Source organism: Peromyscus maniculatus, chromosome 5, assembly GCF_049852395.1.
Source record: "Peromyscus maniculatus bairdii isolate BWxNUB_F1_BW_parent chromosome 5, HU_Pman_BW_mat_3.1, whole genome shotgun sequence".
NCBI lineage: Eukaryota > Metazoa > Chordata > Mammalia > Rodentia > Cricetidae > Peromyscus > Peromyscus maniculatus.
Genome location: NC_134856.1, coordinates 100,806,633 through 101,066,914, shown reverse-complemented (window position 1 = coordinate 101,066,914; position 260,282 = coordinate 100,806,633). Strand labels below are relative to the sequence as shown.

At 39.9% G+C, this 260,282-nt stretch overlaps 1 protein-coding gene across 1 annotated transcript; it reads right to left on the bottom strand.

Annotated features, from left to right (window-relative positions):
- Positions 1 to 24,631: 24,631 nt before the first annotated feature.
- Vps41 (VPS41 subunit of HOPS complex) lies at positions 24,632 to 190,897 on the bottom strand. Its single transcript, XM_006988909.4, has 29 exons — positions 190,760 to 190,897; positions 182,532 to 182,570; positions 168,265 to 168,369; positions 161,713 to 161,790; positions 121,782 to 121,856; positions 114,278 to 114,340; positions 111,462 to 111,527; positions 93,438 to 93,557; positions 92,212 to 92,358; positions 84,813 to 84,879; positions 74,795 to 74,892; positions 70,850 to 70,979; positions 69,202 to 69,317; positions 67,551 to 67,607; positions 62,590 to 62,651; positions 61,612 to 61,693; positions 60,527 to 60,619; positions 59,478 to 59,605; positions 57,962 to 58,106; positions 50,565 to 50,606; positions 49,949 to 49,999; positions 45,403 to 45,540; positions 40,854 to 40,908; positions 39,279 to 39,419; positions 37,386 to 37,522; positions 29,532 to 29,631; positions 29,382 to 29,426; positions 26,895 to 26,974; positions 24,632 to 25,345 (listed from the first exon to the last, which is right to left on the bottom strand). The coding sequence occupies exons 1-29, from the start codon at positions 190,778 to 190,780 to the stop codon at positions 25,265 to 25,267; spliced, it is 2,562 nt and encodes an 853-aa protein (XP_006988971.1). The 5' UTR covers positions 190,781 to 190,897; the 3' UTR covers positions 24,632 to 25,264.
- Between the last annotated feature and the right edge of the window lie 69,385 nt (positions 190,898 to 260,282).

The window sequence follows — 260,282 nt, the reverse complement described above, 5'->3', positions numbered from 1 at the left end:
TCCCCCAGCATTATAAAGCTATAATAACAAGAATAAATTATTATAAAACTAGAGTAGACTAAATCTTAGATAAAAATATAAATTAAAAAAAAAAAAAACACAAGAGGGCTGGAGAAATGGCTCAGTGACTAAGAGCACTGGCTGCTCTTCCAGAGGTCATGGATTCAATTTCCAGCACCCACAACTATTGGCAATGGGATCTGATGCCCTCTTCTGGCACGCAGATGCACATGCAGGTAGAACACTCATCCATAAAATACATAAATTAATAAATCTTAAGAAAAAAATCCACAAGATAGCCACAGGATGAGAAATCATGATAAGATAGTCTACATGTAAACACACACATATATAATCTATAATGTGTACTATGTACAATATTTATGAATTATTTATGTATTCCATTTTCTAAAATTCAACTTTTTATTCCATTTTGAATTTCAGTTGCGTTTTAACTGGGGTAGGAAATAAACTAAGTTTTCCAAATTGTTTGTCATGCATCCAATTCTCATGTTGATAACAAATGGTGCTATATCACTGGGATAGGTTTTTTTTGTTTTCATTTGTGTTTTTGTTTTTGTTTGTTTTAGCCAAGCTGACAGGATCTAGAATCATTGAAAAGACAAGCCTCTGGGCTTATCTGTGAGGAATTATCCAGATCAGTTTAACTAGGATGAGAAGACTGTCCTAAATGTGGGCAATGTCATCCTACTTTCTCTAGTTAAAAAGGAGAAATCAAACCGCACACCAACATTCATCTTCCTCTGTCTCTGACTGTGGAAGAAGGATAAACAGCTGCCTGTAGCTCCTCCCTGTGATGTCTCCACTATGATGGACTGTACTCTGGAACTGTGAGACAAAACAATCCATTCTTGCCTCCTTTTATTTCGTACATCAACAGGACGTGTAACTAACGCTGTCATATGAATTTCTGGTAATCCATTCATTGTCTAGTCTATGCAAATTTACTTCACTATGTCTAGTTTTTAACACCGTGTTTCAAGCCATAGTGGTGAAACCCTGGTCCTATTACAGGCTTCCTTCATACCCTCCTGCAGCCTTGATAAGTGGCCACAGTGATATATTTTCCTGGTTCCTCACATGCCCCTGTCAAAACATCCCCCTTCTGCTATTCATAGGCAAAATTACACTGTACATGCCCTGGTTATCTGGAATTCCCACCTTAGAAAAGTGCAACTCCAGTGCCCCCCCTTCACCTTGCCCCCTTTCCTTAGCTCCATTATGACTACATGTTTGGGCTTCCCGCTGGTCAGCGGGGCTGCAGTCATAGCCATCTACTTAATACTGGATCCAGTAATAGCTCACCTCTCCGCTTAACGGTTCCTAGTCTTCAGCCAATGAGCCCTGTAGAGACTGACACACTGCCTCACAAAATAATGAAAGATAGTTTTGTGTTCTTTGACCTCATCAGGACCCCACACTGCCTGGTAGGGTGGCTCATTTTCTATCCGTAGGCAGCTGTTTGAAATCCTCCCAGCTTGAAAAGTACCGTTATCTCTTGTTTCCCATCCTCTATTTTTTTTTTTAAGCAAGCAGCACATTCTTCCTGAGAAAAACTAGCAGCCACTAGACAGAATACACTCACCCTCCTGCATCTTCATTGATCCCTCTCCCCCATGGCGACCAGAGTATAAGGGACACCTCAGTGATGGCTCTGGCCATTTTGTGGTTTGCCCTCACTCTCACCCAGTCCCTCCCCTTCTCTTGCTGGTGTGTCTGGCTACCCCCACCCTGGCTTTTCTCAGCAAGCATCAAAGCTGCTCCAGCCCCTCCCATCCAAAGCAGACGTCTGAGTCCACACCTCTCGCAGTCATCACCAACTTCTGTCCTTGACCTATTTTTAAATGTTTTCAGTGCTGTGAGTTTGAAGAGATCAGGGAAGGTCAAAGCAGGTGCATTTAGCAGGCATTTGAATGTGATTCTGGAGCGCTATCTGGGATGAAGGTACAGAGTTAAGACGTGGAATATAGAACAGCTGAGAAACAAAAGATGATCACTGTGAAAATGATTGTCTGGGGATGAGGTGCAGAGAAGTGGAGAAACCTCTAAAATGCCACATTTGTAGACTTGGGGCCACCCACACACAATAATCTCTGTTGAGAGCTTCCCATGGGAATGATTACCTGGTTTACTGAAAAAAAAGAGAACTTCTATAGTTGAAAAATTCATTTTTCAATATGTTTACACTTGTATGCCTTAAGATTAATGTATTGTTTTTTTCATAGTACACTTATTCAAGCTATAAATAAAAATACATATATGAGTCGATTATAAAATTTGTATGCAAGTAGCATTCTAAAATGGGATCAAAATGTTGTAGGAAGCCACTGGGATCAAATGTTGTAGGAAGCCACTGGGGTGTTTTAACATAGAAAATAAAATGCCCAAATTTATTTTGCAGATGGATCTCTCTGACCATTAAGTGGAGTAAAAACAAAGTGTGGCAAAATGAAGCCAGGTCTGCAGGAGAAGCTCTGCAGTGCCTAAGGGGTCCTGCAATGGAGGGGTGGGATTCTGCAATGCAGAAGGGGCCCTGCAACGGAAGGGAGGGGATCTGCAATAGAGGGGTGGGGCCCTGCAATGGAGGGATGGGGCTTTGCAATGGAAGAGGGGCCCTGCAATGGAGGGGTGGGCTCTGCAATGGAGGGGAACTCCTCAGTGAAGGAAGGGCCCTACCATGTAGGAGGGGCCGTGCCAAAGGAGGGCTCTGACATGCAGGGGTGACCAGGAAATGGAGGGCAGGCTCTGCCGGTCAGAAAGGGTTCTGTAAAGCAAGTGATTCATCAAGTTTTCAATAGAATATCATTGGGAAATTTCTATAATATAATTCCCTGGAAGTTTTTTGAAATTTTCAAATGATAGACTATTATTTATTCATTCTGGTTTGTTTTCTTAGACAGAGGCTCGCTACAAAGCTCAGTCCAGCCTGGAATTAGCTATGAAACTCAGGCTGTCCTCAAACTTTTCATCTTCCTGCTTACGACCAGCAAAAACTATGTGTTATTTTTTAAAACATTCTCACTATGTGCTTTTAAGTAATGAATAAACATAGTAAACTTTAAATAATTTTTCTGTGATGACTATATACTTAAAATTTTAATTTCTGCTAAAATGTATAATAAACGTAGTTTCAAAAATTATCTACCACTATATTTTTACAAGATTATATATCTGAGTAATATGTAAAAATATTATACTAAAAATACATATGATACCAATGTGAAATAAATATCAGCTAAAATGATTTAAAAACAAAACATTCTATTTAATATGTAAATGTTATTGTTAAAACTTTAAATTGGTCTAGCACCAATGCCTTGAGAACTTTGATTTTGTTACACGACAAATAATCCAAGCCTAGCAATTTCTTACATAACATGTTAATTGAACAAATCCCAAAATGTCTTAAACTTGGGCATTGGATGACTGCTGCTCTCATAAGTTTATCCCTTTATACCAATGGAAATAATTTAATCATTGTACTTATTTTAGTTTTGATGTTGAAATAATTTGCATTATTTTGGTGAGACTTTTGATACATTTCCAATTTTATACAACATTTTCCAATATGTATATGTTCTGTTTCTTGTATTTCTTCTATCAAAGTATTTATAAAGAACACAGCAGGGCTGGTGAGACCTGTAATCATCTCAATCTCAGATGTCTAGATGCCAGTACAAAAACACGATGATTAGCTGTAGGGGTGATTGTCTATACTTTTACCCCTGAAGCACTACCCCTAGTAGGCAGCAGGTAACTGCTAGGTACCTGCTCCTCCCCCTGGGGCGTGGCCAAGGGGGAATCCCTTAAGACCTGAAATGTATACGTGCTCTCTCCCTTGGCTACCCTGTGGTCTTGGATGCTGGATGCTGGATGCTGGTACTGCCAACCAAGTCATAGTTCTCCAGAGAACCATGTTGGACTGCGCCTCACCCCTCCTGAACCGCATGACCAGCTCTTTTGTTTGTTGTAAGTTAACCCAAAATAAACCCCTTTGGTTATCAGATAAACTCTGTGGAACTGCCCTGAATTGCCACTTTAGTTAGCCAGGGCAATATATCTCCACTACAGCCCAACTATCTCACCTGAATATTCCAACATAGCTGAAGCACAAGAAAAAACCTAAAACTGCCTGTATGAAGATGATAGAGGTCCTTAAAGAGGAAATGAATAAATCTCTTAAGGAAATGCAGGGAAGCAAAATAAGCAGTACAAGGAAATGAATAAAACTGTTCAAGAATTGAAAATTGAAATAGAAGCAGTAAAGAAAACATAAAATGAGGGAATTCTAGAAATGAAAACTTTACAAATTCGAACAGGAACTAAAGAGAAAAGAAGAGATGGAAGAGAGAATCTTAAGCATTGAAGATATAATAGAAAAAAATGGATACATCGGTTAAGTAAAATGTTAAATCTAAACAACTACTAACACAAAACACTCAGGAAATCTGGCACACTATGAAAAGAACAAACCTAAGAATAATAGGAATAGAGGGACTAGAAGAATCCTAGTTCAAAGGCCCAGAAAATATTTTCAACAAAATCATAGAAGAAAAACTTCCTAACTTAAAGGAGATGTCTATAAAGATGCAGAAAGCATACAGAACACCAAATAGATTGTACCAGAAAAGAAAGTCCCCTCAGCTCATAATAATTAAAGCACTAAACATACAGAACAAAGAAAGAATATAAAAAGCTACATGGGGAAAAGACTAAGCAACATATAAAGGCAGACCTATTGGAATTGCATCGAACATCTCAATGGGGATTCTAAAAGCCATAGGGCCTGGATGGATGTACGGCAGACTCTAAGAGATCACAGATACCAGCACAGATTACTATACCCAGCAAAACTTCCAATCACCATAGATGAAGAAAATAAGATATTCCATAATAAAGCCAAATTTAAACATCTTTCTATAAGCCTAGTCCCATAGAATATGCAAGAAGGAAAACTCAGACCTAAGGAGGTCAACTACAGCCGTGAAAGGATAGAGAATAAATAATCTCAAACAAGCAAAATAAAAGGAAGTGCAAATGCACACACACACACACACACACACACACACACACACACACACAAATACCACCAACACCACCGCCAAAACAACAACAAAATAACAGGAATCAACAGTCACTGATCATTGATATCTCTCAGTATCAGTGGTCTCAATTCCCCAATAAAATGACACAGAATAGCAGAATGGCTGCAAAAACAGGATCCATCCTTCTGCTGCACCCAAGAAATACGCCTCAACATCAAGGATAAACATTAACTCAGGGTAAAGGGTTTAAAAAAAGATATCCTAGGCAAATGGACCTAAGAAAGATGCTAGTGTAGCCATTTTAACATTGGACAAAATAAACTTCAAACCAAAACTAATCAAAAGAGATAAGGGATGACACTGCATATTCATCAAAGGAAAAACCCACCAAGATGACATTTCAATTCTTAAATTTATGCCCCAAACACAAGGGCACCCAAGTTTGTGAAAGAAACACTACAATAGCTTAAATCACATATTGACCCACATACACTGACAGTGTGAGACTTCACTACCCTACTCTCAACAATGGACAGGTCATCCACATAAAAATTAAACAAATAAATATAAGAGCTAAAAGACATTACAAACCAAATGGACCTAACATATATTTACAGAGCATTTCACCCAAACACAAAAGAATATACCTTCTTCTCTACACCACAAGGAACTTTCTCAAAATTGACCACATGCACAGACACAAAGCAAATCTTAATAGATACAAGAAAATTGAAATAACTTCTAGAATCCTATCAGACCACCACAGATTAAAGCTGGATAGCAACAACAACAGAATCAACAGAAAGCTTAAGCACTCATGGAAACTGAACATTCTCTACTGAATGAAAACTAAAAAGACAGAAATAAAAAAAAATAAAAGGTTTTCTAGCATTCAATAAAAATGAATACACAGCATACCCAAACTTATGGGACACGATAAAAGCAATGCTAAGAGGAAACTTCATAGCACAAGTGCCTATCTAAAAAACAAACAAACAAACAACAGCAACAAAAAAAGAAGAGATTTCATGCTAGCAACTTAACAACATAACTGAAAGCTCTAGCACAAAAAGAAGTCATCACACCTAAAAGGAATAGATGGCAAGAAATAATCAAACTGAAGGTTGAAATCAATAAAACAGCAATAAAGAAAACAATACAAAGAATCAATGAAACAAAGAGTTGATTCTTTGAAAAATATCAACAAGATAGACAAAACTTTATTCAAACCAACTAAAATTGAACAGATGTGGAGAGAGTGAGCAATTTGGTTTTGTTCCTAATTTTAGTAGAATTGCTTTGAGTTTCTGTCCATTTAATTTGATGTTGGCAATCAGCTTGCTGTAAACTGCCTTTATTATGTTTAGGTATGTCCTTTTTATCCCTAATCTCTCCAGAACTTTTTATCATGAAGGAGTGTTGGATTTTTGTCAAGGGCCTTTTCTGCATCTAATGAGATATTATGTGGCTTTTTTGTTGTTGTTGTTATATATATATATATATATATATATATATATATATATATATATATATATATATATATAGTGGGTTATATTTATTGGAAGAATGGTTTTTTCCATCTTTTCCATTGGAAAGACAACCCTGTGTGGTTAACATTCCTGGTTTCTCTGGAGAGCCTGCCACACAGACCTTCTTCATGATATGGTCCCAACAAGAAAGCAAAGAGAAAGAGAAGAGGGCCAGGTCCTCAAAACCCCCTTTAAAGGTTCACCAACAAGGACCTCACTTCCTTTCAGTAATCCCTGTCTCCTGAAGGGTCTGCCACCTCTCAATAGCACAGAAGATGTGCTGTCATTTAACTCATGAGCCATTGGGGAACACTTACAATAGCCCAGGTATGTATGTTTCTTAATGTTTATCTTATTTGCAATAATTTTATTTGGCACTTTTGGCAGCAGACAAGACCATATGAACACAAGGTAACCACACACAATAAAGCTGTGACCAGATGGTGATTTTCTTCTTCATACTCTAGCCTCCATTCTTGAGGATATCGACCTCCACCTTCCATTCCATGGTAGGGTCTCCTGTTCTTTATGCCAAGGGCTTTCCTCACAATGTCCTATATTTCTTTTAAACATCCATCCAGCATCAAAATATAATGGTACTTTCTCCCATTTTCTCCATATTTTTATGGGAATGATTCACAAACATAATTTCTGCAATCAAATCTTTAAAAAATTCTGCATGGGAATAATACATAAATACAAATTTAAAATCCACAATGAAACTGAAATAGGACAGTGTAGACAGGGTTAGAGCACAAGGTTAGACAGAGGGTGTATGTGAGCATTCCTTTGGAGGTGGAATCAAGAGGATATAGAAACTTTCCAGTGATGTGAAAAGTTAAAAGAGATGGACTTACTCCAGACTAGCTAGGTAGAAACAACTCTGTCCATTTAGATAAAGCTGTCTATTCCAGGCTGTAATCATGAGAAGTGTGATTAATTGATATTCAGGTTATCTATTGCTGTGCCACTAATCATCCTAAACTAGACTGCTTTTTTAGGAAAGTAAAAATCAAAGCCATAGAGAGATAATAAATCATCTCCACTAGATGTCTACTGTAAAACAAAATAAACAGTTAAAACCTCTCAGAAATAGTACATATTGATAAGGATATGAGAAATGAAATACTTATTTTTGGCATGGAACTATAAAATAATGCTACTAATATGGCACTTGATAAAAAATAGGATTATTCCTGAGCTAACTATTCCACATTTAGGTATACACTCCAAAGAAATTAAAACAGAGTCTCGAGTAGGTATTTGTGCACTGATGTCCTCAGCACCATTGTTCAGAATAGCCCAAGTACAAGAGCAAACTAATATCCACCAAGGGATAAATGGGTAAACAAAATATGGACTGTGTGTGCGTACACACATGTGCATGAGAACGTGTGTGTGTGTGTGTGTGTGTGTGTGTGTGTGTGTGTGTGTGTGAATAGTAGTTGGTTTTAAAAATGAAGGAAATTGCAAAACATGATACTACATGGTTGAGCCTTCTATTAGACATATGCTAAGTAAAATAAGGAAGTCACAAAAGACTGAAGGCTAAAGCATGTATGATTCCACTTCCACAATGTACCTAGAGCAGTCAAACTCACAGAGACAGAAAGCAGAAGTTACAAGTGGCTGAGGAGGAGCACCAAGTGCTAACGTATAGACTCAGAGTTTGGTATGAGTTTAAGTGCTGGAATTAGATGGTGATGATAGCTGAACATAGTAGTGATGTGATGAGATAGTCAGACCTAAAAATGATTAAAGTAGTCCTGTATCAAGACATGTGTATGTCTCTGTCATATACAGAGAGTTAGTGATGTTGCTTCTATCCCCCTCATATTGTCCCCTTGGGACAGTAGGGAGCAATCTAGGTGCTAGGACAACCATGATCTTGTCCAGGTCTGCCTTGTCCTGGCAAGACAAGCAGTATTTCTACCCCAGCTTCAATATTCCCTTCCAGGCATCTCAGCTCCACCCAGGGCTCTTTTTTATCCCTCCAGGGGAGAACAGCATGCTCAACTCCTGAATTTGAACCGCAGACCTGCCCATCCCCAGGTCACTCACACATCTGATAGTTGTGGCCAGCTGGCTGTTAGAACTTAAGATGAGCTGTGGTCTGGACAGCTCAGTTTCTGAAGATGCATGCCTGGTAGTGGTATGTGGGTTCTAAAAATGAACTAGAACAAGACTGGAGGACGTGGTAATCCCAGAGTTTGTCACCTTCATGCTTTCAGCTTTGAAGCAATTATACTTTAAGAAAAGTATGTGACATGTTATGATGGCGATTGACAGATAAATCCTCCTCTACTGTCCTTAAGTTCTTCTCATGAAGTGTTGGAAAAAGGTAGAGAGTAAAGAGTTTTCCTACATCACAAGTTGTCTCATTCTTTCCACATGCTAAGACCAAAATATAAGAAAATCAAACCACTCCTTTCAAAAGAAAGTAATCTAGGGTTTGCTGTTTTCTTAAAAAAACAAAAAACAAAAACAAAAACAAGTCTGAGATTCTAGCAAATGTGTGCATTTTGAGATCCTCTGAGAGAATGTCTAGAGGACTCATTCGGAAGGTGTACTTGACTGTTTCAATCAAGACTACAAAGTCAAGTTGCCTCTAACCACACCAACATCGTAGCTGGTGTAAATGTTCGCCTTTGCTGTCTTTATGAAAGGCACTAACCAATGTCACTGAACATAGTGTCCAGGACAGGATGAACTTGGAACTGAGTGGCTGCGAGGACTGTAGGACAGTTTTACTTTTTAGTTAAGCAAAGAACCAGGTAAGTATTGGATAGAAGCTACAAAACCTTGAGAAGGACACTGATAACTCCAAATGTTTCTGCAGCTGATGCTCTTTTTCAAAATGTTATAGTATTTTCTAAAATCATCCTAAGGATATCATCTTATAAACTAATATTATTAAATCAGTATAGACATGTCCCCTTCCATGGACTCTTCCCACAAACTGAAGTCTCTTGTTTGCAAGCCCTGCATAGACATGTGTGAGTTTTCCTCTTTTTGTATATGTCTCGGGAATACATTGCTTTGTTTTATTGTATGTAAATGGGGTTATTTTCTGTGCACTGGTTCATAACTTGCTTTATTTACATTGTGTAATGTATCATTTTAGTACTTGAGCTGTGGTTTAGAATTATATGGCATGAACTCTGGCTTTTAAGGATTTTGTTAGCACTTTTCATGACCACCTCAGGTCAGATGTTTATGCATAAGATAGTATAAAACAATCTCTAGACATCTATAAGGAGGATCTCTGGGATGAGGCTATGTGCATTTTTAAAATTTAATTAGAGGCTTTGCCCTGGAGGAGGTGGGAATGGGGGGTGGGCTGGGGGGAAGGGGAGGGGAGTGGGAGGAGGGAGAACAAGGGAATCCATGGCTGATATGTAGAACTGAATTGTATTGTAAAATAAAATAAATTAAAATGAATAAATATAAAAAATTAGTGGTGCCAAATTATGATCCAAAAACTGGCCAATTTATACCTCCAACCTTCAGTGAAGACATATATCTACTTCGAGTTTTCCTGCCTACAGCCTCTGTGAATCTCATCACGTTTCCCTAAGTATTAGGAGATAGGGCTTCTCCCTACTTGTCATTTAATTCTGCTTCCACATGAGTTATCTTTTCTTGTTTTTGCTCATTTGTCACCTGAGAAGTTAAACTCTCAAGCTTTCCCACCCCTTTGTTTTTTTTTTTTTTGTTTGTTTTTAAGACTGACCTTAGTTGCCTATATGCTCTACTTATTTAGAGAAATGTCTGAACTTACAGGAGGCAGGTACGATATCTTAACCTTTGTTCACGTTCCTTTGGACTATACACTGCCAACATTTTTGCGACATTTCCAAAAAAATAATAAAGGCCACAGTTGGTAAAGTCTCAGCTACAAGCGAGACTGCAAACTGACATACAAAGTAGACATAACATTATGACTAGTGAAAAATTGATGCTCTGCCAAGAAGTAGCAGTAAGTGAAAAATAGAGTTAAGAAAGGAGAGGTTGTTGACTGTGTTATTAGGAAACTGGTACATCCATTTTTTTTTTTAAAGTTAGAAATAATTGTCAGAAGAGGGAGAACATCCCTGATGTTCAAGCTGTGTCCTAGGATGAGCATGCTGTCAAGAAAGCTCTTGGATGAATGATCTCATTGTCAGTTATCAGGATAGTTAAGTTCCAGCAGACTACAGCAGCAGAGGTGTCTAATAGTCCTCATGCTGGCGCTTGCAATGGTTCCCATTTTACTGTGAGTGACTTCTTACTCAGTAGACTATTGGTGTCTGATTCGAAGCTAGGACCAGATTCTACTCCTAAGAATCTTTATCTTTTCTAATGCCTTCCTTCTTTTCTGGCAGATATACATTCAAAAATAGTTCTGTATGATCCCTTTCTGCTGCTATAGCAAAGTCTCCAACGCTCTGTACTTGGTGAAGAAGTTTGTTTAGATCACAGCTTTGGGGGCTCTCTGGGGTGTACTTTGGCAACATATTTTAAAACTCTTAATAATGAGAATATCATGTTATCTGAGGTGTAGCAATGATATAATGCGATGAAGTTCTACCTGCAAGAGCTAGTATAGGAACACTGGGTGGCCTGAGATGATCATGATAGGTCCTTCTGCAAGGTACTTCTGATGGTTTGGATGAGAATGCCCCCCATAGGCTCAGATGTTTGAATGCTTGGTCTTTGCAGTTGCTGATACTGTTTGGGTAGGTCTAGGAGGTGTGGTTTTGCCAGTGTAAGCATGTCACTGGAGGCAGGCTTTGGGGTTTCACAGCCATGCACTATTCCCAGTTTGCTCTATTTCATGCATGTGTTTCAACATGTGAGCTCTCAGCTCTCAGATTCTAACTTCAGCCACCAACTCTGCTTCCTTCTACTATGCTGTCTCCATCATTATGCCCTCCCCCCATCCCAGGAACTGTAATGCTAAATAAAGTCCTCTTTCAATAAGGCGTCTTAGTCAGAGTGCAATAGAAAATTAACTAATACAGAAGTTTTCTTGTGGGTGTGTGTCTGATATGTGTCTTGAACTCTGTTGGTAAGAAAATGATACCAACATGTTCATTGTCTTAGATGCCGGATACTAGGTGATTTTTGAGAAAATAAATCATACAGTGCATTTCAGTTGTTTTCAATTTTTATTCAACAAAACCATGAAATTGATTTTATAATTAGGAAAATTGCATTAAAATCACCACCAAAGCTGGGCAGTGGTGGCACATGCTTTTAATCCCAGCACTCGGGAGACAGAGGCAGGTGGATCTCTATGAGTTTGAGGCAAGACAGGGCTATAGAGTGAGTTCTAGAATAGCAAAGGCTGTTTCACAGAGAAACCCTGTCTCAAAACAACAACAACAACAAAAACCCCACCATCAAATAAATTTAAGGGGAGAGGCAAGAAGGAAAGAATTAATAAATTAAAAAAGGAATTAAATAATATGAAGAGTTTGGCTTCTTATTTGGACACCTGAAGCATAAAAAAGCTGGTGAGATAATCAGGTTCATGTGACCATTGAATGTCATGTAATTATTAATTTTCAGTAATGTAATGAGATTGTTCTGTATGTCTTTTTCATGATGTATACTTAAAACTTATCAGAAAGACGCGTAAGAGTTGCTTTTAAATTAAGTGATAGTGTTGACCAAGGGGTGGTATGGAAGAACAAGGCTGACTACTGATTAAAGTGTAGGAACTCTGGATGTCTGAGGGACATTCAGACAAGATAAGGAGTCCTCAACCCAGCGTGGTCAGTCTCTTTAGCCATCAGAAAACAAAACAAAACAAAACAAAACCCTGGGACACAGTTAAAAAAAGAAAGAAGAAGAAGACAGATTTTTAGTACAAAGCAAAAGTACCCCCATCAAAAGGTGAGTGCAAGCATTCTCAAAGTAGAGTGGAGCTAAGGTGGGGGAACTTATCTTCCTTCTGTCCCATGGGGTCTGGATGTGTCATGACATCAGATCATGGTAGGGATGTTCAATTCTGCAAGGCTAATCTGTAGAAACGCCACTATGATGAAGCAGATGCACAGTAGCTGTTCTTTCAGCCGGCTATATTGGACCCAGACATTTTTGGAAGGTCTTTCTTACTGTCTTGTTCCTTGGAGACTGCTGTAAGGAAGCAACCTGTTGTACCAGTCTTTTCCATGCTGCAATCCCTCTTTCCCTGTACCCTATAGCTCTCCTTTTCCTTCTTCCTCAGAAATGTCTGTCCTTAATTTTTAAAGCCGTAGCTCCCTCTAAGTGAAGTTCAACTCATGGGTATGGTGGACAGTCCCCCACTAAGGGTATCCTCATACAGGAAAATCAAAGTCCTCAAGGTCTGTAGCACACCTATGTGGCTAACAGTCACTTCATGGGTAGGGAGCCAGCTTTGGTTAGTCATTCTAAAGTCCTTTGTCCATGGCAGCACAAGTGGGTCCTTCCTCTTGCTTCAACCTCTTGAGCTCAAAGATTATAGCTGTGAGCCACCGTGCCTGGCTACATATGATTCAACCCTTCTTCTCTGTCCCACATCATATCTTGCACTTCCATGGTGTGATAAACATCATCTCTCACCTGAGGTGCCTCTTGTCCTTCATTTTACCTAGCCTAGTCTGATAGAATATTTGCTAAAAAGAAGTAAGGAGTGAATAACTGATTGATATGTATCTCTTCTGAAGTGACTTAGGAAGCTCTTCCCTCAGCCCACATCTGGGTCAGAGTTGTTTTTATGATCCTCTAGCATTATGCTGTCTTACAACAATCTGTTCACATCATGGTGCTCATTAGTTACACATCATAACTCAACTCCACATCTGCCAGCCTATGGTTCATTCTACTGGGCCCAGGAGCCTACAAACTACATTTCCCAGAATCCCTTGGCAGCCAGGTTCTTATTACATCCTGCCAATGAAAATATTCTTGGGAGATCAGAAGACATCTAGAGGAGAAAATTCTTCTAATGTTTCTCTCTAAACATTATGGCAATTGCAGACAGCTGCTGTTACTGGGGGAGAGGGGCTGCCTGTGGGGATACAGTGAGATTAGGCTGGAGTAACAGTGGACCAGGGGCATCAGCATATCCAGGACTTCTGGTACCTTCAAGTAGTTCTGCTGACTCAGGGACCCTGTTCCAGCTGCACTGGCTGCTTCTCACACTTGGGTCTCACACTCCTTGTTTCTCTACTTTGATAACATGAGGAAGGCCCAAGTACCAGAGACGTCTCCTTCACTTTTCCTTTGCTTCGTTAGCCCTGAGAGGATCGTTGACAGACTTCTCTATAGTGCTTCCTTTCCCTGTTTGAAGTATGGTATGGGGCTTTCTCTTTACAGGTCCCCATCTGAGAGAAACTATTTCGTTTCCTTAAGATATGGACTGTCTTTTTCATCTTCTAATCTGACTTCACAATGTGGTACATGAAACACAGTAGTCATGGAGATGTGAGGATTTGGAGTTACAGAACAAAGTTCCTGGGAGGCTTTTGGTGTTTTGTTTTAGCAAATAGGTCTAAGTGGATTAAAAAGTATTTAAAATGCATTCACCTTAATTCCCTTCTCTATTCCAGCCTCCCCACTCACTTTCTCTATGGTTTGGAAGGGACTAGTTCTCAACCTCAGGCTCCACATATATACATATGAACCAACTTGTGCCACTCAACGGTTGATGTGAGAAATTTTCTGAAATCATAGGAAAGGGGCTCTTGTCCTTCTGAACTCTGTCTCAGATGGGCTGTGAAAGAGTTCCTAGGAAAAAGTGTTTGCTAATGTCTCTTGAGGCCAGTCTGTCTTTCCTTCAAGAGCTCCAGTATTTGTTACTGAAAAGGGCTCCATTGTTTTTGTGACCACAAAGACAAATTATATTCATAAAATCTTGGCCATGGATACTGCCAGTGGCCAGGCTTCTGGGGTTATTAAAGTCATTTTTTATATTAAATGAATATAAGAAATTTTAGGTACTTCAGGATGAAAACTACAAATCTAATATGCCCCCCGTGGTCTTGAAGGAGTATCCTAACTATGTATTGAGGGTGCAACCTTGAATATAGGGTCATCTAAAGGTTATATAGCAGAGAACCAGAGATATTTCAGATAGGACTGAAGCACTACTGAGGAGTAAGAAAGAAATGAAGCCAAAAATCAAGCAATTATTTAGTCCCTTTGTGGATAGTCTCCTCTGTGCATCAGACAAAATGGCAGCCTTTGGATGATTGCCAATGTTGTGAGCACTTTATGGATAGACTTGGCACTGCGCTGAGTCTTTCTTCTGCTTTCTGGCATCATTTTCATTTTGGTTAGCAAAGTCGGAGGGCTAGAAAAGGGCCAGCCATTGGCAAAATTATGTCTGTGCTTTAAATAAATCAATGCCAGGAGCCCACTGTGTACAAAGCACTTGGTCAGAGGCTGCTGCACCAAATGCTCTTCAGCTTTTATTCATCATTTTCGTCCTGTGATGGGATGGAATGTCAATGTAGTGGAAATAAAATGCAGTCTGCACATACAGGACATGAAGGGGTAAAATGCCACACCGATGTGCTTGGGACTCCTGACTACTGATAAGCCATTTGACTTCTCTGAGTCTCAGCTTATGTCTTTGCTAAATGAGAGTAATAGAACTAATCTTTGAAGGTCATAATAACTGTCACAGGAGAGACAGCACATGGACCTAGAAGAAAGGGGTGTCTGTAAAGGAGCATCCTAGCTCTATAGTAAGAACAGAGCTTTGAACATGGCCAATCAACAACCTGAAGAGCAACCCTTCTGACTGTTACCACTGTCTTCATGATAGCTCTTGTTCATCGTTGACGTCTCTTGTCATCATAGTGTCTCATAAACATTGCAAACTTGGCAGGCCCTTTACTTGCATCCTGAGCAATAGATGAACATGCACACTGCCCACCTGAGCAGATCCGTCGTAAACTAGGATATGCTGTGCCATAGACATGTGCAAGCTGTTCAAGTGGAATTGGGGGGCTCAGAAAAGGAAGGAGAAAAACCATGAAATTATAAACCCAGAAAAACCCAAAGCTCTTGAAAACGGACATTTTAAATACAGGAAGTTCCTCTACTTAAGTTCTCCATTACCAGATTCACAGTGCAAAACATGTTGTTCTCTTGAGCTACATACAGAGTTCCTTACCTCCTGGTTGGAAGGTCAGGACTTTTTCCTTCCCTCCATCTCCTGACACCTCTCTCTCTCTCTCTCTCTCTCTCTCTCTCTCTCTCTCTCTCTCTCTCTCTCTCTCTCTCTCTCTCTCTCTCTCTCTGTGTGTGTGTGTGTGTGTGTGTGTGTGTGTGTGTGTGTACCCATGCCTGACACACAAAGAAGTCAGAGATCAACATGGAGACAGAATCTCTCACTGAACCTGGAGCTCATCATTGGGCTTGATTCTCTGGCCCGGGAGATGCTGGCATCTACATGTTTTCCACCCCTGCTGTGCTGGGGTTGCAGATGTGAGCTGCTGTGCTCAGCTTTAAACTTGGATCCTCATGCTGCTACAGCAAGTGCCTTACCAATTGTGACAATGCCCCAGATCCTCCCATTACACTTTCTTTTGACAATCTACAATGACGGTAGTAATATGCTGTACAAGTGAACAGAGAGGAAGGGAAAAGGTGTAAAGACTGGCCCAGGGTCAGGCCTTCCGAGGTCTTTTTTCCTTTGCTTTTAGCTGCTAGACTTGGGCCTCTATAGACTGGAGCTTTAGCAGAGTTAGATCCACATTAATCCCTTACTCAATGGGCACATCTGAGTATCTTTATATCCATTCTGTGGGCACTGGGAATAGACAGGGTTAAAAATAACCACTAAAATAGCAATATCGTAGGAAGTAAACTAAATAAATTATTCCAGTGCTCTAAAATCTTCATGGTCCAAATTGCAATAAAAACCCTTAACAGAGCAGCTGGGGCATATGTGGAAAGATGCTGGAGGATGTGTGGGAGGGCAAAAAGAACACTCCTCCTATTTCACTTGTCACCACCTTCTTCCCCTAATGTCAGCAAGTGAGGTGTAGCCCTGCTCCTTAACTCAGACTGTTTACAGTTAGGGAGTACGTTTTGAGAACCCAGCTTAGAGCACAAATACTGACAAACTGCACACCCTTGCCATAGAACTCATGGCAGCAATGAGTTCTATGGAACGAGGGAAGCAGGTTGGGTGACAGCTTCTCCAGGAAGTTGATCTTCTCTCTTCAGGCTGTGTAAGGGTCCTTTTCTGCTACACAGAGCCCTAGGAAAAACCTGGGGCACAAGCTTATCATGCTACTCAACTTTGTGTCACTATGAAATATCTGACACAGGTCTCTCAGAAACACACACACACAGAGAGAGAGAGAGAGAGAGAGAGAGAGAGAGAGAGAGAGAGAGAGAGAGAGAGAGAGAGAGAGAGAGAGAGAGAGAGAGAGGTGTTTGTTGTGTCTTTTGCTTCCAGGGGCTTACGGTCAAGACTGAGCACTCATACAAGTGCAGTCTTCTGGTGAGGTCACTGAAGTGTGTGTTGACACAAACTGCTCACATCTAAGCAAATCACAGAGCCACTAGTCCTCTTTCCCTACGATTCAACTTCCAATGGTGCCACCCTGGAGACCAAGGCTTTAGTACATGGACCTCTTGGGGACACTACCATATTTAAGTCATAGCATCAAGCCTACTTGAAATAGAACTTGGACCAAATTTGCTTGGCAGTGCTATTTGCCATCACACAACTGAACAAATATCTACATTTGTACAGTACATATTTTGAGCAAAAATCTTAGTATAAACCTAAAAGATTGTTATAGAAGTTATACATGTTAAAAAGAATTTCAAATTAGGATGGCATTCTCTACAAAATACTTACTAACTTCTTAACAATACTTCCAGAATTTGAGGATTAGAAATTTGTCTTCTTGAGCTTTTTTTTTTTTTAAGTTTTTTTGAGATAGGCTTTCTCAGTGTAGTTTTGGTGCCTTCCTGTATCTCCCTCTGTAGATCAGGCTGGCCTCGAACTCACAGAGATCTGCCTGGCTCTGCCTGCCAAGTGCTGGGATTAAAGGTATGCACCACCACCACCCAGCTTTCTTGAGCTTTTAATGTTTAAGTAGAGAGACATTTCAAGATATACTCTCAAGTACATGTCTTAATGGGGAAACAGAACCACTGAAGCAGAAAGAAAATATTGGTAATAGGTGGAGGAGAAAGACATACAATATTTTGTCAAGAGAGATACAAGATGGAGTGGGCTTAGGTGGCACCTGGTGTTGAAAGGTCAGACTGTATAGAGAGGCTATGTCTCAAATACAGCTACATTTAGAAGGAGTGGAGTTAGGCCTGAAAATTCAAATCTTGTACTACCCCTATTACATGCAAGCATTCACATTCATTTTTCTTTAAAGAAACCACATATATAAAATCATATTCCTGGTAAAGAAATGCACATTAATACAACCAAAAAAGAAGTCCCATGGGAGGGGCACATGGCTACTCCCTAGCAGAAGCATGAAAAGAAGAGGCCTGGAGAGATGGTGGATGGGTAAGCTGGGCAAAGATATGAGTATTCAGATACACACCAGATGGGTGAGGATCTGAAGACACAAATAAGAGTAGCTGATTAATTTTGCTGTTTCTGATTGAATTTGCTGGTTCTCCGGGGATTTAGACCTGCTTAGAATGAAATGGGGCCTGGGAGACCAACTCCTTTTGGGAGCAGCTCAATGTCAGTGTCAGCAGTCTGACAGATGGTTTCCAAGCTTAGCTTGAGCTGCCCCTTCTCGTTCAGGGGCTCCACGCCCCAAAGCACCCTCAGACTTAGGTGGGCACTGCCATCATAAGCCATCGCAGGCTGAGCCAGATTTCTTCTGCTGTAATTCTGACGGGTTCATCTCAGCCGTTGATCTGAAGTCACCTGGAGCATTTTTTTCTCTCCTCTTTTATAAAACAAATTTCTAAATTTTGAAATTCAGCATTTGTTTCAGATTTTATGGTTAAAAGTATTGTATTGCTCAGTTTCTTTACTTGTTTTCTTAAATGGCATGATTTTCACATTCTAGCCTCTTCAGAGCTATATCTATTTTGTCAGATCTGTTTTTAAAACACCTAGTAAGTATTCTCACCTGCTAAATCAGGAATGCTTCTCTCTGTAAATAGGACAAATAATATATTAAAATTATCACAGTTTTCTCTTTTTTTTAGCAGACAGATGGTCCATAGTTGTGGTCAGGTGACAGCAACCTACTGTTACATAACAAATGACCCCAAACCTTAGCAACTTAAATACTTATCAGAGTTTTTGATCTAGGAGTGGTTTGAGTGGGTTGCTTGTTGTTATGCATGGGTTAGCCTGTCAGTTGGGACTCTAGAGCCTGAAGATTTGATGGGAACTGGACAATGGCTTCTCAGCTCATACATAGAGCTGAAGGCAGGTGACATGAATTGAACCTCTTTCTGTATGATCTGATTTCTCACTAATTGAACCTCTTTCTGTATGATCGGGTTTCTCACTAATTGAACCTCTTTCTGTATGATCTGGTTTTCTTCAGTGTCCTTCATTACCAATTTTGAGAGTTACATAGACACACTTTTGCCATATTGCACTAGTCACACAGACCAGCTCTAGTAGAGGCAGGGATCATTTCAGTCATTTCAAAGGTATTCATTTGTTTTTATTTTAGTATTGGGAATCAAACCCCGGGTGTCACACATGCCAAGGTAACACTGCCTCTGAGCCACATTCACAGCCTCCAGATGTGGAAAGTAATTAAGCACTGGCCCCATGCTGTTGTCTGTGCTGACAATACTAGCCAACCATTTCCATGCATCGTCTTACTTAATGATGTTGAAATCTTCCCAAGTTGATACTATAACCTCATTCTATATTTAAGGCAAGTGATGCTTACAAATGTTAAGTAACTTATGAAATCACTGATCTGTGAGGAGCAGAGAAAATTTTGACTCTAAAAGAAAATGGTTCTGCTTTATTACCCTTTCCACATCTGGACAAATCACCCTTCCCAGTCATTTATTGACCATAATTACAGAACTTTTCACTTTACTTCTGTCCTGTTATGAAGCATGATTAGATGTCTGTCACTTTGCTTCATTGTGTGTGACCTTTCATTCTTACTAATGGCATCAGCAGATCTATTTGTGGACAGGACACAGTCTAATACCAGTCACTAAGAACTCAGAATTTGCAGATGTGTCTAAAACAAGATACACACTAAAATTAGAATAAACTCTTTTGTGACAAAATGTATGTAGTTTTGTAACCAAGATTGTTTTCAAAACCAAAAGCTTAGTTTGTTCTCTATCCATGAAGATATGAATGTGCAATTGGACATACCTACAACCATCCAGATCTTCCATGTTTATAAAGAATTGATTCAAGGATTTTAATCTGTTGCTCTTTGCAAAGACAACATCTCAGAATTGCTGAACCCTCCCCTTTTTGCATCTTTTGCTGTAACTGTGGGACTGGGCACTTGTCCACACTCAATTCCACATCCTATCTCCTGCTGCTAGTCTCTTTCTTGTGCTTTTCAGGACTCAGGTTATGGAAACTTACTTAGAGAGATGACTATTTTTTTTAGACCAACTTGACTTAATATTTGGAGGAGACGGAAATACATCAGTGTAAGGAAAAACTGAATATTCACATTTTCTTATAAAAACACCCTTTTATCACGCACATTGTTTGGTTCTTTCCCAAAACCTTCATGTCTCCATTCTCATCTTTCAGAGCAGAGCACTTGACAACTCTTCATCTTACACAGCTCTGTGCAATGCTCACTTAGCCAAAGGCTCAATTTGCTCTGCTTAGTAGCAAGGAATCTGGAAGGGTGTTAGTTTTTGAGACAGCATCTTGCCATTGCTGTCTGGAAGTTGTAGTCTTCCTGCTTCAGTCTCCTGGGTACTGGAGCCACAGGTCCACAATAGCACTCCCAACCTCAGTAGTTTCGATGTCCCTGCCTTTCCTTCCTCCCTCAGCTCCCATCCCTATGACCTATCAGCAATGTGGAAGCAAGGTTGCCTTTTCAAGTATGACAGTTTCTCTAAGAAGGCAGAAGGAAGTTTCAGATTTAACCTCATTGTTTTCTCATTCCGTTAAGCATGGTGTTGTATCAACAGCCCTTCAAGTTATAGAATGGAGAATGTATGCAGAAAAACACAGACAAATGTAGACATTGGAGGCAAAGTAATGAGAAGAAAAGGTTATAGCCCACTCAGTTGTTAGGTAATGAGATTCTGAGTTCAAGATAGTAGCATAGAAGAAGGGAAGGATAATGTAGTGGTGAAAAAAAACATTGAAAGGCTAGATGGGGAGGCAGAGGTGAAAACAGGTGTGAGGCTTCAGCTAAACTGAACTTGAGACTACAGTGGGCCAATTCTTAGAGAAAGAAAGCAGACCAGTGAAGACTTCTTTTCTTTTCTTTTAATTCAAATGATACTGAGGATCAAGAGAGAATGGGATGAGGTAGAGAGTAATGCAGCATGTGTGGGTGAGAAAGTCATCCGGAGAGGGCCATGTTTACAAGTCACAACATTCATCACAGAATTCTACTAAGTAACAAAACAAAACCCTCTCCTTCCCTTCCTCCCCTGCTGCAAATACACTCATTCATTCATTCAGCACATTCCAAGTGTCCCAAGTCATTTCAGCATGCACTCTAGACACTAAGATGAACAAGATGTTTCCTGTCCTTACTGAGCCCACACTCCACAGGGACAGCGACAAGGGGCAGAGGATGAAGTGGGACACATAACTAGAACTGGCATGGTGATATCTGTTATAATCAAGGTGGGTTACTGCTGTACCTTGGGCTTTCAGGTATGGCTCCATTGTTCTTGGTAAGATAGAAACACGGACAACGATACCACAGCAGGAAAGGAAAAACAATGAAGTTCCAAAATACTCTTAAATATTTAGTCAGCAGTTGCCACGAGAGCCAGCTTTTGAAAACCCCAAACCAAAAATAATATAAGATAATAACAATAACAATAACAATAACAACAACAACAACAACAACAACAATAATAATAATAATAATAATAATAATAATAATAATAATAATGTAAGAGCCAGTTCCTACTTTTCTAAGGACCCAGGAGCTCAAATAGCCTGGGGCAGTGTGGGAGAAGCCAGGCTGCAGGACTAAGGGCATGAGGGTGGATGCTCTGACCTCTGACTCAGCTTGTCAGTGGGGGAAAGGATATAGATCCACCAGACAGACGAAGAGCTAACAGAAGCCATCACACTTTCTGCTTTCTCTGAGGAGCCTTTGAAACCAAATGTCTATCTTCTTCTGCCCATCTCCACACATTCTTAGATGGTGATGGATAAGGGTCAAACAGGGTACCAAGTCTATATTTCCCAGAGCACCAGGGTTATCACAAAGACTGATGGTTCCAGCCAGTTGGGACTGGATACTTTGAGACATTGGCGGCAGATGCCTGTGCTGGAAGGCTGGTGGGAAAGATGGTGCTTTGCTAATGGCAACAGACAGGAGCTACTCAGGTCTGTACGCTTCCTCTTGTGGATAACTGGGTGCAACAAGACCATCTCTATCACAAACTTTGTAACTGAGGCAACCTAGGAGATGAGGTTGCTAAACCTATAAAAATCCTTATTTATTCAAATTCATCATCATAAGAAACTGAACATGGCACTAATCAGAATGTATACACAAGAAAACACTTATCTTCTGTGCACCTGAGTTCATGAGCTGAGACTACATTTGCTCCACAACCACAAAGCTGACAAAGGCAAACATTTGGCACTATGAGGTCAGGGTGAATGAGGACTGTCTAAGAAGACTGTGGTAGAGGACAACAACAGTGTAAGGGTAAAAGTCACAGAAGGAAACTCATGTAGCTACCATGCAGGAGTGACAGGCAGCAGGCTATAGCTACCTGCAATGGGTTATGAAGATCAAGCCAAAGCCTGCAAATCCTTGCACGCACGAGGCACAAGGATTCCCAAGGGGCTGGATAGACGATGGCGTGATGTTTGCTTTCAGAACCCCTAGACTGGGTACACAGGAAGAGCCTGGACAGTGGCTGATTCTAGTAGAACTGATACAGGCTGACATTCATTTTCTCTGGTTTTTCCTAGTGTCACATTCTTGTTCCTAATTATATTCAACTCTGTGCCACACAAAGAAAATTCCCTTTCTCATAGTGTAGAAACCAGCCTTTTGCAGAATCCAAGCATAGGAAGTGAAACTCAGTACCCTATGAAACGTTAACAGCCTAGGTCTTAATAACAGACCACAGCAAATCGACTCAGTATTTAACATATAGAATCTTCCTTGTATGTATGTGCCTACCCAGTATCTGTAAGGTTATTAAGAATTTTATGTGGAACTGGGAAGCAGGTAACATTTTATTTACACAACATAATGACTCTTACTGCTGGGTGCAGCCGCCCTCTGGTGGAAATGGGCAGTGGTTTCAGGGCAGCCACGGCAGCAGGGCTGTGTGGTTCCTTAATGCTTCTAGAATCTTCTTATGGCTTGCTCTTCAGATCCACCAGTGATTCTGTCATCCATTGATACCTCATCACCAATAGCTTTCTCTTCCAAGAGTGAGTTTAGCTTTCTAAAAACTGACCAAGTCAAGTAAATACATTGGTAAAAAAGATCTGGAGTGGTTAAGAGCAGGCACTCTGTAGGCAGACTGCCTGAGTCTGGATCCAGCTGTTACACTGACTCCCACCTTGACCTGTGGTGAGTTGCTGAGCTTCTGTGTTTCTTCATGGGCAAACAGAGAATCTAGTAAGAAGCCTTTCTATATGGCCACAGGATGGTTAAGGGTCATATGGAATGGTTCATAACAGCCCCACAGAAAGTAGTGACTCTACAAAACTTTGTTTTATAGTATTAAAGCATTGTAACAACCAAACACAATTGACTGAGAGTATCTGAAAAACTTTTCAAGGATGAATACCAACTAGTAGGAAATTCTGATTAAAAACAAAACTGTTGTTACTAAATAACTTTGAACTTGGCTGATTCACAGGCAGGGGACAGTTTTCCTCAAGGACAAGCAATTGTGCTCATCTTAGGTACAAGTGGGCCAAACTTGCTTCAGACATGCTTTATTTATTTAAAATATTTTAAATTATTTTTATCTGTATTTGTGTTTTGGCTGGATATATGTCTGTGTAGTACATGTCTGTCACCTACAAAGGTTGGAAGAGGGTGTCAGATCCCCTGGAACTAAAGGTACAGACAGTTGTAAGCTGCCATGTGGGTGTTGAGAATTGACTGCAGGTCCTCTGGAAGAACAGCCAATGTTCTAACATCTGAAATGTTTCCTCAGCCCTTCAGATCTGTTTTGAATGGGCTGGTCACATACTACAAAGGTGAGTTGACTACCATTTTGACTATTTTGCTATATTTAAATCTTTATAAAGTGACAAATAATGCAAAGGATTGGTTATCCTTTAGTACAACTATCCACCACAGTTTGTTCAGTAAGAAAAGTCATCCAGGGAGGCAGGGTTGTGTTTTCTGTTTACAACACAATCTTGTTTTGAGGATTTTAAAGGTTATTTTTGAAGAAAGGAATAAACACACTTTATTACTTGCATCTCAGCTCAGTTACTTAAAATGAGAAAATCTTACTATCTCTTTTTTTTTACTTAGGGATTATTGTCCAAAGGTTATTTAGTAATTTAGTGTAACTGACCTCAGAAGTAGAAAGTACTGGAATTAGTTCCTCCTGCTAATAAGTTCTATGAGAAGTTTTCTGGACATGCACCTGCTCAAACAGAAAAGGAAGTGGTAACACTTGATAGGCAGAATCTTTACATTAAATTGGAAATGTTAAGAACAAAAAGTTGAGGCATGAGGCATATCCCTAACCCATTCTCAGAGGCAGTGAGGTACATTCCAAGCCTATCCTTGGCATCTGAACCCCCCGCCCCACACCCCACTTTGGAGAGTCTCCCCTAGCTCTACCAGGGTCACTGGCTTCCTCCTGACTTACCAACCACAGCTCCTCAGGTACTACGGTGACAAAACTCACCTCCCTTCCTTACAGGGCACCAGTTTGCTTGCAATGCACTGAAGGTTTCACAAAGAGAAGGGCAACATTTATTCATTCAACAACACATTAAGTGCCTGAGAGGACCAGACACTCTACTAGTCAGGACATACAGCACGTAAGTAGCAAACACAAAATTGCAGGACATCAGTTAATGGTATTCTCCTTTGTCACTCAATGAGTGGCAGTGTTCAATGCTTTATTACATGTGTATTAGGGAGCGAACCACAGTTGATGATATATAAACAATGAAGCCAGGAATGCCAGATTGTTTTCAGAAGAGCTTTTGGCTGAGTGCAGCTAGTGATGTTCTCAGACAGCTGAGGCAGCTCTCAGTAGTGCACCTCAGGCCTGGTGGTGTGACTCAGCCGCAAAGTCATTTCCGACTCTGTGAATTAGGCTTTCGTCTGCTAACTAAATGAATCAAATAAACAAATCATGAAACATTGATTATGAATCCAAATATTTCACAGCATGGGAATAGTCTTGACTTCTCCAACAGTGACAGGAAGAAGTTTCTGGAAGGTAGGTCTAGAGAGGCAACTGATGCAGAGCACAGGTTAGCCCTGAACGGCACTGGTGTCAACACCGCCGCTGTGGCCCAACAGCTGCCTGGAGCAGAGTGGCAAAGGGCAGGCTGGCAAGCATGCAGGGCTACTTCTTCATCTCCAGGATGGCACTTCCAGGTCCACGGTTCTTAGCACTGCAGATGTTACAGTATTGTGCAGGAGCATTCTGAAAAGAAATAAAAAGCAAGGGTTAAAACACTGTCTTCTCTCACATCCAGAACCACAATTATAGAGAGCATCATTCAGGGGGTGGAGGGCTTCGAAGCGGTTGATTATCATTCCTTGCTCCAGAGAAGACTTTTTAGCTCGGACAAGACTCATTCTACTGTTACTCTGCAACTCAAAGGTCACCAGAGAGCTGGGGAGATAGCTCAGTTGGTAAAGAGCAAGAACAAGGACTTGAGTTCAAGCCCCAGAACCTATGTTAAAACCCAAACTTGATGTGCTTATAACCTAGTGATGGCACACGTGGACAAGTGGGTCCCTGGGCTCACTGGTCAGCCAGCCAGGACAACTTGGTGAGAGACCCTGTTACAAAGAGGATAGCTCCTGAGAAATGACATCCAAGGTAGTACATGAATGTACAAAACTCTACATGAATGTACAAACCCATGCCATGTACTTGCACATACAAATGCAAAATAAAAGGACACCACTGCAGAATCAGCCTTGGGTAGCTTGGGGTAACAGCACCATGCCATACAAAGCAGGTTGAGAAAACTTCACTAGTTTGAAAGTGTTTTCCACTACCCAGGCCACATCTGAGTAGTCATCAAGTCACTAGATGAATTCACTCCAATGAGTATACTTTTATGTTAGCTACAGTATACTGCATACTTCATCTGGAAAGTAAACAATGTACCTATATGACAGAAAAAGGAAAGCCAACCCAAGAGGATGCCAGGACCCCTTTCAGATACCAGAATCCACAACTGTTTCTGTTCTGGTGAGGTTTTTAAATTTTTTTCCCCCTCAACTTGACACAAGTTATAGTCACCAAAGAAGATGGAACCTCAGTGGAGTTCTGTCTCTATTATACTGGCCTGCAGACAAGTCTGTGGGGCATTTTCTTCATTAATCATTGATGTGGGAGGGTTAAGCCCTGCAGACAGTACTACCCCTAGGCAGGTGGTCCTAGGTTATATAAGAAAGCAGGCTGACCAAGTAAGTGTCCATGTTCTTCCATGGTCTCTGCTTTAGTTCTTGCCTCTACATTACTGCTTTGGTGCCTCTATATTCCTGCCTTGGCATCTCTCCATGATGGACAATAATTTGTAAGCAAATAAACTCTTTCCTGACCAACCAGGGTTTTGTTAGTGTTTTATGAAAGTAACAGAAAATAAATAGAGCACCTTTACATACAAAGGCACATAACCTATGCATATTCCCCATATATTTAAAACATCTCCAATTACTTACGATACTGAACACAGTGTAATGCTGTATAAACAGTTATATGTTTTGTTTAAGGAATAAATACAAGTAGGGAAAAATCTACACATTTAGTACAATGTAGCCTTTCTCCAATATTGCTGATGCAAGGTTGGTTCAATCCATGGATGTAGAACCCATGGATTCAGTAGAAGGTACAGGACCAATTGTCTTGTGTACTAGAATTAAGAAAGCCAGAGCTGTAAGGATGACGGATTCTAGTTGTGATTACTTTGATTTGATCTGTTTCTTTTCAGCTGACAGGTGTTAGGCTGACAACTTACCATGCTTGACATGGGTAGGCACTCCTTGTGGAACATGTGTCGACAATGGAAGACCACCACACTGAAGGGCTTAGCTGCATCTGCAAGAGGTTGGGAACAGAAGGAGAAGATTTCAGTGCAATATTGATTTCCAAATTGGCTGTACAAGTTCCCCTTGCTCTACATCCTCTCCAACATAAGCTGTCTTCAGTGTTTTTGATCTTAGCCATTCTGAAGGGTGTAAGATGGTATCTCAGAGTTGTTTTAATTTGCATTTCCCCGATGACTAAGGATGTTGAGCAATTCCTTAAATGTCTTTCAGCCATTTGAGCTGCTTCTGTTGAGAATTCTGTTTATCTCTATAGCCCATTTTTTAATTGGATTGTTGGGTATTTTAACATCTAATTTCTTGAGTTCTTTATATATTCTGGATATCAGCCCTCTGTCAGATATGGGGTTGGTGAAGATCTTTTCCCATTCTGAGAGAGGTCCCCAGAAATCCACAAAGATATCTCCACTATAGACTACTGGTAATGGTCGAAAGAGTGCCTGAGCTGACCTACTCTGGTGATTGGATGACTGAATACCCTGTCATGATAGAACTCTCATCCAGTGACTGATGGAAGCAGATGCAGAGATTCATGGCCAAGCCCCAGGTGGAGCTCTAGGAGTCCAATCGGTGAGAGAGAGGAGGGATTATATGAACAAGAGATATTGAGACCATGACTGGAAAACAGCACAGAGACAAATAGCCAAACTAGAGTAAACACATGAACTGTGAGCCAATATCTGAGGAGCCCCATGGAACTGGACCAGGCCCTCTGGATAAGTGAGACAGTTGATTAGCTTGAACTGTTCAGGAGGCCCCCAGGTAGTGGAACCGGGACCTGTCCTTGGTGCATGAGCTGGGTTTTTGGAACCTAGGGCCTATGCTGAGACACTCTGCTCAGCCTTGGTGTAGGGAGGAGGGGACTGGACCTGCCTCAACTGAATCTACCAGGCTGGGCTGACTCCCCAGGGGAGACCTTGCCTTGAAGGAGGTGGGAATGGGGGGTGGATTGGGGGGAAGGTTGGGGATGGGAGGAGGGAGAACAGGGTCATCTGTGGCTGATATGTAGAATTAAATTAATTATAAAATGAAAATATTTTTTAAAAAAGAATTCAGTGCAATAGACAGACCAGGAAATGGTTCAGCCAGCCTTGAATGGGTTTCCCACCAACAGGCTGCATTTGAGGCGGCTTCCTTACAAAAGCATCGTGAGGAGTGAGGAGCCCTTGTTAGGAACTACAGTTTATAGGTTACTTGCTTGGCCTTAGTGCCAGTTAACAAAATGATCAGTATAGGACAATTTCACAGCAAATACGGTGATGTTTATTTGAAAAACTAGAATATATGTGTCCCTGTGTGTGTCCTGACCACAATTCCAACTGCCACATATTGAAATCAAGTATGTAGCTTGATAAAATGTTTCAGTTCACCTTACCTTTGCCAGGACCTCTCACTGAGGCCTGAGACTGAACTGGGCCAGGACCCCAGGCTCTCTGTATTTTACTACACTTCTGTCTGGTTTGGTCCTCTCATCTGCTTCTGTCGTGTGGCCAGATTAGTTCTGATAAGACCTAGTGCCCTCCACAGGAGAAACTGAGGATGTAACTTTACAGAGGCATCCATGGCCCTTTTCCACTGAAATGCCACCTAAAGCACCATGGTTTACAGAAAGCACTTAAAACCCAGATCTGCTCCCTCAGGAACCACAATTGTGTGAAATTATTCCCGTGCTCCTGTGCTATGGAATACTTCCTAATACCAGGAAACTGAGCAGTGAGAGCTCTGTGCTTCTCCATGCTGAATTTGTATATAAAAGTATCCTCGCAACTATGTTTTGACTTCTTTCAAACTATGAGTTTCCTTTTCTCATGCTGGAATGATCCTTTAATGAACATTTTCTTATGTATGAAGATCTACCAAGAAACAGGGACAGGAACATCTACTTTTCAGTGAGTCGGTCAAATTTGATGCTGAGTACTGTTTCCACTAAAGGTGGGCGGGCGATGGTCTGGTTGTCTAGAACTCCAGTGAAGATGCAGCCACTCATCGACTGCTTCCCAGGTACCCAGGAGGGTGTTTCCCCATAGAACTGAAAATGTAGAGTTAGGTTTTCACTTGGCTTTTCTTTTCTTTTGAAGAATCTCAAAGCAGGGGCCTAGCCAGATCCAGCAGCATCACCTTACTGGAAGTACTGGCATTCAGGCCCACCCACACTCCCTGGAACTCAGTCCTGTGGCATGGTCAGCACTGTGGGTTCCTGCAAAACCCCCAGATGCTGACACCCCCCCTGCTCTGCTGTCGGAAGCATCAGCACTCACAGAAGCAGCGAAGGGGCTGAAATCCTTCCTCAACTGTAAAGTCACATAATTTTACAGGCACTATAATTAGCTAATTTCAAAATCTTAATCCCACCCGTCATGAACAGGTTTGGGAAATGATTTCCCCTGTAAGCATCTTACCTGTTGGGAGGATGGGAGAGAGGCACGATTCACAGATATTCTCTTCTGTAAGAAAGCACACACACACTGCAGGTTAAGCACATTTCTGTTTGCTTGGCCTCTCTGGAAAACATGGCACATGGTTCTGAAGGTTCTTTCAGCTTTACCCACCATCGACGAGAACACCTTTCATTTGGGTTCGGTGCATCTTCTTCAGTAATGACAAAGAGTCAGCTACGAGGATTTTCTTGCAGCCTTCCCGAAGCAGAATCTAATGTACATGGTTAAAAAGGAAAGATCACTAAAAAACTTAAGTATCAGGAGTGTCTAACTGAGGAATCAGAAAATGTCACAGGCACTTATGGTTCTGTTGCCTGACAAACACTGTCAAGTGAGCTAGGCATTATTCTTGGCAATTTATTTGTTTTTATAACCACATTGTGGTATCAGTAAAATCAAGTATAAATCCCAAAGCCCTGAAAAGACCCTGCACTAAAATTCTACTGTTATCTCACAGGCTTTCCACTTTGCATGGGGTTGTTTCCTGGCATTTTGGTTCTTGAGTGACTCATGGAGTCTAACCTTCAGATCTTTGCACAGGATGGAAAACTTGCCCATCTATCCTCTGACAAATGCACTGGGTCGGTCATGAGCGAGGCAGCAGGTGTAGATGAGAAGTGTGCAGAGAAGCCTGTGACTACCTGTGCTTGTGGGTCACTGTAAGTGCTCTGGTGCCCCTTGGCCTTCTTCACAGTGACATCACTCCCAGCTCTAAACCTAGATGTGTGCTTTTCTCCCACTAGTGTAAATTCACACCACTGGGAATGGGAGTGCGGGCAAGCAACCACAGTCCTTCATGGCAACCACACACAATGGCAAAGTACCAGAACACCAGCTCTGGGTGAATCTAGCTAGAGGCTGCCCCCAGTTACATGATGGGGCACATTCAGGACTGATGATTACAGTTCTGACCCTATGGCTTCAAGTGTTTTGTTGTGACAATCAAGACTGAAAGGTTTTAATATTCTTGTGTTCACTTTCATACAACTTGTGGAGGGCCTCTCCTCCTCCTTTTTCATTGTTTTTTATGAAAATGTATCTTACTATACAGGAATCCTCCTGACCCAACCGCCCAAATGCTAGGTTTTAGGTGTGTACCACACTACTTACATTTAACTTCCCTGTAGTGGGTAGCCATTCCAGCTTTGGTCTGGAAGTTCCAGCCCCCATTGAGGCTTCGGTAACTATCATGCCTACAAGGCGGGGCCAAGAGAGGGCCCTGAAGACTCAAGACGGGATGGGCCGCACTCTCTGTTCCTGGACCCTGGACAGTGGAGGTGGACTGAGCAGAGCTCCAGAGAACACTGCTGGACTGCGATACACCTTCCCCAGACCCTGCGACCTACCTATTCTTTCATTTGTAAGTTGCACCACTAATAAACTTTCCTTTTAACTGCGTGGAGTGGCCTTAATAATCCCACCAATACTGTCCAGGAACAGAGAGCGGGGCCGTCCTGGTCTTGGGTCTTCAGGGCCCTCCCTCGGCCCCGCCTTGTAGGCATAATAGTTACCGAAGCCTCAATGGGGGTTGGAACTTCCAGACCAAAACTGGAATGGCTACCCAGTACACTTCCCTGTCAGATTCTATTAGAAACATAATATTTTTTTTGTTTTTATTAAAAAGTTGCATTTTTTTTTTTTTTTTTTTGGTTTTTCGAGACAGGGTTTCTCTATGTAGCTTTGCGCCTTTCCTGGAGCTCACTTGGTAGCCCAGGCTGGCCTCGAACTCACAGAGATCCGCCTGCCTCTGCCTCCCGAGTGCTGGGATTAAAGGCGTGCGCCACCACCGCCCGGCAAAAGTTGCATTTTTTAAAGAGAAATCATATAGCATACAGGAAAAAGAAAAACAAAACACCAAGAAAGTTATCTACATAATATTGATGCTGGCAAACTTTCTGAAAATTGTTTAGCAATTCTGTGAGGCTGCTGGCCTCAGCTTCAGCACCTCTGGTGTAGGGCTCAGGAAGCACAGTGACACACTCACTCGAGGGCACAGCCCATGGAATCAGCACAGCCACAGGTCACAGAGAAGGCAGCAAAGCCTAAGGCCTAAGGATTCTTCCCCCAGGACAGCATTTTCTAAGCAGCCTGCTCACAGAAGGTATCTACTAGGCACATATAGAACCCATGAGGAGGAAAACTAAAGTGATGCTTTCTGCCCAATCAATCAAAACCCAAAGCTCAAAACCAGAAAAATATGAAACGATTCTAATGTCACTGACATGGTGCTCATAAGGCAGTTATCAGAAAATGAGAGTCCACTGACAACATCAGTCTTTTTGAGTCAACATCTGCAATAGTTTCAGGCCACCAGGGGAGGCCAGCGAAGGAAGACAAACAGCACACTGCTGTGCAAGCATCCTCTTTTCTGTGCTGGTTTCCCTCTGATGTCACTTTCGGAAATGAAAATCAGTTTTAACTGCTGAACAGAGGAAAGAGAAGAGGTAAGACATGTATGGAGCTGACACAGAAATGGACTTCATTAAGGAAAAGGGCATCATGACCACATGAGCTATGATGGAAACACTAGTAGAATGGACAATTAATTATATTAGGGACAATGACATGAATGGAGTCTCAAGGGGAAGAAGAGGTTTCCCTTTAATGCATGAGATGGGGTTGGGGGCAGAGGAAAGCCATGAAAAATCCCCAAACAAGGAAAAACATCTGACTCTTGTTGCCATTTAGGAGGTGGTGGAAGTTTTCCACCACATGATTTAGTCTGGACTGGCCTACTTGACAGGAACATGAAGGAGCCAGGTACCAGGACAGGACAGGTAAAGTAGGAGCTATAAAGTCATAGCACAGTAGACCTAACTGTTCCAAGGAGAGCTTTCAGGCAGTAGGATCTAGCTTCTCAGAGTGACTATCATATTAAAGGGACAGGCCTATGATCTAACTGAAACAGCTTTGTCCTAATGAAACCCCACCACCTGGAGACTAAGGACACACTGTTATCAACCTTGCTTAATGATGCTTCGTGTTCTAAAGAACTCCATCAACACAGACTACTGCTTTCTCTCAACTTCATACCACTAGTTTCTATATCAAAAAATACTTAATGACATTTCTCAGAAGGAACAATATTACCTTTTCAGAATTTCTTCTTCTGAATGGAAGGTCCTTCTATTTTTCCCAGGTTATCCACACCTAAGAACCAATTTCTTCCCTCATTCTTTCAACCACTCTTGCTCCTCTCCACTCCCCCTTCATCATTTATTTCAAAGAAACAAGCTGTGACTGTACAATCAATGGTCCATCCATATTCTATGGCAAAGTTAAGTGAGAATATACTTAAGGTGCTGACAACCAACATTGAGACCTTAGGTTTTTGCTCCATATTTTTTTTTCTCAATTCTCTATAGCACATCACCATGGATAATAATCCCAAATAAAAGGAAAACTGCAGTCTCACAAAGCAATAAAGAATCACACATCAGAGAAGTCACTATGGTTCCTTAGAAACAGCTGCTCTGGGGAATGTGCCAGAAAAACTGCCAAGTTTCTGCAGTTTTAGTTGAAAAGGCTCTGAACACTGGGATTTTGCTGGCTTTGCCTTCTTCACTTTACAGGTGCTTGTCCTTAGGATGTAAATGGCTGCCAGCTAGCTGGCTTCCAAGCCCCACGACTTTCCTCACTTCCAGCCTTGTCTTTAGGTCACTGGTGTCGTGGGACATCAGTTCTACTTGGAATGCTCTGTTCTTGCTGGATTATTGCCGAAGATGACTAGGTGTAGAGAGGAAAAAAAAAAAAAAAAAGGGAAATCTAAACATGAAGGTCTACTCTTCAGTTTAAAAAGACGTTAAAATCATGACTATATGAACTGAATGGATCCAGGAAGCGATGGCTGGCGGGCCCAGGCCACCTGTGCCACTTCAATGTGGCAGTAAGATCAAACTGAACTACTCTGTAAAGGAAAAAAATCCATTTGGTCTCAAAAGCTTCTTTCAAGTTTAAAGACCATCTCAGGAAAAACAAAGGGAGGTTAGATAAAATGAGTGAAAAAGAAATTTGTGCCCTCCTCCCAAAAAAGGGGCAAGAAAGAAAGAAGTTGTTGATTTCTTTAAACTGACTGTGCCTTCAATTTTAAGTAGCAAATGTAAATACAGGAAAACATGTTTGTGGTCCTGGAGATGACTAGAGTGCGTGTGGGAAAAGAGGCCTCAGGTGTCAAATGACTCAGTGCACATCACATGATGACCTGGACAGGCTCAGGCCTCTGCTCTCAACAAGGACTCAGTCCCCACACCTGCCTCCTCAGGAACAAGTTCTAACAGGCTTGCTGTCTTCCTCCAGAGCTGTTACCATAGCGAAGCCAGAAAGTGGTCCTCACTGGCAGATGTTTATGGATTACCTGTTAGAGCTAATGCAGTCCTGGATGAAAATGGCATGGCACTCCCTTTCAGGGCCTGAGTTTAAAATTCAGTGTCTTCACATGCCAGCAAGTCATTAACCTTTTGGCGCCTCAGTCTGAGCTATTACTCTGAGCAATAGGGTTAATGCTAGAGTACTGTTATTGACCTAAAACTTCTGTCAAATAAGAATGGCGAAAACAAAGTGATTAGTACCAAAAGTGCTGATTTCCATTTCCCTAATGTCACCTGGATCTGAGGCAGTGAACATGCTCAACTCTGCTAACTTTCAGTTGAAGAGAACTGGGGTGTTTGAAAGTATGAAATGGTAACATCAGAGGATTTCAAGTTTCCTCACAGCTACCTCCCTCTCATTTCAATTAACAGCTGACAAGCACATTTCAGTGTCCACATTACTATACTGTAAGCCTCCTCTATGTGGTGATATATTGTGTACCCTAATAAACTTATCTGGGGATCAGAGGACAGAGTCAGCCACTAGATCAGACATAGAGGCCCGACAGTGGTGACACACACCCTTAATCCTATCCCTTGGGAGGCAGAGATCCATCTGGATCTCTGTGAGTTCAAGGCCACACTAGGAACAGAGTCAGGCAGTGGTGGCACAATGTCTTCAATCCCAGCACTTGAGATCTCATGCCTTTGCTTGGGAAGCACACATGCCTTTAATCCCAGGAAGTGACATGGCTGGGTGTTGAATGGTGTATAAGGCGTGAGGAGACAGGAACTAAGCAGCAGTTCAACTGAGGCCCTCAGGGGTGAGGACTCAGAGACTTTCAGTCTGAGGATTCCTGGAATCAGGATCAGCTGAGGAGTTGGCAAGATAAGACTGGCTGTGGCTTGTTCTGCTTCATTGATCTTTTAGCTTTCACCCCAATATCTGGCTCTGGGCTTTTTCTCATTTTATTAATAAGACCTATTAAGATTTGTGTTAGACCTCTATATCCTCAATGCATTGTCTATTTAAAAAGGGCATTGAGAAGGTGTATGGCAGCACACCTGTGACACAGGACTCTGGACCTTTATGTCTGAAGGGTCTTCATATATACTAGGGTCACTGTCCTACCTTATACATAGGATTCTTGAAAACTCATGGGCAACACTTCCCTCAAATTTGGGAGATTTATGGGGGGGGTTGTACTCTTTTATTATAAATAAGAACATGAATTATAGTTTTATGAAACAAAAAATGAAGATCAATACAATGAAATAAAAGTATGTCTGTGAAAACCTTCTGGGAACTGCCAACGGCTCCACAGAGGCCTGTGATATTTTTATGATGATCCCAATAGGTTGCATAAATGAAGAAGATAAGCAACTGGCCACTAATAAAATGAGCAGCTCTTCCCAAGGAAAAGGAGGGAGGGAGTGAGGGAAGGAAAGCAGGAGAGAGGAAGGGAGATATATATATATATATATAAAGCCTTCTTCAAAGAAGAGGACGCACTCTTTGGAACTCTGCAGCTGTTCTTGGCATCTTCCACCGGAGCCTCTGAGCTCCAGTGAGGCAGCATTGTGCCATAGTTTGATAGTTTCTGCGGGTCTGCCGTCCCTGCTCCTTCCCCTTCCTCCGAGCAGCTGTTCTATCCAGGGACTGATGGAAAACAATGGCTCTCTGGACCCACTGTTAAAAAAATTCTGGGTCTCCTTAAATCACTACCCAACTGCATATTTACATAGCATAAAGAAAGCTCTCTATGCATTTATAATTAAGAGGACAAGATACTGATTTACCAGCTGTTTTAGAGGATCCTTTTTATGTTAAATGTTCATTTTACATCTAACACTTTGTATTTTCAGCTGGCTCAGAACCATGCAAATGTGTTCCTAGAAAGTGGGTGAATAGTGAGACTACAGCAATGTGTGTGAGCTTCAAGAGGAGAGCACAGGGAGGGGTCTGCCACGTGCTTTTGTTGGTATCACAGGGGGCTGGTAAAGGAGGCATGGTTTCACCCCAGAGGCCCAGCTCCAAGCACTAGTTTAAGAATCCACCATCACATAGAGGTGTCACAGGTCTAAAAATGCTTTTCCTACATTTAGATTTGAGGCCTCAAGCATATTCTGCTCCTCAGGAAGCAGGGCCCACCAAAGTGCAGGATCCTGTCAGTCTTACTCACAGGGCATTAGAAGGTTGACTATTGGCACCATTTCCCTCGAAGCCCACTTACAAGCCTGAGATGGCAGCTTCCTTGTCTGGATCGCTGTTGATCATTCCCAGGGAACTCTGTTCCCTGCTTCTCCCTATTAGCTGGTTCCTAGATTCTTACTCTTTTCCTCTTTTTCTTTCTCCCTCAAATAATCTCTCCAGGGTCATCTGAAAACCTCCAATGCCGTTGGCCATAAGCACCAGCATTAAGATTAGACTCTGCGGAACAGGCCCTCAGTCTCTCTGCTTCAACCTAACACACACTTCTTCACAAACCCCATCCCATACAGAGTGCTCTAGAGTGAAGGTTCTGGACTGTCTACCTCCATCTGCAGAAAAAAAAAACAAAACCTCCTTTCATGCTGTTCCTTCCAGTCATACTATAGTTCTCTGAGGACCACAAGGATGCTGGGATTTCCCTTGTAGTTCCCCTTGCCTGCACCAGCCAGGTCTCAGTCCATTTGGTTGATTCATAAGGCCCTGCCTTCTTAATGTCTCACTTAATTCTACTCTGACCACTTTTACCCCCACCCCACTTCTAAACACCTTCACTACAACTATGGAAATGTTAAAGTAACAGAATCACACTCCAAGGCAACAACCGTTGTCCCTCCTGGTCTCCACTCCTGCACATTGTCGCACTGATTCTTGGTGCCATCACCCTGAGTTCGGGAGGCAGTCCTCTGCTTTGCCCCCTCACAGTGACCAGTGATCTGACACATCTGTGTTAATATGTTCTTCTTACAACCTGAAAAATGTACACTGTTTCCAGGAAAGCAAGTTCATCTATTATGACAAAACCATTTTCAAATGAGTGTAGAAAAGATGGCCTGCATTTTAAAAGTAGATGCATTTTAAGCAGTTGAGTCCTAAGAAAGCTACCAGGATTCTGAAATATATTCATTGTTCAACCTTTCAAAGAGAAAGGTTAGGATGCTTAGTAACTAGCGTATTAATTATTTACATGAAAATAATGGGTTCCATTTTTCTTAACACAATTTTTGAACTAAAAGGCAAATAAAGTAGCATCGTTGTAGCAGTCAGACAAAGGCTCATTAGGTCCTGTGTTTAAGCACATTTCAGACAATGGAGTCCTTCAATGGCTTCAAGGAAAATTATTGGAGTGTTTAAAGATATATCTTATTCTCCCAAACTGCACACAGTATTTATTTTCTCAGAAAACATTTTGTGGCCTGTTGAAGTAGTCTTTGTAAGTATTCTCATGCCCTCTTCAATGCTATGCTGTATTTACCACACAAGTAGAAAAAAAAAAATCTTCTCAAGAGAAAATCTGGAGGCGATTGAGGAATCAAACGGCTTCCTTAGCTGAGATGGTTTCAGTTTCTCTATCTGAACAGGTTTCTAACATCGAACTGCAAAGTCTGGCAGACATCTAAGTGGTTTAGAAATACTTATCTAGAAATGGATGAACCTGCTCATACTTACCTGCAAGTTATAATCTTGCAGAATTTTAACCAAGGAATCTCTCAAATTGGGAATCTCCATTCCTTCCTTTATACGGTGGATTAGTAGGATTGGGTCCACGTGTGTGCCAATGTTGTTTAACAAGCCAGTGATAAATGCTACAAAACACCATGTAAAAATAAACATGAGCCACTTGGGAGTCAGAGGCAGGCAGATCTCTGTGACCAGGCCAGCCTAGTCTACAAAGCAAGTTCTTGACAGCCAGGCCTGTTACACAGAGAAACCCTGTCTAGAAAAACAAAACCAAAAACACGCACGCACACGCACAAACACACACACACAAACACACACAACAACAAACCCTAACCAAACAAACAAAAGCCTACATGAGTAATATTAGAATGCACTTTATTTGTTCACATCAACTTCAATCAAAAGTAACAACTTATTTCCTTCAAGGTAAATGTTAAAAATGTGACTTTCTAAACTCTCAAGGACCTATCCTCTTTAAATTTAAATTATACTCTTAAGGACTAATTTCCCCTAAGTCAGTGTTTCTCAACTTGTGGTTCTTGGCCCCTTTGGGAGTCACATATCAGATATCCCGTATATCAGATATTTCCATTATGATTCATAGTAGCAAAATTACAGTTATGAAGTAGAAACAAAAATAATTTTATGGTTGGGGGGTCACCACAACATGAGGAACTGTATTAAAGGGTCACAGCATTAGGAAGGTTGAGAACCACTGGTCTAAGATCTAAAAGAGAAACTAAGAACATTTTAAGAAAAGTTAAATGATTACTTTTATTCACACCTCTTTAAAATCATTTTTATTGTCAAAGTGCAACACCAAGAACTTCTGATCACTCAGCTATTCTATACTTTAATATTTTTCAAGGTGAGCGTATACTGTGTTTTCCTTTTACAGACAGGGTAAGTGGGTATTTAATTTATCCAGGGTCATGAAGCTCATAAGTAATGAACTCAAATTCCAACCACGTTAGATTCCTTGTAGTTTCAGGAGAGAAAGTCCTCAAGGTCCATTTTAACTGTAAGCTACTTACATGAGAATAAAGCCCCCTAACTTACAGCAACAACAAAACCAACAACCACCACCCACATCACAAAGCAGTGGGGAGATGAGAGAGCCTGTGCACATGGCCAAGCTGAGCAGCAACATTTAAGAACTCCCAGTGCTGTGTTAATAAAAATGAGGCTGGAAAGGGCACTACTACAACTCAAAAACCTCACCCATGGCTACCATCCAGTAAGTAACATGCTTTCATACATAGTCTGGAAAAGGCTCTGAGATCTCACACTCAATGGCCCCTCTGTATACAAACTCAAACCCAAACAAAGCCAAACCAAGCCACAAGGCGTTTATCAGTGGAGCTGCAGAAGGGATGGTAAACTGTGTAACCAACCACCTGCTCTTCCTCACCCTCAGGCTTGCAGAGTCAGGTTCTGGCCTTCCTGCACGGGAAGGGTAAGAATCCCCAGAACTTTCACTGCTGGATTCATTGTGGATGCTTTATCATCAAAACTTTACTATATTCATCTATTGATTTATTCACTTATATTGATTTATACTTCGTGTGTGTGTGTGTGTGTGTGTGTGTGTGTGTGTGTGTGTGTGTGTGTGTAAGTAAGAAAGAGAAAGAGAGGGAAGAAGAGAGAGGGAGGGAGGGAGGGAGGCTGATCCACATCCACGGGGTGCACGTGTGCGGAGGTCAGAGGACAATTGAAGGGAGCAGTTTCCTTCTACCCTGTGGGACTTAGGGATTAAACTTCTCCACCAACCCACTTGCCCATAATTTTAGCCCAATGGACCCTGAGATAATTCTTCCTCGCACAATGGGCTATAATATATAGTGACAAAAAGCCTTACAATCAAATGGCCTCTCTGCTTACGTGGTTTGTCGATGGAATACAGAATCAGGTCTTCCCAGAGCTCTCCATCATCTTGCTCCTTGGCAAACTCAATTGCTTTATCAACATCATGTAATTCCTCCATAATCATCTTGAGGGCACTCCGACTGTTTCCCATTCGGCCTAGATGAGGTAAGGAAGTATGGAATACTTTATTCATTTAAAAAGGAAATAGCATAGTTCTTAGTTGGTTTATAAAGCCTGAAAGAAAAGACTAAAGCTGATTTTCTTACAGGACACTAGCATTTTCTGTCTCTGACAGCCAAATAAATACTTCCTATTTATTCAGTGTTCATGTTGTGTGGAATGTTCACTGGATGATGTTATGTGAATGACATCATTTAATCTCACTATGGTGCTAGGAGAGATGCTTTACCTAAGTCCCTACTTTATTTTTTTTAATTTTTATTTGATTTTATTATTTAACTTTATGTGCATGGGTGTCTTGGTTGCATGTATGTATGTGTACCATGTGCATACCTAGTGCCCATGGAGACCAGAAGAGGGCACTGTATCCCCTAGAACCAGAGTTTCGAAATTGAAGTGATCTATCATGTGCCATGTGATAGCTAGGAACATCTGGAAGAACAGCAAATGCTCTTAACTGCTAAGTCATCTCTCTAGCCTAACATACTGATTATTTACAACATTTCCTCCCCCCCCCCCGCCCCCCACCCCTTTTTTGAAACAGCCTCACTACGTAGCTCTAGCTAGCCTGAAATTCATTATGTAGACCAAGTTGACCTTGAACTCACAGAGATCTGCTTGCTTCTGCCACTTGTGTACTAGGGTTAAAGGCATGTGCCACCATGCCTGGACTTAATATTACGTACTACTTTTTTTTTTTTTAATATAAGAGGAAATACAATATTTGTAACTTGGCAAGATTATGTAGCCACTGAACTGTATAGCTGGAGCTTGAGCTGGGTCTGTTGCATTCTGCCTTCCTTCTCACAGGCCTGTAATTTCTTTTGGATTTAAAATCTGACACAGTTAAGACTTAAAAAACTTGGAAAACATTCTGCCTTTTCTGCTCATTAATCTCTTGGCACTTCCTAGTTTTCCCAAGCTGTATTAGAGTTCATGTAGAAGGCCTTATGTAGTAGAGGGCCAACTGTCTGGCTGAGGCTTATTACATTGACCCTTGTCCTTTGTTCCATGCAGGAACCAGTAGAGGGTCATGAATTAAGTCATCTACTGTTCCCAAGACAGTATGATAAAGATGAATTCAAATAGATACTTCCTGGAGGATCACAGTTGGAAGAAGTAAATTGATAACGTACTGGAAGGCAGAATGCAACAGACCCAGCTCAAGCTCCAGCTTGCCTTTTTTATTACAGATTCGCTGTATGTTCTTTTAGAAGCATGGCTCCAGTAATTCTTCCTATGCTATTGTGTTCTGGACTCTCCTTTTCTACGTGTGTTACATTTTTATACACACTAGACCTGAATGTCTGTCACCTTGTTCTCAAATCTGCGTCCATTCTTACACATGTGATGCCAAATCCTCACCCCATTTGTATGTTTATGGAACTAAAATGAACAAATGCTACTTACTCAGAAGGTAAACTGTCTCTTCTACAAAGTTTCTTTGTTGACAGATCTCAAGAGCCTTTAATTAAAGCAGGGGAAAATGTTACTATGGACTACCAAACTGGCAAAGAATATTAAGAGAGCCACTTAAAACCACTTACAAACTTAGAAGAATTTTTCATTGTTTTCCTTTAAAAAAAATGGAACAAAACACAACACATCTCTGTGGCTCTTGGTTTTCATTCTCCTTTCAGAGTTACTGGATCTAGGTAACTGAACTGAGAGCACACCAAGTCACAGAGCGTTCTATAGGCAGAAGCAGAGAGCAATGCTGGAATGTGTTTCCCTCTTAAGCTTTCTCTCTTCTAGATGCTTGAGGTTTATCCCATTGCTTCTACCCTCATCTATAGTCATTTGTATAAACTGTCTCCTCCCACAGTGTAAGGATGCACTGTGTACTGACAAGTCACACAGTCACTAAAATCAAACAGCATATATTAACTGTGCTCTCCCTGCTGGACGCTGAAGGATCAGGTTGAACCAAGGGAGCAAAGATGAGGAGAATAGTAACATGTAATGACAACACTCCGGGAGACAAAGAAGCAGGAGAAGAGACAGCAAGTCTACCCCAGGCTCACGGGCACAAGAAGGATGACAAAGACACGGCCACATGTCTTTCCGTGACTGGCACAGTGCAGAGGGAGGACCGTGTGCATGGAGTTACAACACTGAATTCAGAGAGGTGGCACCTGAGTCGGGTACCATTGCCGGGGAAACCACATCTCACAGACCGCCCGCCCTCCTGCTGTACTTGCGTGGTGACCCGCAGCCTTGTCCAGCCATCTTAGTGGAGCTTTCTTCTCCCTGACCACCTGTCCCCCTCTGAAACTTGCTCCTCACTCTTTACTCCCTACTCTAGAGATTAGAGGAGGTCACACTGGACCAGAGTCTAGGGATTCCTCCATTTTCACCCTGCATGTGGCTTCACAATTCTTTATCCCTAGGATAACTAACTATTCACAATATTAGTCATTCACTTTCACCCTGCAGGGACCATGTGCTTGTTAAGTCTTATGCTTAGCACAATGCTGGGCTCACAGTAGGTCTGTAATGAGTATTTTCTCAAATGAGGAGACAATAGAGGTTTCAGAACAAGTTAACTGGGTTGCATATTTAAAGTAGTTATTTAGAAACTACCAGCCAGCTAGGCAGTTTTGAAAATAAGAATCAAAGTCATAGAAAGAACAGCTTGAGCTAATCATCTCTTTCTGTTCTGTGATCTATCTTTGGAAATAACAGCAGGAGTAGTCTTGATATTTGGATTTTTGACTTAAATTTTCCTGTAGACTATATATTTAAACCAGCTAAGGAATGGGGGTGGGGGTTGATCACAAAGAGCAATATATCTAACTAATAAATAACAGGGAAAAGAGCATCACCTTAGTCTAGAATAGGGATGATGCCAGGACAGTGTTTCAAGTCACACATACCATTTAAGACAGAAATGAGCCTCACTTGAATGGTCCATTACAGAAAGCACTTACTCTAAGTGGCTATTTAATTTATACTGATTTACCATGTTTCGGATACTCAGTGTCAGTGTGTTAACTGACTATGCACCCACAAGGATGGTCTGGACCTACTGAGCACACTACCAGGACACTGTTACTGGTTATATATCCCCAGTCTCATACGGGTCTCCAACCAGGAATCACAGTTGTCAAGAGTTCAACAGATCACACTGTACTAGAGGGCAGCTCTCGACAACAGCAAGTCTTTTCCTAGATTATTAAAATAATTTATAAGTGGATTCCAACAGTACCTTAGATTTTTCTCATCAAAAATGATGGAACTCTAGAAATATGTAAGAGTTTTGAGTGAAATATAAAAATAAAGTATTTACAGGACACAGAATTCTTCTTTTACTGACACAAATGTGGCATCATCCTTATTTTAGCTTCTCATATATTTGAACACTATGATCCCTCTAGAAGAAAGACTTTAGATGGACTAGAGACAGAGAGAGGAGACACACACACACACACACACACACACACACACACACACACACAGAGAGAGACAGACAGACACACACACACACACACACACACACACACACAGACAGAGAGAGGAGACACACACACACAGAGACAGAGAGAGGAGACACACACACACACACACAGAGACAGACAGACAGACAGACAGACAGAGAGAGGAGACACACACACACACACACAGAGACAGAGAGACAGAGAGAGGAGACACACAGAGAGACAGAGAGACAGACAGACAGAGACAGAGAGACAGAGAGAGGAGACACACACACACAGAGAGAGAGAGAGAGAGACAGACAGACAGACAGACAAGAGAGAGGAGACACACACACAGAGAGAGACAGAGAGACAGACAGAGAGAGAGAGACAGAGAAAGGAGACACACACACACACACACACACACACAGACAGACAGACAGACAGAGAGAGGAGACACACACACAGAGAGAGACAGAGAGACAGACAGACAGAGACAGAGAGACAGAGAAAGGAGACAGAGAGAGAGAGAGACAGAGACAGAGAAAGAGAGAAAGAGAGTGTGTGTGTGTTTTAGGGTAAACAAAGGTGCAAAGTAAGATAACTAACAGAAATTGAGTAAAAAAAGATGCAAAATTAACATTCTAACTTTCTTTTTCTTGACTCAGCATAAAGGTGAAATGGGAATTTCAGGGAAGCAAGAGCAACATTGTCAGCTGTAATTAAACAAGGATTCCTGCCTAGCCTTGATTCTGATATATCCTAGCTAACCTTTCTTCAAATCCTTTAGAGAAATTTTATCCACTTTGTGTTGCCAATGTGTTCATCCAAATTATACACATTGCTACCTTGTGAATGTTGCAGAATATGAGATCATACATTCAGTTATAAACCTGCCAAAGTTATAACGATTGTAACATATCTGAGGCAGGATCAAATCCCAAGATGACATGTGTAAATTATAGTCCAAAGACAGGTTTGCAGCTCTATTTTTCTTGTTGCTTATAATGCTAAGGAATATCTTTGTTGCTATTTTAGTGGACACTTTAAACCTGAAAAACAACTCTTCAGCACAGTGAAGAACGACCCCCACCCCTACAACTATTCCATTCACACCCCCAGTCTCAGCTTGCCAGGTACCGGATGCCTCCATCCACCTAAAGGCACTTTTGTGGAGATGAACTAATATCAAGCAAGTGAAAGCACAGTGCATGGTGGAAGGCATGACAGATGTATGAAGGAACGTACTGTTCTTTCCAAGAGCAGGAGTTAAAAATTCTTACAAAGTCTGTAGCTCTCTTGCAATGAACAATTTCATAAAAAACTTATGATTGATTTCTGAGTTTATGAACTGTGGTGATTTTCAGTCCCGGAAATCAAGGACTGAATAGCTGGTCCTCACAGGGCTTCTGATGTACTACTATCAGGGCTGCTGCAAAGTATGGATTTGGGATTTCAAACCACACAAAATAAGGTACACCTGAATAGTTCAAAATTTCTAGTCACCCACTTGCCGCCATTATTCCCCTCAGCAGTTACCCAAGTTAAATGACCTGACATGAAGGAATTAGTCCTCTGAAGTAAGAGCTTTCTGGGGAGGGAGCATTCGGTTTTAAAGTTTGTAATTTATATTTGCGTGTCTTTGGGCTGAAACAGGTGAGGATGTATTCCACCATTCACGCCCTGTCATCTATTGGGTATCATAGGTGTCATAGACATCCCTGTCATAGCCTGGATCAACCTTGTCATTTGTGGTAAACATAAATGACAGTTTCAGAGGTACTTCAGTGTATATAGAATTCTTATTTCTAAGGAAAAAAAGAATGAGATCTTTCATGAATCCATAAGTCATGATTACGTGTCAAAGTCAGTTATGTTTCAAAATAAGGCAGGGTAATACTTTTATGCAAATAGATTTCCTACCATGGATCTTGACAAAGAAATAATGCCTGATTTAGAAGTTTCAGTGATCATCAATGAAAAGGCCATTTAAAGAGTTAAAAAATGCCATGCAGTGCCTTGATTCCTTTACCCAAATGAGTAGACGAAGTCTTTCCTTCCTGAAAGAATTTACAGGTGAGTGGGGACGACAGAGTAGCAGAGAGGCTGTTACAATGTACACCGCGTGTTGGAGAAATACAGAAGCTCAGTGGCAAGTGCTGGGAACAGACGGACACTGTCGCTCTGCTTATCAAACTTGGTCCCTGGGGCAGCGGGCAGTCCCCACTCTCAGGCTCTGACCCCGAGTTACTCTAATTCTGAGAAAAAGACTCGGACTCTTGATAACACTTCAGCTTGGTATGTGTTGCCATGGACTAAATATTTATTCTCATTAAGCCTGTCACAGAATGCCTGTGCTCTGTCCCAAAGCCTAACCCAAAGGACCCTATCTCACCACAGTGGGCTGGCAGGATCCACTGGACTCAACAGCAGCCTTCCCTTGAACAGGGATGAGCACAGGCAGGGAGAGCAGACCAACAAATGACTTACAAAAACGACAGCTACTTCTGAGGTGTCCAAACAGTGAGTAGTCAGTGGCTTACCTTTTCAAGTGGGCAATGGGTACTGTCTCGGAGAAAGGGAAGGAGGTTTGGCCGATCGTATTCAGCATACAGACTGATCTGTTTTTCATGGTAGCGCTGTCCCTTATGATGGTCTCTTTTGAAGAGCTTATGCAAATACTAAAAGGAACAAGATATGCCACACTATCAGAATAAGAACAAAATACCCAGTTAACTTCACTACTTTAGTTGTTAACAATTTCCATGGAGGTTAGGAAACATGGTCTTCAGCAAGGATAACTTCTATGTGACGAGGAATGGGGAGGAGAATATCATTTGGGGAGCAGATTCTGAAATTCTCCTAGAAGGTTCCTGGCTGGACTGGCTGCCACTGGCAACTATGTGACGTTAGATAAGTCCCTACTCACTCTGTGACTTGGGGTCCTCACCTGTAGCAAACTTCACTGAGTCAAAGCAATTGCCATTTGTGCATCACCCAGAACCACACGTGTGTACGCTAAGCACTGCACAGGCATTAGTGATGATAAATCTTAATGTCTTCATCTCCTTGCTGCAGAAATCAAATGCCTGGGTAGCAGTCTTCGGTAACAATTCTATTCTTGGGGCTGGGCAGATGTCTCAGTGCTTAAGAGTATTGTTACTCTTGTAGAAGACCCAGGTTGGTTTCCTAACATCCACATGGCAGCTTACACCTGTCCGTAACTCCAGTTACAGGGCATCTGCCATCTTCCTCTGGCCTCCATGCACACCAACAAGCCCATAGTGCACTTACACACATACTCTTACACATAAAATTAAAATAAATCTTTACAAATTTTTCTTGTTTTACATGAAAAGGCACAGGGTCATGACATGACTGTTGTAAAAACACTCCATAGCAGGAACTAAATTAATCCTTACACACTCTATATATCCATTTTTAGAGAATTAATATAATCTGTTTGCAATTAAGTGGTATTTATATTGATGGCATCAGAAAACAAAAATACGTAATAAAAAGAGAACAGCTGTTTCATACAATTAGACTCTAAAGGGAATATTTTTCACTATCTATGTACTGAAAGGATTGAGTTCATTATATAATGCCCCCAAAAGGATACTCTGTGCTAATGCTAAATACAAACACAAACCCACAACCCACCAGAGGGAGAAGACACACTCACACTAGCCACACAATGTCCATTCAGACCATGAGTGTTGGTAACAGATTCATAACAAAGAACCCCAGTTCTCCCAAAGCTGTGAGGTAACTGCTGCTGTATATCATGCCAAGACAACATATGTACTTCAAGAGTCATCCTTGGGCTCTTTACAGTTCTCTGGGGCATTTAGGGGACATGGAACAGCCAAACTAAGCTCATTTGCTGATAAGGAGTGCCGACAGGCAGCTTGCAGTGGGGTCTGGATATGGCCAGGACATGGTACCTTCCCTGAAGAGGTGTGTTCCTGTCACACAGACTCCAGACATTACACGACTATTGTAGTTGGATATCTGACTGGTTACACTGGTTACACTGCTGCAGAGCAAAGCTGCCTGTAGCTGTTTTACACCTTAAGCAGGTCAGAAACTGTTGCTCTATAAGCAAACTTTTAAGACGACAGCAGAATGGAGCCTTGCTTGTGCGAGCAGATAATCTTGAGATTTTCTGATCATGAAAACTATGGTAACAGTATCTGCATTAAATGCTGAGCAATTAACAAAAATATCCAGATTACACTCCCATTGTGAGACCCCACAAGCTTCAGCATAGAAGCTGGTTTTTGAAAAGAATACCACACTTCCAGCAAAAATGCCAAGCATCTTGGAGCTGCTGCTTGACCAAGATCACAAAGGCTTGAACTGACCCTTCATTGTCCTTGGTGGAATTTGCTGCTTAACTCTTTCTATGTCTTTGACATATTTAATGTTTGAATTCCTTGCGGTTAAGCTCCCCTCACCGAAGGCCATAACTGGGACAATGTAACAATTCTTATGAAAGCTGATGTTAAGAATAAAATTTATGGTGATTCCCTGGGGGAATCAGCTATGCAAGAAATTGAGTCTTCTATAGAACTTATTACTTAAGTGGTATTAATAAGCATGAGATATTGGAACAAACGATATTGGAACAAATTAATAAGCATGGATCTGGAACAAATCATTTAAGAAGAAAAACTTTGGGAAATTTTAGAAGCCAACAAATTATAGTTGAATCATTAGGTTTTCATTCCTTGCCCAGAAACACAGATCTAGTATAGTCAAGGAAAAGATTTTTTTTATTATAAAATTAACGACAGGCCTTGGTACCCTCCTAAAGGCAAAGTAAGCAGTTTTAGGAATCCTGATGTTCTTTTACTCTTTACAGGATTGTAATAAAGATAGAGACCATATTGAAACAAGAGTTTATGACAGAGACACAAAGAGAACCATCTTGGCTCCGTGAACTGCCTGTGAACTGCTTCCTGAGCAGACTTGTCAGATCAGGACTCCACTGATTATACAAAGAATAAAGAGCAGAACATGGTATTTCAGGAGTTAAAGGAAAGGATGGTGGTCTTATGTCAGATATAAAAGAAAGAATTTGAACAAGGGACCAAGGAATTAGATTTCTGTAGAAAGATTGAATATCCTTATAGTAGATTAATAGAATAACAAGTAGTAGTAAATAACTTCTGATCTATTAACTTAAATCAAACTTAAATAGAGACATCCTGTCTAGTTTTTCTATAACCACAAGGCTTTACCACACTGATGTTAAAGAAAAGGACATCGAGTTAAAAAGAATTGATTTTATCATAACGTTGCATTTTTATTTTCATGACATTTGCTGTTTGCTCTTTTTGTTTCTTTTACTTTGATATGCTTATGCAATGTGGAAGAGTTTAGAAAAAGTATGCACCATGAAAACTTCGCAATCAATGATGAAAGTCTGTGAGACAATGATTTTGTGTACAAATAAAGCCTGTGAGAGATGCAGGTTGTCAGAGTAGGACAAGCCATACTGTGCTGTGGGATGTTCTGTATGTTAAATGTGTTGCTCTGATTGGTTAATAAATAAAACACTGATTGGCCAGTAGATAGGCAGGCAGTATAGGCGGGACAAGGAAAGAGGAGAATTTGGGGAAGTGGAAGGTTGAGTCAGAGAGACACTGCCAGCTGCCACCATGACAAGCAACATGTAAAAGATACCGGTAAGCCACAAGCCATGTGGCAACTTATAGATGAATATAAATGGGTTAATATAAAATATAAGAACTAGATAACAAGAAGCCTGATGCGGCCATACAGTTTGTAAGCAATATAAGTCTCTCTGTGTTTATTCGGTTGGGTCTGAGCGGCTGTGGGACTGGTGGGTGAGAGAGATCTGTCCTGACCGTGAGCCAGGCAGGACTGGAAGAAAACTCTAGCTACAATACCAAGATGTGCTTCATCTCTGCCCATCTCTCCTAAAACGAAACTAAGAAGTATCCTGTGTCTGGTTCCTCCCTCGCTGCTGCCCTCATCTGGAGCTGGACTCCAGCAACTAGATAATCCCCTTGGCCACTCAAGCCAATATATATATATTTAGGGGGCAGGGGTTGAGACAGGGTTTCTCTGTATAGTTTTATATATGTTTTTAAAGCATATAGAAAATACCTTCTTGTGCTGGTTGTATTTTGTCAACTTGACACAACCTAGACATATCTGGGAAGAGGGAATTTTAATTGGAAAACAAAAATACAACCATAAGATTGGCCTGTAGGCAGGTCTGAAGGATATTTTCTTGATTAATGATTAAAGGGTCCCATCCACTGTGCCACCCCCCAACCCTCCCGGTGGTCCTGAAGTGTATAGGAAAGCCGACTGAGCAAATTATGAGGGGCAAGCCAGTAAGCAGTGCTCTTCCATGGCTTTTGCTTCAAAGTTCCTGCTAGAATTCCTGCTTTGACTTCCTTCAGTGATGGAATGTGATCTGAAAGTTGTTGTAAGATAAAATAACCCTTTCCTCACCGAGTTGTTTTTGGTCGTGGTGTTTGGTCACAGTAATAGAAAGCAAACAAAGACACTGCTCCTGCTTTATTCCCTGGATGACATGATACATGGAATCAAGGGAGCCTCCAAGGAAATCTAGACTAACACCCTTCAGAATACAGCCACCAAACCTATACAGAAGAGGTAAGCTCAGCTACAATGTGGGTGAGGGGGAAAACTATAAATCTGTTCTTTGCTCACTCTATGGTCCTGCACACTGAAGAACAGGACTTGGTATCTATAATGCTGTGACTTATGACCTGATTATATATAATAGCAACTGCAGAGGAAAGCACTTACTCCCAGGCATAGGATGATAGAGAATAGCAAAATAGAATGCATTTTTCTGAAAGTCCCAATTGTAAATCAAACTTCAACTACCTGTGCTATGATTAATTCCAAGCCACAAAGTCACAGCATGTGTTACATTCTAGTAATTTCTGCACACTGTTTGTGGTCAAAACTCCAATCTGAGCAGTGTTCTCTAAGAAAAGTTCTCTGCATGGACACCCCCCACCAATACATAGGTGCTCTGTCTGCTGTTGAATTAAAAGGGCAAAGGAGACGAATGCTCACCACATGCTGCAATTCTGGTCTGTCTTCTAATTCTTCTACCACTTTTTTAATCTGAGGAATAAGAAGAAATTAAAATGCAGTATGAGGAGACAATCATATTGACAAATTACCACTTTATTGTGGGCACACTACTACAGACACTCATCTAGTAATACATGCTATAGTCTGAATGTGCCTTGCTCCCCACCAAAACCTGACTCCATGCTTGGATTCCTAATGTGATCACTAAAAGGTGGTGGGACTCTTTAAGAGGAAGGGTTTCATGGAAGGTGACTGATTACTGTATAAGGGGATTAAACTGGACTCTGGGAGGGTTAGGTTGCATGAGAGCAGATAGTTATAAAAGAGCGAGGAGCATGGACACTCCAGATACCTTGCACCTGCCTTCTTTTTCCAGGGTACACAGCTGTCCTCTCACATGGCTCATCCTGTTTCCTGCTGTGCAACACCCAAAACTGACTTGCCACTCTGCCAGCAAGAAGGCCATTACCAAATGCAGCCTCTCGATCTTGGACCAGGCCATAAGCCGAAGTAACCTCTTTCCTCTAAAGCATGCCTAGTCTGTGGTGTGTTATGAGCAACAGAGAATGGGTCTGTTATGTATGAAAAGACTCACTGAAATTTTATCTTCGTTGTCCAAAAGCATGTCAACAGCTTTCTGAAATACAAACACAGTCATGGTCACTTGTCTGCCACACAAGAACACTAAACAAAAAGCAGTACCGCTGTTACAGGTTGAAGGGTTTATTCCTTACACTTAAGAAGCAGTGAGCTTCATGTTACAGAATAATCTTTTTGTACACTGTGAATATGTGTCGCTCTGACTTCTTTAATAAAAAGCTGAATGGCCACTAGCTAGGCAGGATTTCAGGGGCAAAGAGAATGCTGGGAAGAAGAAAGGAGTCACTGGTCTGAAGGAGAGGGAGCAAGACATGCAGGAGGACAGGTAAATGCCACAAGTCATGTGGCAACACATAAATAGAAATGGGTTAATTAATGGAAGTTATAAGAGCTAGTGGGACAAACCTAAGTTATCAGCTGAGCTTTCATAACTAATAATAAGTCTCCATGTGGTTATTTGGGAGCTGGCTGGCTGGACAGAGAAAGACTCGATACAGCTTCATCATTGGTCCTTATATAAAATGACACTTGCTTGAGGAATACAAATTCAAATGTGTCTCAATGAGGTCTGTGTGTTTTATATATTGTTAAACTGCTGCACTGCTCTATTTTCACAAAATGGAAAAGTTCCTACTGTATTCAAAATAGGCAACATGTTCTAGCCCCTTGATGTCTCAGCTATGTTTACAAATTTCCATGTGAGCCTCAGGAGATCTAGAGAATATCACATTACCACAGTCCAGAGGTGAAGAAGGGCTGGCCTGCTGAGAGCAGGTTAACTACAGGAAAACAAGTGAAATACCAGAAATCTCCACATATATAGAACTGGTAGACTCCAGTTTCCTATACCATCTATCACAATCATAAAACACCAATTTGTTTATGATGAGAGGAAGGACAACAGCCTACCAAACAGAATAACTGGGTCTTTTTGACTCAGCTACCACCTAGATGTTTGTTCCAAATGTTATTTTTGTTATATAAATATAAGGGTGTTTGATTATTCCAAAGATCCTTTCTAACCAAGAAACTATGATACCTTAACTTTAGCTCAAATTCTTTGAATAGCAATTAGTTTCAGCTCAGCCATCTCTTTCCCACAGGTGCATATGCTAATTACTTTCAATACAAAGGAGAAAATGGATAAGGGGAATGTAAGTAAGTCTTGTAAATTACACTTGTGTATGTGTGCACACTGCACACATGTACATGCACATGCATGCATGTCTCAGAGCATGTGTGGCCAGAGGACAACTTGGGGGAGTAGGTTCCACTATGCAGAGTAATGGGTTTCATAAAGATGTTCATAAAAGTATTCCACAAACTTTGCATGCATCCACCTCCTCATACTCTCTTCTAATTTCTTATCAGTCCCTTGGTTTCCTTAGTTTTCCTTCCTTCCTTCCTTCCTTCCTTCCTTCCTTCCTTCCTTCCTTCCTTCCTTCCTTCCTTCCTTCCTTCCTTCCTTCCTACCTACCTATCTTCCTTCCTTCCCTCCCTCTGTCCGTCCCTCCCTCCCTCTCTTCCTTCTTGTTTTTGGAGACAGGGTCTCACTGTGTAGCTCTGTCTGGCCTTGAATCTGATATGTAGACCAGGCTGGCCCCCAATTCAGAGATCCTTTCATCCTCTGCCTTCAAATGCTGGGATTAAAGGTGTGTACCTCTACACCAGATGCTCTCAGTTTTATTTCTACTTCCATGACCAAATATGTCTATATAAAATCTAAGATCCACACAAAAGAAAATATGATTAGCCTTTCTGGGTTTTATTTTGCTTAACATGATCTCCAGTTCCATTCATTTCCTTGCAAATGATAGTTTGTTTTTTTTTAATGGTGGAATAAAACTCCATTGTGCATATATACCATACCTTAATCCATTCATCTGTTGATAGAAATCTAAATGGATTCTCTTAATGTGACTACTGTATATAGTACATCAAGAAACAAAAGACTTGTATCTTGGTAGAATGTTGACATAGAGCCCTTCAGGTATATTTGCAGGAGTGGGAGAGCTGGGTCATTGACTAATTTTCTCAGCTGCTGAGTCCTTTACAGGTCTACAATGTCACCAGGACTACTGTACACACCCCATGGTGAGATTTAGGTGGTAAAATTGAAGGCTGCAGCCTTTCCCCTAATTATTTGTCATTGAAAATCAATACAATAGGATTTAGGGATATCAGTTTTAGTTTGCAGCCTTACTCTTTTTTTTTTTTTTTTTTTTTTGGTTTTTTTCGAGACAGGGTTTCTCTGTGTAGCTTTGCGCCTTTCCTGGAACTCACTCGGTAGTCCAGGCTGGCCTCGAACTCATAATGATCCACCTGGCTCTGCCTCCCAAGTGCTGGGATTAAAGGCGTGCACCACCACTGCCCGGCATGCAGCCTTACTCTTTACAGCACAAAACCAATATTTTTTCATTCTGAATCAAACTGCAGGGCCATCAAAATGGTTTTGGGGATGAAGGCATAAGCTGGACAACCCTGATTACCTGAGTTTGATCCCTCGAATCCATGTAAAGATAGGAGAGAACTGACTAGAAAAAGATTCCTTTTCAGAAAGTCTTTCCTATGCTAAGTCTCAAAATGTTTACCTTGTGCTTTCCTCTATCAATTTCAAAGTTTCAGGTTTTGCTTTGACCCACATTGAACTACCTTCTTTTTGTACAGAGTGAGATGAGGCTGGGGATCAGTTCTGTCTTCTTCATGTGCATGCCCAGTTTCCCAGCACCATTTGTTGAAGATGCTGTCCTCCGATGTATGTTCATGGCATATATGTTAAAATTCAGGTGGCTGCAGCTCTGTGGCTTTACTTTATTGCACTGTTCCACACATCTGATTTGGTACCAGAATAGTCAAGTTTTTGTTACTATGGCTCTCTAGGGTAAACTATGAGTATGATGGTTTCTCAAACAGTGTTCTTTTCTTCAAGACTGCTTTAGCTATTCAGAGTCTTTTGTGCTTTCCTTCAGATCTTAGGATTTGTTTTTCTGGTTCTGTGAAGAACGGCAATAGAATTTGGATGGGATTGCATTGAATCTATCATTGTTTGGGGGGACTATACTAATTACTTTTCTCGTGACAAAGTGTCTGACAACAGCAAATTAAGGCAGGCAGGCAGGCAGGTAGGGTTCTTTTTGGCTCACAGTTTGAGATTACAGCACATTATGGCAGGAAGTCTTGGCAGCAGGACCTTCTGTGTGAGGCAGTCGGTCATGCTGCATTTAGAGCAAGGAAATAGAAAAGAATACCTGTGCTCAGTTCATAGTTTACTTTTGATTTAGTCCAGGGCTCTGGTCGTCAGAGTGGTGCCACCCATTTTTATAGTGGCTCTTCCCACCTCAGCTATACAGAAATGTCCTCCCAGTCTTGTCTAGAGGCATATCCGCTAGATGACTCTAGATCCTGTGGAGCCGACAACCAAATCAACCATCACAGCAACACAGGACCTTTCAAAGTAGTAGTTCTTCAGATTCAAGAGAGCAGGCAAGGTCTCCCCGTTGTCTAATCTTTTCTTTAGTGCTTTAAAATTCTCATTCTAGAGATGTGGTGGTTTGAATTAAGAATGGCCCTCAGAGGCTCATATATTTGAATGTTCCAGGGAGTGGCACTACCAGAGAGGGATTGGAAGTGTGGCCTTGTTGGAGCAGGTGTGGACTTACTGGAGAAAGTGTCACTGAGTATGGGGTTTAGGGTTTCAAGGGCCCAAACCAGGCCTTGTGTCTCTCTCTTCCTGCTGTCAGTGGACAGAGATGTAGAACTCTAGGTTACCATATCTGACTGTACACTGCCATGCTCCCTGCTTGGGGGATAATGGACTGAACCTCTAAAACTGTAAACAAGTCCCAAATAAATGCTTCTTTTATCGGAGTTGCATGGCCATGGTGTCTCTTCCCAGCAATAGAAGACTGACTAAGATAAAAGACCCTTCACATTCTTCATTAGATTATTCCAAAGTACTTTGTGTGGGGGGGGGGGGGGGAGCTATGAATGTGTTATTTTTTCTTTTTTTAAAAACTGGCCCGCAACTGTCTTTTATGTGTAAGTGCATCTTTATCTGGTTATGGTATCAGGGAACTGGAGGCTTCATTGAAAGAGGTGGGCAGAGTTCCTTCGCTTTCTGCTTTATAGAACAGTCTGAGGGGCACCTAGGTTTTCATTAAAGGTCTGGAAGAATTCAACAATGAATTCACCTCAGTCTAGCTTTTTATATCTGGGAGATGTTTTATTTCTTCAATCATTTGCCAATGTTTGTTTTTTTTAAAGAACCAAAGTCTTGTTTCATAATTCTTTGTTCTGATATTTTCATTTCAACTTTATTAATTTCTTCCATGACTTTCAAATATTTTGAAACTTTATGCTATGAATGTTTTGCCTGCATGTATGGTGCATAGTGTGCCCTTATGTGCACAGTGCCCATGGAGGTATGAAGAGGGCACTGGATCCCCCGAACTGGAGTTAGAGATAGTTGTTAACTTCTCTGTGGGTTTTCAGAAATGAACTTGGCCTCTCTCAAGGGAAGTAAATACTCCTAACCACTAACCTGTCTCCAGCTGCATTCTCCTATAGTCTTTATTCTTTTTTCCATCTACTGATTTGGGATTTGGCTTATAATTATTTTTCTAGGACCCTGGAATGAATCATTAAGTTATTCACTTGAGATCTCTGGTGTCTTTAACGTAAGCACCTATTCAAATAAATTTCCCTCTTAGAATTGTTTTCATTGTATTCCCATATTCTGATATGCTATGTTTTCATTTTCATTTGATTCTAGGGTATTCCTTTTCCCTCCTGATTTCTGTGGTATTCTACTCTATTCATTATTCAATAATGTGTTATTTAATCTTCACAAGCTTGTATAGTTTCTGTATTTTTATTGATGTCTAGTTTTATTCCACTGTGATCAGATAGAATAAATTGTTTCAATTTCCTTGTATCTGTTAAGACTTGCTTCATGCCATAAAGTGTGATTTGCTTTAAAAAGTTCCACTATTGCTGAGAATGTATATTCTATAGTACACAAGTAGAAATTCTGTAGATTTTTGAGAGGCTCCTTTGCTCTATGTCACTTATCTCTTTTGAAATATTACATCAGGATGACCTGTTTATTGTTAAGAGTGAGACACTGAAGTCCCCCACTGTTACTGTGCCTGTCAAACTGTGCCTCTGTATCCAGTACTGTTCCATGAAGCAATGTTGAGATGTTCAAAACTGTTAGATCCTCCTGATTGGCTTCCCTGAAAATGAAGCAATTCTATTTTTTCTAATTTTTGTTCGAAGTTTATTTTGTTAGACATTAGACTAGCACCACCTGTTTTCTAAGTCCTATTTGTTTGGAATACCTCTTTCTACCTTTTCACCCTAAGGCTCTAATTATCTTTGCACCTAAGGTATATATTTTTTAACAGACAAGAAGTAGATGGGTACTGTTTTAATCCAATATTCTAGTTTGTGTCTTTAAAAAAATTAATTTTTGTTATTGAGTTTGTTTTCAAGAGTATGTGTCCATGCATATGGATGTGTATGTGTGTGAAGGTCAGAGGATAACTTCCAGGAATTGGTCCTCTCCTTCCACCATGTGGGTCCCAGAGATCAGACCTGGGACCAGCCTTAGTCTATGTCTTTTGACTGGATAGTTATGGCCATTAATACCAAGTCACTACTGGAAGGTGTGCATCAATGGCTGTCATTTGGCTGTTTTGTACTGTCTGGTATTTGGGGGAGTCTCATTTACTTATCTGTTGTTCTAGTGTACTTTAGTCTCTCCTGTGAACTCAGGACATACTCATCTTACTCTTCAATATGTCCATTTTCCTCAAGAATCTTCTGCAGGGCTGACTTAGTGGTCACAAATCCCTTTAGTTTGTCTTTATCATAAAAATGTTTTCTTTCTCTTTCAATTGTGAGTGGCACCTTTAGCAGTTCTTACCTTTCTGAGCTTGAACTACATGTATCTTCCATCTTAAAGAGTTACCCGTGAGAAATCTGTTGTCATTCTGATGGTTTGCCTCTACATCTGATATCTTTCTGTTGTGCAGTTTCTAAATGTTATTTATTTATTCTACATAATTAGTGTTTTAACTGCATAACATGATGTAGAAAACAAAATCTCTTCTAGTCTTATTGGTTTAGCATTTTAATTAACTTTGGTATTCCTATGGCCATCTTTTCCCCTACTTTGGGGAAATGTTATACATGATCTTATTAATATATTATTTCTTCATTCAGCCTGAAATCATTCTTCTCATATGTTCATGATTTTATTCACCAAATGGTGTGCCATAGATCCCACCTATTCTGCTCAAAATTCATTATTTTACCTTTGTTTTTGTCTGAATGCCTTAGTCCATCTATCTTGTTTCCAAACTCAATTCTGTCATCTACTTGATCCACGTTGGTGAGACTTTTCATTACATTTTTTTGTTTGATTTATCAATCATTTTATATCCAAAATTCCATTTTGAGTTTTTCAGTATTTCTAGCTCTTCAATGGATTTCTATTTCATATCCTGTGTTGGTTTTGTTATTCTGTTCAACTGTTCATTTCTATCCTCTCCAAATTAATTCAGAAGTTTGTGTCTTCTTTGTTTTAAATTACTTGTCTTGGTTTTCACATTTCTTGTGCTTTTGCATTGGGACTTGAACACACACAGGGTTGGATAGAAATAGAGAAACTAAGTGTTTCACTTTGTGAACCTTCTTGTGAGCTGTGGGGGTGTAAAGGAAAGTTAACAGGAGCAAGCCAGGAGGAGCATGGCAGTAAGCAGCATTCCTCCACGGTTTCCGCTTCATCTCCTTAATTCCAGACTCACACCTTGAGTTCCTGCTTTGCTTCCCTCAATAGAGTGTGACAGAGGATATGTGAGCCATGTCAATCTCTTCCTCCCAAGTTGCTTTTGGCCATAGTCTTTATCACCACAAATTAAAAAACAAACTATGACAAGGTCTAAACAGAAATTCATTTAAATTTTCATGCTAAAACAGATTAAGATAGTTTAATAAGCCTAAGTATAGGCCTAGGGGTTGTTCTTTGCTACCTTCTTCCTTATGAATTATATGAACTATTAACACAAAATAGCACAAACACCTCTTGTAAAGAACTCCACCAGTGTCTGGGACACAGCTCAGGGGAAGAATTGGGTTACTATGTACAAGGCCTTGGGTTTGATCCCCAGCCCTCTCCTGCCACCACCGCAAGAAAAGTACTTGATGTTAAGTTACAATAGCTTTCCCAAAATAGGCTTTCAGAATGCCAACTACTAAAATAACGTTCATTATGAGTTCTAAGCATAGCCAGCATATGGTCAGGTATGTGAATCACTTGGACAAGTGGTCACTGATTAAACCTTTGAACAGTTAGTAGTTAATATGTAGAAGAAGTAAGAAACATATTACCTCTGAATCAAAATCCATTAATAAAACTATTTTATCCTTGATGGAGCTGAAAAGATTATGCTTGTGTATCAGTTGGAAAACATCTTTATGTCTTAATGTTAAGTATATTTCCAGAGCATTGCCATAATTTTTGTCATAGGTGTACCTGGCAATAAAAAAATTAATATTCATTAACAGTTACAATTAAAATGCACAGAGATTATGTTTCATAATATTAAAGACTGAAATACACCAGGCGGTGGTGGCGCATGCCTTTAATCCCAGCACTCGGGAGGCAGAAGCAGGCAGATCTCTGTGAGTTTGAGGCCAGCCTGGTCTACAAAGCGAGTTCCAGGAAAGGTGCAAAGCTGCACAGAGAAACCCTGTCTCAAACCCCGCCCCCAAAAGACTGAAATAGTTGTTCAAAGAGAAGAGTTAACTTTACTACAGGAAGTATTCGCTGAGATTTAAAAACACATGGTTCCTATGTACTCTTTTTTAGAACCGTGCCTTTTATCTCACCAAATTTGTAAAAATGCATAATATTCAAGTAATAAATGTTCCTTCTTTATAGAAATCTATATTCCAGACATTGACCTAATTGTCCAGAATAAAAGAGATACTGCTCTTAAGTAATAGAGGAATCAGTTTGAATTCCCGTAAGCAATGTTCAGCTGACAAATGAGTTATATTCCAGCTCATTTGTAGGGGGCTGTATAAAGCTGAAATGTATTTTTCCATTGAAACAATGTTTTCACACTGAGTCCCTCATCCAGTTGAGGAAAGCCAGCTGAACAGAAATCATCCTGCTGTTCACTGTTAACAGTGCTACAAAGTCCAAGGGACATCCAGAAAAATGTTTCTGGTAGAAAACAATGAGTGCTCTAATTTAGAAAGTCACAATCATGACTTCCTCTGAGTCAAGTCTAATGTGGTCCTGATGTCCAGGCCATCATAGGTCCTTTCCTAAGACTTTGACAAAAATGATGAGTGAGGAAAATCTGAGGTTTGTGGGTGCTGAGGAACGGACACAGCCAGCCTTCCTTCTGGACTGGTCTGTGGTTTACCATTTGGTGCCCTACACTGAGGCTCCTTGAGGGTCTAGCTTATCTCTGTGTCTCAGACATGGCAGAAAGCAAGGTGGAAATGCCTGGTAAAAGGAAAATGTTCATCAAACTTCTCTTGCTGAGCCCAACTTTCAAGATTGAAAGTATCCTGTTAACAAAGTGTGACCTGTAATTGTACTGATAAAGATTCTGATTCAGAAAAAGCAACAGACTTGCAGACTTAAGAATAACAGAATTCAGAGCCTGACTCTCTGGGAGAGCCTAAGGGAATCTGGTACCCTTCCATCTCCTCAACAGGACTCATACCGTAACTCAACTCCTATGTTAAATCACATTATAATGCAGCTTCACACATTCATCTTCTAGTTACTCATTTGAGACTTAGAAAAAGGTTTCCAATGAAGAGTGATATAGGAAGATGAAAAGGCATCCTCCCCATTCTGAGATTGCAAGAACTCAAATATACTCACAATTCTGCCAGTGTTTTTAATAAAGTCTTGTTCTGACTGTCCTTCTTCAGGTGGTCTCGAACTGCTTGAACTATCACAGAATTGTTATACAGATCTCCAGGCCACTCTCTGATCAACGTGGCAAAGCCCTAACCAAAGGAGAAGAACAGAAAAAGACACTGCATAGGTGACACTGTGGTGATTGCTTTGGGGTTTTAATCCACAGTCTCCTGCCCTTTACCCCTTCCCCAATGCAGGACACAGAAACTTAGTGGGTCATAAGAGCTCCTTAAGAGGGGTCCAGCCCTCTGCCCATGAGGAAGGAAGGCTAAGCAACCACACCAGACAGGCCTCTGGCTTTTCCCACATATTAGCCATCATGCCTATACAATGAAGTTTCCATAAATGCCCAATATGCCAAGGTTCAGAAAGCTTCCTGACTAGCAAAAAGGAAAAAAGGAAAATTAAGAAGTTGGCACTTCAAGTAAATAGTTCCCGTCCCCTGAGGACAGGTAGGCATGGGTCTCATTATGTTACTCAGGTTGACCCAAACTCACAAACTCCTGCCTCAGCTTTCGGAGTAGTTAGGATTACAAGTGCACACTGCTAGACTTGGGTTTTTCATTTGTTTTTGTTTTTTTGCAACCTGATCTTTAGTGTTCTGTTAGCAGCATAGAATTTTTCAAGGACATAATTTTGGCAAACAGTTGCTAGGGAACACTGCTACTTGATTCGTTACATGGTAATTTAAAATAAAGCCTAAGATGATAAAAATGGAAAATAATATTCAAATGATTTATACGGTTTAATGACAATAAAAAGTCTTTCTAACTTTTTCAATAGCATTGAGGAGGCAGACATAACAAGAACGCAGGAGAAAGTCTCCAAGCCCAAGAGTCAGGGGAGGTTTCCTTTAGTCACAATCGTAAGTTTTCTACATAGGACATGGATTGGTAGGATAATTTTGATGACATAATCACTTTTATATCAAATCCTCATGACACCAATGTGAAAGAACAAAAAAGTAACACACACAGAGAACACGCCATGATTGTGTAAGAATTCCTTACCTCATAATCACTTTCCAAAAATTCGTGCAAGATCATTTCATAGATGAGTGGTTTCAGGACTGGGTCCCCCCTTGGTAAATAAGGACTAATTGCCTAGGGAAGAAGAGAAAGAGTCCTTTTAGGAGTGGTACAACAACTGCATCCCCATCGTGCAGACAACATAAAAGTATAGTTCTAACGTTAAAAATGTAAGGTATCAGGACATACTGGAACATTCAGAAAAGACTCAAACAAACTGTCACCTAACAGGAAGCTACAAAGTATTTTCAAGAGAGTGGTGTGTGTGTGTGTGTGTGTGTGCGCGTGCGCGCGCGTACAACAAACGAATAACTGCTATTTTATATTTCTTTTAACTTTCCTTATACTGGATGTAATACATCAATTAATAATTTAAAAATTCAATCATCTTATGAAGCAAGCTTGCCACAAATGTACGACAATGCCACAATGAAGCCCATTTCTTGATAAAGTAACTTTAAACAATAATATAAATTTTAATAGTATATTCTCAATTTCAATAGAGTATTCCAAAGGCCCACAGATGACGAAATATTAAAAACTCTTTAAAGGAATATAAAAATGAGTGATGGGTATATATGTTGTACCCCAGAGGAAAAGATTAAAATAAAGTGGTAAAATTTCTCATCAGAGCTACAGTCAAGCATCTTCATCTGTCTTCCTGCAGGTGACAGATTATCCAAGCACCAAGGATGAGCTAAGTGGAACAGCCTTTGCCTAACATTTGTGAAGCCCTGGGTTCCAGACGAACACAACAAAAGAAAAAATAAAAATGAAGAATAAATTAATTCTTAAGTAAATTTAAAAAGTGCTATGCTGTAAAATCTATTAGATAAATTACAACTGTCCTCAAGTCGCTAAAAGGAAGATGAACACGATTAAATACAGCACCTGAACCACGTAGGCAACATGGCAAATATGTATGCACTTGGTACACACAAAACATAAAGTTTAGTTCTTCTTTCAAGACAGTACATACTTTCCAACCAAGAACTGCTTTGTCTCAATTTTATTCCCATTTTAATAAAATACAAGGAAAAATTAAAGGTTAAGATAAAATAGCTTACTTTAAGCTGTCCAATTTCTTTAAATTTGTAAACTTCATATTCCCAGAGAGCTGCATTTTTCCCAAGAATTTTCTGGCATTTTCTGGCAGCAAAAGCATCCAAGGAAAAATAAAATGTAAATAAAAATAAAGAGATACAGTAAGTGGACATTTTCCCTATGGTCTAGGTGAACCTCTCCCCAGAGCTTTGACAGGGTCCCATCTCTATTGTCAATGAACATGAAAGTGTGTTCATGAAATGTCAATGAACATTACTCATCTGACTATACGTGGAGTTGACGGAAATCATGATAACTATACAAAATTCACAGAAAAATACAGGTCACTTTCAGAAGACTAGGGGTTCCCCCGACTTTCCTTTTTATCCAGAAAGCATGGCTGGTTTGGACTTTCTATAGGAAAACTCACTATACCCCAAATGCCAACACCTTCCAGGTCAGCTTTAAACAAGGAGGCGAAAAAGCAGACTTCAGAAAATCAGGTTCCCAGCCTACCACATAATTTACAGGGCTGAGTCTCAATCTCAGGGCACTAAAAGAAGGTCTGAGGGTGGTCTCACAGGCTTTATCGTTTCCATTTAGTTACCATACTTTTGTAAAGAACCACTGTTCTTGAGCCAAATGCAGATGGACTTTGTTCTAGATTTCTTCCAAAGGCATGTGTAACACAAGTGACCCTAGAAACTGGAGGGCACACAAAATGAGAGCTGAGGGCAAGTCTGCTTACTTTCTACAGAGTGCTGGAGAGGACAGCCGATAGGCAGAGTCTGCCTGCCCAATGTGTGCTGTGCTGTGGGAAGCGGAACTGGGGTGATGCAGTACACGCTGACCTACACTCCTGCTAATCTGGAAAGTCCTTTAATTCTGTGCAGAAAGCTCCTGTCTTACACAAGACCTTTTCACATGACAAAAGTCAACTGAAAAGAATCACTTATACTTGTTACCATCGGCAGGAATAACTGTGAGGATGTCATTATTACCGTGCAGCCATGTCGTATTCTCCTCTTTCCACCAGGTGGTTGACATATGCCAACCCAATATCCTATAGAAAAACAAATAAAGGAAGTTAACAATGCAACTAGAACAACTGAAGAGCTGTGTGTCAGTTCCTGAGCAGACATGACTTGGGGGGCCTGTGAGAACCATGGCCCAAGCCTATCTGTGTCATAGTTTGGGTGATATTATACTTCAGCACATTAGATTTAACGCAGTTATATTTGTTTTATACAAATTTGAATAATCAAACTTTGAAAACTTGAACCTTGTTTCTATGTGAAAATCTAACCTATCCCCCTCAGATATACTCTGTAGAGGAAGGTTCTGGAACTAGAAACACAGCCTAAAGTTGTCACCAGATATAGAGGTCTATTTTTCCAATGTCTTCTGTTAAATGTTACTTCTTCCACAGGAGAGACATGCAAGACACATGAAGTGGCAGGCTCTCATCCTGGAGGGGATATGGAGACAAACAGCTAGAATCGAGGGCTTTCTGAGTGGGAGTATGGAAACCTAACACAGTAGAAACTTCCATCATATATACATATACGGAGGTGATATAAATAAAATTTCAAATAATAGGGGAGACAGAGACCCAACTGGACATCTCTCATTACCAAATGAAGTTTCCAGTACCAGGAATGGGTTACATCTAATTGAGTTCTTGGCCAAAAGGGTCTCATGGGAACCCCAAACAACCCAGACTGTTGTCAAGGCTGCTCTCCACAAGCTGGCTGAAGACAACACCTACACAACTCACTGAACATGGAGAAGTGGAGCTGGTGCCCACCTAGAGCCTTCACACCCACTGGCTAGTGTTCTTAGTACCAGAAGGTACTCTGCACACTACCAAAGGAGACATGTCAACCCCAAAGCAGCTACCAACCCTTCAATCTACAGTGGTGTCCTTATGTCCTGCCTGCAAAATGTGCTAGTACAGTGACGGCACAAAGCCTGTGGGAGTAACTGACCAATATCTGATTTGAATTAAGGTCCACTCCCTGAGATGAAACCCGTACCTGACACTGCTCAATTGACTAAGAACCTAAGACTAGAGAGTCTAGGGACATGAGGTAAAAGCAATGTAAATTAAAAGAATGTAGCAATGCAATGATTCCTAATGACATTCTGCTACACTCATAAATCAGTGCCTCGCTCAACCATCACCAGAGAAGCTTCCTTCTACAGCAGATGGGAACAAATAGAGACCCACAGACAGACAATATGCAAAAAGTGGGAGACCTTGGAACATTCAGTCCTACATGGGATATCTCCATCAAATCCCTCTCCTCAGGGCTCAGAGAACCCTTTCAGAAGAGGAGGAAAAATGAGTGTAAGAGCCAGAGGGAATAGAAGACACCTAGGAAACAAAGCCTAAACACAGCAGGACTGACTCTATTGTCAACTCACAGACACTGAGGCAGAATGCACAGGGACTGCACTGGTCTGCACCAGATGGGATCCTAGAGCAGAAAGGAGAAATGAATACATGCCCCATCCCTAACCCAGAAGGTATCTCCAATTGATGACCATTTGCAAATGAAACTTTTGTTCTCTCCAGGGGTGTCTAACCAGGGAAACAAACTCCTCTCATGGGTAAGCAGCCTACAAGCAGGAGATAGCCAACAGAAAACAAACTCAATAGTATCTTTGAAGGTTCCTTTTCTCATAATGTCAAGTCAGGGCTTTTTTTATTTTTTTTCCTTTCTATTTTTCCCTTAAGGTCTTTTACATACATATTATGGCTTTCAGTTTTGTGCTTTAATGGGATTCCCGAGTATATAAATGAATAAGTCTCTGCATCTATATCTAGTTCTTGTGTTCTTTTCATTCTGTATGTTTGTTTTGTCCTATTCCTATTTGTTATTGTTTAATCGTTTTATATTATATTTTATTTTATCATTATCCTTAGATGCCTGTTTGTTTTCTAAGGAGAGACAGAAAGGGGGTGGATCTGGATGGGAGGGGAAAAGGATAGGAACTGGTAGGAGGAGATGGAGAGGAAACCATAACCACAATGTATTATATGAATAAAATTTTTTCTATAAAAAATAAAATAAAGCAATAAAATTAGCTCAACTGGAAAAAATCATACTAAAAGGAAATGGGAGATGCCAGCTTAACACGAACAGTGAAAATGAGCTCAGAAGGGCAAGGAAGCCAACCCGAGGCTACAGATGACAGAGAGGACGCCGTGCGTGTGCAGAACACCCATGTCTATTCACACTTTCTGGCTGAAAACGATGCCTACACAGCTCACTGAACATGGAGAAGTGGAGCTGGTGCCCACCTAGAGCCTTCACTCCCACTGGCTAGGGTTCTTAGTACCAGAAGGTACTCTGCACACTACCAAAGGAGACATGTCAACCCCAAAGCAGCTACCAACCCTTCAATCTACAATGGTGGCCTGCCATTGTATGTGACCACGGCATGGAAGGGCAGCTCTCACCCTCTACATGGCTCTCACTTCACCAGAAGCTTAAAGCTCAGTATACAGAACAAAACTCATGTGCCAGCTTCTACCACTGGGTGTATACAGCACTTCCTCTTGGACACTAGCATTATCTCTGCTTGTCTTGTAAAAAGTTACACTGTGCTGGGGAAATTTTCTATGCATAATTAATGCACAGGACACAATCATTTTAAGCAAACAGGGAAATATCATCATTTTTAGACTATTAAATGTCGTCTTTAATGACAACTATGTGAGAAATTATATTTCACACCTACAGAATTTTTCTAAAAGCAGACCACTGATCTTAGTATCCAAGAGGGTTTTTCTATCAGTGTTTTTAATACTATATATTTTTTTGTGTGTGTGCATGTATGCATCTGTTTATGTGTGGGTGTATATATATGCATGTGTGGGGGCTTATGTACAATAGTAGAGGTCAGAGAACATTTTGTGCAAATTGGTTCTTTCCTCTTCCCATGTGGGTCCCAGAGATTGAACTCAGGTCATTAGCCTTGGTGACAAGCACATTTACCCACTGAGCCATCTCACCGGCTCTTTCTCCAGTTTTCAGAGCTGACACCTCTAATCCTAAGGTCTGTACTTTGTCACTCACTCTGTACACTCCTTCTTCCTCTGTATTACTAATGCCACCTCTATTCATTTTTCCCCTAGCATAAGCATTTTTAAATGTGTCTTTTACTGGGCAGTAGTACATGGTTTTAATACCAGCACTCGGGAGGCAGAAGCAGACTGATCTTTGTGAGTTTGAGGCCAGCCTGATCTACAGAGCAAATTCCAGGACAGACAGGGCTATATAAAGAAGCTGTGTCTTGAGAAAGAAATAAACAACTACAACAAAAATAAAATAAAATGTCTCTCTCATAGAATACTACAAGCATCACCAGAGACTGGAGCACACTGCGAGTTTTCAGTCCTCTGTTCAGTCTTTGTAGAACTCTATTTTACAGCTTCCTGCTCATGTTCACTCCCATGTCACAATGAGAGTAACATAAACAAAAAGTTCTCTCATATTATCACATCCAGGGTATTATCACCAGCTCAGCTTGTCTGGCCTTTTGACCTGCTCAGCCAACTATGTACGTCTTTACCTCGCTTTCTTCTGAATGCACTCTCTCAGCTCCCAGCACACGGCCTCAGTTGCTTCCTCTCAGATTGTCTTGTACGCATCATTCCTTAAAGGACTGCATTCCCGGCCCTCTGCTCTCCAACACTGCACACCTGCCATGGATGCCTTTCTCCAAACTCGAGGGAAGACTGACGGGTGTGCTGCTAACAGCACTCTCCTAATTCTGACTCCACCAGCATGACTCCGTTTACACAGCCCTGTGCAGCCTCATCTTCCTCCACAACGACACCAAGACTCCTCCCAAGTGGTCCTCATCCCAGCTGGCCTCCCTCTGACCCACCCCCCTCTCTCTCTCCAGTAGTCTGCCATGGTTAGACTAACCTCAGGCTTAGGAACATGAGGTTCAGTTGTCTTCTGCACGTTTCAAAAACAGAACTAAGTTTTAAGTATGTATGTCCCTTAAGAATCAAGTCTAGCTTCACCCAAAAAGTAATTTTTTGACACTACTCATGTAGTTAGTTCATTAAACAGGCCCACATAAGCAGGCAGCCCATACTCCTTCAGTCTCTGTGCCTTCAACACACGACACTAGATGCTGCAAAGCCCTCTTCAGTTCTAAGAATTACTATTCTCCTCAATGGTGCATGAAAATAAAAGATCTCTAGCTTTTTTTCTTCCCTTTATTTGTTTATTGTTTTCTTATGCCCTCTTTTGGAGTTAATGATTTGTATATGTAGTTTTACAGAAAATTTTAGGATGAACAAAATAATTCAAGAAATTTGTGCTGAAACCCAACTAGCCATAAAAGGCTAAACTTCTAGTATTCATTTGTAAACAAGGGTAATGGACTCAATGCTGTGGAAGGACAGGACTCTTCATATGTTGAGGATATAATTTCATGTCAGGCCTCTGCCTGAAAAATTCACTGTCACATTTAGCAGAGAAATAGGTTTCTAGCCATTGTACTTTTCCGGAGTCTAAAATGTAATAAAAATGTATTTGATTTCCTAAAATAGTCTCCATAACAAACGCAATTGAATTTGTTATCAAGGCCATACCAAAGCAATCTAGTTTGAAGAGACCAGTCTTGATACATTTTGTGATAATGTGATTTTACACATGATTTAAAGAGGCTTCCACACATTGAACTGGAGAGCTTTGTATTGAAAGTGCATTGCCCAAATGCAGTTTCAAAATTTCCTACAGCTACATCCTAGCAGGTGCTCAAGTCTCTTGTTTACAAGCAGAAACTGACTCAGTCCAATGCCCTCCCAGGTAAAAGAATTAGTTCAAAACCAATTATGAACAGATACAAAGGACCTGTTCTTGTTCTCTTCAAATCACTTGGTTTCCTTAAGAGTTAGTAAGAACGGACAGGTTTCAAACAACGATGCTGCACTTACCAGAATCTTATGTCTTTTAATGTTCCTTTGGCTAATCTCAGCTGCCATCAAAGCTTCCTATGTTTACACAAGCATTGTGATAAGAGCCATTAAAAAAAGAAGAGAGAGAAAATGGGGGTGAATGGGAGAGAACGCAATTGCAGTTATAAACTGTGTAATATGTTTTAACGTCTGAACTACTCAAATAAAACCTCATTTTCCTATGGCTTTTGCTTAAGGCACTGGAATTTTTAATGTTATTGGTTGAATAAACCTCACTGAATTCAAACTGAAGATATTCAACCAAAATGAAGACATTTTTTCATTTTCGCTTGAATTCATTCACACATTAAGATCCTGGAATCACATTTCATACACAAACCAAAGTAACAAAATCTCTTAGACTTCAAGAAAAAAAGATGTCATTCTAAATCTGTATGACCCAGACGACAAAGGACATTTTTCCTTTATGTTTCAATAAAGGTAAACAACATACATATGTTATGTCTACAATTAAGCTTATAGAAATCACATTATGTTTTTATTTCAGGACACTTACCAGTATTAGTTTAACACAAATATTTAACACATAAACTAATTTCATAAAATGTTACTTAATCTAGGGGCTGGAGAGATGGTTTAGCAGCTAAAGTGCTTGCTTTACAATCACAAGGAGCAGAGTTCAGAACCCAACACCCAGTAACAAGTCCTGTCTCTCCAATTGCCTTTAACCCCAGCTCTGAGGGTGGTGACAGAGGAGAATTAGACGTGTGGCTTCCAGCCTAGTAGAGAAAACTTGAGCAATGGATTCAGCGAAAGACAGTGCCTTGAAAGGAATAGGTGGAGAGTGGTAGAGGACATACCATACCATCTTCTGACCTCTGTGCAGATAAACAAGTATAAGCACCCATGCACACATGTAGATATATACATACATGCATGCATACATACAGATATATACACATACACAAATAAGGAATTAACTAAATAAATATAAGAAACACTAAAATATTACTTAATCTAACACAATATGGTAGTAGTTGGATTATATACTAGGTATTAATATTTAACAACTGGACTCCATTTTACAAATTAAAAACAAAATCCCCTAGTCCTTCCACATAAACTAGATACTGTTGTTTTCTGCTGATGGGCACACAAAAACATCCAGAGTCATTCTAATAAACAAAATATCTTGGCAGTTATTACAGTTGCATAAAATGTTGTTTCAGTTCTAAAGTCAGTCATGTTGGTACACAGTCTACTTAAACTTGTCTAAACCATGGCTCAGTCAAGAGGACAGCATCATTCCACCCAAATTAATTCAAACCATTCTAAGTAAGAATAAATCTGGCATCTTTCCCTTATACATAAAATGTATTCTACTTTAATTACTTTAGGAAAATAATCAGAAAAGCTTCAGTACATTAGCTTTTGTATAGCTTCTGTTTGACTTCCCCTTCTCTGATCCAATTGTGCTTCCCCAACCCACCCCCAACAGAAAAGCCGACCAACCGAACTGTGTGCTCTTTGTTCTCTGATTTCTGAGAAACTATAACGTATTTTTAGTTTGGAGCACACTAACTCAATATAAAAGATTTACTATAAAAATCTTTTCTCTTTTCTATGTTCAGACAAGTCAATACTTTCAAGAAAGTAAAATCAAAACTACTTCATATTTCTTCTTTTCAAGGAGCCAGTCGATATGGTCATCCTGGTCTCGTTCCTTGGCTACAACAACGTCTCTTGGACTCACGATGTAGAAAAGTGATTCCCCTTCAGAGTATTCTAGAAGGGAGGAGAGAGAGGACAGGTTGGGTGACTCGATATTACGGAGTGGCAATAGTTTCAGGGGATGTAATTAGCCTACGATTGCAGACTCCACAGTCAATTATCTACCTCTGCAGCCAAGTGTGCTTGACCCTCTGGAAAGTCAAGGAGGGAGAGAATGGCAGCATGTCCTCCTCCTAAATGCACCACAGTGTAAAACTATTCAAAAGGAAGGGAAGAAAAGGAGCTAGAAGAAAAGACTGCAAACAAACTAACGAACACACTAGGGTAGCTTTAAAATTCTAATTTAACACATGAACTCTGGCTTCAGATGAACCAACGGAACCCACTGACTGTGCTAGTGCATCTTGGGCTCCATCTACTGTGTATAATCTCTGTTTTTGGACACTTCCAGTACTGTTCTAGTCTTACAGAACAATTACACCCCCATCAACGATAAATGTTTCCTCTCCACTAGGGTCAAGGCCATTTAATGCAGAAACGACAGATGCCCAAGCCCTGGGGACATAATCTATCATTTTAGCACAGTGTCTATGATGCGAATCCTGAGTGTTTCCTACAGAATTCAATTGTAAAACCTGCTCTGAAGAATTTCTAAGCATACAACTGAGTTTCCCCTGAGCAAAATGCCCAGATTGTATGTTTTCAGTTCTGAATCATAATTGTTTCTTGCGAAGTCCATAATATAATACTCTTACAGTTTTTAACTAATTAGAGGGTTCATAAAAGAAGGGTCAGATGCATGTACACTTCTGCATCATTTTCTTTGTCCAAATGAAAAGTAAAACTATTTTCATGTCTGTTGTTTATAAAGCAGGAAAGAATTTCTCAAGAGCTTAAGTCTTTCCTTTTCTTCAATGTATTTTACAAGGATGATGACAGACTTCCCAGGCAGGACTAAAAAGTCACAGTTCTCCTTTTGCTCCTGAGCAGTGAGTGATTAAGTGTATTCACCCACATCCACCCACCAAACTCTGCAAATACTCCAGCCCCTAGTGATGGGGTGGGAATCTTTCCATCGCTCAGTCCTCAGTTCCACACACAAGGACTTTGCTGCTGCCCACAGCAAACCTTCCAGGAACATCAAATTTGGACTGAGAGGACAGCTATGAGTCATGCTGCTTGATATCAAGTTAAATGTCACTTAAACAGGACAGGGCTGGGGTGTGCTGAGTGACAAAGTGCTTGCCTAGCATCTTTAAAGCCAAGGGCTTGATTCCCACCACAGAAAAGATAGGTAGCTAACTAGATGGTTTGATGGAACAACAGAGGAAAAACACAACAAAAAAAAGAATGCACTTCTCACCTTGGTTCCTGTCCCATCTCTAACATTCATTTTTTTCCTGTGCATTCAGGCAAGATCTGCAGTATTTCTGGGTCTAGCACTCCAGCTTTTACTGGCAGAGGCCAGCCCAGGCAGTCTCAAAGGTCCTGTCAGCACCTATTTTCAGTTCCCCTTTGGGTGAGCTGGACAGATTGGCAACAGAGTAAGAATAAGAAAGCATGCAAGCAGATCTCTGCTGTCTCACCTAAATGATAATCCCTACATTCGTTCTCCTGAAAGCCCCTGACTGTCAGAGCATCAGATGAGATCTCTTCGCAAGTCTCAGGAAGTGGCTGGATGATGTCCAGTCTAGGCCTGGCACAGTATTCTCTTTCCTATGGGGGAAAATGGTAGAAAAGGATCATTTTACATGTGTTTCTGTAGGTTATACAAATGAACAAGTTATCCATACTTGCTTTGAATTTATCATTTCAGTACAAACAAGTCCTAAAAACTCACCACAAACAGCAACCTAATTCTGTCTTATTTCGTGATCTCTTTTTTTTTTTTTTTTTTGGTGAAATATGCAGAATTGTGACATTTATGAACTGTACTATCACAGAATCCAATCCTAAAGCAGTGGTGGCTAATGAGAATCTTCATCAATGACAGCATTTAGAGTCACCACGGAAGCATATTTCGGGGTACATGCATAAAGATGTGTCCAAAAAAGCTAAAGTGAGCAAGGAAGAGTTCCCACTCCAATGTGAGCTGCACCATCCCATCCACGGTCGGGGTCCTGGGCCAAAGGGAGAAGGCAAACTAACCATCAGCGTTCTCCCTCTGCTTCTGGACTGTGGATGTGGTGGGACAGGCTGCCGCCAGGAGGCCCTACCAACCAACATAAGCCGTACTGTCAAACTGTGAGGCAGAGTAAACCCTCCTTCCTTAGGTTCCTTTTACCTGGTATTTCATCACAGGAGTGAGAAAAGTAATGAACCTACGGCCTAACACCAACAAACAGCTTCATTACAGCTCGTCGACATGAATATGAAGGAAGGCACTACAGTATTGCAAATGACTTCATGATCCAAATCACTGCTAACATGAGGAAACTTCCTAGCAGTGCTCAAAGGCCATGGATTAAAATCCATCTCTAAACCAGGTTTTGTGGAGCCCGTGGCTCTGCCTACGCTTACATCGTTTACATGGCTGCTGAACACAGGCAATGTGGCTAATGTGATCAGGGAACTAGATTCTGAATTTTATTTGGCTATAATTAGCTTAAGTTTAAACAGCATAAATAGCCAATGACTACAGTTTCTGAAAGTAAAGCTCTAGTTCATGGTAGAGTGAAGATGAGCTGACATTTCTGAGGACTGAGGGTGGTGATACACAGATCACTCACTGGGTTCTCAAATGAAACCTGGAAAGTAATTAAGCATTATTATTCTCAATTACATAAACTGATGGTTAAAAAAATAAGATTAAAATTAAGTAAGTCAATGGTAAGGGTGGGTGTCTGGAAAAACTGAGATTTAGAGTCAACATTGGACTTCTGGATGAAATGGGTTCTGCTTCAGTTTTTGTGCTTTTGGGGTATGGGCATTGCAGGTGTGAAGCCCACAGGCCATCAAAGTGCAACAGAGCAACAGAACACACTTGAATTCCGGTTCGGAGTGGGTAGATCAGAGGAACAAAGCAAAAAAACAAAAAAACAAAAAAAGCCAAAATCCAAAAGCACTGTCTTCTACATAAAACAGTGGAATGTGGATTTCTTTGAGCACTTTTGTTAACCAAGAAGTCATTATACCAGCTTTATATCTCACAATGGGGTTACAGCTACTGACAATCAACTACAAAAGGAAAACATGGGGAATATACGCCATTATGTATCAGATCTTTGAAAAAAAATGGAAGAAAAAAAAATCTCAACTTTTAACCAAAAAAAAAAAAAAAAAAAAAAAAATGGAGGGTAAACTGAAAGACAGGATTTTTTTTTTAATGGCTGCAAGGAAAATGATTTTAAAAAATCAAAACCATGACAAGATGAAAAACATCTGACCCTTACTAGATCAAAAACGAAGCTCTGAGGGCTAGGGGGGTAGCTCAGTGACAGGGCACCTGCAAAGCATGTGGGAAACCCTGTGGTTTGATCCTTAGCACTGGGATTAGGAAAGAAGGAAAATTCTTTTATATGTGTTAAGAGATATGTAACCAATATGATCCGTGTCACTTTACAGTCCTTGCTCCCGGGTCGCATGGTCCATGTTCTTATCTATGAGCTTCTCAAGAGCAGCAATTTCGTTTTATCACTATCCGCTAGGACTTTGGAAAAATTCAATTCTTAAAACATGTGCTTTATCAATGAAGGGGGGAAAAAGCAAATAATTGGGGAACAGCTTAATGAACTATAGGATACATTAACTGGATAGAACAGGGCACAGCTACTAAACATGCTCACAATGAAAACCACACACACGGGGAGAAGAGTGAGATAATGTGTAGAAGAGTGGAGACGTGTGTGTGTGTGTGTGTGTGTGTGTGTGTGTGTGTGTGTGTGTGTGTGTGTGTGTTACCTGTGAAAGGCATCACAGGGCAAACACTTGAGGGTATTAATGAAAAGCCAATGGAAGCAGCCAATGAAAACCTAATGGAAACAGATTTTCAATATGAAAACTTTGCCCAAAGCTGACTGTCATTCTTTTGCCCTAATTTTACTCAGTATTTAAGAACTGAAAGTGCACACTGATGTGAAATAAAGTGAGTCTCCACACACCAGCACACTGTTGTCTCCTAAGCTCTTACTTTTTCCTCTGAAAATTTGCCGCCCCTTCTCTGATCTGCCCTGTGAGGATGAGGATAGCCTTCCTTTGATTTTCTCCTTCCCTACACTCTTTATTAACACAGGCTTCCCTTTTTCTTTTCCCTTTTTACTTTTTTTGATCAGTTTATTAGCCTTTCCCTTTTCCAATTTTATTGCTTCTTCCCTTGTTTCGTTCAATCACATCCTCAATCTGCCCCACATTTCTCATCAAAAAGCACTGTTCTTACTCCCCCAGGAGCCTCTGCTTTTCTGTATTTTCAAAAAATAAATAAAATAATAATAAACTGATGTCCTGCAATAGGGCTAGAAGCCAACCCTATTGATTTTAGGAGGTTTGAGGGTTCACTTTAGTCTACAGCATTTCATTGCCTAGCAACATGGGCACCCAGAGCTTCAGTTACTATAGTGATGGCTTCCTAATGCAGTGTTCTCTCAGAGAAAGGCTCAAGTGCAGCCACCACTTCACAACAAGGGCTCCCTGGGCTTTTCTCCCCCATTTTATTCCTTGCCATTTGAGAAAGAAAAAGAGAGAGAGAGAGAAGGAGGAGGATACAAACAGGGAGAGTACACTCCACCTGCCTGCTTAGCGTGAAGGGCTAGAGAATCAATTGCAATTTCTTTTATATACAGCACCCAAAAGGAAATCCTTTACAACAAGCTCTCCTTGCTCAGGCCTTGAAGCTGCCCTCTCTTGTTCCAGGCAGAGCCCTGAACTCTAACAATAGGCGAACTGGGAATGGCACTGCTCTGGGCTTTCTAGTGAGTCTGGGTGTCATTACATCCCAGCTGAGCACTTCATTCCAATGTCATGAAAACAAAATTTGTTTTTTTTTCTGCTGCTTTCTGTTTGCAACACATTTCAATGTCTATAGTCTACACCAACAAGTAAGTGAGCAACAATCCCTTTCAAAGCAGGAAGCCAGCTTCTTAGAATCATCAGGCCACTGGGAGGTAAACAAATATGTGTGGACTCCAGGAAAGAAGGAGCTGCCCTTTCAGTAATTCCCTCTGACCACTGGGAGCCCTGTGGTAGCAGTGACCAGCTTCCCGGCTGTCACCTCTGCTAATGCAATGTCAGCTTAGTTTCTCTGCCTTTCAGCGCGGGGAATCCTTCATTTCTTTCAACTAAAATATCAAGCGACTGATGAAAAAGAAAAAAGGGGCTCACTCCTTTGTGCGGCAGAGGGAACACAGGCAGGCAATGAGCGTGGCTTCTGAAGGTAAATATGCTGGTCTGCAGGGTAATTTCTTCTAGGCTTATTTCATAGGTCAAAAAGTTCTGTTTGGATTATAGCAATCTCCTCTGACAGGCAGCCTGACCTGGGTGTGATGCTAAAAGCCAACTCCTCTGTATCCCTCTGGACCAGGGGAGAAGATAATTACCGTTTTTTCTGAAACCTCCTTTACGTAGGAAAGTACAACAAGCTGATCACAGAGAGGTGCAAGTCCACTAATGTAGAATTCCGTTTCAAACTGAGACACTGCAAACAAAAGGCAGAAAGGATTCACCATTAAAAGGAGCAAAAAGGTGCATGATGGCAAAGACACACCCACTGTGAATGCTACAATGCATTTAAACGTTGTTTAAAATGGAAATAAATGCTCAATCCCCTGATGTGATTATTACACATTGTGTATGTGCTGAATTACGATAGTATACTACATATGTGCCATAGTGTGTCTCTAGGTAAAGTACTTTCCCCACACAGCACTAAAAGACATGCAGAAATGCAGACTTGAAAGTTGACATCCCAGATAAAAATGAACCTCCAAACAGCAAGCGTGGGCACTCTACTGTGCCAGGTAACTTAATGATGTTGTTACATCACATGAAGACTCTTTGAAACAGTAATACCTAACATCAACTATCTTTAATGATAAAACTATTCTTAATAACAACACTAATTGTAACAAGTGGCTGAGTTTAAGTTTTTCTTTCTTAGAGGTGAAATGCAGTGGTGCAAACAGTACAAATTATGCTTTGGTTAATATAAAACATTACTTTGTTTTGGGCTTTAGACATTTTATGTTTTTGGCTTTACTTTGCATACTTACTTATATATCTTATATGCTGAGAAAAATAATAAACTTTCAAAATAGTGTACTAAAAACTTAAGAAGAAATACTATTAGTATAAATATTAAGAAGTATTACTGTCCTTAAAAATAAACATGATTGTAAGTTAAGAAGCATGCACACTAAGGAGATGGCTCAGCGTGTTAAGACTGGACTTTGCAAGTCTGAGGAGTGGAGTTTGAATCCCCAGCACCTACATAAGAAGCCAGGCAGGGACACATTCACCTACAGTTCCAGCACTTGGGGGACTGGGGTGGGGGAGGACAGCCAGATCCCCAAAGCTCACTGGCCAATCAGCTTGGCTGAAATGGCAGCTTCTGGCTCAGTAGAGACCCTGTCTCAGGGCAACAAAGCAGTGAGAGAGAAAGACATCCTCTTCTGGTTCCCCGGGTTCCAACACAGGTGAGGACACACACACAGTCAAAGGCAACCACCACATACACACGAGGCAGATGCAGGCCTGGTGGTGGAGTTCTGTATTCCCAACTCTCCACAGGCTGAAGAAAGAAGATCACCAGTTCAAAGACTGCGATTGTTACAGTAAGAATTCAAGGCCAGTCTAAGCATCCTTAGTGAGAGTTTGTTTCGAGGTAAAACATAAAAAGAGGGCTACGGACACAGCTCAGTGGTAGACTGCTTGTCTACCATGCACGAGAGGGATTGTGTCTAATCCCCAGTACTGGGGGGAAAGGTTTGTGTGCACTTATTACACAGGGGAAATACAAATATTCCTATGGCCTGATCCTGATGACTCCAGGATGCAAACTAGAAGTCAGCAGCCTTTAGAGACTGAGTTCTGCAGTGGGCTCACTTGTGAGTAAACTCTCATTTGGACTTACCCATTATTCAAGTTTCTTAATTCAGACTGTCTCCAATGTCCTGGCTATTTGCTGCATTTCCAGTTAACATCTATGATGAACACACTTTCTTTTCCCGAGTTAGAGAACTCGGTGTGCCATGCTGAAAGAGATATTGAATGCTTGTGTACTATGGAAATCTGGGTCATAACTTCTGCTGAACTGACTTCAACAAGTTACTTTAGAGTCATTGTGTAAACTTCTCATCTGAGGAGAAGAAACAAGAGATAAAACCTAAAATACAGATGGAATGAGGGACAAGAGAATTTTTCTTCCTGCTTTCTCTTTCCTTGGTCATCAGAATTCCTAGACTTTCTAGTCCTTGCTTATCTTTATAACCATCTTCATAATTTAAATTCTATACCAAAACATCTGGCCAAAAATTATTAACATAAACTTTAAACTAGGTAAGTTTTTGTGGACAGGGTCTTATGCAGCCTAGGTTGGCTTTGAATTTGTTACGGAGCTGACGATGACTTTGAACTCTGATGTTTCTACCTCCACCTCCTAAATGCTGGGTTACAGATGTGCCACCATTCCCAGTAGATAGTAGTTCTTATGCCTTGTCCCTGACTGGATGACAGAAGTGGACCTGGTGTCCGATACAAGTCCAATGGCAGGCATTTTTTCTTTCTAACATTTTCTTTCACTTTTGTAAGCTTGGGCTGAGTGTCATACAAACAGTTTTGATAAAGAGGTAACATGGGAAATGGTCACAAATAAGGTTATTTAAGAATCATTTCCACTTCAGTCACACTGTGGAGAAGGGAATGCCCAGTGCAGACAGGGTGGGGTTCTAGAAATGCTTGGAGTGCAGGGTGTGTGGGGGGGGGGAGGGGAAGACATGAGAGAGGGCACTGTGCAGATGCTGTTGAACTGCATGGGTCCACGCTGGGATCATTTATGAAGAAGGTGGCAATCTCATCCACCTACTCCTAAGCAAATTAACAATAGAGTTTGGCGGCCATTATTCCAGCTATCCTGGCATAAATGGAGTTGAGTTTTGTCTTACTAAATCATATTCCATCACTGGAGTGTTATTATTCCATTTCCTTGCCAACAATTTGAGCAAAGAACAATAATCTAGAAATGCCACAGAAACCCTTCTCATGAGAGCCAGGAGGAGGTCTTTTTGTGTTGTATGCTAAACACATCCAAGGGAAAAGAGCAGTTAATCACAAAGCAGTGGTGAATAATGAGGTATGAGGTACTGTCCCCTCTGAGATCACATGGCCTGCCCGGATTAACTGAAAGGTAGTATGAGGCAATGTCTCCTAACAGTACCTAACTTTACATCAAGGCCTGTTTTTGTTGTTGTTGTTGTTTTTTGTTTTTCTGTTTTTTTTTTTGAGACAGGGTGTCTCTGTGTAGTCTTGGTGCCTGTCCTGGATCTCACTCTGTAGACCAGGTTGGCCTCAGATTCACAGAGATCCGCCTGGCTTTGCCTCCTGAGTCCTGGGATTAAAGGTGCACACCACCGCCGCCCAGCAAGGCCTAGTTTTTTAAGAATGAATTATTAACACAGAAGAGAGAAATTAGGACTACATCCTGTGCAAATCTTCACTCCATATCCAGATTTCCTTGGTCTACAATGTTTACATAAATAACATGGAGAGTTCATGTCCTTTCAGATCATGGATGGAAACAATAATATGTTTCTGAGAAAACGAGAGAAGACTTCAGCAGTGCATCTGAGTTTCAGGTAGTAAATGTGTAGTTATAGACACTAAGCTATCAGATGACCAACTGTGAATTGATGGTCATTTTGACAGAATAGTAAGGAAGAAGTATGCTACTAAAACTAATAGTCAAGACTTTGGAAACGCAGGAGTTATCAACATCTAGACAAAACTGAAACAGTCTCTGTATTGAATTGTTCCCTTACACCACACATACCCTTCGTGGAGAAACAAAACTGCAGTGATAGCAACACTCAGTATGACCCACAATGAAGAGTTCTAACTCTGTTACCTTAGCGGTGGCTACTGCGCCATCCAGCACTTCCTCTCTATAACACCCGTGAAGAGAGAGATGTCAAAAATAAAGAGCAAAAGAGCCTCACTTCCTAATCTGAGTTGTTGGTGTGGAGGTGCCTGCAGTTACTGTGCCTTAGAATACCACGGAAAGAACCTGGCTTTTCCATTATTCTCCTCTAAAGCAATGAAACAAGAGGGTTTTCAGATCAAAAACTGCTATTTATTTTTTATATTTATGCTAAGATAATGAAGAGATGGCTAGAAACCATGGCATCAGAATTCATGTATGTATTAAGGATTAAATTTTTTTTCTACTGACATAAATGAAGAAATGTTAAATTGCTGTATTATTCTTCTAAGGAACATACATAAAATACAAAACACTTAAGGACTAACTTTGTAAAATGTCTTCTAGCAATTATTGGTTTTGCATTTCAAAATAACAGTAGCCAATGAAGTTTACCTTTCCTGATACTCCCTTCGATACCACAGAACAATAATATTAATAATTTTAATAAGTCTTGTCTTTTCCTGAGGGAAAGCTAGTTTGAAACAGGTAGATTAACAAACTTAATAAGACATAAACTCCCATTTAAATAGATTATCAGGGAAAGATACATCACAAAGAAACAGAAACAAACTGTTGGGTTATACAGTCCTCAAAAGAAAAACCAAAGGCTGGGAAGTGGAGGCTGAGAGAAAACTAGTTTCCGGGAGTCAAAGAAGACAGAACCTACCCTGGAGATCAAGGGTATTTAGGAAGTGAAGAGAAGCTTCTGGGGCCCTGAGGCAGGGTGCTGTGTTTCCACACACACTGTTTCCTGAAGAATACCAGTTCTGGTGGGAACTGCAGTGTGGTGTGGACTTCTCATCTTGACACAGTTGCAAAGGCTTCCACACTCTAGTGTGCTCAGAAAGCAGCATCTGGAGACATGCTGTAAGAATCAGTGCACTGAAACTCACAGAAGGTCAGCAAGAGGACTAAAATTTCTTCAGAAGAAAGCAGATGTCAAGATTCAATGCCTTACTTTTGCAAGATAGACAGATGGCACATTGGACAACGTAAATGAGAACACAGAGAGGCGCAGGCTACATGTATACTACACCACCAAGAACAACAGTTTAAGACTCAAAAGAGATCTTTGCGATCAGAGTGTCCTGCCCTTCTCAGGAACTTTCTATGCTGCTCTAAGGTCAACACACTGCAGGGCACTGAACTGTCACTGTCTTTTCTGGTCCCCCTTTATCCCTTAGCCCTCCCCAAATGCCAATCTCTAAGGAAGAGCAGCTATCTGCAACTCTCTCACCTTCCATTCTAGACCCTTTATGGTTGGCTTTCGGCAAGGGACTCCTGCCCTTAGCCAGCAGGTAAAAGCAGGAGCAGTCGTGCCCAGAGAGCTTTCGGTAAGTTTGGACACTTGGTTGGTATGCCAGGGGGCCAGTAAAAATACTTTTGGAATCAACACTTCCATAGCCTCAGGAATTGCTCTAAAGCAGACAGACTGAAGTAAAAAGTGATGTGATGCTTCACATCAGCAAATTATAGACCTGATACATGGAATGAAAATTGAAGGATTAGCTAATAGACAAAATAAGAAAGCACGAAAATAAACCAAGACAATAGTCTACACACAGGTCAGAAACCATTTAAGGCAACTTTGGTTTCAATTTAATCCCATATTCTCTAATTGGCATCTGGTACATTAATCTTTCATGTTTTAAACTTCAGTCACCCCTCCCCCCATGAAGGCAGTGATGAGGATATTTCATTAATGACAGTATTCAAGCTTAGATAAAAGAAAAAGAAATAGTCAAGGCATGCTATGTAAAAATGTCTAAACCAAATGTCTATTCTTTGTGTTCTAAGTATAAAATTACCTCAGTGCATCAGCTCAACCCAAGTCAAGCACTAAATGACAGCGGCTCTCTACCTTCTGAATGGAGGACAGAGAGTCACAGTCTGTTCTGACTCCCACTCCTTAGAAAGAACTCTGTAAATTACCCAAGGCAAGTGTGCTGCAGCGATTCACTAACATGGAGCACACACAGAGGCAGGCTGCTGATCTAAGAACAAACAAAGGAAGCATACAATTTCTCTAAATGAGGTGCTTCTCTGAACCAGAATCTCACAAACAAATTCAGTTGTTTAGGGAAGAGGCACACAGCATCGCCACTGACCTGTGCAGGGGTCTGTGGATGTTGGGAAATTCCCACCCAGTGGTTTGGACCTACATGTCAGAACTAGGTGGTCCCTCCCCAGGTCCCTTTGGCTGTAAAGTGGGGATACAGAAGATCAAGGAGACAATGATGGGAGCACTGTTTGTCCACAGAAGATGCTGGCTCCTTCTGATGTTCCTTATCTGCTTTATGTTTTGAGACAGCGCCTTACTCTATAGCCAAGTTGGCCTTGAGCTCACTAGGGTAGCCCAGGGTGACCTCAAACTTGTGTCAATCCTCCTGCCTCAGGCTCCAAGTGTAGGGACTGCAGGTGCGAGCCACATCTGGCTTCAGATTGCCTACAAACAGGAATGTCTGGGTTAAAATGCTTTTGCTTGGGAACAGGACAGTCGTGAGTAGGTTACATGAGCCCCTCTGATCAACTTCTTTACCTATAAAATGGAAATAATACCACCTACCCATGGAATACTGTACAGACTGAATATTGTTTGTGATGTATTTAGCATTCTGTCTAGTGACTATTGTTATGAAAGAAACAAATATATTACTGCAAGTGGTGTGTGTGTGTGTGTGTGTGTGTGTGTGTGTTGTGTGTGTGTGTGTGTGTGTGTGTGTGCCAGAGGAAGATGTCCAGTTTCTGTTCCACAACTTTCTGCCTTATGCTCCTGAGATAAGAACCTCTCAATAAACCTCGAGTTAAGCTAGCAGCCAGAAAACCCCAGGCATCCTCCTGTCTCCACTCCTGAGACCACTGGGGCTCTGGTATGACATGGCCAAGTCCACATTTCTACATACGTTCTGGTGATGTAAACTCAGATCTTTCTGCTTGCACAGCAAATATCTTCCCAACTTGGCTATTTTCCTAGCCTCGTGTTTCAGATTTTTTATGATCTCACTATTAATAACAAATCTGAGTTCATGGCACTATATGTAAGTCTATCATACCAACGTGAGGATGAATAAAGAACAACTCCTAACAGAGCAAATGCAGTCACACATAACAGCATCTAGGGAGGGTTATGGTGTTCACTGTAAAATGCTTTCTCATATTTAAATTCTTTTCATAATGAAGTACTAGGGAAAATCCAATGCAAAAACAGGAAAGTAAACTGAACATAAACAGTAAGCTGAACAGAACTATACAAAAGCCAGATCCTCAAATTCAAACACCTGACAAGATACTTCCACCTGACATGGTCTCTACTGAGACTTTTACTAAGAGGAGAAACTAAGTCACTTGTGTGCAAAGAGAATTATCTCACTGCTGTAATCTGTACATCAAGATAAAAATGATAGCAAGCGTATGAAGAGAGACAGATCTAAGAATGAATTATTCCACAGCTCTTCTGAACCATGTAAACAGACCTTCATTTTCCAGGTCACTGTGTTCCAAATCAATTAAGAGGCTGAAAACAGGATGACATGCTAAGTTTCAAGTTCACAGTGCATGACCAGCTGGAGATAATGATGTTGTTTTATTAAAGGGAAAACACATGCATTCTCTTTTCTTCTCTTCCTTTTCTTTATCCTGGGTTCTCTGATAAGTCTGTGTACATCTTCATGTTGTTCCTTATCTCAACTGTCTTACTAAACTTCTATATGCAATCAACATAAGGAAATCAGTCATTAATTTCGTGCATGTAAGTCATCTGTTGCTGGCAGTAGACATGAGATGATTAAAACACTGACTTCACTTATCAAAGAAGTACCACCTCTCCAACTGCCATGCAATAAAGACTTTGATGTTAGGGAATCTTGTGAGCATAAAGGAGATCCAAGTTAGGTTAAAGTGAGCAGTGTAGGCATGGAGCATACCTTTCATCACTGTGTAACTCAGTTTTCCTGTGTACTGCCTGGCCCGTGGACAGGACAAATCTCTCTTACCCACCAGTCCCATAGCCACTTGGACCCAAGTAAACACACAGAGGGTTATATTAATTAAAACTGCTGTAAACACACAGAGGGTTATATTAATTTAAACTGCTTGGCCATTAGCTCAGGCCTACCACTGACTAGCTCTTACACTTAAACTAAGCCCATTTTTGTTAATCTATATGTCACCAAATGTTCCATGGCTTTACCTGTGTGCCACTACATGCTGCTCCCTGAATGGCAGGCTGGTGTCTCCTGACTCAGCCTTTGTCTTCCCAGATTTCTCCTTGTCTGCTTATCCCGCCTATACTTCCTGCCTGGCTACTGGCCAATCTGCATTTTATTTATCAACCAATCAGAACAGCATATAGAACATCCCACAGCAGTACTATAACCTAGAAGAGACAAGGGCACTCAAAAGCCTGCTGCACCAAGAAAACTTCTTCATGGCAGTAACTGTCCAGAGGCCTTATTTTTTTTTTTGTCATTATTATTTTTCATTTATAAGAATACTGGAGTAAAAACTCTTGCTTGTCTTTATGATTCTAACTTTAAAAAAATCTGGCTTCTGACAAATTCACTCTCACAGATATTTCTTAATCTCAGTGCAGTCATTATGCCATTGAAGGAAAGTGGCTCACTGTTCAGGAATAAAGCAAATCCCATTCCCAACTTCCCAACACTCCCCTCTCCTTCATCTCATTCAAGGTCTCTTACACAAAAGCTGTGCCACCTGCCGTGGAAATGGACTATGGTACTTAACCAAGGACTATAGTGGTCAAATATCAGTAATGTACTCACACAAATGACAAAGCTACATTCTTGTATTTCCCTGGAAATTTTCATAGCCTTAAAAATTACCAGAACATTTTGTTTTGCCACTTAACTATTCAATAACAACTCTTAAGATACTATGCATCAAGAATTTCAGAGGATATCCCTGATAGGCAAAGGAGAAGTGGGAAGAAAGTGAGAGACACTCACACGAACATCTTCTAGGTAGAAGTCTACTCTATCCTCTTGTTCCTTGGCTTTTCTCGTACTACTACACTCTACATATGCAATCTGTTCATACTCAGAATCTGAACTACTACTTCTCTGAGGTTAAAGAAAGTATTAAAACTCTACACACCACAACTTCTGACTCCAAGTGTAGAACAACCCAAATTGGAATGCTCTCACCACACTAGCCAAGTGGATAATGGAGAGAAAACAATGTTCACAGCACCACAGAGAAACAGAGAAGTATCACACTTCTATAGCAGCCACCATCCAAAGGCACAAGAGAATTTTACAGCCAATTTAATAGGGCAAAACTTTTTTTTCCATCATGAACATAATATCATACACAGCACACGTTTCCTAAGTAGCTGCTTCCAGGAGGTGCTGAATCATTCAACCCAGTATTATGTAGTGCACACTATAATGTTCCAGGCCTTCAAGATACAAAGTAAACAAAAATAAACCAGGGTATGCTTGTATTGAAGTGACAGTCTTGTGTTACCCAAAAATATACCAATAATCAAGAACTCAGGACTGCTGCAGCCATATGTATAGCCAGGTGCAGATAGAATCCATACTTGAATGGGTAGGCTTAGCCTGGTCTGACAGAACCAGTGGATTTTCCCAGGAAAGGAATGCTTGACACAAGGTATGACTTAAAGCTGGTGAAGAAAAAAAGAGGCAAGAAGAATGTTCTATACAGAAGGGAAGGAGGAGCTTGGGCCTGGGTAGGAAAGTCCCTGTGGCTGTAGCACACAGACCACAAAGAGGCTTGGTGGGAGCTGTAGTTAGACAGGGATGGGCAACATCAACACCGGTAGTCTATTCTTTCTGTTCAGAACAATGGGAAAAGACTGAAGAATAGTTACATGATCTGGTCTGCATTTTTACTAAGATAAAGAGACTGGATTAGAGTCACAGTGGAGCAGATAAAACTGAGGAGACAGCTAGCCGTGGTGCTCCAAATAAAAGATGGTGCAATTGGGGCCAGACCGGTTATGACAAAAGTGAGGATTGAGAAGTTTCAAGTCAACAAAACCAATGGTCAGGACTATACTAGGTGCATGCACGTACTAACTCACACTCCTTACAGCCACCTTAAAAATATTCTTTCTCACATTTTACATGTAAGAATTTTAAAACAGCAGAAATCTATCCAAGGTCCTAGAGGCAAATATCACAAAATACCAGGATCCAAAATACATGATTATCTGACTTCAAAGCCAACTATAAAATTATTATGAAAAACAGAAATTTTTGTTTGTTTGGAAAAATGGAGAGGAGGATCTTTCTAAAACTTGAAGGCTTTCTGGATCCATTTTACCAAAGCACCAAGAGATAAGCTCTGGTGGAAGATGTGGCCTTTGACTCCCACTTGATGCAAAATCAGGCATTCATTAGAAGTTTTACCATCACAGAAGACATGGGAAGGATCCATACCTATTTCAACATATCGACTTGGCAGATCCCTCATCTCACTGGCATGACGTTCCTTCACTGAACATATCTAGAAAAGAAATTCACAGGTTATTTTCTAGCTTTGATAGGAAATTCTCTATAGCATTTTACTCAGTGTGGTATTTTTTTTTTAAGGTAATCATGTCACCCAGAGATGGAGTACATAAAATCTACTCTAAGATGTAAAAGACAGAAATCAGTTGGAGAGGCTGGAGAGATGGCTCAGCAGTTATGAGCACTGGCTGCTCTTTCTGAGGACCTGGCTTCAGTTCCCAGCACTGACATGGTGGCTCATAACTTTCTTTAACCAGTTCAAATGATCCAATGCCCTATTCTGGCCTCTGTGGGCACTGCATGCATGAGTTACACAGATAAAGATGCAGACAAAACACCCATACACATAAAAGAAAAAGAAAATAAAGCAATTTGTTTGAATAACCTATGGCAACCATTATTTAGATTCCCCAAGGGTAGTCCAATAAAGTTACACTCTATGGCAAAGAAAGAGCACACTAATATAAATTTGCTGTTTCTATGGTCTATTCTCTGAAGCACTACTTAAGGGCTGCAGGTATGTGCTAGAGGAATTTTTGGTAGAACAGACATACTATGGCTCACCTACAGAGTCTGTTGTCTACATACACCCTATTAAGATCACACATGTGTGTAGCCTGGAAGTTAAGAGTAGCTTCCACTTTGTGAGGGAGAAACGAAAAGAGCAGCAAGTATGTGGCCTATAAAGTCTACCATTTCTACCTATAAAGTCTACCATTTCTACCTATAAAGTCTACCATTTCTACCTATAAAGTCTACCATTTCTACCTATAAAGTCTACCATTTCTACCTATAAAGTCTACCATTTCTACTGTTAGATCTTTCTCAAAAAAAAGTTTATCTTTGTTTTAAATTATACATGTAAAGTTGGGATATATATATATATATATATATATATATATATATATATCCCTTGATCTATCCCTTAATCTCTCACCCCTCCAACTCCCACACAAACTCCAGATGATGCATATTGTGAGTTAAATTGTTTTATTGCTTGGTAAGACTATGGATATTTTCTTACCTCTTTCTAAATGAATGTCCTTTCAAAAGTGAATACATTCAACTTTGTAATAAGAAACAAGCATTTTTATAGGTCTGGCCCTCTCAATAAGACTGAACTAGCAGTTAGGTACTGATCCCACAATTCAGTGATTAGGTTTCTTCCTTCACTGGTAGACAGTGGTATTTTATAGCCACGAGCCTAAGTATCACAACACTATGGAACATTGTAAATTTAGTGTCTACAGTAGACAAACAAATGGTGAAATGCATGAACCAAGTGTCAGCCAAGGACAACACCTTTAGTAGTTGTCTACCACAGAGCTATTGCTATTCATGTAAAAGCTTACTATGAAAAATATGTATCATTTAAATATTCTTCTACCATATAAATCTTTAGTTTCATTAGAACGTAGCATAAGAAACGAGTATAACTTATTTGATCAATTTCCCATTGTTTTTTATTTCTATTCATGAATACCATAAACAATAACAGCATGCTCAATATACTTAAATATAACAATGTTAAGGACTTTACTTAGGACAAATTACTAGATATAAAGATGCCAGATCAGTGGTTAGAAATCCTTTGTATTTTTTTGTCTGTTTCTTTCTTAACGCAAATGTCTAAATTGTTCTCCAGCAGTGCAGCAACTTGGAGAGGGCCTCAGAGAATGCTTTCCCTACGGTAGGACAGGATCTCATGGCTGCAGACACGTGAACATCCACAAATACATGACCAGCTGCTTTTCTCCTTAATTACTGTTCAACAATGGTCTCCTGTCCATTTCCCCCAGTTTCCTTTTCTTTCTGGTAGACTTCTGAGTTTAGAAGAGACCAACTCTCCCACCCACCCACCCCCATTCACACCCATACACACTTATTAAGGAAACTATTCAATCATTTAAGGGGAACATTTCACAATGCCAAATGGACAGTCATTTTGATGTGTTGATAAAAGTGGCCAAGGAGATGGTTTGGAGTACAGCAATAAAGAAAATATAATGTCGATATTAGCCAGCACTTTCTGAGTAATGACTGAACACCAATCCCGAGTTGGAGTTATTTTGTTAAAATGATAGTGCAGCAGGGAAACATGCAATACGGCACTCGACCAAAGTGTGGCTGGGAAGTAGAGGCATGCACTGCAAGCAGGAGGGCTTTCTAGAAGAAGAAGGAATATGGAAGAGGAACCAGGAGGGGCAGAATAGATGTATAGGACAAAGTGAAGAGTCTAGGCCTTCAGCTGGATGGTCAGACAGAAACTGAAAACATAGGGTGGGGGCAGAGTTGAGTCCAGAAAAGAACAAAGAGGTTGGATCCTGTATAACCCGTGGGGTTATGCTGAAGATCAGTCCTCATATGCTAATGAGCATGTCTCAAATGCTTTACAGAGAGGCTGACCTCTGACCCTGACCAGCATTCTGTATACACTCTTCTAGCTGCACTGTGGAGGGCAGAGTTGAGAGGCAAAGCCAGAGCCAGAGAGACTGGCCAGGGAGAAACAAGTGGAGAAACTTGAGGGATGCTCAGTGAACTTGTGGACTGACTGGACTTTTTGACACACAGATATCCATGAAAGACAATGCCACCATGTTTAATCTAAGATGAGAAACCTGAGGCTTTGAAAGTTACTCAAAACCACAGGGCTGGAGTTCAAGGGCTACTTCATATCCCTGATCTGTGCACCAGTCTCTCTAGAGACAAGAATCAGGCGCCATTCCCCAACTGCTGGACCACTCTACCCCACTGCTCCTCAGTTCTGCGGTCTGAAGCAGCAGGTTTGGAGGGTGCACAGGCAAATGCTTCAGTAAGCTTGCGGCCCACATGAGAGCACATCAACGACGTGAAGGCCTTTTCCTCTTACAGGCAACCCTTTACCCACGAGCACCAATCTGCTTCTTTTAACTACCTCTTCCACACCCCCACATGGGCATCTTTTTCCTATAAACAAACCCCATGAGTAATCAAGTTTCACCTTTATTACTCCTAAAGAAACACTGACTTTTGTCTTTGTCTTCCACTCCTTTTCAACCATCACTTTCAGAATTTGCCCATAGTCAGTTCTCTCTCACCAGCTCCACAACACAGGTACAAGAAGACATTGCCTTACTACTTAACTGCAGTGGCCTCCGTCTGTCCACCCTTCTCTACTGTGCCTTTGCTGATGATCTCTGCACAACCACAGTGGTCCTTCTACAGTACAAGCAGGGTCATTTAACTAACTCGACTGCAGCATCCTCTGCTGGCTTCCCACCCCACTCAATGATAGGCCAGAGATTTCCCAGGGGCCCATAAGCCAGGATACTGCGCTCTGTTACCCCACCCCCACACAGCCCTCTCTCCCATTATCTTCACCTACCCTCTGCTCCACCCTGCCCCACTCCTGACTTCTAGCTGCTCCATCTCAGCACTTCCTCGGAGCTGCATAACTTGTCCCTCTCGGAGCTCCACGTGAATTACGCGGTAGCTCTCAGAGCCCCCTGTCCCTTTATCCTGTTTGCATGTCCTCCTTCTATTTCCCATCATCATCATGTGTTTGCTTGCTCTTTGACTTCTCTCTTCCTTCACCAGGACAGAACTTGTCCAGTAAAAGAATGGACTAACTTGCCTATTGTTGTATCCCCAGCAACCACTGCCTACAGGTGCTTCGTGTTTGGTGGCCATACAAAATAAATAGAATATATCTCTAACTACATGCTTTATTATGCCACTTCTAGTTGTTTCTCTCAATCAAGATTGCTCACCAAGATTTCTGAATTGAGAAATGCTCAAAATATGACTTAGTCTGAAGAAAAAAAATCTCTAATAAAGTAACATACTTGACATAAATTTGTAGGCTATTATTTAAACATAGAGAATGTGTATTCATTATCTACAACTGTTCTAACACATAGCCCCAAATCTGGCCGTTTTGCACAGAAAGGCAATCACTTTATGGGTCTACAGCTACAAGTCCAATCAGTTTCACTGATCAGGTGACATGAGGTGTGGGCAGGGCAGCACTTCCTTGGAGGCTCTGAGAGAGAACCTAAGCCTAGCCAGCTTGCTCTACCTCAGAAGTAACATACTGTCTTCTTGTGTAACAGCTCCTTCCTTCTCCATCTCCCTCACTGGGATTTCTGGCATGGTTAGTTTGAATGAGAATGGCCCCACAGGCTCATGGGTTTGGATGCTTTGTTCCTGCTCTGTGAACTGTTTGGGAAGGATTAGAAGGTGTGGCCTTGTTGGGGGAAGTTTGTCACTAGGGATGGGCTTTAAAGTTTCAAAAGATTTGCATTCACAATTCCTAGTGTGTCCTTTCTCTGCCACCTATTTGTGGATCAAAATGTGAGTACTCAGATACTCCAGCCAACATGTCTGCTGCTTACTGCCATGCTCTGATAGGCTCTTAATCCTCTCAAATCATAAGCCCAATGAAAAGCTCTTTCATGAATTGCCCTAGTCAGTGTTTTATCACAGCAATAGAAAAACAATAAAGCAGAAGTAGGTATCAAGGAGAAGGCTAATGCGGTGAAGAACCTGACTGTGTTGTTTTTGGAGGAATGTGGAAGACTTTGGGTTTGGGGGTAGGAAAGTGATTGGAAGCTGTAAGCAGGGTTAACCAGGCTGTCTAGTAGGAGCTTGTAAGGTAATAGTGCTGAGAGCTATGTGGACTGTGGAGGCCTAGCTCAAGATGTTTCAGAGGGAAACAATATTAGCAACTGGAATAGAGACTACTCTTGTGATAGTTTGGCAAAGAACAAGTTGCTTTCTGCCCTTGTTGTAAGAATTTGCATGAAGGGAAATTGAAAAGTCATGAACTAATTTCACTGGAACTAGAGACTTCAAGGAAATCTAACATTGACTCTATCACATGATTATTATCAATCACTCTTAGGTTTTACAATGAAGAAGTGAAGCAGGGAAAAAATACATACAAAATGTAGTTTAAAGAGAAAAACTAGCACCAAAAAAGGTAATGTTGAATCAAAGGAGTATGCTGAAAGAGATAAGAAGATGAAGGAGAGGCTAATCCAAAATGGAATAAAGGAAGGGATGCCCTTAGGCTAGGTTTCCAACCTATAAAAGTAAACAGCCCAAAGAAATTTTCTGCTTTCTAAAAAGCAACAGGAAAGGAAGGTGGCTGCAATCGTCAGAGGCCAGGCTCCACCTCAAGCCATCAGCCAAACTTGGACCTGTTGTCCAAGTGGTTCTGGCCTTAGAGTCATGAAGGATACGCTAGAAAAGGAGTTGTGAAATCTTCCTTCATGGCTAAGGAGAGTTGCTAAGATCAGAGAATGTGTAACAGAGCAGTCCCTGGGTGATGGCCCTGAGATGGCAAGGGGCCTTGAGAGGCCATTTTGTGAAGCTGTGAAAGTGAAGCCTGGATTGCAGTAGAAACCCCAAGATGTTGGAGATGCCAGAGCCAAAGAGGGCTGCACAGTGAAACCAGTCCAAGGGAGAAAAGTGGACTGACAGCAGCAAAGCCCTTTGCCATTGGACATGGGAACTAGATACAGGACTTGTAGTTTGCCCTACTGGGTCTTGGTCTTTCTTGGTCCAGTATTTTCTGGACCAATAGGTTACCCTATTCCTCTCTTTTGGAATGGTAATGTATATTCTGTGACATTATATGTTGGAAGTATGCAACTACTTTTTGATTTTACAGGGGTTTACAATTAAGAAACTGCCTTGAAAAGAAGGGGCTTGGAACTCTGGAAATTTAAATAGTCTTGAGACTGAAAGACTATGAGGACTTCTGAATTTCGACTAAATGAATTTTGCATTATGATATGGTCATGAATATAAAGGGCCAGGGAATGTAATGTGGTGGTTTGAAGGAGAATGGCCCCCATAGGCTGATGTGCTTGGATACTTGGTCTCCAGTTAGTAGAACTATTTGGAAAGGATTCGGAGGGGTGGCTTGTTGAAAGAGATGTGTCACTGAGGTAGGCCTGAGGGTTTTAAAAGACTTGCATCATTCCCAGTGTGCCTCCTTTGTACCTTCTACTTGCAGATCATGATGTGAGCTCTTGGCTACTCCAGCCACATGCCTGTTGCTTGTTGCCACACTGCCACACTGCCCTGCCATTATGGACTCTAACTCTCTGAAATCATAAGCCCAATTAAACACTTTCCTTTTTTAAGTTGCCTTGGTCATGGTGTTTTGTCACAGCAATGAAAAGCAACTGAGACACTGGGACTGCACTTAGAACCAGGTGGACAACTCGGGTAATCTCTGCATCCTAAACTTAATCACTTATTTATTTTTCATATAACTAAGCAGTTCAAGTCCAATCTGAAAAGAAGAGAACCTGCATCGCGGCACTGTGAGGACAGAAGAGCATGGCAGAGAGGCAACGGTGCTGGACTGGGCAGCAAGGCACCACACAAGTTACTATCACACTTTTCCTTTCTACTCGTGTGTCTCGTTTCCCTTATTGGATTCATGTTTTAATAGGTAACATTGATAAGCTATTACAATACGCCAAGTTCCATGCACTCCCACATCCATCTAAGAAGTACATGGAAAGGATGGAATCAATCTCAAGTCTGTCTGACTCTAAATATTAAACTGTTGCTGAGATACTTTCTTACACATTTTTTCCTTTAGCTAAATCTTAGTTTGTTTTTAAATTATGTATTTCACCTTTAAAGGGAAGCAATAACTTCTGAGATTCAAGTACCTACTCTAGCAGAGGCACTGGTAAGCATGAAATAAAGGTGACTGGGGTCTGGGCTCCCTTCTGGAGAGCAGCTTTACTTTATCAAGGCACATATGGGTGAGATAATCAAATGTAAGAAAAAAATCTTAAATCAAATTATAGGGCTGGAGAGATGGCTCAGCCATTAAAGGCTAGGCTTACAACCAAATTATAGATAATGAGCCAGGGTCTCTATGTCATTAAATTAAGAAACATGCAGGATTATTTAGTTTTAATCTTATCTCATTACCATCAATAACCCAAATGAAACAAATGGTTACAGGTGAAGACAAAGAAAGGGTAATATCAAGATGAGCACCTGACTAAACCACCAAAACAAATCACATGCTCCATAAACAGCTAAGAGACTGCAGTGGGATTGTGGAAAATTAAAACAGAACTCAACAAATACAGCATCATCCTGAGAACAGAAAAGGGCAATTGCTTTGCACATCATAGAAAAGCAAGAGCACATCTTAAAATCTGTACTTGTGAAGTAAACTGTCCTATTACAACAGCATTCAGGTGAAAATATTAGGTTTCCCAGAAATCATTCGTGAATTGAATATGTATTTCTTTAGACCATTCTCAATGAATCTATAATGATCTGGGTTTAATATAAAGACCGGGTAAATCACCTTGATGGAAGCTCCCCAACCAATAATGAGTGTCACAGTGTCTTTCCAGCAGAGGCTGCAGGGATACATATCTGGGCGAAGACTTATATCATCTCGGGGAACATTGGTGATTCTTTGCTTTGAGGTGATGTCAAAAATCTTCACACCCTACAAAACAAAACAATGTTAGGCATCCTGCATTCTGGAAAGGGAACATATCAGTAAGTATGCTATATCAAAACAATGATGGTATTTACTGGGCATGGCAAAGAGCCACACAAAGGCACGATCATGCTTTACACAAACCCTATGAGAACCCAAACTGCAAGGCAACCTACATACTTCTTTCTGGACAGAGGCTGTGTTATTAGTGGATAGCATGGGTGAGGTAAATCCAACACAAACATGCAATGCACAGACACACCATCTGCTTGCAACCTGACAGTAGATAGGCACTCCTCATGGAACTCTGCACAGGAATGAGGTTTGCTTTTTCATAAACGTGCTGGTTCTGGAAACCCATCCACTCAAAGAAAACTACGTGTGACATTTCAAAGTGCTCAAATGGAAACATCAAGCATACTGCTGGCGGAAAATGAGGCTCGAGACCACGGTTGTTTACTTTCTTTGGGAACCAAGAGAAGTAAGGAAAACCCCAAACAGTAGGGTTGAACTGAGAAGGTTCAACCGAATGGACTGATTTTCTCAATAATGTACTGAAATTTCAGATAATATGACAGATATGGAAAATGAATATTTTTTAAACTTTCTCCAGGACCCACTTTATGTTAAATAAACTTTAAATAAGTGCAATACTGAAAGTACAACACACTTTTAAAATGTCAGGTCTATGTTTTGGCCTATGATTATATTGGAAGGAAAGGAGAAATCAAAAATAGCCTCTACTTACTTCTATCAGTGGTCCCTGGACAACGGGTAAATGGCAGTCCCAGAACTCATTCCTGGAGCAGCCCTTCAATTATTAAAATGGCTTTTCATTCTCTTGGCTACTCTGTACCTCAGGATTCCTACTGCAAAACACAGTCTACAGTGTGTTGGGAATTACTGTACTACTACAACCCAAGGTGCTCTGCCTTCCTTAGGCTCTGAGGTGTGGGATCAGCGTCACTTGTGTCTATTAGAATCATCACCCCATTGTGTGTTATCATCTTCCCTGACCCAGACCTTTCAATCTGGCCAAGCTTCTGCCACTGCCCAGGGTTAGAGAGACAGACAGGTGCCTTTACCATGTTATTGGCCCAAGCAATCAGATGGCCTTTCCATTTCACACTCCTTATGTTCCCTTCCCCTTCGTGCAGGACTGAAGACTTCCATCTGTTCATCCATGTCCGTTCAAACAGCAGCAACTGAGGACACAGCAAAACACAGGCTTTCAGACACCCAGAGTCACAAAGATCTTTTACTCACCTCTTCTGCCTGTCAGTGTTACCAAGTGACAAATAAGCCAATATAAATTGTGTGTGTGTGTGTGTGTGTGTGTGTGTGTGTGTGTGTGTGTGTGTGTGTGTGTGTTTATTTTTAGTGGATAACTTGCTTCTGGAAAGAATTCCCTATGTATCTTAAACTGCCTGGATCTCTATTTAAATCAGATTCGAGCATTGAGGTTATGACATATGCCAGCCACAGGATGGCACCAAAACACCAGGACTCTGGGCAAACAATGCCTTAGTGAGTAGTAGCTTCAGGAAAGCTTTTCAAATAAGGAACTAAGAAACAATTCATTTTGTAAACTGGAAAATCAGAACCTCTTAAGTTTCTCACTGACAAGAAAGTCATCACAGATTAAACTGCTTTAGTCTGAAACGGTCAGCTTTTCTTTCATTTAATCCAAAGCAAATAATTTGACAGTATCTTTTGAACAGTAAATCAAATTACAGAGTACAGATTATTTGCTTTAGGATTTAGGGGCTCTAAATAGTCCACAGTAGCTAGACACTGTATAGAGTAGAATCTACTGTGAAATCCTACCGGAAATTTTAATGTAAAATATAACTGGTCAAAACTCCTAAATCCTGAAGAAGATATAGTTCTGATAATTCACATATTTGTAAAATATTTTTCATGATATACTCAACTTCAATTCTTTAAGCAATGACATTTTTACCATGTGTCACTAAAAGCACATCACCCAGGAGTACGTGTTTTACCACTATACACTAACTAGTACTGAGAACAGATGCAACAGCAGAAACAAGGGTCCTGAAGTGTGGCTGGAGTTTTCTCCAGTCCTGCCTGGCCCACAGTCAGGACAACTCTCTCTCACCTGCCAGTCACGTAGCCACTCAGACCTAACCAAGTAAACACAGAGACTTATATTACTTATAAACTGTATGGCTGTGGCAGGCTTCTTGCTAACTGTTCTTACATCTTAAATTAACCCATTTCTATAAATCTATACCTTGCCACATGGCTCGCGGCTTACCAGTATCTTGCATGTTGGTACTCATGGCAGCAGCTGACAGTATCGCTCTGACTCAACCTTCCTGTTCCCAGAATTCTCTTCTCTGCTTGTCCCACCTATACTTCCTGCCTGGCTACTGGCCAGTCAGTATTTTATTTATACAGGGTGATATCCACAGCACTGAAAAGAGAAGTTCCACTATTGCTGGCCTAGAATCTTGTTGTAGAATTGTGGGCCTACAATCTCTCTGCCCCAAAATTCTAGGATTACTGGCAGATGCCACCACACCAGACAAGAGAATTTTTAAAACTCCTGTTTCAGTTCACTTCAGTGTTTTGTGTATCTCCAACCATGTCCAAAGCACTGGGGAGGAAAGATCACGCATTAAGAATAAATTTTTATTTTACTTATATTTCCTACACATCTTTCTCATTTTTTACATATCCACAATTAGAATTGATATAAAAAAGAAAATGTGCATTCTCACAAGTAAGCTGAATATATTCATGTCAATGTGCTATAAATGTTTGAAGTTCTCTGTTATTTGTACAAAAGTAAGCTGGCCTCACCATCCGTCTTCCATCAGAAATATTGCACCCAGTTTCACTGATCTTGTAACTCATCTTATCCTTAGCTACCTAGCTAGAAATCCATAGGGGTGGCCTTGCACTGAGACTCAGACTCTTCCCTTCTCGTCACACAGGGAAAAGACCTAACAGGACGCTGCCCAACCAAGTGAGCAGAATGATGAATTTGCTACAAGGTTTGAAATTTAGAAAAGAAAAAAATTAAGAGTATATTTTTGGTGACAGAAAAGGATTCTTAATCCACTAGAAATAAGCAGTTAATAACTGTTTTAACCGGGAGAAATTGGTAAGATCACAGAATCTCTCCTCTACCTGTGGCCTTGGTCTGGAGGGGATTGTGAGATATGGGCAGGGCACAGGGAGTGCTGATCACTATCTGCTAAGAAAATGGCTGGCTAGGTGGACAGGAAAGAACCCTGATAGAGTGGCAACATATTTCTTCTACCATCAATTCCTACCTCAGAACCAACTCAGCATTGAGAGGAAAGATAAACAATATGCACTTTGTTTAAAAAAGTAAACTCAACCCAAAGTTTAAATTAAAAATTCTATAAAATTTGTAAAAAGTGAGAACCCAGTAGAGGCTATGATTTCACATTCTTCGCAAAGCAGCCTGCCAGAAGCTGCTCGGTTAGGAACCAGAGTGCTAACCCTGCATGCTCAGTGTGACAAGGGTGGACGGGAGGCTAGTCCTGGGAACCCACAGCTGAAGCACAAAGGCTCAGGCTGTAAAGGCCACACTGTCCCCACTTCTGCTGTCACCATGAAAGAACGCAGGCATACTGGGATTGCTGGGCACCTACAGAAGGCTTGGTATCTGAGAAGAATTGATATGAGCCAGGGAATGGGATAAATCTCTTCCTTGGGACTCCAAAGGCCTAAGATATCCTACCGAACAGACAGCAGCTTTAAAAGTTAGATTTAATTCTTCATATCACCATTCTTCAGGGATAACAAAAATAATAAGTTAATAAAGGACAATAAAAGATTAAAAATATTCTCCAACTTTGTAAAAAAGAAAATCATATTATACCTAGAGTACTAAGCCAACTAACATTCAGGAAACCAATCAAAATGAGAAAAGGGAAACAGCTCAGATATGTGCTGTGGAACAATCCTTTTCTACACTATGAATATGTGTATCTCTTTCTTGTGAGTGCAGTCAGGAGTCACTGGCCAGAAGCAGAGGGAGCTGGAGATGAACATGCCATTTTAATAAAGGTACCACCTCGTGGCAGAGCGTAAACCGGAATATGAGTTCATTTAAATGTAAGAGTTAGCTAGTAATAAGCCTGAGCTACCTTCCAATCATTTATAATTTATATTCAGCCTGAGTCAGTTATTTGGGACTGGGTGGTCAGAAGAGAAACATCTGATTACAGATATGGAAGTTATGCAAGCCACACAGAAGCCAAACAAAGACACTCCACTGAAGTCCATAAAAAGAGTTTTAGTCACATCAGTTTACCATGTGACTCTCATGAAAGACCATAGAAAATCTCAAGGAATTAATTCTAGTTATTCTCAAAGTACTAAAAATTCATTTGAAAGGAAAAAGAAAGCGAGATATTAGCAATTTTAAAAATTGTGCAATTAGGTGAAAGGGTGTTGATTTTTCTTGCTGTATAGTAAGACATGTAAAGAGTACAGAAATGCCCTTCATTTGACTAGATAAAAGAAAAGAAGTCATTCTGCTATTCTCTCACCCAACCCCACACACCCCTATGAACTCTTCCTGGTTCCTGCAGTTAGTCATTCCACGTTATATATTTACATCTGAAGAAATCCAGCTGGATGTCTCTGCACCACAACATACAACATGGCAAAATATCCCTAAAGGTAATGGTGAGATTTGTATCTGGCAGCAACCAATTGCTGTCTAACTGGAGTTAAGGCCTGATGAGCAGGAGGGAAATCAGGTCTGGCAATAGAAACTTAGATAACTACCATCCAGGGCTCAAGAGATCATGGATCTTAGAAGAACCCAATTTCTAGGTGAAAATAACCAGGTCTAAAACAGAGCTTTGGGTCCATAGTGCTATAGAGTCTTCCACAAAGATGCTTGAGGACTCTTTTCCCCACCCTCAACACAACCCACCTCCACCCACCCCATCTCTACCCACCCACACCTCCACTCACCTTTGCTTCCACCCATCTCCACCTCTACCCACCCACACCTCCACCCACCCCACCTCTACCCACCTTTGCTTCCACCCAACTCCACTTCCACCCATCTCCACCTCTACCCACCCCACCTCTACCCACCTTTGCTTCCACCCAACTCCACCTCCACCCATCTCCACCTCTACCCACCCCACCTCTACCCACCTTTGCTTCCACCCATCTCCACCTCTACCCACCCACACCTCCACCCACCTTTGCTTCCACCCATCTCCACCTCTACCCACCCCACCTCTACCCACCCACACCTCCAAGGACAATGGTCTCAGTTTGTTACATTTTTATCTTCTGTTTTTGTTTTTTTGTTTTTTTTTTTCAAATTCACTCCACCAAGTCCCCTCTGTTACAATCAGTGTGCTTGGGTTAGCAGGGGAAACTGAGGCCAGCTGGCCCCTGTCTCCCTTTGTCTTGTCCTAGCTCTGGGGAAAACTTCTAGAAGGGGGAAGGAAGAAAAGGAAGGATACAGGAATTCAGAGGTCAGTCCATGTTAGGTTTGGTTCAGACAAACTCTAAAAACTCCTTTGACATGATGGGAAGAGCAAAAATCCCTGCACACTTTCAGTGAAGGCTTCATAGAGAGAAAGGCCAAGGACATGTATGCAAAAGTCACATGTTGGAAAAACAAAACAAACCCCCAAACCAAAAAGAGGAAACATGCTAATTTCCCTAAACAAATGAAACATTTTAAACTATTTATCATTACAAGTTAAATGTGATTTGTCTGATTTTTGGGTGTTTCTCAAAATGTAATAGTTTTTATCATATCACTATTGTCTTTTATGGATGAAAATGACAAGCATCTTCTGTAAGTCATGTCTCTCCAATTGCTTGGCCCTGTTATGTGCTTTATAATCATGCTGGTCCAATCATAGCACCACTGTCCAGTTACGGCATCCTCTTCCCTGGGTCTGGGTATCATCTGAGCTTCCCTGCCTCTCCATGCTGGGGTAAGGACCATGCCTTTCTCTTTGCTAGACACATGGGTATGATGGACAGTAGACAGCAAGCAGGCTTTCTGAGGGCTATTCTTAATCCTCCCCTCATTGTCAATTCATGCTATGTCTGCCACTTCTGTGGAGCTGTGTAATGGCCCAGAGCCTCATTTCAGCTATACAACCCATCTATAACTCCTGATACTTCAAAAACTGCATCCAATACATGAGAATCTGCCATCTCTAAAATGAAAAGACCTCCAAGCTTATTCACACAATTAATACATAAGAGAAGGGACTTATTCTGTTGAGCTCATGCCCAGTTCCTGCAATGACAGGCTAATGTCCATTCCTCAAGGGTAGAGTATGTAACTTATACAAAGCTAATCAAAATTTGAAAACTACTTTTAATGTCAGTTTTCTCATGCTCCATTTAAGCAGCTGCTGATCTCTCTTCATTAAAGGGCACAGATGTGCCCTATGTTTGGCCTGCACAGTGATGTTCTTCTGGGCCCTGCAGAAGGCTCTGGACTGGATGGCATTCACCTCTCAGGCTTTCTGTACCTAAGCAGCTCTTCATTTTGCATCAAGTCCCTGGCTCCTTATCAGTTCCTCTGCCCATATTCCTCACTCACAAGGTCTAGCTTCGAAGCCTCATATGGCATTCAACTTCATGTGTCTGCTAGTGGTTGCTGAGGTTTTTTTTTGTTTGTTTGTTTGTTTTTATCACCGGCCTTCTGTGGGATTTACTCCAAGATACAGGGTTCCACACAGGAGATCAGCACCAAATAGTGCACTTCCATTTACTGTTTTAGCCTAATCTATGGGAATTTTGAGGAGGAACACATTTTCTAGCAGGAATGCCAAGGAAGGTTCTGCACTGATGATTTAGAGAAAGATAAACTACTTTTCTTACACACATTCCGCACTAATTTAAGTACCACAAAGCTATCTGCCCCTATTTCACTGACATTTAATAAAATCCATTTCTTTCTTCTAGTCATAAAACTGCCTAGAGACCTACTGAGCACGAATGCTCTACAAAGCATTTTAGGGGTAAGTCATTGAGCGAACTAGCCTTAAAAGCAGCTGGTTAATTTATTTGGTTTGTCTTCCACATCCTGTATTATCGAATTGTCATTATCCCAATACTGAGAGCAATTTAAGCTCAATGGGAGCTAAGTACATGGAGAGGAAAAGCTGTTTCCAAGAGGTCTATATTTTTGTTGTTGTTGGAGAAAGTATTTTAGAGCTTTATTTCCCATAAATCCACATTCTGGCAGTCAGCACTCTCAGTACTTATATTTCAATAGGAGCCTTCACATACCAGCAATATACTTTATTCTTCTGTGTTTTGTGCTGATAGATGTATCTAACACTTTTCTACATTACAGAGTGGTGTAGGATGCACATCCCAGAATCTCCCACACCTGTGCCAAGCTCCCTAACAGTTGTGATAAAGGCTCTGGTTCTGGCCCCCGTGCTATCATTACCAATCACCCAAATCCCCAGATAGAGGTAAGTTGCGTGTTTCAATTGTCAGCTCAGGATCTTTATGGACAGCATAACTTTTTAGCCTTCCTCAACACATGCAATTCTGCTTGCTTTGAGGCAGACAAAAAAAAAAAAAAAATAGCAAAGACTGGGACAGTGAGATCATGCCATGGGAAGCAGATTTGAAAGACACCAGATATGGTCCTATAGGAAGGACCAAGGGTCTCAAGAAAAACAATTCCATAAAAGATAACTTCTGCTAAATCAGATGAGATGCTAGACAATGAAAAGATAACAATATGGAGGGAATAGCGGGATGGTGCATACCTTTAATCCCAGCACTTGGGAGGCAGAGGCAGGTGAATCTCTGAGTTAGGGAACAGCCTCGAAACGATACTCTAAAAGCAAGTTTCAGGATGGCCAGGACTATACAGAGAAACCTTGTCTTTAAAAAATCAATAGTAGTAGTAGTAATGTGGGAATCTTTTAAAAAGACAAATTTCAGCAAATCAGAACCTAGCAAGGAAATCTCAGTAAAACAAGACAAAGATATAAAGGTAGGAAGTCATATTATGGGACTTAAAGACTTGAAAAACATCAAGATAAAATTCTAAAAGCAGAAACACAGGACTGGAGAGATGGCTCAGTGGTTAAGAGTGCTTGCTTTTCTCTGAGAGGACTCAGAACTCAGTTCTCAGCTCCTACATCAGGGCTAACTGGCCTCCATGGGCACCCACACATACAAGGCAAACACAGAGCACGCATATCCTCCCATAACTAAAACTGAAATAAGTCTTTCTTGCAAATGGAAAGGACAACTGAATGAAACATTAGCCAGTGTGGAGAAGGTACTGGATGGTATAGCAGAGAGGAGCCTAGAATTCGGACAGAGCCAGGAATGGCCAAGTAGCCAGGGGAGCAAGTGGGAACCTTCATCTTGCTTCCAGCTTTGGCTCAGGACCAAGGTTTAAAACACAGGTTTTTTTTGTTTGTTTTTTGGTTTGTTTTGTTTTAATCTCCTGCAAGAAAGATCATAAAACATGGCAAGAAAGGAAGACAATCTGAAGTATCTTCTTGCTTTAAATTCACTGGTTAATTACTGGATATGTTATATTCCTTCAAATGTCTTTTTCTAAAGGCAACTTCATGTGCTTAAAAGAAGTCAAATGCAGACCAAACACCCCTACTACAGAAAGCGCCCATGCATACAGGAGTCTCACAGCCTGCTGACCAGCTATGCGCTTTATAGGAAATACAGGAAACATGATGTAAGCACTGGAATCTAGCTAATTTTGTGAAAACTATGTGGACATATTAATAGTTGAAAACAAAACAAAACTGAGTCATTGTTTTCAAATGTCCACATGAAAAGAAGTTACTGAACCCCAGAGATCCCTTGAGGAGGAGTTTCTTTTGTGTTGTGAAACAGATGACAGATGTAAATCTGTACATCAACCCATCTACCACTACAGACTAAAATATATATAAAGGGTAGACCATTTAACTCTGTCATCTGTAATATTTACAGATGCAAGTTCCTGACTATAAATGCTTGAGAAATGATTATACCATTTATTAATAATTCTGCTACTATAAGAAAATCTTCCACACAGATCCATATCACCAGACTTAACAGATGGGCTTATAGTTCAGATTGTGACACTTAAGGATGTATCTTGAGGCCTGGACTCAAGGTCAGACCTTCAGCAGCAGAGAAGAGAAAGTCTAAAAGCTGCCCACATCTGAACTCATATCCTATGTCAGGAACAAAAAACTCTAATTTTACCTGTATAGCACCTCAACTGTAGTGGACCACTGGAAGGGAATCATGGCAAGAAGGGTATGAAAAAGAAATACAAAATTGATAAATTTGCATAATATGAAAGCTATCTTATTTGTATATTTGAATAAACCCTTCACATAGCTCTATGTAAAACAAAGGGAAGAAAAATCTTATGATCATGACCTCCTTCAACAGAAAAAACAAGTTAAATGGATCCATCTTAATTTGTTACAATTACCTTCCCTATCGTCATTATGAAAGGCTGACATTTACCGGGCACACAGTCAGTTGCTTCATGAAAGACCAGGCACACAGTCAGTCACAGGTAGGTCTATAAAGTGGGTTTTGAACAGACTCACATCTATGGGATATGATATACATATGCAATCATATGCAATATGCAATCAACATATGCAACCACTCCTTATATACTTCAATTTCTACTGTAAGTCTTATTTGGACTCCTATATAGTATCTCCCTAGGAACAGGAATAATTATCCCAGATTTAGACAATATTGATAAAAAGGCTTCAGGCTATGCATTAGGCAGCAATAATTTGTTTTCAAACTGACAATAAATATCAAGTGGACAGTCTTCAATGGCCTGGCTTCTATTATAATATTAAAAGCTGCCCTGAGCAAAGAATGTCACCAGACGTATTACAAAGGTAGAAATGGATGTGAATAATATGAATGTTCAAAATTTCTAATAGTTAAAAGACATTGCAAAATAATGTTTGGCAGAGAACACAATGAAGTAAGCTATTTGCACATAGCTGGTACAAACGAGTGTGCATTGTTCGAAATTTAAGTTCGAAATTTACTCAGCAATGTGTTCAAATACATAAAAACTAGTCATAACCTTTGACTTAAAAATTCTAATCAAAGGAATCAATGCTAGGAAAATAGTTCAACCAACAGACAAAAGTTCATGCCCAAAGATTCCTAGATTCAGCACAACAAAGAAAATGACCAAGTAAAGAGATGGCATATAGATCGGAAAATATGCTTGATGGCTAGTTACCTGACAGTCTTAATATCTAGAATATATAACAAATTAACAAAATTTAATCACCAAAAGAACAAGCTATTCAGTCAATAAGGGGCTAACTGATCTAAACAAATACTTCTCAAGAGAAGGACAAATGACCAATAAATAGATGAAAAACATGAATTTTTCTGGGAGCCAGGGAATTCAAATATCATGTATTTGAGATTCTCAACACAGTTAGAATCGCTATTATCAATAAAACAAAATAGCAAAATAAAATGCAAATGCTGATGACAATGTGGGAGAAAGAAGGGCCTGTTATATGCTATTGATGAAAATGAAAATTAGTCAAGTCACTGTCAAAGTCAGTGTGTAAGTTCCTCAAAAAAACAAAAAAAAACAAAAATAGAACTACCATATGATTTTACTATGCCACTCCTAAATATATATCCCAAGAAATCTAATCATACTACAGAGACATTCATCCATCCATGTTTTCTGCAATATTATTTTTAATAATTAAATTAGGAAATAAACCTAGGTGCCTACAAGCAGATGGAAGCATAAAGAAAATATAGCATAAATGCATAGTACAATACTCGTCAATCACAAAGAATGATATATCACATGCAGAACAATGAATGAAAATGGAGATTATGCTAAGTGAAATAAACCAGACAGATTTTAAATACAAACTATAAGTAGAAGAGAAACCATTAGGGAAAGGGAACAGAGGAAGAAAGAGACTAGCAAAGAGAAATAGGAACCAAGAAAAGAATGGGTCATAAGAAGGGTTGATAAAAATCAAAACACAATGTGTGCATTATGGAAATGTCACAGTGAAGCCTATTAATTTGTAAAACTAATATGCATTAGTGGACTGGATCTGGAGCTCAGTTGGTAGAGTGCTTGCCTAACAAGCATGAGGTCCTGGGCTCTATCCCTAGGACAAAATAAATCAGGTGTGATTATCCACTCCTATATCCCTACCATTCAGGACATGGAGGGAGATGGATCAAAAGTTCATGGTTACCCTTAGCTAGGTAGGAGTTTGAAGCCAGAAGTCTGGGCTATGCGAGACTCTGTCTCAAAAATACATTAATAATAATAATGATAAAAACAACACAAGTAGACTGTTGACAAACACGGATACAAACTAAAGGTTCAATAACAGAAGAAAGGCTAAGAAAACTAAACAGACATGTAGAATGGACAATCGGGCAAATATTAAACAATACTAAACAACTTTAAGAATGCAGGGAATTCCATATACTATAAAATTTTAAATAGAAACAAGTCCTAAATTGAGATGACGTTATGCATTCTTTCACTATTTTGTTATAAAATAAATGAATGCTTCTAACAAATAAAATTAAATGAATGTCAATGAAGACCAAAAAGTATGTTCATAATCCTACTCAGACATACTACAATCAATGATTTGGTCTATAGCCAATCCTGAATCTACCTACATACATAATTATATTTCCAATGCCATGGGACCCTTCATACACTTTGGAAAAGTGCACCAACGAAAACACTCTATCAGATGCGAACGCTTTACTTACTCCCACTGACAAAGAGAAAGGCTAACATCTATAAAGGGCCTGCCTTGTCACTCACAGGGAAGCCTTGGTCTTCTGACAAACAAGCAACTTTACAGAGCACCAGCAGTACACAAGGCCACTCTGTGAGCATGAAGGATCTTGGTACAGACAAGATCATTCCATAAGCATGTCTCAATGAAGGCTTTCCAAAAAAATAATCACACACTTCATCCTGTGGAAAGTGAAAGACCAAGCTTCTTTACTGCTATACTTCAGCCTTGGCTTAGCCTCTGTCCTCCTAGATAAGGCTTAATTAAATACTCAAGAACACAATTACTCTGGCCTCTTTACAGCATCCATTCCAGAACAAACACGAGCCTCCTAAAGCCTCCTCCAAATCACATCCTAAAATTGCTTCATCTTAAAACATCATCTTTCTGACATCCTCTTCCTAATACGCCATGGCAATTCTGATGATCTACGTATATAGGCACACAGCCCATTTAGGTATTTAGTATGTTCCAATCTTCACTGTTAAAAATAACAAAGAGGAATATTGGTTGAAAGTTTAAAAATAAAGAAAATACCCCTATGAGATTTCTCCAAAGCAAAACTTATATCCTTACATATGTACATACATACAAAGAAAAATGCCTGCACATGTTTCTTTCTCCAATGATTCAGAACATTCATTTCTGACCAGATCATCATTCTGATTAATTAATGATCTTACCAATGTCATTCCACTACTACTTCCCCACTCACATTCTTTTGAAAAAACCACCACCCACTGTCACAATACAGTGTGCAAGCAATAACATTACCTGGAACCCTCCACAAAGATGTGCTCAAGAAACAGATCTGAGCTGAGTAGTCCTTGAAATGAGCACGCTAGTTTGTATGAGTGACACTAACAACAGTTGTACCTGTAATCCCGTTTTATTCAGCCCTACTTTGAAAGAAAGGGAAGGAATATTAATAACAGTCAATCTGTATTAAGCCCCACAAGAAAACATGATGAGCATCTCTCCACTAACTGGCAATTCTACTACTCAAATATGCAATGAGAAATACAGTAAATAAGAAGTGACAGTGGCTTGATTGCTTCAGGAAGGGAAGGATTCAAGGAGGTGCTATGATCAATACACATATTATCACACATAGAAAGGGCTGGAGTACAGCCGCAAAGTGCTTGTCTTTTAAGCATAAAGGTGTGAGTTTGATCCCCAGAACCCACACAAAAGAAGCCAACCATATGCTTTTAATTCCAGTAGTGGGGAATCAAAGGAAGGCCAATTACTTGAGGCTCAATGACTGGTCATCTCAGTCTACATAGTGAGGTTCCAGCAGGTGAGAGATCCTTTGTAAAACAAAACAAAACAAAAAAAAAAAAAAAAAGGAAGAAGGAAGAAAAAAATAAGTGGACTACAGCTGAGTTTGTCCACTGGTCTCCACTTGCATGGTCAGACACAATTACATGCATACACACATACATGTGAACATGCACATATACACATGCACCAAAAGATAACTACTATATGTGGAAATTTTAGTTGAACTCCTTGCAGAAAGGTCTTCTCAATGGGTAGTTGATGGCCTTGTGTCAAGGGATTCATAAAAGAAAATGAAGCTGGCATGGACCCTTCCCACATTCCACATCCACTGTCGATATCAAAGACTGGGAATCCTACATATAGACACCAGGAAATCAACTGACATTTGGTATAAATGAAAAAATAAAATGTCAATGTTGTGACTTAAGTGATTACTAGTTTAAGAAACTGATTTCTATATTTACCCTCAACCAGTATAGAAGATACAGAAAACTCTACCAAAATACGTTGCCATGGAGTTAATTTACAAATTGGTTTTATATGATTGAGAAAAATGGTTTGTGAAGATTACATTTGTGTTCTACTTCCTGTTAATTGGTGTTTCTACAGTGTTGATCTGCTGACAGCGTGAAATTCTAGGAATGGAAACACAACTTGAAATACAGTATATAGAAGAAAAAGGGGATTTTTTTTTTTTTAGCAGTTCAACATAAATCATCAGCACATAAACTTAGTGATGTCCTATGACTTAATACTGACTTGGACAGGAAGTCTTCAAGCATATATTATTAATTCTTCACAAATGCTCAGCTGAAGAGTATAATGGAAGAACTGTGTGAGATGGTACAGGCTGCCCATGGCCATCTCAGGACAATGTTCATAACTATCCTGCACAGTCACGTCCTTGGACTGTGCATACACTGTACATAGCTCATGTCTAAATCCTTAAACCCTAAAAATATCTGGGTCCCATCTGATCAAAGGATAAAGAAGCACTCTGTGTTTAGTGATCCCAGCAGGATGAAAGGCTCCTTGGCAATCGCACTGCTGAAAACATTTACAGCTGGGGTGGTTGAATGGAGGTGTTGGGCATTGGGCAGACGTTTTTCCACCTCAAGCTGTGTAAGTTCTGAGGATCCAATGTACAATATAGGGACCATAGTTAATAAGTGGATGACTGAAATGTACTGAGACTAGATCTTAAGTCTTTTCATCACATATAAGAAAATATAACTACATGAGAGAACCAGGTATGCTTGATCAAATCCTCATATTGAACTATATGTGTTAAATATACCTCAATAAAGCTGGAAAAACAAAATAATCTTGAAAATGTTGTTAAAATTGTATTTTAAGGAATCTATTTTATTGGATCATCCTTAGAATATTCAAATGCAATTTTTATTTGCAGATCACCAGTGGAAGCCTACAGTCAAGATATGATACAACTATTTCATCATCACCCCCAAAACAAACAAACAAACAAACAAAAACCACCACAAAGCCTCCAGCCCAGAACAGGGAAGTGACTGTCCTCATTTCATTCAAACAGGTCCTTTCCCTGTTTGCTGACTGATGGTTTTTAGCATATAAAGCAACCTGTGTCCACACCCAGATCCCTTTATTTGATTCTGCAACAATGTCAAGCAGTTGACTATCTCACTTCTACAAATAAACTTCACTGCAAACATCATCACAATTAGCTAATAATTTGTCAAAGAAGTAGAATCAGTTATCACTGAAATGTATTTTGGAGTTCAAAGGTAAAGGTTGTATAAAGCTGTTTATCTTGCCAACAGAGAAAACCTTACAACTGAAAAAAGCATCCAGACTTGGCAGCTTTATGTCTACAGTGGAACCTCACTGTCTTTGCTCATTTATTAGATTTCTTCCTATTTGGATAAAAATCCACTGGTTCCCGTGTGCTAGCGCTGCCTCTGATGACACTTTTCAAAGATGAGCTTCTTATTTTCTTTCTTTCTTTTTTCAACATGGAAACAAAACAGAATTTTGAATAAGCTTTTATGCTCATATGTCAAGCAGTGAAGTCCATAAACTCAACTACAATATTCAACTACTAAGAAGTTACCTTGAGAACCTAAAAACAAAAGAGCACTGGCTGCTCTTCCAAAGGTCCTGAGTTCAATTTCCAGCACCCACATAGTGGCTCAAAACCATCTATAACTGTAGTCCCATGGGACCTGATGCTCTCTTCTGCTGTGCAGACAAAACACTCATATGTATATAAAATACATAAATAAATCAATCCTTTAAAAGTACTTTAAAAACTAAAATATTAAATAAGATGACTAACTATTTTTATGAATAGTCCACATATCTTAATATCAGACTTTCACTTTCCTGTCTGCCTTCTCCATCCCCTGCTCATGGGCCACTTCAACCCTGTTTATAGAAGTTGGCACATACTGTAAAGGTCTATAGAATAGATAAGTGTGTAATTAGTGTTCTTACCTGTAAAATCACCTCTGCTCCACATCATACCTCCATCTGGGCATTCTCTAAGTTTTTGAATGTCAAGTTATTTCTGACTCAAGCCTCTCAATTATAGTATTTGCCTTTATTGTTCTTTTCTTCTATGTGACTGGTTCCCACTCTTTACAGAAGACTCTTGGTGCCCATGACATATGATTATTGTAAGGTTATTAATAGTTGCTAAATGCTGGACTCATCAACTAGTTCTGTTCATTTCTGGTTCTAGTTTAAAACTCCAGTTAAAACAATAAGACTGCCCACTCCATCCCTGCTCGACCATCCCATTCCCTTATGTTCTCATCCCCTATCCCCTACCCTCCATTGCCCACCCTGCACCCCTAGTTTACTCATGGAGATCTCATCTACTTCCCCTTTCCCAGGGCAATCCGTGCATCCCTCTTTGGGTCTTCCTTGTAAGCTACCTTCTCTGGAGTTGTGGGTTGTTGTCTGGTTATCCCTTGCTTTACATCTAGCACCCACTTGTGAGTGGGTACATACCATGTTTGTCCTTCTGAGTCTGGGTTACCTCATTCAGGATATTTTCTAGTTCTATCCATTTGCCTGCAAATTTAATGATGTCATTTTTCTCTGCTGAGTAGTACTCCATTGTGTATATGTACCACACTTTCTTAATCATAGAGGGAGATATCATGGGGATAGACAGAAACCCAGTGCTAGGGAAGCTGCCAGGAATCCCCAAGGATGACCCCAGCTTGGACTACTAGAAATAGTGGAGAGGGTGCCTGAACTGAACTGGCTTACCCTAGTGACCAGATCGGTGAATACCCTAATTGTCATCACAGAGCTTTCCTCCAATGACTGATAGAAGCAGATGCAGAGATACACAGTCAAATACCAGGCAGAGCTCCAGGAATCCAGTCAAAGAGAGAGAAGAGGGATTCTACGAGCAAGTGTATCAGGATCACAATGGGGAAACCTGCAGAGATGACCAAACCAAACTAGTGGGAATTCATGAATAGTTGGATCAACAGCTATGGAGCCTGCATGGGGATGGACTAGGCCCTCTGCATGGTGAGACAGTTGTGTAGCTTGATCTGTTTGGGGGGGCCCCCTGGCGGTAGGATCAGAATTAATCCCTGGTGCATGAGCAGGCTTTGTGGAGACCACTACCTATGATAGGACACCTCACACAGCCTTGAGGCAGGGGGAAGCACTTGGACTTGCCTCTACTGAATGTGCCTCCCCATGGGAGGCCTTGCCTTCTTGTTGGGGGTAGTGGGAGGGAGGAGGGAAAAGGGGGATCTTTGGTGTTTAAAATGAATGAAAAAAATCTTAATTAAAAAAATAAGTAATAAATAAATATATAAATAAAAACAATAAGACTTTGCCTTTGGACCAATGTAGTCTTTGCTTTCCTCATGTTTCAAGGTTTATAAACACCTATAACTCAGTAAGTCCTGAAAGTCTGCCAACATTTTCCAAATGAAATTAATCACAAATAACAGTCAATACTTAAAACATCTATAAAAGCCTTTTTTCTTACTTAAGAAAAAAAAAATCAAGGTGCTGAAGAATAGCACTATTCTTCCAGAAAACCCAGGTTTGAATCCCAGTACCCACGTGGTGGTTCATACCATCTGTAACTCTAGTTCCAAGGGATCAGATGCCATCTTCTGGGCTTTGAGGGCACCAGGAATGCATGTGGTACATAGATAGATATACATGCAGGCAAAACACCATACACATAAAATAGTTTTTAAAATAAAAAATAAAAGATATACTTCTTAGCCTAGACATGGTAGTGAATGCCTTTAGTCCCAGAACTTGGATAATAGAGACAAACAGCTCTCTGTGAGTTCAAGGCCAATCTGGTCTACATAACTAATTCCAAGAGACCCTGTATCAAAGTAAGTAAGTAAATAAATGAATAATAAAACCATATCTTCAATTAAATACACCCATTTCAATAAAATACAATAATGTGAAAAGCATGTAGCACAGGCAATCTTTAAATGTTTGTACTGTATGCACAGAACAAAGAAATGTTTTAGAGATTTAAACAACCACACCAAGCCAATAAATTTTGAAAATATCATTTAACTAAAGATGTCATAAGAGTTTATAAAAACAAATGCAACATTTTACCATTTTCAAACTGCAGACTTACATAATAAACTCAATGGATACAAGGAAACAAATCACTAAAATACATGTCACACTCTTCAGATAAAAAAATACATCCATGTTTCATAAAACTCCTAACACATTAGAGACTTTATAATGGCCTCCTAAAGAGAGCTCAAGAATGTTTCAAGAGCAATACCTGGGCTGGGATGTAACTCGTTGAGTGCTTACCTAGATCCTCAACAGCACCTAATCTCTGAGCTCTTAGATTCCAAACTATTAATACAAGCATCCTGTCTTAAGTAACATTTAAGAACGGCAACAGATCATTAACACTTTATCCTCACTGAATTCTAGCCAAGGGCATAGGTTGTAGTCAAAGTGAAGTGAATTTATGCAAACAAAATCTCCTAACCAAAATCTGTTCAATAATGAAATAAGAGGGGTTTTAAAATTAGTCTCCCTCAAAGTTGTCAGAGACAAGGAAGGGATTTAATTCTGTTGGAGGCAGGGAATGTCAGACTAAGGCTAGATTCCCATTACTAACAGCATAAACATCTTGTGTAAGGTAAATGGGACTAGAACCGAAAGATGGCAATGGCCTAGAAGGGGGGAAGGGAATGGGTAACTCCTGAGAAGAAATCAGAGCTGGTGTCATCTAGATTCTGTGCCATAGAATGGGTCCCCAGGTCTGCCACAGAGCCTTGACAATAAAGAGGGAACGACGGTGTGCTTTCCTAGCACCCCACTCTATATACTACAAGAGCACAGGGAGAGGACAAGTAACTCACACCATGGGACATTCTAGATGCTTTGGAATGCAGGTCTCAAAGCTGCCATCTCACAGCTACATCACTACTGAAATCCCTCAGACTACCTCTTTTTTCAAGAGCTGTATACCAAGTAGTATTTTCATTTCTTATATGTGATAGTGTTTGTTATTAAAAAAAAATAAAAAAAAATTTAAAAAGACTTTAAAAATGCTCTGAAAATAAAACAGAAAACAACTGGCATACAATCACCATGATTCTTTAATTTCAGGATTCATTAGTTCTATAAACAGAAAGATGTTGAGGAAAGTTTTACTTGCTCACTATTTTGAGGAGCACTGAAATCATACAATGTGCTATGAACATACCAATTAAGAGCAGCAGTAACTCTCCTCACACTACCTCAGCCCACAGGAGGTTTGTTACAAACAGGAGGAGCAATCCCTAATTCAATCGTTTTTTGTTACTTTGAAATGCTGCCTCTTTTTGTGTGTGTGGACAGGCCATTATTTTCATACTTCAGGTGTTACCTACTTCAGAGGAAGGTAGTGAGCTAACCGAGGCTGCAAGTCCCTAGAGATCAAAGTCTCACAGTTTCATTCTGCCACCATTTGTCACCGGCCAGCATCCTAGCAGAGACACCCAGCATTACCTTTTTCCCTCCTGTCACAAACTGCTTACAACTGGATCTCACGAACTGTGGGTGCACAGCAATGATCTACGAAAGAAAAAGAACCCCAGCCCAGTTTAGAAGTCACAGGAGCACATTTGAGCCCTCTGTTCACTATGAGCAGCATGATCTAAACACTGGATCTCCACAGGAAGCAATGCATTTAGGTAAGGCTGTGTACTGCTGAGGACATCTCAGCATCTTAGTCTTGCTCTTGTGTGATAAACTATCTCCTCTGAAGCAAAAATCAAGCTACACAAGAATGAAGGGGTTCTAGCTTCTGGCTGAGTGAGGTGCTCTGAGCACACTCACCCCCTACAGGTACGAAGCCAGAGGGACCACAGAAGTGTGATTTCTCAACCATTGGTGACTAAGTCTACTGCCTAGAAGAACCCAGAGAACCTGGCCATGTGCAGGACTCTCTGGAGGCTGATCCACCACTGTCCCGAGGGAGGAAAGCAGTGAAGGTCCAGGGACTCCAGTCAGCCTCGCTCTCTTTGAATCTAAATTTCTCCCCTCTTACCTTTTTATCTCCAACTATCCATAAAATCAGAAACTTTACTAACTTTCAGTTGAATACACTTTACATTTCTATAATTAACCAATACATTTCCCTCCTCCATGGGACAGGTTAATGGATTTCTCTACACTGTCATCACCAGAGTTTAGCATACATCCTCTCATTCTTTCGAACATTCCTATTTGGTAGGTCAGTGTTCGATTCAGCTCTGTCCTATCCTATCTTCCAACACAGAAACACACATTACATTTCTCCAAGTTTTTAAAAATCTCTAAAGAATCTTGCATGCTCTCTCACAACATGCAATGAGCATCTCCTCTCAAAAATACCTTACACACACACACGCACACACGCACGCACGCACGCACGCACGCACACATGCACACACACTGCCAATCTCATTGCTCAGCGCTGCTCTGCCAAGTACTGTTTCCTTTTGGTCTTCGCTCTCTCTACTCACCCTTACTGTTAACCAAAACGTAGTCCATGGAAATTTTCTCTGCACACTTTCCCTTTTTACTTCCCATTCTTTCCACCAGCCAGATGACATGGTTTTTATGAACAAATGTCTTAAAAGAAGAGTGGTGGTTTCCTGGCAGTCTGACTCTCTCCCTTTGCTCTGGCAGCTGTCCTCACTAAGGCCATCAGCAGCTCACAGCTGCCATTCAAAACACTGGACAAAGTCTGTTCCATCTCCAGGCTGCCTTTAACACCACTGCCCTCTCCCTTCTGGAAACCCTCTATTCTTGACATTGCAGTCTTTGTTAAAAACTGTTCATTTCTCAGGTTAGTGGCTTTTGTTTGTTTGTTTGTTTGTTTTGTTCTGTTTTTCAAGACAGCATTTCTCTGTGTAGCCTTGGCTGTCCTGGAACTCGCTCTGTAGACCAGGCTGGCCTCAAACTCACAGAGATCTGCCTTCCTCTGCCTCCTGAGTGCTGGGATCAAAGGCGTGCCACCACTACTTGACTTAGTGGCTATTTCTATTTCTACTTCAATCTTTTGAGAACTCCAGAATATCCACATCAACCTTCTCTTTTCACACCAATATCCTTAAAAATGGCTTCCTCAAACTCACCTCTAGCTGCCAACTGTTTAGGGACAATGTCCACCAAGAAGGCCAACACCTGTTCCTAAACCCTCTGTAAAACCGTCTGACACATGCCAGCTCCCTAAATTCCTGGCCAATTTGCAATGCCTTCTCTCAAATTATTACCTGAATAATTGGTGAGATCTCCTCAAGTCATTACTAAAGCAGGACACTGGAATTGCCCTCAGCGCCCCCATCTTTGACTTCACTCAGCCAAGCTGTCACTAAGGCTGCAGTGTCTGCCTCTTCAAAACTGTCTCAATGCACTTCTCCATCGTGAACACTCAGAACTGCTCCCTTTACCAAGCTCCACAGTGCTTTGTTCTGTACACTACATTAGCCTTCTAAATTGTCTCTTTCCCAGGGACTCTCCTGTTTAAATCCCCTTCCTCCCTGGCAAATTCAGCTTTCTAAAACACATGTCAGATCTTATCTACCCTCTGCTACTGGCCAATCAATGTCTGAATAAACACATGGAGGAAAATTACTCCTTGAAGAGCACACGGACGCTTTACCCTGAGCGGTCTCTCCAGCTGCTCTCCCTGCCATGTCTATTGCACAGTCACACATTAGTCCTTCTGGAGCCAGGCTCCCTCATGCCAGTCCTGCTCTTAGGCACTTACTAATCTATTAGCTGGAAACCAAATTCCTTAGTCTGAAGACCCACCCTGCTCTAGTCTGCCTTTATTGCCTCTTGAGTCGTCCATGTACATCTAGGCAAGACTTTCTGCTACTTACTGGACACAGTTTGAACTATCTGGCCTCTCAATTTCTAATATGCTCTTCCACATGGAAGACTGATTCCCACCTGTACCCATCTCTGTATCAAAGCTCAGCCAGATATCACTCAACCTCTGAAGTTGTCACTCAAAAACAAGACACAACGCTACCAACCAAAAGCAGCTAAACATGACTTCTTTTAGCTCAGAATTTTTTTAAGATTGTTTTTACCTCGTCACTCTTTTGTCAGAATGGTGTGTGTGATTCAGCCACTCTAATAAAAGCTCCCAGAACACAGATTGAGACCACAGTCACAAACTCTACATCTGGCCTCAGTCACAGCATTCAAGGTTCACCAACACACCATGGACTGAGCAGACACTGGTGTAACAGGACAGTGTATCCATTTCTACAGTCATCCTCATCTGCGGTGAAAGCTCCTTCATGAGGGAAAACTTGCTAAGTACTTACTTTAATGGGACAGTCGAAAGTCTCATGAAATTCTTCTCCAGAATAGAGTCCAAATACTTGTACCTGAGAAGTGAACACATCACATCAGTTCATCATGACAGTAACAGAAAGAGCCACATTAGCAGAGAAAACAAGAAAGAAGGAAAAGAAAAGTGAGACATTCAAATGATTCCAAGTCATCATGACCCATATCAAGTGCCCAGTACAAATTATCCCAACAGTGTAGAGCACTTTGTGGCAATGAAGCTTTTACAAGTATCTTCAAGAACAAGAGGCCAGAAGCTATGACTGGCATGTGGGTGGGGTACATGGAGGAGACAGAGTGAGGAAAGGGGAAATAGTCTAATTATATTTTAATGTAAAAAATGAAAATAAAAGCTTTCATAAGCATCACACGGATAGAGTTCCCTTTATCCACCCAATTTAAAAAACAGATACTAACTTTCAGAAATGAAATAGATATGGGCAGGTTACTAACATTCTTTTATGAACTTCCCACAGGCTAATGGATCTGTTTTCCTCCCATAAGGAGAAAGGAACTTCCTTTCTTGAATCATACATATATACATAGTTCACAGACATACACACATGCACACGCACACACACACATGCATACACACATACACAGATGTGGCAAGAGAATGAACTAAATGAACTCATTACAGTCATGTGTAAATGAAGGACTGAAGTTGCCCCTCATGGCTGTTTACTTTCAAGCTGTCTTGACCAGTTCAGTTATGTTTCCCTGCAGGTTTTTTTTTTTTTTTTTGGTTTTTTGAGACAGGGTTTCTCTGTGTAGCTTTGCGCCTTTCCTGGAACTCACTTGGTAGTCCAGGCTGGCCTTGAACTCACAGAGATCTGCCTGTCTCTGCCTCCCGAGTGCTGGGATTAAAGGCGTGCGCCACCGCCTGGCCTTCCCCACAGTTTTTAAATTGGTCACAGCACAAACACAGCAAAAAATAAAATTAGGTCTAACGCGCATAACTAAGGGGTAAAATCACAGACGTTAGTGTGACACATCTGTGATGTAAACCGGACTCTTCAACCGTTAGCAGAGCAAGAAAGCCAGATGTGAGTGTAATCCTGACACTCCGAGGCTGAGGCTGGAGGATCATGAGTCTGAGTCCAACCTAGGGAAAAACAAACTGAAAGAAAGAAATGGAGGGTGGAGGGGAGGGAAGGAGCAAAGGAGGAAGGAAAGGAGAAACCGAAAGGGGAAGAAAATCAAAAAACCAGACTCCAAGGAGCTCCTCCACCACACTTCTCAGTCAACAACACCCTGAAACCCACCGCCACCCTGGGACCTATCGCTGTGCACACGTCACACTGCCATTCAAGTCTCACACAAATGGAAGCATGTGCCGTTCCCTGCTGCCCCTTCCCAAACCACCCTGTGAGCTTTATGTACACCGCAGCACACAGCAGCAGCTGGTTCTTTGGTGATGCTGTGAAGTTGGCAATGTGCGACTACGTCACAATTCACGTTCTCCTTCCACTGATGACCACTTGCTTCAGCACTAGAGCAGGGCTTTTATGAACAGCACTTCTGCAGACATTCTTTCCAAATCTTCGTTAACTCACACATGTGAATGAGGCCCACAGAAGGAGAGGTGAGAATGAGTCACAGATCATGATTATGTTTACATTTTTAATGGACAAAAAAAATTTGTCATACTTGTTTCATTTATTTAAGATTTTTTTAGATGTATATGAGTGTTTTGCCTGAGTGTATGTATGTGCATCACATGCATGCCTGATGCCTGAGGAAGTCAGAAGAGAGGGGAGTCAGACTCGCTGGAACTGGAGTCACAGATGGTTGGGAGCCACCACGTAGGTATTGGGAGTTGAACCTGGTCCTCTGCAAACTCTTTCCTTTTCAGCACAGTATCTTGACAACACAGTTCTAGGTCACATGAAGCATGATCCTAATTAGTCTTATCAATTAAAACCAGGAGTCATATATCAGGGTAATAAGCTAAGAGATCAGAGAAGCAGAGGACTTCTTACCTTTACAAACCCTCAGACCAAATTGGGGGGGATCCTGTTTCCACTCACCCTATATTCCTGTCTCCATCTCCTAGTACAATGCTAGGATTAAACGCTGGGAACCAAATGCTGGGATCAAAGGCATGTGTCTCCCAAGTGCTGGGATTAAAGGTGTGTGCCACCACCAACTGGCCTCTATGGTTAACTAGTGGCTAGCTCTGCCCTCTGATCTCCAAGCAAGCTTTATTTATCAGAACACTAACAAAATATCACACAACAGTCACATACTGCTACAACTCGTTAACAACTCTAAACCTTTAACAGACCTTACCTCTGATTATAGGTGGCTAAATCCCTGAAGAGTGATGGCAGTCTCACACTAGACAAACTAGATCTCCTTCTCATGGACTGAAGCGATCATTTTAAGGGTGAGAGGTCAACTGTCTACTAAAGAAGGCCAGCACTGTATCCTATGGGAACCTATTTATTGGACAGTAAGCCCAACTGTGACAAACACAAAGGGAACAGAGAGAACCAGGCCCTGACCCCCAGCACTGTCCTTCAGAACTCTTCAGAAGCAGTGCCTTCTTCTCATGGTTAAAGAACCCTGAAAGAGGAACCACTACAGGTGACGGAGCAGATAAGAATGATGGTAAAGCCAGGCGCACATCTGTAATACCAGTACTTGGAAGGCCGAGGCAGGAGACTCTCAGGTTCCAGACCAGCCTGAGCTACAAAATGAGACCCTTTCTATAAAACAAGACAAGGAAAACCCAGGTCCACATTATTAACAGTAAGCTTAACTGAACACACAGAAACACATGGAGACCTCAGCCATATCAGTGTCAGCACAGTGGTGTTCAGTAAAGCTCTGGATGTTGTACTACATTTCAGTGGTGGTCTATCCTAAGCTACAGGCTCACAAGTTACACTACTAAAGCTAATAAAACAGTCCTCGTTCCCTCTCTATATTCCTCTTTATTTATCTGGCTATTGGTCACTGAAGATTATACTAATCTATAAAGGGAATTGGTCAATGACAGCTCAGAGTTTTGACTTCTAGAAAGATCAAGGTTAAGATAAAGATTATAAAATTAAAGGTCACAACAGAAAGCATTCTTTTGAAAATGGTATCTTCTACAGAAGTTCTAATAACCTGCCACAAAAACTTCTAGGAAGAGGAGAGAGTGGAGGGAGAGGGAGGGAGACAGACAGACAGCCACACACACACACACACACACACACACACACACACACACACACACACACACACACGAGAGAGAGAGAGAGAGAGAGAGAGAGAGAAAGAGAGACAGAGAGAGAGACAGAGACAGACAGAGAGAGAGAGACAGAGAGAGAGAGAGAGAGACTGACTCTGACTGAGACTGAGAACAAATGAGTAAATAAATGAATGAGAATTCCCTACATGTATCTTACAGCCAATATACTGAAAAGTCCTGCAGGAGTGCTCATGAACTAACACCCAGAGAGCCATATGAGTATCACAGAGCTATGGAACATATACTTTACCTACCATTATGAATGAAACAGGAGGGTGTGTGATTAACTTTAGCATGGAATTCTATCATTTGTCAACTGTAACACTAGGCAGTAGCCAGCCACATATACAGGAACTATGACTGAGGTAGCCAAAGTACTACACCATTCTCCCAGCTTCAAATAATATCAGGTCAAGAGGCATGACCAAGGCACTCTCGTGAGCTGGCCTTTTATCATGGACAGTAAAAGGAGAGATTACTGTTGTCCATCCTATTCACCAAGGCAGAACATCTGAGACATTGCCATGAGGCGCCATCTGGGAAGAAAGCCAGTAAGTAGTGTTCTCCCACAGCCTCTGCTTCAGTCCTTACCTCAAGGTTGCTAGTTGACTCCTGCTCTAATTTTCCTCAATGATAGACAATGACACAACCAAATAAGCCCTTTCCTCTCCAAGGTAGTTTTGGCCACTGTTTTTATCACAGCAACAGAAAGTAACTAATACAACTTCAAAAATACCAAGTCAGGCCCATCGAGAGTCAGCCAGGCACTGAATCTGTTTGCTAACATGGTCCTTGCTAGGATAGATAAAAAAAGCAAACAAACATACTTGATGTCTTAAAAATTGCAGAACACCATTCCAAAGACTCAAAGGGAGAAAAAACAATGCATTTAAACGTGGCTTAATAGTACTCAGAAGCCAAAGGAAAACCCAAAGGCTATTTGGAAACCTCAACAAGAAGAAACCTATCTCTGAAACTACAGCAGAGTGATGTGAAGTGATGGTGACTGCCATTAGAAGGGGGGTTAACGGCTACCATATGGATCTTCTCTACCAGGTACTATCCCAAGTGATGAAAGTTAATCCATTGAGTCCTCACAGTAGTCAGGAGTAGGCAGGTATTACAGAGGAGGAGACAATCTGAGACACAAAGAAAACTACGCTTACTTAGCAACATGTAAAACACAGTAGTGTAATTCAAATCTGAATCCCGAGACCATGCTGCCTGATACCCAAAGAAAAACTAAAACTGCAAAATGGTATACAAATCCACACCCAAAGAGAAAAAATAAAACTGATGTTGGAAGGAAAGCCAACTAGCAAAACAATTAAACAAGTAAAGAAGTTGCCCACCTCAGAGAAGCAGAAGGACAAGACCAACATGACAGTACGCCAGGCGTAACTCAATCATCCCATTTTTTCTTACAACCCATGCATTTTTATGATACCACGTGTCCATTCATCTTGCTACATGCAAAAGTTTACGTAGAAAAATGGAAGTAAGAAAGAGTACAGAATGTAATGGGCTAGAAATGAAAGCCTGGAAATAGACAGTGGCTACACATCAGAGTGGGGATCAGAGAGGTTCCCTGTGTGGGCTTCGCTCTGTGCACATAATCCATCTGAGGCAAGGAAGATACCTGGGAAACCAGGCAATACACCACCATTAAGATAGCAGAGTGAGGTGCCAGCCCAGGCAGCTGGAATATGGTTACACTCTGCCTCTAAGCAATACTGCCTCCAGCCTCATATTATTGAATTTCTTTGAAGAAATGAAAACAAATAGAACTGAAGTAATAATGAAAATTATAACTGAAGTAAACTTTCCTGAAATGAAAGCAACACTTTAATATATGGATTAAAAGAGTTACTGTGTTCCAGACAAAATTAATGACAACAGATAAGAGTTGAGACGTAGGATAGCAACCAGATTACAAAGGCCATATTTATTATTTTTGTTTTTGTTATTACTATTATTATGAGCTGAACTATGAAGGACAAAAGTTGTTTTTAAAGATTTTTAAAGAGCAAAAGTAGGCTGACCAACAGGTATACTACAAGGTATCAGAATAAAATGGGCATTATCTCTAAAATCTGGGAGAAAAATCTATCAACCCAGAATTTATTTTGTTAAATTAGTATGCTCTATATGAAGTCATCCTTCACAGATGAGAAAATATACCCTATCCTGAAACCTTATCCTAAAGGTTGTGTATAAATCCATGCCACCAAAAGGAAACTACAGACACAAACACTCTGTACACCTGTGTATCTCAAATGCAGAGCTTAAACACAGAGAAGCCATGAGAAAGAACTGAGCACAAAGTGAATGTACAAGTAAACTTTAACCAACTATCAGAATGATGACTTAAAAAACCAATGCGGGTATCAAAGATTAGCAGTGAAATAAATATAAGTACCTGAACATGAGTCCTAGCAAGTCAGTGAAAGCAAAAACCATAACAACCACTGAAAGACACACGTGACCCCGGTGAAGCCCTTCTGTTCGTATGGCAGCTAACCACTTCATACATCATTTTATACAGCCTCCCAATTTTCACAACACTGACTACTGGGCAGGGCTGACGTACATAAATACATGTACTGAGAGATTTCTTTATGGTTCTATTCATGCTAAGAAAAGATGGTGGGAAAAACACTTCAAAACTATCATGAAACTACACAAAAACAAGACAAATATACACTTTTTCTAAACCAGGAAAGCATAACGTTTGCTAAAAAGATGCAATGGGAACTCTCAGGCCATCACACTGCATAGCAGATAGAGTAATTAAAAGATTCCACTATGACACATTACTAATGAGTCTTCAACAGTGCAAGTGCTGGAATCCCTAATGAATGTTTATAATTGAGAAACTGAATACTTGCCCACTTAGTTTAAAGAAACTTCTATCTGTTACAAGTTCAGAAATAATTAGGCCTTTAAGTAAAGAAAATTAAGATTAACTTTCTTTACAAATACACGCACAGGAATGTTTCAACTGTGAAGATGATTCTTTGCAATTTCCACACAAACCAACACTTCCCTTAACTCTTTCTTTGACATTTGTTCATTTCAGAATTTCACAAAGTATTATAAACCTTGACAGTACTCTTTGAAAATTAGTAGCATTCTAATTGTGTTTTAAAAGACTTTTGGGGCAAGATGAAGCTGAGATAAATAAAATGCATCTGTGTATGTCAAGAGGATGTGGTGTTGCTCTTTGTTAACAGATCAATGGCTGTAACACTGTTGATAGACAGACATGGGTGTCGCACTGTTGAGAGACAGGGATGGGTATATCCTCTTTTGCACTGAGTATATTGTTTTTAATTTACTCATCTTAATGGCCCATTGAATTCAGAGCACTTAAAAATGTATAAAATTAGATTAGGAAATCTCTATTCACTAATGAATGCATAAACTTATATAATGATTTTTAATGCATTCTCTTCTTAAACTGGTATTTTAGAGAAGTGGCTTAAATACTCTGCATTAGGATTTTATCACTGCGAGTGAACATTAGAAAAGACTTCCATCGACTTAAAAACAAAGAAGATATTCTTGCAAGTGGAAAATCAATCATCACAACCACTAAATGTCACAGCATACCATCAGCAAGAAGCACTGATAGTTGTTAGCTATCTGCTGCACAAATGATGTATGTCCTTGGTCCAGGAAGTAGGTGCCAGGTTTTTAGAAAACTGTACATATATTGATTTTACATTTATTTAATGTGGCCATTGTAAGACACTTTATTCTTCTGATAAACTATGATTGCTTATCAAAAGATTCTATAATTCAAGAGTAACATTCATAACTTGTGTGTTAAAATGAAAACCACCAGCCCACAGAAATCATGCCCACAAAATCCAATTTTGTGGATTTATGGCAGAAAAGCATTAAACTACTGTCTTGCAGGAACTGCAGACTAGTCACTGGAGTCAAGTGGCACAGCAGTAATGATTAAGGGGGCACGTCACCATGCCACAGCTGTTAATCAGCTTAATACTAGTTAGATTATTGACATTCTTGTAATTACTTTTCCTAAGGCACATTTGGGCAAAATATATTTTATTTTAATTATGAGCAATCAAAAGCAAGTCCAATATTGAAAAAGAATAATCAAGGCTCTCTGTTCACAGGTGTAAAGCAAGTAGAAAGCATCCGATCCCTCGCATGGGTGAAATCCAGCACTCACTGCCCAAGCAACTTCCCTGTGACCACTTCTCACATACCTTGCCGTCCTCCGAACACACACCCATGTGTTCTCCACTTTCATCCAGGCTAATCTGGTTGATCTTCACAGGACTCTATTAAACACAAACAGAAAATGGCATGGAAAACTTTAGGACAACATTTCAACAATCTGATATCTTTGCTCTTTTTAAAACTGACATGACATGAATTGTTTATCAGCTTCATGAATTAAGGTGTACTTTGTTCTGAGATGAAAATGTTAACATTTCAAATACATAAAACAAACAGCTTTGTTCCTACACTCAGTGTGAACGCAGAAACCCACGATGTCCACAACTTTTCTTTCAAATACCCGAAGCATAGTGAAAATACTACTTCTCAGAATCTTACATTCTTTTCATATGTTTTACCTACTTTATACCCTTAAATTTATCTTTCCCAAGCACAATCTATTAAAAGAACAAAACACACAAACAAATGTAAAAATGAAAGTCAGCACATAAATTCATTTTTTGCTTGTTTTAGTTTGTTTCATCAATCTGTTTGTTCCCTAACGAATAACCAGATCAACATTTCATTTTTACTTTGTTCATCATATTTTGTTTAGGAAAATCTTAGCTTTTATCACATTAATTAATTTTGTATCCCCCTCCTCTTTAAAATAATTTCAAATTTAAGCATATTCCACTTTTGATGCATTTTCCAAAAATTAAATAACAATTGCATTTTAAATCTCTACATAGCCAGTTGTTTACTTACTAAAATATTCATATAGGGGTTTTCTAATAAAGTCAAAACTCAGTGACCACTGTCAGCATCACACAATAGCTTTTGCTTTCATTCTTAAATAATGACCGGTTCCAAGTACCTGACACAAAGCTCCATAGCAGCAAGCCTTGAAAAAGCAATCGAGTCCATAGCCGTTAACAACAAAAGAACACATGTAGAGTTTAAAATTACCCCATTTGCCTTGTTGATGAGATAAAGGGAAATACACAAAACAGAATGCTGAATCTTCAACAGGAAAGTTTCTCACAGTCATTAAGGAAAGGTCAGGGCACAATAAGACCCTCACACTTTACAAAGGCTACATACTGACTGATTGCTGAGACACGTTCCCAAGAATTCTGGCTATAGAATCATTTCACATCTGGATCCCTAAATCACTGCACAATATTCTGATAGGTAGTCCAAGAAAAATCAGCTAGCTTGAAAAGTTTCTAGCATGTTAGTCAAGGAAAAGGTCACTGAAGACAGGTGGTCGGTCTGCTTTACAGGAGAATGACCTGACGCCCACGCTAAAGGACCAGAGCAGAAATAAGAGCAGACTGACTTACAGTGCACGGCTATGAGAAAGGCCTGGAGATGGGAAGCACTGCAGAGTCAGTAAGGAAAATGCAAAGACAAAGATAGGCAGCCCTGGGAAAGCACTGAGCAGAACATGGCCACTGGGCTGAGCACCAGCCTGAAGGTCAGCCCCACAGCTTTATGGGGATAAACAATTCCTCTAGTTAGTCATCTTCCATTCTGATCTTCCATCAAACATTTTACATCTACTTTACACTTGGCAAGTAAAAGCTATATGGACCTCTCACTGTATTTTAACTGGCATCTGCTATAATTGGTTTAAAATACATCTTCATGGGTGGGTGTGGCCTACTTTTTCTTCCTCTGATGAATACAGCACTGTCCACAAGTAACTATAAAAATAATATTTGAGGCCAGAGAGACGGCTCAGCCATTAAAAAGGCAAGGGTTACAATAAAAACATATAGATTATATTACTGAAAATTAAATAAAATTAAAAATTCAATTCCTAAATCATAGTAACACATATCAAGGATTTGAAAACCCATACATGACTGTACTGAAATGCACAAAGATCACAATATCTTCCCATTGCAGAAAATTCCAGGGGACAGTGTATCCAACACCTACAAAACTAAATCCAAGTGCTGAAGGCAACCAATGCCAAGACTCCATTATAAGGCCTTTTATACTGCAAGTTATAAATCAGAACTAGATTTTTATCCCATACAGTGCCAAGTTTTGTGTACTCTATTCCTAGATTCTTGTTACTAAAAGGGCCATGGCCTGTCCAAGTAGTCCCTGAATTTCACTTGTTGGCCCCTAAAATGGGGTCAATGCTTTATTTGATAGTCAAGTTTTGAAGAAAGTGGTGAGCTTAGGAGAGATGTCTCCATCTCACATTAGGAAAAATGAAGCTTCAGTTTCTACGTGTGATCCAAGGCCTGCTAACTAGCTAAGGCAGTCAATGGTATCTCAAGAGCAGATCAAACAAATTTACCATGGTACACCTAGCAGAAACTACATTATTCCATTAACAATACAACAAGGAAAAAAATAATACCTACAAGGTATGGCAATGTTTCCTCTCAAATGTATTAGCAACAGATACCTTAAAACTTTCTAGTATTCATTGTTTCATTTCCCTGACTACAAATAAACTTAAGCCTTTTCCTTTAGTCTACAGAGCAATTAATTTGATCTTTATAAAATACTTATTTAAATCCTTTTCACATCTTTCTTTATTAAGATATTTCTTGGAGCATGAGTGACGGCTCAGGGGTTAAGAGGTCATTATGCTTTTAGAGGACCCAGGTTTGGCACCCAGTACCCACATGTGATTTTTCTCCAAGATGGTTATTACTTTATTCATTATGTTATTACCTTAAGTCATTTCAGAAATCCTTTTATTTTTCTGCAAGAAAGATACCAGTTGAGCTAGCCCCATTTATGAAATAATTTGTCCTTCTACTTCCAAAGGGAAAGGCATTTACCATACTGTAACCATTTATATACAGAGACAACTTTCTGAGCTTTTGAGTGAGTTCTCCTCAGCCATGTTCCTCTCAGTTCCACATTGATTTCATTAGTAAATCTGCATATAACTCGTCTGGCACCTTGGTAAGACATCTAGTCAGAACTTCCCATATTGCCCTTGGCTCTTCTCAAGCACTTGTCCTACCATTTTCTTCTGCATTTTCTTCTCTCCTTGGCACTTAACATGCTCATTTGATCCAGTCATCAGCTGTAAGCTCACTAACTCAAATGTAAATTTCATGATTCTTTGAAGAATAAAAATTATAATTGTGTACACTCTTTCAAAGATCACAATAAGGAAATGCTTTTCAACTTACTTAACTAGGCCTGTATAAATCCACAATAACAAATTTTAGCAAGAACATCACAGGGAAAGTACAAGCAAGGACCTAAATGGAAAACCCTGACGAAACCGCTAACAAGCAGAGTCAGTACAGACATCAAAGCCAAGTGTATTCCAAAAATGCAAGTCTGGTATAACATAGAGATGATAAAACACAATTTTATATATTAGTAGAAGAGAAAAATTGTAGAATCATCTCAACAAATGTAGAAAGTATCTAACAAAACTCAACATCCATTCATGATAAAAAGCTTTAGCACACAGAAATCTCCTCAGCCTCATAAAGAATATTACATATGACTAGCAGGTATATCCTACCATGATCAGAGGCTTCCTGTTATCTTCATGATGCTGATTCTCCTTATCCAGAAACATGATGCATTTTTCCATAAGAAGTGTCTCTCTACATGAAGCACGTCTCCCTGTAAAGCATGTCATCATAGGAGACACTGCTCCATATGACGTCTGTCCACATGAAGCATGCCCTCATAAGAAACCATCTCTCTACAAAAACTGTGTCTCTCCACATGACACATGTCTCCATATGAAGCATCTCTCCACGGGAAGCCTTCCTCCACTTACCTGCATTTAGAAGTCTCTGAAAAGCTTTAGGTTTTCCCTTAGAGTCCTCTGCATTATTCTAGGAGAAGCCTTGATAATAACCACCTTTTCTTTACTCCTAACATTCACAATCCAAACTCAGTTATAAAATGTATAACAATAGGCAAAATTGTAGTAAGTAAGAATAATGAAAGAATATGTAAAACATCCCTACTATAAAGAACAGTGCAGCAAAAAAAGACAAAGTTTTGAGGAAGTCTCACATCATCTGTTCCCATGGACTAGGAGCTACATTTACTTTGTGACTATTTCATTACATAATTCACATACTTTTCTTTTTATTGCTAATTTTTAGGTTAGAATAAAAGTAATGGGTTTTATCATGCTATCTGCATACACATATACCATACATTAGTCTCAAAACCAAGCATTGTATTTTTCTAGTTAAATTTTAAAAGTTGTTTTAAAATGTCTGGGATCATCATATTTGGTGGGTTATTTCAAGGTTTGTCTTTCCCTTTTCTTTTGTTTTTATTGTTGCCACACACACACCCCACCCCATGATTGTCAGACGGATCAAATGTTCTATTCTACTTGGATCATCTCTATTTTCAAAAACAAAACCACTGCTTTGAATGTGATAAATGTACAATACCACTTAATTACATCCTCAGCACCAAAATATTTATCTGCAACAATGAAAACAAGCACATGTAGTAGGTTACAACGAACATCTGACTGCCATTTTTCCTGTGGTTCTCCATGACAGATGCTTATCAGTTGTACTGACAGTTCTATCGCAGCAATTCTCCTGCTGTGTTGCCTTTTCCTCTGAATTGCAGACTTCTCCCAGTGAAGGCTCATAACATGAAAATATCAAGGATTGGAAAGCTCAAGATGTTACCAGATTTCCAAGGCCTTTCTTTCATGGGCTGAGCTGCCTGTCAGCTAGACAAGGGGCTTCAGGGATGCAGCATTTGTGTGTCCTCACCAGGAAGAAGTGGCCTTCTCTATGATGGGGCTGCCTTTGAGTAACCCATGACCCTGTAAGGAGCCACATCAATTCACTGGCTCACCAAGCTGGACTGAACTGGAATGGTGTCTTTGTTGTTGATACCCCAGGAACAGTCACAATGTTCTCAGCAATTTGATATGGATTTTAAATGTTTTCTATTTTACTAATTTCTTACTAATTTTCACTTTATGCCTTAGGAAAAAATTTGATTTTCTTAATTTCCTAAAATGTTACTGCATTGCTCAATAATTGTAATTATTTACCCACTAATTATACAATGAAGTATTTCCTTATTAGCATTTTCAAAAAACCAAAAACCCAGAAAAGTAAGTAATTATAATAATTATTTTCTCTCTTTTTTTTTTTTTTAATAAAGTTACGTTTCATTCTGCTTCAAATTCATGATGGCAATGATGGCACAGAGATCCCCTCATCCATACAGAATGCTTTCAAATGCCCAGAGGATGCCTGAAAGTGCTAACAATACTGAACTCTATATATAAACAAGGAGGAAATGGGGTTCATTTGACAGCCAAAATGGCTACTAAGCAACTATACAAGATATGGTAAGGGCAGACTAATGCTCTAGGTAGAAACAAGACGGCATCATGCTCAGAATGGTGCACAATTCACATTTTGTGACTTGCTTCTGGGATTCCCAACTTAATGTTTAGACCAGTGGGTCTCAATCTGTAGGTTGCACCTCTCATGGAGGGTCACCTAAGAGCATCGGAAAACACAAGTATTAACGATTCATAATAGTGGCAAAATTACAGCTAGGAAGTAGCAATGAAAATAATTTATGGTTGGGGGTTACCACAACACGAGGAACTATATTAAAGGGTCGCAGCATTAGGAAGGTTAAGAACCACTAGTTTAGACAGTTGGCCATGGGCAACTGAACCAATGGAAAGCAAAGAATAACAGAAGACTCACCTAGTAATAAACCCTGGTGTGATGACACTTTGTTTACACAATATACTTCATGTATTTACACAATTTCTTTTTGTAACCTATGACACTGCAGTTTTAAATATTTCATATTCTCTATTTTAGAGTCGTAGTTTGATGGTGAAATGTCCCTTACATGCTCATGTGTTTAAGCATTGGTCACCAGCTGGTGGCACTGTTCTGGGATGGCTGTGGAACCTTTTGGACATGAGACCTACAGATACACTGCCTTGGAGGTAGACCTGAGGCTTACAGACCCTGCTCTGCTTCCTGCCTGAGCTTTGTCTGCTTCCTGATTGGTTCCACAGAACAAGCAGCTGCCTCTGCAGCTCCCTTGCCCATGCTTCCCTGCATGGAGGACTGTACTCTGCAATGTCCTCCATAAGCTGTTTCTGATAGGGATTTGTCACAGCTGTGAGGAAGGAGCTCAGGAAAGGCTCAGAGTATATGGTTTTAATAATGACATTTGTTATTTAACTATTATCCATACATATTTATTGTTATTAACCCATTAGCGATTTAAAATGGCTTCAAAATTTCACAATACAAGCCTGGTTTTGTCCATTTCTCCTTGAAGTTAAAATAAATTTGTACTTACTTTAAATTCCCTGTAATTTGGTGTTTCAAGGGGTTTAACAGTTACAGCTTCCCTTAACTTTGAAATGCGATCAAACGCTACACGGTTAGTCTGTCCTCCACCTTACCCTATACTGCTGGTTGTGCTTCTGCTGTCCTCATGCTGAGTCTGACCCTGACTTTCACAGTGCATTGCTGTCCACATCATCTCGATGCAAGGTACTTAAGGCTGAGACTGTCTTCCCCTTTGCGGGAGGGGTGCTGACACTGAACACAGGGTCTTGCATACACGGGGCAAGCACTCCATCACAGAACTGCATCTCTATCCCTTGTTTCTTCAAGACAAGGCTTTGCCACGTAGTATACCCTGGTCTTGAACTTGTAATCCTCCAGCCTTAGCCTCCCAGCATAGACACTATATCACTTCACCCTAGGTTTTAAAATGATGTTTTCCATTTTATTTTTATTATATTACTCATATTCTTTATTCTCCTTTTCTCAGAGTTGGATGCTGTCTACTCTTATCTGTAGACAGCTTTTCCTTTGGGCCACTAGCTCACAAAAAAAAAAAAAGAAAGAAAGAAAAATGGCATGGAGTCTTATTAATTATGAAAGCTCAGTCAATAGCTTAGGTTTGTTTCTAACTAGCTCTTACAACTTAAATTAACCTATTTATATTAATCTACGTTTTGCCTCATGCCTTTTTTACTCTCTTCCATCTTGCACCTCCTGTTTCCTCTCTGTGTCCTCTAGCATCTCTCTCGTGCCTAGATTCATCTCCTCTCTTCTCTCTCTCTCTCCGCCTGGAAGTCCCACCTAACTTCTTCCTGCCTAGCTATTGGCCATTCAGCTCTTAATTAAAGCAATCAAAAGGCGCCTTGGCAAAGACACATCATCACAGTGTACAAAAAGATTATTCCACAACACTTAACTTGTTGCTTAGTGAGTGCCTTAAATGATACATGAACTATGTTTCTATGAAAAATCAAATTGAAAAGTATCAGCTCATTTGATTGTTCTTGGGTTACTTAAAACGAAACGGAGAGAGAAAAGCCAGTAAATCTACCAGTAAAACTACAATCTTAAACTCTACAAGCAAGAATCTAGAACTATTTTCTTACTATGATGTCAAAACTTTCAAAATAATTTAAAAGACTGTATTGCAGATTAATGATATTTACTGTCATCATACACTTTGAAACAGGTTTGTAGATTATTGTATCTGAAGGTTTCTTTAGAACATTTTTTGAAGACATGTGAAATTTTGATTCACCAAAATAAAAAGGAAACAGTCAACTCACAAAGGAAATACTGCAAATGAAAGGTTAAGGATGATTAAACTTACTAATAACAAATTTGCACCTGAGAGCTAAAGCAGTGAGTGTTTACTATGGAAGCAGCACTGAATTTTTAAGTACAGAGTTGGTCAAAGACACTTAAAAATCACAATCCAAATTTGAAAGCCTTCCTAAAAGGTATTTGAGAATATGTATTGGAATTGTTGAAAATATATATTCCTACCTGAACAAAGAAAAGGTGCTTTCTATGGCAGTTTTCTCTTGCATGAGATTGAGAAATGGAAATTATTTAAATTTCTAGAAGCAAGTAATCTAAGTAATTATAAATGCTAAAATAAAATAAATATTTTGAAGTATCATGTAGAAAGTATTTGGCTTCATCCAAAAGATATCTGCCATTCATCCTGGCTTCTGGGAAGCTGTGTGTCCCAGCTGTTAAGGACTAACAGAGCAGGAGAACAGCCTCACTTGACACTGGGGGTGCTGCCATATCCAACCATTATGAGCTCTAACCAGCTGAGGTTCCTGGGAACTTTGCTGGACAGCTGACATCTATAGCAGGAGGCTATCACATACAATCTCAGGACAATGGAAGTCTCACATCTGCAGCTGTCCTGGTCTGTAGCTTTCGAACTTGAGCTGATTTTTGATGTGGACCCCATCTGTATGTCTTAGTGATTTTTGGTTTTCTAATTTTCCCCCATTGCTGGGATAAAACACTGACAAAAGCAACTTAGGGAATAAAGGGTTTGTTTTAGCTTGCAGCTCAAGGTACAGCTCCTCATTGTAGGGAACTCAAAACAATAGGACTCAAGTAGCTGGTCAGATTATGGCCACAGTCAGAAGCAGACAGCAACAAATGCATTCTGCTGCTCTGCTCCTTTTATAGTCCACAGTTCCACATAGGGAGCAGTACCACCCATGGTGGGCAGGTCTACTTACTTTAATTAACACAATCAAGATGATGTCCCGCAGGCATGCCCAGAATCCATCTCCCAGGTGGTTCTCAATTTTGTCAAGTTGGTAATTAACACTAACCATTATGCCCTGTAATAAATAATCACACTGTGTATGCCCTTATCTACTCACCAAATAAGTGATGAGCATACATGGAAGTCTGGAGAAATGTGCTCTTAAATCTCAATCCCTGGCTACCATATTTTAATGTGGTTATCATTTATATAATCAGAGGCAGAAAGTCCCAAATAGTAGCACTGAATGTATGTTTTTTAAAGATATCATTAAGTGTAAGGGCCCAGAGAGATGACTTTGTGGATAAAGTGCCTATTTGATGATCAAAGTTTAGATCCTCAGCACCTACATAAATACTGTGTAGGCATAGCAGCCCACCTGCAATTCCCAGTGCTTAGGAAAGCAGACATGATTCTTGAGCAAGCTGGCTAGAGAAACTAAGTTTATTAGTGAGCTATAGCTTCAACCAAGAGACTCCTTCTGAATAAATAAGGTGGAGAGAATCGAAGAGGACTTTGACATCATCCTGGGGCCTCCAACTGCTTATGCACAAACATGCATGTGCAGCAGGGACACGCATGCACCCACACACATGAAAACACACATATACACATCCAATTACACCACACATTACATACACAAGAGATATTTATAAGTCTCACCTTTCTATGTTTTGCAAGTTTTTTAAAAGTAGTTATTATGTTTGTATGCAGAGATATACATCTTTAAAACCTGGCTACCTAGGAAACTGATTCATTTAAAACAAAAGAAACTAAGTATCATTAGCTTTCACCAGTATCACACAGGTAAGGAACTACCACACATGGCTTATGTTAGTGATCACTAGTACATTACCATTTGTACAACAATCCTGTAACATTCAGGAAACAACAAACAAGAAGAGAATTGAAGATGTCTGTAAATGGCCTGCACCTGTCTTGCCATCCATCATCATCCTTCTCACATGGGGACAAAGGTCAAGCATTCTTGTGCCATTTCCACACAGTGCAAATAGCAAAACCAAAAGGCTGCCAATGCCCACAACCTCAGACCAAGCCCTGGAGGCACAAGACCCTGCATTTTTTTTTCCAGAATGGGATAATTTTTTCCTTTTTACTCAAGAGCTGAAGAAAGGAAAGAGTCATATCTAAAGATGTGTTTGGGTATATGTTTACTAAGATGGGATGCTGGAACAGACACAGAAAAAGAAGAGGGACCAAAGGAAAACAGACTGGAGAGAAATGGGCTCAGCTGTGCTTTCCATTAGCCTCAATCTTATTCCTAATGGAGACACGTTTGGAATTCTGGACAATATAAGTGAGTTTGTTAAAAAATCAATAATGTCAAGCTGACACTATAGAACATACAAAAATGTTTCCTTAATGGAATAAAAAAAAAAAAGAAGAAGTTCAAGTAAACCGGAGGTGGCAAGGACCAGCACACACCTTCTAAATCTAAGTCCACTACATGTGGTGCCAAGTTCTTAAAGAAAAGGCAAAATTACTAACAAGTACACCTCATGGGACAATCAATTACCTAACATAAAATACTTGAAATGAATACACTTAGTATGGATTATGCCAGTTCTTCAATTAGGAATAAATCCGTGGTCATTTCAAAAGCTGCTTTTAATGGTGTTCTTAGTGGCAACTCTGTTTCCCCAGACGCTCCTCATCACCCCACCTTAAGCTATCCGTCCCCCAACAGTGAGCCCAAGAAATCAATCTGCTAATGTATAATTTGTAAGGCTCCTCTGACTAACAAATGGATAATTGATCCCTTCACAAATGTTGCATCCATACAGCCGGAGTGGAATGAATAGGAAGAGAAGACAAGCTCTCCTTCTCCTGTGCATCCAGGCCAGTTTACTGCCCCTTAGTCACATCTAGTGAAAAGGTCACACTTGCATTCCACATGTGAAAAGCAAATGTCCCTGCTTCCATAGTTTGGAAAAGCTCATCTTACTGTATCTTTTACTGGTTATAAGTCCTGGAGGAAGAAAAGGTCTCTACCTGGACTTCATGAGCCAAGGAAAGCATGCCTGGCCATAGGTGGTCTACAAATCACAGAACAAAAACTACATTTATTTTCTCACTGGCCAACCTCTAACGATACAACTGCAAACCTCAGGAGCCATCAGACTTCATCTCAAGCAGGAAAGCCTTCTTTGTTCCAAGATGGGGAATACGTTTAACAGAAAGCAATCTTGAAGTGAGGCATTTTGTGAACATCTCCAGAAAAGCTCCAAATGCAGGCTCAGTAAAGGCAAAAGAGAAGATGTAAAGTTCCAGCTGGCTCTTGAGGAAAGCCACACATTCACTGCTGCTCAACCTCTGGTCACTGAAATCACTCATAAGTACCTGGGCAACTGGCAGCCATCCATGCTTCCAATGCAAGGTGCTCTCCCAAAGAAGCTCAGAGGATGAAACAGTCAGGTACTATTGTAGGTTGACTGCTTTGTAACAGACATCTTTGCTGACCACTGTAGTAGGCTGACTGCTTTGTAACAAATCCCTTGTGACCACTGTAGTTGGCTGACTGATTTGTAACAAACACCCTGGCTGTCTACTGTAGTTGGCTGACTGCTTTGTAACAAACACCCTTGCTGACCACCTTAGTAGGCTTACTGCTTTGTAACAAACATCCTTACTAACCATTGCTTCTCCTCCTTCAGTAATGACAATCACATTGTATACTTTTGAACTTATGACAATAAGCAATATAAACAATGCTGAATAAAAGAAAAACAAGCAATGCAGCCTTTTGTTATTTATGGTCCCATTGACAAAACAAACCTATTTACGAGCACACCAGGTCCACATCTTTCAAAAGGCTATGAAATCATGAACCCACTAAATCCTGTTCAGGAGAAAATTCCTTAATGACATTTAGTACATATATTTCTCATTATGAAAAATGGAGAAGGGGAAAAGATATCAAATTAGCATTCATAACAAATATTAGCAACTGAAAATATCCTGTTCCAACTCTGCTTTAGTAGTATTAAGTGATACTGAATGGTGAATGTTATACTTTTATGTTTATGAAAATTTTAAGTTTTCAACCACTCAAGGCACCAGTATTCCAAGGAATATGAGTGGCATTCTCTTCCATTCCCTAAGTTCACTGACATGCAGAAGAGGTAAGTTTGAACGTGGTCAGCAAAGCTACTCATGGAAAGATTGCCAGCACTGGCTTTGCATTGAACCCTGCTGCCCCTCAGCCCTCATAACTCTCCACATCTGACAGTCTCCTCCACTGGCTCCTATTTACCTCCGTTTCCTCATTTCTTTACAGCCATTTAGTTACAGCTTCTCAGGCCCCATTCTGGACTGTGGTATCTTACCTGCCTCTCAATGATCAGTATTCACTTCATTTCAGCTCAGGCCTCATCATGGAGCCCAATACTCACACACTGCTCTACTGAAGTAGACCCTTCTTCAGTGTCTACTAAGATGCTCAGTGTCACTAAATGACCTCTGTCCATTTAGACAGTCCTGTCCAAAGTTCCCTCACACAGACCAAGACACTCATTCCTATCTATCATTCTCTCCCTTCAAGGCAGTTTTGGCAACCTTGATTTTCAACTGTCCTTTTTAACTTCGCATCTTTGGCTTGAATACACCAAGCACAGCCTCCTCCTGTACTCCCACCTAGAAAATCTCTGCCCTGACTCAAAGCAGTATCCACTCGTCAGGGGAAGACCTTTTTAATCGAAATGAAACAAAGAAGTGATTTCCTTCTGTCATCTGCACACATGCTTTCTTTTGGTTAAGTCGCCTTCCCCACCCCACCCACACCTCCCCGAGTCCTCTCCTTTCCATTCCATGTTATATGTGTTCAATTCTTCTTTTCATCCCCTTCCTTAAAACTTCTTTTTCTCCCTCTCATGGACCCCTTTCTAGTTTCAAGATATATAGCCACACTAACTCCTACATAGTGACACATATATAAAAATTAGAAGCTACGATTCAAATATTTGAAATACATGTAGCTTGTTTTTTTCTGAACCCAGGTTAGTTTACTGGCTCTTTTCCAGTTATATTCACTCTCCCCAAACTTCAGGCCTTCCTTCTCTTTACGGCTAAGTAAAATTCCATAACACACACCTATCATCATTATCATCACATTTTCATTACCTGTTCATCTGTTGAGGGACATATATGCTGATTCCATTTCCTCACTACTATAATAAAGTAGCAATAAACACAGATAAATGTGCAGGTATCTCTGTGGTAAGACACACAGTCCTTTGGGTGTTTACCTAGTAGTGGTAGAGATAGAACATACTGTAAAAAAAAAAAGTCTGAAAACAACTAAATAATGAAATAAACAAAAGCCTTGTAAAATAAACAAACAACTAGAGAAGAGAGGAAAACAATCAATTTTGTTACAATGTTGTTTTCCTAAACGTTTTTTAAAAAGTTTTAGAGACTGGTAAAACCTCAAACTAACTTTGAAGGAAAGAGCTAGCCTCTGACCTGTCGTGGCCCTTCCAGAAGCAAAGGTGTCACAGCTTCAAATTGAGTTTGAATAGCTGACAAAGCTGACAGTCACTGGGCCGTCATATCCCCATAACACTAACTATACTTCTCAGTTAAATGGACATCTATGCAAGAAATGCACTTCTGAGGTCTCCCTCTCTAGCACTGCCAGCAGCTGAGGGCAATGGGGCTGAAACGGAAGCTGCTTTGTCAGTAAGGATTCCTTCCAAACAGAGAGAACAAGAAAGTAGCAAATTCATCACAAAGACAAAAAAAAAAAAAAAAAAAAAAAATTCAACCCACTTTATTAGAATTTATTTTCTATTTTGAACAAACAGCAGAGGTACGTGATAAAATGTAGTAGGGTTCATTGTGCGTTGCATTTTAAATTTTCATATAATAGCTAAAATATTCCCTTCACTTCACAACCCAGTGGTCATTGCCTACTATCAACTTACACTTCCCAAAGTTCACTCTTACTTACTTAAGCAAAGCTAATCTGAAGGGGAAAGTATCTGAGAAACTATACAGCAGTGACAAGCCAAGAACATGATTACCTCCACCCTAACGGTATGAATGACAGCATGCCTCTCACTGAAGGTGACATCAGCTGTGCTCCAGCTGTGTTCCTCCAAGAGCTCCTGAACAGCACAACCCACTGAACTGTAGGCAATATTTCCCCCAGTGGCTCCTAGGCTTAATAGTTCACCATTACCACCCTCAACACTACAAAATCAATGTCAATAATACAGACAGGTTAAAATGCATGGAGTTCACTGTTCACATACAAATCTCCAGGCAGCCCTAAATATTTTCTCCTTTCCATGGTAAGAATGCTGTTTAATAAGGAACACATCTAATACGTTTTTTTTTTCCTTCTTTGTGTGTTCCTGTGTGTGACATATACATGTGTGCAGACAGAGGGATGCACTTGTCCTTGCATGTGAAGGGCAGACACCAGCATCAGGTGTCTGCCTCCATCATTTCTCACCTTAGGTTTTAAGATAGGGTCTCTCAATGAAGCTGGCCACTAACCAGGAGGGATCCACCTGCTCCTGCCCCCTTCTTACTGGAGCTGAGGTTACAGGCACACCCTGATACAACCAGCTTTTCCAGAGGTGCTGAGATCCAAACTCCGGTCCTCAATACTTGTGTAGCACCTTCTGTGGAATATTCCTGTACACTGTGTGACTATATCACTGTGTTTGGTTTAATAAAGAAACTGACTGTCCAATAACTGAACAGAATAAAATTAGGCAAGAGAAACAAACTAAGAATGCTGAAGAAGGGTGAAGTCTGGAGTCGCCTGCAGACACAGAAAGAAGCATGATGGGCATGCCGTACTGAGGAAAAGTACTAAGCCATGTGGCAAAGCATGACTAAGAAATACAAATTAATTTTAAATGTAAGAGTTAGCTAGTAACAAGCCTGAGCTATTGGTCGAGCATTTATAATTAATATATGGTCTCCATGTAGGTTATTTGAGAACTGGCCAGTGGGGGGCAGGGAGTCCGCATATATCTTCTGTGACATCTTTGAGCCCTTCACATATTACTTTCCATTAGCCATTTGAATATGACTACCCTGTTCTAATGACTTAAAAATCAAATCACCTTGTTAAAAAAATAAGTGTCCATGACTTGAACTTGAATATCCTACATATAACATGACAAAACAAAATGCATATGGAATTGAGATGAATGGAAAGAAGCTTTAAGGATAAGTCTTCTTGTCTGAAAAATAAAGAATGTAATTCTACCCTTTCATGACATTAGATCTTTCCTTTTTTTTCCCCAGTGCTGAGATCAAAACTAGGGCTCTACCACTGACTAAATTCCTGGCCCTCATTGCTATCTTAAGCTAATTACTGACCTTGAATTGTTATCATATATGAGAATGCTTAAAAAGTTTTTGATGGGCACTAAAATATCCTTAAGTACCGTTTTTCTTAATTTTAAGAATATCTTCTACTCAAGAGATTTTAACCACCTCCCCCTATAAGAACACAGGACTCGATGTGGGTGCTGTAAACTTGGAAGGCCACAGGCTACCACCATTAGTAGCTCCTCCTGACCCCTAACACCTTAGGCTGCTGTCTCTACCCAGTGTCCAAGACAAAGAGCTTTGTGAGTGTGCCTGACTGGGAGAAGGCTCAGACTTGCTGCTGCACACTCACTGCCAGACCACTACAACCTCCGCAGTGCTGGGGCCCAGAGCAGCCTTTCCGCCTGCAGAAGACTTATTAGATGGATGTTCCTTGTCTAAATCCTAACAACCTTTAAAAGAACAGAGGGGATTTGGAAGGGATTGCCCTCTAAAAAAGTCATGTCCTGCTGATTCCTACACCTTTTTCTGTGAACCTTCATCTTCTGCTGATGTCTGCTGCATCCCATGAACAGCAGCAGAAGGCTGCCTTGCATACAACACCAGACATTAAGTAACCTTACACCCACAGCTTTTGCACATACTTCCTGCTGCGGCTTCCCATCTGGGCTATGATACATACCACTTTTTAAGGGAAGTCTCTGGTTCTTTCCAATCCATCCTGGGTTTTCTAGTGATACATTCTTACAGAATTGCATTCTATCCCTTCTTTTACTCTTACGCTAGACAGACATTCACCATCTGGACACAGACTGCTTCAAGGAAAGAAATCCATAGTGATGAACAAAGCAAAAGGGTCTTGCCCTTAGTAAGCTATGAAAGCTTGGCATGCCCTTCAGCTTGAGACCAAATCTGCTGCAGGTGGATGAACAACAAGTCCAGACCTGGAGCTTATCTTCCCTGAGCCTTCAGTGTCCTCATCTGCATCATACTGCTCTGAGACAATATTACATTTCCTAACAACTCAGATGAACATCTTGGACAAGCTGGTTCTGGTCTCACCATGGTACCTCAAATGGCTGTCTGCAATATTACATCTGAGATAAGAAGGAGAAGTAAAAGGCCCTGCTACAGAAGTCAAGGTGATTCAGGCAACTGTGAAAGGAACAAATAAAAGCTTTTCTTCCCGGCAGCCACTCTGCCAATAAAAAGTTGCTGAAAACCAGCCAAATACTGCATTGGTCCTGAGGTCATTATGAAGCGATCCTTATTACTAGAATGTCACTGTATTAAAAGGATAAACAGTTAAGCATTTATTCCAAACATAGATAATGTGAAATGAAATAGTACTCAGTTTTCAATGGGGACATATAATATGTAAAGTATGGTGAAAAAAATTTAATTGAGCAAATACTTTCCTTGGTCATACCTAAAGCCACTAAAACCATAAAATAACAGAAAAAGAAAGTCTGCCACCAAATTGTTGTAAACATGTTATAAGGAGACCAGTTTGTTAATGGTTTGGTTTAATAAAATAAGTTTACTCATTCTAAACACCCTACATGACATAAGCAGAATGTAAGGAGCGGGGGGGGGGGGGGGGGGGGGGGGGGGAGTGGACAAACCAGGCCTGCCTTTGAGGAGTCTGTGATCTTAGCACTTTGAGCTTCTATGAAATAATTTAACACATTAATTTGCAGATCATAACATCATATCAACTGACCCAGAGTGGGGGCTGCACTATGTTTAATTGTCATCACTTTGCCGGCAAATTTTGAGAATGTCTGCATGAGGAACAGGAAGTCATTATTAAGTGACGATCATATACATATTTTCCTGTCTGTGAACGCCAAGGGCAATGTCACAGAGAAGATGGGTCACCATTTCCATGAGCAAGACAGGCAAGCACATTCTACCTAGCTCCAGCTATGGCATGGACTGCAGTTCAGGAGAACACTGTGAAGGTCAACTGCAAGTCCTGCATGTTACCCAGAAGGGCAGCTGTATTCCACTGGAATCGGGGAGCCTCTTGCTTGCTGCTGGTGAAAAGGAGAATGAAAGCCCAGCATCACTTTAGGAAGATTACTTGGGCGGCTGTGTGAAGGATGGATTTGCAGAGACATGAGACAGGGAGATCAGCTGGGCTTTAGTGCAATAACCCATGTGAGATTCAATAAAGGCTTGAACAAGGGTGGTGGCAATCTGAAGAACTAGTGGAGGGGAGAACAAGATAAAGGAAGCATCAGGAGAATAGACAGAGAACAATGGGGCAGATGACAGGGATAAATGTCAGAGATGAAAGCAAACACCGAGGCATAGAAAAGAACGGAGCCTCCTGATGACGCTTACCAGCATCAAAACGACTCCTCTTTGCAATGAGGCAGAGTGACTTTTTTTTCTCCTTCTGCAATTATATAGAAAAGAATGAGAGACCTTGCCTTGTAGGCCCACTAGATCCCAGGGAAAAAGAGCAGTTGATGTCTTATTAAAAGGCAGGCCTCTACTGACAGCAATGCTGCTGGCCTATGGAGCCAGAATTCAGTGCAGAAAGCATGGTGTCGTTCCTTCAGCTCCGACAGTAACCTGCAGTGGCAATATCTGCACATGCCACACAATCCAGCTGACCTGTTACTTTAAACAGTAAGTTTGCCCAAAAATAAACCGAAATTGGCTGGGCAGTGGCAGCGCACGCCTTTAATTCCAGCACTTGGGAGGCAGAGGCAAGCAGATCTCTTTGAGTTTGAGGCCAGCCTGGTCTACAGAGCAAGTTCCAAGATAGCCAGGGCTATACGGAGAAATCCTGTCTGGGAAAAAAAAAAAAAAAAAAAAAAAGAAAGAAAGGAAAAGAAAAGAAAAGAAACAGAAATTGGTTTTAATGTCCAAGTGAGTATAGAGAAAGGTGGACATAGTGTTGTGGAACTGACTATGTTCCCATGATAGCTAAATTATAGGATGTATAACACTACAACCCCACGCACAAAGTTTTTCTCTTTTTCCCAAGAACAATGCAGTGGAGTCATGTGTTTTAATAAGAGTACAACACTAGAAATGAGATGCCATCCTTGAGAGTATATAAATATTAAAGAATAAAGAACATGCTACTGTTCTTTAAAATTAGCTCCTAAGAAAACTACCCTTGCACTGCTGTTCTGAGGACCTGCCATATAATGGCTCAAGAAGTACAAACTAGTTCAAAGACATCTTGGCTACAAAGAAAATTCAAAGCTGACATGAGGTCCATGAGACCCTGACAGCCCCAAACACACACAAAAGCCAAACAATGTCCAAATGCCTGTCCATGACCCACTTTGGCATGAGCATCTGATGGGCCCACAGCCATTCCTGTTTTTCCACCACACAAGTCAATGATCCTATCACTGACAGAGGAAAAACAACCCATTAGCAATAAAGATGTTCTCCTGTTTCTCATTATCATTTCAACACTGCTGCAGCAATGCAAAATGCCAAACATTCACGAGGTTAAAACCCTTCTATTTAAGAGTTAGTAAAATCACCCATCTAAAAAAGACAATACAAATAGTTTACATAACCAAATCATTAACCAAAGTACATATTGCCTAATTTACTTCTCCAATACCTGATAAAGAAATACCACCCCACAATTCACAAATTCAGCTGCACTTTTCCCCACAAAAACTACTGCTATAAAGCTCAGTACAAACACGGACTCCCAGCAGGTCATTTCTCAAGTGGATTACACCTCTCAATGTTTCCAACAGGAAGAGGGATGCTAGAGACCAAGCTGCAGCTGCTCTGCATTAAAAAGAAACTGCTTCAGTAGCTCTCCAGAACGGAGCTCACCTAGCTAATTACTAAGTTCTATTTGCACCATATGATAACCATAGGCCCCTCCCAAACAGACAAAGGACCTAATGGAGCAGCCAGTAGAGCTGATGTCAGAGGATGGGCACTACATAAGCCTCTTTTGCTTTTCTTTTTCCTTCTTCCTTCCCTTTTTCCCAGTCTTATATACAATAAACATTAACTCCCACTACATAAATAAATTAACATATATTCTTCAAGAAGTATAAAAATGCCTGCAGTTAAAAGTCACTCTTGAGTTGATTCACCTTCTGATATTTATTATTTATCCAGTTGTGCACTATATACTTTACAAGCATTAGCTCAAATAACCCCAAATTGTTACATAAATCTGAGATATGATTGTAGAATAGTTCTGAAGATGAAAAAAATAAATACATGCCTTTAAGCACTTGGGAGGCAGAGGCAGGTGGATCTCTGTGAGTTTGAGGCCAGTCTAGTCTACAGAGCGAGTTTCAGGACAGGCTCCAAAGCTACACAGAGAAACTCTGTCTCAAAAACCAAATTAAGAAAGAAAGAAAGAAAGAAAGAAAGAAAGAAAGAAAGAAAGAAAGAAAGAAAGAAAGAAAGAAAGAAAGAAAGAAAGAAAGAAAGAAAGAAAGGAGGGAGGGAGGGAGGGAGGGAGGGAGGGAGGGAGGGAGGGAGGGAGGGAGGGAGGGAGGGAGGGAGGGAGGGAGGAAGGAAGGAAGGAAGGAAGGAAGGAAGGAAGGAAGGAAGGAAGGAAGGAAGGAAGAACACACACAAACTATAAATGAGAAGACTGACACATATTTACTCCATTAAAAAATTATGAACTGAAATAGCTAAAATTGAGAATTTTAAATATGAGCCACATACTAAAAGGTATCTGCCAGTCTTTTAAAGATTTACTATTTTTATTTGCATGTATGTGTGCCAGTGCATACAGATACCTGTGGAGGCCACACGAGTGTCAGCTTCCCTGGAGCTGGAGTTTACAGGCAGTTGTGAACTTCCCATGTGGTTGCTGGGAACCCAACTCATTTCCTCTACAAGAGCAGCAAGTGCTCTTAACCACTGAACCATTTCACAAACCATAATACAGGCAGCATTTTTACAGAATAATATATATGTTAAAACATGGCACAAACATATCATACCTTTTTTAAAACTTAAAGAATCAAATATATGCCAATGAAACCAATAAAGCTCATATTCAAAATACCAAGATAATATAAAAGTAGACCAATCCCTCATTTACTATTGAAAACCATTACATTTGACTTGCTAGTGACAATTCTGATTCTGAGTCATATGACCCACCCTAATCAAGAGTTGCTTTCTCAATTTTTTTTGCCTGTAAACAATAAACTTTTTAAAAATCAATTTAGAAGTTTACATATATACTAACAAAATACATGTACCACACTCAAGAGTAAAAGTCTCATTAGAAAACAGAAAAATGCAGACTAAATCAATATATTTCCCATTTTCTAGACATCTAAATAATGGCAATGAGGTTTTGCATGAGAATGGCCAATGCTGGTGACCACAAGTAGCAACACAAACACATTGCTAAACTACACTGGTGGGTATAACATGGCATGCTGAATTGTAAGGAAACACAGACACTTTTAACAGAAACCTGATGACCTCTGGCCTGGTCCCCTCACATACAGAACATATTCAAAGCTTCCTACCCCCCAGGGATACTCATCCCGGTGTTGTACTCTAGGGTTCAGCACCATTTGATATGTGCAGAGCACCAACAACTCCAAACAGCAACAAATGGATCCACTTTTTCCTGTGTTGTTTTCTTTGTGCATGTGGGGCATGCACATTTCTGTTGGCACATTTCTGTTGTTGCCAATGTTGTTTGCATAAATAGACTTTCCTTTGCACTGATGAGAAATGCAATTATATAGATGAGCTTTATTTTGTTTGCCCATTCACTATAGACAGGCAACAAAGGTTGTCTACAGCTGGAGTGCATTATAAAAAAACCTGATGACTTTTGATATATGTCTTTCTATGCACACCTGTTTTCATCTCCATGTCTAGAAAGTCTGGGGCATACAGTGGCTTTACATTTAATTTCCTAAAAGCTTGCCCACGGCCTGTTATTTCTGCATCAGTGCCGTCAAGTTCCACATCTGTCTGGAGATACAGCTTACGGCCAGAGCACTTTCCCAGACAGCATAGGGTCCTGGGTTTGACCCCCAACACTACAAGGGAAGGGAAGAAGAGAAAGGAGCAGAGGGGAAGGAAGGAGGTTCAGCTCTTCCACATCCCCTAACACTTAACATGGCTACTCTTTGTAACTGCAGCCATTTTAAAAGGTATCTTAATTATATGTTATCCCATTTTAACGAGCTTTAGTGTGTTGTTTTTCTTCCTTTCAATGAAACAGAAAGCTGGAATTAAGATTAATAGTATTACTAGAAGTTATGATACCATCTTATTAGTATGAAATGAACATCAAGTGATAAGAATGTTATATAAGTTTCCATACTATGGAGATGGAGGAAAATATGCTTCAAGTGCTTATCTGTTCTAATTAATATGCAAGTCAATTAAATAAGAGATAATTGGGAATTATTGCCAAATAAATAGTTTCCAAAAAGGGATGGGGGTGCTACAAAAAGAAATCTATTCAATCAGAAAATCAAATTAAGAAGAAAATATATACAATTACTTTGAGACATACTCTGTCAGGATTCCCAAATATTAAAACATTTATTTTACATAAAACAAACACAAGGTAAAAATGCTGCTAAACTATCTAAGCAGACCTGATCCACACACAAAGGCTCGGCCTTCTGGTTCAGGACATCCAATCTACCATTCCTCTCCTGGTTCAAAGCCAATCACCTTGCAGAAGCAATCTCTTGAAACCCAGCACTCTTTTCTTAACATCTACTGGCTAAACTTGGCAAAAAGTCTGTGTCACTGTTGTCTACCTATCCTTTGCTATTCACTCCCCTGTTCTCAAGCTCTGGAAGGGTACACAAATGTTTATACGAACACCTTCTGATAACCACTCCTCAGCCTGGTGATTCCCTGTTTCTCAGAAGAATCCATCACCTTGTCTAGCCCAACTGTGACAACCTGAAACCCAGCCATCCAAAGCTCAAAACTCCCAATTCCAGCTTCCATGGCTTCTCAGTCTCCCTCTTGCAAATGTGATTGCCGCTCCTCAGTCTCACCTTGCTCATGATCTTTCTCTCACTCTTTCTTTGAAAAAAAATGGCTGAGCCCCAAAGAAAGACCCCGCCCTGAGAGTGCTCTCACTGCAGAAGGAAATAATCCGCAGGTTTAGCAGCTAAGCTCCAGGCTACTAACCATCTTCACAGCACAGTCATGTTTTAGGAAGTTAAAATTACTTCAGCCTCAACTTTGAAACAGGAAAGTTTTAGGGTATTTCCTTCTATGAAGAACTATTAAAATCTAGCTGCTGAAGAGATATCTGCCCAAACACACTGACCACAAAAGGGTCAGATATTCCAGCATCCTTCACTCTACACTTGACTCTAAATTAGACAAGCAGCCTTGATGCCAAATAAGTTTTCTTGCTCACTTAGATGCATGGATGCCACAAAGTTATCAAGGTACCTGCGCCTAATCCACAAACTTGAGATTATATTTAATGCAGAAAATTGGAAATGTGAGTTTCCTCAGCATCGTTTATCAAAAGTTAGAATGTTTCCCATTTAAGTAATTCACAACTCATTTGACACATCTCTTATCACTGAAAACACTGTGCTCAAATACAGAAAACAGGTTCTCTAAGCACTTGAGAGTCTGAGACCTGTCAATCAGTCTTACAGGAGAATTATAGATGCTGGCACATTTGGGCCAACAATGTACCATTCTGATCATATCAACAGATACAAACCCTGCTTCCTAATTAATGATGCCACAGCTAAAATAGCACACTCCAGTCAATACCTGCTTCAGGATAGGCACCAGATACCAAAGGACCTATAGTATGAAGCATGGCTTGTTTGAGTGAGGAGAGCTAGCTGAGGTTCTTAGACCTGATTCCCAAGATTCTTCCAATAAATAATCACCCCTGATATCATACATGCCACATGACAAGCAAAAAATAGCTGGGGAATCATGAATGCATGCATGCATAGTAATTCTAATGTGGGAAGAAAGCTATAAAACTCAATCTGGTAAACTGTCTTGATATAAGGAATTTTTCCAATTTGAACTAAAGTCATATGAAACATTTCGAGAGACGCTGCCAAGCAATGCCATGATTGTACCACTTTAGAGTGTGTTTATGAAGTTAGCGACTAAAGCGTCCAGCAATCTAACCTTACAGGACTGCTGTAGTATATGCCAGCTACCACTGAAATGCTGTCATATAGCATATTAGCTCGGAGAACTTTTACTGCCTCCCTCACTGTTACCAAACTTATATGCTAAGTACTCCAAAGGCTACAAAAACCATTTGTGTAAACAATGTAAACACATGTACCAAATGTAACACGGGGAAGACAATTAAGCCATGTGAACAAAGAATTTCAAATGAGTATTAAAAATGCAATTTAGGAAGCCTGCAAGAAACAGGAAATTTTAGGATTGTGTTGGCAAAGAGAGGAGGGAGCGAAGACTGTATCCTTTGCTGAAATATGCAAGGAAAGATGGGTGATCTTCCTAACAACATTTATATCTCAATAGGAAGGGAAGAAGAGCTCATTTGGATTAGAGATAATTCTATGCCAAAGAAGACAATCCAAGGTCAAATCCAAGTGCATTCCCATTCCAGTCCAATGATGGCCAAGTACCAGGGACAGACATGAATCATTCACAGAAGGAAATAATAACAAAAACATCCTTTGAAATTTAGACAAGGGATGAGACCTAATAAGAACACCTAGACATGTTAGGAGACTGACAGTAAATGGCAAGGAACACACACCAAAACAGCAGAAGCTCATTTACTCCTGGCTTCCTTACTTAGCACCTTTTATGCTTTGAATGACCTTTAAAAAGTCTCCTCAACACCTAAACTCAAAAGGTTTATGAATTCCCACAGCAAACAAAAGAGACCTGTGTATATATTAAAATTTTCACAAGTAGCCCTGAAAACATATACATAAAAGCAACACTAATAGAACTCTGCAGGTGGTATGTGTGTGTGTGTGTGTGTGTGTGTGTGTGTGTGTGTGTGTGTGTAATAAAAGTAACTAAGGAAAAAGAGGCCTTGAATTTGAGAGTGAGTGTGGGTGGAGACAGGAGGAATTGAAGAGAGGAGGGAGGAAAAATGATATAAATATAATACTCATATACAAAATTCTCAGAAACTATTATTTTGACGAGTGTCCTGGTTTGCTTTCTATCGCTGTGATAAAACACTGATAAAACCAACTGGGAAGGAAAGGATTTATACTGCCTTACACTTCCACACCACAGTCCACCACTGAGACAAGTCAGGTCAGAAACTCAAGGCAGGAACTGAAGCAGAAGCCATAGACAAGACACTGCTCAGTGGCTTGCTTCCCATGGCTTACTCAGCCTGGTGTCTTATACAACCCAGGGCTACCTGCCCAGGGGTAGCACCATCTACAGTGAGGGGGGCCCTCCTACATCATCACTAGTCAAGAAAATGCACCCACAAACTTGCTTATAGGCCATTCTGATGAGGTAATTCTTCAATTAAGATACCCTCATCCCAGATATGTCTAGGTTGTGTCAAGTTACTAAAAACCAACCAGCAAGGTTTAAGGTCCATCCACAGCTTATGTACCCTAGGAAAATACTATGGTCAGGACAACTTGCACAACAGAGATTTCCCAGTTCTGGGGCAGTGGACTGTGGTGATATTTTATTTGTATTGAAATGTTATTTTAATTTTATGTTAATAAATAAAGTTGCCCTGGGGTCAGAGCTATTAGAGCAATAGTAAGAGCATGGTGGTTAGAAGAGCTAGGTAGATTTCTGTGTGTTCAGGGATACAGCCAGTATTGGAGACATACGCCTTTAAGACCTGGAGGGCGGTACTTACAGGCAGTGATGAGGCAGTCATGTGGTTGGGTTTACAACCAATGAGAAGGCAGAACAGAAAGATTATTTAAACAGGGACACAGGAAGTACCTCCCTCTCTCGGGGAAGCTAGGAGCACTGCAGGAGGTAAGATTTTATCTCTGAGCTCTGACCTCTCGGCTTTTCTCTTTTACCTTGGCTCTGTGTTTCTTATTTTAAAAAGACGATTGGTTACATCTACATCTGGCGCCCAACGTGACAAGAATCCATTAAAAACTGCTTGGGGCCGGCTCCCTAGCCGGAGCAGCCGGCTCCCTAGCCCCGGCCCAGGTCTGCTTGGGCTCAGGCTGGACTGTGAGCTGCTTGCTTAAAGCCAGTGCTACAAACAGCTCAGGCCTGCCCTGCTAAACAGGGCCCCTGGCTGTAAAGCCAAGCCTTGACTCGGCTCAAGAGGGAACAAGTGGCTGGCTTTAAGCTTTAGCCGGCTACCCCTTCGCTTTCACTTTCACTTTCGCTTTCGCTTTTGCTTTCTCTCTTGCTTTCTCTCTGTCTCTCTGTTTCTGTCTCTCTCTCTCTCTCTCTCTCTCTCTCTCTGGATTTACACCTAGGACTCTAGGTGGCTGTTTTGAAATTCGCTCGGATTTCTACTGTTCTACGCAGATTTGGTAAGTCATAAAGGAAACTATTTAAAAGACAAATTTTTTCCACATTTAAAAAAAATGGGTTTCCTGTGTACATTGGAAGAAAATTGGGTTTTGTTTGAAATTTTAGGCAGTCTGACAATGGAACAACTATATGAAAAGATTAGTATTATGGGAATTATGCAGTTTATCACCATGCTTATTCTCATTTTACTATTTAAAAAGATAGTCGATTTAAGTGCCAGGATAACAGCTTTAGAAAAACCTGTTAATTTTAACAGTGAAGTTGGTTCAAGTTTGGATCATAAGGTTACAGAAAGAAAGCCTGTTTTCACACAGTCATCCTTAATTTATCCTGTAACCGTACAGCAGATGCCTGATCAAATGGCTACACAAAATATCTGGGCTCCAATTGAACTGATGGATTTTAAAAGGTTTAAGGAGGCAATAGTATCTTATGGCATGCATTCCCCATATGTAAAGCAAATGTTAAACTCTTGGTCAACATATAATAGGATTATACCACAGGACTGGCGGGACCTTGCACAAGCTGTTCTGGAACCCAGCCAGAGAATTCAATTTCTAACGTGGCTTAAGGAGGAAGCTAGAAACGTAGAAACACAATGGAGGGATAAAGGAATACAAGTTTGTCAGGATCAGCTTATTGGAGAAGGCCAATATGCTTCAATACAAACACAATGTTTATATGATGTTCAAACCGTAATTTTATGTCGAATGGCAGCCTTGAATGCATGGGACAGAGTTGATGAACCAGGAAAAAAACCTGAGTCATTCACAAAGGTTATGCAAGGCCCAAAAGAATCTTTCACAGATTTTTTAGAAAGACTGGCTTCAGCAGTAAACAGAATGGTCTCAGGATCAGAAGCTAGTAAGGCAATAATTGAAGCTTTGGCATTTGAGAATGCGAATGCAGCATGCAAAAGAATAATCAGGCCGTTAAGGGCAAGATCTGCACCTTTGGAAGATTGGATTAGAGAAACAATTAATGTTGAGGTCGATGAGCATGATACGTGGGTAGGAGAAGTAATTTCAAAAGGTTTGAGGAGTGTTAGATGTTTTGGGTGTGGAAAGCAAGGACATTTTAAAAGGGACTGTAAACAGGTCATTCCCAGAAGCAATGTTTCTTCAAGGAACAATGGCAACAGAAGGCCCCTTCCTTCTGGAGTATGCAGAAGGTGTGGTAAGGGAAAACACTGGACCAACGAATGTAGATCAACAAAGGACAGACAAGGTAATCCTTTGCCTCAGTTTTCGGGAAACTCCCGGAGGGGCCTCATGCAGGCCCCCATAGCAAAACCAGTTCAAACCTTTCCTGCAGCTGTAGAGGAAATCCCTGCTCTGAGCGATTAAATAACCAAATGACTATTGGAATAAATCATGCTGGTCAGGATGATGAAACAGAGAGAATAGAAAATTCAGGAGAAAACATAAAGAAAATTTTTTGGCAAACTTCTATTAATGAACAGAGACCAAAATTAACGATAAAAATAAATGGTGTTTTGTTGTCTGGTCTGGTAGACACAGGTGCGGACATTACCATAATTGCACCAGAATTTTGGCATCCAGCTTGGCCTCTTCAGGAGGTAAACGTTCAACTGTTAGGAATTGGGACATTATCTGGAGTGAAACAGAGTGCAAGATGGCTCGAATGTATAGGTCCAGAAGGACAGAGAGGAAAATTAAAACCATATGTCGCTAACATAGCTATGAACCTGTGGGGTCGAGACTTGTTGCAACAATGGAATACTCAGATTAAAATCCCTCCAATCTCAGAAACAAATCATAAACTAGCACATGTTTCTGAGAGAAATATTAGAAGGCATTATTTTGAGTGGTCACCAGCCATCCATATTATACAAGAACAGGGCACAACAACTGATAATCTTCCAAAAATACCAACAGCTCTACCTTTAAAATGGTTAACAGACAAGCCTGTATGGGTTCAGCAATGGCCTTTAACAACAGAGAAACTCCAGGCTTTAGAAGAGCTGGTAGAAGAACAGCTAAATGCTCAGCATATTGAACAGTCAACCAGCCCTTGGAATTCTCCTGTATTTGTTATTAAAAAGAAATCTGGTAAATGGAGAATGGTAACAGACCTTAGAGCAATTAACAAAGTAATTCAGCCGATGGGCTCTCTACAATCTGGAATTCCTTTGCCTACTCTGTTACCAAAAGGATGGCCTCTCATAGTTATTGATTTAAAAGACTGTTTCTTTTCAATACCCTTACAAGAAAAAGACAAAGAAAGATTTGCTTTCACAGTGCCTACTTATAATAATTCTCAACCGGTTAAAAGATTTCAATGGAGGGTCCTCCCACAGGGAATGTTAAATAGCCCAACTCTGTGCCAATATTTTGTACAACAGCCATTGGAAGTGATACGTAAAAAATTTCCTAAATCTATAATTTATCATTATATGGATGATATTTTACTAGCTGACTCAAATGCAGATACTTTAGAAAGAATGTTTGAAGAAGTAAAGAAAATTTTGCCTTGCTGGGGATTACAAATTGCTCCTGAAAAAATACAAAGAGGAGATTCTATTAATTATTTAGGATATAAAATAGAGCTACAAAAAATTAGACCCCAAAAGGTGCAAATTAGGAGAGATAGACTACAGACTCTTAATGACTTTCAAAGATTATTTGGAGATATTTCTCATCTACGAACTATTGTTGGGGTAAAAAATGATGAACTGACTAATTTGTTCAAAACCTTAGAAGGTGACAAGGACTTAAATAGTCCAAGAGAATTATCACCTGAAGCTGAGAAAGAATTGGCCTTGGTAGAAAAGAAAGTACATGAAGGGCACGTGGATCGTATTGATCCAAAGCTGGATTGCATTTTGGTTATTTTACCTTCTAGGCATTCCCCTACTGGAATATTAATGCAGAGGGAAGATATTATATTGGAATGGATATTTTTACCAAATAAACCAAATAAAAAATTAAAAACTTATGGGGAAAAAATCTCTGACTTGATTTGGAAAGGAAAATTGAGACTTCGTCAATTAGCAGGAATAGACCCAGCAGAAATTGTCGTACCTTTAACTAAGGAGGACATTGAAAAATTATGGACAGAAAGTGAACCTTGGCAAAGAGCTTGCAGTAATTTTTTGGGAGAAATTAACAGCAAATATCCCAAAAGCAACAGAATTGATTTTATAAAGAGAGCTGATTGGATCTTGCCTCGAATTGTACGGCAAAAACCCATATCTGGAGTTCGTACATTTTATACAGATGCCAATAAACAAGGAAAGGCAGGTTACAAATCAGAAAATTTAAGTAAAGTGGTACAAAGTCCTTATAATTCAGTGCAAAAATCAGAATTGTATGCTATTCTGTTGGTATTAATGGATTTTTCAGAACCTCTCAACATAGTAACTGACTCTCAGTATGCTGAAAGAGTGGTATTACATATTGAGACTGCAGAATTTATCCCTGATGCTTCAGAATTAACTTCACTATTTATTCAATTACAAGATACAATCAGGAAAAGGAGTCATCCTTTATATATAACTCACATCCGATCTCATACTGGTTTGCCAGGCCCTTTAGCACAAGGCAATGATGAGATTGATAAATTATTGGTAGGAAATGTGCTGGAGGCCTCAGAATTTCATAAAAAACATCATGTCAATAGTAAAGGTTTAAAAAAGGATTTTTCCATAACCTGGCAACAAGCCAAAGAAATAGTAAAGAAATGTCCTACTTGTTCCTTCTATAATCAAACGCCATTACCAGCAGGATGTAACCCAAAGGGTACTCAGAGGAATGAAATCTGGCAGATGGATGTGTTTCACTTTGCAGAATTTGGAAAACTGAAATATGTACACCACACTATCGATACTTATTCAGGATTTCAATGGGCAACTGCTCTGAGTTCTGAAAAAGCTGATTCTGTAATCACTCATTTGCTAGAAGTTATGGCCATTATGGGTATACCTGCACAAATTAAAACTGACAATGCTCCATCATATGTCTCTGTTAAAATGAAACAGTTTTTTGATTATTACAAAATAAAGCATATTACAGGCATACCACATAATCCTACAGGTCAAGCAGTTATAGAAAGATCAAACAGAACTCTAAAGGATATGCTAAATAAACAGAAAGGAGTAACAAAAACCCCCAGAAATAGACTGCATAATGCTCTATTAACTTTGAATTTTCTGAATGCTAATGAGAAAGGAACAACAGCTGCAGAGAGACATTGGGTAATAGAAAAAACTACAGAATTAAATCAGCCTATATACTTTAAGGATGTGCTGACCTCAGAATGGAAGCCAGGGTATGTATTACGTTGGGGACGAGGTTTTGCTTTTGTTTCTATAGGAGAAGATAAGCTGTGGGTACCATCAAAATTGATAAAGGTTCGATTTGAACAAGAGAAACCTCTTAATTAGAGGAGGTGATAGTTCATCAACCAGCATGAACATCCAATTTAAACTAACTTGTACCTGTAACACATGTCTTTTCATTTAATCAGATAATAACTTGCCAAAAAGGAACATCCCCAAAATTAGTCTTGGGGGAAGGTTTTTGTTTTTGTCTTTTAGGAGAATGAAGGTTAAGGAATCTGAAGGACACAAGACAAATGAGACAACTGAAGAAAAGGGACAAATCATCTATCCCAGGAAACAGAGTATATGGGAGTATATGGCATATGGGTATATATTATCAAAAAAATTTTATGTCTTCTTAAATGTTTGTTTCTGCTTTTCTCTAAAGATTTAACACTATTGGTTTTCTAATAGTCCCAGTTCAATTAAAATTTAAAGCTGACTTTGGAGTTGGAGAATGGCTCTCTCCTTCTTCAAACTCAAGCATGTTGTTAAAAGGAAAATGCAAACTCCCTGTATCATGCCAGAAAGAGCCATTTTCTGCTATGGGACAGGACAAAAGCCAAATTAATTAAGGGACTATTCTATTACTAATCTCAACTCTTTGATTCTATTCTGATTCTTTAAACTTTTCTTAAAGTATAAATTTTATATCAAAATTTACAAGATTGATATATATATATATATATACATTTTAAACTTTGTTAAGATATGAATGGTCATATAGAGTACTAACTAATTCTAGAAAAAAGGCTTCAGTTAGCTGCATATATATGTCTTTGTGTTCGAGTCTCTTATCAGTTTTCTGCAGGAAATCACGGCCAGGCCTAACATCAACTGAAATCTCCAGGAAGAAGATGGGGCCCCACAACAACAACAACAACAACAACAATTCCACGTGGACAATAATAATATCACTAAACTGACAAACATCATCTACAGATCAGCTTTAAACTACAAGGTGCTCAGAGCAATTTTGAGATGACTAGCTGAGATGATCCAGTCTCAAAGACTACTTGAATAAGGACTTGAGATAAACCCTGAACTTTGGCTTTATACACAGACTGGATAATAATGAAGGATATAGTTACCTTTCCTAGAATTTGACAATTAACTTAAATTTTTCTTTCAGGATAAAGATAACTTCGCCCATACCCAGCAGGAAGCAATTTTAAGAATGACGCCCACATTCCCAAAGAGGTGGTGTGGGGCGGGTGGTTTTTTTTTTTTGGTTCTTTTAATGGGTTTTGGGTCTGGGATAATTTTCATTGTTTAGGGGGGTTGGTTACAAGTTGTCAAGGGTTAGGAAAAAGGCTAAGCAAAGGAGATTAGATTTAAGGTTCTTGTTTTTTTTAAAAAAAAAGAAAAAAAAGAAAGAAAGAAAAGAAAAGAAAAAGACAATTACTAGTTTTAAATACTTTACATTATTACCAACTATTAGGATATAAAGAAATGAAAGTTAGTAGTTAGACATTACAATAGAAATTGTAGTCATATTAGATATGTTTTAAAAATTGAGCAGATGTATTTTAGACAGGTCATCTTCAAACCCTTCAGAGATCTACAGAATATGGCATTTAAAATGTTTTAATAACTTAGAAATTTTTCTTTTTTGAGACATGTTGGCTCCTGGCAGTACCAATCTACTTCAGAGAAAATATGGGCATTGAAGAAACTGCATATGGAGTTAATTTTCATTGTGGCAAAAGTTAGCCACTGGACAACAAAGTATCCTCGTATCAACAGGACAAAATGGACAGACAGAACACGAAACAAAGGACTACCGATTCCTGCCAAAACAAGTGTGGTTATGGCTTTATCAGACGGCATCTTCTGAGGCCAGGACAATATGGCACCATCCCTGAAGTGGCCTTCACAATCTGGAAAAGGTACAGTGCCCTTTTCTTTGAAGGCAGCTGAACAGGCAGTGGGCCGATGGCTTCTGTTGTGCAATGGAACAGCAACTGAAAGCTCACGCCTCTCAATAGTAGACTGGCATTTAATAGAGGGATGTGGAGAAGGGGATGCTTAGATGAAGCCATATATACACAGCCAAGAAGAATGGACAGCTGAATTCAAAAACCATCAACAATTTCCAGAAATTAAAATCCTGAATCATGACATGACACTAGTGGAATTCAGGTGTTTCTGGTACATGGACTGCTCTCACCCAATGTGAGGTTGAACTGTTGACCTTGTGTACAACCTACTTCACAAATGAGTCTGTCAGATACCATAAGCCTATAGGCTGAAGATGATGCCCCAACACTGTGGAGAAACCTCAGGTGACTGTCCAGGCAGCTGGCTGTTTCTGTCAACTCACAAAATTTTTGGAAGTTGCTTTTGTGCACTTCCTGTTTTTATTTTTGTTAGCTAATATTATTTCCTTCTTGGGTCTCTGAGGGAGTTGAAGATTAGTTAGTTATAGTTGAAGATTAATTAGGATAGAAAGTGAATTAGATACATTTTGGACTTACTAAAATAGGATAGATAAGGGAATTATTTTCTCTGATTTGTCAAATACAAATGGACTAGACATCGTTTAGGTATTTGTTACTTGTATATATTGTATATAGTTATTGTACTTTTGTATATAGTTTTTCTTTTGTTAGTTATAACCTTTTGCCTTTTTTCTTTTTATTAAAATAGAAAAGGGGAAATGTGGTGATATTTTATTTGTATTGAAATGTTATTTTAATTTTATGTTAATAAATAAAGTTGCCCTGGGGTCAGAGCTATTAGAGCAATAGTAAGAGCATGGTGGTTAGAAGAGCTAGGTAGATTTCTGTGTGTTCAGGGATACAGCCAGTATTGGAGACATACGCCTTTAAGACCTGGAGGGCGGTACTTACAGGCAGTGATGAGGCAGTCATGTGGTTGGGTTTACAACCAATGAGAAGGCAGAACAGAAAGATTATTTAAACAGGGACACAGGAAGTACCTCCCTCTCTCGGGGAAGCTAGGAGCACTGCAGGAGGTAAGATTTTATCTCTGAGCTCTGACCTCTCGGCTTTTCTCTTTTACCTTGGCTCTGTGTTTCTTATTTTAAAAAGACGATTGGTTACATCTACAGTGGACCTCTTTGGTGTTTCTAATCCCCCTCCCCCATGGCCTTATCTAAGTCTAATCACCTTCCAAATGTCTCATTCCCAAATACCATCAGAGTGGAGGTTAGGACTTGAAAATTATGAATTAGCAGACAAGATACAATTCATTCTATAGCAGAATGCAATGGGAAAAAAAGATCATAAACACAGTGAGAAACCTGGGAGTGAATGATACACAGGAAAGCAAGACCTGATTCCCAGATGTCTACTGAAAGGTTACACAATGCCAAATAACTAGCTTCAGAGGTGTAAACCAAACAAAGGTACCATCAACCAATACATGCTTATTGGGCACCGAACAGCCCCAGAAGACGAGTGGGAACGAGATGGAGAAGTACAGCACAGGGACATGCAGCTGCAACTGGCAAGATGAAGGACCACACTCCAAGGAAAATGATAACAATGCATGTGTTCAGAGGAAGAAAAAGCCCTGGACCCTGGCCATGGCTGGTAATGTACCTTTCCAATCTGAGCTCTAGCTGCTTCTCTGTATTTATTTTGATCCACATGCCATCTGAATGTTTTATGTGCACACTTGTTCCTAAGCTTTCCATCATATTCTTTACATCTAAAATGTCTTTCTTCTACTAATTTTTATTATCTCTGTGACGTGTTTTTCCTAGATTGCTGTTGTGGGCACATGCCAACATTTGGTTATTTGGTTAGTTGTTTGCTTGTCAATTTGACACAAGCTAGAATTGTTTGGGAAGAACCACATCTGGAAAAATGTCTCCATCACATCGCCTATAGGAAGATCTATAGCAGGTTTACTTGATCAATAGACGTGGGAGGGCCAAGCTTACTGGGTCAATGCCACCCCCAGGCAGGTACTCCTGGGTTGGTATAAGAAAGCAAGCTAAACAACCCAAGAGGAACAAACCAGTAAGCAGCTGAGCTGACCAAGGAGCCAACAAGTTTGATGGTCTCTGCTTCAATTCTGCCCCTCAGGTTCCTGCCTTGAGTTCCTGTCTTGCGCCCCCCCCCTCCACAATGGACTATAATTTGTAAGACATATAAACCTTTTTCCTCCACATGTTACTTTTGATCATGATCTTTATTACGGCAACTGAAAGCAAATTATGATAGCGGTATAGATGAATCATATCATAGATCTATTTTCAGTTTCTCAAGAATATTTTACACTGATATCCAGAATGCCTACAACAGTTTGCAATCCCACCAATGGTGGATGAGGTTCCCCTTTCCCCAGATGCTCACCAGCACATGTCTTTCAGCTGGGTGAGAGGATATTTCAAAAAAGTTTTCATTTACATTTCCCTAATTTGCTAAAGGTGTTGAACGCTTTTTGAGGGTTTTTTAGCCTTTTTTTTTTTTTTTTTGAAGAGTAAACCTGAACTCTCAGTTCAGATTCATAGTCCATTTTTAATTTGTGTCTTGACCCTTTGTGTTTGGAGTTCTTTATATATTCTGGATATCAATCCTATATCACAGTCATGGCTGGCAGCTTTTTCTCCCACTCTATAGGCTTCCTCTTCATTTGATTTGTTTCCCTTGCTATACAGAAATGGTTTAGTTTCATGAGGTCCTACTTGTCAGTTGTTGGCCTTAATTCCTGGACAAATGGATTCCTATTCAGAAAGTTCTTCCCTATACCTGTATCTTGCAGTTTTCTGCCCATGTTTTCTTCTAGCAGTTTTAGTGTTTTGAGATTCACACTGAGGTCTTTGATTAATTTTTGTAGCCTATACAAGACCTGAATAATGGCAATACCAGTTGACATACCAACATGGATAGAGAAAATCTCACAAGGCCCCACCCCTGAGTGAAGAACTATATACAGGCAATTAGTGAGTGACTCCTGAGACGGTGAAAATCAATCTTCCCCAGCAACTCTTAGTACATTTTTTTAATTGTAGGGAGAGGCCTTACAAATCTTGTCATTCATGAGTTTCTTGAGTCTTGTACGTTTCTTTAGCTTTCTGAGTTTATGAACCTCTTCCTCCCTCCTGGAGAGAATGTTTCAGTTCCGATGAAATTACTGTACCATCTCTTCCCATAGGAGCAAGAATGGGAAATGAGAAAGTTTTGACATTTCTAGGAGACTGAATCTCAAAGGCAACTTCCTGTTCATCTAGCTCTTAGAATATTTGTGTCCCATCTTCCACAATGAACCTTGAGCCTCAGGTGCAGAAGTTGTGTTGCGGATATTTATCACTGGGATCCATAATTCTACACTTCATAAATTGTGGTTTTCTGTAAATGTCTCTCTCTTTTGCAAAGAGAAGTTTCCTGAATGAGGGTTGAGAACTATACTTATCTGTGAGTATAAGGACAAATATTTAGAAAGCAGTTACAAATTATGTTGGCTTGATACAGTGGTAGTTGTAAGTTTTCCTCCAAGATCCATGACTTCATTGGCCCTACACAGCTGGCTAGGTTTCTAGTGCCAAGGATGATTTCCTTCTTGAGTGGCTCATAAATCCAATTAGAGAGCTGTTGGTTATTGCCAGGGTATACACGCCACTTTTGTACCCTTAGGGCTATCACGCCATGTTGGTTGCTGGTGTCATATCAGGATAGGACTATTGGTTGCTTCCTTCCTTTGAAGCTTGCTTTGTGCCTTCTAGTACCATAAAATCTAACCCTCGGGGTCCAGGAGGCTTTTGGAAAGTTCCAGCTTGGCAACCTTTGAGCTTCATGTCTGAAGATCATGTACTTTACACACAATCAACCCCACAGTTCTCCTCTCTTGTTCCTCTACCCTTCCCCATTGGTCACTTTCCTGTTCCCAAATAGACCCCCTTATGCTTTCAAGTCCTGTGGTTGTTTTTTTTTTCTTTCTTTAAATCTATTTTAATATGATAAAATACACAATATTTGTTTTTCTGAGTTTGACTAATTTCACTTAATATGATGATTTTCATCCATTTTCCTGAAAACAAAAATATTTTCAGCCAGGCAGCAGCATGCCTTTAATCCCAGCACTCAGGAGGTAGAGGCAGGCTGATCTCTGAGTTTGAGGCCAGCCTGGTCTACAGAGTAAGTCCCATGAGAGCCAGGGCTACACAGAGAAACCCTTTCTCAGAAAACAAACAACAAACAATTTTCAAACTAGTTAAATTTTGCAGATGGGTTTTTATTAATGTATGAACATAAACAGTTCCAAAGATTGGCAACTGTGGATCAGAAGCTGTTAATTTATCCTAAATGAAAACAATTAGAAATACTAACAGACTACTGGAATTCAAGGAAAATCCTTACCTCATCAGAAATATTGTCAATCTTAACAACAACAACAAAAAAGGCCTAAAGCTCTTGTTTACTTTTTTACTCTTTTATTCAATAATCATATGTTTTTCTAAAGTCTTAATCTAACATCTTCCCATGACACATCACAGTAAAAACCTGTAGCTTTCTACCTCTAGTAAAGAAAGAAAAACACAAAAATTTGGTGTACGAGAATTTTGGTTTGACTAATAGAGTATTTCCATTTTTACCAACACATAAAAAAATACTTAGCTGATGTGACATAATGCTCTAAAATGTTCAACACAAAAATGACACAATAATGTGGTAATTTTTTTAAATAAGTACTTTGATGGCAAATTTTAAATGAATATGTTACAGAAAAATGAGAGTCATTTAAGAGAAAGTATAATGATATTTCATAATCATACATTCCAAACAGGAATTCAAAAGTAACACTGGTTAGCTGGCTTCATTAGCCACTGTAAGCACGTACTAACAATCTGTTCATTTTGTTGCTCAGAACACAGCACAATGTATATATCCATTTCTCCTACCAGTGGACATTTGGGTTGCTTCCATTTAGGGGCTATCAGGAATTAAGCCATTGCTGACCTACAGTTTTATGGACCTATGTGCTACATGCATTCATTCTTCTTGGAAATGAATTTCTTCAAAGTGCAACTGCCAGGTTATCAGGCAGCCTTGCTCAGCTTTAGCAGATTCCACCAACAATATTATTCCTCTTGAGGTATTAGTGGCAGAAGCAATATTACTTTTTTTAAAATACAGCATGAGTTGTTCAGTTTTCTTCTCTTATATTACATAGGTAAGAGAAAGTTAACTTCTGGCATAATGGCACTATCCAGCTCAAATATGTGAATCACCTTACACACATTTTTAAAAGTGATTCCTTCATACTTCCATCCTTTGCCAACAAGGTCAACACCACTGTGTCATTATTCCACTGCTGGAATCAAAAGTACCAATGCAATGAATGGGCTGAAAACACATTTCTTGAGGAAAGTAAAAGAAAGGTTATACAAATATAATAAATTATTATTTTGTCTGATCTGAATTTGTTTACATTATTTTTTACCTACAGGCTAAAAAATCAAATCAAAGATATTCACTAATTTCTTTAAAATCTTTGCTTCTTTTTTATTATCTTCCCAATGAAGAGAAAGGTTCTAGAATAGCTATGGCAACCATGGCCAGAGGCAGAACTGCCACGTACAACCCCAGAACTCCGGGGGAGCTAGAGTCCTTCCCCGGGCCTTCCTGTGATACACATAAGAACACAGAATGGGGGTGGAGGACTATAAGGTAAGACTGTCTCAAACAAATAATGCAGAACAATGTAAAAATTGGCAGCTATTACCTTTGAAGACATTCAAGTGCTAACAAATGGTTTCAAAATCAAAGGGCAGTCTTTAAAAGAAGAGGCACCCTGAGCCCTACCAATCAAACACAACAGAAACAGGAAAAGGGAAATAAAAATCTCATGACAGATGTGGAACTGATATTAGCACTTCCTCCAAAAGATAATGACCATCTGAAATTTGACCCTTAAAATTCTAATCTGACAAACACCATCAAGAAGCCATGACCTCACACAAGTAACTTTTCCAGGGCAAATTATCTAATTTCTTGGAGAGAATAAACAAATAAAATATCATCAAATCATCTTCTTTATCTACCAAAGAAAGGAAAAACAATAAAAAGAAACAAACAATAACAGCATCAGACAGGGCCAAACCAAAAGTTCCGACAATCATATGGGTGAGATCATGGATACCCCGTAAATTGATGGACAAAGGACAGAGCTAACACATCACTGATTCACAGAAGACAGAACTGAAGGCACGTGCTCAGTAGACACAAAGGCTGCTTTGGGGCAGCAGAACAAAAGTATATGACTATAAAGCTCACATGCAAACACACATGTTCTAAACAATGCATATTAAAGACTTGAGAGACTGCTCGGACAAACTTTTTTTAAAGTGGGGCAGTCATGTGTAATGCTCCGCTGCCCCCACTTCACCCTACTCACACAAACACACACACACACACACACACACACACACACACACACACACACACACACACACACTCATCTGCATTTTTATGTTAACAGATCACAGTGGAAAGACCAAAGGCTTAGATCGCCAAGCTGTATAGCCAGTGACTGAAGTAATAGAGGAAGGACAGGAAGGAGTACATTCCTCTTGTCCAAAAAGGATAATTAAGAGAAAACAAACAATAGAGTTGCCCTGATGGAGCAGTACAATGAGAGGGTACATTTCCCTTTCTAGATGCTACATTCCTTTACCTCTCATGTATCACATGTTGGCTTTAGAAACTGCAGTGTGCTATAATAGGTCTTACAACAAGAGCTGAGAGGTTTTGTTATTAGTATTTAATATCTGTCATGCCTCCCCTCACTCCACTAGAGAGATGGCTCAATAATTAAGAATACTTGTGGCTTTTGCAAAGCACCTGGGTTCATTTCCCAGCATGCACATGGTAGCTCATAATAGTCTACAAAAACTCTAGTTCCAGGGGATCCAAGCCCCTCTTCTGACTTCCTCGTGCACCAGGGACACAGGTAGTGGACATATATACATGCAGATAAAATACTCATACACAAAAATAAAATAAATAAATCTAAAAAGACTTAACATCTGCCCCCACACAAAATAATTATCTTTTCACCCCACATTTTCATAGTCACACAAAAACCAGACGTTACCAATACCTTTAAGGTGTACATTACACACAAAAATCAAACTTCAAATGTAACATTTCCTTCATCTTCAATACCCAACATCTCAACCAAGTAAGCCTAAAAGCATTCACATAAAACATCTGAACCGTACATACTAGAAAAGATAAACTGATCCACCAATACAACCAATCAAGCTTCAATCACATTTGGCAACTCAATTAGATGGCAAGACAATTCAGACATCAAAAAGAAGTTCACACACAAAGGATTCCACAAACTTCAAAGCATGTAAATTAGCATTATTCACTAATAAAAGCAGGATCTTTTTGTTTTAATAACAGTTCATCTAAACCAGTGGTTCTCAACCTGTGGGCTGCAACCCCTCTGGGGGTCACTTATCAGATATCCTGAATATCACATATTTACATTACAATTCATAAGAGTAGCAAAATTACAATTAGGAAATAACAACAAAATAATGTTATAGTTGGGGGTCACTACAATATGAGGAACTGTGTGGGAGCCCACAGAGGTTTCCTAGTGAGAACTTACTCAGGGTCAGAGAATCTGAGCTTGCTTTACCTAGCAGGGCTGCATAAGGAGATGATTTGGCCACAGGCATGGTTACCAGGTATTTAGAAGGGTCTATACTTGGCTGTACAGTATGCTTTGGTCTAGAAAGGGGGAAGGCTTTTGCTTCTCCCCTTGGCATGTTATAAAAAACCCTTTGAATAAACCTTCAAGGCTATTGGGTATTGACCCAGGCCCTCCCTAAGCTATCCTGTCTGTCTTTCTCCTCGTCGGCTAGGTCTCTCTTTCTAATTGATATTTCCTCATTCCTCTCTCCTCCACCTAAGAACCCTTCAAAAGGTGGGAGCTGGACTGTATTAAAGGGTGACAGCATTATGAAGGTTGAGAACCACTGATCTAGACATTCTACATTTCCAATTAAGTATATATACACATATGTATTGTTTTAATGCTCCATTCAAAGTCAAATGGATTCCTATAATGATAAATTTATACAAATATTATGTAAATACAAACACATCAGTCAAACTAATATATGTATACTTGTATCTACACAGATCTTTTTCTCTAGTTCATCTTTAAAACTTGAGAAATATACTATAAATTTTAGACTGTACTCTTAGCATTCTAATTTAGTTAATAGCTTCTTATGCTATTCAACTGCTAAAATAACAAATTTTTAGCATGACACTTAACATGTACATTATTTTACACCATATACTTACTACATCAAACTTCTGAGTGATGTTTCCCTGGACATCAAGTAAATAAACCTTGCCATAATGTGTACCCAGTGCCAAAAACTGTAAGAAAAGCAGAGAGGTCAATTAATGAATATGCAGTGTATTAGTATACAGTTAATATAAACCTTTTCAAAATGAAAACACTTAATGCATTATCATCTGCAATATCTTGAAAGATAGGCATTCCTTAGAAAAGGAATGCCTCCAGCTTGGGGGAAATGACAGAACCAGGCCTATTTACCATGATAGTGCAAGCCAGCTGTCAACATGACTCATGAGGACCCTCATCTACTGACAACTCATGGTGTGTATGCATTCTGTACACAATGCCTGATGGGCTGAGGCAGTAAATTAAAAATGCAGCAATAAAAGCTCAACCACGCTACAGATAAACTCAAAGTCAGAGGAAATGATTAAGAAACTCCCTAATTTAAGTTAAATGTGGAAATACGGGCCATCATTTCAGTCCAATGGGGGAAAATGCTCAACAACAATGAAGTATTGTTTCTGAATGGGAAATTCCATGCCATATTGAGGGATGAAAAACCTCAGATGTTCTTGTATCATCAGCTTCAGGATAGCTCTATAAATGGTACCACATAACACCGAGCATAAATGTTTATATTCCAATGCAAAAATAATCCTTTCCTGTCACTAAGTAACTGCTGAGCTACATATTCATTTTATGATATCAGGCTGGTTCACGCATTGCACTGTCTCTTTATTCCTTTGAACTGATCCTAAACAAGCCAGAAGAAACTTAAGGACTACCTGAAATACGACATGAGATTTTTCTTCCTTTTCATTTCTCTAAGCATTACTCAAATAGTCCAGAATCCTCTGTATTTCACTGCATGCGAGCATGCTTCATTGCAGCCTATAATGAAATGCTCAAATTCATAGGCACTACTAAGCATTTCAGTCAAGCAGCACAATCTTTAAAAAATAACCTTACAGAAAGTCAAGATTTGAAAGGATTTATCAAAATAGAATTGCTAAAAATGAAATTTCAATTCGGGCACTTAAAATACGAAGCTACATTAAAGAGGAGCCACAAAAAGGGGAAAGGGAGTTCATTAGAAATTCATCCCCTGCAATGCCTTTCACTCCTGCAAGGTTGCCTTTTTTCAGGAAGAAAAAAGTCCCCTGGGTAAAAAAATCAATACTGGTTAATAAAACATCAGGTGTGCAGACATAACTAGGGATGACGATTCCGCTGCACAGGACTGCCTGAATGCACCAGGTGCCATGACGATTAGTCATCCGGGGCAGACAGCAAGCCTGGTGCAAACAGGCTTGGGCGCTGCAAGAGAAAGGGAGAAGAGGGGATCCTGGTGGGAAATTAGTCTGCATATTTAAACCAAGCAGGAATGCTTTCTCCAAAGCACAAGAACATTCTAATCAGAACTAGAGGACCCAAGTGGTTGTCACTGTATCTTCAGAGTGACACTGACAGTATCTGAATAGGAGATGCCACATAAAACACTAACCAAAGGCAAGTGATACGCCATTTGACGGCTTTCTGTGGTAAAAGAATGGGTCTTAAAAGCTCACTGCACCCCAAGTATCTCGCAGTATCGATTCTCCTCATAAATTCTGCATATAGTTTGTTAGAAAACTAGGGGAGTTTGGATCCTTAAAATGCAGTAATATTGTGTCACTCTGTGGCATCACTGGAAAGACCATTTTAAAAAATAATTACATTTTATTTTAGGAAAAATTCAGGGATTAAATATAATTCCTTATCTCTTTTGGAAAAATTATAGTTTGTATTCATTTAAAATAGATAGTAAAATATAATTTTGTTTTTATATTTTTAATCTAAAGGTACAATAAATTTGGACCATTTATGAAAAAAAATTACAGGTATTTGTATGATGAGTTATCTTTTGTTCAGGAAAACATCTAACCATTTAAACAGTAAATGAATGCTAATGTCTCTTAGAAGAAAGCAACTAAACGCCCTTCCAAATAGTGTTTAATTTGCATATTTATTTAATTACTGAAATTCTGGATAATTCATGTAATCATTTGCTAATGCTTTTAACTAACTTAAAATGCAGCAGAAATGAAAAACACAAAACTGTTCACAATGTGACAAAATATAAGAACAAATCCTTCAAATTTTATTTTCCTTCTAACCATTAAAATCCACAAGCTTCTGGGCTCATTGAGTCAAAGTGCTTGCTGCTGAGACAGGTGAATTCCATCCCTTAGATCTGTGTGGCATATGAAGAGAACCAACTTCTCCAAGTTGTCCTCTGACCTCTATACACATACCATGGCTCAATCATGCCTATATATACACATATACCTGCTGTGGGATGTTCTGTATGTCCTGTGGGAGCCCTTCTTGGGTTCTTTGTGGCGTTACCCAGCAGGTCCGTATAGAGGATGATTAGGACCATGGGCCTGAGTGCAGGTGTTTGAGATGGTCTGCACTTGGCTGTGCTGGGGGATGGTCTGTATGTCAAGTTGCTCTGATTGGTTAATAAATAAAACCTGATCGGCCGTGGCTAGGCAGGAAAGATAGGTGGGACTAACAGAGAGGAGAAATAAAAGGACAGAAGGGCAGAAGGAGACGCTGCAGCTGACCAGAGACGCTGCAGCCGCTGCCATGACCAGAGACACTGCAGCCGCCGCCATGACCAGCAGCATGTGAAGACGCCAGTAAGCCACCAGCCACATGGCAAGGTACAGATGTATGGAAATGGATCAATTTAAGATAAAAGCACAGTTAGCAAGATAAGGACAGTTAGCAGGAAGCCTGCCACGGCCATGCGGTTTGAAAGCAATATAAGTGTCTGTGTTTACTTGGTTGGGTCTGAGCGGCTGTGGGACTGGCGGGTGACAGAGGTTTGTCCTGACTGTGGGCGAGGCGGAAAAATCAAGCTACATATACCCTCTCTCTCACACACACACAGATAATAAACAAACGAACAAATAAATGCAATAAAACCTGGTCAAGACCCAGAAAACCCTACAGGGAACATGTATCCCACCCTCCTCCCAAGGCTCATGTGTCCCTGAAGAAGTGGGGGAGGCAGAGGTAGTGGATGACTCTAAGGAAACAGTGTCTTCAGGACACAGCCGCACATCTGCACTCAGAGCAGTTGCAGCAGTGTGCAGAAAACCTGTGCAAAGCCAAGCCAGATCAAACCCCATTATGGAGCTAGGAGTTGGGCACAATCCTCCCCCTAGCCATGGCTGTACTGGCAAATGTTAGCTGCTGGGAGAAAATGTTTTCTCTGAAGTATAGCCCTGCTAAGCTGACCACGCTCCCATGGAAGGCCACACACAAAAGAGTATCTGGGCAGCACAATTTGGTCTCTGACAAGTAAAACAACAACAACAAAACCACAAAGTTGAGTAGATGGGGAAAATAGGAGGACCTGGGAATGGGAAGAATTGGGGGAGCAGGGTGAATATAATTAAAACGTATTTTATTAAGTTCTTAAAAACCTAATACTTTTTTTTTAACTCCCTGGGCTTCTTAGGTATTAGATTTTGGTTCGTTGGTTTTTTTAAGCCTGAAAATATGTAGAATCTAGGATGTATAATCATAAATATAGCTTCAATGTCCTCTTTAATGTTTAAAGAAACCTGGTTTGCTTTATAAAGGGTGGACATCTTAAGCCCCTGTACACAACTGAACTTTATGTGGGAGAAATAGATGGGCTTGTGAGCAGGTCTGTGGAATCGCCAGGAAAAGGAAGCATACTCATGTATGTTCAGTCCTTCCTCAAAGTGCTGTACAATACTGAAAGTGCTGTCACTAGGAAAACCTCCAGTGACACATGAGGAATTAGGTCCCAGAAACTAATGAGACTTCATTAGGAACAGGTACCAAGTACAATCAGGGACAGAAATAAATACCGAAATGCAGGGCCCAGGAGGCAGTTGGAATACAGAGCATGTGCCTGTTATGCCCTGCATTCTGTCCTAGAACTGCAGAAACAAAGCAAAAGGAAAACTGAAATGCTATCAACTCAATCAGAATCCTCTTAATAAAAATATGGGCATTAACTGATAGTCTATGTTCTAAATGTCAGCACTGACAATCTTTCCCAACTATCAGGCTCTCTGGCCAATTGGACATGTATGATGTTAACTAAGGGACAAATATGGCATTCAAATGTTCATTCAACAAGCACACAAAAAGAATCATAATGTACTTAGATAATGAGCAAATTAACATAAAAGTTTTGCTTCCTGAGGAAGACAGATATAAAAAATAAGTCTTACAATTAAATGCAAAGACTGTGTTTAAAGTGGCAGTACCTCTAAGATCCACGGAAATAGGAAGAGCTTCGTGATAAACCTGGAAGGAAGAATTAGAAAGCAGAAATAGGAAGAGCTTCGTGATAAACCTGAAAGGAAGAATAGAAAGCAGACACAGACAGAGAAGAAGGGCCACAGTGGAAACAACTTGTTCAAAATTATAGGCAGCTTTACACAGACGAGAGATCCATCTAATTCATGCCCAAGAGAAAAGGCAGGTGGTACAGCTGGAAAAGCTGCCTAACAAGGAGCACTGAATAATTACAGAGGATGAAAGGTGGGAAGTGGAGGAAAGCAGGGTGGACGGGTCCAAACCATTAAGACATCAGGAATCAGCAAGTTTCAAGGGAGAAGACTCAGTGATCAGATCAGAATCTCTGGAGGTCTACTCGGGCACAGGGGCTAGGAAGAGGAGCAAGAGAACAAATATGAAAGAAAGTACACTAGTTCAGAGTAGGTGCAGCGGTCTCGGGGAGAAATGACGAACGTGAACTACCAGAAGCTCGGGAGAAGAGTCTAGCACACAAGCTGGTGACAGAATCCAAGCAAGAGCAGAGTGTGCACAGTAAGGACAAAGCATCGCTGCCAGCCCCACACCCACAGCCAAAGTGGTGAGACGGGAGCTCAACTACACACAGCAGCCGAGACACCAGAGTGCCTTACACGCCACACTGAAGAGCTCAGCCCCTGTGTCAATGATGACGATTACATGATGATCGAAAAGGTTCTGTACTTTCAACACACCATCCTGCAACCAGGAGACAGAGGGTTAGACAGGAAAACAAGAAGAGTCCCTCATTCACCAAGTGCAGGAAGGAGAAGCTGAAAGCCAGAGCTCAAGCTTAGGACGTGAAGAAATGGCACTGCATGGGGTCACAGTGCACACCTGTAATACAAACATCAGGAGGTGAAGGCGGCAAAATCACATGTTTAAGGTGACTGTCAAAAATTGAAGAGAAAGCAAAAGGAGACAGGGAGAGGAAGGCAGAGCAAAGAGAATGCCATCATCTGAGAGTAAAAGGACAATGGTGGAGAAGTGAACTGGGGTCAAGAGGAGCGAGGAAAAAACAGGTTACAGCAAGCTTTAGTAAAAAAGGAAGCCTGAGTGCACGAGATACCAGAGCCCACGACTACTTCGGCCATTACACGATGGATTCGAAACTAAGAATATGACTCAAAGATGGATAAGGAAGACTGGCAGGTTAAGGATAATTTCACAGGACAGATAATAAAGGAAAATAAAAGACCAGAGATTGGGACACCATAGTCAGGAATGGCGTCTGTGTGAAAAGAACGTGAAGGTTTGAAGAGCGTATGTTGCAGGCCAATTATCACCAGGTTCCTGCTACTGAAACCATCCATAATGTGCCCAAAGCAGTGGGGAATGCACCACTGTGGTGGTTTGAATAAGAATCCCCGCTTCCCATGGATTCATATATTTAAATGTTTAGTCATCAGGGAGTAGCATTAGGATTAGGAGGTGTGGTCTTATTGGAGAAAATGTGTCACTGGGCAGTGGGCTCTGAGGTTTTAAAAGCCTATGCCAGGCCAGACTCTATCTCTCTGCCTGGAGATCAGGATGTAGCTCTCAGCTACTTTTCCAACACCATACTTGCCTGCTGCTATGATTTTTGTCAAGATGACAAGGGACTAAGTCTCTGAAACTGCAAGCAAGTCTCCAGTTAAATGCTTTCTGTTATAAGAAGTGCCTTGGTCATGGTGCCTCTTCACAGCACTAGAATGTGGTGACTAAGACAAACATAAAGAAGTGAAGCTCAATGGAAGTAAGTGAGTTTGAAGACATGCAAGGTCAGTCTTCATCAGTGAAGAAGAACAAGGACTTAACTAGAGCTTAGCAGCCAAAGGCGGCAGGGGACTCACAGGAGGGAGTTTATGGTAAAAAACAGAAGAGCAGACATTACCACTAAAGTGTTGAGTGAATACAGGGGATCTGTTTACATGGGAACAAAATCTGAAGCAAAAGGCATTAAATGGGAGGCCAGCTGGAGAATGAAACAACAGAGCATAAAGCCAAAGAGTGCATCAGAGGAGGGGAAGGTCTAAGGCACACAGGGAAGAAGAGAACAATGGGTGGAACCAGGGCCTCACTATTATAATATAAACAGTTCTGGTTCAAGAATGGACTGGGGGTCTGACCCAATACCTAGTGCAGTCTCAGAATGTCCGTAGGACCCTTGCCATAGCAAAGACACAGATGTTGGGCATCTGCAATCCTCTTAAAGTGCTCATTACCTTGTCATGGACCGTCATACAGCTTGCTGCATCCTTCTGAAGAATCTCTGTGACCCCATTGGAAAGTCTTTCATACTTCAGTTTGGGTTCCTCTTCACTCTCTTCCTGCATGAAAAGCAAAGGAACACTATAATCATTGTGGCTTTGTTCTGAATGACTCAAAATGCACTTAAGAGGTAACAAGAGATAGCCTTTCATTCATTGACAAAAACTACAGCTGCAGATATAGGTTACATTCCTGTTTCTTTTTGCCAATTACATATACAGTTTCACTGGTGGAATAAATTCAAAAGTTGAAAACATGGATATTTGATACATGATTATTGTATTGTAAATAGTGTATGTTCAACCTTTCTATGTGGTGCAGTATCTAATATATTCTCCATTCTCATGATGATAATTACAAATCAATAAATCTAAGATAGCTATAATATTATTATGATTTAAAAGAAGTATAATTTTACATTTGTAAGTTCAAAGCAAAGTTCACAAACCAAGGACTGCAATGGCTCTGCCCAAGAAGTCAGCTCTACACCCATGTACTATGGGCAACACTGACTGGACTCAAATGGTTATATAAATGAAGAGGTCATGAATTTGAGAGAGGGATGAGAAAAGGAGTTGGAGTGGGGAGAGAGGAGGGATATGATGAAAATTCATTATGCTCATGAATGAAACTCTAAAAAAGAAGGCATCAACCCCCACAGCAGCTCACACAATGGCTGACCTGTTAGTGTTGACTTTGGTAGGAAGATTCATTTCCTTACAACTCATGGATGGGGCTTTCCCTGGGCTGCCTGAGCACCTCAAAGGCATGCAGCTTCCCCCATGGTAAATGCATCTCAGAGAGAACAAATTAAAGCCTGATGCTTTGTTAGGCCTAGCTTGCAAGGCTGCACACTTCACATCTACAATCTTCTACTGATTGTATGGGTCAGCCACGATTCAGTATGGGAGCAGAGGACCCAAGGACATAAATAACAGGGTGTGGGGACTGCAAAGGGAGGGCATCACGCAGCTACAAGAATACTAATAAAACCTTTAAAGGAAACATTTAATGTACACTAGTGAACATTCCTAAGTTCAAAAGCACAAAAACTAGCTACCAGCTGTTGAGTAACACAGTATTCCACCAGGGACTGTGCACATACTGTTAGCTTTCCCTGACTAAGACCTAAGAGCAACAAAATACACTGAACAATACACAGTATACACAGGAAGAGGAAAAGATACTTCACAATAATCAACTGAAGCTGTAACATCCCCAGACTGATCTATTTTGATGTATAATATGACACAGAATTAACCAAGTCTTTGAAAAATAAATAGGGAAAATTATAAAAACAATAAACCCTTTTGTATCTCCCAAGAGAAAGAGACACTCAAAAGGAAACATTAGATGTCATGCAGGTGAGCTGTGTGTTCAGAGGGAAATGTGTTAAATACAAATTGACTCCTGAACAGCAGTCCTTAGAATAAGATGCCACATGTTGCTCAAGTGTGGACATCAAATGTGCACTCAATGTGAAAGTTAATTCTAGCCTCCCAACTATTTTGCATAAAAGCACTCATCCACGGACCATTAGATAAGCTTACTGTAAATAAGGTTTGCCTGCCTTATTTATAAGTGAAAACTAAGTAATCTCTCTCACATAAATATACCAAAATAAATACTTTTACAACACAGCTCAGTGAAGCATTCCCACAAGGTTTCAAAAACCATAAATAAAATGAAAACTCAGTATTAGGCACTTTATGTACCATTTCATGCTTTCCTGACAGGTATCCTTTATGTTTACTTAAGAGCAAGCTAAAGGTGAATTTTAAGGCTTTTTTTTCTGCCTCCTTGTCAAAAGAAAGAAAATAGGAAATGACTCAAAACTACAATTCACAGAGGTTATTCTGCTATTGCAGACTCTATATTACATTTTAAATAAAAAAAATTTAATCACAAGAATTTAATATCTAGTTTCACTTTAATTTTGGGAAAAAATTAAACAGAAAAAAAACCGTGCAGCTTGAACTTTCATGGTAAATAACTCTGTGTTAATAAAAAGCAAATCAATAATTTTGTTAAATTTTAATAATCCTACAAACCTACAAATAAAACCATCAACAGTCTGAGTTGAGATGACAGTTAACTGTGTTACTATGACAACCTGGTGGAACAGAACACGTACTGACTTGCAGCTAAGTGAAGATATGAATAGAGTGACATTTACCCATACAAGAAAAGTTTGCAGCTTTCCTTCAAAAAGAATCAATTTCTCAACAAACACGGATCCGTACTAAGTGTATAGCACTTTTAATTAAAGACAAATCCTTGGACCATCCTATGAAATTCTAGAACACTATCAGAAAATGTCATTTCAGGGTCACTTTTGCTGAGTTTTGAACTTAAAGGGAGAAAAATCATTTTAGGAAATAACAAATTAAAGTTATTAAAGGTTTCTCTGTAAGAACCTGCTCAGTAGCTCTTCCTTTTGTCAGTGTGTCCTGGGAGGATGAATATCCCAGCCAAGTCCAGGGCACTTCACCTGGTCTTGTGTACCAACAGTAATATCATTCTCATCATTTAAATTCAAGTATAAAAAAATTTAGTCCAGCTAATGGATTCTACATTTTCATCCTACTGCAATTTTTGCCAATATCTTTGTTCACACATTAATATATTTCATACAATGTATCACTGTTATGATCCAAATAAAAACCTGAATTTCACTTACAAAGAGAAAAAATGTTAGCTGGGATTGGTGGTATAGACCTATAATCCCAGCTACTTGGGAATTGCAAGTTTGAGGCTTACCTGGAGTACACTTGAGTTCAAGGCCAACAGTGTTAACTTAGCAAGACCCTCTCAAAATAAAAACATTAAATGGGGCTAGGACATAGCTCAGTGCATGATTACAATACACAGGTCATCAGTTCAGTCCCCAGTTTCACATGCACCAGATGTCAATCATTCCACTTTCTATTCCTCCTATTTATACAGAAATTACATTTGTTTTTGGATACCACTTCTTTATTAAATTCAACTTTAACTTTAGAAACCAAAATTGACAACATTAGCTAAAGAAAAGAGGTGAGACATCACATAAAGCCCAGATTAAGCTTGTAAAAACATCTCCAGGAAGTCACTACTCGGCAACCCGTCATCACTCTGTGCAGATGGCATTCCCCTTCCAGGACACCTCAGCTGAACCATTAGGAAATTTAATCAGATGAATGGTTTACCTAGTTTCCTGTCATCAGCTACATCTGACTAGGGGCAAATCCTTTTAATAAATATCCAATGTTTTAAAGCTGGATACAATAGGGAGACACTAACATCCTCAAAGAATTTCTCAGTGTTTAAAAAAAAAACAAAAACAAAAACAAAAAACTGCTCTCATGCAGCTTGAATTTCCACAGTAAAAACCAAGTGTTAATAAAAAGCAAATCAATAATCAACCATGGTTATGAAAGTCTAAAATAAAGGTTTGCTTCCTCTAGGACATTCTGTCTAGGACTCTAATTACTTGAGGAAAACTGAAATACTCAAAATTGTACTCATTCTTACAAGTTCAATATATAAAATATAACTACCAAAATCCAATATCAGAACATTTGAATTTCAGAATATTTGTATTTTAAATTGTCTCTCATTACCAATAATTTTACTCAATAGAAGATCCATGACACATGTTAATATTTCTGATCAATTATAATTTGTTAGAGAAAACAGAGAACATATACAAATTAGGAAAATATTAAAGGCATTATTGAAATTAATGTCAAACAAAACACAATTTGAAACTCAAAAACATAAAAATATTTTAAGGAACAGCTCTAACCATTTCCACAGAGTATTATAAACAAGCAACAGAAACAAATGGAAATCACATATTTCTGGACATACACATTTACTTGAAACTATGTTATACATAAATGTGCACATACACAGGACTCCTTCAAATTTAGTACACAGAATATGCCTTTAATTCCAACACTCAGGAGGCAGAGGCAAGCGATTCTCTATGAGTTCAAGGTCAGCATGGTCTACAAAGCAAGTTCCAGGATAGCCAGGGCTACACAGAGAAACCCTCTCTTGAACACCCTCCCAACCCCTGCAAAAGAAAGAAAGAAAGAGAGAGAGAGAGAGAGAGGGAGGGAGGGAGGGAGGGAGGGAGGGAGGGAGGGAGGGAGGGAGGGAGGGAGGGAGGAAGGAAGGAAGGAAGGAAGGAAGGAAGGAAGGAAGGAAGGAAGGAAGGAAGGAAGGAAGGAAGGAAGGAAGCCAAAAAGCAAACAAACAAAAAGCCCATCTTCAGAAAGGGTAGAGGAGTCACAGGCCAAGGAAAGGGATTTATGAAAAGACACTACAGGTGAGGCGCAGTCAGTCGGGGGCTAAGGCCTTTGGCTAGCTGTCTAATGCACTCCCCAAAGTGTGCAAAATAAACGTGATCACTTTAAAAAGACAACCTGCACTATTAATTACTGTGTGCTACACTTCTATTATAGAAGCAGTGTTTGATTTATGTAAAAAGATGAGCACCTGGTAAGAAAGATGACTTCACGGCTCTTTCTAAAGTGTCAAAATAGATCAAGAAAACTACATAATGAAGCTGAGAGAGTAATTCCTGATTTCCATTAATAATACAAGGTATTACAGCTGCCTCAATGACCACACTTCTCACGAAACTGACATGAAAATAACCGACTACCTCTAATAAAACAACAGTGGTCACAGCTTCCAGGATGCCTTTCTACTTGGCTGCTGACAGATACACAACTGCATTGTTGTATTATGAAAATAATGTTACATTTTCATCTTTTAAGAATTATTGCTAAAAAAAAGAATTATTGCTAATATGGAAAAAATCATAAAAACCACTGAAAATTGAAATTGATAAATTAATATAGATGTCTCAGATCTGCTTTTTCAAATGTATAGAAAAGTCACCATGATTCTTCATGCCTAAACATATTTTTTTTTTCGGTCTTATCATATTTCCCTTCTTGCCTTTGCTTTTTTTAATTAATTTATTTATTCTTCTCTCATCTATTATATCCCAACCAGTTTCCCCTCCCTCCCGTCCTCCCAGTCCCTGTCCCCCACCTCCCCTCTTCCCTAGATCCACACCTCCTCCATTTTTCTTCAGAAAAGAGCAGACTTCCCATGGATATCAACTGAACAAAGAATAACAAGATACAACAAGACTAGGCACATACCCTCATATCAAGGCTGTACGAGGCAACCCAGTAGGAGGAAAAGGGTCCCAAAAGCAGGCAAAATAGTCAGAGACAGCCCCCACTCCCACTGTAGGTGTCCCACAAGAACACAACCATAACACATGCAGAGGAACTAGGTCAGACCCATATAGGCTCCCTAATGGTCAGTTCAGTCTCTTGAGTCCCTATGAGCCCAGGTTAATTGATTCTTTGGGCCGTGTTCTTATGGTATCCTTAATCCCTCTGGCACCTACAATCCTTCCTCCCCCTCTTCCATAGAATTCCCCCAGCTCTGCCTAATATTTGGCTGAGGGTCTCTGCATCTGTTTCCATCAGTTGCTGGATGAAGCCTCTCTGATGACAACTGGGCTAGGCACCAATCTATGAGTATAGCACAATATCATTAGGTCTCATCACATTGACTTTTTTTGTTGTTTTTGTTGTTGTTGTTTTGGTCAGTCAGATTTGGTTCTATCCTAAGTCTCTGAGCTATCCAGCCTCTAGTTCCTGGCCCTCCAGGCAGTATCAGGTATGGGCTCCATCTCATGGCGTGGGTCTCAAGTTGGACCAGTCACTGGTTGGCCAATCCTACACGTTCTGTGCCACCTTTACCCCAGTACATCTTGCAGGCAGGACAAACTGTAGGTAGAAGGTTTTGTGACTGGGTTGGTGCCCCAGTCCCTCCAATAGAAGCCCTGCCTGGCTCCATATCCTCCATTACTAACAGTCTTCACAAGGGTCAACCTCACAGATTCCAGGGAGTTTCCTCACCCCTGTGGCTTCTACCTCACCCCTAAAATGACCCCCAGTTACAGTCTTCTTACCCAGTACTCGCTCCCTCCATCCCACTCTCCACCAAACACACACCCCTCATCCCTCCTGTTACACATTACTTTTAAAAGTATAAAACACATATTGGCAAGTTACTCGTAATCAGGTGGTTTCTGTTCCCCAGGAAGTGCCTAAAGACACTTTGGCCATAACTTGGGCATGTGGCAAGAAGCTGCTACTGGCAACTCCCAGCTCCTACAGAGAGGTCAGTGTGGGTGAGATAACCTATAATGTGTAAGACTGTCCCAGAAAACAAACATCACTCAATTCAAACAGCCTATGGTACCAAAGTCAAATACCACTTAATAAGATTCCACTGATAAAATATTTTACAGACATTAGCATCATCCCCAGGAAGCATCTTCTTGATGCTTGCCAGGTGAAACGCATCAGGAAACACTCTGGACAATGCAAATTTTTCTCCAGGGAATAAAAATAGAAGAATACACATCAAATAGTAACCTCCCTCAAGCTTCATGCTCTTCATCTAGGGGACAGGGGTGATAACTTGACCTATGTCATGCTAAAGAGGAGGGAGGGGATCACTGCTCTGATATTGCGCCAATACATTCTAAAACAAATATGCACTGCATTTCTTATAAAAATAAATGCTATTTTTATCAAAATAAAAATAAATGCCACCATTCAATATCGTTCAAACCATATCAAGTGAACCGAAATCCCCGTGCTTTGGAGCCTCACCCCTCACTCAAATACTCTAACTAGGAAAGGGAGGAAAAGTTGAGCCTGTAATAATTGAAGAGCACTGCTTAAGATGCACAAGTCAGGCAGTCTTCATAAACCCTGCTCTCTCCTTTGCCCTGTGGTATCAGAATTTCATGTTCAATTCAAGGAGAAAGAAATAAGGTGAAGGTTCCCATGCCCTGTGCCACACACCATAAACAGGATCAACTCTCATCATATGTTTTATATTGGGAAAGCGATAAGAATATATAGAAGAGGAGGAAAATGAGAAAAGCAAATAAGCTTTTCATTTCCTCCCAGCCATATGGAATAACCTCACCAATCTTCAAGATATGCCATTCAGGTGGACAATTTCCGCCACTAAAGCCAACATAACCCTCTTTTCCTTCCTTCCCAATATCCTCTGGTGATCACAAGATCCTTAGAAGCAGGGTTTATGCCTTTTCATTGTTCTGAACTTCACCTAACAAAACTGTGGGTACCCAATAAAGACCAATCAAAACAAATGTCTGTAGTTGCAGAAGACCCAAGTTTAGCAAGCGGCTCCCCTAAGGTATCCCCACTGAGATCTCCACACTTCATATCAGAGACTAGGAACCCAAGCAACCGCAGGTGGATAGAAACCCTTAAGATACAGACAGAGGAAAAGGAAGCTCTAAACAGAGTAAGGCAGTATAAACTGGAAATTTAGATAAAGTTATAGAAATGATGCTCCTCCTTTCCTAGCAGAGATAGAAAGCAAAGACCATGTAAATTCAGTTTTCAAAAAACCTTATATTTAAAATTTGTACCCTGTTATATGACAAAGGGCAAATGTTAAATCCTTGAAATGGCTGGTTTAGCAGAGACTTAATGCTTCCTAGGCATGTCTAATTGCATGTTCCTTTTCTAAATGTATAGAAGCATCTGGTAACCAGCTCCACACAAACTTCTTACAACACAATCATTTCTATATCCATTCACAACTAACAATAACATTAAAATGAAAGCAATTACCAAAATCAAGGTAATGATACCTTGATTTTTTTTAAGCCTACAGCCTATTTTTTTCAGAAGTCATAAGCTGCCTGAAGAAAAAGTAGGCAATTGCTTTCTAGCCTCCTCCCAATACTCTGCACCCACAACTCAACTCCGCCTATAATCATAGCCCCCTTTACTCCTACCCGTGACCTCTTTCCGCCCTGCCCACCATCTTTCTGCATCATTCTTCAGCAGGCTGGCATGCTAGACACATGATATGGGAGTCTCAGCCTTGAATGCTGAAGGACCAAGGGAATCCTGGTGGCACAAAAACTTTACTAGAAAACAAAGACAAAGCAAAATAAATCAGAAAACAACAGTAAGCCTAAGCACTAGGGTCACTCCCCAGTCTGGGTACTCTGAGGTGAGAGGACCTGTGACCGAGACTAATGGAAGGAACTTAGGTCACTGGAGGCAAGTCTTTGCAGAGATTGGGACACTGATCCTCAGTTTCATTTTCATTGTCTCTCATATTCTTATATTCTCATATTCACTCTCTCTATCTCTCCCGACTCCTCTTCCCTTCCCACCTGTCATCAAGTGAACAGGATTCCTGTCACATGCTCTCACCATTATATTCTATGACACCACAGGTGCAAAGCTACAGAGTCAAACAACCAAGAGTAAGAAAACCCTCTGAAACCATCATCTATATAAATGTTTCCTCCTTTCAAGTGGACTATCTTAGGTAAGGGATGTTGACACAGTACTTCTGAAAGACAAACAAAATAAACTGAGTAAATCAAAGCCTAAAAGGACTGCCTCTCTCCTTTAGCAAAGCACCTGGCCCAGGCTATGTGAGCTACAAGTTCTATGAAAACTTTGAAAGCACAGGAACCCTCAAGTTTCCCACTGTCCCTTAACATGGAAATACAGTAATATATGAACGCTTTCAGGAAATAATAGTGGCTTCTTTCCCAAAGAGCTCAGTGACTACATGAGATGAACTGCAGGAGTCCAGCAGCACCAGGTGCTTCAAGGCTAGCAGGCCTGACCCCTGCACCCTGGAGAGCGACAAGATCTGTCTTTTTGTGCCATTGTTTGAAGAAAATGACTACTAAAGGAGAGTCTGAACATTTATTAATCCTTTAAGAAGCCAAAGTCACCTGCATACCATTTAGAGATATCATTTGATATAAGCCAAAACACCCTATCTGTAGAGAAAGAACCCTAGAAGAAATTTCTAATCTGGTTCCAAAGAAATATAAGGGCCCAAAACATACTGGACAGAAAGACCAGAAAGGAAAGGATGCTGTATTCATTAAGTCACACTTTCCTTAAGTTCAATAACATTTTCTGAATATGAAATCTCAATTACTTATTGAAGAGTATTGTCTTTACGTTCTTTAAGTCACTTACTTCTATCATGTGTTTAAATATATATGATACATAGCATATACAGAGAGAGACTGTGTCTATCTTTGGAAGGTAATATACTAGTATAAACTATGAAAGGTTAATACTTGTACCTTGGCCCGTGCTAACTTGAATGTACAGGGGCACATAAAGCAAGATTAGAGCTGCAAACCTTTACTTCATTTTTTTGCCCAATTTAATCAATTGCTTCCAAACCAAGCAGTTGATCCTAAAGAAATGTATCTTCTACTGGCTGCACCACAGATAACCCATATACACTGGGCAAGTATCTTAAAACCTGAGTTACCCTACTTTTAAAAGGGATGATAATATCGGGGAGTTTTTGTAAAATTTAAATGTACAAACTGTTCATAAAGTATAGTATCTGGCAGTATCCAGTGAATGTCAGTTTTTTAAAGTTTTGTAAGTAACAAGTGTAATACCACAAGTTTAAATTGCAGAACTCATCTCCTCCTTCAAGTGCTAACTTCCAAGTACACTGCTAGAACATACTATCGAATGAACAGAAACACTTGGAATCTAAATACTTCTTTGACTCCTTATAACAACGACACATTCATTGCCTTTGACTTCAGCTCAGGATGCAGTTCTGTGACAGAGCACTTCTCTAGCACACTCTGGCCCTGGGGTTTGATCCTGAACATCCATGAGGAAAAACAGAAGTACTCAAACACAGCTAAGTGTGAGTCTGGCTAATGAAAAAAGAAGAGGAGGTACTGCCGTTTCCTACAGATTAACAAGAGCCTCTCCCAGATGCCTATCACAAAGCCAAAACTCCCAAACTGCCCAGTCCCTTGGTGCTGAGAACAATGACAAGAGCCTAAAATCTCAAGCTCTTCCAGTGGTTGGCCCTCTCCAATCTCTCTCTGTACAAGGAGATCAATTTAGTCCTCTGAGATTGCTGAAGGAACCAGTCATATTCTGAAGTAAAGAAACATGACAGAACAGGTACATGGTAATCTCTATATTTATAAACAAAGTATCAACCTGGGATGAAAAGAACCACAGAACTATGCAGATTCCTTATAGCATTTTTGGTCTACAGAGAAAGAAGCCTTCAAGCCTCTACAAAGCAGATTTGGACCCCAACTGTCAAGTGAAATCATTAATTAAACAATATTTGAGAAGAGTCATCAGAAAGATACACACATCTTTACAAACAGCTCCCCACGACATCCTAGGATAACCAGTTTAAACACCAAGTGCTTCCAGGATGCCTTCCCTTGTCTGGATGTATTTCACTCCCTAAACTATAAAGTAAGCCACGTGAGAGAACTGTGGACACAAGGTCATCCAATCAAACTATTTAATGCATTAGTTTCCTATCAGTACTATAAAACATGATGACAAATACTGTTCCTTTAAACAATGCACATCTGTCTACAATTCTGTAGTAGGAAGTCCACAGCAAATAGCCCTGAGCAGGATTCACATACATACCACGTCACATCATACCATACCACACCATACCACACCACACACCACACCATACCCCACACCACACCATGCCACACAACACACCACAGACCATACCACACCATGCCATACAACACACCACATACTACATACACCGCATACCACACCACACACACCACACCAGACCATACTCTCTTCTGGCTTTCTGTTCCATCTGTCAAGACCCTTAAGATCCCACTGGTCCTGCCCACATGTTCCAAAGAAACTCCATATCTCAAAGTGAGCTGAGCGCCAACCTTAACTCCTCTTGGTTCTGTAATATGTCATAGTCACAGGTTCTGGGGATAAGGAAAGAGATATTTCTGGAGAAACATTCTTTCTGTTACTAGATTAACATTGAAAGCAGAAGGTTAAAATTAGTAGGTATGGAGCTGTATGCCCAGAGCCAAAACTAAGCTAAACAGTTTTCATTTGCTTCTTAAATCATTTTCACTTTGTGAATACAATCCAAGAATCAAACAATTCTCATTCTGAGTCAGGGGCTGGGGCAGTCACTGCTCTGCCTGATAAAGGTTACTCTCAAGGCCCAAGCTTGATGCCGTCCAAAATAAGGACACAAGATCACTCTATCAGAAAAACTGTCACTTACAATGAAAGGTAAACCATCAACCCCTCAGGCTGCTCCCCATTCCCCTCAATCAATGTTGTTTCTTTTTTAACTGAAAATACTTTCTACACAATACACTCTGATTGCAGTTTTCCCCAAACTCCTCCCATATCTTCCCCACCTCCCCAAACACATTTTTAATCTACATTTATTATCTGACATATCCTAATAAGTATTCTTGTTTATTGTCCACCTTCTTGATCAGCACTGGTGCACTGTAGTATCCTAGTATTCAATAAGTATTTGAGTGATCAATTAGTCAATCTTGAACTGTCAGAAATAATTTTCCTTCCAAGCAGTAAAATTACAAATTACATTCAAAGGTCTATTAGGCCATGTTTATCTTTTTAATCTATAATAAATGGCAGATACATGGAGTGAAAATCTTACATCCAGAAAGTTCTACAAGTTTCTAAAAGGATAATATTCATAAGATTTGCTTCAAAGGGAATGTTTATCCATACCTGAATGATGCAATAATCAGCAGAGCCTATTTTAATACTAATAGGTCTTTAAATAAAAGAACAGATTTTTAATCTAAGGGCTACCTAGAAAAATGGAACCCTGTAAGTCTACACTATTTTACACAGCAATCAATTCAGAACAGGGTAATTACCATTGTAGGTACTAGTTGCTAGAAACCTGTATATTACAATTAATATGAGTAAAAAAAAATCAATTGAATTTTCAATAAATGATTCATAACCTCTGTTTAGCACGTGAGATTAAATAATTTTGTGTGGTGCATTTTCTGATTTAAAAATAACTTCTCCTGATTTCTCACAATGACTGGTTTTCACTTCAACAAAACTGCAAGGGAACTCTCCATGGGGCTGAAATGCCTAGAAGTTGATTTTATTTGAAGATTAATTTCTCACTCGCCATATTATTTTGAATAGCTTCAGCTGCCAATTCATTTTAATTTTAATGTTTAAAACTAAACTATTTAACTTATGAAACATACTCATTCCATCAGAACTGTGAATAAACTAAACCACCTCAAAGTCATCATGTTTAGAAAGTATGTTTTTTAATAACAGTAGCAAAAACTATAAGGATAGAGGTGACAGTAATTAGCCATTCTGTTATTACACACCTTGGCCAGGGACTAAGAGATGCAAAGTATGTACTTGAATCTTTGCCTCAATGGAATGCACTACAGACAAAAATCAACCAAAACTTGGCTATTTCAGTTGTTGTATGAATCATACACGGCCAATGCAGCCTTCTTACAAAGCAGACCCCAATGTTTCAGCCCACATATGGTGCTCTTCTCTCTCCTTGGATCTCCTCTTAAAACTGATGTGTTGGGTGCTCTAGAAATGCCTCAGCAGTTAAGAGCACTGGCTGCTCTTCCAGAGGTCCTAAGTTCAATTCCCAGCAACCACATGGTAGCTCACAACCATCTGTAATGAGATCTGGTGCCCTCTTCTGCATCATACATGCAGAGCACTCATAAAAAAATATAAGTAAATTAAAATTTTCTTTTACAAAACTGAAGTGTTGGGGTATTTTTTGGTTTTGGTTTTTAGTTTTTTGAGAGAAGTGTTGGTTTTTAACAACATTTTTTAATCCATCAAATTTAATTCCTGGTCCTTAGTCACCTAGTATAACTCCCAACTATATCAACACTACCACCCTTGCCAAACTCTTCATTTGGTTTCACTTTTCAAAATCAATGAAAATCATACACAATAGAAGACAGTGTTCCTTTCTCAGAGATCATCGGAACTGTTCTTCCACACACTGCCAGACACTAGCAGATATCATTTCTACTTATGAGCAAATTCAGAAAGGAAGCACCTGGGGTCTCATGGTACTAAGAATCCTACAGTGAAATCTTAAGAGCCATGACCAGAAAATGTCATAATCTATATGATGCTATCTGGAGAAGTATGTATAAACCTACTATTTCACAAGAAAAGCAAAATCCATATAATATGCAATGTATATCAACAAAAGATGAGATTATCAGATACAGTCACACTGGTAGAAATTTCTTGCAGGTTAGCAAGATACATTTTCATTTGCCTTTCCTAAATAAAATATTAAAAGAAAACAAATTATCCATTAGTCCATCCACACAATTTATAATCTAATTAATTTGCATTATGCTCATCCTATTTCTTATACAGAGTCAATTTTCAAAGCAGTGTCAATTTTAAAAGAACAATTTTATTTCCCTTGAGTAATAGTCTTTAACAAAACTCCCTAGTAGTTTTCTTTTTAAAGCAATGAGCTACAATTTCATTGATTCAGGAAATATAGATAGGGGCAGTGAGCATAAGGTATATGATCATTCACATTCATGGAAAAAGAAAATGGCCGGGCGGTGGTGGCTCACGCCTTTAATCCTAGCACTTGGGAGGCAGAGCCAGGCGGATCTCAGTGAGTTCAAGGCCAGCTTGGTCTACAAAGTGAGTTCCAGGAAAGGCGCAAAGCTACACAGAGAAACCCTGTCTCGGAAAAAGAAAAAAAGAAAAAGAAAATGAATGAACATACAGACTGGGGGCATGACTCAGCAGTGCGGCACTTGTCTACCAAATGTGGGGAGCCGGGCAGAATCGTCAAAGTAAGAAGAGGGAGAAAAAATATACATACATACATACACACACACACACACACACACACACACACACACACACACACACACACACCTTAAAACCACAATGTAAAAACTGTGAAAACATGCAGGCTTTAGCAGGTGGGCATCAGTTTCTAAAACTTTATGTCAGTCTTCCCAGCATACATAGCTGCAGGTAAAAACGCCATTCAAGATAACAGATAGAAATCCATAGTGTAATGACTAATGCCTTCGTCTCCAAAGATGAAGAGAAACATTCCTGTTTGGTTTTCTCTATATATGCTTAAGTTAATCCATTTAATGTTTTAAAGACAACCAGCACACAATTCCTTAAATCTTTACAGCCCTGTTCTTCTAGCCCTTTTTCTTATCTTCCAGGCCCTGGGAATGCCATACTTCTTTGCCAACAAGCTCAAGACAGCATCAAGGTGCATGGCAAATCTGCAGGCTCCATCTTACCTCTGATTCATCTGTAGACTCTTCAAGAGACCCAGTTTCCTGCAAGCACAGAGGAGAGAGGGTGTCAGGAGAATAAAAACCATTTGCAATGGGAAAGAATCATTGTACCCACCTGCTTTTCTGGAAAAGTCGTTTGCAACTGCATCTTAGAGGACTCCACATGCTCAGCTCTCACACCCCTTTTACAACTTCTCACCATGGCTGGCCTGGGATGGGTAAGGGGTGGGAGTGGAGGTGTGGAAGGGATAGGATTATGGGGCTCCAAGCTTCTGATTTCCCCCTCTCAAACTCTGAACAAATTACCCCAAGAACTTGATATGTGAAATCTGAATACTCAGCTAATGGAAATCCATCTGGCAAAACCTCACTGATACCACAGCAGAACAAGAAACCGCCACATCAAATGAGCTGGTTGTTAATACTGAAATCTCTTATGTCAATGAGTCAAAATTACCGTCTTGCTAAAAGTTTTAGGGAGGAAATTTGTTTGTGTCTCGGGACGGGGGATGGGAGGTGGGTTTGTTTATTAAGACAGATTCTCGCCGGGCGGTGGTGGCGCACGCCTTTAATCCCAGCACTCGGGAGGCAGAGGCAGGCGGATCTCTGTGAGTTTGAGGCCAGCCTGGGCTACCAAGTGAGATCCAGGAAAGGCGCAAAGCTACACAGAGAAACCCTGTCTCAAAAAAAAAAAAAAAAAAAAAAAAAAAAAAAAAAAAAAAAAAGACAGATTCTCATGTTCCAGGCTGGTCTTAAACACTCTATGAAGCTGATGAAGACCTTGAACTTCTGATCCTCCTTCCTCTACATCCTATGTGCTAGCATTACAGGCATGTGACACCATGTCTGTTTTTATGTCATGCTGGGGACTGAACTCAAGGCTCTGTGCATGCTAGGCAAGCACTCTACAGCTAAGCCACACCCCCAAGCCTAGAACAGTTCTTGTAAAAAGAATCTCCCTACAGTGGTACTCATCAAATGTGGTATAAGCCTGTAATAAACCAGTAACTCTAAGACAAATTCCTTCACTTAGCATAGTTCCCTTCTTGCTGCACAATGAATCTTGCTGCTCTGGAGGAAACACAGCAAAAAGGGGAAAAATGGACTTGATCCCGCTCATCTCTCACCTGTCCACTGAAAGAGAGAATCTGCTGATGCCACGCGTCCTCAAAGAAGTCAGCAAAATGAAGATTTACTTAACGTACTTATAGTTATCAATAGCAATAAAAAGTTACAGCTAATATGCTGACACTGAACGTAAGCATTTTACAATCCATGAGGTAAACAACGGGAGCAACAAAGGAAGAGGGGTAACAACATTTTAGATATAACACATTTTTAAGGAAAAAAGAACATTCTAAAACAAGTCAGATGCACATTATAATCAATTCAAGATGAATAGTAGGATAAATGTAAATCTGATGCTCAAAAACAACAGCTTTATTTTACATGTCAAAAAACAATAGAAGCTTGGAAAGAGACAGCTTCTTCTAGAGGTAGCTTGTCTTAAGGAAAATATAGTCCTTGTCTGTGAAGACCACGTGAAAATTAGAGATGCTACATGCAATTAAGAATTTTACTATACATGTGTTATTAACAGGGATAAACCAGAGAATCTCTTCCTCATGCCCATACAGTTTGTTTCATTTAATGTGACTCAGAATCTTAGAACTCATTAGTTTGAAGCTGCAATACTCCAAAACAACTGGTTGTTCTTACATCTGCAAAACAGAGAGAGAGAGAGAGAGAGAGAGAGAGAGAGAGAGAAATCCAGCTTTCCTACCATGTGAAGTTGTCCAGACAGTTAATGGCAAGTATCCCACCTACCCTTCTAAGTCATTTCTCCTCTGCACTAGCCATCCATTTCCTGGTTTTAGTTGTCTTACCATCTTGATCTAGCTCTTCTACACATTCCACTTTTAAAATGAAGTCACTATTCCAACTGAATATAGAGGTCAGAAATAACCCAAGTAAGCAGCACTAACTAATTTCCCACGAGCATCCTGGAAATTTCCCCACAATGGGAAAGGGTTCATCACTTATAATGACGCTGGAAGAACGAGGTCTCTACATCTAGAAGAATGAAAGCCACGCACAGTGGACAAAACGCCCAAAGTTAAGCTCTCCTCCCCTGAAGCTCCATAGAGAAAGCTCACTCGACATTAGCCTTAGCATTGATTTCTTGGATATCTCACAAAAAGCTAAAGCTGTAGATGTAAAAATAAATGATACTGCATCAAACTAAAAATCTTCTGCATAGCCAAGCAAATGATATATAAAGACAGCCTATGGGCTGGGAAAATTATTTGTCAGCCATACACTTCACAAAGGGCTAACCTCCCAAACCTAATTAAAAACAGGTCCTAAACAAACATTTCTCCAAAGAAGACATTTTAAAATGGGCAATTGGTACATTAAAAGGTGCTCAGACTCTCTAATCTCAGAAATGCTAATCAAAGCCACTCTATCACTTCAGATAACTGTAGGATAGCTTTTACTAGAAAGACAAGGGATGAGGAGAGCTGTGATGGGTCTGTTGCATTATCTCCTTATATGTGCAATAGAAAAGCAGGAAATGTCAAGTAGGCAAATATAATAAAGCAGTAGCTACTAAACAGGGTGTGTGGAAATGGTTAATGCAGGTCACAGGACACAACGCAGCAGATATGAAGGAATAAGTGTTCTAAAGAGCTCAGGGACAAAATAAGGACCATAGCTACTAAGAGTATATTCAATGAATTGTAAGGATTTTTGTGAAAGAGCAGATTAATTATGAGAAAATGAACAATTCTGAGAAGGGATGCGTATCTTCATGTTTCACTATGGTAACCACTTTATGAATATATATGAATATATATATGAATATATATGCTTCTCATAACATCATGCTGTATACCTTAAACACACAGTAGAAATTGATTTTTATAAATTTTTATAGTTACTACTCTGACTTTGTTACTGACCATCTATCATATTCCACTCATAATGCTAAATGTTTTAACATCTGGATGTCTATAACACAGAATTTAAACATTTCTAACCCCTTAGGCCAGAAAAATGAGGTATAGAGGCTGAATTTAATGGTTTCTAAAATATCTCTGGTCCCTGAGTTCCCTGAATATTAATTAAATAGCACTAGCAAAGCAATGTTGTGACACCCATACTAAAAACCTGTGTCGAGATCCCGATTTCCTATATCTAGAGTGCTAAAAACATACTTGGCTACTCTTCCAGCAAAATATTAAATCTAAGAATATTTTTTAATGTGGAATCCACTCAAATATACATAGTTGGTAAATGGGGGAGTGTCCCCTCACGTGCCTCATTAAAACAACATAAATCATCAACCAATAGAGCTGGCCCAGAACCTCAAAAACCGATTTCATATTTTTTACACCAGAAAGAATGCAGTGCCATAATGTGAAAGTTTCAGTGGTTGGCACCAGTTGAGAATGTGTGCTTCAGGACTCTGTAAGGTCTAACATCAGCATTAGCACAAACTACCTGAACACAGATACGGCCTCAACACATTTACACTTCCATCCATGTTATGTAAGCAATGCATGGTAGACCTCAGATATTAGCCCAGTATGGGTGCTTAGCTCCATTCTTTGACCAATCCTTCTGCTTAATGTTCTAGAGACAAAGAAGTAAACAGAAAGGCCTAAATATGCAAATACAAGAAACAAGACTGAACCATGACAGAGGTTACAATTAAAGACTGCATGGTTTTCAACATTTTTAGCCTCAAGAAATCTCTTATTTGAATCATGAAAACATAAGCTAAAACTGCCTTGTTCTCTATGTAACATAAGTCTCACCAAAACAGCCCACAAATAACGTATGAGTTTATGTATATGAGACAGGAGTAAAATTGAGATGATCAGAGCAATGTGGGGATAGGGAGTTATCAGTAGGTAGACTTTCAGTGTGTACGGTGGTGATGGCTGTACAGCAACTTGAATACACTTAATCTAACTCAATCACACACTTAAAAATGACTGAAGTTGTGAGCTTCATGTCCAACTAAAAACTCCATGCTGGTTTGGCTTAGGCAAAGGTGTTGGGCTAGAAGATACCCACTGACACAAATGTATAGCCACTCAAATTCTAGGCAGCAAGCTTAACAATAAATTCAGTAATTTACCTTTCTTTCCCAAAGCAATCTCTCGAACTCCAATCATCTATCTGAAGGACTTCCCCTATGACCTGTGTTGGCCCTGAGGTATTCATCAGCTGCCCAAAGCACAGATCAGACTGATTACTGCCATCCTCAAAGAACCGGCAGTGGTCTCCCAGGCCCAGACTAGATCAGATCTGAATCCCCAGCAAGGCAGACGGGGAGTAATTTCTGACACCAGGAGACTTCTAGTCTCTCCAGCCCCTACACAAATCTATACCACTCTAGGCAATCACTGAGAATCACATGCTCATGTCTCCATGCTAGAAGCGTAAAATGACAGGTAGGATTTAGGTGTGGCCTACAGATGTGTTGTTTAACCTAGAGGATGGTTTTCAGAAACATCTCTATAAAAGTCTGCATTTCCAATGTAAAAATCACATTACATCTACATAGTATCTGTATTTCTGCCTAACTTCAGTTGGACTGAGCAGCAATGCCAGGATGGAGGACATTTTACCCCTCAACACCATTTCCAACCCCACGTAGGTCGTGGACACTTGCCTTGAGTTTGTGATGCCCAATTGAGATTTTTCCTTAGGGTATTCCCTCCACTTAACCCTGGCTCAATTCCACAAGGATCCTTACGGTTTTCCATCTTCAAGTCGTGTCTCTGGAACTCAGTGGGGAAGGTGTCACAATGCTTCAACATGAGCTTCACTGTCATGACCCTAAGTTCATGGTACCAACCTGAGATTTAAAGGTAAAAAGCACTGGCTTTTCTAAACTTTCACTTTCCTTAACAGCCCAACCTTGGTTGCCCTGGCCAAGCCTGGATCTGAACGATTAATCTTTGTCTAATTTATAACTATTTTATCCTAACCACTTTAGTGGATTTATTTCATAACAAAGCTTAGAGAATAAATTAACAGGCAAGGAAATGGAGGCACTGAAGTATATACAAACCTGATTTTTATTTTATATGCACATTGATATTCATCAGCATAGACTGAACCATCTGATAACCTGCAATAAAGATGGAACCCCCCTAATTTCTAAGATGCAGCAGTGGAAATGAAATTTAAAACTCTCTCCTTCAGCCAAGAAACAGATGGTTAATTTTGTGGCTGGGTAGGCAGGATGAAAGTGTGTGAAGGCTAAGAGGAAGAAATGTAGACAATGTGATCCATATTACACCTGAAGGAGTAACAGCCCAACATTTTAAATATGATACAATGATTTCCCACAAACTCTACTGAACAGGATTCACATGTGACAGTTACAAGTGTTCTCCTCCTACTAGATTCATTTCAGCACTTAGGGTTTGGAAACCACTAGCTCTTGGGGAGATACAGACATGAGGAAGATATGGTCCTCATTCTGAGGATTCAGCAATTCGCAGGAGACAAATACACCCACCAGACTTCAAGCAGAGTGTTATTCATGAGAGGTCGGGACAAACACTGTTGGGCATCTGTGACGATAAAAGCCACCTATAAATCGTTCCAGAAATAAGCAAAACTGCTGGTTACAAGAATTCCAGGCAGAGCTGTGGCTATTAGCTTTCTATGAACTATAAAACACAAATGTTACTTTTACAAAGTACTTTTTCTACATTCAGCAAAATCAAGGCTTCCATTATGACTTAAAGACATCTGTTTACCCATACTCAAGCAGTGATTTCAGTTTTAAACTGTGAATTTTTTATAGTATGTTAACTCAGTACAGATGTCACCATTTTGGCTATTCATAAAATTAAAGGGGAGACAATCATCAAAGAACACAACACTCAGGAAAGATAAGCCAATGGGTTTAATTTGTGCTATTCATCTTGGAAGGATGTTTGCATTTACAGAACAGGGTACCAAGAAAATGCTTTGCCTCCCTCTGTAATTTGTCATGGTAGTTCATTTAATACACATGTCAACTCCTAAAGGACTCAAGAGGAAGAAAAAAAGATGCCATGATTTCCAAAAATATGCAAGGTGGCAAAATATGAGCACATTTACTCACTTGATTTTTGTGAACTTTGTCATCAAAAAACTGTTTGACAAAGGCCTACTATCAGATTTTAATGGCTCTTACTGTAAGTGCAAAATGTACCAATCCAGAAAATAAGAAAAGCCTGCTCTTTTTAATCTTCAAAGAACTAATAATACCAATATAATTATAGAATCATAACTTTTTATGAATTCATAGAACAAGTTATGAATGTACACTGGTACCAACTGGGAAGGAATGCTCTTTCCAATAGTACATTGGAAACACCACAGGAGGAATAAGGGCTAAAAGGAAAGCCATCAAGATGGTAAGGGCTAATTTTACTTCTTAAAGTTCATATAAATATATAAATATATATATATATATATATATATATATATGAAATTTAGATTTAGGTTCTTCAGCATATTTTAAAAAGCAAAGTGCAAAGTGGTCTAGTAAAAAATGTGAGTTTTGAAAACATGAGACTAAAACATTATAGATGTGGGCATGAGAAAATTCAAATTGACTGAATTTCAATCCATTTATCTATAAAATCCAATAATTTAATGTATTAAGTATCAAGCAATATCCCAATATTGGTCATCAATAGTGAATAAATTCGTACCATATAGCATGCAAAAGTGAAAATACACAAGAAAAACAAAAATTTTAAGACATAAATATTATGCAGAATATTATCAGAAGATGGTTTCAAAGAATGAGCAGGCGGTCTCAATCAGGAAGCAAAATTCCACAGAGGCATGAGGAAAGTAAAGGGGAACACCCTGTAGATATCAGAAATCCTGAAAAGGGCCAGTGTGAGCAAAGGTTCTGGGGAGGAAACATGCCTGGCTGGTTTACAGAACAAGAAAGGCAGTATGAGACAGAGTGGTACAAGAGGAAGATGCTGGTCGGAAATGAAGTCAGAGCATGTAAAGGGTGCCTGCACAAGGCCCTGGTCGGTAATTACCATATGGGCACTGTTTTACCACAGTTTGGGAGGAAAGGGTTTGAGACATGGAGGCTTTGTATGACTTCTGTATCAGAAAAAAAACATTTACCTCACAGAACTCTTTTGGAAGGACCAACTGTCGTGTGAAAGGGGCTTTTGAAGCTGGAAAGCACTGTACAAGTGTGAAACATCTTATCATCTACCTGATTTTCTAGTTTAACACCAGACAGCTTTGTCAAACTCCTCTTCTGCATGAGTGGGAATATAAGTTCTATCACACTGGATCTAATCTAAGAATTCAACGAACTGGGGCTTTTGTTTTGTTCTACAAAACCACAGCTATGTTTCAACAGAAATGGAAATGCCCAATGTGAAAAACCGACTCACAGTAGTCAAACTGAGTAAGGCCTGCTGGGAAGGCAAGTTCTGTTTGTTCCCCTTTGGCCTGCAGTGCAAAAGATAGTTTGCACAAATGATGGGTAAGAGGCTTTTGCTAACACAATGCCAAACCCACATTCTCCCAAGGCAAATTCCTTAATTTTTGGCATACATAAAATAAGCATGGATGTGAATGGTAAAAAGTATACTACAAGCCAGTGTCTCTTATGACAGTAAACAGCTCATCACCATATCTCTTCTTAAGGAGCATCACAGCAAGTGGCAGACAGGCCATTTAATGTAAGAAAGGGAAATATTGTATATGTCAAACTGAAGTGAAACTAGAAACGACAACTCCTGGGGTCTCTTCTAAGGTCCGGCCTTAGTCTTCTGTCAGTTTCATTCAGTTTTTGTTCTTTGCCCTAATGTGTGGCTATCAGAACGGCTGTATGAAAATGAAGCAGTAATTTCTACTCAACATCTCAGTGCTACCTTCTGAGCTGCAGGCTGGACGTTGCCTTCTAAGTCTTACCAGCAACAGGGATAATCCCTTCAGCCTTGCATAGCCCAGTCTCGACTTGCCTTCTTCGAAAAATTCCACTTAACATAAACCCGCAGGGCTGAGCCGAGGCTAGGCCGGCTCGGACTGTGGAGGTGTGCATGACGCTATCCCCGAGGGGAGGGGCCGCCCCAACTAGCCGGGCCAGGACAGTCTCAATCCCGGCCCTCCGCGCCCCAGACCCCCTCACTCAGGTCTCCATGTCCCAGTTGCCCCGAACTAGCTCTGCCAGCGTTTACCTGCTCCTCTGCTTCCGCCATAGCGCAGTCTGAGAGTCACATGACATACCCGGAAATAAGAGAAAACAGCCCTTGGCCACAGCAGCCTACTGGGAAATGTAGTTTTTCCCGCACCAATCCGGTTCCTTACCCAGCTCTCATTTTTACTCAACAGGGTTCCGTTTAAAAGAATCCAAAACATATTGAGTTAATGTTAGAGTTTATTTTGTTGTTGATATACGTCCTATTGTTACTGTAGTATCTATTAAGCACTTTCTATTCCAGGCTTGGTTTTCAGTAAAATTATGAATTATCTCATTTAGTACTCTCAGCAATCCCTACCGTTATCCGCACTAGCAGGGAAGAGCACAGCATCTCGGAGATCTCACTAATCTTACATGAGAAGTCTAGGTTTAGAATTGGTCCCTTCCCGATGCCCAAGACTACCATACCAAATGTTCTTCAGGCTAATACTGTTGCTGTGCCTGCCCACTCCCTTTTTTAAAGGATAGTGATGTCTGCAGTGTTGATTCAGAAAATAATGTATATTCTAACAAAGACTTGGTATCTTGGTACATTAAATGGACATCTTTCTTTTTAACTTAATTTTTTTGTATAGATATTTTTGCCTGCATGTATGTCTGTGCACACTTGTGAGCCTCGTGTCCTTTGTAGGCCAGAAGAGCTTATCAGATTCCCTGGAATTAGAGATACAGATATTTGAGAGCTGCCATATAGGTATCCTGAATCAAACTGTGAACCCCTGGAAGAGAAGCAATAGCAATTGACATATGTATATTGAATTTTTAAAATCCCTATTGTTTAATTATTTTCTAAACTTGCATTGACTATCTTCAAGATAAAAATATAAGTTTGTCATTTGTAAAGTCTGAAAAACATCATTTAGAAAACTTGACCCTACCCTATGTTTCTGAACAAAATCAACTGTCTTTCTATTCCACGGGAATCCATTCATCTGTCCAAAGACATTTGTCTGTTTATAGTGTCTTAATTCCCTGGCAACTCACAGAGGTAGCACAATTGGAAGCATTTGGTGGGTGTCTCAGCATCCTTCTTGTTCCCTGTGGTACACACTGACTCTGACCTAGTAGGAAGTTATATACTCAGTACTATGTGCTTCTCCTGGTCTCTGGGTGTTGCCTTCTCAACCTGTTTTCCCCAGTGGCCCACAAGCCATGATGATGTCAGCTCTCAGACACTTGGATTCCCCTGTGGACCTAAACAGCCTCCAAGACCCCTTGCTGGGGTCCCTCTTCCAGCCTGCTCCTCACTCAGCTCAGTTAGACACCCACAGGCAAACACCCAACCAAGGCCGTGTCTAATCTAAGAGTTTCTCACACCTGTTGTTAAGCAGCTCAGGCCCAAACAGTACTCATGAAGAATTTCAAGCCACAGAAGGACCTTGTAAGAATGTTCTCCTTGGCAGGAGCCTAGGTAATCTATCTCCTTCCTTTAAGGATCCAATGACAAAAACCAAACTTCTGACCCACCACAGTTTCCCTGGGAAATTAATGAGTTTATAGAGCTTACAGAGTATGCATGAGGAGCTACTATCAGGAGCACAAGTGGCCCCAAAGCAGCTGCACCAAAAAGTGCTCACCCTCCAAGGATGAAGCTTAGCCATAACAACAGATGGAGCCCCTTTCTCCTTGTTTTCCCATCGCCTACATACCTCTCCCAGAAACTACATGCAGTTAGGACAGACTGGCATAATACTGCCTGGGAGGAGTGGCTGGACACTGAAGTGAGGGTCCAGTGACCTCCCTACCTCCTTCTTTTTTTTTTTTTTTTTTTTTTTTTTTTTGGTTTTTCGAGACAGGGTTTCTCTGTGTAGCTTTGTGCCTTTCCTGGAACTCACTTGGTAGCCCAGGCTGGCCTCGAACTCACAGAGATCCACCTGGCTCTGCCTCCCAAGTGCTGGGATTAAAGGCGTGCGCCACCACCGCCCGGCATTCCTACCTCCTTCTATGAGGGAATGTCAACAGTTAACAGAACCAGTTGGACAATCTTTTGCAAGCAGACACAGACGGTCTTATGAAGATGGATATTGTTGGAATCAGATGTCAATGCAATGCAACAAGCCTTCCACACAGCAGATATAAAGGAAGCCCTAAGTTTAGTTACCGTGGAAAATAGAAAGAAGCTTTGATCTTTGGCTCCTCTGATTTTCTTCACAAGCCATCATTTTCCCTTTTCCATTGTGGGCCACATCTACAGAAACTAGTGAGACTGCCTTCTCTTTGGACTGGCAGAATCCTGTCTTGATCAATACCTACACGAAGGAGGAAGAAAATGCAGGATTGTTATCATGGTTTCTTCCTTGCTGTACTTTTCTTGCTGTTCATTTCAATTTTGGTGAGAATCAGTCATGCCTAAAAGGAGTGATTAACTGCTGGAAAATCATCATTAAATTCCCAAACAAGGCTTTTGTTCTTGTTCTAGACAACCCTGTATGATCCACTTCAAATTTTGAGGATTTTTTTTAATTTTTTTTGTTTAAGTTTGTTTTTTTTTTTTTTTTTTGAGATCAGGCCTCACTATACAAGCCTGGATGGCTTAAATCTTGCTATATAGACCACTGCCCTTGAACTCACAAATCAGTTTCCCAAGTGCTGGGATTAAAGGCATGCATCACCATACTCAATCCTCAAATTTTGATGACGTCCTTTCCTTCTAGGCTGGCATTCTTTTTAACTCCACATGGCTTCTGATGCACACACAGATAGATATGGAGATTGTGTGTGTGTGTGTGTGTGTGTGTGTGTGTGTGTGTGTGTGTGTGTGTGTGTGTGTGTGTCTTTCTTCTGAGGATTTTTTTTCAGCATCTGGAGCTCTAAGTTTGTATGTTGAATGAGTTCTCTCCAAAGAGTCTCTAAAGAACACATCCCTTTCATCCACTACACAGGTTCTGCTCAGCAACATGGAGAACACACTAAAGTAGTCTAGACAAGCAAAGCTGGAAGCCAGTCATCAGCTCTGGCCCATGGTAGACTTTTAACTCTTTGAAATGAAGAATGTTTAATATCTTATCTTTCTCAAAGGAGATGTTGTGGGATGAATTGGAAAAGCAGTTGAAGTTTGCTGCAGATTCTTCTTTGCTCACCCAAACCCAGAGAGTCCTAAGATAATGCTCTCCACATCTTCTGTCTTCACTATAATAAAATACAATGAGCATGGGATCCTTCAGGCACAAGGAAGATGAAGAGGCAAAAGCATGCAAAGTTGCAACCTACTATGGGCTAGGTTCACTATGGGTTACTAGGCAGAATGAAATTGGCTTGTGACCTCTGAAACCCACATTTTCTCCCGTGGGAGTTTAAGGTTCCCTTATCTGAAAGGTCCTAGTGCTTCCTCTTGCTACACAAAATACTCTCCACAGATCACCTGGGACCTCATTAGAACTGAATGAGTGACTTACTGAACAATAATTGATTTTCAATAATGACCCCAGGTTATACATACATTGGTAAAAGCTTGAAAAGTGTTTGGCCTAGCAGTTACTAATTCTACATCAGACCACTCATTTTTTTAATGCATATTGTCTACTCAGCCTCTCCCTTCAAGCTATGGAGAGATAGACTAAGTTCAACTCCTCATTCTCCCTGTATAGGACTTGAAACTTACTTGGTGTGAGCAACCAGACCTCAGCATTTATATTTATAGAGTAGTTTGCTGAGTTTAAACATCTGTCTTAAAAGTTATGCCTATAGGTTTGAAACAGAGTAGTATCTTAGTAAATTATGATAGCCAGCTGGGCAGTGGTGACACACACCTTTAATCCCAGCACTCAGGAGGCAGAGTCAGGTGGATCTCTGTGAGTTGGAGGCTAACCTGGTCTACAGAATGAGATCCAGAACAGGCTCCAAAACTACACAGAGAAACCCTGTCTAAAAAAAATTATGATACCCGTTCTATTCATAATAACTTTATCTCGCTGGGTGGTGGTGGCGCACACCTTTAATCCCAGCACTCGGGAGGCAGAGGCAGGCGGATCTCTGTGAGTTTGAGGCCAGCCTGGGCTACCAAGTGAGTCCCAGGAAAGGCGCAAAGCTACACAGAGAAACTCTGTCTCGAAAAACCAAAAAATAAAAAATAAATAAATAAATAACTTTATCTCATTTTAAACAATATGAATGGCTTCAATGTTGACCCTTACAAAGTAGTGCTTCTACGTTTAGCAATGAGAACTCAGCAAAGTGTGAAGGTGACCTTAAAAAAGCACCAGCTAGGTAGCCTTGCTGAAAAAGTAGCAGTTTCAGGAAACCACCCCAGTCTTGAGTCTCTGTGCTTTGTTACCATGGCTTTCTCCTCCAGGTGCTTTTGTTTTTCTGCTCAGTTTGATTTGGAGAGATGATATCAGGCAGCATTAGACTGTTACCTTCTTCACACTAAAATCTTTAGGATGAAATGACAAGCAAACTCACAGCATGTTACATTACCTGCTTCCAACAGTACCCTTCCACCCTTTCTTTAATTAACTTTTCCCTAAAATAGAGAAAATAACATTAATGCTATCTTTAGTGATAACAAGCCTCAGTTTATTTCACATTTTCGTTTTTTAAGAATGGAACCAACTGAAACCTTCATAGTCTACTACTACAAATGCTATTTTAATATACAGCTTACTAGAAATATCAAGTGTCAACTCCCTACCTCTAGTTTAAAAAAAAATCCTGAGATACTCAAGTCATAAAGAGAAAAGATTTGTGATGGTTCACAATTTGGGGTATTGTAATCCATAACAAACCACCACCACCACCACCACCACCACCACCACCACCACCACCACCACCCCAGCTTTAGAGCCTGTGAAGAGCCAGCAGATCGCAGTGGGGGTGGGGGGTGTGAAACAAAACCAGAAGCCTGGAAGAAGGGACCCAAGTTCCACTGCTCACACCCAGCGCCCTAATACCTCTCATTAGATTCAGTTCTTGAAGGTCATAGGATATCCCAAAGCACCAGGCTGGGAACTAATCAAGCCTTCACTACCTGGGTTTTCAAGAAACGTTTAATATTCATACCATAGACGCCAGTAAACCCACTAGAATTTTAAAACAATCCTTTTCTAGTTATAAACATAATATACACTTGTACATGTAGTTAGAAAGATAAAACTTATATGTGAGATATCCATTCAGGTCGCCATTGCTGGAATACATTTTTGTATTCCCCTCTTCTTCTTCAACTATCCCCCTTTTCCTTTCTGCTCTTTCTCTGTGTTTAAAGATTTGTTTTCTAACAAAAATATGGAGTCAAATTTTGTCATCTGCTTTCTTCACTTTGTCCTATTTCAAGCTCACTTTGAATTAATATTATATATTGTCCTAAAATATTCATTTAGTGGTGCTTATTGCAGCTTCGTTCTATGAAAAAATGCTAATCTTGATAAACATTCATTTTGTTGTATGATTTGAATAGAGCTAATTAACATTTCACTTGTCCAGTTGGTAGATATTTCCTTAAGAACATACGTTGAATATGACCAGGGATAGCCTGGTCACTGACACCTTTAAAGTCATCATAAAAGCTTTTTGTGTGTGTGTAAATAGCACAAAAATGCCTTTTAAAGATCCATTAAGCACTGACATGTACTGATATGGAGTACTTGAGAAGATCTTCTTACGCTACATGTTAAAATGACACTTAGAATACTAGATGGAACAAGTTTTAGGGGCTACAACTTTTGAAGAACTAAAATGCAAAATAAGTGTGGGATTCCTACCATGTGCCTTTCTTTCAGATATATTCAGGGGCCACTTGTTTTAGAGGACCACAACATAGTCTGTGTGTCCATAACCCACTTACTGAAGTTCTTTCATATTTTTGACAGAAGAGCACAAAACAATTTTTTTAACCATGAATTCAATCTATCCTGAATCCAGGTGTTTGACTGTGCCAGGAAAATGTATTATTTAATAAAATCCTTCATTTTCAATCAAAAGTTTGAAACAAAATACTCAACACATCCTGCCACTGGATCCAAAATTTATTTGCAAACCATGGTCTGCTTTTCGGGAGAATTTAAGGTCAAGATATTTTTATAGATGAGCCCAGCTTCTCTTTCATATGTATAGAGTCCTTCAGACATAAAAACAAACTAACAAAACTGTAAAAGAGGAGGAGGAAGGAGAAAGTAGAAGGATTTGTTGTACAAACTAGAAACAACGCCTGTCCCAGTTATGCTCTAAAATTGAACATAACCAGTATGTTAGCTATTGAAAATTAATGTTCATTTCTTATTTTAAAAGACAGTAGCAAGAAAGATTCTTAGTCAGGTAGCTATTTGATCATAATAGAGCTGACTCCACAGATGATATGGATATAACACAGCATATTACTGATGCTATTAAAGGAATAAACATTGTTATGCTAGTTTAATAATTTGGGGCCTTGATTACATAGTAGTTTACAATGAAAATAAAATTTAACACCACGGGGTTTCTTTTTTATTTTATTATGTTTCTGCTGTGCACTGTCATTTATTGCTCTAGCAAGGCTGCAATGTGGCCAGCAGGAATCTCAGCTGTCATTTGTGCTGGCCACATTGCAGCCAATGACAATTAAGCTTTAATTGAAAATGAACCTTTAATTGAAAATCCTGATTTGACCACTATTACTCAGGCTGTAGCCCTTCAAATAGTACATATCTCAAGGAGAATGACAAAAAGAAGAAAGTTCAGAAAATGGGGACATGGGGAAGGACACAGGAAATGAAGCCACGCCTGTGCCCTTAGGTAAACATTATCAGACTCCCATATTGTACAGCTTGGGGTCTGCACCTGTAGATTCAACCAAACTCAGAGAGAGAATATTCCAAAACAGAAAAGAAACAAACAAACAAACAAAAACCCACTTAATTCTGTACAGAAGACTTAAAATTATTTTACATTTATTTTCATAGCATTTACATTGTTTTAGGAATCATAAGTAAACTAAAGATGATTTCTACTCTACAGGAGTGTGTGGGGGTTATATATAAGCCATTGCTATTTTACATAAGGACTTTGAGTATCTGTGGATCTGGGCATTTCCAAGGTTCCTGGAACTAATTCCCTGTGGATGATCTGAGTAGTATTTACATTTTCATTTGGAACAACTGACAATTACGAGAGAGAGAGAGAGAGAGAGAGAGAGAGAGAGAGAGAGAGAGAGAGAGAGAGAGAGAATCTGTGACATAATCAAAACCAAGGGTAGGGCCTCTCCAACAAGTGCATCTTGAGCTTCGATGACATATGAGTATTTCCTTCCATGTTCTTTCCTTTCCACTCGCTCATAAGGACCTCTCTAAGCATTTCCTTTAGTGCCTTTCTTTCATTGTTTCTATAGACTCTAGACTCTGCTTCAGATAAGAATGTTCCGGCTTTTCTGTTTCCACAAATGTAATGACAGAGAGATTCTGTGCTGAGTAGACCCTGGCCACACCCACACCCCACCAAACACCTCCACTCACCAAATGCACGCTATTGATCATGATTCTTTTCCTGAAATTGCTGCAATGAAGAAGTAAAGAGGCCACACTGTATTCTGATATTTATGTTCTGTTTGATATCACAGGAAACTTTTTGTTAAAACACATTCAAATCCATTCCCCAATGCAGATAAAGAACCCTACATCATACAAAGTTTGCTTTCCCCTCTTAACAATCCTTCTGTTGTCTCACCAGTGGTCTTTTTTTGTTTGTTTGTTTGTTTGTTTGTTTGTTTGTTTGTTTTTTGAGACAGGGTTTCTCTGTGTAGCTTTGCACCTTTCCTGGAACTCACTTGGTAGCCCAGGCTGGCCTCGAACTCACGGAGATCCGCCTGGCTCTGCCTCCCGAGTGCTGGGATTAAAGGCGTGCACCACCACCAACCGGCTCACCAGTGGTCTTTTAAAGTCAGGGAAACTACCTTGGTTCCCAGCAGCAAGGGATCAAGGAAAAGTATCTTCAGATAAAGACAGACTGTGTTCTCTGATCTTTGGATGCTGGTTACAATTGTTTACTCCCACCTTCTCCTAGTTTATTCCTACACTTGTGTCTAGCACTAATAAATGCTGAACATACCACCATTCTGATGCTAGCTGAATTTCAGCAATAACTGATTTTACCAAACTTTCCTTTCTGGGTTTTTGATGAACAGTCAGCCAGACCAATAGCCAGAACCATTTTAGAAACACTTTCAATTTCATAAAAAAAAAAATGTAATTAAAATACATTGTCTATACAATGCGGTTCATGGATTAGGTCAAAAGAAGACTAAGAAGGAGGAGGAGGAGGAGGAGGAGGAGGAGGAGGAGGAGGAGGAGGAGGAGGAGGAGGAGGAGGAGAAGAAGAAGGAGAAGAAGAAGAAGAAGAAGAAGAAGAAGAAGAAGAAGAAGAAGAAGAAGAAGAAGAAGAAGAAGAAGAAGAAGAAGAAGAAGACTAACCTTGAGTTTCCATTCCTGGTTGATCTGGAGTCATGATTCCAAAGAGCAACACCTTAAGACAATTGCTAATGCTCAGACCTAGCCATCTTGCCATTAAGAACATTGTAATGAGTACTTCTTGGAATAAAAGTAATGCATTTCCTCATATTTCCTTAGTGGCATGTGGTTAAGTGAGCAGTCTTCTGCTGTTCTATAAAAGGGCATACATAGAGTACTAGCCAACTAAGACTTAGATATAGTTCTGCAAAATAATGCTCCCTAAATAAAGTACAGTTTACTCTCAAAGCACCGAGTATTTTGTTTACTTCTCTTATAATAGTTGAAAATTGATGTGTTTATCTAATTATTCTTTGTCAATAAAACATGGGATATTGGGACAACCTGAACGATCAGAGAAGTGACAGAGAAGCAACCAGTGACCTCCTCTCTCTTTTGTTCCTTGATACAAAAAGGCTGAGACCCTCTCTAAGCCTGGCCCTACTACTTCTTGTCTATCTGTACTCAATCCTCAAAAATCTCGATGGTAAATTTTGGTCATCTAGTAGCTAGCGTCTGCCCTCTGATTCAAAACAAACTTTATTGTTGGTCTTGAGAGTGTCGGAATGCAATAAAAATATCACACATTTCCTTCTTTTTGTCTAAATAAATGGGGGGAGTTAACTCTGACACAGAAAAATTATATACAATAAGAACAATGATCAGGTAAGAATTACATTCATAATGTCCAGTCCATTTGCATTAGGCCAATTCAGAGAAAATACTCCATTTTCTATCCTATCTGGGTGAGTCCAAAGTTTTGTGCCTAATTCACTTTCTATCCTAACTTGTATTACTAACCTAAAACTATTTTTTTACACCTCAAACATTTTCTTAGATAAACAATTTAAGCTTTTATGACTCTCAACCTTATACACTTTATACCCCTTTTGTGAGTTTCTTTTCTGAATTTTGTAACAAGGAAAACTATAACTATCAAGTCTTCAATCTTCATCAGAGACCCAAGAAGGATAAAATGTTACTTAAGTAAACAGGAAGTACAGAGCAAACAACTTCCAAACTATAGAAATGTCAGAAATAGCTGGCTGCCTGGACAGTCACCTAAGGTTCCTCTGTAATGTTGGGGTATGCATCTTCAATCTACAGTTTTAGAATATCTGACAGACTTTTCTGTGAAGCAGGAATTTTGAAGGACTATCCCGCCTTGTCTTGGCAAAGTTTGGCAGTAGTTTTCTTTAGTGTCTTGCTTGTCCAATTTGAACAGCATATTGTCAGCAGTTGAGGTAAGGACAGTTTCTTACCCAGTGGGTAACTTTTGTCACAAAGAAAACAAACTCCATATGGAGGTTCTTCAGTATCCATCATCTTTTGTGAAATAGATTGGTGCTGTCAGGAGCAGACATGTCACATTGTCATAAAAATAATCTATGTTATTAAAACATCTTAAATGCCATATTCTGTAGCTCTCTGAAGTGTTTGAAGACCCCTGCCTAAAATATATCTCTGCTTGACCTTGAAAACATATCAAACATGGCCACAAATTTGATTGTTATAGATGACTAAATACTAATCTACACTTCTTAATTATCTTAAAGAATTTCGTAACTTTCAAGGACTAGAAATTTACATTACATTGTTAAATGAACTGCATAGGTACAATACCTTAAACAAGAGTAGAAATATGTCCAGTATGTTCTAACAAAAATAACTGTAAATTTGTATCAATTACAAAAACATCTTAAACAAAAGTATATATAAAACAAAAATAACCTTAGGTCTTTCTATAACTGTTTGCCCAGTAGGATTGTGTGGATATACCTATAATATGCTTTATGTTGTAATATGCAAAAAATTGTTCCATTTTACTAGAGACATATGCTGGAGTATTGTCAGTCTTAATTTGTACAAGTATCCCTATGATGGCCATAACTTCTAATAAATGTGTAATTACAGAATCAGCCTTTTCAGAACTCAAAGCAGTTGCCCATTGAAATCCTGAATATTTATCAATGGTATGGTGTACATATTTTAATTTTCCAAGCTCTGCAAAATGAAACACTTCCATTTGCTGTATTTCATTTCTTTGAGTACACTTTGAAATAAGTTACTTAGTTCTTGAATTATTAATCCAATTGTAGTCTATAGTCAGTTAATATCTCTAGCAATTTTTGAAAATCATTAAGAGTTCATAATTGAGCTCTCCTGATTTGTACTTTCTGTGGTTGAATTTTTTGTAAACCTATCTTATATTCTAGGTAATTGACAGAATCTCCTCTTTGTATTTTTAGGAGCAATTTGCAATCCCCAACAAGGCAAAAATATTTTTACTTCTTCAAACATTTTCTTTATGGTATCTGCATTTGAATCCACTAGTAAGATACTCATATAATGGTAAATTATAGATTGAGGGAACTGATTACAAATTATTTCCAATGGCTGTTGTACAAAATATTGATACAAGGTAGGGCTATTTAACATCCCCATGGAAGAATTTCCACTGATAGCTTCTAATAGGCTGGGAATTGTTTTAAGTAGGCACTGCAAAGGCAAATTTTTTCCTCTATCCTGTTCTTGTAAAGGTGTACTAAAAAAGCAATCTTTTAAATTAATCACTATAATAGACCATCCTTTAGGTAACAGAGAAGGCAAGAGAATTTCAGGCTGTAAAGAACCCATTGGCTGAACCATCTTGTTAATAGCTCTTAGATCTCTTACCATTCTCCACTTTCCAGCTTTCTTTTTAATGACAAATATAGAAGAATTCCAAGAACTGGTCAATTCTTCAATATGTTGAGTATTTAGATGTTTCTGTACCAGATGTTCTAAGGCCTGAAAATTTTCTGTTGTCAAAGGTCATTGTTCCACCCAGACAGGCTTGTCAGTCAACCATTTTAAAGGTAGGGCTGTTGATACCTTTAAAAGATCAGCAGCTGTTGTGCCCTGTTTTTTTTTTTTTTGTTTTGTTTTGTTTTTTGTTTTTTGTTTTTTTTTTTTCTTTTTTTTTTTTTTTCGAGACAGAGTTTCTCTGTGTAGCTTTGTGCCTTTTCCTGGAACTCACTTGGTAGCCCAGGCTGTCCTCGAACTCACAGAGATCCACCTGGCTCTGCCTCCCGAGTGCTGGGATTAAAGGCGTGCGCCACCACCTCCCGGCTTGTGCCCTGTTTATGTACAGCCTGAATGGTGAGACTGTTCTTGATACTATCTTGTAATTTTTTTTTCTTAGAATCATATGCTAGTTTATGGTTTGTTTCTGAGATTGGAGGAATTAATCTGGGTATTCTATTGCTGTAACAAATCATGTCCCCATAAATTCATTACTATGCTAGCCACATATGGCTTTAACTTTCCCCTTTGTCCTTCTGGCTCTATACACTCGAGCCATCTTGCACTTTGTTTTACCTAAGATAAAATTCCAATCCCTAGAAGCTTCACCTCCTGAAGAGGCCAATTTGGATGCCAAGATTTTAGTGCAATTAATATTACATCTATCCCTGTGTCTACTAAACTATTAATTTCAATGCCATTTATTTGTATTTTTCAACTTTGGTCTTTGATCACTTATAGAAGTTTGCCAAAATATTTTTTTATGGTCTCTCCTAAAAATTTTTGTTTTATCAAATAAAGCTGTTTTGTCATTCAGAAGAGTATGGTAATCACAACAGACATTAAGTCTTTTAATTGCTCTGTGGAGGAGTTTCTCCAATAATGACAGGGAATGATTGAGCCAAATTTGACATGGGGGCCTGCAAGAGGCCTAGTAAGGCATTTCCTGATGGCAAAGGGTTACTTTGCCCGTCCCATTTTGATCTACATTCATTAGTCCAGTGCCAGCCTTTGCCATACCTTCTGTATATTCCAGAAGGCTAGGGCCTTCTGTTTGGATTATCTCTAGGAAAGAAAAAAAAAAAAAAAAACATTGTTCCTAGGAATGTCTTGCCTATAATCCCTTTTCAGATGACCTGATTTACCACAATTAAAACATCTAACCTTTTGGTTTTTCTTAAAATTTTTAGAAATAATTTCTCCAATCCAAGTATTATCATAAGCATGAAATCCAATATCAGCTGTATTTCTAATCCATTCATCTACTGGTGTTGATCCTACCTTTAAAGACCTAATCACCCCTTTGCATTCTGAATTAGAATTTTCAAAAGCCAAAGATTCAATTAATATTTGTTTAACTTCTGGATCTGATATCATTCTATTTACAATCTTTGTAAAAAAAAAATCAGTGAAGGCTTCTTTTGGGCCTTGTATAATTTTAGTAAATGGCTCACTCCTTTTTCCTGATTCTTTAATCCTGTCCCAAGCATTCAAAGCTGCTGTGTGGTATAGGGCCAAGATGTGATCATCAAATTTACTCTGTCTTTCCACATTAGCATAATGGCCTCACCAAGAATTTTATCTTGTGAAATCTCATAACCTCTAGCCTTACCTCATTGTTCTATGACCCTACCTTCATCTATCCACCATGTTTTCCATTATAACTGAGGACCAGCTTCCAATATGCTGTAACTAAATCTTTCCAGTTTTGTGGAATAATTGTGTTCAGTGTGACCCATGAATTTAACATCAACTTTACAAAAGGTGAATGCATACCATATGAAACTATTGCTTCCTTCAATCTCTTCAAATATAACATTTCTATGGGATGCCACTTAACTTCTGAACAACCCTGGTGGTGCCCATCATCTGGTGGTCGCTCTTGAATAGTAATTGGATAAATTAAGGTTGGTTTCCTAATAACCTTGGGCTGCTCCTCCTCAGTTTTATAATGCAATGGTATGGTAGCTTCTGTTCTAAACTCCTTTGTGTGTGAATATTTTTCTTAGTTTCATTAATATGTCTTTCTAAGGATTGTATCTTGTCAGTCAATTTTTTGTATTTGCAACCAACATCAAACAACTTTTTTAGGCATAAAAAAAATGAACTATTGGCTGGGCGGGGGTGGCGCACGCCTTTAATCCCAGCACTCGGAAGGCAGAGCCAGGAGGATCTCTGTGAGTTCTAGGCCAGCCTGGACCACCCAGTGAGTTCCAGGAAAAGGCGCAAAGCTACACAGGGAAACCCTGTCTCGGAAAAAAAAAAAAAAAAAAAAAGAAAAAAGAAAAGAAAGAAAAAAGAAAAAAATGAACTACCAAACTGATAATGATTATAATTGATATTATGTCAATCCCAGTTGATTATTCCTTCATTTAACTGTTCCATTTTCAAACCACCCATTGTGGAACTATATAGAGACCTAACTCTGCATCATAATGTTTCCCATTTTTAATGTGGGGGGAAAACTTTTTTAAAACTAATTCCTCCCTCACTTAAGAATTCCCAGATGTCTCAGCAGATCTGCTGATCATGACAGTGAAGTGTGAGGCTGGCTGTTTCTGCATAGCACGTCTGGGCAGAGAACACAGGTGGTGTACAGCCTGGCTGAGGGCGGCTGCAGCTACTCACAACTCATGCATACCTGGTAGCTGAGAGTGTGTGGCAGTCATAGCAACAACAGAAGCCTGGGCAGGGTATCAAGGCAGTTGACCTGGTGTGGCAGCAGCCCGAGAAGGTTATCCAGAGGAAGTCAGCCTCCTGAAAAGTTGACATGGGAACATCATGTGCAGAAGAAGCACATGTGGTGGGATGTAAGGGCACAGGGTTGCCCGAAGGACAGAGCTGGCTGGTGGTGGGTGCTAATTCCTATGGCATTTGGAGCCCAAGCACCTGTGGAGTTTGGGGCTGGGAATGGGTGGCAGCTGGAGTCTGTTGTAGAGAGGCTACAACAGGAAAATCACAGACTCACTCAAAGGGCTTGGGGTGAGGGAGAAAAAAGCCAGTAGTGGTGGCAGCTCTGGAGGTACCCAGGGGCAAGTGGCTACCTCGTGATTTTGTGCCCCGAGTTGGATGCCACATGATGCATTTATCTAATTATCATTTATCAGTAAAAACTTGGGAATCAGATCAGATATCTGGGTAAGAACCTGAGTGATCAGAGAAGCAGCAGATAAATGACTCTCTCCTTCGTTCCATACAAAAAAGCCAAGACTCTCTCTTTGCTCTGCCATACTACTTCCTGTTTCTCAATCTGTCCTCAGTCCTGCAAGACCTCTATGGTTAATTTTGGTCATCTAGTAGCTAGCTTTGCTCTCAGTTTCAAAACAAACTTTATTGTCATTCTCAGGAACATCAGAAGGCAATCAAAATATCACACAACAGTAAAACTTTCCTCTAACTAACCAAAATAAATTACAGTTCCTTTCTATTTCTAACAATCTGAAAATCTTTCCAAGTTTATACTTTGATTCACAATTTGCAGATGAAAGACTCTTAGATGCTAGCCTCAGAAAGGAAGAAAATATCCATCAGACTCTGGTAGTGATGGTCTTCACAGACCTGGAGCCATTTCAATAAAATGTCATCCCTTGGAAGAAACTTGGGTTACAACCTTAAGCTGTGCTCTGAGTTCCACCATGCTGCAAATTGCTGACTGCTCAATGCCTTTAATGTGTCTACAGTCATTACATCCTGTGATAGTGCCTCTCTGTATTTGCAGAATTCGAGAGGCCTCAGCAAAACTTCCAAGATAGCACAAACTGCAAGGTCTGGTCTACCTGAAGGATATCATGCATTTCAACCAGCAAAGTAAGTTCTCCAAGGTTAGATAGTTAAATGTGATGTATATTCTTGCAAAGGAAATTACTTTTGTTTGGCTCCATGCTTATGCTACCTAAACTAAGATAGCGCAAGGCTATACTTTACTGTAAATCTGAGCTCTAATGAGATTGTGTACACCAATGCCAGTGACATACAGTAGTGTCTAGTTGAGTGTATTTAAATGCTTGTTCTCAGCATTTACTGCAGGGAGATTTCTGCATAGACTTTCATCTGGCTTATGTTATGCCAGGGATTATATGATACAGCACTTGTCCAGGAGTTTCCACGAGTTAGTTCTAAAACCCTATATCAGACTCTTTCATGAATTAAATGTGTCTAAGATCCTGACTTCCTTCCCCAAATTATTAATAATACACCATCATTATATAATCTGTTTAGACAATAGTTCAGAAGGTATGTTTTCTACAACATATTTGTATACATATCTATAGTAGTTGTTAATTTAACCATTACCTTGTAGTAAATGTAAAACATGAACCAGAGGTTGAGGGACAGTTCTGCTGAACTTGTGTGAGAGTAGATAAAAAGCTAAATGTATAGTGTGAAAATATTGGACTAAATTCACAGATACTAAGCGTGATTGCTATTCTGTGTATTTTAAGTTTTACTCTTTTCTTTTACCCCTGAAAAATTTAACTCCACTACTGAAAAATTCCAAGCAGATGCATGCCATCTGTTTTCCCATGGCAACAGACTGCCTTGTGTCGGGTTTTCCTTCTCTGACACTCCTTGACCAACCAGATGGCAGCATCCTTCATTATACTTTCATTCTCGCTCCACTTTCAATTCCTTCCTCTTCACAGAAATAGCCTGTCCTTCCTATTTCCTCTCTTCCTCCCCAAGCCTCGTCAATAATAGAGGCTAACCCAGAGCCATACACGCTCCCTATCCTGGGGCATCTGTGATTGTAGAGCTGAAAGTGGCCACGTCAGACTTCAAACCCTGATCCGTGGTTCAGCTCAATGCCATTAAGTGGTGCTTGAAAGAGACTGCCTAAGTACATGGCTTGTGGTAGTATTTTCTTTTCTTCAGACATCTCGGTGAGTCTTTCTAAAGAAATACATTTTGAGCTAAGAGTCTCTCTCAAAGAGTATATTTGTAGATTTCAAGAAATTAAAAATCAGACCACCACCTGCCAGAATAGTTGAAATTGGATACCACTTTCCTAGTGTAGGTGTCTGCCCTGGTTAGGGAAGGGACTAAGCTTCCTAAATAAAGATAGGAATGAATGCTTCAAAAATGGAACACACATTGTTTTTAAAGATCACATAGCAATGCACACATTAAAAAAGATTTTTAGAATTCTTTTTAATTAGATGTATATACACATGCTTGTACCCATTGAGTCCACATAAATGCAGTTGTTTTCTGAGACCAGCAGAGGGTGTTGGATTCCCTGGAACTGGAGTTACAGGTAGTTGTGAGTTGCTTGACATGGGTGCTGGAATTGAGCTCTGGTTTTCTGCAAGAATAGCAAGCACTCTTAATCACCAAGTCATTTCTCAAGTCCCTACAATTCATACTTTTAAGTAGAGAGTATATTTGCTAACTGCATTCCAACATTAAGTCTCTAACTGAAACGACGCACCTTAATAACAAGTACAGCCTCTCCTTAAACAATAATTCTTTTACATTCTTTTCATTCTATAGATTTAGAGATTTTGTAAGTCTTTATGACTCCATGATTCATAATGAGGATCTATGTGATCATGGCAACTGACCTTTACCAATAACCAGGGCTCAGGGCTCGCTTCCATTTTTGCCCTTAGCTCTAAAAGGAAATTTAAAGGATGAGTTTATGTACCAACAATTAAATGCTCTAGAAATTATAATCAAAGTTTAGCATAACCCTATCACATATTGACAATGAATTAATTAAATACCACATTGAGTGGAAATATTCCCACTCAGTTTTCACAAAGTAAATTTAAAATGTCATTATTGATTTATAATTGCCTCGTAGCCATACTCTATCATTGTAAAGCTCAGCTCCTCTGTTGGCAGAGACCATGTTGCCCATCTCGGGCTGACTCTGTTGCCACGTGGCTTTTTTTCTCATCACTTTATATAGTTTTCAGACCCTTCTACCAATTTTAAGGAAGAAGAGATAAAAGAGGAGATGACTAGAAACATGAAAGGTTTACCTGTGGCCATGGATTAAGCTTCTGTTTCTGATTTCTAATTTATTACTTTTCTTAAAATAGCCTTGCTTTATATCCTAAGGACATCACATTAGAACACAAGTATCCAACATCAAAGTCAGAAATGCTGTGTAGGTCTTTTCTCTACATCATCACCTGTGATAAATACAATCATAGGAACTTAGAAAAATGTATTAATTTTCATACATGGTTGCTTCTTAAGTTTTAAAAAGAATATTTAGCTTTATTTTATCTTTGTGAGTACTTGCCTGCATGTATATATGTGTGCTATGTGTGCACCTGGTGCCTGAGTATGGCAGAAGAGAGTGTTAGATTCCCTGGAACTGGAGATAGGGATGATTGTGAGTAGCTATGTGGGTGCTTGGGAGAGAACCCTAGTCCTCTTCTACAGAAGCAAGCACTCTTAATCCACAGAGTCATGTCTTCAATCCCTTAAGTTTTCCTAACACCCTGGGAATTTAGTCATGGCTATGTTTTATCCCCGAGTAAAATATTTCACTAACTTTCCTTTGTAAGAATGTTGTCTAATGGTTTCCTCTACATTGCAATGTTCCCCCCTTGAGGGAGGGAGGAATCATACCTGAGCTCATGAAATTAGAAAGTTACCTGACTCAGGAAGCCCTTCTCTGTTGTCACATAAGCAGTAAACAGCTACTGGGGGGAAAGACATTTCCAGTGGTGTAGCTGGTTGGGGAACTGGCGTGATGCAGGCTTCCTGCGTCAGCATACACTCTGGTGCAAGAGATTCTCTGCTGATGCATCTGTTTCATGATCCTTGTAAGTATTCCCTCATCACACTCCTGTACGTATTCCCCAAAACTCTGGTTCACCAAACTGAATATGAATGGGATTGCTTCTTTAGTCTGTTGTTTTCCCATCTAGGATGGATAGAAATAGACAATTCAGAAAAGGTCACACAACAAAGATAAAGTCTAAATTCTTCAGTCGGATGTCCAAGGATGTTCGAAGGTACAGAGATTAAAATGAAGAAACAAAGTCAAATGACACCACTTTTAAAAAACTTATATACATTTTCTTTCCAGGTGTGCGGTCCTTCTGTGCATGAGTGCAGTCTAGTCTTGTTTCTCATCACTTGGAAATGTCACTTGGAAAAAATCGATTCAGTGTTTCTGTATAAGGAAGCTCAGTATCAGCAATATGTACAAACATCTCTACATGGTCAATGACACAATGGGATCAGGACCTAGATGATCAGACATAAGAACTGAACTTTTATACATCACCATGAATCAACTCACTGATTTTCACAGTAATTGGGATGCAGTAGAAAGTCATTTACAATTACCAGTCCCCCTCATACATATCATCTTGTGCAAAGCACCTGGCTGTGCATCCAATATTCTGTGCATCTTAAATCAATGATCAAGTTCATGACTTTCTCAGATGAGGAAGTTGGAACATGGGAAGTTTATATGGCTTGCATTGTTATAGACAGAAAATGTCAGTCTCAGGATAAGAAACCAGGTCCTGACCATATCCTGGCCCACACTTCTGGAAGAAGCCTCCTATTCTACCAGAATCCAGGCCTGCATCCTGAACCCCAGGTAAGACTGCCCCCCACCCCACCTGTGCTCACCCAGCATAACTACAATTGCTCCTCCTTTCCTCATCACCATGTCACTGCCTATACCTCTGGTGTGAGCCTCCCACCCCATCAGAGACCAGGCCAGCATCCTGATCCCCAGAGACCACTCTATAACATACAACTCCCTGAAAACTAGGCAGAAGCCTCCTATCCCACCAGAAGCCAGGGCAGGATCCTGAACCCCCGAGGACCCATTGCCAGATCAGAGACCACACACACACAGCCAAAACTCTAGCCCCAAACTTGAGCAGCAACCGCCTACTGGACCAGAGGCCATTCAGGCCATCAGAATTCCAGCCCTGTGGTGGTATTGTGTTCCCCAATATAGTACACCCTAATAAACTTATCTGGGGGTCAGGGAACAGAACAGCCACTATATTAAACATAGAGGTTAGGCAATGGTAGCACACACACCTTTAATCCTAGCATTCCAAAGGCAGAGATCCATCCAAAGCCACACTGGAAACAGCCAGGCATGGTGACTCACACCTTTAATCCCAGGAAGTGATGTCAGAAAGCAGAAAGGTATATAAGGCGTGAAAACCAGGAATTAGAGCCTGGTTAAGCTTTTAGGCTTTTGCAGCAGTTCAGCTGAGATTCATTCTGGATGAGGACTCAGAGGCTTCTAGTCTGAGGAAACAGGATTAGCTGAGGAATTGGCAAGGTGAGGTAGCTGTGGCTTGTTTTGTCTCTCTGACCTTCCAGTGTTCACCCCAATAACTGGCTCTGAATTTGTTTGTTTTTTTTTATTTTATTTATTTTTGTTTTTTTTTTAAATTTTTTTAAAATTTTATTTTATTTTACAATACCATTCAGTTCTACATATTAGCCACAGGTTCCCCTATTCTCCCCCCTCCCACGCCCTCCCCTTACTCCCAGTCCACCCCCCATTCCCACCTCCTCCAGGGCAAATCCTCCCCCGAGGACTGAGATCAACCTGGTAGACCCAGTCCTGGCAGGTCCAGTCCCTTCCTCCCAGACTGAGCCAAGTGTCCCTGCATAAGCTCCAGGTTTCAAACAGCCAACTCATGCAATGAGCACAGGACTTGGTCCCACTGCCTAGTTGCCTCCCAAACTGATCAAGCCAATCAACTGTCTCACCTATTCAGAGGGCCTGATCCAGCTGCGGGCCCCTCAGCCTTTGGTTCATAGTTCATGTGTTTCCATTCATTTGGTTATTTTTTTTTTCAATAATTGAGTAAAACCAAAATTTATTATAAGCCACAGTCGTCCTAGGGACCTCCATGCTATATATATAGCCTCTATGGTTCTATGGGTTGTGGTCTGATTGTTCTTTATTTTATATCTAGAATCCACTTATGAGTGAGTACATACCATGACTATCTTTCTGGGTTTGGGTTACCTCACTCAGGATGATTTTTTCTAGTTCCATCCATTTGCCTGCAAATTTCATGCATTCATTGTTTTTCTCCGCTGAGTAGTACTCCATTGTGTATATGTACCACATTTTCTCTATCCATTCTTCCGTTGATGGGCATCTAGGTTGTTTCCAGGTTCTGGCTATTACAAATAGTGCTGCTAGGAACATAGCTGAGCATGTATCTTTATGTTATGAATCAGCAATCCTTGGGCATATGCCCAAGAGTGGGATGGCTGGGTCTTGAGATAGTTCGATTCCTAATTTTCTGAGAAACCGCCATACTGATTTCCACAGTGGTTGTACAAGTTTACATTCCCACCAACAGTGGAGGAGTGTTCCCTTTGCTCCACATCCTCTCCAACATTGGCTGTCATTGGTGTTTTTGATCGTAGCCATTCTGACAGGTGTAAGGTGGTATCTCAGAGTCGTTTTGATTTGCATTTCTCTGATGATTAAGGATGTTGAGCATTTCTTTAAATGTCTTTCAGCCATTTGTAGTTCTTGTTTTGTGAATTCTCTGTTTAGCTCTTTAGCCCATTTTTTAATTGGACTGTTCAGTATTTTGATGTCTAGTTTCTTGAGTTCTTTATATACTGTGGAGATCAATCTTCTGTCAGATGTGGGGTTGGTGAAGATCTTTTCCCATTCTGTTGGCTGTCGTTTGGTCTTATTGACTGTGTCTTTTGCCCTGCAAAAGCTTCTCAATTTCGAGAGGTCCCATTTATTAATTGTTGTGCTCAGGGTCTGTGCTGTTGGTGTTTTATTTAGGAAATGGTCTCTGGTGCCAATGTGTTACAGAGTGCTTCCTACTTTCTTTTCTATTAAGTTTAGTGTAACTGGATTTATGTTCAGGTCTTTGATCCACTTGGACTTGAGTTTTGTGCATGGTGACAGATATGGATCTATTTGTAATCTTTTACATATTGAGATCCAGTTATGCCAGCACCATTTGTTGAAGATACTTTCTCTTTTCCATTGTATAGTTTTGGCTCCTTTGTCAAAAACCAGGTGTTCATATGTGCATGGATTAATGTCAAGGTCTTCAATTCGATTCCATTGGTCCGTATGTCAGTTTTTATACCAGTACCAAGCTGTTTTTATTTCTATACCTCTATAGTAGAGTTTGAGGTCAGGGATGGTGATGCCTCCAAAGGTTGCTTTATCGTATAGGATTCTTTTAGCTATCCTGGGTCTTTAGTTTTTCCATATGAAGTTGAGTATTTTTCTTTCCAAGTCTGTGAAGAATTGTGTTGGGATTTTGATGGGGATTGTATTGAATCTGTAGATTGCTTTTGGTAAGATTGCCGTTTTTTACTATGGTAATCCTACCTATCCATGAGCATGGGAGATCCTTCCATTTTCTGATACCTTCTTCAATTTCTTTTTTTAGAGATTTAAAGTTCTTATCAAAAAGGTCTTTCAGTTGTGTAGTTAGTGTTATCCCAAGGTATTTTATATTATTTGTGGCTATTGTAAAGGGTGATGTTTCTCTGACTTCTTTCTCAGCCCTTTTATCATTTGTGTATAGGAGGAATACTGATTTTTTTGAGTTGATCTTGTATCCTGCCACTTTACTGAAGGAGTTTATCAGCTGTAGGAGTTCCCTGGTAGAGTTTTTGGGGTCACTTATGTATACTATCATATCATCTGCAAATAGTGAAAGTTTGACTTCTTCCTTGCCAATTTGTATCCCTTTGATCTCCTTTTGTTGTCTTATTGCTCTAGCTAGAACTTCTAGTACTATATTGAATAAATATGGGGAGAGTGGACAGCCTTGTCTTGTTCCTGAATTTAGTGGTATCGCTTTGAGTTTCTCTCCATTTAATTTGATGTTTGCTGTTGGCTTGCTATAAATTGCTTTTATTATGTTTAGAAATGTTCCTTGTATTCCTGATCTTTCTAAGACCTTTATCATGAAGGGGTGTTGGATTGTGTCAAAGGCTTTTTCAGCATCTAAGGAGATGATCATGTGGTTTTTTTTCTTTCAGTTTGTTTATATGGTGTATTACATTGACTGATTTTCGTATGTTGAACCATCCTTGCATCCCTGGGATGAATCCTACTTGGTCATGTTGGATGATTGTTTTGATGTATTCTTGGATTCGGTTTGCCAATATTTTGTTGAGTATTTTTGCATCAATGTTCATGAGGGAGATTGGTCTGTAGTTCTCTTTCTTTGTTGCATCTTTGTGTGGTTTGGGTATCAGGGTAATTGTAGCCTCATAAAAAGAGTTTGGTAGTGTTCCTTCTGTTTCTATTGTGTGGAACACTTTTAAGAGTATTGGTATTAGTTCTTCTTTGAAAGTCTGGTAGAATTCTGCACTGAAACCATCTGGTCCTGGGCTTTTTTTGGTTGGGAGACTTTTGATGACTGTTTCTATTTCTTTAGGGGTTATTGGTCTATTTAAATGGTTTATCTGGTCTTGATTTAATTTTGGTATGTGGTATTTATCCAGAAAATTGTCCATTTCTTCCTGGTTTTCCATTTTTGTGGAGTACAGGTTTTTGAAGTATGATCTGATGATTCTCTGTATTTCCTTTTTGTATGTTGTTATGTCTCCCTTTTCATTTCTGATTTTGTGAATTTGGGTGCTTTCTCTTTGCCTTTTGGTTAATTTGGCTAGGGGTTTGTCTACCTTGTTGATTTTTTCAAAGAACCAACTCTTTGTTTCATTGATTTTTTGTATTGTTCTCTTGTTTTCTATTTCATTGATTTCAGCCCTCAATTTGATTATTTCCTGGCGTCTATTTCTCCTGGGTGAGTTTGTTTCTTTTTGTTCTAGAGCTTTCAGTTGTGCTGTTAATTCATTGGTATAGGATTGCTCCATCTTCTTTATGTGTGCATTTAGAGCTATGAATTTTCCTCTTAGCACTGCTTTCATAGTATCCCATAAGTTTGGGTATGTTGTACTTTCATATTCATTGAATTCTAGGAACTCTTTAATTTCTTTCTTTATTTCTTCCTTGCCCCATTGATGTTTCAGGTGGGCATTATTCAGTTTCCATGAGTTTGTGGGTTTTCTATAATTTTTGTTGTTGTTGAGGTCTAACTTTAAGGCATGGTGGTCTGATAAGATACAGGAGGTTATTCCAATTTTTTTGTATCTGTTGAGATTTGTTTTGTGTCCAAGCATGTGGTCAATTTTTGAGAAGGTTCCATGGGGTGCTGAGAAGAAGGTATATTCTTTTGTGTTAGGATGGAATGTTCTGTAGATATCTATTAGGTCCATTTGAGTCATAACATCTGTTAGGTCCTTTATTTCTTTGTTAAGTTTCAGTCTGGTAGATCTGTCTTTTGGTGAAAGTGGTGTGTTAAAATCTCTCACTTCTAATGTGTGGGGTTTGATGTGCGATTTAAACTTTAGTAGTGTTTCTTTTATGAATGTGGGTGCTTTTGTATTTGGAGCATAAATGTTTAGAATCGAGACTTCATCTTGATGGATTTTTCCCTTGATAAATATGTAATGTCCATCCTGATCTCTTTTGATTGATTTTAGTTTGAAGTCTATTTTATTAGATATTAGGATAGCTACACCAGCTTGTTTCTTAGGTCCATTTGCTTGGAAAGCCTTTTCCCAGCCCTTTACTCGGAGGTAGTGTCTGTCTTTGAAGTTAAGGTGTGTTTCTTGTATGCAGCAGATGGATGGGTCCTGTTTTCTTATCCATTCTGTTAGCCTGTGTCTTTTTATAGGTGAGTTGAGACCATTGATATTGATGGGTATTAATGACCAGTGATTGTTAATTCCTGTTATTTTTTGTGGTTGTGTTGTGTTGTCCTTCTGTGGTGTATGTTGGTGTGGGATTATCTATTGTTTGATTTTTCATGGCTATATTTAGCTTCTTTGGGTTGGATTTTCCCTTCTAGTGCTTTCTGTAGGGCTAGGTTTGTGGACAAGTATTGATTAAATCTGGTTTTATCCTGGAATATTTTGTTTACTCCGCCTATGGTGATTGAGAGTTTTGCTGGGTATAATACTCTGGGTTGGCATCCATGGTCTCCTAGTGTCTGCATGAGATTTGTCCATGATCTTCTAGCTTTCATAGTCTCTATTGAGTAGTCTGGTGTTATTCTGATGGGTTTGCCTTTATATGTTACTTGGTCTTTTTCCTTTGTGGCTCTTAATATTTTTTCTTTGTTCTGTGTGTTTAGTGTTTTGATTATTATGTGGCGAGGGGACTTTTTTTTGGATCCAGTCTATTCGGTATTCTGTAAGCTTCTTGTATCTTCATAGATATTTCTTTCTTTAGGTTAGGGAAGTTTTCTTCTATGATTTTGTTGAATATATTTTCCGTGCCTTTGAGTTGGTATTCTTCTCCTTCTTCTATCCCTATTATTCTTAGGTTTGGTCTTTTCATGGTGTCCCAAATTTCCTGGACTTTTTTGTCTTTAGTGTTTTCTTTGACTGACGAATCTATTTTATCTATTGTGTCTTCAGTGTCAGAGATTCTCTGTTCCATCTCTTGCAATCGGTTGGTTATGCTTGTTTCTGTAGTTCCTGTTCGTTTAGTCAGCATTTCTATTTCCAGCATTCCCTCAGCATGTGTTTTCTTTATTGTCTCAAATTCATTTTTCAGATCTTGGAATGTTTCTTTCATCTGTTTAATTGCTTTTTCTTGGCTTTCTTTGATTTCTTCCTATTTTTTTTTGTTTGTTTTTTCTTCCATTTCTTTAAGGGAGTTTTTTATTTCCTCTTTAATGGAGTTTTTCATTTCCTCTTTAAGGGAAGTTTTTATTTCCTCTTTAAGGGAGTTTTTCATTTCCTCTTTAAAGAAAGTTTTTATTTTCTCTTTGAGGGAATGTTTTATTTCTTCTTTAAAGGCCTCTATCATCTTCTTAAAGTCATTTTTAGGGTTGATTTCTTCTGTTTCTTCTGTTTTGGTATGTTCAGGTCTTGCAGGTGTAAAAGTTCTGATGTTGCCATATAGGTCTTTATGTTGTTGCCTGTATTTTTGCACTGGCGTCTACTTATCTCTTCCTCTGTTCCGTGCAGGTGGTGTCTGTGTCTGAGAGTGCCTCTCTTGTTCTAATTTTTAGTCTTGGTTTAGTAGGAGTTCTTGGTTAAATTGGTGCTATTGGGCTATTTCTTTAGGGGCAGCTGATCTCAGTCGGTGAAGTATATACTTATGATTCTGGTGATCTGGTTTGGTGGCTGGGCAGCACCTTCTTCTGTGTTCCCAGGTCATGTTTTGTTCATTCGTCAACTCCTCAGCTGATCTTGTTTCTTCAGACTTCAAACTGTAGGCATCTGAATCCTCTCCCAGATGGGTTTCAGCTGAGCAGGGTAGTCTCACCAACACCTCCAAGTTGTTGGGTTTCGCAGGATCAGCAGCTGGGCCCTGGGTTGTCCTCAGACGGAGTATTCAGTTTCGTTCTGGTTCCATCCCACGGAGATATCTTCTTCCCCAGGTGTTGGGGTTAGAGGCGTCCCTGTTCCAAGCTGCATCTGCTTGTCTCCGTCACCTGGCCTGTCTACCTGTGCGGTCCACCGCCAGGTCTGTATGTCCCTGTCAACTGCCGCTGGGTCTGTCTGACTCTGCGGGCCGCCGCTGGGCCTGTATGTCTCTGCCAGCTGCCGTCAAGGGCCTACCTGCCTCTGCTTGTCACTGCTGCTGGGCCCATCTACCTCTACGGGCCGCCATCGGGCCTGAATGTCCCTGTCGGCTGTCCCTGCCAGGCCTGTCTACGTCTGCAGGCCGCCGCCGAGCCCGTCTACCTCTGTGGGCCGCTGCTGGACCCTTCCTACTGCCGTGGTTCCAGCTTCCCGAAAGAGCCTGAATTTGTTTTTATTAACAAGACCTTTTAAGACTCGTGCTACATAGCCCCCAATGCAGGTAGAGACCATCTACTCAACCACAGGTCACATCAGCCACAAGACCTGAGAGGAAACAGAAACCAAGGAAGAAGAAAACACATGTCCAACAAAGACAAATCCAAAAATTGGCACCTAGACCTGTAATTATGTGTAATTATACAGAACATTTCACCCAAACACAGAGGAATACACTTTCTTCTCAGTACCTCGTGGAACATTCTCCAAAATTGACCATATACTTGGTCACAAAGCAAGTCTCAGCAGATACAAGAAAATTGAAATAACCCCCTGTATCCTATTAGACCACCACAGATTAAAGCCATATTTCAACAACAACAGAAACAATAGAAAGCCTACAAACTCATGGAAACTGAAAAATTCCCTACTGAATTACCACTGGGTAAAGAAATAAAGAAAGAAATTAGGAGTCGATCCAAGATGGCGGAGACAAGCAGACGCAGGTAGGCCTGTGGCAGCGGCCCGTGGAGGTGGATGGGCCCGGTGGCAACAGCCAACAGGGACATTTAGACCCGGTGGCAGCTGGCGGAGACATTCAGGCCCAGCAGCGGCCCACAGAGGTGGACAGGCCCTGTGGCGGAAATAAGTAGACGGAGGTCAACAGCCCGGCGCAGGCGGCCGACAGAGACATTCAGGCCCAGCGGAGGCGGTCCACAGAAATAGACAGGCCGCGCAGGGGAGACGGGCGGATGCAGGTCGGCGACCTGCGGAGGTGGACGGCCCGGTGGCAGCGGCCGACAGGGACATACAGGCCCAGCGGCGACCGGCAGAGACATACAGGCCCGGTGGCGGCCCGCAGAGGTGGATGGGCCCAGCAGCAGTCACAAGCAGAGGTGGGTAGGCCCGCGGCAGCAGCCGGCAGAGATATACAGGCCCGTTGGTGGCCCACAGAGGTGGACGGAGCCAGCGGCAGCTGACAGGGACATACAGGCCCAGCAGTGGAGACGGGCGGAGGCAGGTGGGCCTGTGGCGGCAGGCCACAGGGGTGGACAGGCCCGGGGACAGAGAGGGGCGGACGCAGCTTGGAACGGGGACGCCCCTAGCCCCAACATCTGGGGAAGAGGCTATCTCCGTGGGTCGGAACCAGGGTGAGTCTGGACACTCCGTCTGGGGACAACCCAGTGCCCAACTGCTGATCCTGTGAAACCCAACAACTTGGAGGTGTTGGTGAGACTACCCTGCTCAGCTGAAACCCATCTGGGAGAGGATTCAGATGCCTACAGTTTGAAGTCTGAAGAAACAAGATCAGCTGAGGAGTTGACAAATGAACAAAACGTGATCTGGGAACACAGAAGAAGGCGCTACTCAGCCACTAAACCAGATCACCAGAATCATAAGTATATACTTCACCGACTGAAATCAGCTGTCCCTGAAGAAACAGCCCAATAGCACCAATTTAACCAAGAACCCCTACTAAACCAAGACTAAAAATTAGAACAAGAGAGGCACTCTCAGACACAGACACCACCTGCACCGCACAGAGGAAAAGATGAGTAGACGCCAGTGCAAAAATACAGGCAACAACATAAAGACCTATATGGCAACATCAGAACCTAGTGATTCTACACCTGCAAGACCTAAACATACCATGACAGAAGAAACAGAAGAAATCAACCCTAAAAATGACTTTAAGAAGATGATAGAGGCCCTTAAAGAAGAAATAAAACATTCCCTCAATGAGGAAATAAAAACTTTCCTTAAAGAGGAAATGAAAAACTGCCTTAAAGAGGAAATAAAAACTTTCCTTAAAGAGGAAATGAAAAACTCTCTTAAAGAGGAAATAAAAACTTCCCTTAAAGAGGAAATGAAAAACTCTCTTAAAGAGGAAATAAAAATCTCCCTTAAAGAAATGGAAGCAAAAACAAACAAAAAATGGGAAGAAATCAAATCAAGCCAAGAAAAAGCAATTAAACAGATGAAAGAAACATTCCAAGACCTGAAAAATGAATTTGAGACAATAAAGAAAACACATGCTGAGGGAATGCTGGAAATAGAAATCCTGACTAAACGAACAGGAACTACAGAAACAAGCATAACCAACCGATTGCAAGAGATGGAACAGAGAATCTCTGACACTGAAGACATGATAGAGAAAATAGATTCGTCAGTCAAAGAAAATACTAAAGACAAAAAAGTCGTAACACAAAACGTCCAGGAAATTTGGGACACCATGAAAAGACCAAACCTAAGAATAACAGGGATAGAAGAAGGAGAAGAATGCCAACTCAAAGGCACAGAAAATATATTCAACACAATCATAGAAGAAAACTTTCCTAACCTAAAGAAAGAAATACCTATGAAGATACAAGAAGCTTATAGAACACCGAATAGGCTGGATCCAAAAAAAAAGTCCCCTCGCCACATAATAATCAAAACACTAAACACACAGAACAAAGAAAAAATATTAAGAGCCGCAAAGGAAAAAGACCAAGTAACATATAAAGGTAAACCCATCAGAATAACACCAGACTACTCAATAGAGACTATGAAAGCTAGAAGATCATGGACAAATCTCATGCAGACACTAAGAGACCACGGATGCCAACCCAGACTATTATACCCAGCAAAACTCTTAATCACCATAGGTGGAATAAACAAAATATTCCAGGATAAAACCAAATTTAATCAATACCTCTCTACAAACCCAGCCCTACAGAAAGCACTAGAAGGGAAAATTCAACCCAAAGAAGCTAAATATAGCCATGAAAAATCAAACAATAGATAATCCCACACCAACATACACCACAGAAGGACAACACAACACAACCACAAAAAATAACAGGAATTAACAAGTACTGGTCATTAATATCCATCAATATCAATAGTCTCAACTCACCTATACCTGGAGATCTCTGAGCAGGCTTCAGATTTTGACAGTTGATGAAAGATACGACAAGCATTAATGTGTGGGTGAAAAGCTTGGTGAAATTCTGAGTGAAGTTTTAGTTAAAGTTGGTTGAACTTGGGATTGACTGGGAGGCCAAAGATTTAAAAAGCAGAAGATTCTCTCAAGACACAAGTTGTGTGATAATAGTGTGTTTTGTGTGTGTGAATGACAATTTGTAAATGTTGAATTCTAGGCTTCGACAATCATTGTCAGTGCAGATCAAGCTGATGTTGAGAAAAATGCATCACAAGCACAGGCTGGAGGCTGGGGGCTAGATGGTTTTGAGGAAGAGGTCTTGGTGGACTCTTTCATGGAGCAAAGGGAAGCAATGCCTTCTGGGAAATGAGCTAAGTTTTAATCTAGTCTTTAAGATTAGAAGTCGAAAACAAAAATATTAAGGAAAGGAAAACCTAATTGATCTTTGAAGTATTGTTATGTGGAATTGAGTGGGACTTTTGAGGTTTTTCTACCAGAGAACAGGGACTTGGTTGTCAGGCCTATGTTAGGCCTAAACCTTGGTGCCATGTAGTTGTACTTAAATCATTTCAATGGAAAGTGTCTTAGTGATTGGAACTTCTAGTGCAGTTTGGAGTTCTTCCATTTGAAAAATGTGATATTTGCATGGGATTGTTTGAATTTTGTTTTCTAGTCCCTCCCTATCACCACCCTCATAGTCTGAAGGTAGATTTTTCTTTCGATAAAGGAACAAAAAAAGTGAACATCTTGTTTGTAAATGGGTATCTAGTAGCTAGTGGTAAACTTGAAATGGTAGAATTCTTTAAAGCCTAATTCTAGGTAGTCTTAAGAAAATGTATCTTAATTATTTTTGAACCTGTATTCACCTTTTTTTTTCAAATATCTTAAGTTATATTTTCTTTTTCAGAGCTGCTTCTTATTTGGGGTTATTTTTTTTAATTGAGGCGTAATTCATAAAAGGGTATATTGTTTTGATGAGACTCTCTACAACTGTGGCTGGATGTCTTTCTTTAGTCTTCCAAGAAGGACCATTTTACTTTTTTAGAGTTACTTTTTAAAGTCATGAGATCAACAACTTGGACTACTATGCATGTAAGTGCTAATGCAAATTAAAGCCCAAGTTGACCTCCAGCAGCAGTTCATTCTATGTTGACAGTGAGAAAACACTTTGCCTGTTAGGATACTGTTACTCATGGACTGAAATGCTGAAGAAACCCCTCCCCCTATTTTGTTTTTTGCAAAAATCAAGGTATATTCTAGGGTTTCCTGGTTGACCTCAACAGATAAACTGAGATGATAGTTTTAGTTCAGAATTGATCTGAATGTAGATTTACAGTCTGCGTGTACAGCTGGCTAAGTGAGATCGCTTTCACAGTTCTGCATGTATCCCATCGGCTCCCCATTAGTCACTGAACTCTTAAAACTGGTATTGTAACATTACCACAATGTTTTGCGCCAATTTTATAAACTTTACAGTGCAATATGTGTTCCTTTTCTGAGGCAAACCAAAGGTATATTTCTCAAGGTTCTGCTTCTATCAGCAGCGTTGATGGAGGATTTTTTATACATTTGTAATAGATAGAAATAAACCAGAAAAAAAAGAAGAAAAAAAAAAAGTGGTGGAGGAAAAGGTGAACACTGCAAGAATACTCAAAAGAGCTGAGAGTTGCAAACGCCAAGAATGGCTTTGCATAGTAAATGGAATAGAACAGCTCTGAACTATAGCTTACTTTTCCTGGTTTGGTCTGACAGAATGATTGAATGCTTTTGTACAAAAATCAGAGCCTTAAAAACAAGGATTTGGTGAGATTGTAAAATGGTGTGCCACTTTGGCAAAACAGTTTGGTGGTTGGTCAAAATGCAAAACATTGTTACTCTGTTACTCAACAATTCTACCCTTAGGAATATATCCTCAAACTACTGAAAATGTGCACCTATGAAACATGTACATGAAGGTTTACAGCAGTGTGTTGCTAATAGTAAAAAAGTTAAAACAACTCAAATAGCTATCAAATACTGGAGAGAAATAAAATGTGGCTTATTCATACAATAGAATATTACTAAGACATAAAAATGAATGAGAAACTGACAGATTAAATGACTTTGGTGAACCTTCATAATTTCATTTGTAGATCTTTCCATTTCTAATTTATAAATACATTTGGGGTTATAAATTATAAATGTACTGCCTCCTGTCAACATTGTATACTTCTATTTGATGATTTCTGTGTCAAATATTATATGGAAATGTTTCCAAGTATTTTCTGTATTAACTGTGAATGAATAGAACAAAATAAATTGCCTGTGATGGAAAAAAAAAAAGAAATACATCACAATTTAAGTAATAAAAAAAAAAAAAAGAAATTAAAGACTTCCTAGAATTCAATGAAAATGAATGCACAATGTACCCAAACTTATGGGCATAATGCAAGCACTGCTAAGAGAAAAGCTCATAGCACTAAGTGCCTTCAAAAAGAACTTGGAGAGATCTGATACTAGCAACTTAACAGCACACCTGAAAGCTCTAGAACAAAAAGAAGCAAACACACCTAAGTGGAGTAGATGGCAAAAAATAATCAAACTGGGGGCTTAAATCAATAAAATAGAAACACAGAGAACAATACAAAGAATCAATGAAACAAAGAGTTGGTTCTTTGAGAAAGTCAACAAGATAGAGAAATCCTTATGCAAGCTAACTAAAAGACAGAGACTGTCCAAATTAACAAAATCAGAAATGAAAACATAACAATACACACTGAGGGAATCTAGACAATCATTAGGTCATACTTCAAAAACCTACACTCCACAAAATTGGGAAATCTAAAAGAAATGAACAAATTTCTTGATATATGCTACTTACCAAAATTAAATTAAGATCAGATAAACAATTTAAATATACCTATAACCCCTAAGGAAATAGAAGCAGTCATTAAAAGAGCCCAGGGCCAGATGATTTTAGTACAGAATTCTACCAGACTTTCACAGAGGAGCTAACACCAATACTCCTCAAATTTTTCCACAAAATAGAAACAGATGGAACATTGCCAAATTCTTTTTATGGGGCCACAGTCACCCTGATTCCCAAACTACACAAAGACTCAACAGAGAAAGAGAATTACAGACCAGTTTCCCTCATGAACATTGATGCAAAAACACTCAATAAAATACTTGCAAGCTGAATCCAAGAAAACATCAGAAACATGATCCACCATGATCAAGTAGACTTCATCCCAGAGATGCAGAGATGGTTCAACATATGAAAATCTGTTAATGTAATCTATTATATAAACAAGCTGAAAGGAAAAGAAAACACATGATCATATAACTACATGCTGAAAAGACCTTTAACAAAATCCAACACCCCTTCATGATAAAAGTCTTGGAAAGATCAGGGACACAAGGACATACTACATGCAATAAAGGCAATATACAGCAATCCAATAGCCAAAATCAAATTAAATAGAGAGAATCTCAAAGCAATTCCACTAAAATCAGAAACATGACAAAACTGTCCACTCTCACCATATTTATTCATGGCATTTGTTGATATCTGTGGTAGGCCTGCCCTTTTCTGAATATAAATGGAGGAGAGGATGCAGGTGGGTGGGGGAGCAGATGGGAAGTGGGAGGAGGGACTGGTAGAGGAGGAGGGAGGGGAAACTAAGATTCGGATGTAAAATAAATAAATTAATTTTTTTTTTAAAATCAGGTCCTTTCATAGGCATCGTAATGTTCTTGCTGTGTCATACACTGCCTATTTAAATTTCATATATGGAGACACAACTGGGAATAAAATCATGGATATTTAAATTTCTCAAACAGAAGAGATTTCTTAGAGAAAAACAGTGCGTGTTATTTTTCTATTGACAGGATTGATAAAGTATGTTTTTCTTTAAAGAAAAACATAACATTGCACTTTTAAAATAGTATTTTAAAATCAAATCTCTGCTTCATTATAGACAAGTAAGCTCAGATTTTAGCAGGAGTACTAAAGGGCTAGGATCACAGTACATGAGCTGTAAACACAAGGACAATCGGTTTCTATTAACTTAATGTTCAAGACAGCAAAGAGAACCATATGAGCTTATGTCTCTTTTTCCTGTTTCCCTCTCTTCATTGGCCAGGTAAAAATAGGGTGGTGAGTAAAACTTGTGGTGTGTTTCTTAGCCTTTGACTGGAACAGATTAAAGACACAATGTGAAAAGCGAAGTGTGGCCTCAGACAAAACAAAAGCATATTTTAGGAAGCCCCACCCCAGTGTTCTGTTCAGAAAATTAGCTAATAGTGGAAATGAACCTAATTTTAAGCTTAAAAACAAATAATAAAGAAATAGAGTGTTTCCCCCAGTGCTTCTAAGATTCTATTGAAAGTTAGAGAATAAAACTTCCTCCCCTATCAATGCTGCCTTTTTCCCTTAAGCAAATATTGATTTCCCCTCCCCCTTTTGGTACAGGACCCAAATCACCAGAGTTCTCTCTCTAGGATGACATCTTTGTGTGTCGCCTGCTGCTAGGCAGCCAACAGGGGGTGCTCTCTGCATATTTTGATGAGAGGAAATGGATTCAAAATGAATTATAGTGCTCTCTCTGTGTATATCTCTGTCTCTGTGTCATTGTCTCTGTGTCTCTGTCTCTGTCTCTGTCTCTCTCTTATTTTTAAGGCACAAGTGAAGACTCTGCCTCTTCAAAAACACCGAAAGGTTTTTGCAAATGTGTTCAGAGCAAAGCAAGGCAATCCACGGGCCAGTTGAAGGAAGTTGGAGGGAGAGCCAGTATTTACACAGGAAATGGTAATTAGAGGCTCCAAGGGAATTTGGTCTCCTGAATAATTTGAGTCCCTGTTCATCAATTACACCTAAATTTTCTGGTCTATAAGAGCTAAATTCATTGTAAAATGTATCAATTTTTCATGTTATGAATGCAGGCACAGAGTGAATAGACAGAAAGTACATACCAAGGTCACTTTGCTCTTGTACCCCTTAGCACATCCTGTTTTGGTTTCTCTACCTATGGAGTGCAAGCAAGGCACCATGCATCCCTATGACAGGCTTTCCTATGCCTAAACAATGTCCAAATGGCAAACAATAAACATACAGCATTTTGATACATAAAAATTTAAGAATGTGTGACACATTGAAATAACATGTATTCACAATATTTGAGAGGTCAAGCTTACACCGGAAGCAGATTCAAAAGGAGCTGCTCACACATGACACAATTACAGTAGAAGCAAAGCTGTTTTGAGTCATTTGTTTCTGAAGGCAGGTGACAAAGAGCAGAGGTAACAAGTTCTCATTAGAAGAAAATACAGCATGTGGCCAGACTAGCAAAATTTATCAGGCCATATAATTTAAAACACCACAAGGCACAGGTGTATGTGGAGATATTTAGAAAATACTTACTTCTCCTTAGTGTTTATCACACTAATAAATAAGGTTTCTCACAGAATTTTTAAAGCCTGTATTTTGATTTATACAGCAAAGAGCTGAGTGATAGCCATGGTCATTATTCAACAAATAACACAAGGAAAAAAATGTGCATCTTAGAAACATATTTTGTTTTCTCTTTCTGGAGTCTAAACAACTTCCAGCTAAAAGACATATTTTGATTAAGATAATATTTTTCCCTAATCAATATTTTTTACCTCTGGGTTATTACTTCCTTGAAGGCTTCTCTGCCTTTTTTCCCCCTTTCTAAATTAGTCCGTGTAGCTTATAAGAAACCATCAGCACCGCCATACACTGCTGTTTACATTAAATCTTTCCCTTAATATTTACTGCTGGGTGGCAGGGCTTGTCTCTAGCCTTTATGGTTTGGCATCAAATCTTGCAATGTGTGTTTTATATTTAATTGGAGTGGGGATAGGAGCACAGGAGCAGAATTAACCATTAATGAAATAAGCCTCCTGTTGACCAGTATTCACATTTCCACCTTGGTTGGTTATAGGTGAATATTCCTTGGTGGGAAACCATATTGAGTGTGATGTGCTTGCTTTACACATGTGCCTAGTACCATTATATATGTGTTCAATAGCTACAAAAGTATCTGAAGACCTACTCTGGATTTCTGAACTTACCTCAATGCAGACATGATAAGCAATTTGCACTGGAGAAAGGATCACACATGGAGCAGCTGTGGTCTAACCATGACTAGGGAAGTGGGGGCGGTGCTCTACATTAACTTAGCTCACTGTTCCTCCGTGCCAGAGTCCTCTACTTCCTGAAACACTCCATGGCTGCACATTTCTACACATATTCACACAGTGGTGCGAGGCCTAAAATTGAGATTCTAAGTTATGTGCTGCCTTGATGTGCATTGAAATTGGGAGAGCCTTCAATGGCCTGCCTAACCAAAAGCATCCTTCCCCAATCTGCTCTCACAAATAAGGATCCTTGGAAATAATCCTCCCTTATCAAAGGATGAGACAGACACCCACCATTTCTAAGGCTGAGGCTTCCATTTCCTACCAGCCCAAGAATTATTCAAAAAAGCCAATCAAATCTTTTCATGGGAAAGAGGAAGCCCCTCACTCTTTCATGCCAAAAACTTGCTGCCTACATCCTTTGGTGGTTCTTCCTAAGTGCAAGGCCTGTGCAGCCCTAGTTAGCATTGCTAGGTCTCAAAGAATCCAACACCCCCCCCACGCCCCCACCACCACCACCAATGGCTAACTGAGGTGCCTATTTAACATGTCAAAACAGACTCTGGCCACTAGTCTTCCCCCAATTCCTAATTGTTAACAGAGTTTTCTTGGCAAGCCCTGGTCCCCAACCCTGAGCTCTACAGCATGGGGACTTGGGTGCGGGGGTGTGTGGGTGTGTATGTGTGTGTGTGTGGGGGGGTGCTTTTCTTCCCCCAGTCTCTGATCTCCATATAACCTCGGCTATTTTGGCTGACAGTCCTTTGGTCCCTTAGTCCCTTGATCTCTGAGTCCCAGATATTCTCTTTGCTCTCTCTTTTCTCTTTCTCTTTCAATCCCCCCTCCGCTCATGGCTCATCTGGTTAAGTGCGACCCCTTCCAGATGCCTCTGGATTCCCTTCCCCCTTTATGTTTGCAACCAACTCTTCTCAACCATACCTTGGAACCGTCGCGTCCTCAGCTGTCATTCATCTGGTGCCAAAGGCACAGGATTGGCAAATGTGAGCTCCTTGTCAAGGGACTCAGCCTCTCCAAACCACGCCGCTGATTTGACTCTCCTGAGGTATGTATGGGTCATTTGTTTCTGCTGGCTTCTGGGACTCAAATTTGACTCCAAATTCTAGAGTCCAGAGTTGCTTTTTCCCTCCAAGTGCTCTAATCATTAGCCTCTCCTCATCTGCTCTCTCCGTGTCTCTGGCCTTACTCTCTCATCTGGGAATCTGTGCCTACTGGGCATCTCTCTCTCCCCTTCTCCTCTACTGGATAAGAGTCACCCTGGAACTGCTTGCCTTGTCTACCATTACTACAACAGCCACACCAGTGTGCCAGGAAGCTCCTTTGGCCGGACTGGGCAGAAAGCAAACCAGCTCCTTGGCAAGGCTGCAGCTGCTCTGGTAGTCCATTGTGTATGTAAAGGTCAGGCCTCAGGCACTGCTTTTCTGGAGCAGCTAGGTCTCCTGCGGAGAAGGGGAGACCATTGATGAGGTTGACAGACTTTCACTCTTAAACAGATAAATTCACAGCAAGGTTTCAAAGTAACTTTTTACCATTCCTTTAGGAAACACCAACACCAACACCAACTACAACAACAACAAAACACAAAAAATAAAACTTGGTTTACACTGACAGTTCTCAAAAACCAAGCACTTATGTCCCATGGTAAATGACTGCCTGGAAAAAAAAAAATGGTTTAAGGTTTAAGTAAGTTAAAAGGGTCTAAGAAAGTCATTTAAGGTGTGTGTACACACACTGTAAAGATCCAAGGAAGTGATTTAAGGTACAGAAAAAATGTTTTAGACTTCTTTCCCTCTCTATGCTATTGTTAGGTTAAAAGTTCTGAAGTTCACAATTTTAATATTAACCGGTGGAATTCTGATAAGATACTAATTTAGTCCTGGTTAAGCACTGACTGCGACTATTATCTGATCCGCCTCAACTCCCCTCCCCCATTTCTTTCCCCAAACCCGCCCCTTCAAAGCCCACCAAACATGGCTCCTCCCCCAGAGAGGCTCAAGACCACTCCCACAGGGTATTTAAGCTGCACCCCAGAAAACAGACACGTGGTTCTCCAGTCTCTCATCCTTGTCTCCAACCTGGAGGGCTGGAGGGCTGCCCAGGAACGCTTTACTGATTAAACCAGGGCTTTTTCTAATTTGGTCTGATTTGGTTTGATTTGGATTCCTGCTTCGGCAGAGAGGCTTATCTGTGGGAGGGAAAAAAACAAAAAAACAAAACAAAAAAAACCTTTCATCTGGAGGTTCCACCAAGGGGGTTGATTTTTCCCTACTGGGCCAGGGCCACGTGGTGGACAAACACCCCTCTCCCCCACACTGCTTTCTGCCGGACTAAGATCTACTTTTGACTGGGTAAGTTACCCTTTTCAAATCACTGCCTAAGAGGCCCAGGGCCTCTTCATTTTTTGGGGTGTCCTGCCAAAGACACAGCTACTCTAGGCCCTGACCTGTTCCATAGCAAAGGGCAGCTTTTGTTCCATGGTACCCCTTCTTCAGAAGATGTTCTGTTGAAGGGAATTTCCCACACACCCCGGTTTTGACCCGCGGCCTACCACAGTGGACGCATTGTGCTAGGCTTCGGTCCCGGTATAGACTTGTGAAATGGGCACTTGCAATTCAAAGCTGGATCCCCAAATGCTCCTGCGGGGTCTTTTACAAAATCTATTCAAATTGGGACTATCTGATACCATCTGTCCTGAACACTTGATTTCTCAGAGCACCAAGGCCTGGTCACAGTACGCTAAACGTTAGAATTTTTCCATCTTCTGTGATCTTGAAATTTTTTGTCAGCTTGGAGATAATTGGACAAAACTGCCCTACATCCATGGTTTTGGGGTTCTGTTTTCCTGCTCTTCCTATAGCGGCCAATGTCTCACAGCACCGCTCTTGTTGGCTAGGGTCATGGTGCCTCCAGATTCCTGCCTATCTTGGAACTGGGACCCTGAAAATTCTGCCCTCACCTTGGCACTGGAGACACTGGCCCCTCTCCCACTTCCCCAAACTCGACTTACCCAACCCCCTCCTACCAGGTCACATGTTCCGTTCAGCGGCCAACACTCCTCTATCCACCCCTCCCTTCTTCTTAACCCCTCTAGGATAAATTCCTCCTCCTTACCTGCCCTCCTGTTCTCCCCTTCCCCCACCGATCCCCCAATGCCTCAACCTACATCCAGGTCCCTTCTACACACTAACCTAATGCCTTCGAATTTTCCCCAGTTTCTTCTTATACTTGCTTTGCCCCAGCCTTCCCAGTGGGAGCCACGGTTCTGGCCACCCATTTCATTTCTCAGCGCCAGATATTAGAAAAAAAATTTAAAAGGCTAAAGAAGATCCCCAAACTCCCCTACAGGACTTGGTAAAAAAATGGCTTTTAAAGTTTTTAATGACAGCCAAGTCATCCCGATAGACAAGGCTGCAACAGAATACGTTCCAAGCCCAAGTCTTAGCAGCTGCCCTGAGGCCACCAGGGCCCCCATAAGGGGGACAAGGGAAGTCGGCCATGAGGCTCCATCCCGCCGGAGCTCAGCCCAAGTTGACTCTGCCAGAAACGCAGCCAGCAGCCGCCCAGGAGGCCATGCCCTGTCTGCTGACAGCCTGGGCACTGAAAATAGGAATGCCCGGTGCGGGCTTGTTCTCTATGCCACATCACAGAGGTCCAGGATCATCAACATTGGCATCTGGGACTCTTCTGGCCTTTGAACTCCTAAGCCTGGCGGATAACAGATGCTGCCTAGACCTGGTGACTCCCATTGCCCTCTCTGAACCTAGGGTGATGCTGCAGGTAGCGGGTAAGTCCATTGACTTTCTTTTGGACACATGAGCTACCTATTCTGTTTTGACATCTCCCTCGGGTCCTGCAGTTCCCTTGCCAATTTCTGTCATGGAGGTGGACGGGATCCTCTCCTTCCTACTTAAGACCCTGACAGTCCCCAAGCTTTTACTGTGACTCAAAGGTGTGTCTATTGGTTTTTCTTCGATGTGAATTTCAGTACAGATTACAAACAGTGATGCCATAGTTAAGGGTTTTTATTGCTGTGAAGAGACACCATGACCATGGCAACTCTCACAAATAAAACATTTAATTGATGTGGCTCACTACAGTTTCAGAGGTTCAGTCTATTATCATCAGGATGAGGAGCATGGCGACATGCAGGCAGATGTGGTGCTGGAGCTGAGAGTTCTGCATCTTGACTCAGGCAACAGGAAGTCGACTGACTGTCACATTGAATAAAGCTTGAGAGAAAAGACCTCACAACCCCCACTCCCAACAGTGATACACTTGAGAGGACCAATCAGACACCATAACAGCTGCTCCGTCTTCTCTCAGAGATCAGGCCTCAATTTCCCTTTCCTGAGACTGAACAAGCAGTTTCTGGGAGGGTCATGAACAAAAGGCAATTAATCATTGATGCCCTTGTCAGGAGAGTCAGGGAGATAGGATGCACCAAGCCTGGGCCACTGAGCCAGCCCCCACAGTCAATATGTGCTAGGCCAAGACAACCTCCCCAGCAGGACAGGGACAAGGACAGGATCAAGGACAGATCCTGGGACTTGTCCAGGCCTGCCCCAAAATGAATAACTGTAGCCCTGACAAACCCCCAACTAACCCTAGCCAATTAAAAGTTACTAACATGATTGCCACTCACATAAACCAATCCTGCCTGTTCCTATGTAGTCCGTAGATCCCAAGGACACCACCCCTCCCCCCCCCCCCGTGCTTTACCCCTTATAAAAAACCCTGCCCCATTGCTACTCTGGGTCTTTCCTGCTCTGCTGCTGCATCAGATGAATGGAGAGGCCTGAGTTAATTTGCAATGAAAAGACTCTTTGCTTTTGCATCGGATTTGGTCTTTTGATGGTCTTTAGGGGTCTGGACAACAACATTTCTTCCAATAGGGACACACCTCTTATTAGTGCCACTCCCTTTGGGGAGCATTTTCTCTCAAACCACCACAAGTGATAATGCTAATATGTCTAAAACTTTTATCTCTATTTGTAAACTTAAAAAATTTATGTAAGTAGGGAGTTGTGAGATTTGCGTCTGCTTCTCACAGGTCAAACAGACTCCAGATAAGTACTCCTGTCAATTAACAGCCTAACTTGCCTATTCCTGAGGGTAGGATTTCTCTCTTTCCCCTGGTCTTCAGCCTCTCCTTTACTAACTATGGGGCTGAAATTTCCAAGTAAACATCCAAGACAAAAATTTTCCCTAAACTCCTTAGCTTTACCTTTGTCCCTAGTCTATATCTCTCCCAGAAGATTTCCAAGTAACTGTGGCCTGCAAACTGCTCCAAACATGCCAGCCCTGGATGCTTCTGATGGAATTTCTGACCAGCCTGAGCTTCTGTGACACAGACTGCTCCAAAGCTGCCTGTACTTCACTAGCCCACAGAACCTGGTAGTAACACAGAACCTGGGCAGTACAGTAAAACAGATGTCCCCAGCCCATTCTTTGGCCATCATTCCAGCATCACTCTAATTATCCTGATCATCATTCCTGATCACCCCCAGCATCCCCCCTCCATGATTCTCCAATTTCTGCAGGAAGTAGTTATAGAAGACATTTTTGTTGCCCCTTTTATAATCAACAAAAAAAGTCCTGGACCACATGTATTCACCTAATTGTTGTTTTGTTTCAGTAGGTCTTATGTCCACATGGCATTAATTTCTGTAAATGGTATGGGTTGAAGCTCCAACATAATTTTTGCATGTAGATAATCTGTTTTTTTCCAGAATTATTGGTTAACATATTTGCTTTTTTAAAAATGTGCATTCTTATTTTCTATTTGAGAAGAGTGTTGCCTCACATGTGTGGCTGAGATAGTAGTCTGTTGAGAGTAGTGAAGAGGTTGAGCTCACTAGCAAGAAGGTATGTGTCTATTTTGACCTTTAAGGAAAGGGGCATTGGGGGGCTGGAGAGATGGCTCAGTGGTTAAGAGCACTGGCTGTGTTTCCAGAGGTCATGAGTTCAATTCCCAGCAACCACATGGTGGCTCACAACCATCTATAGTGAGATCTGTTGCCCTCTTCTGGCATGCAGGCAGAACACTGTATACATAATCAATAAATAAATCTTAAAATAAACCCATTCTTTGTAAGCCAGGTGGTGGTGGTACATGCCTTTAATCCCAGCACTTGGGAGGCAGAGGCAGGCAGATCTCTGTGAGTTCAAGGCCAGCCTGGTCTACAGAATAAGGTCCAGGACTGGCACCAAAACTACACAGAGAAACCTTGTCTCGAAAAACCAAAATAAAACAAAACAAAAAAGAAAGAAAATGGGCATTGGAAATGACGGAGTTATGTTTGTTTAAGGCTCTATCTACTGTCAACAGGCTTTTTTCAAGTCGTCTACTGCTACATAACAAATTACTCCATAACTTGATGGCTTAACACAACTAACATTTATCTTTTGGTCAGGAACTCAGCCATCAATTCTCCAAGGTCCTCCAGTCTAAAGTTTCTTATACCGTTCATGTACAGGCTTACCTGGTGTGTGGTCTTAGGGAATATTTGATATAAAAGGAACTATGTCTAAACTCACTCTGGAGATTGACCTGGGGTTTGATTGAGGGCTTCAGTTTCATGCTGGCTGTTGGCTAGAGGTTCTCTCACCTCTTCTGTTCTGACTCTTTCTGGAGGATACTCCACTATGATGCATTTCCTTAGACATTCAGCAAGTGAACATTCAATATGTAAGTGAGGTATTGTGGCCTAATCCTGTAAGTAGCACTCATTCTCTTCCTACAAACTCTGTTTAATACCATCAAGTCATTGAATTTCTTGTATATCCAAAGGAAAGGAATTTCTGAGTGTGAATACAAGAAGCCAAGGATCACTGGGCAATATTTGGAGAATGTGTGCCCAATCAGAAGCCATGCTTCCCAAGCCTAACCAAGGAACAAATAGATTTAGAAGAAAGTCATTCATTCCCTGTGCCCTCGTACACCCAGAAGAGAAATAGTCCAGGGTCCTCAGATCAATCTTTAACAAAGAAATGTGTGTGATCATGCAGTATAAGCATGAAAGTAAACCTTAACAAAGAACTTGTGAAAATGGTGTTAGTGGATGAATATGAAATGATACTACTTCCTCCACCAGAGCTGTCAGGACCACAGAGATAATGCTTTTCTTTTCTTTTTTATTTTATTTTTGAGACTGCCATTTTCTGTCTTGCCAGGCTGGCTCTGAACTGACATTAGTTCTGCCCCAGCTTCCTGTGTGCTACCATTCCCAGCTTACATATGGAATTTTCACTGGGTTTTAGCACATATCAAATGTTTAATGAATGATAGCTATGTTTGTCTTTATAATATATTTTCTTAGATAAATATTTCACTGAGTTATACATGCCATGTTCTCATTGTTTAAAGATATTGGTTTAAACCAATGACCTCATACCACAAATTTTCTAGGTTTATGATAATCAGAACACAATGGAGAGAAACCTGAGAACATGAAAATATATTTCTAGTTAATTTGGGGAAATAAGACAGCAATGAAAACAAAGCAAACATTGAATGGGAAAAAAAATCTGTTGGAATTTCTCCCATAACAAATAGGATGTGCTTGTCAGAATTGCCAAAGTACTATGTACATGCAGCAACTCCTGTTTCACCATTTAGAGATAGGGAAAATGTCCACACCTGTGCCCCTAGCTCTGGTTTAGCATTTTCAGGAAAAGAGAAGGCCATCCAGAAGCACACAGCATACCAAATAGACAGAACCAGGAAAGAAACTCCTTACATTACATTACAGTTAAAACATGAAATATACAGAACAAAGAAGGAGTATTGAAAGCTACAAGAGAGAAGGGCCAAGACACATATAAATAAAGACTCAACAGAATAACTTTTGACTTTTCAATGGAAACTTTAAAAAGCTAGAAGGCTTGAAAAGATTTATTTCAGATTTTGACAGATTACAACTGACAATCCTAATATACTAGTCAAAACTATCTATAAAAAATGAAGGAGAAAGAAAAAGTTTCTAAATTTTCCATGACAAATGCAGGTTAAAAGAATTTATGACCATCAAGCCAGCACTACACAGGACACTACTGGAAGGTATACTTCAGACTGAAGAAAAACATAAACACCCACAAAAGGCTACAGAGGGAAACTAAACAAGACTAAGATGTAGTTGGAAGGTTTCTCCGGTCCTGCCCAGCCTGTGGTCCCACAGCTGTTTATAAAATAATTACTGAGAGGCTTATTTAAATACCAGTTGCATGGCATATGGCAGACTTCTTGATAGCTAGCTCTTATAACAACTCATTTCTATTCATCTATAACTTACCATATGGTCACAGTACTTTCACATCTTGCTTCTCCTGGCAGCAGCTGGTGTCTCTTCCATGTCTCCTTTCCTCTTCCTGTCTATTTGCTTGAATTTCCACTGACCTCTAAGCTGCCTTGCCATAGGCCAATGCAGCTTTATTTATAAATCAATCAGAGCAACACATATTCACAGGATACAGAAAGACATTCCACAGCACTACTAGACATTATTGATGTATTTATTGCTTGTATATATTGTATAAGTTGTTGTACTTATTGTATATAGTTTTCTTATAACTTTTAATTTTTTTTTATATTTGACAAGGAAAAAGGGAAAGTGTGATGATATTTTACCTGTGTACCCCAGTAAAGTTTATCTGGGGATCAGAGGAAAAAGCCAGCCACTATAGTAAACATAGAAGTCAGGCAATGGTAGCACTGCCTTTAATCCTATCATTTGAGAGGCAGGAATCAGTCTAGATCTCTGTGAGTTCAAGGCCACACTGGGAACAGAGTGGTGTGGTGGCACATGCCTTAAATTCCAACACTAGTTAACCATGGAGGTCTGGAGGTCTGTACAGACAGACAGGAAGTGACAGAGCTGGGCTGGAAAAGGAAGTGACAGTGTACTGTCAGCAATTGAGGCAAGGGTAGTTCCTCTCCCTAAATGGCTAATTTTTTTAATAAAGAAAGTATACTCCACACAGAATTTCTTCGATGCCCATCATCTTCTTTGAAGTAAATGGTGCTGTCAGGAGCAGACGTATCTCACTGTTAAGAAAAGCCTTATGTTATTAAAACATTTTAGCCGGGCGTGGTGGCGCACGCCTTTAATCCCAGCACTCGGGAGGCAGAGCCAGGCGAATCTTTGTGAGTTCGAGGCCAGCCTGGGCTACCAAGTGAGTTCCAGGAAAGGCGCAAAGCTACACAGAGAAACCCTGTCTCGAAAAAACCAAAAAAAAAAAAAAAACATTTTAAATGCCACATTCTGTAGGTCTTTGAAGATCACCTATCTAAATATATCTGTTTAATGCTGAAAATATACTTGATAGGACTACAAGTTTGATTATTATAGATGACTATTAACCTGTATTTTTTAATTATACATTACATTTTTAAATGAATTGCATAAACACAATACCCCAAACAAGAGTAGAAACAAATAGTATAGTAAAAAAATAACTTTAAATTTGTATCAGTAAGCCAAAATTCATACCAATGTAAAATATGTATGACTAGTAGTTGCTTTTTTAGTTTAAAAGTAGATTCAATAATCTATACTTTTATCCTATTATTTCTATACCCCCCCTTTTCTTTTTAGAACAAAATCATTGAATCTAATCTCCTTTGTTCTGCTTTTTCTCCTGACCATTACCAATAACAACTTGTAGCCACCTCCTTAAATGATAATAAATATTTATAACCAATCTTTTGGGAATGTGGACATTGTTCTCTAGACTACTTCCTGTTGTTTGCGGGTGCTGGTATCTTTGGGGAAACCTTGAGAAAATTTAGGATAATTGTTAAGTCTTGGCTAGAGTAGTTTGTGAGGTGGACCATTTCAGCCAGTAGCCTTGAAGCTGTTCTGGGTGCAAAACTCACAAACTGCAATAGGCATGATGAGATGTTGGTTTATCTGGGCCATCATTCTCATTAGTGTCTTGTCTTTTTGTTCTGAAAATACATAAACTTTTTCCTGTATTATTTTATTTTCATTTTACATATACCCCACCCTCCCTTCTTCCTGATCCCCCTACTCCCCCTCCCCCCTCCCCATGCACTCTTCAGAGAGAGTAAGGCCTCCCATGGGGCATCAACAAAGTGGCACAACAAGGCAGGCCCTAAACCCTCTCCTCTGTATCAAGGCTGAGCAAAGTATTCCACCACAGGGAGTGGGCTCCAAAAAGCCAGTTCATGCACCAGGGATAGATCCAAGTTCCACTGCCAGAATCCCCACAAGCTGACCAAGTCACACAACTGTCATCCACATTCAGAGGTCCTGGTTCAGTTCCCTGCAGGTTCTCCAGCCATCTATCCAGAGTCTGTGAGCTTCCTCCTCCCTCTCTTCAACCAGACTTCAGGTGCTCTGCCCAGTGCCCAGCTGTGGATCTCTACATCTGCTCCCATCAGTTACCGGATGAAGGCTCTATGATGACAGTTGGGGTAGTCACCAATCTGATTACAGGGAAAGGCCCATTCAGGCACCCTCTTTACCATTGTTAGGAGTCTCAGCTGGGGTCATCCTTGTGGATTCCTGGGAATTTGCCTAGCACCAGGTTTCTCCCTAACCCCATAATGGCTCCTTCTATCAAGGTGTTTCTTTCATTGTTCTCCCTCTCCATCCCTCCACCTACTCTACCATCCCATTCCCTCATGTTCTCATCCCCCATGCCATCCCCGCTTCCCTGTCCTTCCCAGTTTATCCAAGAAATCTTATCCCCCCTACCCCCCCCCCCCCCGCCCCCCACAAAGCATCTGAAAATACATAAACTTTTAAAGGTAACATATATTTTTATATTAATACAACTATAGACAGTGTGTTGTACACAAGTTAGCGAAAGATGATTTTTTTTTAATGTTTGAACAGGTAAAATATATGTTAGGTCTTCCCCAATCAAACCTGATTTCCTTTCTTTCTTTCTTTCTTTCTTTCTTTCTTTCTTTCTTTCTTTCTTTCTTTCTTTCTTTCTTTCTTTCTTTCTTTCTTTCTTTCTTTTTTGATTTATCGAGACAGGGTTTCTCTGTATAGTTTTGGTGACTGTCCTGGATCTCATTCTGTAGACCAGGCTAGCCTGGAACTCACAGAGATCTGCCAGGCTCTGCCTCTCAAGTGCTGGGATTAAAGGCATGCACCACCACCACCTGGCAAACCTGGTCTTTCTTAACCTGGAATGAATCCACAGCCTCACATTTTCTGTGGAAATAAAAGCATAACCTCTCCCTGAAAGCAACACACCTTTTGACTTCCATTTTGAAGTCAAGATATTTTTAAAATATGTAGGTTGGCTTAATCTAACAGCTTTCATCATCCAGTGTCTCTTAGCAGCCAAAAAATTTAAATTATATATATGTATATATATACTATCTATATCCTTTTTCTTTTCTTTCCCAAGCCTTTGTACATTTTTTAACATACTGTAACCTGCTTAGAGGTTTTTTTCCATCTAGATCTGTCTTTACTTACTATCTTTAACCTTTTCTGTCTGAATGAGCAAAACCCCAAACCTCCCATGCAGCATGCTGGTGGAGCTAGTGGTTCAAGCCCTCAAGCGATGGCTTGGAGACACCTCTCTATACTGCAACCCATGCAGAAACCAGTCATGTGGCTTAGCTCATGGTGTATTGGCAGCTGCCAGGAGATGTGTTTCTGTACTTGTGGCATGAGAGACACAAGTCTTGGAGGCCATGTTTTGCTTCATTTTGTGTGCCTAGAACCTTTCTTATGCTTTCTCAGGTCTTAAATAGATGTAGGTGCACCACACTGGTATTCCATTTGTAGGCACAATTTTCTTTCCTATCTGCCAGTTCCCAAATAACTGATATGGAGACTTAATATTAATTATAAATGTTCAGTGGATCGCTCTTACAAATTGTTTTCTGCTTCTATTCATTTATGTGCTGCCACATGGCTCATGGCTTTACCTGTTCTCCATCATGTCTTATTCCCTCTGTATCTTCTGGTGACTCCTCAGACTCTACCCTTCTTCTTCCCAGTGTCCTTAATCTGGTTTTCCTACCTAACCTTATCCTGTCTAGCTATTGGCCAGTCAGCTTCTTTATTAAACCAACCACAGCATAATTCACACAGTTTACAGAAGGATTATCCTACAGCAGACCATCTTGGCAAGTGGGATCTATCTCAGTGGCCAGGGCCTCAAAGCAGAGAATGATTTTTACATAGATCACATTCATTGACTAATTTATCTTCAACACATATAATTTACTTGATAAACTTGGATTAGAATTGTGTGAACCAAAGTTGATGGATGACAGTGGACTAAAAGTGATTTTATCCTCATGGTGTAAGAATACAGGTGTGTTCTTGCTGTTACCTTTCCCCAGTACCAGCAGTTCTCTTTGCAAAATGCACTGCACAGCATCAGATTTAATTAGATGCTAAACATGCTTTTTAGTAAGGAAGAGGAAATTAATGATTGTACTTTCAAAAACGTCTTTTTGACTAGAACATGTGCTCAAAGCTTTTAGGAAATTGTTCTATATGACAATTTCTGCATTTTATACCAGCTGCTGTAGAAATAAAATGCAACATCTCATGCCTTTTGAAGTCACTTTAAAGCACTGTGGAACAATTTTGTATCATCTCACAATAAAAATCAGCATCTATTCTGTTCAGAGGCTGAAAATGGCATTAAAACAACAGGAGGATCAAACACATGTCAGGTCTGTGGCACTTATTTTCCTGTTTCCATGACACAACTGAGATTCCTGTCCAGTTGTTTTGCATGTAAGACTTGACACTAGCATCTTCCTGCCTCCCTGCATAGGCACATCTGTGAGGATGACATTCTTGACTGTTTAAGAATTCCTACAGCTCCTGTTTGCCTATCAATGCTCATCTGTACAGAAAACTATCCGCTCGACCTCCATTTCTAGGACAGGTAATTTTAAAAGTGTATAGTTCTCTAATTTTTTTCTGTATCAAAATTGTTTATTATGCTAAAGAAAATTCCTATGCACTATGACTATAATTCTATAATTAATTACTAGATAATTTCATATAATGTATTTGATCATATTCACTCCCTATTCTTTCCAGATCCAACCCACCACCCTATCCCACACCAGGCTTGTGCCTTCTTCCTTATCCCTAATAGAATGTGAATGGGTTTAATCTTGTGCAGGTCTTGTTCAGGTAACTCTGAGTGCCACAAACTCATGAGTGCAGTTGTGTGACTGGTAATGATAAAAGATTACCTATTTATGTACTTTTTTGGCATATATGTATTTATGTGTTTCTCTATGTGAACATATGTGTAGATATGCCTGTGGGTTTGCATGCCTGTGCATGTGCTGGGTGCCAGAAGAAGCATTGTGTGCTCCTCTCTAGCACTCTTCCTCTACTCTTTTTGAAAGACACTTTCCCTGAACTTGGGGCTTGTGTCTTCTCAGCTGGGTTGAAAGCCAGCAACCCTCAGTGATTCTCCATTCCCTACCTTCCTTGGAGTTGGGCACAAGCATGCATTATGTTTGGATTGTTGTGTGGGTACTGAGATCAAATCTCTGGTCCTCTTGACAAGGCAGCAGGTGCTACTAACTACTGAGTCATCTCTTCAGTCCTGTGACAGATATTTTTTTAAATATTGGTTTATTTTTTTTATATGTATGAAGGTTTTGCCTGTGCATCTGTGCATGTACCACATGCCTGCCTGGTGCCTGCAGAGGTTAGAACAGGGTGTTGGACCCCTGGAAATTGAGTTATAGATAGTTGTGAGGCACCATGTGGGTTCTGTGAATTAATCCTGGGTTCTCAGGAAGAGCAGTGAGTGCTCTTAACTAAGCCAAATCTCTAACTATAAATGTATAGCTCAAGATGGCTTTGCACTTTCAGTTCTCCAGTATATCCTATTAGAGTAAGCCATCACATTTAGTATTGTAGGTTTTTCAGGTGAACTTTGCAGAAAATGGATCATGTTGGCCTAGGAGATTTAATACCATTATTATATACTAGGGCTTATTTCTGCAGAGTGAGAATTTTGAGTAGTGGAAGGAGATTTCTAAGACACAGAGCTTTAGAAAAAACACAGAGAAAACCTCTCCTTTTCTTTCTCTATATTTTTTCCTTTAAAGTGTTACTTTAATGTAGTATTTCTTTACTCAAATATCCAGAATCCAGGTGGTTGACAAAATTGAGGGTGTGACTTAGCTACAGAGATGAGTAGAGAGGCCTTGCTTTCCTGGAAATGGCTCTTGTTTGGGGCTATGGTTTTCACTGGAATACAGATGTAGTGCGGCTGTGCAATTGGTGTTTATGTTAGAAATGCCATGGCCCTGACAGGTAGTTCAACTGGTAAAGTTCATGACCTGAGTTTCATCCCCAGAATCTTATTTAACAAACCTGAACATCATGCTTGTAATTTCAGGACTAAAGAAACAGAGACAGGGGATCCTTGGGGATTGCTGATCAGTCAGACCAGTAATATAGTAACACAGTCTCAAATAATGCATTCACAGTGCCAGAAGAATGATACTCAAAGATGCTTTCTGACTTTCACATGTATATGCACACATGGATGAAGAGGGATCTTTTAGTTTCGCTTAGATGTGGATAAAAACATAAGTATAAAGAGGTAAAAAACCACAGGCCAAAGAAAGCATGTTGATAAAACATGCAGCTTGTGCTTCTCCAGTGTATGGCCTCTGGTTAGTGACAAGGGGTCTCCTGTCCCGAATGACAGGGGAGCCTGCTTAACTGTTTCTGTGATGTAATAAGTTTCCTCCTAGAGGTTTTCCACTACTTCCTGCTGTTGGAGGGCTTTTGTGTACACTTGGTCTCCTTAGTAAAATGTGGATATTAGCCAGGCGCTGGTGGCACATGGATCTCTGTAAGTTCAAGGCCAGCCTGGTCTACAGAGCTAGTCCAGGACAGGCTCCAAAGCTACAGAGAAACCCTGTCGCGAAAAACCAAAAAAAAAAAAAATGGATATTAATATATTCATCCCTATCTTTTGTGAAGCCTCAGATGATAGTAATACACACCCTGAAAGTACTGTTCCTTACGTTGCGGGCATGTTAGTCCCTAACTCTATTCCCTATGTCTCATGTTTTCCCATAGTTTTGATTCACTGTGCTAATTTTCATCTCTGCCATCCCTAGTCAAGGATGACCTTCTCAACTCCTTCATCACTCTAACTAGCTTGCGAGCTCTTCCTCACATCTCTTTCTTCAAGATGTCCCTTGCTTTATTCCATCTTACTATGACCTTTATAATTTTCTATGTGATTATAATTCTTTAAACAAAGTAGCATATGTAAAATCTTCAATGACTGAAACCTTTGAGTCCCAAACTAGATTATCCACCAATTAGAGTGTTTTCCAGTTACTCCTCTCTAGTATTATGTATCTGAATCAAGTTTTCCAAAATACATTAAAGACTTCTGAGTATAAAGCTTTGGTGCCTGTTTTTAATAGAGCATAAGGATTAAGGTCAGATGTTCATAATAATGACCATTGGACAAATGTGCCAAACAGAATTACTTCAATATTCATGGTTAAGGGAGAAGGCCATTTAGACTATCTTTGAGTCTTCTTTCAGATTTGTAGTTCAGAATCTCATATTTATCAGAAGTATGGACAAAACAAAGCAGATTGCTTGTGAAGGATATTATGGATGAGCATTTGCTTTTTGAGAATCAAGGGCAGTATTTGAACATTTGGATTCCAATGTTGAGGGTGCCAAATGTGTACAAATAAGAAATATTGGAAATAATGCAAAAGTTGACTGGAGAGATGCCTCAGCAGGTTATGGGGCTGGCGACCAAGCCCTGAGGCCCTGAGTTTAATCTCAGCTGCATAATGGTGGAAGAATATAACTGACTCTTACACACTGTCTTCTGAACTCTACATTTGTTACACACACACACACACACACACACACACACACACACACACACACACATATTATAAAAGAAATGCAAAAGCAATAAATTAAATTGACAGACTTGGGCTTGCAACGTTCAATAGTAACAAAGCTTACATTATACTTTTTCTAGAGAGAGACATCACTGTAATAGAACTGAAATTGAAGAGGGATCTTTGACCATTGTGTCTTTTTTTTCCTTATCACTATAGCAAACACTATAGAAAACAATGTGGAATAATTAAATGTTTGTTTTAGATCCTGGGTTCAGAAGTTTCAGCCCATGACCACTTGCTTTCTTGGTTCTGGGGCCATGGTAAGTTAGAATATCATAGTAGGAACATGTGGCAAGATGGACTTGACTACCTTGTGGCCTTCAGGAAGCAAAGGACAGCAAGGAAAGTCAAGAGCATCACATCCTTCAAAGACTTGTTCTTAATAAGCTACTTCATCTAGGCCTACCCTTAACAGCTCGACCTCTCAATACAGGATTTACAGTGGAAATACATCAGCTTATGCACTGACTGATGAAGGTAAGCCTTCATGATCCACTGACCTCCCAAAAGCTTATCTCTGAATGTTCTTTGTAGTTAGGATCAAGCCTTCAAAAATGAGCCTTTTGTTACTTAGTTAGCTAACTAGTTACTAATTAGTTACTCATTAGTTAGTTGCTAATTCATTTCTAATTAGTTAGCTAATTAGTTACTTGACTTTGAGACAGTACACTTTATTATGAGTATAAGTGTCTGTCTATATGTGTGTCTGTGCACCATTTGCATGCCTACAAGGGACAAAAGAAGACATTTGATTTCCTGGCACTGGAATTTACAGATGTTTGTGAACCACTGTGTAGGTGCTGAGAATTGAACCTGGGTCCTCTGGAAGAGCAGCTAGTACTCTTAGCCTCTCCAGATCCACAAAGACACTTTATAACTAAAGCATTAGTCATTAACGTGGTGCCTATTTATCAATAGAGGCCCTTATGTAGAGATAGATAGAAGAAATGGTGTTAGTCTGTTTATAGAATGTTTGTTGAACATTTATGTGCTCATTTGCTTAACAGCTATTGTTTTCAAGTAATATTTTATTTTAACATGTCTTTCTATTATGTTTTTTTTCTAGTACTTTCCTTGGCCATGTAGAAGTCATAATTTTGGTTCATATGATTTTTTTCATATGATTTTTATTTCTTATTATAAAGGGGAAAAACAGGCAGCTCTGCCTTGGTTCTTAGACATTCTATTTTATAAAACTGTTTCTTGTGTGTGATCATCCCTGCCTGCTGAAGAGAGTCTAATTCAGGTGTTCCTTAGTAAAGCCTGTCCTAGTGCTTGTCAGTCTTTCTAATTTCAATTCTATCGTGTTCATATCCAGACTTGTATCTGACATACCACGGTGACAAAATGACCAAACACAATGCATTTCCCCCAACAGTCTAGTTAGATTTATGGTGGGCCCTAGTTACTCATTTATCAAATAATTATTAAGTTTGTTTCCTGTGTCCAGTCCTGTGCAATATCCGGTGGGAGCAGATGCTGCCACAGTCATAGTTGTGGCATGGCTACCCATCTGAATCTGTTGACTCATGCACAATTATTAGTTTCTTTTTGGTAGATATTTATAGGTACTAGAATCAAAGCTCACAGCTAATCCTCTATGATCTATTTTGAAGAAAGCTGTCTGAGAACAAAGTCTGAGGACAAACAAGCAGACACATAAAATATCACACAACTCACTTGTGAGATCCAAGAAGGTTCTGCTCCTGCTTCTTTAAAAGAATCTACAAACCCCTTGGGTTGAGGTTCTCATACAGCCAACTGTAGCAATGGTCCAAAGGTGAAGTCATAATTAACCTGGAAACTGGCAGCTGACAACTGTTAGCCCCCTTTTCTTTTTCACAGAGCAGGGGCTTTAATGCAAAGGCTTGCTTGTGCATGCTTACAGGCACTCTACCACTGTGGTTTCTTTATTCCAGGACTACACTGTGTATGCTTGAGGGCTTGTCAGTGATCATGTAGAAATATGTAAAGTTCTGCGCTCAGTTTACCACTCTTGTGATTCATTTGCCTTACTTTTACCATTTCCAGTGTTCTCTATACTAATGATCAAGCCAGCAGTCTCAACAACATAAATCCATTCCAACACTCTAAACTAGTAGCATAATTACTTGAGGATAAAAAAAAGTGTTCATAGCCTCATGGTGTGTACTTTCCAATATAATACTAGTTGATCTTATGTTGAGAGTAAATTCCTGACTGGGGTAAGTGACACCCCCTATGGTGTGGATTAAAATTAACACATGCATTCATTTTTATCCTGCTGTCTGTGCTGATGCGTTTCAGAGAAGATTTTAAAGATCACACTACAGGGATAGAAAATTATATAGTTTGGGTAAAATTTTCATTTCTTCTGAGTGCTGTTCAATTCTAGAAAGAATTTCAGAGTGTGTGCTCCTTCTCCATGATGATCTGTGTTAAATAGGTTCCTTACTGACAACTTTATTGAGAAGATGTGATTAATTTCTTCCTCTTCTCTTTTTGTTTCTCTCCACTTCTCTCCCCTTTCTTCCCCTCCTTCTTCCTGTATCTCATTCTTCCTTTCCTTCTCTAGTTCCATCTTTTCTTTTCTTTCCTTTCATTTTCTTTTCAGTTTAATCTGGCAGGACTAGAAGAAAGGAAGGATTCCTCTTAGGGTACAATTTTCTTTTTGCAGAGCACAATAACGTACAAAGCACTAAAATATGTAGGGCACAGTGTAAAGAGGTAAGGTCCAGGCCAGTAAGGAAATGATATTTTTATATTACAAAGTAAGTGACATTATTTCCCTTGAATGGAAGGCTAAAGACTCCAAGTTTACAGTCAGAAATGGAAGGCAGGAAAAGCGGGATGGAAACAATACTTTAGGGCTAAGAGTAGAAACCCACAGAAAGTAGGAAGCATCTGGAGTCTGCAGGGAGGAAAGACTGCTGCAGAATGATCCTCAGTACAGATGACCTTTGAATCCCAGACATTGATGCCTAGTATTCAGTTTTATAAGGCTGTCAATTTTAACCTTCCTGTGCATAATTTGCTTCAGATAGCCTAAGCCTTCAAAGCATGTTTATGTCTATGCACAGTGTTATGGTTAGTGGTCCTTTGAGAAAACAAAGGAAGGAAGATGGTGTAGGTGATCAGATGAGTACTTTAAGAGAAAAGACAGCAATCCAGACATTGACCTTTGAGTATCAAGAATATAAATTCAAGCCTGGCGCTGGTGATGCCTTTAATCCCAGCACTGGGGAGGCAGAGGCAGGTGGATCTCTGTGAGTTCGAGGCCAGCCTGGGCTACAGAGTGAGTTTCAGGAAAGGCTCCTGGAAAGCTACACAGAGAAACCTTGTTTCAAAAAAATAAATAAATAAAAATAAAAAATAAAAACAAGCAAGCAAGCAAACAAATAAATAAGTTCAGAACAGGAGATGCCAAGAATTTGTGAAGACCCACTGAAAGTTTCTAAAACCTCAAGAAAGGCTAACTACTTATGATTCAATACATGACAGAAATATTGCAGTTCCCTTGATTTGAAATTGAAGAGTGGTTCCAGGAAGCAGGAAGAATATAGACTTCTAGACCTAGATGTTAGGATTACATAAAGGTGGTTGAAACCAAGCATGGATCTCTTGACATTTATTTGAACCATTTCCATTTTGTTTTAGACAACCAAGCAAGCTGAATATAATAGATACTAGGAAAAGCTTCCACCAATATTGACTGTTTTAAATTCACAAATTTTACCCAAGAAGTTTTTATTTAACTAAGACAGTGAATTCCTGATTACATTGGTGATTTGCTCTTTCTAAAAACAAATGTTCTGTGATTAAAGTATGCTTATGTTCAAAAAACTTTTAATTTTTAGTTAATAAACAATAATTAGAGATATCTATGGGTACAATATGATATTTCAGTGCATGGATACATTGGAGGGTGATCAAACCATGTATTTAGCAATCTATAATCTCAAATAATTGTCAGGTTTTGTGCTAACAATTAAAATCTTTTGGCTATTTAAAGTATACATGATTATTGACTGTCCTCACCTTGCTTCTTTTCCTCATCTAACTACAGCTTTGTATCCAGTGACCACCTCAACTCTCTCCTCAATCCCTCCTACAATCAGTATTTGATTTCCAAATGACTTCACATATAAAGAAAGCAATATCAAATCATATCTGCTCTGTCTCTATGCTTGCTCAGTGCCTTAGGCCTGCCATTGTACTAAGTGGTGAAACTGCACAGAGAAAAAGACAGCTGTGGCTATGTTCAGATTCCTGCTCTCAGAAAAGTAAATGTTGATGAATATAGTGAAATATGAATATAGTAAAATAATATCACATATTGTTCTATTTTACCAGCCTTTCAAAATTAATCTTTCTTTCAGATGACAATATATGCATTTCTATGAATTGTATCCCAAAAAAGCATCTTTGTAGTAAGACTATTCTGGCACGGTCTGAAGTATGACTTTGGGACTAAAGTTACTCCCAAATGAATGAATTATAGGCATTTCCTCACCTTAAAGTTTCATGATTGTTTTCTGAGTTATTGATAACATCTCTTTCTGTTAATTTTATTTGAGTTTAAATATGCTTAAACATACTGGGCTGGGCTAGGGGGTGGAGTTCAATGGTTCAGCCTGTGCTTATCTTCTGTGAGTCCATTCTCCATGCCAATGAGTAAATAGGCAACAAAAACAACAGTGAATTGACTGTGTTTGATATTCCACGAGTACATGCAATGCTTGCGTGTATGCACTCACCAGGCAGATAACATTAAGAGGGAAGAAACTGCAAGATCATTTTTGTTTCTAAGATATGAGTGATCTTATCCAAACAATGCCAGTAAAATAATTTAGTAGTGTTTGGATTCAATGACTGGGGAAGTGTCCTATTACAGGACAATTTTATATACTAAATCTGAGTAGTTAGAGTTGTGTTTTAAGACAGAAGTGGGTGGTTGTGAATGATAAAGAAACAAGACATTCATAGATGGGTACATGAGTGAGTCTGCTGGGGCGAAAGTTCAAGAGGATACAGAAGTGCCTGGGCAAAGATGTGCTATACTAGAGATACTATGTGGCTTTTGTGCTTGACTACATTTGGACAGGCAATCCTTTCACGAACCTTTCCTTTTCACAGCATCTGACTGCTCTGATTGTTACTCTTGTGGTAAATAAGTTCAAGGGTTGAATTTGATACCCCAGCAATAAATTCAAGACCTATTATTACCTTCCCAATGTCTGTAATAAATATGTTGTTTATTTCAGTTCCTCTATATAGTAATACCAAAAAAGTGATTATACTCAGAATTATTGTTTCATAGAATGTAATCCGTAACTAATTGCAAAGCACACCAGGGAAAGATAAAAACCTGCCCATTAAACTATGACAACTTTAATTTTGAGATGCATTACAGTTTTAGAGATGCTAAAATGAAAGTTCGTTGAGACACGGCAAGGTTACAGAGTCTTACAACATTTTACAAGCATTCTTTGTTCTTATTTACATGTTAAAGTTTATAGTAATATAAATCTGATGAAGGCACAAAAGTAGTTAACTTCATCGACTTCTTTTAAACATAAATATCTAAGGTGTGGTAGAGATAATGGCTGTGCCATTCTTTCCTAGTCGCCTCAAGAGGAAGGATGAGGCCAGACTTGTGAACTAGGTTAAACAGGGAAGTTGACCTTGAAATGAAAGGGAAAATCAACAAACTAACACTCAGTCTTTGGGGTGCAAAAAAAGACTCCAGGTCCTTTTTCATAACCAAGAGGTATTGGCACAGTTTCTAGTAGGCTATCTCCTGTGTCATTCATTTTCCTAAAGGAAAAGTAAACAAATTGTAGCAATGAAACCAGGAAGTATAAGGGGCAGGTGAGCTTGGACCCATCTGAGAAATCTGTTTTTAATGGTGATTGACAACCTTGTATGGACTGATTAATTTTGGTTAAAATGTGAGAAATAGAGGCATAAATAGAATTTTTGAAAAGAAGTATTTATGGAATCTAATTCTTATTCAATAGTCCTCTTGTTGCTTAAATGTATGAGTGCACATCTAATCTTTTAGCATTTTATTGATATTGATTCCATTCATAGAATATTCAGGTCCAGATTATGCTGACAGCACATAGTAGAAGAAAGCACAAAGCACAAGGCAGTTATATATACATGCACATATATACATACATATTTGCCATTTGCCTTGCATATATATCAGTTAGTATATTTTTCTGGATCTGCATATCACCCAATGGTTAAAGAGTATTTTTATTTTTTTTCCCGGAGCTGAGGACTGAACCCAGGGCCAAGTGCTCTACCACTGAGCTAAATCCCCAAACCCTAGGTTAAAGAGTATTCTTCCAATTTAGTTTTATCAGACTAAGAGTTTCTGTGTTTTTCACTCTGACCCTATTACAAAGCCTCTCCTCATATCCTGGTTCATAAAGAAGGATCAGGTTCATTGTACAAGTCATTAACTTTCTTGGTTAGATTTATTCCAAGATATTTTAATTTTTGAGGTAATTGTGAATGGTATTGTTTACCTCATTTCTTTCTCAGTATGCTTGCTATTTGTATATAGGAAGGCTACTGATTTTTGTCTGTTCATTTTGTATTCTGCCACTCTTCTTAAATGTGTTTATCACCTTAGGTTTCTCGTAGAGTGTTTAGGGTCTTATTTATACAATTATGTCATCTGCAAATAAGGATTATTTGAATTGTTCCCTCTCTATTTGTATACCCTTGATCCCCTTCACTTGTTTTAGTTCATTAGCTATGTCGGATGAGAATGGGGAGAGTGTACATCCTTGTCTTGTTCCTGATTTTAGTGGAAATCCTTTGAGTTTTTCTCCACTTAGGGTAATGCTGGCTGTGGGTTTGTTGTATATTGCCTTTACTATAGTGAACTATGCTCCCTGTACTTTTAAGGATTTCAGGACTTTTGTCATGGAGGGAGTTGAATTTTGTCAAAGGCCTCTTCCATTTCTAATAAGATATATGGCTTCTCTCCTTTTGTCCATATGTAGTCGATTTTATTTATTTATTTGTATATGTTGAATCATCCTTGTAACTATAGGAGGAAGCATATTTGATATTGTTGGATTAAAAAAAAAACACAATGTCAGGAATGGGTTATATAGCTGGAAGTTTCCCTGTGTCCTGCCTGGTCTGGCAGCCACTCAGTCCCAAGTGGCTCATATTAATTACAAACTGTATGGTCTATGGCTCAGGCTTCTTGCTAGTTAGCTCTTTCATCTTAAATTAACCAATTTCAATTAATCTATAATTTGCCATGTGGCTGTGGCATTACCGGTCTGCTGGCATCTTTTTGCTCCTTGGGAAGTTGGCTGGTGTCTCTCCTGACTCTGCCCTTCTTTTCTCTGTATCTGTGCTTGGATTTCCTGCCTGTTTCTTGACATAGGCCAAAACAGCTTTATTTATTATCCAGTGAGAGCCACACTTATTCACAGCATAGAGAAAGACATCCCACAGCACTTGCCCTTTTCTGTCTAATCAGAAAAGAAGGTTTTAGCTTTAACAAAGTAAAATTAGATGTAACAAAACAGTTATCAAGCAAGAATTATACTTACAAATCTGGTCTACTTATATTTGGCAAAATTAAAGAAAATATTCTATCATCTATCCTATTTTTGTGAGTCTAAAGTTTTATATCTAATTTATCTTTTATCATGACTAAGGAAAATTATAATCATAAATACCTACTCTTCAACTCCATCAAAGACCCCAGAAGCATATAATAACACCTGAGTAAACAGGAAGAGCATTGCAAGCAACTTCTATAATTATATAAATGACAGAGACATCTGGCTGGCTGGACAGTCATCCAAATTTCCTCTGTAACTCTGGAGCATCTATCTTCAGCCTATAGTCCTAGAGTCTCTGGCATAGCTTTCAGTGAAGCAGGAAATTTTAAGGACTGTTTCCACCCATGCTGGCAAAGTTCATCAGTTGCATTTCTGTGTGTCCTGCAGAATGTCTGACAGTATCTTCTGTGAAGAAGAAACTTAAGGACCATCTCCCCTTGTTTTGGCAAAACTCAGTAGTCACTTTCCTATAGGTCCTGTATGTCCAGTTTATATAACATACTGTCAAGCAGTCTTGAGCTAGAGCAGTTTTTTTCCCTAAATGACTAACTTGCCACAAAGAAAGCAAACTCCATATGGAGTTCCTTTGATGTCCATCATCTTCTCTGAAGTAGATTGGTGCTGCCAGGAGCAGACATGTCTCAATGTCCAGAAAAGATCTTAAAACATTTTAAATGCCATATTCTGTAGGCTTTTGAAGTGTTTGAAGACTACCTATCTACCTGAAATATATCTCTTCATATCTAGAAAACTTAATTAACAAGACTATAAGTTTGACTATTATAGATGACAATTAATTTGTATTTTTAATTATATTTTAAAATGAGCTGCATAAGCATAATACCCTAAACAACAGTAGAAATATATATACAATATAACAAAATTAACTTTTAATTTATATCAATAAACTAAAATCCATACTTTAAAAGTAGATTCAATGATCTACCCTTTCATTCTATCATATCTATATTCCCTTTTCTTCTTTAGAAAGAGATTATATTTATAATCGACACACTTTAAATAAAAATAAACATTCATAAACAATAATTTGGGAATTTGGGCATAGCTTCCCATATTACTTCCTGCTGATTGAGGGAATCTTATGGGGATCCTGAGAAAATTAAGAATTATCGTTAAATCTTGGCTGTAGTCTGTGATACTCATGTCATCCAGTTCCCTTAAAGATGTTTTGGATGTTGGATCATCTGGTCCATGGCTGTCATCGGAGACCTTTCAGGGTGTCTTGGTTGATAAAAACATATTAGCCTGGAAGCAATCTGCTGGTTCTCATCTTCTTCAGAAACAAAAGCAGAACCTCTTTTCTAAAGCAGCGTATCCTTAGACACAAATTTTGAAGTCAAGATAACTTTAAAATACACATATTGGATTAATTTAGTAGCCCTTACAATCAAATGTCTTTCTGCAGTTAAAAATCCCCCAAACATAATAATATGCAGTATCCAGATTCTTTGTGTAATTTCCATCCTTACATGGCTTAAACTTTCATATTATTCTTACTGTCTCTTCAAAGATTTTATTTTTTTTAAATTATCTATTTCTTTATATAACTGTCTATATTCTTCTTTCTCTTCCAAGCCTATGTACATTTTTATACACACTGTAATTCATTTAGAGTTTTATTCCTTCTGAATCTGTCTTATTGTAAATCTATAATCCTTCTCTGACCAGGAAAGATTTTAAACTGCTAAGCTGCATGGCTAGGACCATAGTGGAAGCCTTGGCTGCTGGCTCTACCCCTCTTGGCTTTTTAACATGGCGAGATACATTTAGTGCCAGCTCTGGGAGCCATGCTCACCACTGACTCTGGGAAGCAGTGGGTCTCTGTCTCCATCAAGCAGTGTGTGGCCCAGAAACCTTCTTTTTTTTTTTTTTTTTTTTGCTCTGTACTAGCAAAATCTAAATCTACCATGCAGTGCACTGCACAGCTTGGAGACACCTCTGTGTACTGGCAGTGGGAATCTGCAATGCTATGCTCAAGATCAAATGTCAGAGTATCTCTGTACAGCAGCATCTCTTTACTGCAGCCTCCATGAGACATATGAACTAGGAAGCTGCTCTTAGCTCCATTTTAGTAAGATCTCTCAGGTTTTAGGTGGAAAACCTTGTCCCACGTTGGGCACCAGAAAAAAGCAATAAATCCACAAGTGTCTGCTTAAGGAGTATGAGGGAATTTATTAGGATATAAATTAAGGTAATATACTCACAAATACTTAGACTCAGGATTCTTTTTTTGGAAATGAAAAAAAAAGGGAATGGATAGGTATAATATATTAAGGTAGATTATTGTATCTACTAATAAACTAAATTAGCAAACTATCAGCCTTAGATAATTTGCACTGATATGGATTCTTGTATATTGACACAAATGTAAACTATTTTCTACTCCTATTTAAGATAATTTGTATATTGATATAAATTCAAAATAATTGTCATATACACATGTTCCTACTTCTATTTGAAACGTTTTGTATATTGATACAAATGTAAAATTATATTTGTCATACTGTATGTATGATCTACCTCTGTTTAGGATATTTTGTATATTGATACATATTAAGGATATTGTTATCCTATCACACTATACATTTGTACATCCGTTTAAGATATTTTGTGTCTTGTCACAATTTTGAGGTCATTGTTCTTATATTGTACCTTGGTTTAGAGATTGCTTGCCCTGTTGTTGTGAATCCTTAGTCCTTAGATTATTCCTTATCTAATCTGTAAAATAAGACTTACAGATTAATAGTCACCCATGAGTGTCATATCTATAGTGATATTAGTTAGGTTTTCCAGATTTACAGAAACTTATATCAGATGGATAGGTAATCTTCAAACACTTTATAGACCTAGAGAATATGGCATTTAATGTTTTGCTAACTTAGAATTCTGTTGATGTGAGACATGATTGCTCCTGGCAGCACTGATCTACTCTCGAGAGAATGTTGGGCTTCTATGATGCTCTATATAGAAGTTTGTTTTCTTCTTGGCACAAAATGGCCTGGTGGGCAAATAATTGCCTTTGCCCCTGCTACTGAGAGTATGAACACTGTCCTTTCCAGATGAGCAGGACACAAGGAAAAGTGACTGCTGAACCTTGCCAAGACAGGGTAAAATGGTCTTTTAAAAATCCCTGCTTCTGAAAATGAACTTTCAGATGTTCTAGGCATGTAGCCAAAAATGAATGAGCCTACAGTGCTGAGAAACATTAGGTTACTGTTCAGGCTGCCAGCTGTCTTTGTCAATTCTTGCAATTTTCAGAAGTTGCTCACTTGCATTTCCTATTTACTCAGGTAATGTTATTTTTCTTCTCAGGTCTTTAATGGGGTTGAAGACTAGATAGTTACAGTTATAATCCTCTCATATCTTAGCTAAGAACATTTTAGATACTAAAGTTAGAATCTTTAGAACAGGACAGTTATTAGAGTCATCTTGGTAATTTACCATTTACCTGTGATCTGGACATTTGGCATGTGTTTCTTGTTTGATGTTGTTATTGTTGGTTGTAGTTGCATTTTTTGTTTATATTATTACCCTTTGTTTGTGCTGTACAATACTTGCTAGTCATTCTTATTGTATACAGTTTGCATTAGGTTTAGAACCTTCTTATTTAAACAAAAAGGAGAAATTTAGTGGTATTTGCTCCAACCATGACCTTGGGCTATACAGCCTGAAGGAGGTGGTGCTTCTTGCTGGTGTACATGACCTATTAAAAGGAAAGGGAGAGGGGTCATGAGGTCCCTTCTCCCTGTTTCCTGGTATTATCAAATTACCAGGTGAACTTGCTCCAGGTCAGATCAGAGGACAATTTCAGCTGTCTACTTGGTTCTGTATTTGTGAGTGTACTACCTCAATTTATATCCTAATAAATTGTCTAGTACCCCTGAAGTAGACTGTCATGGATTTTTCACTTTAGTGTTACTTCTATAGAAGCTGTTGGTTGCTGAGGTCCCATAGATCCCCAGATACTACAGGATATTACAGTTGCTCTTGGCTTCTCTTCCAGAGTGTGATGGTAACGGTAAGACCCTACTGCTATAGCCATCACATACCTGAGTCGTAACACATGGAAAGATAAATCTGATATTGACCTGGAAGCTTCATTCCTACTGCGTAGCTTGTATAGTGCTAGTAGGTGCTAGGCTTGCTACCAGAGAAGAAAAATAATTATCAATCTTATCATCCCATGAACCCTATGAGCTACAATAATAACCTGATAGGCAAGATAGGCCCACCGATTCAATAGTGGCACAAATGTCTTGGAGGAAACCAATTTCTGATTGGATTTAATCTTGCTCTAGAAAATGAATCTCTATCTTGTGCAGTTATTGTGGATAAGAACCAGTGACCCTAGGGAAGGAGCTATTACCATTATTCTGTTAATGGGACACAGTATTGTACTGACTCCTAAGGACTTCGTGTTATATCCATAGATTGGTGCATGTCTTAAACCTCATCAGAGAAGTTTCTTTTTGTAGTAGATGTTTTTAACACAGAGACTGATAACTGGTCAAGGTGCAGAACATAAATGACTGTGGAGTGCTCAACCTTAAATGGGACATCTATATCACAACATCCTCCTTCAAGGCTCAGGAATCAGTGGAAAATAGTGGGCAAAAAGATTGCAAGAGCCAGAAGTGGTGAATGGCTACAGGGAAACAGTATTTTCTGGAAACAACAGAGCATTCATACATAAGAACCCACAGTAGATGTCACCTGTATACGACATGTACAATTCAAGCAAGACAAAAATCCCAGAATGGAGAGAGAAGATGGGCATTAATTCCACCACAGCTAAGGAGTTATTGGTTACTGCCAGCTATTCCTGGCAGAGGGAGAGGCAGTTTTATTTAAAGATGTAGCTACTGATAGATCTAAAATGCTCCAGTGGATATCTAGCTATCCACCTGAGTATATGGGCAGCGTTAATGGTACTGGATATTTTTTTTATTATTATTATGAGAGCACAAAGTAATGTAAGTATGGAATGGGGGTGGATCTGGAAGGACAGAGGGGAGGGAGACAAAAATGTTCAAAATACAGTGTATGAAATTATCAAAGGATTAATAAAATAGTTTAAAAAGCAATAGCCACTTTCATTATTTAACAAAGACACACAGTTCCATGTAAGACTGACCCTGGGTTAAAATATGACTTGAAGGTGGGGTTGGAACTTTAGAATGCTTTTTTTTTTTTTTTTTTTTTTAGAAACTGTGTTGCTTTTCCTTTTTGTTTTTATCAAAAGGTTGACACAGGATTCAAGCAGGATAAATGGTAAAGAGTGAGGAAGTCAGAGATAGAGAGGGAGACAATGACATTTTGCCCCATGTTTTTCCATTTATTTATAATGGGGAACTACTGTGATTTTTTTTTAAATGGTCTTTCTCTGATGAGTAAGCATGGAACATCAGAGAAGAATTCTATTGGTACAACAATCTCAGATTTAAAATACACAAAATAGGAACTGATGGAACAAATACATCCACACTTACAGATGGGATTTTACTGATCCTCTGTTGAAAGTATAAGCAGCTAGAAAGTGGGAAATAAAAGATACATCAGATTTGGACAGTGCTATTAACCAACTTAATCTCGTTGGCCTTCCAAGACTGTGCTCCACATTCTCAGCTTGTTTTCAAGGCACACAAATGCTCCTCTCATCCCAGAGACTGTCTACTGGGCCATACTGAAGGACTGAAAGCATGTAAAACATGCTCTATTAACAAAACAAAATTAAAGTAAAAATGGTTCTGGAAAATATTTAACTATTTAGAGTAAGCAACATACTCATACTTCATGGGTCAATGAAGAAAAATGAAGTAAGTCAGAAAAAAAACATTTTCAGAAAATTGAAAACTAGTCAACTTTTGTAAAACACAAAACAGTGTTTATGGAGAAAAATCTGTATGAGAAGAATGATGATTAAATCTGTGGCCTAAGTTTCAATTTTAAAAGATTCCAAGAAAGGAGAAAATTACACTCCCATTCAAATAAATGGAAAATGAATAAAATCAGTGTAAGCAAAACTTGGTTCCCTGAAAGGACCTATCTCTGTCATGCCTTAAACTTGTAAAGATAAAGAAAGAGAAAGTACAAATTACCAGCGTTAAAAATGAGGGAAAAAATATAACTATAGATGTTAAAATTAGCCAAAGCAGAAACATAAAATTATACATCCAGAAATCCCTTGCTTTAATTTAATATGACTGATACCTTTGTGAATAACAGAAGTCAAGAAAATTCATTCTTTTCAGCATAATAAAAATGTGATATGTAGTCCTTCCAGGCAGAAAGAAACAGGACTGAATGAAATGTGGATCTACTAAAGAGAATGAAGAGAACTAGAAATGGAAAATACGTGACCAAAATAAAAAGCTAATAATAATTTTTTACAGTTTTAATCTCTATGCGTTTAATTAAGTAAATTATCCTTTGTAAATATTTTATATGTATTATTAAACGATCTCATAAACAAGTATACCTACGCACTAAGAAATGAAAATTTGAAATACAATGAAAGAGGAGAGGCTAATTTGAGATCCCAATCTTTGCAGAAGAAGCACTTACACTGAGATTAAATACTGGTAAGCAGCCAAGCAAAGCAGGAGGCAGAGCGTTCCTGGAGGAAGGGCAATGTGTGCAGAGCCAGGGCAAAAAAGATCTCAGTGCCTCTGGCATACACAAGGGCTGGGGGGATGGAGATGAATGAGTGTAAGGGAGAGTAATGGGGAGGAGTTTAAATCTGGGCAGATAAATTTTTGAACAGGGAACTGCTTGGGCTGAATTGGTTCTTCCCTTCAAATATATGCTCAATATAGATTGTACCTATGTTAATGCACAAGACTTCATGAGATAATTTAGGTAAAATAGGATGACAGGACAGAGCCTTAATCCAATGTGACTGGCTCATTATAGAAGAGGGCATGAGGACATACATGGGCACAGAGGAAAGGAATGGCAAGACACAGAAAATGGCCACCTGCGAGCTGGCTAGATTGTGCACCCCAATAAACTCAACCGGGGACCAGAGAACAGTACAGCCACTATATTAAACATTGAGGTAAAGCATTGGTAGCACACACCTTTATTTCTAGCCTCCCGAGGCAAAAATCCATCCGGATCTCTGTGAGTTCAAGGCCACACCAGAAACAAAGCCAGGCGTAGTGACACACACCTTTAATCCCAGCACTTTAGATCTCTTGTCTTGCTTGGAAAAGACATGCCTTTAATTCCAGGAAGTGATGGCAGGAAGCAGAAAGTTATATAAGGCACGAGGACCAGGAACTAGAAGCTTTTTAATCTTTTAGGCTTTTGAGCAGCAGTTCAGCTGAGAACCGTTTGGGTGAGGACTCAGAAGCTTTCAGTTTGAGGAAACAAGAGCAGCTGAGGAACTGGCAAGGTGAGGTTAGCTGTGGCTTGTTCTCTTCTCTGATCTTTCAGCGTTCACCCCAATATCTGGCTCTGTGTTTTTTAATTTAATAAGACCTTTTAAGATTTGTGTTAAAAGAGGGCAAAAAGTATACAAATCCATGGAAACTGAACAATTCACTACTGAATCAAAATTGAGTCAGCTGAAATTAAAGAGGAAATCAACATTTTTTAGAAGTGAATGAAAAGGAAAATACAACATATCCAAAACTAGGGATATAATACAGGTAGTTCTAAGAGGCAAAACACTAAATGCCTACATAATAATAAAAAAAAACCTTAAATATTTCATTAATAACTGAACAATATACTTGAAGGCTCTAGAAAGACCAGAATAAATAACACCCAAAAAGAGAGGATGGGAAGAAATAAACTCAGAACTGAAATTGATGGAATAGAAACAACAACCAAGAATATAAAGAATCACTATAACAGAGGTGGACAAAGTTTTAGTCAAATTAACAAGAAGAATGATAAAAAGATCCAAATTAATAAGATCAGAGATGAAAAGGGAAACATTACAACAGATATCAAGGATATTCAGAGAATCATAAGGATATACTTTTAAAAAAATCTGTATTCTACCAAGCTGGAAAACCTAGAAGAAATGGATATTTCTTATATACAAACTACCAAAGTTAAGTTAAGACAAAACAAACAACTTAAACAGACACATAGACACTAGTGAAATAGAAGAAAAAATAAAAATCTCTCAAGCAAAGATGTTCAGGGCCAGATGTATTCAATGAAGAATTCTGTCGGAGCGTCAAAGGAGAACTACCATCAATGATCCTTAGATTATTCCACAAAGCAGAAACTGCAGGAACATTTCAAAATTTATTTTAATGAAGATGCTATTATTCTGATACCAAACCCACACAAAGACCCTTACACACTGGTAGTAGGAGAGACTTCAATACACGACTCTTGCCAAAAGACAGATCATCCAGACAAAATCTAAACAGAGAAATGCTGGAGCTAACTGGTGTCATAAGCCAAATGGACCTAACAAATATTTAAAGAGCATTTCACACAAACACAAAAGAATATATTTTCTTCTCAGCACCTCATGGAACTTTCTCCAAACTAGACTACAAACTTGGTCACAAAGCAAGTCTCAATGGATATAAGAAAATGGAAATAGCATCTTACATCCTATCTGACCACTGCAGATTCAAGCTGGATATTAACAATAGAGACAACAGAAAGCTTACAAATTCATGAAAAATTAACAACTTACCACTAAATGAAAAAAAAATTGGTCAAGACAGAAATTAAAGACTTTCTAGAACTGAATGAAAATGAACACACAACATACTTGAACTATGGGACACAATGAAGCCAGTTCTAAGAGGGACATTCATAGCACTGTGTCTACATAGAAAAATTGAGATCACATACTAATAACTTAACAGCACATATGAAAACTCTATAACAAAAAGCATAAATTTTACCCAAAGTGGATAGACAGCAAGAAGTAATCAAACTCAGGGTGTAAATATCAATAAAATAGAAACAACAACAGAACAATACAAGGAATCAGTGAAATAAAGAGTTGGTTTCTTAAGAAAATCACTAAGATTGACAAACCCTTATCCAAATTAACTAATAGGTGGAAGGAGAATATCTAAATTAATAAATGAAGAGGATCATAGGACATACTTTAAAAACTTATACTCCATCAAATTGGAAAATCTAAAAGAAATGGATCATTTTTTCAATAGGTACCACTTACCAAAGTTAAATCAAGACCAGATAAAGAATTTAAACAGAACTATAACCCCTACTTAAATAGAAGCAGTCATTAAAAGTCTCCCAACCAAAGAAAGCCAAGGCCAAATGGTTTTGATGCAGAATTATACCAGACTTTCAAAGAAGAGTTAATGTCAATACTTCTCAAATTATTCCACAAAATAAAAACAGAAGCAACACTGCTCAATTCATTTTATGAGGTCACAGTTACCCTGATACCCAAATCACATGAATATGGAAGAAATAAAGAGAATTGCAGACCAATTTCCTTTATGAACATAGATGTGAAAATTCTTTGTGTTGATGTCAGTTGCCTGTGTTACCACAGGGGCCCATGTGAACCTTGTGCTGAACCATGTGTGTGAGGGTGGAGCTGAGCCATGCAATAACAGACCCTGATGACCCTGGCTTGGGAAAGATGGCCCTGACTCTTAATAGGAGAGCTGTGTTCCATTCCCTCAACCCTCACACTTGGGAAAGTTGGTCCCACCCCTCACCACAGGCATGGAAGAGATGGCTCTGCCACTTATCTGAAGGCAGTGCTGGTTCCAGTGGCCAAGTCAGAACAACCCAGTTACCACCCAGTCACACATTCAGGGCTTTGAGTGACACTTCCCAACATCTAACCCATCTATGTATGACCTGCTGGGACTCATACAGGGATTGGTCCTATGGAATCATAGCCAAAGGATCTCCATGACTCATGGCAACCACAGGATATCTGAGAGGAGTTTTGGTGAGGTCCAGTATTGATGGTGTATCAGAAGCCAGAGGCCTTGAACCTGATCAATAACACATTAAACAATGAACATTTACAAGTAAAGCTGCATATACAGAAGAGTATACTGCATATACTGCATGACACACAGCAGCTCCCAATGCCACCAAAATGAATGAAGAGGTGATGGAGAGGCAGAAAAGATAAAGGAGTGAAGTTTTTTTCCTTGTTTGCTTTTTTGTTTTATTTGTTTGCTTTTAATTAATATTCTTATTTGCATTTTAATTTTTAATTTTATTTTATTATTTATTTTTTAAGGGGCATACTACAAGGGTGAAGGTCAGATACAGAGGGACTGGGGAATGAGTTGGAGTGCATGATGTGAAATTCCAAAAGAATCAAAAGAATATGTTAATAATAATAATTTAAAAACTGAATTCAAGAACACACCAAAGGGGGGGGGGAAACATCCACTATGATTAAGTAGGCTTCATCCTAGACATACAGGGATGGTTTAACATATGCAAATAGATAAATGTAGTCTACTGCATAAACAAACTGAAAGATAAAAATCAAATGATATTCTATTAAATGCAGAAAAGGCCTTTGACAAAAAAACCAGCACCCCTTCATAATAAAGTCCTGAACAAACTAGAGATACAAGGGATTCACTTCAACATAATTAAGGCATTTTACAGCAAACCCATAACCAACATCAGCTAAAATGGAGAGAAATTCAAAGCAATGCATCAAAATCGGGAACAAGACAATGCTGTCCATTCTCTCTTATATATTCAATATAGTACTTGAAGTTCCAGCTAGAGCAATAAAACAACTGAGGAGATCAAAGGGATACAAACTGGAAGAGAGGATGTCTTATATGCTGAAAGACTTTTGTTATTTATTTTCTTCTGATTCCAAGGAAAGTCTCATTTTCCTTTAAAAAAATACTTATTTTAAATAATTAATTAATAAATACCTTAGCTGGAAAGCTACATCTATGATTTGTATAATTGGAGATGAAAACAGGATTCTTTTA

Coding starts and splice junctions, on each gene's coding strand:
- Vps41 (XM_006988909.4), bottom strand. CDS start 190,780: ATGGCGGAAGCAGAGGAGCAG. Junction 62,652..67,550: donor TTAAAAGACATAAGATTCTG/GTAAGTGCAGCA, acceptor GTTTTTCTATAG/GATATTGGGTTGGCATATGT. Junction 61,694..62,589: donor GAATACGACATGGCTGCACG/GTAATAATGACA, acceptor TTTTGCTGCCAG/AAAATGCCAGAAAATTCTTG.